Raw genomic sequence first — 283,152 nt, forward strand, 5'->3', positions numbered from 1 at the left:
GACAGCCAAACTTGCTGTTTTAGAGATTAGTGCCTCGACGGCCGTATATACATGTCATTATCTACTTTTATGTGTATTTGCCGTCGAGACACTACCGTGTTTCTTGATATATATATGTAATTTCGAAAAAATTGGCAATCCTGCATAGCATATATTGAATCCATTGAATCTTTTGGGACTGGTCAAAAACACTCTTACCTTCTTAACAATAAAAAACACGTGTACTTTATTATTGAACATTCTCTTTTTACAGAAAATTCTAGTTGAAAAGAAAAGAATCTCTAACTTTTACTATACCGAATCGCTTAAATCAGATATGAATAGAAAGTTCTGTAAATTGAAAACCCTTGATATATAATATATTATACTAGAGCCACATATATGCGTTTTCGCAAGTCTTGCAAAAAATCCCCTGTGTACGCTAAATAGAAAAATTTCTGTGGGACCTGCAAAAATGCACGCGTGTGGCTCTAGTCTTAACGTACACGGAAACATTGCTACGGGATCTGCAAAAACTCATGTGTGCGAATCGTGCCCCTTAGACTTGAAAAATTTATTTAAATATTTAATTACAGACACACATATGTTGCAAGTCGTGTTCTTCAGGTTACCCTATATATTTTGTACATGTATATACCCAATTCCCTTGTAATTAATATAATATATTAATTATTTAAAGACTTACATTTTGTATTGAAGAAAATGAAATATATTTCAAATAAATTGCAATATATTTTACGTGAACTCGCATTCAAACTATCTCTTCAACTTTTACGCATGTATATAAAATGCAGAAATTTCTTATATACCCAACGATAATTTTAGGCTTATCGTAGGACTGAAATACTTTATAGAAAAATTTATATTTTCCGAATCACAAAAGATAAGGAAAAAAATTAATTCGATATCCATTTTATGAATGATAAAATTTACTTATGAATGTTTTATATTTACAACAAGTCTCTTACACAGATCCCTACAATCGGCATATAAATTGTACAACTATCGCGTTTATAAGTTAATATTTTACACCTGTTTATTGTCACTTAAGTACTTAATTATTAAAGAAAAAGAAAGTGCACGTTTTCAAATCGCTCCTTTTTAATTAGCTTCTAAAAAATCTAAGTACTAAATTGACTATTAAGAATAAAACAAGCAGTTTCTTTCTTAAATTTCACTTATCTCTTTTACAACATTATATATTACAAAACAATTCCCTATTTGAAATACTTTTTTCATAATATTTCGCAACAAAATGGGCTGAATAAAAGTGAGTACTAAAAACATTTTTGAAAAATTTTCTATGTAAACAAGGCACTTTCATATTAATATTCATTTAACCGCCATTGACAATAATATTTATTCCAAGCTTAGTAGGGAATTAACTTTTTTCGAAAAAATCGAAGCTAACTACACTTGTACCTTCTGCTTAATTATGCTAAATTAGGATATATAAACATTTTGTATACCAATTTATAACGAAAAACTATTTATATAAATCTATATGTTACAGTGTATTATGCAGAGTACTGGTCACAGTATACCTCGTTCCATTCTTTCTAATTATATTAAGCAAGAAATATGCAAATAATGGAGCTTACGTGGCTTACTGATATCTCGTAACACTTATTTAACCTGATTGTTTAAAGATCTGTTTTTGCATACAAATGATTTCGTTAAAAAGATATGAATTTCTCTAAATTCATTTCAATACTTTAAACAAAAAATATCACAAGGGGTTCATACTCTTTTCAAAGTATTAGGCTTAATATCGACAAGACATGGGCAGTCTTTAAATATCAGGTCTTAGAATCGTAACGATCTTCAGTACTCTTTCCATTTAAGTTAAGCTCTCCCTCACTGGTACATTTCTTCTATTAAATTTGCATACATCTTGTACACAACATTCCTCTTAACTTTTAACGTTGGTCCCAATTCTCCAGTTGGGATCGAAAAGTCGTGAGGTAATATACGGAATTTCTGTACTTTTTGAGCATTACTTATAGATTTCAAATTAGCTCTATCAATAGCTGCCTGTATCTCTTTAAATATCTATTTAAAAAAAAACAATTAATACATTTTACAAATAAATGTAAATCATAAGATGAAAAATGATTTGCTTACAATTGGATCTTTCGTACTAATAACCTCGGAAACAGTTGTTGATTTACTACCAATGGACTTTGCCCAAATTTTAGTATCCTCGGTGAAAGAATCCAATGTTTCTCCTGTATCTGAATTCGACTCCGTCTAAAAAACATATCAAATCAACAATAGTATTGTTACGATAAAATTAGTGTAATGCAAAGTTAATTCAATACAAAATTAACTTACTTTAAGACTGACTAGCATAGTTAAGTATTTTCTTTTATCACCAATCAATAACGCATTGCTCAAAGCTGACAATTCTTTCAAAACTAAATGCTCTATATGGACAGGAGGTATATTTTCTCCCCCGGCTGTGATTATAAGTTCTTTTATTCTTCCTGTAAGATGAGAAAAATATATTTACATATATACAACAAAAATTAAATTAGATTTTAATTTATCGCCAATTACATTACCTGTTACGTATAAGAAACGATCTATATCTATTCTACCCAAGTCGCCACTATGTAGCCAGCCTTCTTCATCCTTTGCTTCTTTCGTCTTTTCAGGATCATTCAAGTAACCCATAAATATATGTCTACCAGCCATACAAATTTCTCCTTCTCCAGTATTATCCAGATTATCCAATTTAGTTTTTAATCCTTTCATCACGCACCCAACACTGCCTAATCTAAAAATGTATAAAAATAGAATGAGCAAGATTTATATGATTCACAATCAATGGTCAGCTGTTAATATGATACAAGTGAACATTTACCTATACTTTTTCTCAGTAGATAAAGTGTGAGCCCCACTACACTCTGACATGCCATACGCTTCCATTATAGGAATATCTAAGCTCATAAAATATTTCTTTACTTCTGTAGACAAAGGAGCTGCAGCTGTAGCAAATAATTTACATCTGTCTAAACCTAGTGCAGCTTTTACTTTATTGAAAACAAGCCATTTCGCTATTACGTAGCCCCAATGCTTATAGTCAATGCCGTTCATCTTGTTCATGTTATATTGTAGTCCTTGTGCCTTAGCCCAATTAGCGATCCAGGTTTTTATTGGTCCATTATTTCGTGCTACTTCTTGCATTTTCTCATAAATTTTTTCCCATACTCTTGGTACGCCAAGAAAAGCCGTTGGCCGCGCCACCGTCAAGGTATCTACTAAACTTCCCTTAAGAGCATTTTTATCCGCAAAATAAATGGTACCACCCATATATAAGCTTGTGAATATATCTACTACCTAAAATAAAATCATTAAAATATTAATGTTATAAATGAAGTACAATTTACTCAGAAAATTTGACTAAACAGTCGTACCTGAGCTGCCACGTGAGATAAAGGTAGAAAACTAACAATAACCTCGCAACCACTCTTAAGATCTACATACTTTATGATTCCACGCGCATTGTGAAGAAGATTGTCGTGGCTTAACATTACACCCTTTGGATTTCCGACCGTACCAGACTGTAAATGAAATTTAATGAAATTAATTACCTGTTCACTGTATAATGGCAATTAAAATAAGAAAAATTATTCACCGTATAAACCAGGGTACAACATTCATTAGCAGCTATCGTTTTCAATACGCTCTCCAATTTGTCATCAGACTCATTTTTTCCAATTTCCAATAATTCGCTCCACTGTAACAAATCATTTGACACAAATTTTTAATCATAAATATGATAAAATAAGCTACTATCCAACCAATAAAAGCCTTACACTATAAACATTCTTTTCTTGTACAATTCCATCATATTGAATAATCGCTTTCAATAATGGCAAATTTTTCTTAATTTCTAAAATTTTTTCTAATTGTTTTGCATCTTCGACAACAATTATATTCGCCCGACTACTCTCAGCGATGAATTGGCAAGCTTCTGGCGAATTTGTTGTATAAATTCCAGCAGCAAATCCTCTAGAAAATTATTATTCATAATTGAATTTAGTTTTCAAGTGCTTAACATTATTATCATGTAATCTTACCCAGCATAAATGGCAGCAATATCAGAAATAAACCACTGTGGACTATTAAAGCCTAAGATGCAAACGCTATGATGTCGTTCCAGCCCCAACTTTAAAAATGCTCTAGCTACGGTTCTTACTTGAAGCTCATACTCCCTATGAAATAAAAAAATAGCTACAGTAATTTCTTCAACAAAAACGAAGCAATAAATACACTATTTTTGTGGTATAATTACCTATAAGTATAACTTATTCTCTTGCCGTCTACGCCCAGTCGAGAAACCATTGCAATGTGATTTGGGTAAAGTTTTGCGGACCTCATCAATTGACCTGGAACCGACATTGGCTTCACAGAATTTTCTTCGGAATCATCCAACGGTATACGACAACGTCCATCAGGTTCTGTCGTCGTACCCAGCTTTGAGTACAAAACTTGGTCTGGACCTAAAATTAAAAGAAACATATTTTTATAAACAAACAAACCGTAATATTTATTACAGCACTATAACAAATTTAAACTGATGATATTTTAAAAAAAATTTTAAATATGAATTATTTTTTTCCTATATTCCATTCGTACTTACCATCGAGACCAGTTTCACTCGCAGGTGCGTAACGTGGAAAGGATTCGGCAAACACCTATGACATTGAAAAAAAATGATTTAGTCATAGCCTGCATTATTATGAAACAAAAAGCTTGTAAAACGGAGACATAACATTTGTCACTAAAGTACCTAGAATTAATTTTCATTTACAAAAATAAAAATTGAGATAATTACAATTGTTTCGTTTAAACAAAAGTTTGACATTTTTCATTGACGCGTATACAAATTACATCATGCATAACTCTTCGTAGGTAAACATTGAATCATAATAAGTTACCACAACTATTCATCAATGAAATTCGTTTCATCGTCTCTCTTGCGTTAATCTCACCTTGTCAGGTTTATCCGCGAATCCGTTTATCGCTCCGTTTGACAGAATTGGTTGTACTTGAGCCATTTTATCTGTAAACAAAAAATCATTGTAAACATCGAGAAGATAACTGAGAAAACATGACATTGCTCTTGGATTATCTTTAATAACATCATCAGTCGCTCAATATCAGCATGTGGCAATTGACTGAACACCTTATTATGCCACGAAGCCGTAACACTTACGTTTACTAAAATTCTGCTAATAGCGACAGCAGTGAGCCACGTGATATGGAATTCACAATGACGATAAACTTGGTTCTAAGTTCAACATAAAATCTTTATTTAATTATCTAGGCAGTTGTACGTCGACTCAAAATCAATTTTAACTTTTATCAGTAAGTATGATACACCGCGTCATTTCATTTCTCTGTTTACTATTGTAATTATGTGTGTATACATATATATACTATCAATAGCTCACTCGTTATTAAAACAAACGTGAATTATCAAAGTCCATGCGTGAACTGTTGCGTAACCGTGAAAACATAAATTTTTCAATAGATTCTTACAAGAGCTAACTCATGAATATTTTTATAAGAGCGCTAATCAATGAACGTTATTACCATTAAGATAAAAACAATCTAAATATCGTCAGAGTTGGAAAAATTTCTGTTCGTATTTTTTGATAAAAAATGAAGAATTACGAGCTGTATAAGTAATCACAGTTTTATTCGTATAATTCTTTAGTTTGCTTGACATAACTGTGATAGAACAATTATTGGTGATTAATTTTTTGAGCATTTTTTGCAACTCTTTCAGATTAGCTTCAATGAATATAGAAGGATCTTTAGAAGAGAGAAGTAAGTTGTATGTATAGAGTAACTGAACAAAGGTTGTTCGCGATAAAGTTTTTTAGCATAGTCTTGAAAATCTTTCACATCAATTATAAAAGATATAGAATTTTTAAAACAGAAGAGTAAATTCTGGAGCAATTGAGAAATATTATTTCAGCAATTTCTTAAGTCTTTTAAATTTATCGTAAAGAATATAGTTCGAATTTTTAAAAGAGTAGAGTAGGTTTTGGGGTAACTGAACGAAGAAAAATGACGTACGTAGGCACTGCTGCATACGTCGTCATTCTACAGTCGTACGATCGACGCGGTACGCATTAACGGACGCGTGCAATTGCACTGGAAACGAGGCAACCTAAAATAGGTTATTGCTCGGCGTGCTCCTCGACTACTCGGCATTTTTATGCAGTCGATCGCGTCATTACTGGCTGGCTAAAATTTAATTTACTATATTACACTGATTATATAGGAAAAACACATGCTCCCTCCATCAATCGATTCTCAAATACAAAATCCTCGCTACGAATATACTCGACAGGGGTTTTTTTTTATCACCTTTTCGTCACCACTCGTATAAACTTAATAAATACAGTGATTTATTACCAGGTCGAATAATCCAGCTAGCTTTTAACGGGGTATATTTTTAAAGTTCGCTGTGACACAATTAATAGAGATATTTTTAACATTTGGAGGGCTTGGATTTTTCCGTGGAAATTGACTTTTTATTTTGCAGCACAAATCTATGCTTATATATATAAGAATACAAGGCGTACGTGGAGCAGGCGAGATTGTGGGTGGTCACTATAGTAATCGTACCCGTCCTCTATAAGTTAACACGCATAGGCGCGACCCTTGAAAACTTGGGATTTGAATGAGGAAAAATCTCTCTAAAAAACACGGTGGTCGAATTTCTGAATTTTTATTCTTAATTTTCATTACCTCTCGGCGAATTAGCACATTTCTTTTAAATTCTGAACAACGAAACGACTTCCGAATTTCTTGAGAAATTCCACAATAATTTCTTTCTATTTAATTGTAATGTAAGCAATATAGTTTCGAGTGCACAAGAAATTCATATCGATCCGTTAGTCGTCAACGGGACACAATCGATATTTCTAGTAAACACTATATAACTTTCTTTGCAACGGATAAAAGTGATCCTCGGTACTCGAGAGTATAGTTTCAGCCAATGACTAATATTAATTGCAAATTCCGGTGCTTATTTTCAATTCATGGCTGGCTAATCGGCCAATGGTTATAATCGTGTCAAACGTGAGAACCAAAGAACAGCCCCAGTTGATATTGGTTTATGTTGGCCTAGTCCCTATACACATTATATTACGTATTGTATTCTAGGAAACAATTAAGGTTAAACAGTTGAAAAATCGATTTATTTTATCTAATAATTTGTTAGTCAAATTTTTATAGATTACATGGTCCAATTTTATAAGTAAATTCCAATAATTTCCATAGCTACACTATCGCAATGCAAGCGGTGTACGGAACTATCGCTTAAGTGCGCCAGGTAGTTGGCTTACCTAAAGGCCAAACTTGTAAAATCAGCTAAATTCGAGCTACGGCTTAGCAATTACTAAACACGAAGATAGAACAAAGCATTGTATAGAAAAGAAGGCTATAAAGCGAGACAGGATTATCTTAGTTGAAACAGTGCTAAGCTCAAGTTCGGCTTATATAAATGCAGCACCTATTGTGTTATATATAAGTGAGTGCACTATTTCAGCGAGTTCGTAAAGGATATTTGAAAATGACAATTTTATGTTGACCCTAACTGTAAAGGGCTTCGTAGAAATTTCTAAAACTAACGGCATCGGGTCGCCCGAAGGTTATTTCTAAGCACCTATGACCTACAGTATATTGCAAATTGAAATTAATGCTTGAGACTAAATTTTCAGCTGCTCCTTTATTCAATAAAGGGATAGTAATAATAATTGACAAAGTACAAACATCGTTATAGTTAGAGGACAAAACTTCGTTAAATGACTTGATAGAATTATCAGGAACTAACAGCATCACTTCGACTGACCGTCATTCCAATTTAAAACATCTACAGCATTGGACCTTGAAAATATGTGGAAATAAACTTTTGGCTGCTGCCTTATTCGACAAAGGAAATTCTGCCTTATTAATGACAGTTATAGATATATATAACAGTTATGGCAGGCAAAGCTTTCATTAAAATGTGATCTAATTGAGTCGATATTTCCACTCGACTTACAGTGAGAAAAATTATTCATGGATTTTGACCCCATTAACAGTAATTCGTATATAATATCAATAAACTAAATTTATGTATATTATGAATAATTCGAATTATTCATAATATACATAAATTTAGTTTATTGATATTATACGAATAACTGTTAATGGGGTCAAAATCAATTAACAATTTTTCTCAGTGTAGTCGATCAACATTATAGACCATTGATATAAGAACCTTGTCAAAAATTTACATTTTAAATCTAACACTAATTTCGCAGTAATAACTATTAATGTTCTTTTGCAGCTATATGTAAATTTCCAATGACAGACATAGGTTACAAAGTTGCACTGAAAACAACTTTTCAACCAGTAAACATTTTTCGTTGTAGTAACGAACGAAATTTAATGATATGACGAACAATTTTATTGATACAATTAATAGTTTTATTATATTGATAAATTAGTTCACTATATCCATAAATTTTGTTCATTTTTGTAATGAAAACTACTGTCTGAGCCTATTCCACGACTGTCGTTGTAATTTTCCAGAAAGTTTTTACTATGTATGTTTAAAATACCGTTCGACTGAATTCATGGAAAATATTGACTGGACACAGCTGTACGTAGAACGAATGGATCAGCGGTGCGTAATCCGAGAAATCAGACGCAATGCTTTAGAGATGAAAAAACTCGGAAAGAAACTGCAAGATGCAAATTGTATTTTTAAAGAATAGAAGGTATTGTCGCACGGTATTTTAATAAATAATTAATCAACAAATAAAATACATAATTAATTAACGCTTTAACTTCTCGTCAAAATTATCATTCAGTATCAAACGTGTTTCTCTCGGAATTAAATTTTTCCTAATTGTTTGAAAGATATCTCAAAAACTGATAGCCTGATTGTTTTCAATTTTTGCGTGTGTTTGCTTCAATTAAATTGCAGAGAATATGAACCTAAAATTGGAAGGACATTATCATTTAAAGTAGGTATATTTTTAAGATAAAAGAATAGAAGAAATTCCAAAAAATTAAACTTTTATTAGATTCTTTTAAACATACAATGTTCACCTTTCTTCCAACAATAAGGTTCCTATTCTCCTGGAAACATGTACAAAATATAAAGAAAAAACATTACAATAATTTCAGATCCAAATTGTGATGCAAATACAATTTAGAGAGTATAAATAAAATATTACTAAAGTTTAAATTCTTTCCTGTGAAAAAAAAGAATATCGAAAATTCCAGAAAATTGTGTTTGCTAAGTTGTCTTCGCCTTAATTAAAACCGTTGGTGAAACGATGAACAATAACGACAACGCTATGTGGAATCTAACGGAACGAAAATAAAACGACGCAAAGCTGGCCCGCTCGCGCTGCAGATCTCGACAGTTTCTAGGTAAGCCGCCTCAAACTTAAAACAATTCCACGCACTTTTTACTCTCCTCGCCATCTCATCATTTCCGAGGAATTTATTGCCATGTAACTCGCATTTCGATCTCAACGCGTCGAGCGCGAGCTGGAATTTCCGAATATAAAAATCGGCTTAGGTCCGTTCATTATTTTCAGCAGTATAAAAATAACGATAAGATATTACAAGCATGAGAGACAAGCATAATTAGCGAAGTTGGCGATATTCAAGCGTTAACATAATTAAAGTAGCAGTACTTACTGGGATATATATAAGGTGCCGATATAATTCTAAATTTAACGAAAACTGAGCACGTCGATTAGTACAATCAGTGATAAGGGTTTCCCTCAAATGACAGAATATGTTATAGCTTCGATAGGTTCATGAGCAAAGAGTCGAAAGATTTTGACGAGTTGGTAAGATTTGTTCGATTCGATTGATTTTATACGGAGGAGAGAGAAATATTGATAAGAGATAATATTAAAAATAAAAGAAGATAATGTTGGAGATGGCTGTGGCCCTCGCGAGACTGCTTTCACGCAGCTCGGCCAGATTGAAACTGGCGCGCTTGACTTTCTATCGCTCGAGCACAGACTTCGGTTCACCTCGCTTCTCCTCGTTCCTTTCCGTTCCTGCTTTTCTTATATACGTAATCCATCAGGCGATTCGCGGTCAAAGTACGACCTCGAGATATTACCATTTACTGAAGATTTATTGCGTCAAAAGAAAAACCACGCGTTTGCCATCTTACTCTTCGCTCTAAATTCTCCACCCTCCCTTTCCCTCCTCCCTTCCGATTGTAAAACAACAACAACAGCACAAGAGTCATTTTTTATGCCCTAGCTTAGCTACTCTGCCTCGCGTACCTCTACACATCCGACGAACGATCGTATAAATAGTTTATTATTAAAAATTCATAGATAATCCTTGGAGCGATGCATGTAGCTGGTTAAAAATTTATCAGCGAACAAACACGATCCTAGCATTTTAATGACATTCGTGAAGAGAGATATGGAAAACTCTTTAAAAGTGACCTATCTTGCGCGACGCGTGAATTCTTTCAATCTGCACAATTTCCACATTATTTTTTCTGCTTACACGCGTTCTTTCCCCCTCTCCCTTCCTTATCATGCTTGGAAAAAATCTGATCATATATAGCCACGGTTTAATTCTATGGTAAACGAATTATTATCAATCATGTAGAAGGATTAGTTTGAATATTTATTGTAATTGCAGTGATTGTTATTACTCTAGGAAAAAGTCTATATTTACATAAGTGTAACCTTCTCGCTATCAGTGGAGAAAAAGGTAATGTTATATTAATGAGTTATGTAGGTATTTATAAACACCTTTCAGGAAAGTAAATAAATAGACAAAGATCGTTATACGATGATATTCTACGAAATTTCAATTACCAAAAATTGAAAATTTGATTGTCAACCTTACAATTCGCTAATTATTAATTATTGTCTACCACAATAATGAAGTAAGAGCTAATTCATTTTTTTTTTGTAAACTACATAGCTTCGATAAAACTAATACCAGAAAATGAGTAAACTTCACGAGTTATACTATAAAAATTATAATTGATATTTAAAAAAAATGATTGATTCAATATCATGTTATCTGTAATGATTTGTAAAGGGTTGTAAACAATTTTTTTGTAATAATCCACCAATTTATGTATTAAATGACAATTTTCTTTTATCGATATTATAGTGTGAAGAGGGAAAGCATATTAGAAAAACAGCAAAATATCCAAGCTTTATTTCTTAATTCATTATTAAAATGATTAAAGATTATGTTTTCAAATTTTTATAAATAAACTCTAATTATTCCCGATACTGCATCTTTTAATAACAACTCACTTCCAATCGTTAACGTTTCGCACTGCAGATAGAGAAAGGACTGACTGCTCGAGTTACAGGTAGTCAATTTTTCCTTCTTTTATATCGTCTCTCTAAATATTTTATATTACATTAGGGTACGCGCGTAAAGGACATTTGCAATTGGCAATTTATGTGAATGCTAACTGTTAACCTTTAGACCTCGGGAGAGTCTCGTACAAGATGATGCTACACACACAATTACAACTTTATTTAGGTCAAATCAAAGGAATAGCATGCAATTTTTGGAAATTGGTATAAGGGCACTAAATTTCATAAATCCCTCTTAAACTGTTTAAAGGTTAAGGCCTAGGTAAGAGTTTCTGGAAAATAACGGCATCGTTCCGACCGAGCATCGGTCAAACAACGTAAGCTCTCCTTTGGAATTTTCCATCGCAAAATGCTTCCTTATCGTAAAAAGAAAAATAAAGTAATGAACGACGCGGTGGACTGTGGAAAAGATCGTTCTGTAGGAATACATTTACTAATATTCCCAATATACTGATACAAGTACAAAAGAATGCTTTAAAGACCAAACAAAATTAATATAGAAAAACCAACTGCACAAGCTGCAATTTATAAATGTAAAAATGGAGAAAGATTGCTATGCGACGCTGAAACTGTTGGTTATCAATAAGATCTGTGTGTAATTTTCAATTTTATTGCTTATGCTTCAGTTTATACTATGTAAGAAGAGATGTTAAAAATGTAAAGTAAAAATTGCAATGATTTCGGACCAAAATTGTTATTTCCAAAATGAGCACAAGCATCAGAAGCGAACGATGACTTGCTGTAGAAGACGAGAGTGAATAACTCCAAGATTATATAAACAAATGTTTACAAACAATTCTTTAAAGTAATTTTAAAGTCTAAATAAATTATGTTTCAAGATTAAAAAGGTTTAAGCACATTATTTTTGTTAATAAAACGAAACTCTGAATATTGGATCTGCTGATGCTCCCCCCCCCCCCCCCCCCTCCCCCTTATTAGCCACTGCAGTTGCTGCACAAGTTTCGAGCCTTTAACGTTTTCGCGGTGCGCAGAAAGTATTAATATTGACAATATATTCCGTTCCTCTCTACAACATTCTTTTAGCCCATAAAAGTGCAGAAAAAGTGACATTGGCGATTTGTCTTACACAGTCACGTAGTATAACGTTAATTATTATCGATGATAAACAAACACACCTATTATTCCAAACATGATATAATTAAAGACTGAATGTAAACACACATTTTGACACTGTATATTCGTTTCGCCACTGGACTCTGTATTCTCGTGAGAAATACTCTGAAAAAGCGAATACTTCGTGGAAGATCGTGCACACATAACCAAATTACTGAAAATCTCTTGTTTTGAACCAACGAATAGGCAAAGCAACCAATGATATTTGAATGGCCTTACTTTTTCAAGTATATGCAGGTAAGACTGTTTGAAACATTTGTAAGACTTCGTAGTAAAACGGGATTGTCCCTGAACGACCGCGTTTCAGAATGATTTCTTCCGTTTTAATTTTTTCGCCATTGAAAATCGTTTCGTCGACGAGATTAACAGTGAGGGGGGAGGGGATATGGAAAAACGCGGGAACCGAGTTTCTCTTAATTTTCAAGGGCAATTACCTTTGCAGAGTAGAATAACCATCGTGGTAGCTTTGAAGAGGACTGGTGAGTCGCGTGTCACACCACTTTGAGCATGCCAGAGACCGCGGAAATCAATAAGAAAGCATCACACCACCTTTCGGCGGGAAATTCAAATGCAGTTTCTCCACCAGCTTCACCTACGTTACTGCGCCGCGTTAACTCTGCCATTGTCAGGTAAATTTCTCCCATTCTTATCGCCGACACACAATGGCAAACATTATTTTATTCTTCGCTTAAATTGCAACATTTCTCTAATGGAAAATTTTGCATATTGTATAATGCGTTAAGTATTTCTTTTTATCAAAACGATGCTTTAGACAGCTGACATAATTGTAGCTGTGAAAGACTGATGAATGATAGCGTATTATTAATCGTTATGACTAGGCACAAGAAAAAATAGACTTTTCATTCCAAGATGACATTCGAGGGCACGCGCAAAATTGTCTGTGCAAATCGTTGCGTAAATGAAGATACCTGTAATTTTTCTTTCTTAAATTACGGTATTCAGAGTCGAATATTGTAAACAAAATTCAGATGGGAATAATGGTGAAGCTCTGATGTTAAATCCAAAATAGAGGGTAAAGAATTTTTAGGAGACACAGCTGCATATAAGATAAGGGATCAATTCGTTTATTTAGTTCTAATACTGATAACGTTATATATTTACTTTGTCGCATTATCAAATTCCCTTCCGTTTTTTAAGTAACACGTGTACATTTTAAATCTTCTGAATTGACATTTACGGATGACTAGTAAAAAAAAACAGTATTTTTTATATAGTTGACCCAATAATGGCTTATCAATCAAGTTTTATCGACCAGACTTTCTCCATTTTTGAATGTTGGAGCCGCTCGTTTTGCTCTTGCCCGTGCATTGACGCTTACTATCATGTACAACAGATTAAATTTTTTTCCTACAAATTTATGTCTTTTATTAAATAAAAGTTTTGATCACAGACCTTTGGTGACAATATAAATTGGATAAGTGTAAAAGTGTCGATTCAGCTTGTTCAACAAATAAACTAAAACTATGTTTATTTCCATATGATATAACGATGTTGTATGAAAATTCCCTGTTGATTGAGAAAAGACTTTCATAAAAAGAATATATCATGCTATTAAGCTAGTTTAATTAAATTTACATGTGGCTTTATGTCGTACACTTTAATATGAAAATTGATCATTGAGAGTACTAATAAGTTTATTAATTACTACAGAGATCAATCAAATAGTCGAGTGTTTGACATTAGTGCGTGCGTACCAAAGTACTCAAAATTCTTTGCAATAATTTACTGATTTCTCCAAATAAGAATTTCTTATTTCTCAATAATCAAAGTTATCAGGATATTGTCGGGCTCGTAATAAACAAGGCTTCGATAACCTTCCATATTTTAATTTATACTTCGTTGCAACTACTTCTACGCCAAGATAAAATACGCGCAATGTATTTTACTTTATATTATCAAATCATTAAAAAAATCCATAATTATAACTTTAATGTGACAAGTCTAGATAAAAGAATTAAAAAATACATATGGCATTACGAAATCTCGTTACAAATCGATTTATCAATTTTCTTGATCATACAGGGTGGTCAAAAAGTCCGGTTTACAACTGATTATCTTGAAAATCGTGAACTTTAAAAAAATAATACACACAATTTTGCAATTAAAAAGAATCTATTACACAATAGTATGCACTGTCTTGACTGATGTTACGAAGATCACATTAAGGTTATTCAAAGTTTTTTAAATGAAACTCATGCTACGTTTTATTGCATATTTTTCATAGCTTATCTCAAGTGTTTCCCAAAAAAATATTATAATAATATATTAGTTAAACCAGCCGCGTTCATTGGATATCTCGAATTTAATTTATAAGTACAAGTGAATGCCTACGCGCGTGTGCCTTTCAATCGGACCCGCACTTGCGTGCAATTTTAAATAAATATAATATTTAGTGAATGACTGTACGAAGTAATAAATTAATATACATAATAATTTGGAAAACTCTTGAAATAAGCTACAAGGATACTCAATAAAAAAAGAGGGAATTACATTTTAAAAAATCCTTAAGATGATTTTTGTAACGACACTTACGACCAAATGCATACCATTTTTTTTAAGATCTTTTTCAACCATAAATTTACACACATTTCTTAGTTATTTTTTAAAGCACGCGGTCTCCTAAAAGATATTAAGCCGCGCGCAACCGGACTTTTTGACCACCCAGTATATTCCTTTATAAGATAAAATTAAAGCTCGTAAAAATACATTTCAGCTAGTAGATTATCTTTTCGAACGTTTTATAATATAATGAAAATCTTCGACTAATCAAAGCTGAAATAAACTTTTGAAAATATACAATAAATAATAAAAAAATTTTGTGAAAGACGTCGGTCATTGATTTCATAAAAAAAATGCGTGAAAATTAGTAACTCGAAATGAGATTAAAGACTAGTAAAAGATAAAAAAGAGATAAATAGAATGAAATAAAAGTACCTCCTTTTGCATTCTTAGAAAACGAAATTATTCATGCTATTCGTACTATTCATACTACTTCAATCAATTATAAAATAACGTATATCTTGAAGAAGAATACGAGCTTAGAGAGAAATTTAAAAAAAACGTATAGTCAAAAAATTATAGTTACCATGCGTTTATTTAAGTATGGATGCGTGTTACGAGTGTCAATAGCCGAAACAATCGGTTAACTCGTGCATTATTACAATTCGATGATGAAAATTTTTTAGCTGCAAGCTTCTCAAATAATGAAAGAAAATTTACTAAAACTTTGTAGAGAAATGACAGCAAAAAGCCGCTAACCTTGCGGGACTTTTTAAAGTTTACAGTACAATAATATCTGTTCAAGTTAACATCAGTTTGAAGCTTCAAAACACCAATTTAACAAAATTTTATCAACGTTCGTTAAATATTAATTTGTTTTCATGAAAATTGTTATAACCTGATGCTGAGATAACATTCATATTTATACACAGCATTCTTATACTTGTATATTAACTGACAAATTTTACTCGTTTACACACGTTTGCTTATAGCTGCAATTTGTATACAAACCATGAAAACCTTTTACACCGAGAGAAAATACAACTTATAAATATAGTAGAACCATGGATATTTAACAATAAATCAACCAATATTGTCACTTATTTTGGTAACGATGGGTTAATCCGATTTACAAAAATAATGAGACACAAGAGAATGTTTACACCATTCTAAAATACAATAAGTAAGTGTAAGTATTAAATCTTCAAATTTGTTGAAAGTTAAATATCTCATCAGCACACACACACAAATACAGTTTGACGTGAGACCGATCATCACAGTAATAAATTCACCGGCATTTTCACGTGCGTCCATTTCAGAGGTTAACGCGTGAATTTATATTTCAAAGTGAAACTATGTTGCTTTCGAATGCAATGTATATAGTACTTACCGGTTTTGAGAAATCCTCCAGCTGATGAGTAGTTGCAAAAAGAGTTGCTATTTGTTTTTCAGTTGAAGAATGAAATTCGGCTTATTCGCAATAGCCATCCATGCCAAGTAAACAGCAGTAACTGTGAATTGTGACTGTAGTGAGTTGGTGAATACTGGTGAGTGCCGAGTGGTGAAGCGGGATCAGATTTAAGATTTAAGGTATGGTTAAGTATAGTCGTAGCGGTCGTAACGTAGTGTGATCGGTGAGTGAGGAGGGGATGGGAATAGATAGTGGGGGATGAAACGAACCAACGGTATATGAGATGGAAAAACAAATGCGGGAAGCGAAGATAGCTAAATAAAAATGAAAAGAAAACGGTAAGGATGCCAATTGAAGAATAGTGGAAAGAAATGAGGATGGCTGCCAATTCCACTGTTGCCTTACAGAAAACCGAGCTCGAGTAAGCGTTACTCTTGGTTACCAGCGATCACGCCACACAACCCACGCCACGCTACGCCATGCCTGATGCCATTGCCACGCTACGCCACGCACCAGTCACCACCAGCAACCAGCAACCCGCTCACCGCTCCTACAACAGGCTAAGGCTACTGTTGAAGTGCCAAAAGACAGATGTCTCTCTCCTCGCTCTCTTTCTTTCTCCCCCTTCCTCACTATTTTACAACCACGTGACCTCTTCCAAAACCTCTTCGTAGAGACGAGACGAGACGGTATCTAGCTATTGAGACCTGGATGGAGAGACTATGATAAGAGTGGGAGTTAGTGGGAGCCGTGGGAGGATGCAGAAACAGAACAAAATTACAGCAAACCACGTCAAACTCATGTAAACCTGTTGCAAAGAACTTGCAACTGAATTAACTAGTAAACAATATACTACGTTTATACTGACTACATTCCTACATAATACACATTATTGTCAGTATACCATTGTACTGACCAAATGTTAAATGTATTTGCTTATTGCATTTATAATATATAATTCTACAACTTCATTATTTTTCTCTTCGGTATGAATAATAGATTTCTAATACTACATAAATATAATACATAGTAAAATATATTTTCGGTTTTATGTGGTAAATGAAGAATATTCACATTCCAAAGAAACCAATAATTAAATGAATTATAAATTATGTTAATTGGATGTGTTATTTAAATTAATAAATAAAAAAAAGAAATGCACCTATTTAAATAATATGTATATTTCAAATAGCGGAATAAAAGACGCATGTGTGTGCATATACACGTATGTATAGCGTAAAGCGTCCAATCACTTTGCAGCTGTACATGTATACAAACTGCAGTGTGCTCACTTTTGCCAGAGTATAACCAACAGCCATATAAAAGTTCAGTAACAAGTAACTTGGTTATCTCAATTAAAATGAATACTATGTCTAACGGTATTCAATTAATATTGCATAAAGAGGCTGAATCGGAAACAATGCCACATATTACGGCAATGAAACAGCAGTCAAATGACAATAATTCGTCGGAATTACAAGTGGAACCACCTAGCAGTGACAGCTATACCACTGCACCAATTGTGCGGGAAATTACCCAAACAGATCATTTAAACAAAAAATTGCTAATGTCTTTCTTTGAACATATGAAAAAGTCTAACGAACACTTGTCTAATTTAATAGAAAACAAAAAATCAGAGTGTGAATCTGATAACGATAGTGATTTCGAATAATATAGGTATATTCTTAGTTCTTGTAACATAACCTGTATAACATAATTTTTTACTCTTAGCTATAGGTAAAATTCAAAATCATAATGATAAGTATTTATATTAATCGTTATTATTTTTCTACAAATTGTCTAATAAATTTGTTCATTTTCAGATCTGCTTAAATTTAATAAATATGTCAAATTCAATTACACATTCTGATTCAGACAACAATGATGATATAATAGATAATTATGAAAATGAAAAATCAGGAGACGAGAATGAAGATGAAAATGTGGATTGGATAAAAAGTGAAGAAGATGATGAAGAAGCTAGAAAAAAATCACCAGATCCAACTACAAAAAAACATATTGTGAGAAATCCTATACCAAAATTAAATACAGAACGTTTAAAAGGCCCTAAAGGAGTACATACAATAGAAAAATACTTTGAAGACTTTAAATTTCATGGCAAAGGTTATGAAAGACATGATTTGAATCGTATCATGAAAAGGTTGGAGCATTGGTCACATAGGCTTTTTCCAAAACTACAGTTTGATGACTTTCTTGCTAAGGTTGAAACATTAGGACACAAAAAAGATATGCAAACATTCATAAAAAAATATAGAAATGATATGATTACTGCAGACGATGATGTCATAACAGAACAAGCTGTGGATGCAGAAGACGAAATTGACATACAAATGGATGAATTTGATCAGCTCATTGCTGAGCAATTAGAAAAGCAACAGCTTGCAAAAAATAAAGTTTAAGATAAAGTTGTGAACTTCTGGTACTTGCATAATTATGATTTACTGTATTTATAAAATTTTTTAGTTATTTGTCAACTATTTACTTTTTAAGTAATTGATTTTTTAAAATCGTAAGATATACAATGTAAGTATGTGCGATAAAATTTATTGGTGTTATGCATTGAACATTTTTGGTCACATGCAAAAATTGTTTTATTAAAATACTTTTAAATCATTTATACTTTTTACCTATAATATAGAAAATAGAAAGAATTATTAAGTGGTGAATTATTTAAGAATTATATATTTTTCACCTGCTTTTAATTCATCATTACTAATGTCTACAGCAATGATTATTTTCTGTAAAACTTCAGTATCTTGCAGTGTATTATATGATTATTTCACATCATAATTTTCTAACATACCATAAATCAGTGTCTTGACTGAATTTGAGTTTAGATTTTACTTATTTTGTTATTTTTTTCATTATGAATGGAATGGAATTAATAAATTCATAAACAAAGCAAGTGAATATTTTCTACAATCTAACCCTAAAGCTAACGAATGAATGTTTTTTTGGCAGTCAACAACTAGATTGTTTGATAAATACCTCCTTAAAGAAGAGAATGCAAGTAAAATATCTAATAACAGTTTTGGCACACTTTAATTTTACTATAACTACAAAAATTGATCTTATTCCTCAAAGAATTAACAATCCTCAAATAGAAACAATATCAGAGCTAAATGCTTCTTTATGTTTAAACAAAGAAATAAAACAATATATAAAAAGAAAGAAACCAAAAGAGTTTCAGAGAAAATTAATAATATAAAAAGCAGTAGAAGATAGAATTTGAAGAATAGAAAGATAATTGATTGAATAATCTGATGGTGCTATGTAAAAAGAACTATGTTATAAAGTGTAGATAGTGATACATATATTGAAGAACATATTTTATAACACATTGTAGTATAAATAAAAAAAATATTTATTATACTCTTAAAATTTACATATTTAGTTTAAGTTCTACGTTTTTGTGTACTAATATATAAAACATTATTTCCCCTTATAAAAGCATCACCGTACTTGTCTTTTAACTGACCATTTACATATTCTTCTGTTTGTTCAAGAGCTATATTCATATATCCATCTAAGCAAGATAGTACACCTAAAATTGGTACAAAAGAAGTATATATAATTGATATTTCAGTAAAAGCTCTACTAATTTCTTAAATATAAATTATAGGACTAGAAGAGGTACCTCTGTAATCTACGCCACTGTTTAGTTTTACAACTACTGGGCGACCGTGGATTTGCTGAATAAATTGAGATAATGCTTCCTTACGACTCATTTTCAAATATATAATTTAGATATTGGGTTAATTGTTCTAATGCTCTGAGGGTTTTGAGGTACACAAAATTCTTCTACCGCCAATTGTTGAGTTCGGCATTCGGCAATAAACTCTTTTGCTCCGTTGAAGTTTTCCCTAGGATTTCCTATGTGACTCCGTCTAGTGATATTTATTCATAAGGCTGCCTTCACATGCGGTGTAAGCATGAAGAATGCATTCTTCATGGGTGTAAGATATGACGGCGTATGTAAATGTAACTATAGGTCTGTTTTCGTTGCCTACACTTTTTACACTTTAGTGCAGCAAGTGTTACTGTACTTTATTTTGAGTATAGCTAAGTGTAGAAAGTGTAAATGCAAATATGTATAGTAACGGGAACGCTAAAGTACATTTAGTACATATATGTATGTAGTAGTATGTACATACATATATACATACAAGTCAAACGTCACCTTATACCTGTTCCTGTTACCGAATACCGACTACCGTTCATTTTTCTTTGCTCCAAAAGCCCTTACCACTGTTGGGCACAGTATAGTGCACTACAGAGTTTAGACTTGAGTGCAGAGTGCAGTGTAGTCTCTCGACGACTCCGACTAGTCCGACTCCAATACGATACATATATACACACACACACACATACCTGCCATTACCTATATACATATACAGGGTGTTTCTATCCGTCGTACATACATAGATGTTAGTTTATTGTGTATACGCCGGACTTCATTGAATGCAATCAAATGCAACCAACGTGTTGATATCATTAGTTTTTATATTGTACGATTTTTATCAATGTAATTTCAAAAGGTATAAAGTGGCATAACAATATAATATTAGTTAATTTTTTAAAGAGGAAAAGTCTATTTATATTTAAAATGCTTTATTTTAGAAGAATGAAGATTAAGTTTTTGTTTTCATAATAAGAGAGTGCTAATTAAATATATATATATATATATATATACTAGAGGATTTGTGTGCTGAGAATATATTCTTGCACACAGCTGTGCAGATGAAAGCTATAATTACATAAAAGGATGAGGTTTTTCATCATTTTCAAAGATTTATATTGGTTGCGTTAAAACAAAGTATATTATTATGGTGTTTTGGCTACGAAAAAAACGGTTTGTTAAAAGGTATTATTTTAATTTCCATATATCCAAAATATTCACAAAATTATTGTTCTAAAGTAACATTAATTTAAATAATAGTTGTCACCTAGCATTTATTTCTATAATGATAAAATAAAACAATCAAATTTCTCACTGCGTGAAACATACTAACCACTAGGAAAAGAATTTTTTTTATAACAAAAATAAAGCTTTTAAGACCAATCTATCTGTACTTACAAAAGAGATTCCAGCATAAATACTTTAGGTTTTGGTAACTACTAACAAACATGCAGACAAGTTATCTACTATTAGCAGCAGTGGTACCTTTCATCATCCTTGATTTTTGGTATACAGGAATGTAAGTCCATGTTTTTTGTAAATGTACAATGTGTTTAAACCTTTTTACAAACCTTGTATAAATGTTTCATAAATATGTTTAAAACTTAGTACATATTGAGTACAACAAAGCTGTGATTATAAGGTGTGACTTTTAATTTGTTCTCTATATAAGTATAATATTCACAGTTTTTTATTAAACCTTTTTTTATTAGGTATAACTTCTTTTAGAATTTATAAAAACTTAATACATATTTATTTATTTAATCATCTATGAATATTTACATATTTGTACATATATAATTGTAAGTAAATATATGTAATTTTTTAATTACATCTTTTAAGGAAAATATATTTTATATATTTACTAACATATATTATTATCAGAATATGCATAGTATTATATAGAAATGAAATTTTTCAGAGTGGTGCTATGGATATTAAAAATTGCAGTAATATTGTACCTTATTATATTTGGGCTCCTTCCCCTGGTTTTCCATTACTCATATTCAATTCAAAGGAAGATCCTATTTTTAAATTTTGGTAAATATTACAATGATTATTATGAGTACATCATAAAAGCTATATATTATAAAGGAACTATTATTGTTGCAGTAAGTTGGCCACCTAATGTAGATCTAGCAAATCCAAGTTCTGTTGGTTTAGAAGGTGCAAGAAATTTTTATTTACATACTGATCAAAATGTAAAAATAGGTGTATGGTAAGCATGTTTTATTAGTAAACAATTAAAATTTAATTTATTAAGTTACCATTATCTATGTAATATTTTCATGAATAATAATAAAATTACAGGCAGATATTACCTGCTTCAGTGTTAAACAAGAATATGCCATTAACAGTTGATGCTTATGAGAATGCTTTAAATAATGCTACAAACCCAATTGTCTTATATATGCATGGAAATAGTGGTAATCGAGCTAGCAGTCATCGGGTTGAATTATATAAGCTATTTCAAAATCTGGATTACAATATTTTGTGCTTTGACTACAGAAGTAAGATTTAATGAGATAATCTTTATATCTTGCAACTAAAACTATTAATGCTTTTAAGAAAGAAGATATCGTGGTTTGAGTTAAATAAATATAAAAACTGTTTTAATTAGGCTATGGAGACAGTGAAATGGCTGATCTTTCTGAAGAGGGTGTAGTTGCAGACAGTAAATATATTGTGGAGTGGTTAATTAAGAAAGTAAATAGCACAGCACCAATTTTTGTATGGGGTCATTCTTTGGGTACTGGGTATGTTTATATTCTTAATATTCTTTAAAATTGATGAAGCTGTTATACATTTCCTAATGGGAGAACCTTTAATATTATTCTTTATAGTGTATCCACTCATGTATTGGCTTTATTAGCTTCTGAAGGTATACAGCCTACAGGGCTAATATTGGAATCACCTTTTAATAACATTGCTGATGAATTAAGTGAGCATCCACTAGCACAGGTATAGCAACTACATTTTTAATTGTGTCATAAATTAATGAAGTATTTATTTTACAATGAATTGTTCTTTGTCCTTAGATTTTTAAACATTTGCCATGGTTTTATTGGGTTATTGTCGAGCCGTTTTATCAAAATAATCTTAGATTTGAATCAGATAAGCATATAGTTAAAGTCAAATGCCCTGTTCTAATTCTTCATGCTGAAGATGATAATGTAATTCCAATATTTTTGGCAGAAAAGGTGATTATTATTTATTCTTTAAAATATGTATTTATTGATGAATGTAAAAAATGTTATTACAGCTCTATAAAGCAGCATTAAATCAGTATAGAGATGAACGAAATTTTATTAATATGGTGACAATTAACTCCAGCTATGGGCTAGGTCATAAATATATTTGCAGATATAATAGTCTACCTGCCATCATCAAGTAAGTTAAAACTCAATGACTATTTAAATTTACTTGTTACCAAACACTACAGTGACTCTTGATGATACCTATAACAATTTTTATTAACTTGTAATGTATACCTTCATTAATTTATTTTTGTCACAGGTTATTTGTAAATGAAGCATACAAAACTCAAAATAATTAATGCAAGAAAACTTAGGTGTTGAAAATAAATGTTCAAACATAGTCGGAAATATAAAAACTTATGCAAAATGGCAAAAATACTAAGATCGTTAAAGATAATGAGTATTATTACATATTATAATTCCTAATATACTCGTTTGATATTTTGACTTAAAAAAATTACATTTTTTTGAGTTAAGCATGATGCATATTGTGAAAACAGTGCCATTTAGTTTGTTCTTGATTTAACTATAAAATCTTAATATATTTTTGATTTAAATACAATCAAGTTGCAACAAATGACAGTATTAAACTATGTTGTTAAGATACAACAAATGAACAATGTAGCCATAATTAAATACATATCGGATTTTTCTCTTATGGCGACTTGTAGAAGATTCCGTGTTATTTAACTGTAATACTTATATATAGTTTAATCATAGTTGTTTTAATTTTTGTATCAAGCACAGTGAGTGACTTTGTTTAAGAAAAAGTTACATTATTAATGGACAGTAAAAGTTACTAAATTAAATATACGATAGAAAAACAGCGCTTTAAGTCTTAACAAAAAGGTGATAATAATAAATGCTTATAGTCAAATAACACGATGCTTAATATGACGTCTTTAGAGGAAAATTCTGTATTGTAGTTCATAAAAATCAAGATCTATGTAATACACATACATAATATATACAAAACTATAATGAATGTGAAATATTATTTATTTGTAAAGCTTAAAATTAAAGTTATAACTATTAATGTTTGTGTATCGGTGTGTTTCAGTATTGAAATTGTAATAGTTATTTAATCTATACATAAATCTATTGTATGTTTATATAATTCAATAAACTGAGAGAAATCGTTATTCTTATTTAATTAAAGCTATTGAAAAGAAAAAATATGAATATAATTGTTTTGTACGTTTTAAAAGTGAAATTTATTTCTTTTGTTGAATAAAATAAAATTGAGAGGCCCTTTTACAATGAAAATATATTAAACTCATAGGCTAATTTTTATTTATAATTAAAACAAAATGTGATATAGAGTAGAGACGTACTAAGTACTAATTCGTCTGTTTAAATAATTAATTTACATATTTTATGCAAATTAATTAAATCCGTTTACATTTGCGCGCTTGTCATATGTGCACCAACGTATGAATGAAGTTCTTGAGTAACAAGAAACACAGCGTTTCTCGTAGTGACAATAGGAACAGCAAGGTTTGTCCTTTCTATCACTTCAAAATTTATAATTAAAAATTATTGATTTAATTTATTTTATTATACTAATCAATGTGTAAAAATACTGCTGTATAAGAATTCCTAAGATTTTACTTTTGTTGGTTAAACTTTTTGTCAGTAGATCATTATCTTTCATATAGAAATTATTTGGGTGGATTTATTGGCAAGGATAAAATTAATATCATTATAATCAATTAACGGTACATCTTAGTAAAATATTTTTTATAAAATGAATATGACAATAGAAATGAAGTATAAAATTGATCAACCTCTTGGTAATGCATTAAACAAAATATTTATCGCTTCATTTAGATGTAAAAGAAAAATTATGGACAAATTTTCATTTTCAATATGTATTTCCTATGACTAGAAAAAAAGACCAAATATGTAAAAATCAACTTAATAAATTATTCAATATTTGTTCCAATACACTAGTGCCATATTTCTTATTAAAATTATAAAAGTTATATTTGTTTTGCCCACAATTTCATTGCATGTTTTTAAATTTAAATTCATACATTATCACACCAATTCTTATATATTTCAATAGATAATATTTGAATTAATGTGCAGTAGAACTTTATATTAAACTGCTATATTACTTTCTGTTTGTGAAAAATATTTTGTCTTTAAAACTTAATTTTTTTTGGTTCATCTACATTTTAATCTTATATGTATATACATATACTTCTTATATAGTATATATATGTATTGATTATACTTTTAATAAAAGAATGTATGATCAAGCGTAAATTTAAAATCATTGGCCTTTTATAATGCAGAAACAACAATAAATTATCTAAAATTTTTAGTTATTAATAACGATTATATACAATTATATTACACTGCCAATTCCTGAGGTTTTCAAAATCTACAAATCTATTTACAACAATTTTTAGCGATGGTTCATTAGGCCCTATTTTTATTGTGAACACTAAAATCATAAAATGGGATTCAAAATTCTTCTTATTAAGATCATTCACGATAAGCACTAGTTCCTAAGATCATAATTATTCTCTGTATTATGTATGACAAATATACCTGTATATATAAACTGTTTTGTCTTTTTAAGAACAATTTTTTCTTCTTTTTACATGTTATTAATTTATTCAAAGCATGATGCTATTTGATTTTCTCTGAAAAACAAACCAATTAATTTTTCATGATAGTTCCCCAATAGGTGCATTTTGTAGCCATAAGTCATGTATAAAATTATACAGATCATCGCTGACAGCAACCTGGTATTAAGAAATATTATTTATTATACAAATATATTAAATAATCATTAACAAATTTTATCAAAAATGTTGTACCTTGTACGGTGTTGGATTTAAGTTCCTCTTATGATCTCCGCGTAATGTATTTAAGGATTCCTGTACACGATTGCGAATTTGTTGAAGCGTAGTGACCGGCTGGCACGCTTTTCCATTTTTCCAGTAAACCTGAAGAAATGTTTTACATTAAAAACAATAGTAATATATTTTTATCTCTTATTAATCATAACTAATGATTCTGTTATAGGGTAAAAACAATAAAAATCAGTTTACCTTATACAGAGGCTCTACCCTGGTTGGTATGACGTAAGCCCTCTTAGATTCTTGGAAAGGATGTCTACAAAGAACTTTTTGCTTAACTTGCGGAGGTTCTTCGCAGGATCTTTGCAGCAAATCTATCAATGCATATCCATCAGCTCCATACAATCTGTAAGCATCTTTCTTCCCAGGTATTGTCACTTTCCCTACCTCCTGACTCAGCTTAATTCTTGGTTGACCATTAATTTCTACCATTTTATATACGCAACCCAATGCTGGCTGCTTTTGACAAGTTACCAAATGTGTTCCAACTCCAAAGCAATCGATTTTGTGATTCTGAATAATATTGATAAATTTAAGACTTTCTGTTAAAACTATTCAAATAATTGCTACAATTACCTGCTCATTTAAGCTAAGAATAATGTCTTCATTAATATCATTCGACGCAATGATCTTCGCATGAGCAAACCATGGTATATTATATTTAATTGAAAGTTTCTCAAAAATATCCTTTGCCGCGTTACTGAGATATGCTAAGTCCCCGCTGTCGATTCTAATTCCATTTACTTTATATCCCAAGTCATTCAATGCCAATGCTACAGCACAGAAATTTAGAAGTCCACTCCTATAGAAATAAAAATAAGCAATGTTACGAAGGTAATTATAATTATCTAAATTCCTCTTTGCTATACGGATAAGTATTTGTTGAAAGAAATTGTCATTCTTTTTTAAATAAAAGTTTGGTTTGTCCTCAAACAATAATAATAATTGTATCAGCATGGAAGTATCGATCATTATTATAATTGGAGAGCTGAATTGGGAAGGGCGCTATATAAGGTTCTTAATTCGAACGTACCTAATATCTAGTAAGCGCTTAACCAGGAAGAAAAATTTCATTAGCAAAAACATTAATTTTTATGAATTCAAAATTAATTGTCTCGAAAAATTTTTATTCGATGTGTTCACAAATATAAAGCAACAATCGTACCTTACATAAAGCTCACCCAATTCGCCTCGTCTTAAAAAGCCTTTCTTGTGTTGCAAAGACGATTCAGACAATAATCCGCTGTTTCTTAAGCCATTTTGGGAAACCGAATTGGACCCGTTAGAAAGAATTTTATTCTTTAAATTGTGGTTGTCTACGTGTGCTTGCCGCCTGGCTGGTGTTTCAATGCTACAAATACAATCCTATTTATTCATCTACTTGAATTGAGCTTTAATAGAGCTTTTAATATGGAAAAAAGGATGAAAATTTATGAATTGTTTGATTTCCGATGATTTTTTTTTATAAAATCGTCTATTGTAATGAAATTTACGTAAAATATTTGACACTGTAAAATTGATTTATAAAGAAGAAATTTTAAAATGCATTTAACTTCTAGGTTTTCAATTTTTTAAGTAATCCCTTATCTTTCATTTAAATTGCTTGCCTTGTTATTTAAAATGGTTATCACTAAACAATGGAATTCTGCAGCCTGCCTTTTTGCAAATGTAGAGCCCACTTTGAATATATCATGCGTACTTGATTTGCATAAACATTAAAAATACGATAAAAAAGGTATATACAAATATTTTAATATTCATGTAGTTTTATATTGTTAAAAACTATTTAATTTTAATTTATAAAACTCGTGCATGTATTTTAAACTGAAAATGATGTGACATGTCATGGATTGCAAAATTTCTTCATACCTTTTCACGTCGTATGTATCCACGAGTGCTGTAAAACGTTCTGGAAAAGCAATAGCAAAGCTAATTAAAGCTGCGAGCTCTCCATTAGATGCTTCAGAAACTAGTAATCCTATTTCATCAGCAATTTCATCACGATATTTTGTGGAAAGCTCCAACAAATCATGCATTTCTCCAGTCTGTTTATGTTCTAGAGTCTAAAATGTAGTTTTATGCATCAATGTTAATATCAAATGAATTTTTATATGTTAATTATGTCTGAAAATTTTGATTAATATAAAATCACACCTTTGATTGGAGGTCATCCAAACTGGTAAAGGATGTAATATAAGCGTGCGCATGTGTACCACTCACAGGAATATTAAATAGCTTTCCTGCCAAAACGTTACTCGTTCCATCAAACCCTCCTAAAAAAAAACCTTATCTTAGTCTTTAAAAAAAAAAAGTGATAAAAAAACACGAGGATAACAATGATTTTAGCACAGAGAAAGTGTTTTAGTATACAGCTATTATTAGTTAAAGATTAAATTATTTTCTTAAATAGATTTAAACCTTACCAACATAGCTATATTTGGAAGCACTAAGTCCTCCATCAGGTCCTTGTGCTCTACGAAGACCAAATTCTAAAAGAGATACATTTTTTCCTGCAACAATGCGATATCTGGCAGCATTTGTAGCCATTAAACTGGCATAATTAACCAATGTCAAAAGTGTTGTTTCCAAAAGTTGAACCATTATCAAAGGACCTTCAACCCTTATCAGTGGCACTCTACGCATACAATACAATTTGAAAATGAACTCATTTTTACATAATTATATTTACACTTGACATCTATGATAAAAATCAATAATGTTTATATATAGCTAACCTTGGAAATACAACAGATCCCTCTTCAACGGCATATATAGTGACATCTTTAGCATTAAGACTTTTCAGGTACCCAAAAAATTTGTCATCGATAGTTGGAGGCATTGTTGATTTTAAGTATTCAATATCTAAATAAAAAAATATCTTGTATCAATAATCTTACATCAAAAATATCATAGAATTCAATTTGTATAATTACCACTATCAGAGTAATGAAATTTATGAAGAAATTTTATGCATTCATCCAGACCAGCGAAGATAGTAAATTCACCTTGAAAGGGGTTCTTGCGAAAAAAAAGATCAAATACAGCATAATCATTCATCTTACCACTCTTCCAATAAGCATATGCCATAGTTATCTCATAGAGGTCTGTGAAAGGATTTAACAGTGTAAGCTTTTAAGACTGAAGGTTAGTTTGTTTACATGGTAAGGCTGAAATCTGTTAAACATAAGAGAATGATACCTGTCAGCAAAGGCTGTACAAGGCTATTTTGCCTCCGGCTACAGCGGGCTTTACACTCGTCATCTGACATTTTACTAAGTTTTTGATAAGCCTTTTAGAGGATCTTGAAAAAATTTGCTTTTCCTGGTTCAAAATTTTGTGTTCCAAGTTGAATCAGCTGGCGTCAGCGGCGAACTAACATCTTTCAACGTAGAACAGAGTATAATATACGCTTCTTGGCTTACCCAGAATCGATAGGAATGATTGAAGGACAAGCACAAACTGTTATCCCACCAATCACGTTAGCTGTTGAAAAAAATAAATTAACGAAAACTTTAAACTCCTCGATATCATACTTGCTTATATCCGTTTTCCTACGCAAAAGTTTCATTTTCAAATCTTGTTTCACCTTACCTTTTTTCTTTTTCGACACCTCGGTAAGGCAAAGATAAATATAAAAGGAATGATTATCTCTTGTATTATTCCACCAATCGTGTCAACTGCTGACTAAAACAAACTCATTTTATTATTTACTTGTGAAACTTGTTTCCTGTGTCCCTACTCCCTATAGGCGGTAATGTCTCTTCCTTTAAGTTTCCCTCACCTCGCCTTTTATCCCTTTCAGCCTTGTCGTCGATCGTCGGGTACGTAAAGATAAAACGAAGATGGAGCATCTTATTGTTATCTTATCTTTCTAGTGTATCGATTATCTGATCTTCATTATATTTTTATTTCTATCAAATTTTGACACTTTCATATATGTAAGTTATTCTTTTATATAAGTGTCGTTATAAATTATTCATTTTAGTTTTTTGTATTCCTCAGTGTAATCTCGTCAATCTAGTTGCGAATAGAAATTATAAATATAAAAGAAATAATCATTATCTGAGATGTTTCACACGTAAAGATTATCTGGTCTTTATTGCATTTTCATCGTTATCACTGCATCTTCTACTTCGTCGGTTTACCTCATTGTTATACAGAAAAAGTAGGGAAAAAATCTTTACACAATTTATCTATTTTTTGATAAAACTATACATATCTATGGTATCACAGAAACAATTGAGAGCCCTCTAAAAACAGTTTCTAGTTCATTCATATATCATATTACCACATTGACCACATTGACTGTGATGCAAACAGATTAAGGAGGTCAAGATAATTTATATTATCGTAGCATTATCTTTTCTGTTTGTATCTTATAAGTAAGCCTCAACTTGATTGACAAATTATCTATTCCAGGATACGTTTTTGACTCATCAGAAAAGCATTTTGAAATGAATTAAACGGAAGTATCAACTTGTCTCATAAGTTACACTCATATTAATTACTAAAGTAATTTAGTTCGATTAATTTCATCTCATCAGAAATTAATCTAAATAATAGAATTCGTATGTTTTAATTCCTGGACAAAGATTTATATATAAGTATCCGCGAGAGAGAGAGAGAGAGAGAGACGAATATTTCAAAGATCATTTTTACTATATTTTAAGAAAAAATCATTATATATTAAAAAAATATATATATATATATATATAGCATATGTGAAATATCACAACCTTGCTGTTACATTATTTGTCATTATTATTTATTGAATTTTTTGAGCATCATCAACGGTACGTAACTTGGAGATGACGTAATTATACGTAATTAAGCATGAACTTTTACTCGGGCAATGTCAGATTAAATATACGCGTTTAAGAGACGGTATACGGAGGTGAGGCGAGGGTAGTACTACCAGGCAGATAAACCTACTATAGACTATAGTCTTATAAAGTATATAAGGTGAGTTTCACTACTGTGCTTCGTGAATTATGTAAATCTCTCAAACCTCCCTACTAGTGTTAATCACCTTCTTTTCGTTTACTATTACTTTTGCATTTTTTTCTTTTCTTAGATGAGCAAGCAGCTCTAATGTTTACTTGATTTATCAAGAAGCAACGTGAGAGATTACGAGACCCGAGAGTAAGAAACTCTCATCATGGTTCTCATTAACTAGCGCGCATTGCTCTCTATAGTTACGACAAAAGTCAGCTATTATATAATTCAAAAGATTTCGGGGGAACAAAAAAAAACTTCGTAAATTAAAATTATGTAATTCAAGGAGAAATGAATAAACTTCTTCGATTTTATCAGCTATTTATAAGACTATTATCAATTATTAATCGAATTAATTATTTTACTTTTTATAATTCTTTTAGTATTTTCTTCCTTACTCTAATTTCCAAATATTTAAGCTCTTCCCTCTTTCTTTCTAATTATACACACATACACTCATTCATCTTTTTCCAGATCAATGATTGATATAATTTTTAAAAAATAATCGTATAATAAGAGAGGGATGGAGAGGTTTCAATTTTTACTATTTAATTGACTTAACGAACCATGATAGTACCTTTCCTTTCATAAAGGAAATAAGTATGTGCTACTTTCATATATATATATTTGTTTTTCTTTTTCATTTTTTCAATCATCCGCTATCTCCATGTCGAATGATTTATATAGGCATTGCAAATCCTATATCCAATACTTTTTGCCAAATGCAGACTCGAAAATGCGTCATAATGCCGCGTTGCGAAATTTTAATAATAGAATTCTGCAGAGATCGGTGAATTGTTTCGATTAAACAGACAAATCGTTAGGGGCAACCTAGACATGGAATATTTCGTCAGTCCGCGTTAAAGTTCCAGATAAACTCTTGGGGGGAAAATGTTTTGCTCACATGCGAGGATATCGTAAAACGAGAACTGCCAATCAAACTAAAACACTAAACTAAAGCATAAAAATAGAAAGAAATAGTATTATATATATATGTAAATCTTAAAGAGAGTGGGAATAACTGATGAGTCAATATATATGGATTTTATCATTATTGAAGTTTATCCATTAAATTTTGTTATATAGTAATAGAATACAGCTTTACTAATTATTATTTGCTTATTTTATTTAGTCATATGTTAATTATTCGTTACCTATTTTCTTCTAATGACTTATTTTTTATATTATACGTTATATATACTAGATATTATACAAAAATAAATATTTAAATTTTTCAACGTTCAAATTTTTAAAAAGGATGAATATACTTGAAAGGTACGAGGAAATGCCTAATAAATTATATGATTTAAAATTTCCCGCTAATAGTATTTAAAAAATGCATATAAAAATGGCGACTGCCGGTTTAACGTCTGTGATGCATGAAATGCGGAAGTGACAGGAGTGGTATCATTTAGCTACGTGTCCTGTTTAGAAATCGGTCCCATGTCGATGATCGTATAGGATTATTGACAGCTTTATCAATTAAGTAAACTTTAAGACTGGCAATCAAACTCTCTCAATTACCGAAGGTATGAACTTGCAACGCTTTAAAGCCAAATAATTATTATTTACCAGCGTTTTTACAAAATAAATTATTGTAATAAGTAAATGTATTTAAACAATTTTTACTACACATAGTATTTTGTTTTAATCATAGCTTTCCTTCAATATTTGGTTATAACTAGAGTAAACTCTACCTACATTCTTGTGCTAGTTAAACTTATGTATAATTAAGACCGATGCAAATTTTTGCTTGTTTACCATATGTAGAGGCAAGCATGAATTATATATAATGTTTTATTTTTCAGCATAATGAGGCAACTTAAAGGAAAAACGAAGGAAACAAATAAACAAAAAAAAGAACGTAAAAAGGAGTTTCTAGAAAACAAACAGAGGGTATTTACTATTGTTCTTCCTACAGTAGCAGCAATATTTCTGATGATAGCTGCATACGTTTTTATGAAAACCCGTCCAAAATCTATTGAGTATTAATTTTCAGTCTGATAAGTTTTATAAACATTCAACTGCATTTTTCTTAATGAAATCCAGTGCAATTTTTTAATAAGAAAATCATTATTCCATATGAATATATATGTAAGCTATATGTTATTTAATATTTAGATCAATATTTTATTATATTAATTCACGTATTATATATAAATATTAAAATAAGAGGGAACAAATAAGATGTAATTTAATGTATAATGAATCATTGATTTTAATAGTTTGATAATGAATATTATGCACCAACATATTTAATAATTATCAAATGCAATGATTATAAATATTGCTTTTATATTTTAATAAATTGTATGTTCTTTGTCACATCAATCAAAAAATATATTCTTATCAAAATAAAAATTTATTGCTCAATAGGTTAATTGTATTAAGTAAATAGTTTAAGAGAAAATCAACTATTTTGTAAAGTATTTAATAAACCAGGATCTACAAGAGAAAAGCAAACATATTTTCATACTTAAAACTCTATTCCTTTCAAATTTCCTCTTACATTTTTTAGATATAAAGAAAATAAACTGCTTTTGATTCTAAAACTACCAATAGGAGAACAACACGCTGACAGATGGGAGGTATATCGTATAACATTCTATCCTTTTCTGTTTCCTATACAATTACATTGTTGTCGTCACTTCGATACTGACAACAAGTCATAACATAACCTATATATAAATTTTCACGTATAAAATTCAAAACTCCTACATGGTTTTTTTATTATTCTGTTTACATTATTTATTATAAAATGGTTACCACAAATTTGGTGAATTATACGTTATTAACAGTTTTAGTTATATTTTTATCTAGCACACATTCTGTACAAGGTAAAATGATTTTTCTTAGCAACTGGTGAAATATTTTATTATAATTTATTAATTAAATTTTTCTATATTTTACTGATAGGTAAGGGAACTAGATATGTGACTTGTGGCTCAGTATTAAAATTAATGAATGTTGACTACAATGTCCGGTTACATTCTCATGATATAAAATATGGAAGTGGTAGTGGTCAGCAATCTGTAACTGGAATAGATACCAAAGAGGATGGAAATTCGTATTGGCTCATAAAAGCTGAATATGGAAAAGAATGTGTCAGAGGGTATGTTACAACCTTACTACCTAGAAATTGCTTTGAGTAGTCACTGATAACAATTTTTTTAGAAAACCAATAAATTGTGGAGATATTATTAGATTTGAGCATACAGCAACAAATAAAAATCTTCATTCTCACCATGTAAGTTCACCACTCAGTGGGAAACAGGAGGTATCTGCATATGGTGACTCAAAAGGAGAAGGCGATACCGGTGACAACTGGATGCTAGTTTGCCAATCTGATTTTTGGGAACGAGAAAAACCAGTTATGCTGAAACACATGGATACTGAAACGTATGTATTTTAATAAATTTGAAGAAATGCATTTTATTGAAAAGAAACTTTCACAGATATCTAGCTGTTAGTGGGAAAACTTATGGCAGTCCCATTTATGGACAAGTAGAAGTTGTTGGTGAATACTCTCCTAGCAGTCCCCACATTCAATGGCAATCCATGGAAGGACTTTTTATTCACCCAAATGACTTAAAAGCACAACATTATGAACATACAGAACTATAAAACCTTTAAAAATATTAAATCTAGTGAAGTGTCAATTTCTGTTTGTAATTAGGCTTTTGAATTTACTTTGTATAATAAAGTATTCCTGATCCTTATATATTCTTCAACAAAATAAAAATTGGGAATATTCTTAATATAAGTTCTCACAGCATGAATTTGTGCTTTTGTATATTCCATAAATTATATTAATTTATTTTCTTGTGATATATATGATAATAGAAATAAATATTCGGCACTAAAAGTGGATATATTTTGTACAGAATTTATTTACAATTTAATCCAATGTATAAACATGAAAATTAAGTAATAATTTCAATTTCTTTTATTTATAGTAAATAATGTGTATGTATATTTGGTATATATGTATACTAATATATACAATAAATACATTTTCCGTTATACAAGGTATTTTCTGAATAAATGTCAAGCTGAAAACCATGGATAGGTGAAACCAAGCTGGATAGAAAAGTTTCCTATTACTAGTGGTATGTGCAATATATTAAAGAATGATTTAGGAGGGAAGTTTAGGACATTGATTAAAATCCTTGTTTGAACAGACGTCAGAATCAGATATGTGACACGTAAATAGGAGAATTCATCGCAGGTACCCGACGTAACGTTTAATCAAAAAAAGGTCGTGAATCATTGTTTTACTTTTCTTCATGGTTTTCAAATAATTGCGCTTATTATATATATAAGATAGTAAATGAGAGAGCTTGACTCTTATTCAGAAGTTATATCTTATATAATACAGATAATATCAACAGATAAAAACTTTAATAACCAATTTTATATATATATATACTATAAAAAAATTTAACAACATTAAAAGAGATTTTCTGATAAAAACTGCCATGCTGGATATCCTCATTAAAATCTTTTATCAACAATTTATTTATAGATGTGTATGTAAATAGTATCGTTTATTTTCTGTAGAGCCAATAAGCGTTTACCTTTACAATATATAAATCTTTCGATTTAAATTTAAATTATTGTTATATTTATATATTTATTTCTAAGTATAAGTTGACTCTATAAGAAAAGCAGTAAGTACAAACAAACATATTTGCTGATAAGAGATGCGCTTAAATAAGTTTATATTGAACCATGTTTTAACAACCGTAAGGTCCGTAAGTAAGACTATGAGCAGAAGAAAGAAATAAGAAGTCCGCGATAATTATATTACAGCAAGAACGAGCCGTTGGTCAAACAGATGTCGTTGTAACCACCATTAACGATTATAGCCCTTATTATTTTATATTCCCAACCTCTCGATGAAAATAAGCAATATCAACAATAACGACGTTTTGGTTTATAAAAATACTATAGACTACTTTGATCGATTTGAGATAAATTTGGATGAAATTAATGCTGTTCAGCCGAATTCCAATTCCTTCGGTTATTCATAGCAAGATCGATTGTTTGACATTCAGAGGAAAAACTTGATTTAACATTATAGCTAAAGTTATTGCGGACTTTTATTACTAATTTTGTCGATTTAAATAATAACATATCTTCATGGAAGTGGGAGATCAAGAAACTAAATATTGTTTCAATATTGTGGACTAATTTCGTCGTATACGAAATGAAAAAATATAAATGTCAATTGCAATCTCCCAATATCTTTCGATTACCTTGTAAGAAAACTCGTATGACTTGCATTCTTTTAATTAAAATAAAATATTAAATAATAAATCATTAATATTGATGAAATTTTTGAATGCAGTTTCAAAATTATAAAATAATAGACAATTTTTAGCGCGATTTATAAATTATATACATAGTATATAAACTCTTAACAGCCAAAAGTACTATAAACCTCCGTAAAGGTAAACAATATGCTTGGCACTTCAGACAATACTAACCAGGTAACAACTTAATTTACCTAAATGGATGAAGGAAACGGAATGCAAATGTACGTGAATTCTGTGGATAATTGATTCACAGCCTATTAAGGAGTAGCTCTGAAACGATAAGCAAGAACTTTCAAGTTTTTAATTTATTATCCTTTTATGACATTATATGATCCCACGCTACCAATAATTGGTTTTACTGGCATTAATATATCGTAAACTCGGGTTTAAAAGTTCTTTGAGTTTCTATGTTAATACTACCTTAAATGATTCTTGCATTTTGTGGATAATTAATGGGGAAAACCACAATCAACAGCCAAATTGTACGATTCAACTATCTACATTGAAGAATCCGCGGATGAACTGTTTAAACTTTAAGAATTTGTTATTTACCTTTTCAATTATGTATATATTTTATTTTTTTCTCACAATTTCTAATTTACTGTCTATTTTCCATAACAATTGTTATCTAATTTTAAAACTTGCAGGATTTTTTTTAATTACATTGTTAACCTTTTGCACTCTGCTGTTATCATACAGAAAATATTATATCCCTTCAGAGGGAACAGCAGAGTGCAAAGTATTAAAATGCTTTTCAAGAATAAAAAATTACTAAATATTTATGTTTAGTGCCATTCAGCGTTTACTAAGCATTGAAACAAATTAGCGAAGTTAACCAATCATAATACATATTTTACTCGACGCTTAGTTACCTGAATGCAACCAATGACAAAAAATTTTAAACTAAATATTTTCGCGCTGCTTTCAACAAAAGTATGAAATTCCATTCTCTCCAGTGATTTAAAATAAAAAAAGCATTCTCTAAAGTTTAAATAATACATTCTAATTATTAATGTATATTCTTAGAAATTTAGTACAATAAACTAATTTCTTAAACGATTTTGTAATAAATTATAATTTCAATAGTCGAGTGACATGAAAAACTTTTAGTAATTCAAAAATTACTGGCCAAACTTAAAAAAAATAAAAAACAGAAAAACTCTGAAGTTTAAAATATAATGATTCCTATAGCGGGACCCTTCATACAGTTATTACAGAGCAATATTCGAAAACGCGTGTCAATGTTAGGGCATTATTTGACGCAGATTTAAAACTCATTATATAATTTAAGTGACATTGAGAAACTGCTTAATTTATTAAAATAGTCAGATTGTCGAAAAACTTAAAAAAAATATGATTGTTAAAGAGACAATATTAAAAGGATGTTGTTTCTTTTTTTGCTCACATAAATGTTATTATCTTACCAGAAAGAACAGCTCGTAAATTCACTAAAATGGTAAATAAGTTTCAAATCGACCATTAAATAAAGTCGTATCGTAGTCATGTATTTTTAAATTTAGCTCTGTTACGTCGATATGAACGATCTCGTTAAGGTTTAAATAAATTCATATATATATATATATAGGTCTGTTCTTGTTGGCCTACACTTTTAACACTTTCTACACTTTCCGTATTTCTGTCTTTGTCCATTGTATAAGTTGATATCCTAAAAAGTGCACAAAGTGTAAAAAGTGAAGGCAACGAGAACAGACCTTATATATATTCTTCAATGTTTCAAAAGAATTCTGAAGAACTATCTAAAATTTGACTGTTTTCATGGTATCCCTCCTTAAACTATCGTGCTTTTTAATTCTATAAAATGATATTTCTTTCTGCTGCACACGCAGAAAGAAATAATACTGTAAATCCACTAAATCATGGTGCAAAAATTTATCACGCTTTTAATTTTATAACATTTTAATTTAGTAAAATACATGATAAAATTCCAAATATTACTCCTTTATAATTATAAAATGTGCTGACAATGATGGTCAGAATCAGAAAAAGACCCGAATAATTGTCAACAGACTCACCAATAAACAATGGTTTACAGTATTGCGTTACAATTTAATCCATTTAAACTTAAAATCAAATAACGCCAAGAATCACTAAGCTCCGAATTCATTTTAATTTGATATGAATTTCCAGACATTATATATACATACATACATATACACACAGTTGGTAGAATTCTTTTTAGTCGAAATTTATTTCTTGATTTTAATGGATCACTTCTTTTACATTTTAGCCCATCTAAGATGTTATTTTGAATGCCTGCATTCAAGAATTGTACAACTTTATTGAAGTTTTCTCACTAGTTGTGAAAGAACTTACAAACGTTACAATACTCCAATTATTTCTAAAATATAACAGTAATATACCGAAAGTAACAAGGCCATTTGGCAAATAAGAATTAATTTTCAATATTAAATACTAGAAATTATTGAATTTTGCCATGAAAAATAAAATTACATTTTGATCAACTTTGCTATACAATCTGTAAATAGGCATGCGAGATTCATTTTCAATTCTGGAACCTATCCAATTACCATTAATGCGAGCAGACAATTTTATTTAACCAATCAAATTTGAAACATGAAATCATTTTTCTTGCAAAACTAAGGCTTACCCGCAAAAGTAGATAGAATTAGATAATTGGCCATCGATTATTTTCCACCTAATGTGATTTTTTTCTACCAACTGAGTCTCGATAATGACGGTGAAAAATATCGATAAATGATAAGTTTCTTCTTCAGTTGATAACGACCACTTTGTAAAACTGCAATATACACTTTCCACAACCACATGTACAACTTATGGAATATTATAATTTGAAAATGTTAACTCATTCTTGACTAATCTTATATACAAGTTCCTCTCGTCTATTGCGAAATAAAAACTTGGTAGTTATTATCATTGCTAATTTTCATAGCTTATTAATCGCTTAGTGAAAACACGTCATTTGAAAATTGTTTTAGCTAATTTTCGTGGCACCATTATGGTTTATCTTATGATTCATGATCCAACAACCGTCCTGCTGTACAGTCTTCAGATATTCTTCGAGTAAAGTCGCCAAATTTCTTCTTTTGAATCGCAGCGATTCATTTACCACATCCTTAACGAATGCAAGTCTTATGTCCAAAGTCCCTTGAATTTGGTATAAATGTGAAAATAGCGTTGCATAGTCTAAAAAATATGAGAGAATTAACATTAACTAATCTCAAAGAAAAAATATCAAATGCTTACTTGTGCCTTTTCTCCTGACTTCCTTATAAACAAGTTCCCTAACAGACAAATTATGTTTTCTGATATCATCTAATTCTTTTTTCGTCAGTATCTTTTCCTTTTCTTGTACAGTCTCTCGTTTCTCCTCAATATGATTAGTTAAGCTCTCCTCCATGCATTCATTTTTTACGTTATTCTCTACAAAGTCGTTAACTGGCAATCTATTTATCTCCTCTTTAATGTCATCTATTTTTTCGCTTTTAACTTCAATCTTGGCATTATCAATATTATTAATAATTGGCGTTGGCGTTAGTGAAGCATCCATGTGATTATTTTCCACAGGAATTGGTTCAAATACAGCTATATTCGGCATTTCTGATAAACCATTTACGAGTTTTTCAGAAGAGTTAACTAAAGGAGGATTGGAAGAGATGATTAAACTTGGAGCAGTCTCTGATGCTGAAAATACAGAAGGTTTTTCTTCCATCCAAGGAATTGGAGAGCTCGACGGTGAACTGACTGGAGAATAAGATGGTCTTCTAACGATTACATCTTTAGGAATAGGACCTGGTTTCCTTTTGTTTGGTGGTGGCCTCAATGAACTTGGTCCTCCTCCACCATCCGAAGGAGGAATTGACCTCTTTAAACCACCCTTAGAAGTTGATGAAGTTGCTCCTACCATATCGATATCAGCTTCATCGACCATCATTCTTTTATCAATCTTAAATGGATTACCTATGACAAAGACAGTCAATTAGTAAAAAAAAAATTAATATTCCAATAACAATTATAAAACAAAAACTTACCAAACATATGCTGCCTCACGGGAACACTCTCAATTTCTCTTAGAGGCGGCGTCATTCGTTTTAGGTATTCCTGATAATTACCCATTTGGGCAACTGGCATTGAATGAGCATAATCATCATCAAGTAATTTAGTGTGTAGTAAACCAGGCTGCAAGAAGTTAGCTCGCATTCTAACTACTTGATCCAACAATGCTTTTCTCGGTATATCGAAAGCATTTCTATAGCTTTGAGCTCCTCTTTGTTGCTGTTGATTTCTCACCAACCCAACCACAAATCCACCAAACTCGTTTAATTGGTCTCTGAGTCCGGTAAATTTTTCTTGTAGCAGAGGATGCGATACCTGAAGAAAAGACTACATCATATTAACGAATCGAATAAGTGAAATTTTTATAAATTTTTATAAATCTTACTAAGTCTTTTTTTAATGGTGTTCGAGGAATAACTCTAACTCCTTCAGTAACAGTTGTACTACCACCATTAGCCATATTTTTTGACATATTGGATATTGCTTGCTTCGAACTGACTTCATAACAAAGTCGATCAAACTCCAACTTCGCTTGGTTTTTCAATCTCTTCAAATAGTTTAATACACTATAAGATAAGGAATTATCCATGTTGTCCGGAACGAGAGTTTGAGCGAGTGGGGCTGGAGCACCCATTCTTGTTAAAGCTCTTCGTAAAGACTAAAATTTAAAGATACTCAAAAATTTGTTAATTACAAATTAATTATATTACATGCTTTTTTTACATTATACTTACAACAGCATAATAAGTAGGCATGGTTCTTATGTAATTCTGAAATTGAGTCCTCCACTCGATTGTAGGCTTCAGCCTATGCACTTTAAATAATTCTTCAAGTAAAGGCAATAACACAGGATAGTTATAAGGCATGACAAAGAGATTTACACAAGTTAAATTTGTACTAGCTTTCAAGTAACCAAAAGGATGGCCAACTTCACTAGATTTGTAAGAATTAGCTACAAACACTTGCCAGCAAATTGTTGGCTGTTTTCTGGCGAGAATATACTGGGTTAAAGGACTTGGTTCTAATTCGTACTTATCAAAGGGCAGATTCTCTATAACCATTGGCTCCTGATTAGTGCAAGTGAATTTCACATTTGGGTGAGCTGACCTTGGAGGTAGTGAACTAGCATTCAAATCTGGCCAAAAACTCTCTGGAATGGGCCAAAATCCAACAGCAAAACCTTTCTGAGCTGACCTTGGAACATAGATCAATCGTCTACATGAATGCCAAGCTGTATTTCCCAATCCTATAGTATTAGATGGGTATTGTGCTCGAGGACCATTGTTGGTGTTACTATCCTCTTCATTCTCATCATCATCCTGATGTGTTAGTTCATTTGTCAAAGGTGGAGGATCTGGACCAATTTTCTCAAAATTTATCACCACACCAGATTGAACTTTTTGCACTAAAGAATCTATGCACTGCATCATCATTCTGTGAGATGTAATACAATACGAACGTCCTGAAAATCATATTTAATAGTTTAATAAATATTTAAAGTAATCTCTTGATATGAAAAAATTGAAATCTGCACCTCCTGTTACTTCACACATAGCATCAATAGGTGAAGAGTCACTTGCTACTAAGCCAGTATCCCTTTCGATAGCTGGTGTTCCTGAAAGCCTTAAGACCAAGGAAAATAATCTTTGATCCCATCTAAATGGCTCTTTTGTCAATTCAGAACCAGGTATCAAAGAATGCATAGGTAATGTAAACTACAATAATAACAACAATTAATGATAATTTTTTGCTTTTGAGTACTAAGTAATGATAACATGTAAAAAAATATATTTCTTACATCTGAATGTATTCCACTAGTAGTTGTATATTTGCCTCCATCTGTAATCACCACTATCACTGAAGGCTCCAAATAAAATGGGCATCTCCCCTGTCCATATGTGTCTATACCAGTTTGCATTCGATTGATATTCAGGACATCTAATGCATGTTTTAGAGCTGCTCCTAAAGTAGTCAAACCAACACATTGTAGGTTTTTCAATTCATTCATAAACGTAGCCAAATTTTCCTTCCAGCCAGCCTATAAAAAAATTTTTTAATTATGTTATAAAGAATTAAATATTTAAAAATAAAGCTTTAGATTTTAAATTAGTAATTAATTATCAAATAAAATGTTTTCAATCTTGTACGAAATAATGAAAGAATATTTTGTTGTAGTCATTCAGGTAGTGGCGCGAAATTTCATATGGCAAAGCGCTGAAGTCGTTTCGCGTATTCCCCACTACAATTCAAAGATTACCCAGCCTGCACTCCTCTTAGGATGCCGAATACGGAGTAAATGTATCCGTTAATAAAAAGCAGATTATCCTTCGTCAAATATTTTCTTTCATCATATCAAAGGTCCTTCAAAATTCAGGACTGTCATGGATAAAACATCTAATCCGAAATAAACCAAACGAAGTCGAGAAAGAGCAAACACTTGAGCGTTTTCAGAGCAGCTGGAGGATTTACTCTAGAAGAAGATTCTTCACGAACTTACCTTAATATTCTGTGGTGGGTCTTCGAAGGTTAGGAGCATATACCGATCACCTCGGCTCTCCGGCGACCTCTGTCTCACCTGGTAAAGCAAAAGAAATGTAAGCAAAATCGGAGGTACCGGGAGCTCTTGGATACCTGGTGCTTAGCGTACCTTGACGAAAGTCTCCACGGCTCCCTTGGCCACGTCCAGCAGCGTTGGGCGGCCGCCCAAATAAGCCCTCTGATTCATGGAGGCCGACGTGTCGATTAGAAAGACTATTATGGTCATCTTCGCCGAGCCCTGTCCTCTCGTGGTCGGAATTACCGTGACCCGAGACCTCCCCGGATTCCCACTAGCTAGCTACTAACAACAGGAACAACTCCACGACAGCGTGGCGCATAGCTGCTAGAACGGTTGAGTGTGTACCGAACAGTACCGACGTAGACAGCTAGGACAGAAGAGCAGAGCAGCTGAAATGCGGAGAGTCCGCCCTCCCGCTCCTCTCTATCATACAAACCTTCTCTTTCTTCTTTTCTCCTTCTTTCTTGTGCCTTTACGTTACGAGTTGGTATTACTCTACATTCGTATGTATGTGTGTTGTTTCCTAACGCCTTCAACTCTATTCGTCTCTCTCTTTCGCGCGAACCAATCCTGTTTCTTTCTTTAGGGTCTCTTTCCAGTTCCCAAAACGCTCAATTTGCTATGTAGGATTGCCAACTTTGCTGTAGTACATTAGCAATTAGCATACGAATTTCTGAAAAAATTGGCAATTCCATATGGCAAAATGAGTATTTTTATAGTTGGTGAAACAGACCCTTATACTTATAAATATATTGTAAATCACTACACTGTGGGAATTCTATGGGAAATTGATCCGTCGACTCCGTCCGCCGACTTTTCAGTTAACTTCACTTCGCATATTACTTACAAAATTTCTATACTATACTATAGCAGACAAAGCAACGATTCAATTTCCCACAGTGTGTATGTCTCTCTCTCTCTCTCTCTCTCTCTTTCCTTCTTTCTTTCTATTTGATCTGATCGGTGATTAGTGTGAAAAAACGCCTTCTCTCTTATACTCTGTCTTATAACTAATTTATTTTTCATCTCCAACGACCTCAACCCCAAGCCCGTTGTTTTATCTTTTACTTTATTACTCTGTGTTAGGTATACTAATAGATATACAATTTCTTTATATATTTTATGATCACCTGATTCAACGGAGTATAAATATAAATAAGAAGATATAATAAAGATAAAATATCTTTTTATACTTATGTGTATTCTGTATCACAAACCAAACTACTTAACCTACCGCTGGTGATTGGACGCGTGGACATAGAACCTGATAGGACGTAAGGATTGTACGCGGAACACATGGATTTGCAAAAAAAATCGGTACAAACAATGGCAATAGTGACACTCCACCCTACTTGCCGTGTGTTACTTCATGTTAAACCAATTTGGTCAGTGATGTGTTTAGATGAGGGGGTTTTGAACCAATAAATAACATATATACATATACCAAAAAAATGTGTGTATGGGCCATTCTAGTCTAATATATACTTTTAATTATCTTATAAAGAAAATAAGATATAGAAAAAATATAACAAACAGAAATTGTTTGATTTTGAAGGGGACATGAGACTATGCCATTAATTTGACTTTGAAAGGTCATTTGCAGGTAAAACGAAGATCACTTTGAATTTTTTGAATGATATCCTTAAAGGTTTGATAACATGTTATTGTAACTTATCTAAAAAGCTTTCAAAACCCTTTTTTTTTCATTCCATCTAGTTGTTTATAAGATATTTGGATTTGAAATTATGAGTAAGTGAGCGATTATGCGTATGGTCCCGCGTACTACTTTATTAAAACTATTACGTAGTACAATTTCAAATTTTAATATCTTGCAAACAGCTGGATGGAGTTTTATAAATCATTAGTGTTTTAAAAACTTCTAAGATAAGCTACAAAAATGTTCAATAAAAAACAGAAGGCTCCACTTAAAAAACTCAAGACGACCTTCGGTTTATCTTCAAATGACTGCAAGGTCATATATTAATGTTACCATCTTATGTCTTCCCCAAAATCAAACAACTTTTGTTTGTAACATCTTTTCTAGAATTGAAATTTTCAGAGATATTTGCGTGATATATTTAAAAAGCTTACCCCATATATATATATATATATATACATATACTTGCTGTTTTATTACATGTAAAAACATTTATCTTTCAATAAAAATTTTTATTCATTTTTTTTAAAAGAGTAATCATTTATGAGAGACAGGGTGAAAAAACAGATTGCTGCTTTTTGAAATAGATGCACATAATATTTACTGTACAGTATTAAAGAGATTTTAATTAAAAACAAATCACTGAGATTATCTAACTAGTCTAAAAATTGGTATTTAACAAGAAAAGCTTGAATTATGATAAAGATCAGTGCATCAAATAAAAATTGATAGAGTATTACAATTGTATATTCAATTCGCTTTTTTTAATGTTTGTAATTTTGGACAAGCTTGCTGCTCTAGCCCTAATTTCTTTCCATTCACCACAAGAATTACAGGAGTTTCAACGCGTATCGATTTAAAGTCAAATGTCTAGAAATAAAATGACATAAATTATTGTTTGAAAACTATATCCATTTATTAATAAGAAATGATTTACTTACATTATCCACGTAAGAAAAACTATGATGACTAACGAATGGCTCCGGTATGGCAACGGAATCTCCTATCGTGACCCCCCTTCCTTTCGCTAAATTATAAACACTTACAACTATACAGGTTTTTCCCTCATCAACAATGCAAAAAACGCTAAAATATTGAATAACTATTTTAATCAGTAAAATTTATATTTTAGTCGAGAAAAAACATTTTTTCTACCTACAAGGGTACACAATCTGAATCTTGAATCCAGCATACTACTTTTCCAAATATAACTTTTTCAGTGTTATTTCCCACTACTAGATTATTAATAGGAGTGAGATCTAGTTTTACAGTTTTATCACCAGATGTATATGAGCCACCCTTGTATGGACCCATATGTTTAAGATCCAAAGCCTATAAATTTAAATTTCTTACCAATTATTGCATATTTTTTTAAATAACAAATACAAATGTAATACTTTGAGCATTTGGTGCAGTCTTTTTGCCTTTAATTTTCCGTAGCTACTAAATAAACTTTGAATATCCTTCAAATACTTGAGTAATTCATCATTTTTGTTCTTAACTCCCTCCCAAGTTGGATCTAATTGCATAGCTCTTTCAAATGAGTGCAATGCTAACTTATACTCTTCCTGGTACTTTAAAGCCTAATTGAAAGAAAAATTCAGAGAATGGAATATTTTCCATTAGCTCTAAACTAAAAAATATATATTTGTTGCATTGATATTTTTAATTCAATTTGCAATCAAACTATCTTATTAATACTTACAACTGCTTTATTATAAAATAAATCTGGATTACTCTTAGCTATTACATCTTTTTCCTAAAACAAAAATAAAAATTATGCTGCTGTAGAAAAGTTCTACAGTTCTCTTAATTCTAGTAAACTTACAGCTTGATTATATGCAGACATACAAAGACGCAAAGTAAGAGGGTTTTGAGATATTACAAAAAAGGAAGATAAATAAGCATTTCCTAATATCAGCCATGATGTACCATCAGAAGTATCAAGGCTAACAGCTTCCTTGGCATATTCAACCCCATCCTGAATGTTTTTTACACGTTGCTCAGTGGTCTCAGCATTTTCATGTCTAAGTATCATTGATATGTTACGTAATGAAACTTTATTCCTACCCTATAAAAAACTAAAAATTAATTTTTTTAGTAATATACAAAGCCAGTATATTTAACTCCTAATATAAAATTTATACATGTGGCAATGCTCCAATGAAACAATTTTTCGCCTGTTGAATATTATTATTTCTCCAATAGCATTCACCTAATTCATTCCAAGCTTCAATTAAGCTAGGTTCAAGTTTTATAGCTTTACTTAAAAGCTCCTCAGCTTGGGGATTGAATCGTTCAATAACATTAAAAGTTTTTCCTTTTAAATAATAATACATTGCCCTAGAACCATCAATTTCATAACCTTTATATTCGTCAAATTTGTTTAAAGTTTCTTTCATCCTTTCTTCAACTTCGCTAACTTTTTTTACAGCATCTTTAAGACAATGATTTTCAAAATAATGGTCCCTAAATAGGTATAAGGAATTCACTTTTTCCTGCAACAAGTATAATGTAATTATCATTTAATATTCTTTTATTTTTATTAATAATAAAATATGGAGCTGAATAATGAAAAAATTAATAAATTTTCGTGCTTTTTATGCTATTATTATTTTTGTACATATTTATGTTAGAAAAGTTAAACAAAAAAATAGTACAAACTGTCAAGGCCACAATAGGATCTTCTTTAACAACATTCAATGAATTTGCTCCAGCAACCACTTTGTCATCTATGATGGCAGACATTTCCCATAAATATAGGACAAAATTAATCAAACGAGTAGCATTTCAGATATATTTCTGTTAAAAAAAGATTTAATTTAAAATTTATTATTATGCTCTATTAAATATTCTAAAGTGTGTCATTGTGTCACTCTAAGATCTTACTTCAAGTAAATAACGCACAAGCTCCAAACATTGGATTGGAGTTGAATTAATCGAATATGGCGTTCACATACACACACTTATAAGCTAATACGCACATTCAATAACGGAATAACTGAATTGCACCCACGTTGCTTGCACTTCTAGTTAGTCTGTCTCGTCTACTTACACAATAAAAAATTGTGCATGTAAATCTATACATGCATGCACCAGCATGCACTGCCAGAAATGCCGTTTTAGTTTAGTATACTTTATGCATAAGTTAATTATGTATGTATATTATGTGTATATAAAATATACTAAACTAGAACGCCATATTTGGCGGTATGGCCGGTATATTGGCTGGTGGCACCCGTTGTTGTCTATTTTCCTAGGGGCCCAAGACTACTAACAGTACTTAGGCCCTGGACTGGCCCAGACCCAGGGCCCGCGTGGTGTACTGGTTTGGTGGGGATCAGATCCAACATTATTTGTTTAGCTCAGCTGATTTTTGTAAAATGAAAATAAAATGATATTGGTATTGTGCTTGTTATAAATGTGGTTATTATTGTAATAAAATTAAAATGTCAACATCCAATAAGGAGACGGAGAGTGAACTGTACAGAATAAATAATCAGTTATGTTGTTTCTCCCCAAATGGTCAATATTTTGCTTTAGCATTTGAAAAAAAATTGATTATAAAGACTCAAATATTTAATAATTTATATTGTCTGGATTTTAAAGAAATTATAGAGGCAAGTAAAAGTTTTATTAATTTTATTTTAATAAATAGTTAATAATAAATGATCAAATTAATGTTATTTCAGTGCTTAGAATGGGCTCCAAATTCAGAATTTATTTTATGTGCTAATATGAAAAATGCTGTTATTCAAGTATATTATCTTTCCTGCTTACAATGGAAATGTAGGCTTATAGAAGGTAGTAATGGCTTAACAAATGTAACTTGGTCTCCTGATAGTAACAGTTTTATAACCTTCGGGGACTTTAATGTAAGATATTCAATGTATCGGGTATATCAGCGATGATGCATATAACTTTAACCAGGTACTTTTGAGGTTGAATCGAGTCAAAAAGTCCTGTACAATTTTTCCGCAAAAATATTGTTGCCGAGATAATTAATTTTTAAATCAAAAAATCAGAACTTGAATTCAACAGAATAACTATTTTATTTTCACTTTAGTTGTGACACTTTTTTTTCAATAAACAAAGAATGCTTATATACTTCTTACCACTCTGTATCGTTATACGCACGAACATATACGATTACACCGATTATTAAATAATATTATCTCTTGACGTCTTACATTCTTGATCCGGATGTTGTATAAAATTTATTTTCTGCATATTTTTCACGGGATCCCTGAAGCACCTATTAAATTAAAAATAGGAACAATGATACCGCGTTATTTCAAGACCGATTTTAAAGTTATATTTTACCTTTTCAGTGATGTACCGTGTAAACTGTGTTCTATTTAGTAAGATAATAAGAACAAATATATTATATTTTAAAAGTAATTTTAAGAAGACGGATTTTTCGATTTTTGAAAATCTTACAGTTTTACTAGATAGAGCAGCTCATACGGGGTGTCACTGAAAAGGTAAAATAATTTGAAATTAGTCCTGAAATAACACGGTATTGTTGTCCAGAATTTGTAATTTAATAGATGCTGCAAGGGTCTCGTGAAAAATATGAAAAAAATAAATTTTATATAACAGCTGGATCAGGAATGTAAGACGTCAATAGGCAATATTAATTAAAGAATGGTGAAAAGTACGAAATCATTTCGTTTATTGAAATAGAACTATCAACGAAAGTAAAAGTAAAGTAGTTATTCCGTTGAATTCAAGCTGTGATTCTTTGATTTAAAAATGAATTATCTCAGAAACAATGCTTTTGCGGGAAAAATGATCCAAGGCTTTACGCGCGGGTCGGTTTACTCCTAAAAATATTTTTTTTAAGTTATATCCATCACCGCTGATACGCCCTGTTTACTGATATTTAATAGAGCAACACTTTCTTTACCATTATGTTGTAGAATTAAGAATTATGTTTTTGTAGATTCAAATATCTATATGGAATATGGAAAATCAAACAGTATCGTTTATCCAAAATCTCAAGTCATCTGTTAGTAATCAATTATACTTTAGTCCAAATGGTGAGAGATTAGCTATTATAACCACAGACAATGGACAGGATGCAGTAGAGATTTATAAAACTAGTAGCTTAAAGATAAGCAAGGTAAAAAAATAAATAAGTAAAAAAAGATAAACATATTTATTATCAAAAAATTATGAATTAAAAAGGTCATTGATGTAAATATTATAAATTTTTACAATATGGTCTGAGCCGCAACTAGCCAATTGTAGTATATTGGGTAAATGTTGAACTGGAGGTCGAAATGCAAGACGCTTTACAGTTTTATGGTGTGCTTTGGAAGTATTCAAAGTTAGACATACTTTTGCAACCAGGCAACTTTCATCTAAATTTAATGTCTGAATTTCAATTTGACCACTTTCAAATCCTATAACTAATATGTAAAAATTATTTAACTTTATTGGTGCAAATGCAACAGCGGTAATAGAAGTATTTTTAATATCTAAAATCAGTATTGGTGTCAATTTATCAACGTTTTCTATTTTTACACTCCATACACCTATTTTTCCATCACGAGATCCAGTAGCAAAAAATTGAGAATCATGAGTCCAAGCACAGCACCAGATTATTCTAGAATGTACTCTGCCTTTTTTAGGACTAGTTATTACTAATTTATATTCGTCATTATTTTCCTCAAAGAGTGACCACATTCTGTCTCTTGAACTTGAAATTAAATATTTTCCATTAGGTGAAAATGCTATTTGCGTAACTGTTAACTGATGAGATAACAATTTTTGCTTTATTCTCCATGTTTGTGTATCCCAGAGTATTATTGCTGCATGTTCTGGTGATGTTGACTTACACGCAGAAGCTAATAATAGTCCATCCAATCTTGCAGATAAAGCAAAAATTTCATAGCCATGCCCATAAAGCTTTTGTAGCTCTGGCCATAAAGTATTCTGCATTAAATCTTCTTCTGTTGGTGGAACATAATTTTTATAATCTAAGGATAGTCCTTGAGTATGCTTGATTATTTCATCATTGTCAAACACTGCTTTATTTGTTAATCCAAGGGCAGGAACTGTGGCTCCTTGACTTTGTATAGAATTAAAATCAGAAACGTCAGCTATTTGCATTAAATAAGATTTGAAAATATTTGGAGCAGTAAAAATCCGTATGACCTTTTCATCAGCACCAGAAGCAAACATATCAGGCTTTAAAATAGTTAAGCATGCCATGTCATATCCATGAATCTGGGGTCTGCCCATTTCATGCCATAATTCAGCTTTTCCATCTATCACAGGTGCATGAATTCTTGTAGTTTGATCAGTGCTGGCAGTAATCAAGAATCTGTGTAAAGAAAGCTGTAAGATTAATTGAAAACGATAAAGCCTCTAATTAATAAATATTAAATACCAACCTTCCTCTTGGATCCCAACATAGATCCACGACTTCTGAAAAATGACCAGTTGGAGTATATTTTGGAACCCAGATTATATCTTGGTCAATATACTGCCATAAGTGCAAAGAACCTTGATAACTGTGTCCCATTATAGATTGTCCATAAGGACCAAATTTGCACCCATAAAATCCTGCCGAGTTGCCACCAACATCCCCAACTCTTACAGTTTCTGTCCACATTTTTGAGGTAGGATCCAGCTCCCAAATTAGCATAGATTTGTCTAATGAGCCAGATAAAAGTTTCATAGATTTGTTCTGCTCTTTATTGGAATTATCTTTATAGTACCAATGTACACCATATACCCATCCCTCATGACCGCTAAGAACTGAATCCAGTGTCACATTATATAATACTTCATTCACTTTAAATAATTTCTTTTTCATTTCAAGTTCATCAAGTTTACTGTCCACATTTACTGCTATTTTCCATAAGCGTATCAAAGTGTCTTGTGAACCAGATGCTAGAAATATTTCTCTATTTGAATTGTTACAAAAATCCATACATCTAACCCAATCTTCATGACCAACCAACGTTTGGGTTTTTATAAATTTAATTTTATCTAAAGCTGATGACTTGCTACAGTATAATTCTATGCATGAATTTTCCAAAGCTACTGCAAGCAAAAGATCCTTGGTTTTTGAAAGGAATGTCAGGCAAGCTTCTGTAGTTAATTTTTTTTCAAATGTAAGTTCTTGAGAAAGCTTAATATCTCCACTTTTTTCTCTATACCATACTTTTATATCACCTTCGATAGATCCTGTGCACACTATAAGTTCAGGAAACTCATTTGATTTAATTGTAATATCATCACTAAGGTAAAGGTATGTGGTAATATTAATAGGATTATTAACTTCAATGACTGATTTAGACTGATAATCATCATTAATCTTGCTCCAAATAATACAGTAACCATCTATCGAGCTAGATAATATTTCTATTTCATTTGAATTTTTCGACTTTATCCATTGGACAAGACTGACGTTACTTTTATGTTGGTGAAGCGTCTGTAAAGTTTTACCGATTTTTTCACTGTGCGGGTCATATATAACCACAGCATTACATGCGGCATAGCAAATAAGACCGTTGTTACCCCAATCGGCAGTATGAGGCATGCGATTACACGCACAAGATATATAAGAAGTTATCATTGTTTTAAAAAATTTAATAATTACCTAAAGTTAATATTTATTTTAATGAATTATCAACATAACCGTATCATTCGTACCACGTGTGAATGGTATATCTTTACATCATCGCGACACACCAGTAGTCAGGGAACAGCTGATGAGGTTAAACCGAATGTTTACGGATATAGACGAGTATATACGATGTTAATCCCGTTTCGCTGCAGGATCGGATCAGTCGAATGCGCTGAATACGGTACGTGTACATCCAGTATTCGAAAAGTTCGAATTCATTCGATTGGATGACATTCAAAACACTGAATGCCTTAATGGTAGTATTCAGCAAAGACAACAGTTGCGGAACTGTTGTGTAATTCTTTTTAAACTTCTACTTCTATTGGATAGCATTGTAGGATCTAAGAGTAAGGCCCGGTCTTACAGGTCTCAATTAAATTAATTATGCTGTAATAAATGTCACGCGGAATATATGTAGAGTATTTCGTATGATATATTTTATGTTAAATATAATATAGCATAATTAATTTAATTGAGACCTGTAAGACCGGGCCTAATACCCAATAACATACATCGCCCCCTTCAACTGTTGTCTTTGCTGAATACTACCAATGCGTATGCATCTGTCACCTGATTCATCTGAACGGCGACTAAGTACTTGAAAAAATTGTAAACGGATACGCGATATGAGTTCAACATCAAACGACCTTCAGATTTTATAATTGTTATTTAAAATGATAAATATTAATTAAGATTTACTTCTACATTTTTGTCTATATCTTTTTCAAACGATATCGATGTGGGTAATTCAATTAGGGTACTAAATTGAAAAATTATATAAAAAAGATAATTTATTAATTTTAATTAAATTAAAATTTATTTTCAGAAACTGATGAGCGAAAATTTAACTAGTGTAGACGGAATTTGTTGGTCACCAAACAGCGAGTTGTTATGCATTTGGTGTTCTAGTAGTGGAGAGCCTAAATTAATGATTTATTCAGCTATTTCCGAAAAACATATTGTTACATACCAGCCACAGACAAATATAGAATATTTAAATAGCATACATGAATCTCTTACTGAATTGAAAGGTATCGATAATGTAAAATGGTCACCAAGTGCACAATTTCTTGCCATAACCGGATATAATGAAGTGGTAAGTGAAAACTTGCCGATTCCAAAACCCTTTCAAATATCATAAATAATTTTCCTCAAAACATCAAAACAGGTCACATTGCTCAATAATATCACTTGGAAACCTTTGCTAAGTTTATACCTTGATCCAGTAATTCGAGAAAATAATTTTTTAAATAAAGTTTATTTAGAGAAGACTGTAAATACTAATACTTCTAACGGAATTAATGTTATTTACAATAAACACGTGTGTAAGTAAATACTAACTATAGAATTTATATAATATTGTACATACAAATATTGAAGTGTTATTGAAATATAATTTTCATTAAATTAGTAGAAGAAGAGCACGATCGTCCGATAAGTATTCGAATTGGTAGAAAAAATCAAATTGATGTATTATCAGTAGCAACGACTGATATTCTCGAGTTTAGTCCTTGCGGTAGATATATCGCATTGAGACATGAAATTTATCCTACGACTTTGTGGATATGGGACATCGTTATGAATTCCGTTGACTACATTTTATTAGAGAGCCCCATTGTTGGTAAGTAATTATAAACGAGAGAACGATGGATTTATTAATAATTATAAAAAATACTTTTTATTGTGTATATTTGCAGGAGTAACGTGGAATCCGACACGAATTCATTTACTAATATTTTGCAAGTGTACCTATTTTTTTGAATGGACGCCGAATAAAGCTAAATGCGTGACGTCACCAAGAAATATTATAGTTTTGCAAGGACAATGGCATAAAGAAGGAGAAATGATAGCTCTCTCGGGATATGGCAAATCGGTCATTCATCGTATAACCGATTAGTGAATGTATTTTAATAAAAAGAATTTTCAACCAAAAGAAAATCGTAGAGTCACACTTCCTCCGTTTGTCTGTCGATGAATTTACGCATCCAATCTATGTCCGCTTTGTCGTAAATTTGCATAACTGCTGGTGCTGTGAATGTCCTCAAAATGCCTGTACTCATGCAGAATCCAAGGCATTGAGGTACCAGTGGAAGCTCGTGCGTATAAATACCTGTTATTATGCGTCCAGATAAACTTTGGCTGAAAGTTGGCTCGTGACTTTTAACAACAAAATCCCAAATTTCTATCGAGCCATTTATCTGTGCCAGTATTAATACCGTAGGTCGATAACTACCCCAGGCAACAGCTGTATACCTTTGAATAAAAATAATATTAATTAATATATCTGTAAAACTCAAATTAACCATGGACTTAAAACACAAACCTAATTTTAGACTTTTTCCAGATAACCGGTTCTTTATTGTTATCCTTCCAAACAGAAAAAATAGACCCTCCAACAGTAGCTACTAGTTCATTGATAAATTTAGATCTGACTACGTGTGTGACTGGTCCATTGTGGATACTTTTCATCCAATCCCAGCTACATGGTTCGATATTCAAAGCGACACCAGTTAGAAATTCGAATCCTTGCCATGTTATACAACCAAAATCACCTGGATAGAGTAAAGTGAAAAGAAGCAAGTTTTAATTTTTATAAAGAGTTTAGTTTTGAATTTACCATCGAGGGTACCGACTAGCATTTTCGGTTCCATTGTATAAGAAAGATCTTCAATAATTGGCTTGTAATACCTTCTTGTAGTAATATCTTTTTCCGATTTAACAAAAGGTTCAACTTGTACTTTTTCAAATTCGGGACGATACAAACTTAGTGTGGTTATAATAGCTCGTCGATCTTCCGAAGGATAATTGACTGTGAGCAAATAATGAGGTCCAAATAATCCGTTCAAGGCTTTAAATGGTGAAATGGATTCAGTCAATGCAGCAGGCTTCTTTATTTTTCCTCTTTTACCCTTCAGTCTATCATGAAAATCTTTCTTCGGTGGAGGTCTCCAACTTGAAATATTTTAAGAAATATCCTAAATGCAAAACCTCTTCTATAGCTGTGGAGAAGAATAAAGCAAAACCAACTTGAGATCCCAAAATGCAATAGTTCCTTCCTCGCTAGAGGTAGCAAATTGTTGGTAAAGTTGGTGAAATTCAAAATTCTCAGGAAGACACTCGAGTTTGCCACTTTTATTTAGCTGGTAATTTGAGGGCAGCCAAACTATTTGAGTAATTGCCCTTTTCTGACTATTTCTTAAGGACGACATTGCAGCGGGTCTGATGATTGATGATGGTGGTGTCTTTTGCATCCAGTTTGACAAACTCTCCATAATTCCCTTATATTGAGACTGAGCAGTAGTTCGCACCACTATGGACTCAACTTCCTCTATTTTGCCTGTGATGTCCCAAATGACTATCTATTCAAGTATTTTCATCTTTCGATAAAAAAATCCATCATGCGAAATAGTGTGAAATTAATAAACTCACTTGACCATTACAACACCCTCCAATGACGATATTTCCATCGAGAGGAGCAACTGTAACTGCGGTGACTTCTCGTGGACACTCCAGTATTAATTTAGGGGACAGTGGATCTGTAAAGGACCACACTAGGACAATATTATTATCCTTGCGTGCACAGGTGACCTAAAATGAAAACAGGTCTGTCAATCCAAATAAAAATTACTACCAATATGGAAAGCACAAAAATAAGTTTGAAATATTGAGAGTAAATGGAATTTTATAATAATAATTTCGGTTTCAGGTTTTACATTACACCTCGTCGTGAAATTTAGGCCCCGAGATCTGATCAGCTTTGGCATGTTGAGTATAGGCAGCTATAGCTATACCCGTCCATAAAGGATGCCAGCAGAGGTCATTAATGTCTTTATCCACGATTATTGAACCATCATGAAAACTCTGACGTTGCGCATAAGCTGGTATCACTGGTTTCTGCGTATCCTTTTCAGTGAGAACTAAATCTCGATAATCGTTCTTGTAAATATCCCATTTGGAATTGATCAAAGCCTATTTAAAGAAAATCGGAAGAATTGTTTAATAACATCGTCCAACAAGATTTAATTTATTCAGATTTCAAACACCATTTATACCTGATCGCATACATCATCAGTGTATGACTTCATACATATCTTGAGAGCTAAAATTTTTTCTGCCGGCATACTTTTGATTTTCATTGGCACATCGCTGAAGAAGTATTGCTCTTCTTGATCGGTGAAATATACAAATCTCGTTTGGACCTCGTTGGCCCTCGTTTCTGGCGAAACTTGCGTAGCTGTGTTTAACAATTTTCGATAAATAAGAGCAAGAAGATCATCGTATTCAAATGGTCCAATTTCTATATGTTCCTCCTCATCGTCCTCATGATAGCCTCGAAATCTCCTATATTCCGACAGGAACTGTGGCTTTTCATCCTTTGAAACCTCTTGCGTTTTTTTCTCTGTATCTTTTTCCACCTCCTCTTCCTCCTTAACTATAGCATCTTGATTTGACAATTCAAGATTTTCTAATTTTATCGGTTTTGCTATGACCTGTCGATAGAACGTGTTATTTTTACGCTTTATGTTGTTTAATTTTGTTAAATCGCATTATTAACCAAAATTATACTTATTCTACTTTCATTTAAAATGATTAGTATTTATCTTACTGGAATCTCTAGCAATTCTCTATTTTTGACAACTTGAAATGCTTCCATTTCCTCCGAGCTTCCTAGGTTAGTCCACTCGCCAATAGGTTTATAAATGGCTTTTCTTACACGGCTCTCGTTTTCCTTCCTCGTTTCCTGTATATGACGCTCCATAACTTCTTTTCCGGCTGGGTTTAAGCAAACGTAAAATTGGCCTTCGAAGACGGTGGATGGTGCGTACCCAATGAGGATTTTTGGTTCTGGATACTTTTCAATGGCATCTTTTACCGGTAGAAAGTCACTGCTCTCTGAATGTAGATCCATATTATCCTCTATTATATCCTTGCGAACATAGATCCACGGATATTCCGTCGTCACATCTTCGTCGATCACGCAGCCAACAATTTTTTGCGTCAGTGGCGAAAGATTCAGTCTGGCCACACCTTCGGCACCCTTAACAGCATTTTGTATTATATAAAGCAGGTGCTGGCACGGTTAGATTTAACGTATGAATTTTTATTATGCTGACCAGAAATATGGAGTAGCGGACCTCCCGTTCGGGTGGTTTCTCCTCCCCTTCAGTTATGCTCAGGAGTTGTTCAGGCGAATAACCAGAGGATGCGAAAGAGCCCAAATCAAAAATAGTTCTTCTTCTCTGATTCTCCTCACCTTCGGGGACTGGAGCATCGTGCGATATTCGAATTTTTATTTTTGCCTCTTTTTCCCAATCCTTTGGCTCTTCTAAAAATACGTGCATAATTTTATTGACGTTTTTTTAATTTTTTCTACATTAATCAAGGTTACCTTTAACACGCCATTCTGCGTAATACGTCTCTTCGGTCTCAAAATCATAATGAATCTCTTCATCCGCTTCAAAATCATTATGCTCATTGTCTGGATAATTGTCGCGATAATCCATCTTGTCAGTTTTATTGACCTAGCCTAATTCATGATAACTTATTTGCACAGGAGGAGAAGGGAAGAAGAGGGAGCTGTCTTAATTGAATTATCGATGTAAATTTGTAATTTAACTTTTTTGACTGGATGATGTTTGCCATGTTTGTGGTTTTATATTGCAGTAGTCTACCGATTCAATTGTTTCGTTAGGCGTATATACATACATACTACATACCCAGCCAGCATTATATACATAACACACCATACATGTAGTAAGTACAAAGCATTAATCGATATGCAAAATATTCAAAACACTTTTACTTTCATAAGCTATGTTTTCATTCAGAATTTAAAATGTCGTCACAATAAAATGGAGTTAGAGAGCGAAAGTGAACATACCACCAATTAAAATCTTCACGGTTAGACTTCAACAGTTTCTATATCTTAGTGGAATGCTTCTAAGGGTCTGGTCACACATGATCGTACCGGGTACGAGTGCACACAAGACTAAGCGAATAGATCGCTAAATCTGATACTTGTTTAATCAATGAAAGACTAGCCTAGCTATTAATAATCAATTAACTAGCACTAAGAACCAACAATTACTTCAGTTTTCAGTATATTTTTAGAAAGTTAGCTGAAAATTATTTTAATCCATCGAAGGCTTTAAGCCTATGTGTAAATTAAAAATAAAGTATGTACAAACTAAAGAAATACCGTGCTATGCAAATATTATTTATTTATAGGTTTATATGTGATAGACGATTTAAAACTACCGCGTTAAGCCCAATTTATACTATACAGCATTGGACCGGCACAGCACCGGACCGATTAGTTGATAGAAGGAGTATAGTGATACGTTTACGCTCCTTTATAACCAATAACTGCCAATAACTAAATAAATGTGTTGTGCCGTGCCGCATAGCATAGATAAATCTAGTTTAATTTAAAATCATAATATATTTGGAACATGACCTATTAAGGATGATATCCATATTATGGAAAAGAGAAGAAATCCAGCTTAATTCGTGATGGAGATAGCTCCATCCAGTTGGTTGACACTTGGATGGTAAACAATGAGAGAAAAGGCACGTGGTTGGAGCATGATAATATAATGTGGTTGATAACAAGGAAGAATCGTTACATTTTCTAGGAAATAGCTGTTCAATAGGGATTTGTCAAGCGCGTAAGTAGTATCATAAAACAGTCATTTCAATAAATAGACATTATTACGAAAAAAACAAACAAAATAAGAGTATTATAATAAAAAAAATTGTCACGAGCAAAGCATTTATTCCATGACTTAGAAGGAGGCTTATAGGCAATCGATCAAAATATACCAAAATTAACGATCTTGACGAAAAATAAACTATTTCTTAGGTTAGCAGTCACTACTCTATTTGCAAAAAAGTATTTAGTCGAATGTCGTGTCCGCCACGGGGAAAACAAACATTCAAAGCGACAGTTGAATTGCCCTTTCTGTGTCAGAGAAATTACTGTTTAAATTTTTTGAAGATAAGAATTAACTGTGTCATGTAGTGTTCAATTATCTGCTGTTGTTTTGATTTTGTGTGAAGAGATTTTCCAAAAAGAATAGATCTGGAGAAATTGGGTAACCAACAAATTGCGTTATATTTAACTTTTTTATTTAACCTGCTTTTTATACATCTCATTGTAGAAATATCTCATTGATACGTTACAGCCAATCTTTGATAAAAAATAATAAAATTGTATAAATCTTTACTGTGCAAATTTTTGCAAGTGGTGGTCAGTATCGGGAAAAGCAAAGTTGACTCAGTCAAGCGTAAAAGCCGAGGGGGAAGGGGAAGAGATAAAAACGCCATCGCCCGTGTTTTTAGGAATCGAGATCAATTCAAAGATAATTTCAAACCGATTGTTCATTGGCTGCGCTGATTATAACAACGTTAGCGTGTTTTTTAGTTTTACCTTTCCGCTGGAATATAATAGAAATATCAGTACGTTTACGCACGTGGCTTTCAGGCACCAGAGATCTTTGGCATTTGATTTTAAAACTGCCAGCTTTACAGCCTTGAAAACTTTAAAAACGATCTTGACAGCTTCCACAGTAAGAATTTATAGCCTCGCTGGTCAGTATCCTTAGAATCCAAGGATAGCAATTTCAACGAATTCGTGAGCTGTCCTTCCTCTCTTGTGTATACGAACAGTTCCAACACTACTTCATTCAAATTGATGGAGTTTGTTAAATTTTACATGGAATTTCAGGACTCCGAAAGAAACTTTAGTCAAAAGTTTGAAGTTATGAGTGAGATAGATGAAGATGAGTTATTAAACGAAACTCGTTACACCGACGTCAGAAGTACCGTGGATTCTGAAGAAGATATTGGTAAAGCTTCACCCAAGCCTATGGAGATGGCGCGCAAAGTGCAGAGAACTGATGTAGAGTTAACCAAAGTTAACGATGAAAACTCCTCTCACAACAGAGACTGGCCTGTTTCTAGGAACGTTGAAGGTATGCGAGCTGCGTGTAAATAATTTGTATAAACAATAATAATGGTATGCTGATTTTTTAGTTTTTAAGACTCCCAGAACAATGGAAAGAATAAAGATGAGTACACTGATAAGCACGAATAACAGCATTCAAAGGCGATCAGTCTACACTCGCAAGTGCAGATCAAATGCTGGTTTGAGCGAGGATTCTATGAGCCCAGATTCTCAGAAGGTTGAGAGTCTGTCGGGAAAAATGGAGAAACACACGAATTCCGTGAGAAGGGTCAGGTTTTCTGACAGTTTCGATGATGAGGCCTTTTATGAAGCACGAGATACTTTGGATGAGGTGCCGATAACCGAGACAAAATCTGAAGACAAATTTGAGAACGCACGAGAGGAAAGTGGTAACTCTAAGGAAACAATGAATTCGCAACAGGAAATAGGTTCATCGAGGGTTGTTATGGTATTAGTTGCAGAATCTACCAATACAGCTTCGCCATTAGAGGATTTGAAACCTTTGATAAGCTCGAGTCTGAAACGGTTGAATCTAGATGAATCGTCCATACATAACAAAGAAAATTCTAATAATAACGGGATTCTTTCAAGTGTCGTTAAGGCCGTTAGACATGCTTTTAAAAATTTGGCTGGTAAGTTCTTCAATTGTTAAAGTTTATGTTTAATTAGAAAAATAAGATTCTGACTGTTTCTTAAATAGGAGACAAGAGCCCAAAGTGCTTGAAGACGCAGCAAACAGTTCTCAGCACTCATATAAGTACAAATTCAACCCCGATTGTGAGTAGTTTGAGTAATAAACGCTCGAGGGACATCGAAACACAGGAAGTAGCAGCATGCAGTCCGATCGTCAAACGTTTACGAGCGTGGCCTAAAATTAGAGGGAGACCACCAATCTCCAGAATGAGACATGAGACTTTGACAACCTCTAGAGAGATTTCCTCCAACACACAAGGCATTAACCAGGGTTATTTAAAAGCGGACGATACCGTTTCGCCTATCCCGTCGGTAGCTCATAAATCAACTCAAACAAAATGAAGAATCAAAATTTTTACTGGTATCAATAACTATTTATTCATTACAACTGTTATTTATTTCAGTTATTTAAAATTCTATTCTAGTTAACTTTAATTATGTTAAGAAAAAGGCTTGTTAATTCATTTCTATTAAGAAAGTTTTATGAATAGACTCGTGTGTTTACAAACCATGTGATAGATGAATAAGGGTCTAGCCATGGGCGTATTCTCTTTGATTTTGTTAACTCCTCTGATTATATAAATTAAGTGACACATACAATTTGAAGCTGTGAAAACATCAAATGGCATGTACCCCATAGATGACCATGCTAGGTCCGAACTGAACTCGTTTTCCTTTGTTTGTAGCCTAGGTTGAACTTAAATAGCAATGTAAACGAGTTTGACTCAAGCCTAAAGTACGTATGCGTGACCAAACCTTAACAGGATCCCTCATACCGGCATTACAGAACAACATGCGTATCAACGATAAGGCGCTATTTTACGACCGTTTTGAAGCTCATAATACCATTCTAGTGATGATGCGAGTTGCTCTTTCTAGCAACATAGTCAAATTTTTAAAACACAAAAAATATTATTATTAAAAAAACATTAAAAAATTTGTATTTTTTTCCAAAAATTGGATTTTTTTTCTAGGAAGAATAGCTTGCGACGTCATAGAAATGCTATAATGAGATTTAAATCAGTCATCAAATAAGACATCGTTGTTATACGTTTTCGAATTATGATCTGTAGTATCGGTAGAAGGGATTGCGTTAACCCCCAATTCTATTTTAACCCCAGATTTTCACTACTCCATGAAAACATAACCATCGATTCTGTTTTCGAAAAATTTACGAAAGGAGTCTGTTTATCCAATTGCTCTCTATTTCTAATCTCGAAATCAGAAGCGATGAAAATCAGAGTATGTTTATACATTAGAAGAGGTCGATAATGAATGTAACTTAACACTAAAAACTTCATCTTTTGCTAAACATTAACTAGCTCCTGGACTTATTTATTTTTATAAACGTGTGATATTTTTAAGTTAAGCGAGAATTTTTACATTAAGTTACACAAAAGATTAACATTCTGGTTCTTGATTCAATGCTGTCTCGATATTTGTTATATTAAGAAAAATATAGATTTGGATCAGGCTTAAAAATATATTTGTTTGTTACAAATGGTAAAGTAACATTAAGAATCAGTTAAGTCAGTTCGACCAGATCTGATCAGCTACCTGAACTGAACTCATCAGGTTTGGTCAAATCGATCCTAAATTTGTACATCGTGTAGAAATTATTAGGTTTATTGCGTAGATTTTATTACTGTGAAGCATGACATGGCTGTACGAACGATCTAAAATTAGTAATATGATAATTAGGAGTTTTGAAGCAAGAATATTAATATAATTATTTCCTACCTTGGCGAAACTTTGATAGGATAAAGTATAAATTTTGCCAGCTGTTATTTCAGAAATTATATCACTCCTAAGCAATACAAATCGGAGTAAGACACGCGATCTCATCGATAAACAGTACCAGTTTGATTTAAATCTAAATAGACAATTAATTTAGTATGCTAATTTATGAATAGAGCGGAGGAAAAGTTTGTTAGTATCTTACATGCTTAATCGAAGATCCTCGCATCCGTCAAGGACCTGCTGTCCTTGCCAGGATTCGAAAAACAGTTGATAAAGCTGTCCGACCGTGAAAGTACTAAACCTGATTACTGAATGTGGCATACCACTGTATGTAATTACCTGATAATCATCAGCTATTATATTAATTGTTTCAAGAAAGGATTAATTTTATGTTTTGTTATTAAATAAACACCTGAAAACTAGTGAAACTTATTAGAAAGATGTTCGACACTTGAACCACAAGAAACGTTAGTGTAAAAGTGTCTTCCAAAAGACGAACGTTTCTAAAAATAATATAAGGCAAGAATTTTTTTTTTTAATTAATATTTCATACTAGTCGTATGATCAATATTCATTCGATAAATAAACTGACTCTATAGCGTTACTGTGTTTACGTATCCCTTCCATGATTATCATATACGACCTATCTTCCTTTATATTTGGATACAAATTAATGTTATCCTCGAAACTGTCATCAGCGCAATGCTGTAATTGGTACCTGGTTAATAATTAGAACAAAATAAATAAATAAATAGAATAATAAAAAATAGAAAAATTAGAAAAATATCGGTAATTATTTCGGGGACAAAGATTGAAACGAGAAGAATTTACCCAGCGATTTTAAAAAGTCCTTGAGTGTGCTGAACGCTTATTATATAAATTCCCATTGTGGCTGTCATAATTAATATATGAATAAATATTGCTGGATAAACGTGGGCTGCTATAAGATAGAAATACTTGTGCTCATCGATGCCATTGAAAAGAACGTTTACTGGTAAACATTCGTATCCAAAAGAGAAGTTTCCTTTTAAGAGTCCAACCAGAGCTGGGTAAGCTGTTACGAAAGTCACTGCGGATGTGAAAATCATTAATCCCACTGTAAATGTATCAAAAGAATTAATTAATCAAAAAGATTTTATTAAAAAATTTCGTTTAAAAACAATTTACATATATAGATATAAAATTGCTTCTTGCCCGAAGCCACGGCATCTTTCAGTATTTGTCGTTCTTTTTCATCGTTAATCGTGCTCCAATCGTCGTACATTTTAATAAAAATTTTCTTTACCTATAATGAAGCATAACTTGACAAACGTGTTGTAAAAATCTTAGAGTCTTAACAAACATTATCTCTCGACGAATGTGTGGTTATGTGCCTTGTCAGAATAGTAATCATAGTGAGGATTGGTGGCAAATTTTCAAGCAACACCATTGGTTCTTTGTCGAAGCTGTCGAGGATCCTGGTAATCTGCATTTATTTAATCGACAGAAAATGGTGAACTTTAAAACTCGAAGAGTCTTAACTGTTAAAGATAATTACCGCACCAATGTAGAGGCTGTAGCAGAAAATAATGCAGAATGCTAAATGAACATTCACTTCCGATTGCAACTGGAATGGCCAAAGACCAAAACTTACGAGTAAAATTCTATTAAAAGCGTACAATTTTTTGAAAAACTCGTCGTGCATGCGCCTTTTATATTTCATTTTAAAAATTTTATTTTTTACAGAAGTGCACAGTACGAAATTGAGTAAGGAGAAAAAAAGAGGATGTATATATAAGAAGAACAAGTGGATTATGATGTTGTAACGTATAACCTGACGTTTGCATAATGACTGTATATACGATGGGAAGGTAAAACGCGCAGAAAGCAGATCGGTAATTCCCTTTTTACACTTTGCGTCAACTTGACGGGCTAAAATTTTCCTATCAACCGGAGTTTCTATCAAGCTATCACGTCGGGAGAGTCTTTAAAAATTTATTCCAATCATAGAACGTCGGCGCCGTTTCGTGTGCATCATGCATGCACGTGTACTCGTTTATGCACCTACACTACTTATTAAAACTCGAGACCAATTTCAAAGCAGACATCTTCATCATCACTCTGAATTTAAAATTAAGCACAGCGCGGCAGTTTGGGGCTTCTACGAAGATCAACGATTCCGTTGAGCAAAGTTATTCCTCGTAAAATTTTAATTATGTGGCAACCATTAATTAACTATTCATTAGACATAGACAACAAATTCATTGAAATTATAATACTAATACAGATTAAAATTTCACTTTAATATTATTGAAGGAAATAATTTATTTGTTCTTTAGCTTTTGAAGTAGAATATTTAATTACCAGGGATTATAATGAGTTTGTACAGGAAGTTTCTTTTGTCTTCGAGTACGTCAAGTACACACTAAAGATTCTCATGATCGATTGTGTTTAACACGCTTGATTTATCAAAGGAGAATCGCTTTTCGACCAGTCCTTGCAATACAGTGGAGTTTATACAATGGACATGTTGATATTTTTCCTGGAAACAATAAGTAGGATTGTCCACTATTATCTTTAGAGGAACAGACTTTTAAAAATTTGTGAACAAATTAAAACGGTGGGCGCGGTCAATTATTGTAATTCTCACGTCTGTCGATGTAAATTTACATGGGGCTGCAAAAGAATAATTTAATAATTATATAATACTGCAAAATATTGTTCAATTGAAATTGTCAATTTGCGCAAAGACAACTGTGTGCGTGGAATGCAAAGTTGCTCACGACCATCGTTGTAATGTTTAAACAAAATTTGTACAACACACTTTTCTTTTTGTTACCTGAATCTATAAACAGAAAATCATAAGAGAGAGAAGAAATTGATATTTAATTTGAATAATTTCGAGCAGCCTTAGTGTTGTCATGGTTGAGCGCTGAAGTTGTAGCGGAGGAAGAAAGAAATCATGATCCGGTGGTGAGAAAGAGAAAAGTAGATCGAGAAAGGTAAAAAGGGGAGGGGAGGAGAAAACCAAGTATTCTTCGGCAAGTGCTGCACGGAGATAGGTGCGTTCACCAAAGTGGCTTTCACATTCTCCATTATAAATTTTCTGTATTTTCTACCAAGTGTTTCCCTGGTCCTTTTCGGCCACTCGTTAAAACCAATAAATCCTAAATCCTTCCTCAACTTTTCTCACCAATCGATCCTTGGTTTATCGTCGTTACCCAATCTCGCGGAGTAATATACTTGGAGTTATTGCTTGTGATCCAGTTGTCAAGTGGACACGCGGAACGGATCAAATTTACATGTAAATGGTATGCACACTATATAGCACTCGATCCTATAGTGAAGTGGTGCTCCTAAAATAATGGTGTATCAAGTTTCACATTGCAGTATGGAGGATTGAATTGCTATAAAATAACATAGAGTTTAATAAAATAAAGTTGTTAATTTTTTATTTTTTAAATTATTGCAGCGGACTCTAGGGATTGTCTGGTGGTTGTTGGGGGGTCTCGTGGTGCAAATCGTGGCTTACGATCCTAACGACGAGTCACTCGATGATATTCTGCTACCCGAGGGCCAGTTTGAGGCCTTTTATCTGAAAGGAAGCCAGGCAGACGAGCAGAACGCTGTTAGACCGCCACATCTTCATGGATCCTTCCACCAATTTAAAAATCCTGCTTTGGTGGGTGCTGCCAATAGTGCAGCTTATGGCTTTCGTTTCGATGGAAAACGAAGATTTAATTATGACTGATTCCACTCGAATCTCATCCCACACTGACCAATAATAAGAATATTGTCCCTTCATTCTGGAGATGCTGAATGCACAAGGTTCGATATTTGAAATCTAGAAACACGATGTAGTTTGAAGATTAATATTCAACAATAGAAAATTCTGTAGATTAGAGATATTCTTTAATAGAATGCAATTAAAATTGCTAGATATTTCTTGCTATTTGTATCTTTATTATTTTTAAATATCGAGAGATCTTCCTTACCCACTAATTCCTTGCTGTTTACCGACTATATCAGTCAGGTTTCTCGCGGTGAAATTCTGCTTCGAAACACAGAGAGGCGCTACCTGTATACATACAGTATAATAATAATAATAGTAATAAATCTTTAAACTTTTTAGAAACAGTTGTTCCATAAATACATTTGAAATAAAATTAATTGTGGAAGCAGTCAATTTGGGAATTCAAATCTATCAAAAAAAGAAAAATACAGTAATAATACAATAACCCTTTGGCCTCCTCAACAATAAATCAATTATTTAAATTTAACTGATTGAAAAGGTTTGCATAATTGTACAAGAATTTCACCGAGAAGTTTGATGCAAATATATCGGTCGTTGATAAAGAAAAATAAGTGAATTAATTAGAGTTTAGCGATCCCTCGGTTGATCAATGGGACCTGGCGCGAATGGGATCGAAATAGAATAAGCTGTGTGGAACGAAAGGGTCGAATTAATGAATCGTAACATGATTGTAATTTGCGAGTGGAGAGTTGATAAATGGGTCGAGTTGGGTTGCGTCGGTCTGGTTGGAAGTTGGTTGAGTGGGATGAAATATAAAAGAATTGGGTTCTTTTTGAATAAATAAGGTGTGATTCACACTTGAGATTGGATGGTAGTAAATTGTAGGGCGGCTGCGTAGAAGGCTGCTGTGACGTAACTCGGTGGTTGAGTTCTGGTGGGTAGTGTTACGTCAGGTTTTGGCTGAAACTCGAGGGTATAACATAGAGGAGGGTGGAGAGGGATAGTAGTAGGTAGTATGCGTGGGTGTGCTGACATGCGACCAAGTGGTAGTGGAGGGGAGAAGTACAACTGGGGTGGTACGTCAATAGGAGAGTCCTTTGTGGTGGGGCTTGCCAGAGTGAGGGGAAACTCCAACCAATTTTTATGTGTCAGGAGTACCAACCCCTACTATAGATATTCTCAACCAGAAAACAATTGCAAGCAGCAAAATTTCCTCTCTCGTTCGCTCTCGTCAAATCTCCACACCTCCAGCATCTACTTCTTCAAGATACCACCTCGTCTCTCTTAGGAAGCACCAGAGTTTCCTGAAACCTTAAATATTATGGTTAACAACGGGCGGCTTAAAAGTATTAAATTCCTGTATAAATGATGCGCGTGTATATATAATTTAATCGTTTTTTTTATTTTAATACCAACGAAGAAACTGGCATTTAATCTGGAGCCTTAATTAATATTGTAGCTAACATCAAATATTTGAAAGTTGACATTTTTGCAAAACTAAACCTTTTTAATGTAATCATTTTCTATTCTAAACGCAAAGAAACTAGTCTTTGTACTGAAATCTCAAATATTGCAATACTTATAGATTTTTTAAAAGAGAAATTATTGCAAAACTAATGCACTCTATAACCTAATCGTTTTCTACTGTAAAAACAAAGAAACTCGAATTTAACTGCAAGAGATATTTATTTTAGAAAATTGTGGTAGAGGAGCAAGAAGAGGAAGTAGTTGGCGAGCACTATCGCTGATTGCTCGGTTGGTTATTTATTTATGCGTAAAGCGTAAACGGTTAGTGGGGGTTTTAAGTAGGATAATAATTTAGAGCTTGGAAAAGAGCTTGTATCTAGATTTTTTTGCCATTAAGAGAGACATCCGAATACGTCGAAACGTTGTCGAGTAGGATCAAAGGTTTTCATACTCCTGAATAAGAAATCAGCGTTCCCCGAGGACTAATAAAATACTACATAAATGAGAGTCCTTGGAATATCGAGCGAATGTATTCTTGGGGGATAAATATGTGAATGGCTGGAATATTTCTATTTTGTGTGAGAAAGAATTTGAGGGAAGGAAAAGGAGAAAAGTGCGAGAGAGTGTCTCCAAAGGTGTAAATTTTTCCTATTGAAATGTTTAAAAAGGACAGGTTAAAAGTTGAGTGAGTACGTCGTTGAGTAGCTAGGTGGTGGTGGGATTGGATGTAGAGTGGGGAGGGGGAGAGGGGATTGTTGGATAGTGGAGGGGGAGGGGAAGAAGCAACCAAGAAGAAGAAGTGGGAGAGGAGTGATAGTGGAGATATGTAGGGCAGAAGGAAAAAAAGGGCAAAGGGTTAGGGGAAAGTGAGAAAGGGGATAAAATATAGGAAGAGGAGAGGGGAGACAGAGTGTATGGATCGTGTGAGGGGTAAGTGTAGGAAGGTAGGGGGAGGGTGAAGTTTTGATAAGGAGCAAGCAAGGGAAAGTAGAGAAATGGAAGAAGTTCGAGTGAGAGATTGGGAGAAAGTACAGCGAGTAAAGGGGATTTTCAGTGTGACGAGGGGTAGGGGTGGAAAAGTGGAGGGGATGCGCGATTGGGCAATGGGCAACGAGGCAGGGCCGTAGCAGTTGGTGGGGATAACCCTGCGGCCTGGAGCGAGGGTAATTTACGCGGGAGGGGGTAAGGGAGAGAGAGAGAGAGAGAGTGGAATCAGAGTAGCAGAGTTAGAAGTATCGGTGGCGCGGATAAGAGAGCCAAAGCGAGGAAGAGCCGAGTGTGCGCTACCCCACGGCTCACCACCAGCTACCCCGTGTGTAATACTAAAATGTGACTCGGGGCAACACCGGGAAGAACCAGACGTGTTGTGTCGTGCCGTGCTACTGCTTTGTCACGCACAGTGTCCAGGAAATTCCATTATTCCATGGAATCACATCAAGGGAGTCTTTAAAGGGCACGCTATTCACTCGAGAACCAACACGAGTTTCTCTGTCAACCCTCAACCTTTGTCCGTCTCTGCTCGAACCACTTGCAATTGCGCGAGAAAACCGCGAAGCAGTCACGCGCGTCACGACGAAAGAGAGAGAGAAGAGAAGAGAAAAACTTGTCTAACGTATTAATTGAAATCGGAAACATTCCAATGAGCCACTGGGGCAATTATCAATTCTCATCTCACAACTACCTTGCAAAATGCTGTAACATACTTTGAGAGACCAAAAAAAAAGCAAGGAGAGAAGAGGAAGCAGAGAGAAAATTCTCACTGGCTGTTGTTCCTAATCCTAAAGAATCCAAGTTCACGAGAGAGAGAGGAAAGCTTCCATTGGATTTATCAACCTTTTTCTCTCTCTTTCTCTCGCCACTTGGCTGATAATTATACATATCATTTTACTGTAGAGAAAGCTAGAGTCTAAAGATAGAGTGAATTGTATAGTGAGAATAAATAGAGACGAGAAGTTCCGAGGGAAGTTTAGTGCTACTATAGGAAGCAGAAGGGGAAAAGAGGAGTAAGTGGAAAAAGAAAGTTTAGGCCAGACTTGTGCAGGTGAAGTTAAATTTTTCTCCAGAATATGTGCATGCGTGTTGAGGCACTCACACATGTATTGCGTGACACATTATAAATATATATAGTAACGAAAAGCAAAGGAGTAAACAAAGTTTCATTCCTCTCCTCGTTGTTATCAGTTTGTTATCGAGTTGTTTGAAGAGAAAAATGAGGTCTACGGAGAAGTAGGACTTGTGGGTAAGGAAAAATTACAATGCTAAGATATTTGCGTGGCCCCGTAATTTTGCACGACCTCCAGTAGTATTCGGGGCGTATCGTTGTGCGTTATAACGTAAACTGTGATTCTTTGTGCCGTTTGAAGAGAACAAAAATACAAACGTCACGTCGCCAGCCACATATATATCAGGTGAGCCTTCTTCAGAATTTTTCAACTCTTGTCTTACTCGTGAAACCTCCATTTCCACCAGTTACATTTTGTCTCACAGAATTTTGTTTTATCTCTAACTTGATTCAGACCTAAATTCATATTCAGAAAATAATATCATGTTGAATCTTTATGCATTGTTTAAATTATTGTTGAAAGATTATCATTGCTTGAATATTGATATTCAAGATATAAACAAGATTTTATTTACGTTTATCAAATTACTGACGAAAGAAAAAAAAAGAATATCGTGGATTAACAAATACATCAGTTTTAGTTAAATTATTCAGTGCCGAGTCAAGTGAATTTAATTCTGCCGGACTATTCTCGTGCTGTACTCCTTAGAGTCTGGCACAACTGGAAATATTGCGTCAACTTTGTGGAAAGGTCTGCTCGTTTTTTGCTTCGTTTCAGGACTGAATTTTGCAACGAGTGAAAATTCAGTTTTTTAGTTTATAATTTTTGCGTTGATTCAACAATTTAAATAAGCATCTATTAATTTCTGCAAAATATTGCACAAAAGTTGATGAAAAATGTTTGTTTCGTTTAAACTCAAATGATTCTCTTTCAGTTATAGGGAGAAGGGATTTTCTTTCATAATGAAACGCGTGTCCTCACGGTGAGAAAATTAGAGCGCGATTAAGAAAACAGAAAGTATATCGGGTGTTATCGATCACGAAGACCGACAAGCGCGTTACTGAGTTACGAGATAATAATTCTTGGCTCGTGAAGAGGCCAAGGAAGATCGTGATAAGTCAAGAACAATATCATCGAGAGAAGGGGCGATGTGCTCGATGGCTTTTGAAAAAAAAAGAAAAACTTTTAATCCGCAAATATTGTCGTTTAGGTTGGGTTGGGTCAGGTAGCGTTAAAATAGGGTTGGTAAAGTGTCATTAAATTGGCTAAGTGATGTAAGAGAGGCGGCAGAGAGAATTTCAGTGAATTTTTACACGACAGAGGCGTCATAATATTGCTTCGACACTGGGTCGTTTTTCCTGTATCTGTCAAAACCACCAGTGAAAGAGATTTGTGCGTTTGACGTTACATGCTGGGACGTCATGAAAGTCACGTGTTTGCTCGTGACAGTTTACGATGTTTGACAAACGATCTGCAACGTTAATTAATCGTTTTTCCCATAATTATGTATATACCATCCTCCATTAAAATCCATGTCTTTATACGAGCTGCGTGCTTTCGCTTCGAATCATAAACCATAGGAATATACTTTTTTTATCGTGCCTGCTCCATTTGAGAATGAAAAAAATTCGCTCGAAGCTAACGAGGATTTTTCTTTGGTGGTCAAAACCCCGAGGGGATAATATTTCAAAAAAATGAAATTATATTGTCTATACGCATTATATTATTAGAGATAATTCAGTTGCCATGAAGTAAACGATTATTTATGTTTCAATAAATGAGAATCTTCGATTGGAAAAAGAGGATTCTCTACATTATTATTTACTTTCTTATCGGCATCAGGGGTAGGGGATAGTATTTAAAGCGTATTATGTTGCTGGAAATAATAGAGTCGTCATGAAGCAAACAATTATTTGTTTCTCAATAAACGAGAATCTTCGTTTGGAAAAAGAGAGGATATTCTTTACATTATTATTTATTTTCTTAGCAGCATTAGTGATCGAATTCCCATCTTCGTTTTTGTTTACTTGCTTTACGTGTGTGTACCATGCTTAATCGTGAGTGTGTTACACGCGATAGTTCGTTTATCGTGGAAACTTTTTGCCAATCTATTCGAGTCTTTAATAAGTAGAAATAAAATGCCCCTTACAGCCCCACAGGCAAGGGGCATTAATAGTAATTGGATTTTCTATCGGGGGCTATAAATAACTAAATCATTAAATTGTTATTTTCGTTGGTGCTGGATAATTGAGAAATTTGAAAGAAAAAGGTTGGTTTTTGTCTGGTTGAAAATTAGCATGAGTGAGATTTTCCTTCCACCATTTTTAATTATGCCTTAATTGAGACAGTTTGAAGGTAATGAATTTTCGGAAATGCGTACAATAGTGTCACGAGCATGAAGAACTCACGTGAGTTTGCTGAGCATTTTTTTTTTATTTGTAGCTTCCACCAGTCTGGATGCTTGTTTAAATGTACTCAGTATGTATAAGCTCTGGGATATCCTGGCGTGAATGAGGAAGGACCGCTTTTCTAGATAAATAAACTCGTTTCATCAACTTTTCATAATGCTGCTTCACGATTTAGTGTGAAGTCACCAACAATTTAATCCATCTGGAAACTTTGAGGAAACCTCTGTGAACTGCCTCGATATCAACGTCTGCATTTCAGCATTGTTATTCTAATGATGCAAAATCAAGAATTTTTTTACCTTCATTTCAGTATGGAACAGGATTTTTTATTCGTATGAAAAACTTAAAACCTTGGTTGAGCTTGGAACTTTTAGGCAGGGATAATATAGGAGCCTGTAAAAGTTTCATAAAAAGAGCCTGACTGTGTAAAAGCTGTTAAGAATTTTTTGTTGAAACACAAAACATTGTCGGACAAATTCTTCACAATTGCACCAGCCGTCGAGAAGAAATAAATCTCTCATTTATGTGTGCGTGTTTTTGATGCATAAAAAAATAAAAGATCATAATATATTACACTAATTCAATGGGACTGTTGCATTTTTATTCTCTATTGCTGGAGCACTTTAATGAAAAATGGAAATAATAAATTATTGGCACAATATCGTTCTAGTATCAATAAGGTGTTGGCATACTCGATGAAGCGATACACGGTTGGTCGCTTGGGAGTAAAACCGAAGCGTACTTGACGATTTTTCTCACCAATCGCGTTATTAGAGCCTCATACGTGATTATAGACAGAACTATTTGCAAAGGAATGAAAATACTTGGAACACTTGATGTCTCTTAAAATAGGTCACCCATATATACTTTTAAACAGTATACATTTCCATGCACACAACGACAGCCTGGCACATATGCATAGGTCGTTTCATGAATTCGTTTCCTTCTCCTCCTTTCTGCTTTTCTTCACGGAAATACCAGTTTTGCCGAGAAACAACTTTAACGTGCAATGCTAAAGTTTCAAGCTATAGAGCACCACCTATGAGCTACAGCACAAATAAAACTTTACAGACTGTGGCGTATAATAATTTGCAAGAAAATGTGTGTTTAACATTAATAAAACACTAAACGTACAAAGACATTACTAACTCTTCACAAAAGTAACACATTTCAGTGCAACTGATTAATTTCCTTAATAATTATATATACATATATTACTTGGGGGACGGAGAAGCAGATTTTTTATTTGGCAATATTTTCTTGGCATGGATGTAGATGGTTTTTATGTGCTGGAGATACGTCACTCTAATTACCGCTAAATTAAGAAAGTGTACGTATTGGCTAGCATGACCAGTGGTTAAGAACATGTAACGCTCCAATGATCGCTGCGATAATCACGCAACATCGGGCAACACTTGGGGCTACCTTTGGACTTTATATCGATCCTTAAATTTCGTCGAAACAGCTCTCACTCTCGCTGCTTAGACTCTATAAGATAATATTATGCTTCCAACAAGTTCTTGTAAATTTCATCAACAATAATCCTGCATTAATGTTACTAAGAACGAAAGAACTATTAACTAATAAGAGAAAATTTATTGAAACTTTAGCAATATTAGAAATACAAGAAATAAACTGGTTGTAATAGGATAACTCTCTTCTTGGTTCACGCTCTATTTATTTTTATAGTCAATTCAAGTGGTTTGTGAATAAAAGGAGCAACGAAGGATTTTACACCGCAGAGAATCATTAAGTTATTACTAGGAGAATAATTTTGTTGATTATATATCAAATTAATTAATTCTTTATGGTTCTGAAACGATAATAAGCTTCTTAATTTAGTCTTAAATATTCTTAATTTAAGTGGATGATGATTTATTTGAAAAAGAAATTTTATTCTAAACATTTATTTCAAATTTAATCGTACATCTATTCGCTTTATCATTACAAAGAAATACAAATATTTGATAATTACTTGTATCACTGTAATTTTTACATATTGAGAATGTAAACATGTTATTAATTTATCTATGAAAGGACTTGGATTAATAATTATGTTTATAGAAAGGTCTGATACTAGATTGACAAAGGGGGTGAAGAAATATTATCGTAGACCTTTTAGGAAGAGCAATATTATTTCCACAAAGATTTATGGTGGGTTTGGGAGAAAACTATTCAGATCGATTCAGAGTGGAGGAAAAGGAATAAAGGAAAACGAGGACGAGGCAAAGGAAGAATACATAGAATGCGATGAAAATACCTTAAAATATCGCTGGGAAAACAACTTTTAAGCAATGTCCAAGTGAAACGAGTCAGCCATTGCAAGAACAGAGAATTACCACTATTTGCGTAACGCATTATTTTTTCCATCCAGTATAAAAATTTCATTCAACTGGAAAAATTTAAATTGCTAAATCGATCAGCTTAAATTCTTGATTTTTTTGTGGACTTGTCAGTTACGTTTATACATCAAATATAGGGTATAACTTTTACGTTACGCTCAAGTAGAACAAGTCAGTCATTTTACGAGTAGGCAGATTATTAAATGCGCTTCGTCCATCTTTTTTTTCCATGACATCTCCATATGGTCTGTCGACTGTAAAATTCTACTCGTCTATCCCCCCCCCCCCCCTCCCCACTTACTCTGTATTATACAATTTCTCTCTCACAGGATTTGATCACTTTTAGCCACGATAATGAAACCGCCATAAAGTGGTGCCAATTATAATTACAGTTGGCTGTGGTTTGATTAAAGCCGATAATGAGAAATAGAAAAATCTCGTGATATAGAAGAACTAACGCGTAGACGTTATTAGCTTGTTATTGGTCTAGTGAGATTAATTAATCCCAACGAAACACTCCCATATTAAGACTGTTTTACACAGTATCGAACCACAGACGTTCTTTTATTTTTTTTTTCTTATTTATAACATTTGTATATTGATCGAAACTCGTGCAAGCTTCGAGAATATCGGATTCGCTATTCGGACGATGCAATTTTTAAAAACAGGCACGTTCGAACTGTTCGACTCGTTCTACGTGATTAATTAAATATGAAAGAAAGTGTAGGTGTGGAATAAATTTTACTCTGCGTGAGAGATGGAGTGGCTTCAAATGGTTGATTTGCAATTTGGTATATCGTTTGGATAAAGGAAAAGGGTCGAGGTTTGAAAATCGTTAATTCTCAGGCTTTCTAACCCTTTTACGCCTCAGGTATTTCGGAATTAGAAACCTTCCAATACACCAGTTTAATATTCAACAACCATTTCGCATTTACGTCATTAATTTTCGCATTGGCCATACTAGTACGCTGATTTTCGACGTTCTACGCCAATTACGTGATGGCTTACACTAGGAAACTCGTGACTCGATTACCAATAGTCCTACCTTCCAATCGAAATTGAAAATTAATAGGCAAGAGTCCGATGTAAAAATCATTCTATCCTCTGGGAATATCAATGATTTTGATCATTTTAATGTGTGTATTTGTATAGTTTAAACGTTTAGGTTTGATATAACAACCGATCGTGACTGAAATTCTTTCAATTTGGTTTCTCCAAAGACCCCTTTAACCTTCCAGGAAAATTCCTTTACTGATTACGAACGATGTACACTTATATGTGGTATACTACATTTTTACCACATTAAAGAAACTCATTTTTGTTCAAGGTGCAGTAGAAGCTTCACGGTACTCGTAAAAACGCAAGTTTTACAACTTTGTCCCTGAAACGATGCTTTATCGAGGAAATGACGTAATGGTAGCAAATGATGGACAAATTTATTCGCACTAAATTGAAGTGTACAGTATTATTGGAGAATTGCGTAAAGAAGGATTATTAATTAAAGGAGAAGGATTACGCGAATTGAGTGCAGGAGGTTTTTGATGGAAAAGAAGTTTTCAACTGTAATTATAGAACAGTGAAATTGTTAACGAAAAAAATAGTATTATTGTTTAACAATATGAAGTAGTATATATATAGGAGTACATGCTGAATTTTTTTAATTAAAATTTTTCTCTTTGTAATCGAAGTAATATTTGTGATTTGATATAAATATCTGAGAATGATTGACTATGAATGTTACAAATATTTTTTTGAAGAAAAGTTGATAGCTGTAACTTGATTAATTAAAATATTAACGGATAAATAACGTTTAGTCATAAAAATACGAAACTGCACATATAAGAGTAAATGGTGAATTTGTTTGATTAAGATTATATTGTTGCTAAAATTTACTATCTGAGAGAAAATTCTGAGACTGATTGACTGAAAATTACAACTTTTTCTTGCAGAAAATCTAGTTTCATCGGTCAGGTATAGGTATAACGACCTACTTTTCTAAAAGGCGTGCATGCAAGAGAGCAATGAATCCCCGCAACCGACCTACAGTTACGGGCAACACTTATCGTTTCTAATTACTAATCACTGACGTTATCAATCGTTTCTCCATTGCAAATTGCACCCCTTCGATATTCGTTTTTTTTCCAAAACTATTGATAAATCCAATTTATCTCTTATGGATTATACATAACTCTTAACTCCTACGCGTTTGTTAATAGTGAGCTAATAATTGTATATATATTTCCCTGTTAATATACTATTAATTAAGGCGTAAAAATAAAAATAAAATTATTAGCTTAATAAATACATTAGTTAACAAAAAAAGTATTATAATGTAGATGAGAAGAAGAATTTTAAGGAATTTTTCAATTTTAGCTAATGGGGAGGCTGGGGAAGGCATAACAATAAAGGCGCCTTGCAATTCCATGAAAGTTCCTATGTGCACCAGCCAGACCTCAATCTTTCCATCGTTAACTGCCAACTATTGTTCAATTCACTTTAGATTGCTGCAGGCTGAAATAGAGTCGATGACAAGGCACTCTGAATTTTAAATCATTGGTAAAACGTGGCTTGACATCTTAAATCGATCTACCTTTCATTCTACAAAATTTTATTGATTAAACGACAAGGGTATAAGCTTCTCAACAAATTGATCAAAATTCGTAATAATTTTTTTGCAAATATATACTACTCGCACCGTATCCTATTCCCTTTTAAAAAGAGTAATGGTACCTTTCATTTTTATCATTTGCACTGATAAGAAAAAGGTTTCAACCATTGTTCAATCGATAAACAATTGTTCATTACAGTAACGAACAAAATCTTTGTTGTATAATAAATAATTAATTATATAAATACATCCTGTTCATTGTTTTGATGAAAAATTGTTCATCGGTTGAAGAATCTTTCTGTGTGTGTGTATATTACTTGTTTCATTAATTTGAGAATCCATTATATTTCCACATGAGCTTTATCACGAAGTTATTGTTTCGTTCCTAAGCTTGATATTTTGACAAAATAGCTTAGCAGGGCCAAGATGAATGAAAGGGTAATAAATATTTGAATATATAATTGTGACGAATTTGTTAATTTCGAATTGTTTAGGTGGATTATGCAGCATTGAGTCATAATGTGCTACGGATTGCATAACCATTGCGCGCCGACACAGCAATAGCTAGTAATTTTCGCTGTATATAGCAGTTGGTTTATTGACTCGTCAGTAATTGCATTCTCCATCTGCTTTCCGACGCGTTAACATATCTGACTATTGTTGGTTATTCATGCACATTTCTCTCAGCCCCACTCGCAACCATTATATACTTAATCTTCTTCTTCGATACTTTTGAGATATTCGCGAAATATACTATTTACTACGATAATTCACCCATATCTTATATTTACGCTAATATGTTATTATTAACTAACTTTGATAAACAATATTTTGAAATCTTTTCTTTATTGAATAAGTTATCTATTGCAAGAAATAAGAAAAAATCTTCTTAAATACTCTTGAGATATTCATGAAGTTTTCTATATATATATATATACATTCACACACTACATTATTCACCTATATCTTATATTTACTTCTGATAATAAATTACTGTTATAAATCCTTTCCATTCAATATTCGTTTTATATTATACGACGAAGGAAGGACAACTCTTATTATCAAGAATTACACATATATATATATATATATATATATATATCTTTCAATTAAAATTTTATATGGAAATTACATCCACGATGTTAGCACATTAATTTTTATTCCATTTTTAATCATTCCTCTCTCGTAAATTCATAAATACACCAGCAATTATGTACCACCTGGTAATAATTCACGGATACTTAATTTGCTCCGTGTTTGCACTTCAACTTTTCCGTTCCTTTCAATTAAGATATGCGTTGATTATAAAACTGCGCAAATGTTTGACAAAAATAAAATGTTTCGGAGACGTAAGAGAAAATTAAACGACTTTAATAACAACTGATTTATAATTTACTCGGCGATTGGGATTTAAAGAATGTTTCAAGTATAGTGCAAAGAAACGCTGAGAAGGTGTAGAGTGTCTGGTCAGAGGTAAACTTGAACCACTTTCTTTAACAGTCCTGAAAAAATATTGAACAACGATCAATAGCTATGTAGGGTTATTAGTAAATTCATTGTGGAAAAAACATTTCCACACAGGATATAATTAAAAATACTTCAAAAACTTACCATATTCGCCTCGAATTCAGTAGTTTCATCTACACTCAAATATTCCCACACAACTCTACTCCCATCACAGTGAGATTTAATCATTTCTCCTTGCCAATAACTATTATCTGCAAGTTTTGTACGAATTTGCTACTCGAATCATTTTAACATTGGTATACGTATTTGTTTCAGTTTGTTATTTCCCTTACAGAATCAGCTTAACATGGAAATTAAATGTTGCTATGGAATTGATTATCCGTGCTGCAATCGCGAAAAAAGCCACGCATGCTTGCATCATTGCTGTTCCGTGTTTAAATTTATACGTTATACAAAATACAAACAAAAACGATTCCATAAAAATTCATCATATACGAACGTATATAAAATGCCAGGGAGATTATATTTATCAGTAGTGTTTTTTTATCGGGTCAACGCGACAGATATATGCAAATCTAGAAATAGACCATTACTCACCTATTTTCTTCCCCACCCAAGGTCCTTTTTACCTTGGAAAACTTCCAAATCCGAACGTTCTACGCCACATTGACAGGATCTGCTTTGATGCGATAAGGAAAGTTTTTATACGATTGAAAGATTGGTAGGGAGAACAATAATTATGCAAGATTCGAAAGGTAGTGACATTTTTTGTTCAATATAGAGAGACTTGGAAACATGGTTGCGGTGTACCTTTTGAAAAATTAAATAAAGCAAATATGAAGATTTATGAAAATTCTATAAATTAAAATAAAGTACTCCCTCCCCCTATTGTATATAGGTTTCTCCATTTCATATAAAAATCAACTATATTTTATCGTACTTATATTCATAAATTATACTTGTTTTAAAAGTACGAGTGCAACCCTTCGTGGGAAACGTGTTTCTAATGTTAGGAGCAAGGTAAACATTAATTATGCGATTTTTAAGGCGATAAAATTCTGTTGTCTTGTATTTATAGAGTGGGTGTGATGGGAGGGGGGAAGGGGGGGGGGAGGAGAAAATTGGGTCTTGCACTGTTGGACATTGGTTCATGGGATGGAGTAGCATTCAGTTTTGGCAAATAGGCCAAGCTGTCCGACCATTGTCCTAAGCGATTCTCGATATCTGATAAAATGTTCCACCGCCCAGCATAGCAGTACGACGTGATTATGTACATCGCGTCCCATGCAACAGGCTGTACAAAACCCTTTTCAATCCCTTCGCATCTGAACAACGCCTAGACGCTATACTATACCGAGACTGGTACCTTTTGTCGAATACTATGGAACGTCCTCTAGAATATATAAACACTTCTAAAGATTATTACTATATTGAATTTTTTTAAATATCACAGATATCCATGTTTCTTTTTTAATAATAATTTTATAAATACGATCACACACGAAAAACGAACTTGATATTTTCTTGCAGTTAAAAATAAACAACTAATATGTCAAACCTGATTTTTCCAAACATTTTTTCGAGCACTTATTTCCTGAAAACTTCAGGGTCTGAATAAAGAGGTTATCCAACAGCTGCCGGTATTGCTTCGTGTTCCAATATGAATATGATTTTTCGATTAAATAAAATCTGTCGCATAACGCTTTTCAATCTCTTCACATCTCAACAACGCCTAGACGCTATATATCGAGAGAGGTAGTTTTTATCAAATACCACCAAAGGTTCTTGAATAAATGCCTCTATAGTTTATGAAAATATTGAATTTCTTAAAAATTGATAAACTTTTTATGTTTTTATAAAAATTTTGTAAAAAGGATGAAGAAATAGAGGAAAAATTAACCAGATACTTTTTCACAGTTAAAAATAAAAAACCATTATTACACACATTCTCGAAAAATTATTCTTCGAAAACTTCTGGGTTTGATTAAAGACGTTATCCAACAACTGCTGGTATTGCTTTTTGTTCCAATACGAATATGCTTTCTCGATGAAATAAAATCTGTAGGATAATGGTTGTCGATGGAAATTTATCAAATATAACTCACTGCCCCAAAGGCAGTTTTCAAACGAATGAAACAGTATAGCTTCGTTAATTTACTTTGTTAACATAAATTTTATTAAACAAATAAATTGAGGAGAAAATGTTTTATTTCCTTTTCAAAATTAATAGAATATTTATATTATGGAAGCATAAATCAACACAAGGTATATCTATAGAATTATAGAATCAGCGAGGTAATTGATGAAACTCTTTGAATAAATGAGCTTATATCGATCGATATTATACCATAGTGACTTCCATGCAATTAGCCAACATTTTCTCCATTAAGTTCGAGCAGAATGAAAGTTCTCCCCCTTTCGTGAAATCTTCAGCTCCTTTACCTTAAGTTTCAGCAGTCGAGGCGATCTTACTCTCAATATGGTGCTCCTTTCTACCTTTTATTAGAAACCAGTGATTCAATTTTGATTTACTCCACTTATTCTTTATTCCTTTATAGTACTTCCTTCGCTCGAAACTTTTTAACATTTAAAATTATCTTATATTTTATTTAAATGAAAATGTCAAAGCATTACTACGATTCAAAAATCGCATTAACCACTTTTGCAGCTGCTATTCGTAATAATTTGCTGAAAGTAGTAAGATATAACGATAATGTCAGAATTAAGTAGCACGGGTAAACGTTAAAATATTCAAACCTCGTATAGCCAACATTTCTTCTTTTTTTCACTTATTCTCGTTTAGCAAATTCCATTTCTATTCTTTTATTCAAAAGAAGAACAATTGTTCAAAACTGCCTTGTATTTATATTTTAATTTTATGTATTATCTGAATAATTTAATTAACCAACTCTCGTTCCCCTTTTCATCATCTTAAATTCTTAAGTTTTCTATAAAGAATTTTATTACTCTTGCGCTATCCTTCATTGAGGTATTCATTAAAGCCTTGCGTAAATTTGGTAATAATTGTTTTATTACAGTAATTATCATTATATGATAGAAACAAAACGAAAGGGATGTAGCTACGTTTCTAAAAGAATATAACGATGTGAAAAGAATGGTTGGATCAAAAAATATCAGTGTAAAATTAGCAAAGCACCACACGAGATTCACTGCTGTAGATTCGGACAAAAGTCCTTTTCAGTGCCGGAGAAGATGAGATAAAACAGGATGAAAGAGTGGAACACTGAAAACATTCTGGATACATAATTGGATTTAATCGTTTGACCACAAAAATTTTAACATTGAAAATTACTATTGGCCCTATATCGGCAATAACAAATATTTCTTACAAATTGGAACAAATATTTACTCGTGAACGGAAACCAAAAACAGTTGTGGAAATGTAACTAACGAGTAACTATAATTGCTTCGAATATTTTTATCGGAAAATAAAGATATAGTAGGGTTTTTTCTCGCTTTGAAACTATAGAGAAGACATTGAAGTATGTATTCCAATAGTATGTTTCACTTTGACCGATTGTACCGATTTTACCAGGCAACGTTATTTACTTTTTTCAACAGAAATAGCTGTAACCAAAATCAAATCGCCTATATACCTAGTAACCTAAATCTGCCTGGCTGTACACACCTACATTTACGTATATAGCTTCACTTTATATAAGTGCTCCATTGATAAAAGACACCACGATAAGAGGGGTATTAACATTAATTAGTGAAATTGCAATGTATAAGATAAGTTTAGTTGTTTTGTTACTTAACTAGTATTTTGATTCATATATACCAAGTATAGGAATATGAAACTATAGAAAAGATATTGAAGTATGAATTCCAATAGTTCGTTTCACTTTGACCGATTTTACAAAAAACCATTTATTTACTCTTTTCAACAAAAATGATTATACAAAAATAGCATTGACCATATATATACTTATAGTAACCTAAATCTGCCACTACCTGTACACACCTACATATAATTTTATTTTTCTTTACTATATGTAAGTGTTCTATTAATACAAGAAGCCATACGAGCAAGGTGCTAGTACTAATTAGTGAAATTGCAGCGTGGTAATCTTCCTTCGTAGATTGTGTATACGATAATAAGTTATGTCGTTTTGAAACGTAGTATTTGTATTTACATACCGAGCAGGAATATCACACTGTACAGATAATTTTACCTAAAACATTTACAATTTCCATCTGCGTTGTGAAATAATTATCCAATAATATTCTAACTTGATTCAAACTTATTTGTTACTTGCATCTCGTGTACTTGTTGGCATAGAACCGTAATATCCTTTGTTGTCAAGTTGTATGCTTTTCATTATTGCTAATAAATGTTTGAATTATAAACGGTTGCTGACCTTTCGTATGTTACATCAAAATTATTTAATGAAATATTCAAAATCTACATACTTTATTTTTAATTATTCCGTCGCATTATAATGATTGCTTTTCACCGCAGCCTGCGCTATGGTTATTATTTTATTATTTACGATTTCATTGATAATTTAAATTCAATTCCACGATCAAATTTGTCAACATTTATAAATTTGTGAATTTTTTACAATTATAATTAGTATTAATTTTGGCGCTTGTCATTTTGTTCATGCAGTGTACAAAAATGAAGGATTTTAAATATTTTTAATATAGAGTTGCATGTACGAAACGAGATACTGAAAAACTGTGTGATGCTTCCAGAGGAGACGCATTTCGTGCCTCGTTATCATCATTTTGTGTTCCCTTAAGCCAAATAACGTTAATTAATTTATGAATCCATTTGCTGGATCATAGCTTTAGCACGTCGGAAGCTAATATGTTTAGAGATAGAATAGTATGCTAATGCATGAAAATAACTATAGCGAATAATTAGATAGAATTAGTCGTTCAACGATTCAATTTTTCGATTTAAAATCAATAATCATTAAAAATCGAAAAAATAGTAATATCAAGGGACACGATAGTGTTTCGACGGCAAGTACATGCCGTCGAGCGCTGCCGTGTAACATATATGTATAATAACTGTATATTTTACACTATAAATAAAAAAAATGACAATATCTGTGTAATTTTAACAAAATTTAGTAATAATACAATATGCTTGATTAAAATTATAAAAAAATTGTTATGAATTATACTAATCCAATAGTAAATATATCATATATAATATTCTTGATGGTGGTAAAAATTTTATAACGACGATTAATATTACACAATTAAAATGTAATATCCCAACAGTCTTTAGAAATTTACGCCTTGAATTTGTATATTTACATTGAATCGGAAAATTTACTTTCGCTGGTAAAATCGCACAGAAAATAGAGGGTCCCAAAGTAACCCTTTATTTTCTGTGTAATTTTACATAATTTTTTTTACAGTGCAGTTGTTTGATCTATTATTAAATATAATATAAAACTATTATGTTATTTTAAGTACGATATATGAGGTATTCTTTTGTTTCTATTAATAAATACACAATTTACAATACAGAATATATAATATCAATGAAGGGAAAGGAATCCAACTGGAATGTTCCAATTGTATGGTAGCGCAGACCTTTGTACTTTTTTGAAATTCTTAATGCTACGCATTGTTCTGTCTAATGTTTTTATGAATTCTAAATTGTACTTTGAAAACCATCGGAAGTTAATTTTTGCCGTCTCTAGCGACGTTTGAAGTGAATGTTGGATTTCCTCAGGTAGTTCTGAATTGCCTTGTTTTACGAACGCAATATATATATATATATATATATATATAAGCTGCAACATAATAACATTAAAATTATAATATATTTGACAATATATTGATTCAAATTTTTAAAGGAAAAGTAATTACGTGATTCATTTGCTCATTAAATGATATTTTTGACGCAATATTCGAAAATATTTGTGCGACTGAGTCCCAAGTACGAGTACTAAAAAATAATCACAATGGTTAATACTAGAATTATGTAATAATAATTTATAACATACAAAACACACACAGTTAGTATTACTTACGAATCATGTATCGTATGGTAATTGATATGTATAGTTGCAATATTCAATACAACGTCTGGTCCATCTTATAAGCTTCACATGTGAATTTAAATACGTCATTTATATAAATTTTTGGAATAGTATAACCCTCTAATGCTTGCTGTAAGTAGCTATAAAAACAATAACAAAATATTTATTTAAAATCCATAGATTGGGAATAAAATCGAGAAATATTGAAGTCGATCACTTACAAGTTCAATGAATTTTTATTTTTAGTACATGCAAGTGCATTTAATATAGTTCTTTTTTCAGAAGTAATAAGATGAAATGGTCAAGATGAAGAACCATGTCGGTCAGCTACGTGGGCATGCACGATTACTCCATTTGAACTTCGGGGTTAAACAACTCAATTTCCTTGAAGAATTAATTTTGGATTATGCTGAGATTACGTCTATGTCTCCTCTGTCTGACACTATGGACACTGCGCTCATAATCGTCAAAGAAACAAATGCAGCACAGCCAACCAAAGATAAACAGGATTATAATGAATTGTTTGATAGGAATGTGTACGAGGGGGAATCGATGATGATATGTTGGAGGAAGATTACGAAGTTTCGCAGCAAAAATGTAGAAAGTTTTCAGTACAGTAAAGGCAAGGGATTTCACACTTTAGTCCTAGATAAAGGTAGAATGCTGTCTCAACTTTTAACGCATATTCATCCAACTGGCTTGTCGAGCCTTCATCAAACGTATCTTTTTGTGTTGGCTGTTATTGTATCGACTTGTAAATATGTCTATACCAAGCAATGAAAAACTGGTTATCAGAAAAATATACTTTTTATTCCATCCACTGCATAGTGAACTAAATATTTCATTTTCTTTTCCTTATATTATTACATTGAAATAAAGCTTTAAAAACTTTAGTTGATTTCATCTTTTTTTACCTTCTTGAAATTTACATTTAGGTGACAGCTTAGTTAGAGTGTTTTACAATACGTAGAAAGGATACAGGGTTACACCGCTACGGGATCCCTCGAGCCCTTTGTTACCAACATTATGGAGATGAAAACGAGGGACAATTGTTTAGCATTATTTCTCTTCTGATTTCAATGTTTTGGGTTTGTTAGAATCGTTAGGATACGCACCTTGTGTTATAAAAAAGTTGTATTTTTCAAAAAATGAAGAAAGAATAAAATTGTTTAAAAATTTATTATTAATAATATTTAAAAGCAAAACAGATCGAAAAATCGGCTTTTTTATGACAAGGTGTCAGATCTAACGATTCCAACAAGCCTATAAGAGCATTGTAATCGTTTGAGAAATATAGCCGGTACAATTGTCCCGCGTTTTTGAGGTGGGCGAAAACTAAAAATTTTCAGAAAAGAAGCTAGCCTCTCGACCATCTCGCAGCTCACGTGTTCCCCCACTCTAGCATCGAAGTTTATTGTGCGAAAGCTTTCCTCCAACTTACACTAGTCCCTAATCTGTATAGCTACATAAAAATATCGCCAAAATAATATTAAGAACATTTCATTTTAACGATATAATCCAAATTGTTCAAAATTTAATTATCAGTTTTAAACAAAATTAAGTGATTTCGTAACGCTTGAAGTATAAGGCATACGGCGAAACGCGGTACAATGGTATATTCGTATTTTTTAATAGGATTTTATGAGACTAGTCGTAATTAAAGCCATTCTTCATGTAGATTGACCTAAAAAGTTCGCATATTTAATAAAATTTCTAGTTTTTTGGTTATGAACGATTGAAGTTGCACGGCGCAAATACATCTTTCTTTTCTTGCGTAGATCAGCTGTTGCGCACGTCCATCTTCAAACATTCATAACTGGAAAACTATTAGCTTTTTTGAAAATGCGAGCTTTTTAGGACAGTCTATGTGAAGAATGGCTATAGTAATGACTAGTCTCATTAAATTCTGTTGAGAAATATGGCTGTATCATTGTCCCGCATTTCGCCGTAATTTCAAGTCTTTTTTGAAAAATTGGTCATTTTAAGTGGTAAAATGTTATCTTACAGACTTTGATGGGACTCACCCTAAGCTAGATTAAGTTAAATATGCTATATTTTACGTAACATTTAATATAGTATAATTAACTTGGCCGGTGTAACAATTATAGCTTTGTAACAGGTTATTAATTAATATACTCTTAAAAAACCTTATGAAATCCCACAAAAAACAAGCTTCGCTTGTAAAAAAAGATGGCAAGTACATAAATTGTCTAGCATAATTAATATTGTAAAATAAAATATATCAATTAGAAAAATTAGTGAAATCCAAATGTTATAGGCAGATATATATTTTTACCTTGGCAAAAGTTACAATTTCGAAAAAAGAAATAGTAACACAAAAGTTACTTGCCGGGCCCGTAATGTTCATATGTAACTCGCTATCTTGCAATTAAGCGTTGCTTTTCATAAGTTCAAAATATGGCTATTTAATACGATTGCATACAACGGGCCCCCGGCAAGTAACTTTTATGTTACTATTTTTTTTTCGAACTTTTAACATTTGCCAAGGTAAAAATATATACATGCCTAACATTCGGATTTCATTAATTTTTTTAGTTGAAATATTTTATTTTACTATATTAATTATGCTAGACGATTTAGGTGCTTGCCGCTTTTTTACAAGCGAAGTTTATTTTTTGTGGGTCCTATATTTCTGCTAGATGAGTTTATTAATAACCTATGTGGAAAGCTTTAAAGAAAATTATTCTAAACATATTTAGATAAATAAGCGTAGATTTGCAATTAGTATTTTTAAATAACATTAAAAAACGATAAAAAGATAAGACAGCAATTTCTAAATCTAAGATTAGCAATCATTATAAATAAAAGAAGAGCTATATTCTACATCCTTGCTAGACGAATTTATAAATAAACTCGAGATAAGCGTCGAAGGAAAGTTATTTTAAGCAAATCTAGATGAACAAGTATCAGATTTGCAAACTTAAATTTTTGAATGATATGAAAAAATCAATAAAAAGATAAAACAGCAATTTCACATCCTACTATCGAACATTTTCAAAAGCAGTGACATAGGAGTTTCGAGAAAATCGTAAAACTTTCCAGATTGTTTCTAGATGCACGCGTTCGTGGAAAATCTTCTATGATTGCTTGGAGCTTGAAAAGACACTCTTTGTCTCGCGACATAAATCGACTCGAATGGTGAAACAAAAATTACAAGTCAGATCAGATTTTCCATACGATTGGTTCCGTCAAAAAGAGAATGAAGAATAGTATACGCATGAACAAAAGAAGGGGAGGAGATAGAAGTTTCTTGAATTGTACCTGCTATTTTTAAAATGCACGTGCGTCGAGGGTAGACTTTTCTAACATTTGGAGGTCTAACTAAGAGGATAGGCTTTGTTTCATAGCCGAAATCGATTTGAGTTTACAAGAGTCAGTCGTGACTGGGTGCCAGCCGTGGCAGGGTTAATAGGAAGGGTGCCTCGGAAGCAAATCCGGGTCAAAGTTGAACACTGAAGGATGTTTCACCGCCTGCTTTCCCATTTTTCACTCCCTTTACCCCCCTCCCCCCTCCTCTCCCTTGTTCCACCGACCTCAGCTACCACGACCCACCTGCATGTTTTAGGCAAGTTCAACAGCTTACATTTTCACTGGCTAATACAGGCTCGTGTAAATTCACCCTTTCAACCTGCTTCTCGGTCAGTTTTAACACAGAAATTCCGTTTATGAACCTACAAATTTTCCCTTCTTGCCAGCCTCGATCATTTCAGTACTTATTTTGATAAATGAAACATTTCTTTTGTTATTCCTCTATCGCTATATGTATACATATATGTATATATGTGCACTACTTGAACAAGTAAAGAAAGCTAATTCGTAAAGTCCGATTAAACGCAACGTTCGAGTTATTTGTTGGCTTAATGGATACAATAAATTAATAGGCAGGGAAAGTTTCAGGCCCTTTGCGTCGCTTTTCCATGCGCTTTCGGAGATAAGCCCCTTCAGCAGACCGAATTTATCGTTCCAATAGCCTATCGCGAAAAAGGTCTTTTTCCACCTATTTCACAGTTTTCCACAATATTTGCAGATTTTTAACTTTCCTCTCCAATTTCAAAGGTAAACGCAACTTATTTTTTATTCTTGCTATTAATTAATATTTGATTTAAAATAATAACAAAAACAGATTTTATTCTTAAAAAATACGATAAAAATATATGAAAAAAAAATCAAATAATTGTTTAAACTAGTAATGATGAATTAATGGTGAAAGAAATTTTGATAGAAAAAATTGTATACGTTGATTTGTGTATTTGGTAGTTCAAATTTGCGTTATTATATAGGGTTAGGTGATTTAGAAAAAATATTTTTTTTTTCAAAGAAAATAATGTATAGCAGATGGGGTTGGTTTTCTTCGTACGAGGATTACTCTGATATGTCTTACTTATTAATGGGGAGGATAAAAATATTTTAGCGATGCTCGCGCAGTATGACGTAAATGCTACGCAGTCTAAAATTGTAAGAAGCTCGTAAATTGTATAGCGCAGGTTCTAAGAAGTTTCACTTTTGTACCAGTGTGTGGGAAACATAGTATCAAGGATATACAGCATATTACGTGTAGAGGTACGTATGTATAGACAATACAAGACGTGTATGAAGCTGTATGAGTTATCACAGTTAGCTATTCGCTATACATGTACACCTACACAATGGTATTAAAATAAGAATGTGTAGTGGTGTATCCAGAGACAAAATTCCTTTAACCTTTGCTTAACCAATGAACATTTTAATTACAACAATGCACTTGATCTCATCAAGGTAATGAAATATTCATTACATCAGTAAATTTTATTCATTTTTATGACGAAGAATTGTCCATAGGTCAGATACTAGTAAAAATAATTTTTTTGTGTATGAAGAAGATCAACACTAATCATCCTCAAATTTTATCTCGTTTCGTGAACTTTTCTTGCATATACAGTTATATATTTTTATTTTACTTTCATTATGTAGGTTTGTATCGCCCTAATACTTGTACATACGCGACTTATTTCAATTATGAGAAGCTTATAGAAGTCCTTTCTCTCTCTCTCTCTATCTCTCTCTTAGTAGGAAAAACGAATAAAAAGCTTTTGTTTTACTCATACCATTCTCTTTATTTAACAAACCAAAATTAACATAATCAAAGAATAATAGCACGTTTGGATTTCTCGTATAAAAGTTTTAATAATTGCTTAATTATTACCAATTAGCTGGAACACTGAATAATACTTTGTGGAACTGTTGCATTAAATATTCCTTTATTCTATATTATGGTTAAATTTTTATGAACGGTAGAATTGATCGTAGCTATTTGTATATACGAGATACGTCTCAAGTGCGATACGATCGCGAAGAGTGAGAAGTAGGGGTTGGGGGGTGGATCCTCACCTGAAATAGCATCGACTTTTATTCCGTGGCCCAATTTAAGGCTTACAGGGATTGTCAGTTGTACCTTTTGCAGGCTAAGTGCAGTGAAACCGTATAGATGACGACCTCGTCACCTATATTTCTACCCCACTTGATATTTCCAATCGCCAGAGTTATTTCGGTCCTGATATTCCTTCAATTAAACCACTTATCAAGCATTCTCTGCAGAAGAAAATTCTAAATCACCCATAACGTCTTTAATTTCTCTTCAACTATGAGTCGAGAAAAAAACTCATCGAAATTGAATTCACCCCTCGGTAAGAAACTTGCGTCAATCTAGGAATTCAATGAGACCTCTGTTATTATCAATTTATAGCATAGGAGAAATGCAATCGAAAGTTTTCTTCCTCTTATTCTTTTCACAATCTGGAATGAGGAACGGTTTATTGACTCACAGCTGGGAATTGCAGGCTAATGGATTTTAAAGAGATAATTGTATATTTTGAGAATTGAATATTTTTCTTGATTCTGATTAGTCTTCTTTTTTTAATTAAGTTTTAAGGGAGCTTCGGAATAAATAATCGACAATGAATTGTAATTTTAATTAATATACTCGGTCACGGACGATCTCTTTGATTGTACTAGAATAATGGAAACGTTGAAAATTGGCAGAGGAAGTAGTATGACTCATCATAGTGTGAGACACTTTGGTGTGGTTAAGCAGTTTCTCAATAGAAATCACCAGGATCTCCTTAATAAACAGGGAAAATCACGCTGCGAGTATAATCAAACACGTCATCTACTAATTTCTTTTTTAATTAAAGCCCGAAACGGCAGTGCTGAAGAACCACAATTGTACAGCATGGATAACCAAAGAGGCAAGCAGCTTCAAAGACCCGTATTTAATTAAGATAACAAGTTTTAGTTATTTCCTGCAAAATGTGCCCCTATTAATAAAATTCAACAAAGCCCTATTTACTCGTTTCAAAGGACAAATGATAGCAGATTTTTTTTTAAAGCAAAAGTATTATCCGAGTAACAATAAAATGTTTCAGAAAGATTTTTAGGATATTACATTGGCAGTCGTTATTATCGACAAACACAGGGGCGGAGAAAATATTTTTTCCATGACAGATAAGGGAGAGCTGCTGAAATATGCATCTGCGAAAAAGGGGGAGAATTTCCACAAAGGAAAAATGCTGGCTGATGATTGAAAGGAACAATTGGAGTGAGATGAAAAGAAGTAAAGGGAGAGGGGGGGGGGGGGGGCGGATGGGGGCTGAAGAAATATTTGCGGTATAAAAGGTATAGATGAGGGGGAATGACGAAGAGATTGGGGTGATGAATGGGTTAAAGAGAAAATTCAGTTGGAATTTTTGAGGATTTTTAGGTGTCAGCTGATTGTGAACAGCTCTTCCGAGCTGAATTATGTAGGCTTCGCGAAGGTGTTCCTTAGCCATGGATAGATCAGGGTTGCCACAAATGACGTTCGAAAGCACAACGGTTTCACGGTGGCAAGGAGAGGGTCAGATTAGAGGCTGGCTCGTCGCCAGCGTTCAGCATTATCCTTTCTTCAGTAGCTCAAATAAATTTCCTGCCTCATCAGATCGGCCACCCTCGGGCTATCCACGTGCTTCTTCCCCTTTACTTGTACACTGACCTAAAATACTCTTATTGAATTCTGCCATTTAAAACGTTTCGAGACACGTCATTTACATTTGTACACTTTTTTGTTATAGGAATAAAAGTTTTTTCTTTCTTATATAAATTAATAAATATTTCCTGCCAACCCTAGTGAAGAGCTGATAGCAGATCAATTTGATAGATAATTCTTGAATCCTTGTTGTGTCTCATCATTTTAATATTTATTGTTTGTTTACGTAAATCAGTTTTAAAAAACAATTTTATTTAATGAAGATTTTGACATTGAAGTTTTAACCCTTTAAGGACAAATGTGCTTCCGGGAGAACTTCTACTGCTTCTGTACGACCTTGGCACTATTCGCAAATTTACCGAGCTGATTTAGCCTCCGATCCACGTTTCAGGAATCTTACTCGACGATGTGCCAGACCTGGAATATGTCGTCGAATCACTTACCAGCGATAGTTTATCTTCGAGATTGCCTTTCCTATTCTATTCTTCAGCTTTCACTATCAAATTAAATGAAGACAAGTATTACACTATGCACTTTCTATAAGTTTAATACTACATTCCTGTTTCTCTTTCCAATATCAAATTTTTATCCTTGAAAATATGTTTAGTTAAAAAACTGAGTTTTGAAGTACTTATTATTTTTGTCATTTTGATATAATGGAAAAATTTGTTAATATTCGTGAAAGAATACAGTATAAACTATACTGATACACGGTATTACTATTTTAGGATCAACGAATTGAATTATTCAAGTGGAAGAAGTACTACTTTTAGCTAGGAATGATACAATTGCTTCGAATTCAAGGTAAAGAATGGCTCAACCTTCTTAAAAATTCCAATCGATTGAATTATAGTGGATAAAAGAGAAACGAAGAATTATGAGCTTTCTTCTTTCAATTAACTAGCTTCGTATGTTCTTGACTAAGCCATGACTTACATTGTTATTTGCAAAAATATACCAATCTTGTCAGTTTTAAGCCTCTCGTGTTTACTTTTTCTCTATTTCAATTTAGTTTTTCCAATATATAAAAAGCTCCAATTCTTGAAGAAAAAGGATAAAGCTGTTGTTCATCCATTTCTCTTTTCATTGATAAAACTCCATGCAGTCTCTATTATTGCTTGAAAATAAATCTATTTTTGTCTTTTGAATTTCGTGTTTACGTTCCTTTAGCCTTTATTTATTAAGAAGCAGCTCACTTCAAACGAAAACGACATTAATATGAAATATTTAATTTTGGTTTTTGTTTTATATAAAAATTATGCATTTCTTGAAAGAATCATTATTAACTCTTCATTTCTCGTTTTGTCGCAGAATTAATTAAGTATGATATTGTTTGTTGATTTGCATTTTAATCATAAAATACGTCTAAAACAAATCCTATAGTTTCTGATAGAAACCCCATAGTTAAGGAAACGAGCCACTTGTTGTACACTTGATTCTGCAGAAAACTCAACTTTCATAAAGTTTGCACTTGTCTACCTGAAACATAAGCTATCTTGTAAATCTTAGATTGTTATTGTATTATATTTCATGAAATACGAGAATTATCACTCATTATTCCTTCTAAGCTTACTATTCTCCCAAAAGATATTATTAAACACAACTACATATAATTACACACACACATGCAGTTACATAAATATAAGATACGAGAAAATCAATTGGAGGTTAATACAAATGTTGTCCTAATTACAAAATATTAGACAAGTTCTAAATAATTGACGTCTCAAGGCATTACATCAATATCTCGTGTACCAGAATCTGCATAAACATTGGAAATAAAAATATTCACGTTATTTTGATTTCACGCACGATTAGTATTTCGGAGATAAGTTTTGGCTTGTTTCGTTTGGAATTAAACTTACATCGCTGAAGCATATCGAAACTTTTGACATGGTAATTTACAAATTTGAATACATTCGATCCGAATTAAAACTTTCGCCATCATCCTGTTTAATTTCAAGCGAAAATAATATATAATAATGGTATGTAACATCGAATGTTATAAAAGAATATTTTTTTAGTTAAATTGGATGACTCGAGATAGATTTGTAAGTAAAGGTGTCTTGGGGTATTGGCTGGAGAAAAGTGTGGATGTTCATTGAATCGAAGAATGGCTGGAAAAGGGTAAGGAGTATAATAGGGATGAGAAGGGATGATAGGAAAATGGAGGGTGCGAGAAAGGCATTCACGATTAGGATGAGAGAAGTATTCCTTGGATGAGTGAGCTCTACGGAGGGACAATTGGAAGAGTTGGCAAGCAACTGACGTTCACTTACGCGAGGCGCGTTCGATAAATAGTTAAGGATCCCTCGGGAAGCACACTGGCACGGATCGTATCCCCTAAATTCTAGATTATAAGAAGGTCCCAAGTAACGTTCTACCAGATCGAGGGAGATCCCTGCTCCGGAGAGATATCGCTGCTCTACTCTCTTTCCAACACTACCATCTTTTCATCCACCATTTGTAACTACATTCTAAATTTTATTTTCTTATACCAATCAAAATAAAGTTTATTTAAAGAAATGGATTGACTATCTTTTTTAATAGAAAATTACAATGTTTTAAAAGGACTCGGCACAAATCTTGTGCAAATCGAGAATTCTAAAATAAAAGAATCCAAGTAGCATTCTAGCAAATCAAGAAAGATCTCTGACTTGGGGAGATATCGCTACTTTACTTGATTTTTTGAACATATACAAATATCTTTTTATTGTATTTCGTAGTAGCTATTTTCGAGAGTTTTTCAAAACACTATATTTTTGTATTATATAATTAAGAAATTTTAGAAAATAATTGAGAAAACTTTCAACCAAAAAGGCACACAAACATTGCTTTCAAAATTATGAGAGAGAACAAATAATCCACCGAGACTCCATTTCTGTATGGTTTATTCAAAGTGTTTTTCTTCAATTACCTTACCTTTTTTAGTTCAGTGTTCAAATATAGTCAAGCTATTTGATTCATATATAGTTGAAAAGAATTAATATGATATTGAAATAAATTTCCTGTCGAGGCTCCATCGTAATTAGATATAATAGTTATATTTGCCGACTAGGAGACAAATAATGTGCCTAAAACGATCAGCTAATAAATATCGATCGTATGCTACGAGCGAAAAGCAGGAAGAGGCTGTTCATCGATAAAACGTTAATTAGCGAAGTGCTTGCAAATTTCAGATAGCGATTCTTCGGTTGAAATGATTATTGGATCTCAATAGTTATCTTCTCGTCACTTAACTTTACAATAATTAAATCGTGATACAATCCAGATGTTTCTGGATGTAATCATGTCGATTGTAATTATCACATTTCATTTGTACCTTACATGTCTATAATTTCTTTTAACCTCGCAAAAATAATTATCTACGGTTCGTTAAAAAAGTGTAAATTTCCTATTCGACCACACTACTGTTGGAATAGATTGAAGTAGAAGGAAAATACCTTTTCTCATTATAACTCATTGCATTAGTGCAATTCCAGTGTAGTAAAGAATAGACTACCGACTGTAAACAATTTGCATAACAATTTTTTGCAGAGTGAACTTTATATATTTACTAAATAAAGGAAAGACTGTATGTATGTGTGTGTGTGTGTGTGTGTGTGACCATATATATTTAAGGAAAAAGTGAGTGGAAGAAGGCGACACGAAGACAATTGCTCTCATATCACAAAACATATTCTACTCTCCCTAGAAGAGTTTCAAAAAATTTTTCACGATTTAGCAAGGCCTCCGCATGGCAACTGAGGAAAATAAATGTGAAGTCACTCGAAAGATCCAGAGAGGAGACAAATTTCAGGAGAGCGAAATAGAGGAATAAGAATACTGAACGTCGACAAAAAATAAGTTTTAGTGAAGCTATATTAAAAACATATATAGTAAGAGAGAATTACTGTTATAATTATTTACAATAATTTATAACATAAAAAAGAGAATAAATGAATAGGGAGGAAGGGTATAAAAGGTTAAAGTAGGAAAGAAAGGTAAAAGGACGACACGATTAAATAAAAAGAAAGTACAAAATTTTATTTGCAGTTTATATATAGAAACTAAGTTTTTCTCAAGGCGGGAGAGATCGAAGAAGCGAAGGGAAGGAAGATAAAGATGGGGAGGGGGAGGGGGGGGGGGGTCAAATAGAAAACCAATGACGTGGAAGAAAATGGCGTAGCAGCTAGAGTGAAGGAAGTAGTAGCAGCACGCACTGCACCAAGTATTCTTTGTCTCGACGAGGAGGAATGGTGCTGATTGCAGCTAGCCGAATAGAAAAAAAACTTAGTGAGCTACGATAGGCTGCAGCGACAAGTGCCTACTTGAGAAGAAATTTCCACCACCCAAACTGACATTTCCCTAATTGTCATCGATGAGATTTTCTATAAACGAACGCTGCTCGATGTTTGATGCACACCCCACGATCTTCATCATTTCTTTCTCCATTTATTCACCATTCAATCCTAGCACAAAGAACATTTAATTCACCAGGAAATTAAAAAAAAAGCGACGCATTCATTTAAATAATTCATCAATATAAATTTTCACGTGTAACAATATACCATTGTATAATATTCAACGTATATCTGTTATAATTGATATATCTTGTAATATAATAAAATATTAATAGATGTAATTATTACTTTTTGTTAATAAATAATTTTCATATTTGGCACTGTTAAATAATATATCATTCTGGAAGGATTATACAGGATTACTGAGTCAGGAGTGGTGCATATGGAATGGTGATATGTATGAGCTTGAAACAGATTTATCTTATTTAACGATCCAAAGTGCTGAGCTGATGGTTATACATCAAAGACACAATCGTAAAATAGAATTGTATAAGTGCAATTTATGTGCGACAATAGCATCCATAATCCAACGCTTTTATTGTAATAGCTTCGAAGTCAAAGCTCTTCAGCTTCTTACAGCAGCTGATATTATTTTGATTTCAAAGGAAATCTACCTATTCTCATTCGATCAATCTCTTAATATTCTCCCCACGAGAATATTTCTCCTTATCCATTCGCAATGAGAAGCAAGAGTATTCCTGCTTTCTTGTCTCTTATAAACTGAAACTGTCTTTATGGTGGGGGGAAGGGCGGCAGGAAATTATTCCTTTTATTAAGAGAATTTAGTTTTTGTATTATTTTTCTTTTAGTATCGCGGCCTGTTGGAAGTAGTAACGATAAATTATATTACTGACAACCGGATATAACTTGGAATTGTATATAATGGAAAGTTTATCATGATATGGTTTGATCAAATGAATTTGAAGACCTGTGGTGGCAGAGACTGGATGAAGAATAAAAGATATTTAAAATTAGTTATTTAATTTTTTTTTATCAGTTTTATAGAAAGATAGATAAAGAGGAATAAGAAGAATTTGAGAGAAAGATGAATTTTTGTTTCAGAAGAGCTACTGGAAAATAAGCTTTGCTCACTGGTGAAAATACCGGAATTAGAGGTTAAAGCAAGTAGAGTCGTTCCTGGGTAAAAGGAACACGAGCCACCGTATGGGAAATATATATGGCTGATAACTTCCAGTAGGTACTTGGAGAGTTTCACGAATTTTCCACATCCTACCTTCATCCAGAAAATTATTCTGTTATCAATACCAGAGTTATATCGAAAATTTAATATTTCTTTTTCCACGATTCTAGATAATGTCCTATATGTATAGTCATTATATTTCTTAAATACACTATTATTTTAACATTAAAATATTTATAATGCAAGTTGTACATTTTTACCATTTTTCTACATCTTTTGTTATTTTTTACTTTTTTCTATAGTTAATTCGTCGTGAATCGACGGAATGAAGCAAATCACCAAAAAGTGTTCGGAAGTTTTACAGCTTTGTTTATTACTCCAGTCTTGTCGGTATCTGTGTAATTTATAGTGCGCGGAAAATTTATTTTCTCAGTGCTGTTACACTCCAGTGTGGAATGAGATTTTTTTCTCTATGTAGCTGTAGAAATCCGATGATTTTGAAATCCGTGAGAAAACATCCTCTGTATTGGGGTCATTTATTTGTGTGTGCGAATCAACGTATCGAATTAATGAAAATAAGAGCATTTTGATCCGATTGAACAAATACCGTATTGCTATCGTAATGTAATTTACCGCTCGATTAAATTATTTCGTGTAGTGGGTCAAACCACCGAGTTGTTCTTATATTACAATAATTCTCTAACGAAAAAAGAAATGCCAAACGCAATGTAGGGAGAACTTTTGGGATAAAAAAAGTAAGGTAGGGATGTTTTTTGTTTTCTTTTTTTATCATAAAATGGAGAAATGGGGTTGGCTGATAAATGTCAGCTGGTATTTTATCAGCCAACCGTTGGAGTAATGACGCTCAATCGCTTACACGGATCGTCAGCGTTAAGGTTTATCGATCTCGGCGAGATCTTAGCGTGCAACCCCCTCTACATGCCCCCTTCCCCCCTCTGCGTACCATTGGCAACTATGCTGCACGTATATTTAGCCAACCTCGCTACTTTAACAGTCTCGCCTTAAACCTGTTTTTCCACTTGCTGATATTTCAGCTTAGATGCAGGTTTTTTCTCTGCCCCCTTCCTCCTTCTTTTTCTTTTCCATTCCTTTTCCTCCTTCGTGTCCTATAGTCTTACCTTCACACTCCTAATCCTTGACAAACATTCCCTCCTCTTGCTTTATCCCCACCCATTGCAAATACCTACACTAATTTCCCATTGAATAATTCATAACTATTCGATCTCAGCCATTCATGCTCCATTTCCCATTTTCTTATACTAGAACAGTATTTTCCTGAGTGAGCGTGCATTAAAATGCACGTAATCGTGGAGTGACTTTAAAAGCCTTGAAAGGCACGGAAGAACAATTTTAAATTGTACTACTGAAAAGAGCTGGAAATTCACGTACAAGGCTGATCGACGCTACTTAAAACGTACTGATTCAACCCTCGATTGCTTTTTCCAATATCGTATAACATAAAGAGCGAAATTCTCATTTTGCTTTAAAGAATCTTCCAACTTATTCGTATGAGCAATATAAAGAATTTTTTTATAGTAACTTGCATCAACTGAATTTCTTCATTTTGAAATGTAAAAGAGGGACAAGAGAAGGAGGTAAAAATCCATGAGCATAGGATTTTCTATATAGCTACAACGTGATGTCCTTTCAATATAGAATAATAAAAGCAGTGTATATTAATTTTTAATAGGGCTTTTTAGAAGCTCCTTTGTATATATTTGCAGTTAGAGAGGTAATATAAAATAAACTAATACTTTTTATAGTTATAGATAAAAGTGAATTTTTATATTCTAAATCTAGGGTATCTTAAGTGCCACACCCTATGTACATATCGGGGTGAGAACGGAAATGGAGGGAGAGGCTGGGATTAGGAAGATTGCGTCGAAGGGTGAATATTTTACGAATCATCAAATTTGGTTCTTAGACAATCTTTATATTAACTTACATTATTACTTTACTTCTTCCATTATGAAACGTAAAAACAGGACATGGGGGTGGGGGGATGCAAATCCACAGGCTATCGGATTTCGTGTACAGCCACAACGTGATGTCTTTTAAGTATAGTACGGTATATTATATGCGTTAAAATGGGAACGGAGGGTTAGGGAGTAACTGGGATTAGGAAAATAACGTTAGAGGGTGAATATCTTAATAAGATTTCTTATATCTTTTTCTTGTGTAGTCTTAAGACTAATTTACGTTATTTTAAAGAAAAACAGAAATTAATTTACTTTTTGTGTTATGAAACTTAAAAGAGGAAGAGGGAGGGGGTTGGGGGGTTAAAAATCCATGCACGAGCTATCGGATTTCGTGTAAAGTTACAATGTAAGATATATCCTTTGAGTATAGCATATGCCATATGTATATCAGGATGGGAACGAAGGGCGAGAGAGACTCTAGGATTAGAAAAATCGCGTTAGAGGGTGAATATCTTACGAATCGTCAGATTTTTTTCTTGTGCAATCCGTGACGTATACGATTTATCCGGAAACCACGCCTTTTCGCAATCCTTGAAGGAGAAATTGTCCGATGGTAGAATATCCGAAGAGCCCACGGCGAATAGGGCTCGAACAACTCGAAGTATCCCCCACGGAATTATCGGACAGACTGCCGACCAGCGAAATATTCCGGAGCGACTTTCACCCTCGGGTGATTTTTAACTCCCTAGCAAATATACGTGCCCTGAGCTTTTCACTGCACTTGTTCAGCATTCGAAATTTTTTAAAATTTAATTATCGACTATTCTATTAAAATTATATTGCTCAACGCGATAAACTTAAACCGGATTATACTAAGAGCGAGGGGTTAATAATTGATACACGTATATGAGATAGGAAAGGGTAGTTTTCGTTTGAAGTTTAATTCTTGGAAACTTTCAGCAGGTTTCGTGTTCCAATGGGGAAAAGGCGTGCTGTATGGACTCGAGGAGGGTTAATGCATGCTTGAATTCTGCAGCATAATGTGTGAAAACGAGTCGGTGAATCTGCATACACGACTGCCTCGCTCAACTAGATTTTCCAGCATAGAAATAGCGAGAAAGTTGGTTAACCTTCTGAAGTCGCTTTCATTTGACACTTTCCACTTCGATGGTGAAGCTCAAAATGCTTATACAACAAACCAATACTATTCTGCTGGTATAATAATTATAATTAAATTTGTACAACTTTATAAATATTTAAATTTTCAATTGAATAATGGTGTAACAATGAATAGATTGAATTTATATATACAATTACTTTTCAATTTATGTAATGTAAGAAAAATATTTACTCCTGGATAGAGCATATAGATAGTAAATAATTTATAAAGTTAAATCTTTTGCGCATACAATCACTCTAACCTTCCTTAGTAAAGTATATTAATTACGTAGTCTTTTCTCATGAAATTCTGATCACCTCGTTTATCTCCAGACACGGAGTAGAAAAATGATTGTAATAGTAGACTAGCCACTCATAACTCTTATCGTAAAATTCTCCCTCGACAGTAATCTTTAAATAAATTATCCGAAAATTGCATTATTTCTAGCAAACGTAATTAACTTTCTATTTATGTCTTCTTACCAGACACTTCAATCTTAATTTATATTTTACCATTCGAATAATTCAATACCTCCTATTTTAAAACGACTCAATCATTCCATTTCGCTCGACGGAAACTCAAATCAAAATTGTTAACGTTAGAAATTCGTTGATTTAAATGAATCCTCAACATTTACTTATGTAAACGTTATATATATATATATTATAAAAAAACTTTTAAGTTTACAGATTCGAAAAGGCTCCAGTGCAAATTTATTCCGAGTAAATAAATTAAAATTGAATTCTCTGGTTGACTGAAGGAAAGTATGAATGAAGAAAGATCTTACAGATATAGCAAATGTTCTCGTAATTCTCAGCAAAGTCAAATTTATTTAATGTAAAAAATACCCCACATAAATTTTCGTGAGTTTAGCCATAAGATTTTCTTGCGCAAAAGGAAATAATTATTTGTTGAACGAAGCGTTGATAAAACGTAATAATATTAAATGAAGCAAGAGACGAATTTCAGTAATTAATTAATCAACCAGTTATTTCAGCAGCTGCTATAATATACATGTGATTGAAGCAGGAAATAATTAGTAATACGAATAGTTACGAGCAAATTGCTCCACTAGATAAAACACTGAAATTTTCAGATAAAGTAGCAAGTGGATGAAGATAAGACAAGGCGAACGAGTGAAGCGATTTGAAAAAAGTTCCTTGGATTCGGTGTAAAGTAGGAGCACTAAAAAAGGATTATTCGATGGGGGAAAAGTAGTTTAACCGTGGGGAATTACGAGCGAATAATTAAGCAGTGAGTAAAATACGTATATAGGAGTGAAACAGATTTGGCCAGTGGATTAGGGTTTATGACAAGTGTTCAGTGTGAGTGAGAGGATTGAAAGTGTAGTGGTGAATCTCCCTAGCATCCACGCCCAACTACCAAGTCCCTTGGGACAAGTGCAAATGTACCTTTTAGTGTATTCCTTTGCATGTGTGCGTCATATGCTGCCCTGTATATGCACACCATCACGCCGAAACAGTATCACAGATGAAGGCAAAGCTCGCGTTAAACTTTCCCACGAACACAGACGGGATCGATAACCACCGCCAAATCGGCTTTCTGCATGGGCATACGCCTCTTTTTCTCGAAAGAAAATCGAAAAATCGTTTTCTCTCTCTCTCTCCTTATTTTCAATGAGTAATTTTGCGAGTAAACTTATTTAAATGGTGTAATTTGATTTGCTAAACTTTTTAATATTTTAAATTCTGGACCAAAATAAGAAACAAATTTTTTTATGCCTCAGAATTTAGGGAAAAAATGAGAATTCCTATAAAATATAATTGCTCTGTTAAAATAAAAAATATAAAAAGCAATAACACTTTTCTTTGAGATTATTTTCGTAGTATTCACTTAAAAACAAAAAAATTCGTTTTATTCAAAAGAGGTTTTCATCCCTTTACAAGTTATATAAACACGTACAAAAAATACGTGTCTTTCATTTTGGCGTAGAATATAAAATACTAAAAATTTTACAAATCGTTGTGTGCTTTTTGGGCAGATTTACTTGCTGATAGATTGTAAGCTAAACAACCAACCACCAAATTGGCTTTTTGCACAGCAGGCATACGTTTCTTTGTCTAGAAAATAAAAAAATGATCACAGTAGATAATCCTACTCAGTCACATTTGAGTGAGTTAAACAATCTCCTTAGAAAATTTATATCATTATCTTTAGCTTTTACAAATACCGAATTAATTCTTGATCAAAAAAATTCATCGTAACTAATTTTTGTCAATATCTTTGGTCCATGTTCGTTCATCTCCTACGCCATTTCCGCTTTATTATAGAACATCGGTACTGTATCAAAAGAACGATTCTCGTAAAATCTGCTGGCTATCCCAGATTTTTTAAGGCCTTCCTTACCACCTAATAGAGTAGTTTTGAACGTTTTCTTGTTTCAGACGATTTTACTTCCCAATTTAATAAGCGACGACGTATAGTGTGACACCCCTCTCCCTACTTCCTTACTCATCGCAGATACGAGATTTTTATCCCAAGCTCCCAGTAAAAACTTCTGTTTACACATTTTGTCAAGATATTTAGGTCACTCTTTACACCTCCGATTCTCCATCTAAAATACTTACTCGAGTATATTGTCAGGATTTTTGCCTTGACATTTTTTGTCAGAATCCTATCTCGTTCTTAGCTAGGATCTTCACTGGAAACCCCGATTCGTGCCTCTTTACTTCTTACTTTTTATCCAGAAGTCTTCAACTTTTTCCCTATTTCTACTTCTTATATAGATTCCAACATTTTGCACGTGGAAGTCAGCTATTTTCTTGTTCACTTTTTTTCATTACGATTACACCTGTGACCTTTTGCACAAGAATAATCGGGGTACATTTGTTTGTTAATAAAGGAAACTGATCTTTTTTATAACACTAGAAGAGATTCATATTTCAAGTTTTATTACGAGATTTGGCTTGCCTGGAGTTTGTATATTAGAAAATTTATCTGAAGGAGAAAATGGGAAGTGGGGATAGGAGAAGTCGAAAAACTGCGTGAATAAAATGGGGATAGATGTTAGGGTATGGCCGTGAATAAAATTTACATGATATTAGCTACGATCTTATAAGTCGGAAAATTTTGCCTTTTAAGCACCACAAAATGACAGTTCTCCCCCAATACACATACCTACGTACATTCTGCCCCACTTTTGCAAATTTCCTACAAATCTTTATAATCGTTCTAGCTTATCGAAAATTACCTGCTTGAACGCGAGTATTTACGACACGTGTAAGCTTAAATATACTACCTCGAGCTACTTTTATTTTCCCTACGAATATTGACTCAAAGACGAATCTAAATTCTGTCAATTTACTCGATTTAAATATCTTATCGATCAATGACCAAAATGCAGAATTACATTAAAATTATTTTAAAAATGAAGAACTTAAAAAAAATCAAATAATTTTTCAATATTCTGGTAGAGGATGATTTATAAGGAATTATATCACTGTTGATCAGTGAAGTGCGAAAAATAGGGTTTACATTTTTTTTAAACACGATGTTTATACAGCCGATCGAACGTGATTTATAATTGAATAAGCGAGTGGTTTAGTACGACTAATATTTGTTCATGCAGAAGAAGAGGGGAGGGGGAAACAGTAGAACAGAGAAAGAAAAAAAGATTAAAAGAAGCCTAAAGAAACAAGATAGATAGGCATATAGAGAGAAGAATAGCCATCTAGAGGTAGCTTACGTCGATATTCTAAAGCGAACGTGAACTTGTGTTGAAACCCTTGCACTGTTTATAACTCCGATCCACCACCCTGAACTCTATAATCCCAGGCGCCACTCACACACGGTAAACTTATATCGTTGTATCATTCGTACAGTCTGGTAAAATGATACTAGATTTAACCACGCCTCCTATCCCTCTTCGATCACTTGGAAGTTTTCATAATTTCCAACAAGAATTTCCTTTTACCCACAGCAACAAAATTATCCAATTACATTTTATAAATTTTATCAAAATTTTCACAGAATTTTAATCTATTCCTTAAAAAAATGGGAGTTTTCTTTTTTTTTAAGATAGCACAAACCCTGACCGTTATCTTAATAAATATCTATACTACTTGCATCTCCGTCCCTCATATTGATTCTACTACTTAAAAAGCTAAAGTCTTCTTTAGAAATCAATTTGAGTCACTGTTAAATGCAGCTAATCCGTTAACGTTTTAGTTTTGAATGTAGGTCGAGGAGTTGCGTTTCCAGTTGTTTGTTGAATCTTTTATTCAACTTAAAGCGCCGCCCGCAGAATGCAAGACGACGCATATATTCCCTACCCGATCTGAATATTCCATTCTCGCGTTATAACCTGCGCACATGTAGCTATAATAAAATTTATGATTCAACTTCGTATCAGGGCAGTTTCTCTCTTTTTCTTTTGACCCCACCCCCTCCCACTCTCTCTATCCCTCACCTATATAGCCCCCTTCCCCCATAACACAGTATTTCTTGCTCAGTTTCTTCCCAGAACACTTTCGCCGAATAATGCAATTCAACCTAATCACGTATGAATATCAGTGATGCATACAAATCTGATCGAAAAAAACTTACCTGTACTAAAAACACTTGCAAATATATTGAGGAAACGTGCAACAGCTTGGTTTCCTTCGTACTTTTTTTATTGGCTAAATTAATTTTCTAAGTCGACGTAAGCCACTTATTGTCGTATTCGAAATTTGGCCCTCGGTTGTTCTTTTTGCCTCGTGCAGCTTTTGTGCTTCCAAACTTAATTGACCGTATCTCGCGAATCCAACTGTTAATTGCATTACGCGAAATTACGTTGCAGCTTCGGGACACAATTGTTGCAAGAGCGTACTTTAATAATCCCTTCCGTGTCTCTGTTCTCACCTACACACACAAAATAATAGAAGACAAAAAAAAATGTAGAATTGAGAGAACGTTTTCAATTACAGATGCTAATACGTCTAACATATTAGTTTATTCAATTTATTCTTAGAATCACGTTGAGCTGAAGAATATAGTAGCAAAATAATTATTTTTCCATCAACGTTTTTCCTAACACTTTTATCAAACAACTTATATTTTATTATCCTCAGTTCCATATCACCTTTGAGTGCTTTGACGACTACGCTGGATATAAATAAATTTTCCGATGTTAAAAAGATATTTTTATGATTTTAAAGAAGGTATCGAGGAAATTGAATAACAATTCTATTTATCTTGCATCGGGGCTCTTAAAGATAAGGCAGTTTGTGTACTTGTGTTTGCCAGCAAATACTCTCCAAGAATGGGAAATAAATTACTATCAGCTACCGATGTCACTATCGATACGAGTTTATTCGAGTATCGGCGATAAAAATAGCTAAGTTTTTCCACCTCTCACTGAATTTATTAACGTAAAGAGGCATTTGGATTATTAACAATTCTACTTTGTTCTGCTCTCGTAACAATTCGTTATATAGTGAATGGAATTTTCCATGATAAATCTTTCTATAAAATAAATAATTACTATTCCTAACACACACACACACACACATATATATATATAATACACGAGTTTTAACAATGAAAAAATATATTTCTGGCTACGTTTGTTAACGAATGACATTATAGCTAATTAACACTTTTCACTCTCTAATTATACATATATAAAAACATGTTTCGCGCCAATCGATAAAAGACATTGTCGTGGAATACAATATAAGGAAATTCATTTGAGTATACAAAGTTTTTCAATTAAAGCCCCTTTAATCTAGAATTAATATATTTTTAAGGTTTAAAATTAGCAAAGTTTTTCGAAATGCTAAATTGTTTAGGATTATGATACAAGGAGGGTAGATTTGAATAAAGTAGACGAAAAGAGAGAAATTTGTGAAGAGAGATAAGGCAGAATGTCAGCTTAAGGTACGATTTACTCGAAGGGGGTGTTCTTGAGATAAATCTGCTGGGACGATGAGGACCGAATAAATAAATATTTTCCACATAAAACACTTTGTCATTGACAGGTGAAACGAGGAATATAATTTCATAGCGCTTCAGCGAAAAGGGTACGATATTCCCTAACGAGAAGTTAGAGTAAAATTACGTAACCCTACGTGAGAAATGGCGCAATGTGTTTTCTCAAGCCACCGGAAGAACGAGGCATATCCGGTTTAGCGAAACTGGAAACATCGGACAATTTGTTATTCTCCTACTATATATACGATTATGCAACGAAAATGCTAAATCAAACGTTTTCACTTACATTTTTTTACTGAAAATTATGTTAAGTATCCGCCATAGAAAAGGGCAAATAGCTAAAATAGCACGAATAGCAATGCGCCAAATTTCCTCAATTGTGAAATAGTGATTATCACCAGGTTTGAAGACAATTTTCAAATATTACAGTGGAAGTTCGTTGAATTTACTGACTTCACATTGTAATGTATACAATGTTAGTAAAATTATAACAAATCCAGTGTGACATGAGTGAATTTAACAATTCTGCACTGTAATGTTGAAAAATATTGTCATCTTGCAATAGCAATGATATGATATAGTGCGCTATTCATGTAATTTGTACTATTTACTCTTTTACATGGAGTTTTCCCTCAGTGTTCAAATTTTCGTTTGTATTAATTTTATTAATGAGTTTTATTTCGATGATTCGTAACAGGCATCATGGTAATTCCCCTGGAATTCATATATACCGTTCAAATATCATGATTTCTAGTAGTCAACTTCACTAGTTAATAATTCAGTATTTGTACCTCGTGCAATTTAGTCTGTGTAACCACCTTCAGCGTTTAATTAATTAATTTGCCAAGAGTTTCATGATACGATTTTAATATCGAAGAAATGGGACTGAAATTTATTCCATTAGCCAATTGCATTTAGGTTTATAGTCAATTAAATAGAAAACGTAGCTGAACAAGATGAGTCCGATCAATGATTGAAATTTGCCTATGCGACGGTTATTTGATCAATAACCGGTTGCCATTATTAAAAATTAAAAAAATTACCGCTGCTTGCGCCAATGATGGTCACGTTTAATTCGCCAAAAAGTTTAATAAAAAAATTGAACTTTGCCAACGAATACGGATGACTGTATAATTAATTCAATTTATCGATCGAGTATTTCGGATAATTATACAGTTTTAGGCTGAGGATTAAATGAATTTTTCAAAAGAAAAAATAGCATTTTCACAGTCGCTACTAACGAGGATATTTGTTGGAGTTTGCTGGCAAATTAAATATGCGAATTTTTGTGTTTTGTTCGAACGAGGGAAAAACAGTTCGTGGTTTTTACCGATCTGTGGCGGAAGCAGCGATATATATAAATAAATCGATAATTCGTGTTGGCATTTTGCACAAAAATGGAAGAAAACAGTTTTAGGAAGGGCGACCGGTCAAAGGTCACCGGTAACACCCACATTTCCTATTCTCACACAGGATAATTTCACCTCACTTGGAAAGATTCTCCCCTTCAAATCACTCTACCCTTGTACACCCCGTAAAGCTCCATTTACTTTTTCGACAGAAATAGCCAAGGAGCTTCCTAATGGTGTGATCAATTTGATTTTATGATTCATTTCATTGTGAGGTTTACTGAGAAAATCCTCCTAGGAAAATCGTAAAATCATGCATTCCATTTTCATTCCCCTTCCTTTTCATTTAAATTTACTCCCTTTGCATTTTTCTCTTAATTTTATAAATCGTTCAATTTTTTTATTGATTCTTTTCCCATTGCATCATTAGTTCCATTGTTTTTCAGTGTACTGCATCAGAAACGGTTTTCTACGAGAAACGAAAGTTTTCGAACGTTACTATCCTTTAGTTCGCAGTGTTTTATTCTTTAAATGAAAAACAGAGTTTATACTCAACGTTCATTCTTCGTTACGTAATTTTACTCTGGTATACTCTTTGCTCCATTAGCCTCTGTCACGTAAATCACCAGTGAGAATATATTTAAGCCCTAAAAACTTGAAGGTACCATAGAAGTGAAAAGAGGAAAACATTGGGAAACCATTTTAATGACAGTACCATAAATGTATTTGCTTGACGAACTTCGACATTTATTTGACTCTGTTTTAATTGTTGACATTAAATATGTTTTCCCCATTTTTGTATATAGATGAAACAAAAAGCGTTTCACTTTTTGTTCACAGGACTGTTTTATTAACTCCCAATAAGTCACGCAATTTTCAAATAACCTGTTAATTTACCGCAATTTTATAAAATAATTTAAGTTTTTCAAGTATTTTTCATAATATTGCTATAGGTCTCGTATATAGTGTTTTTAAGATAACAAATAACAATATTAACCTCATTGTAACTATGTGACTGCAGAGTTAAAAAGTTGTATAAGTTTCTAAATATTTAAGAAAAAAAATCGACCTTTAGAAGGTTGTAACTGAAAAAGCAAGTTTATACTACTCACCGTTTATTCACCGTTATGTAATTTTACTCTGATATCTATACCTTGCTGCACTAGCTTCCGTCACGTAAATTACCATTAAGAATACACTGGAGCCCTAAAACTTAAAAGAATATCATAGAAATAAAAAAAAATATTGAAAAGCAATTTTAATGAATAACAGTACAGCAAATGAATTAGCTCAACCAACCTTGATAATATCTTTCCACCTAGTGTTTTAATCGTCGAGATTAAATATTTTTCCCCAGTATGCAGATGCAACGGAAATTGCAACGGAAGTTCTCGTCGAGACGAGACTTTTCACATTCAAACGAGTTTATGCTTTTTTTCTCTCACGCAAAAAAAGATGCGAAGATGAAAACGAGAATATTTCGAAAGTTTTCCATCCGGAGTCCATGCTTGATGATAAATATTGATAAAGTTTTCGGGATTTCGACTTTGAAAGTACACTCGTTATCGTTTATTCCTATAAAAAAAGATTTTCAACATTGTTAAGAAATATTTAATCCAGTCGATGTTGACGCTCCCCGAACTTTTAACATTACAATCCATGTAACGCGATGGGATCTTATGGGATTTTATAAGTTACGAGCTTTATTGTTCGTCGAAGGGTAGAAATTTATTGGTTTTCCTATATATATATATATATATATAATGTAATTAAATAAGCGATTGTAATCCAAAGAAGTTACTGGGTTGACTTATCAAAGTATCGATGACTTTTTTGTTACAGCAAAATGAAGCTCGATTTCATGGACCGAGAGAAGGGCCTAGAGCTCTTCGGGAAATTTATTAGGACGAAGAATATTGAATCTTTGCAAGGCGATCAATCGAAAACCGGTCCCGAGCCACTTCATCCGGCCGATTCCAAGCAAAAATTACAGGTAATTATATAACCTATTTAACATTCGATAGTGGATAGATGGGGGAGAGTTAAATCATTCCGAATCAAATGTAATAATTACATTAATGTTGCAGAATGTTACAAAATTATAATAGAATTAAATTATAGATATCGATTGTATTTTTTGAAATAGCGATATAGATTCGAGTTTCTTCAGGCTAAAAGGGAAGTAAATCGTAGATTGTGTGGTGGTCAGAAATGAATAGCACAGGTTGGAGATAGGTGGTTCGCGTGTTGGAAAACGTTAATGGCGATAAATGGGGTTGTTACATACGTCGAGCCTACTTGCAAGCACCAAGTATATCCTAACGACTTTGCCAGAACTTGTCGTCCATTCCTGGAAATCTTGAAACTTTCGAGCCATCGAGTACTCTTCCCCCTCCCTCCTTAGTACTCCTTACCAGCTGAAAATCGAGTTTCACACCAAACACGAAAAGTAAAGAGAGGGAAGAGGAATTTAAACATTCGGATCCCATTTCTTCTCACTTTCACTCAACCCTATGCTGTAATTCTTACTTTTTACACACTTTAATAAGGGAAAACATCCTCGAAAATGAAAACATTGTTACAATTTAGAATTATTGATTTCACGATCAAACTTGATAATTATAATACCAAAGCTTTATTGTTTCATTAGAAAAATCTGCATAATGGATTTTAACGATTAGCTTCAGTGTGCGAGATATGAATTTAGGTTGGCTAATTATCTGGGATACAAGAATTTAATCAAAGCGACTTAACCTTTAATAGGATAGTTGGGAAGAAGAGTTTGGCAGTGGAAGCGTTGTGGTAAATCGCTGGCATTGTTCCACGTAGGTTGGACAAACTTTTTGTCCAGGATTTCGTCCTCCCGAATCAGCCAAAGTTTTCCAATCCCCTTTGGACACCCCTCAGCGCACTACCTATCGGGTGCAGTTTCTTGAAATTTCTTTATTACTGTTACAACTGCCGACAATTATTTATATTCTTATTGTTATTTTTGAAACTAACCATATATACGGGTTATATAAGTATACCATTTGAAAGACCCATACGATTCACGTAAATTTGTTTAATAAAATTTTAGACGATTATTTTAATATATACATGTATATATATACTCAACAATTTTCCACTTGCACGAATTTTGGTTATATATTTACTAAATTATTTCCTACTGGTTCTTTTCGTAAAACCAACACAGCAATGAGCCGTAACTCGATCTGTTTTGTGTAAATTTGTTCTACAAGACGATTTTTTTTATTTGGAGCGTACGATATTATTGCAGTAATTACGGGAGATGAGAAAACGTGATAAGCGTAAAGCGAGAGAACGATGCAAAGCGAGAAGATTCTTGAGGCAAGGCATTCTCATCGTTGAACTCGCTTAAACGAAAGTAGAAAATGTCGGATGCATGCGCAAATTCTTAACGATGCTCTTTTTCCATCGTTAAAGTGAAAAATTTCCCGGTTAACTGGATACTGCGCACGGTGATGCCACTTTCACCTCTGGTTTTCTTCCCCGTCGCATCAATTTACTCTCATTTTCCCAATTTTCCTCTTCCCTTGCAAAAAACACCACGCACGTAATTTTCTTATTCGTTATCAATTCGAGTATCTTACGAAATTTCAGTTTTCTCGAATGCATGGTAAAATAAGTGAAGCGAAGCTTGATGATCAGCCGTGGTATATTATCCTCGTCAGAGTCTATTATTAAACGACATAATTTTTCTTGAAAAACTTCCGAGAAGCTCGCATAAAATCTCTGTTCACTGTCGACATTTTCCTGGAGCTTTCAAATGCCTCGAACAATATCCCAGCAATTTTTTTCTTATTATCAGTAGTGGGCCTATTTTTAGATGACATCATTTTTCTCGACGAGCCTCGAGGAGAGTTTAGGAATAAATTTTGTATCATAAGGAATATATACCGAGTCTAATATACCTTTAATTTTGAATTCCAAACTCGCATGAAAGCTATGAATAATCTGTAACGATAAATTCTAATCAATGTGATTGGATCTATCTTTATTGTCCTTTGGTTAAAATTAAAAAAAATTCAACACATTTCACACGTAATAGGATGAACGTTTTATGGATGAGAACAAAAAGACATTGACAGTTTCGAATGTGATAAGCAAGAGTGTCTAGTTTATCAAATATTGTTGTTTTGACGTTCCCTTTTTTCACGAATTTTGATGGAAATTATTCACTCTCCTGTTTCTATAAAAAAAAGGAAGCTTTTCAGTGGTACAAGACAATGATAAATAAGACCAGTGTAGCGCGAATGAAATTCCAGTGAATGTAACGTACGTTTTGTTGTGAAGCAGCTATCAAATGGATACCGAGTGCGTTACAAACGTGTGTGTGTGTGTGTGTGTATGTGTGCGTGTGAAATTGGAGTTAACCTCATACGAAACTGATGTCAAATAAGTTTCGAGGAACGTTATGCGTTATGTCGTCCGTCATACATACCTTACAGCATACAACCTGTTTTCCAAACAATTGCTAAATTTTCATCTAATTAGCGTGAGAAAATTTTTGGAAAATGAAAAATTCATAAGGTGATTCAATATTTTGTAAAAATAAAATTTGCATAAATGCAAGTTAGTTTTTTTTTAAGAAAGGGGGTGGGGCAGTGGTGTGTGGTATAGGACAATTATGGTACACAGAAAAGGGGTAATAAAAAGCTCGTTCAGAATATAAGCCAGCAGTGAACAAGAAGAAAATCGATATGTTTTTATACCATTATACGCTCCCACGAGGGTTTTAAGAATCTTACTTAAACTTGTTCCCTCTACATAGCAGCATGACGATTTGTCTCTCTCCAACTTTGTCACGTATAACAACAACAAACAAACCAACAACGATGGAGTATCGTAGGAAAATGTTTGGAAAATGGAAAATTCATAGCGTTGCCCGATTTTTCCTAAAAAAAAATGGTATAGTTGTGAGTTATTTTTTTGGTTTATTTATCTTAAGAAAATAGAGAGGGTTGATTAGTGGTTTGTATATAATATTGGACAAATAAAGCGTAGAGAAAATAATGAATAAAGGTCTCGTTGAAAATGAGGCAGCAGTGGACAAGAAGACAATCGATATGTTTTTATAACATTATAGTCCCACGAGCATTTCGAGAATCTCACTTAAACCTGTTCCTTCTCCATAGCAGCGTGACGATTTTTCTCTTTCCAACTTTGTCATGGTCTGTCGAACGGCAACAAATACACAAACAACAATATTGCGCAACAAGAAACTTTTATCTCTTGCGCACTGCACAGGCTTTTGAAAGCCGATTTTGCACTCGCCTCCGACAAATGTTCGAAACTTTTCCAATAAAGTACCCATCTCACCGTGCCGAGCGAGGCACGTACGTGGCTTTTTTTCTATATTTATTTATCACATTCAGGAGGGGAAAAAAGTCCCATGGCTCGTCATACCCAATCGCTTTATTCTTAAACCGAGACAATTCTCTGCACTCGGAATTCACTCAACTATCGACAGCCACATTTCCCCCTGCCCCACCAGTGCCATTGCTCCAAAAAACTACAAACACTTCCTCCATCAACAATGAAAATAAATTATCAAATTAATTTTCATCGATGCTAATAAATATTATTACTGATTAAAAATAAACTGTTAAAAATATTTAGTCGTTGAATATTATAGCGCGATGGATTGAAAATTGTTATTTCGATGTAAATGTAATTAGTATACATAATAATCAAAATATTGCAGTATATATAGCAACGCGTATACGATGTAATTGTTTTAACGAGGTTGCTATGGACGGGGCTGCAGAGTGGTGGAAAAATAATGGCAGCAAGTAGTATAGGAATATAGTATAGGCTGGCTCACATCGCATGCAAGAAATTGGTGAGCCAAGCGTGGAAAGAGCAGAGCTAAAATCTTGGAAAATAATAGACTTAAATGGAAGTAAATGAACTAAGGTTATTTCGAGTAATTTCCAATTCCATCTGTTCTCGAATGTTAAGCACGTCGCTCACGAGCGGATAAAGCAGAATGACTTGTACCGCGGATTAAAGTATAGAAAGTGGCTCCTGTACGAGCGGAAAGGAAACTTTCCGAAGGGAAAAAGAATGGAGCTCGGAGACAAAAGAGATGAAAAAAGAGACCCAGCTCTCCCTACCACAGCTTCGCTAAATTCCCTACCACGGAATTTATTACTTTATGGTATATAATAGGACATTATTTCCCAGTTCCCCTTTCACCGATAAAACTAGTAAACACCGATTCAACATTTCGGTTCAATAATTACATCTTTGCACGACCAGTTTTGTAACAACGATGAAACTATAAGGGCTCGATAGTAGAAACAAATATTTCAAATTAATCTAAAATTTCTTTCCTCGTCTGGATATTGTGATAAACTGTAAACAATTGCTTTAACGTTACAACGACAATTGTGGAAAATCTGATAATCAATGATTATCATTGTAAATTTACATGGACCTACGAAAGGATAACTACAGTTACTCGTTATTACCAAATTCTTATAAAATTGGAAATATATAAACTTATATGTCAACAGTAGTTTGTTACAAAATTGACTAAAATTATCGTAGTCACATGACAAAAATTATTTAGAATTTCATTAATATAGGAAAGAGTATGAATAATAATTGAATATTTAATGTATCAGAGCTTGAAAAATGAGAACGGAAAGTGGTAAGAAAGGGAGAGTCTAGTGAATTGAGAGGGTTGTATAGGAAAGTATAAGAAGGAGAAAATGAAAGAGACCAGTGAGATAGCAATGGTGGTATAATACGAAGAGCAGGTGGAGAATTCCGAGGCTCAGCTTGCGTGCAACTGCATATAGATCGTTGACGTTCCGTGCACAAAAGGCTTAGCCAGCAAAATGCAGCTGCTGCACTTATCCTCTTATCTCCTTTGTTTTTAATTGATTATACCTTTTGATCCTCGTGTATGCCAGTTTCCTCGTCGTCTCTTTCCTATTTTCTCTCATTGTCCACCCTTTGTCCCTCTCATTTTCTCGTCGACTCTTTGAAAGCAGCAATACGATAATGGATATTCGGTCGAGTTGAATTGAAAAAGTTCAAGGATTCACATATACCAGATTAATCAACGTACCTGCACGTATCCTCATTCCATTCTCCTCGATTATTATCTTTATAGCACGATTAATCGACGTTCCTCGGAATTATCGTTCCGTGATAAGGCCGGATCATTCGCTAAACAATCATTTTTCAAGAACCTTATCGGGTCTGTATCCTTTAATATTATGGAGTCTGTATATTTATCTGTTATATTGATATAGGAAAAGGAGACGATTCGATAAAACCATTCTTATTGAAATATCGATCAGCTCCTTCAAGCATTTGCACGTTTCTCTATTTATTCTATACGCTGTGTTTGCGTTCATTCTTTTGCTTGGAATATTTTGTAGATCGTGCAGTAGTCCTGCTATATATATGTATAGTAGCACTCTCCCTCGTGCTTACCGAACGTGTCGAAAGCTCCGAATGGCTCGCACTGTGTCTAACAACGAATATTAGTCGACGAACAAACTAAAAGTACAAACACACAAATATAGGTGTAACTATAAAAACAAGTGGAGAAAATATTACTAAACGAGAAATTCTAGAAATGCAAAACGAAATGTTGATCGAGTATTAATTTGAAATTCTTTAAAATTTACGAGTTTTTAAAAATCATGCATGGATTTCATGTTTTAAAGTGGTCATACAAAATATTTATATTACGCAATAGTGAATAGCAACATTTTTTTTATCCACCTATTTTAAACTAAATTATACAATCCTGAGAGGTAGTACATTTTTATTCATTCATTTTTTTTTATTTTTAGTATTATATATGTCATTTCAATTTTGATAACGAATCTCAGTGCTGAATTAAATCAATAGTGGTTCTTGTTCAAGACTGACTAAAGTAAGCTTGTGTCAAATGAAATTTGCAGAAGTGCCTGACGACTCTGGACCTGACGTCACTAGGAGTTGGCTCCTGCGTTGGGACAGGGATGTACCTAGTCGCAGGAATGGTGGCGCGTAGCGTCGCTGGCCCAGGCGTCGTCATCTCGTTCATTATCGCAGCCATTGCTTCCATTTTCTCTGGTAAGTACCCAAATTACTTTTGGTTCTAATTATTTTCAACAATTTATAAAAAAAAAAGAAACCATATAGTAATATAATATTACAATTTCGTTTGAAGCAAATATATATATATTTGTGTAAATAATCGATAAAATCTATTTTCAGATTATTTTAATATCGTATATGAATAATAAAACTTTTGAATAAAATATTATATACAAAATACATAATTAATTGCTGAAAGTTTCGAGACAACTAACTATTACCTCGAAGTAAAAAACAATTCGATGGAATAAATAGACTCACAACCATCACTTATGACTAACGTAGGTTTCTTTTTTTAAGATTCTACTTCATGGATCGTGTTCGATCGATGAGAGTAAAATTCTATACCTAAAAGCTTCCAATGCAAAGAGAATATTTTATGCCCTTCGCTTCGTGTTTGCAAGGAAACTTGACAGCAATACTTTCCTTGAATTATATCCGTTAAGTTTGCTTGAAAAATTGCTATTTACCATTGATGGTTAAATTGTGTGAAAATTAGAGAAGCAATATAAATGTAGATTTTTATTATTGTAAAGACATGATAAAAAGTTTGTAATTGGATTAATGCAAAACAATTAGCAATATAAGAATAAAGTAAATTACTTTGAATTTTCGACAACATAAATAAAATTGCACAATTGTTAGAAATTATATTTGTGAGATATTTTTGTTTCCCATCTTTCGAGCCAGATATTAGAAAACCTTATATCTTAGAATTTGTTTGAATTACTGTACTTTAGAAAGAATAGTTTTATTAAGAATTTTTTTGTATATTCGCTTCATTCATAGATTACTTGCCTTTCAAATTTCACTGGTTAATTATTTTTATGTTTGTTATTGATTAGAACTTTTTTTTTATTTGAAAAAAAGTAATTAACGTCCTAATTTATTATAAGGCCTGGGGGAGGGGGCTTCTTCCCTACCACGAAAGTGAAAAGACGAAGAAAGCAGGGTTAAAGTTCCAAGTTGCAAAGGTGGATATTTTTCCGATATGGGAAAATGAGAAGGAATAGTCTATCGAAAAATCTTGCAAATTCGGTTTGACTGGCGAGTAGAAACTCCAGTTTTGAGAACACCTTGCAGGACTTGTTGAAAATTTCTAAACTGGATGAGGATGCGTGAGTATGGGCACAGTATGCCCTTGGGAAAAAACGATGGTGTCACTTCTGGATAAGGAAGGAAACGACCCTCCTTCTATATATTACGAGAAAAGTCAAAGACTATATTCCACATGTCGCGTTATATCGTCATATTTCCACTTTTCAAATTTCATCACTAATATACGTCTCTTCTATGGTCTACTATACACATAGTACTTGATATAGTCCATAGTATTAAGCCATCTCTATTCACTAAATTATTCGTAGACATTTAAATAGTCTTGTTTGTACTACGATACGGTATAAGTATAGCCTGATCAATTCATGCTTTTACTACTTGAAGTGAAACTATACTGGTAAAACTGTGATTTTTGCAAATTGATTGTCCATTGTCAACAATTCGTAGTAATAATTTCATTTTCCAACAAACACAAAGCTAAATAATAATAATACATATTGTTTAAAAAATTGAAGGAACAGGTTGGAAACAACAAACTTTGTAACTGAATAATATAAAAAGTATATTGGCTCTAGAAATTGAATAAATGTCGAATTTCGAAGGTGGTAAATCGATTTGAAGGGGTTAAGGAAAGTTAGGTTGGATTATAAATAGGCTATAAATAATAAGAATGATCGATCCTGATCACGGCGGCTCGGCTGGGTGTTTCGGGTGAAAAAGTTGGTTGAAAGAGATGGTTGACTACTTAATCGATTTAAGTCGTGCCACCGCATGCTAATTACTAGTCTTTTGGATAAAACGCTAATTAGGTATCTACAGGATGACTATACCGCAGCAATGAATTAATAATGGGGTTAAGCTGGTTCTATGTTTTAACACCCTGCTCCCCGCTCACTTTAATCAGTTTGTTTTACGGTTAATATATAATTACAAGTTGTTGGAAAGTACCGTTCATTCATTATCATCGTCAAAGAAAAAAAAAATAACCGAACCTCAAAAATTGCTAATGATATTAGATCAAAGAGTCATTTAATTATGACGATGCTTACTAACTTTGCATATCAACACACACATATATATATAATATAATTAATAACACACTTTGTCATGTTAGGTTATTTTTACATGCTTCCATAATACTAAATTTGATAATAATAATATGTAAATTATTGTAAGCTTAAAGAAGGAAATTGACTCATTAAAAAACATCCAACGTTGAAAAATATATATAATATTTATTGACTCGTTGTTGGGGGGGGGGGGAGTTTTTCTGTTTTCACGCAAAAATCGTTAATGCATTGATATACCCACGGTATTCTAATGGAATTTAAATAAGCTGTCAAAGTATATGAATTTTACATTTTTACACGTCCTGTATCGAGCTCAGTGACATTTTAATATTCTTTGTACCATAACGCAACCTGAATAAGTTGGTGGAGTGAATTGTTTGTCGAAAAGAAAGGGGAGAAAATAGCTTATTTAGACCTGCTCCTGGCGTTTTAGCTTTTTCCTCGTACTTTTCAATTTCTGCGAATTTTCTTTGCCATTTCTAAATAATTATATAACAAACGACATTTTCTCTTGGATCTTTTCTTTCTCGGTGGAACGGTCGTTTTACCTTTTGGATCAATTTTTTTCTGCTTTTAATGGTGGATCAATAAAAAAACTACCACGTCGTTGCGTTAATATATTTAATAAAGGTGTAATAGGATCTAAAAGCGCGGTTATGAAATCGCAAAACCAGTCTCACTGTTTCATTCAGAGCGTTATGTGATTTTATTAAAGCTCTATATCACAAGAGACACGTTATTGTGTCGATGGTGGGTATTTAAAAAAATGCGTTTCTCACTCGTCACTATGATTCACCGTTGACGTAATAGCTGTAATCCTGCCAGTAAACGAATCGTAATATCGTAAAACTCTATATCTTTCAATATATCTCAATTTTTCTGACTAGTTTTTTTTCACTGAATATATGCCATAAAAAATATGTGATTCGAAAGGAAATAACAGATATAGTATTGATACAAATCAGTATACATATGTATAAATAATCTTATATCTCGATGATTTTTTAAAGTGCAACTGGAAATTTTTTAGTCATTTTATATATGAAATAAAAAGATTTTTCTTTGAAGTATCTCTGTGTAAATACGTATATGCTGTATCATATTCAATTTGCACAGATAGTTCGTTTAACAAACAGTATTCTCCTCGTGTGCCATAGCATCCAGGAATACTTCCAATGCGCATATGGTTCAACGAACTTGCTGAATACTAACTAAATTCGCCCTGTTAAAACTTTGCCGGGAAATCCATCCATCTCCCCCTCTCCCCTTCCCTCCCTCCCTGCCCAACTATTTTAGACATCAATAACGAAATCTTATTAAAAATTTCACAACGTTTCAAAGCAATTTTTTACATTGTTTTACATAAATTTGACTGAAAGTGATTGAAGAATAATTTTGTGTCTTTTTATTATGTTTCAGGGGCGTGCTACGCCGAGTTTGGAGTTCGAGTGCCTCATACGACTGGCAGCGCTTACATGTACAGTTATGTGACGGTGGGCGAGTTAATAGCATTCATTATTGGATGGAACATGGTGCTGGAGTATCTTATAGGTACGAGTGCATGTGCCTGTGCCCTTAGCGCTTGTCTCGATGCCCTGGCGAACGGAGCCATTTCCGGGGCAATTGCCAACACCATTGGTACCCTTTTTGGTAAGTATATTTTAAACTAAAACGACTGTAATCCTTAGCTACCTCTCTGGTCCATAAACAACCCTAGCTTATGAATCCTCTTTCGAATTTAAAACTAAACCTTTTGACCAAATATTAGAAATTTAAAAAATTTTTTATTTTTATTATAGTATAGTAATAAAAGACATTTGTTTCAATTTTATATACAATTTCTCAATTTTTCTTAGAACCTTAAAATTCAGTTTTGGTAATTCCATCGTCTATTTTGATAAAGTGACATTTAAAAACATTATATATAAATTTTATTTTATCCTCGATCGTAGCAAATGTTTTAGTGCTTCGGATCTAAAAAGATCCAATTTGCCAACAATCTTGTACATGGCGAGTGAGCCAGCTAAGGGTTAATATTATTGAAATTGTTTTTAAACGTTCTTTTTGAATCACACTTGTATTTTTTTTTACAAAAAATTATACTGTTTGAATACACTTTTAAGCAAATATGTAAAGAATTTCTATAGAAGGATATGGCAATAAAATTGATGGAGGCGAATCGCCGATAAATCGCGATGAAATTTCAACTATCATATCAGAGAGTCAGACAACATTATTGGGAATGCCGATACAAGCGTAGATAGCCGCAGCAGCTTTCCACTGGAATTTATCGAGATATTAGAAAATCTCGTATTATTAGCATAGTCGAGAATGAACTCTCGTACATGGCATGATCAAATAAACTAGTGCAAAAGTTGGGAAGAATATTATGCACGTATATGTGTGTATGTAGATGGGAGTGTAGGTGTGTGTGTATAAATGGCAATATTATTAAAACTCAGCACAGAATCGAGCCCTTTTTATCTTATCCAAATGTTATCAGCTTTGCCAGCGCTGGAATCTATTATTAGGTCCTGCTATTTTCCCCTGAGATACCTCAAAGAAAACGTATTGAGTATTTAAATATACGCGTGGCAAGCATATTTTTCATCAAAAAACTCATTTGCCTCTCGTTAAAGCAGATCTTGCAAATTACTTTGCAATTGATGCATAATTTATTCCACATTACAACCCTCGATACGTCATTTTTATTTCAGTCACTATGATTAATGTGTTTGTTAATTTTCATTCGAGCCAAAAGTCTTTCTGCAATTTTCACTCGTTTCAAAAATATTCCTTTTAATTACAGACGAGAATCTCATTTGCATTACTTTAATGATACAATTACTTTGTGATTTATTCGATATTTTTTGCCTCTGACTCTATTGTATTTTTTTCTTCTTTTGTCTATTAACCTTAATTGAATAATTTGGTGGATTTTACAATAATTCGTTTATTCATTTTTCGAAGCCTCAAGTTTTTCTGTAATTTTCAGTCATTCCAATAATAGTCCTTATAATTTTAGACCAGAATCTCATTTGCATTACATTAATCTTACAGGCTACATATTACTTTGTGATTTATTCAACATTCTACACACACTTCTGAGTTTGTTGCATTTTTCCTCTTATGTTTATTGACATTAGTTGAATAATTTTGTGGATTGTTTAATATTTGAAAAATAGGGAAATGAAATTTTCATAGTTGGTTTAGATTTTTGAAGGTGTATTCAGGTGTGAAAGAGAGGTAAAAGTTCTTTGAGATGTTTCTACTTTTCCAAGGGCACTCTTCGTCGACACTTTGACTAGCTCGTAAAAAAAGAGTGGAATACACAAAACGGGCAGTCGTTTGCTACCCTTCAAATTTACGGTCAGTTACCTATTTATAGAGCTCTCTCTTTCTCTCTAGCTCTCCCTCTCACTCCCACCCTCCCCCACCCTTACCATACTTCCCCGTTATCTCTAATGCACAAATTTTGCGAATTCTAGTTATCCTAAGAACGCGAAGCAACAATCTTTTTTATTATTGCTTTAAATTTTGTCAGTTTTGAGTGGTTTATATTGGTCCAGAAAATATTCGAATCTATATTTAGGTATGCACTTTGATTTTAAAAATTTTTGCTATAACCGAAGCATCGACAATACCTTGTTCCGAGAGTTTCATAAAGTAAAAAGCAGAGAGCGCTTTCAGCCCCATTTTTCTATTTACTCAGCCTTAAACGCATTAAACTTTTCTTGAGTTAACCAAGCAACCTTTTATCCTGTTCTACTTTTCTTTCATAAATTCTCCAAATTGATAAAAGATGAATTTTTTTTAATGAAAATTTAATTATTTACAAGAAAATTCCGTTCTTAAAGGCAAAGTCAAGCGAGCGTTTAATAATAATGGCTGAAAATGGTATTTTAATATAGTAGAATTCTCCAATATTCCTTGAAATTAGATATCACACATTGCATGGAATACATAATATTAAAGATATCTTCGCTGATCTGAATAGTGATCTGTAGTCAGAACGTGTCTTGGATAGATACATTCAGCGATTCGCAAATAAATAAGGTAAATCCGATATTGAACGCTGAGGGGAATGATAATAAAAGTGTGAGAAAAGAAAAAATTAATCCAATGGAAAATATAAGTCAAGTTATAAAGAGTAGTCAATCGGTTGTAAAATATAATAATAATCTCTTCAAATGGTAAATTAACGTAACGTGTAATTCTGCAATATTCCTTGAAATTAAATAACGTTCATTATAAATTATTAAAGATATTTTAAATAACCTTAATGGTGATCTGTATATAGTCAAGATACGTCTCGAGTAAATGAATTCAGTGATTCGTAAATAAATATAAAATAAAAACGATACTAAGAGCTTGAGAAAATGTAAATAAATGCGTAAAAATGGAGGAAATTAATCCAATGGAAAACGTGAGTAAAGCCATAAGGAGTAAGAAATGAATTTTAAAATATAACAATAATCACTGCAAATGGTAATTTAATATTCAGCATGATTTTCCAATATTTCTTGAAGTTAAATATCATTGTAATATAAGATAGTAAAGATACTCCAGATGACCTTAATGGTGATCTGTAGTTAGGACATGTCTCGAGTAATTAAATTCAATATATGTGTATGTGGATTCGCAAATAAATAGAATAAATCCGATACTGAGAGCTGGAGAAAATAATACTAAAAGTTTGGAAAAAGAGGAAATTAATCCAATGGAAAATATGAGTAAGGCAATAAGGAGTAAACAAACAGTTTACTAGAGTGATTGAGTAATAGAAAAAATAGCACGTGGATTTTTCTCGATTGGTTGACTATTGCAAGGATGTATAAAAGCAAACAAGATTCAATTCACAATCTGACGAACTTGGTAAAATGAAGAACCTGATAGATTTTACTTAAAGCCAAGAGAAAATTCAATGTGTCGCGTACGTCCTGATACCTTCAGAGACAAATGAATTGATTGCGAAGAAGAAGAAGATGCTGTAAAAGCTCGACTACGTCCAAAATTCAATTCCTTTTCCACACAAGCCTCTCTTCACTCTTTCCTAGTAATTTCAAATCAATCAAAAACCTGCCTCAGTAGGCTAGCTTTTACTTATTCCACTTAATGTAAACCTGTTGCTGACCTAACGAACGTATTCCTCGGAATTTCATTGAAAAATCTGACCAACTGCATGAAACCGCTGATCCATCAAATTTTAGTTTCAAAATTTTAGTCAAATCTGCAACGAAGTGCATCCATTTCGTCAATCCTATCCAGAAACTGACCAGATCGTTACACAAGTTTGCATATTTTCCTATTAAAGGTAGTGGAATGGACTCTTGGGATGAATTAAGCGAATCGATTCTGACACAAATTTCAACAACTAATTTCTCAACGATCGATGTGGCTGCAGTATTGCGGATATAAAAAGTTACTATACCAATTTAAAAAATAAACTATATACGAAAGTTTTACCTTTATTTCTGCCTGTATTATATGCGTATATATACGTATGACAAAAGAATTATAGCCGAGATTACAGTATTGTAAAAGCTCCACTGAAACGTAAAAAAATTCTGCTTCAAAGAATAGAGCAGACTGTTACCCGGATTAAATATAAATTAATTTGAAATAGCTTTCATTGGTAAAATTTGAGGGTTTTCTATTTCTTGAAAGGTCTTCTTGGACCTTTTTCTTTGAGCTCCTTCGTCAATCTTGATGACTTTTCTCCTGAGAGCCTGCGCCACTGCTTACAGCGTTACTCGTTTCCTTTACTCCCACATAAAATACATTAAACACTTTTAGGTCACTATTCCTTCCACCTGTGAAGTCTCCTTCAACCCCCACCACTCTTCTTTCATTCTTCACAAAACAATTACCTCGCAATCCAATCACCACATTTTGTACTCGCATGGCTAAAATAAATAGATAAATAAAGAAATTAATTAACTTTATTAATTACAAATCTCATCCACATTGCGAAATCATGACCAAACACTGTAGGCAGTCAAGATACAATTGTTATTTACAAGCGCACACACTGAAGGTTATATTCAGGAAAAAGAATTATTATATAGCATTAATGTACAAGTAGCACTGAGCATAATACTGTTTATATTCTTTGTAGTAGATTGCAATTTACATTAATTGCTATAATAAAAGATGCCTGTTTATGATGGAAAATTCGTGGATGAAAAAGTTTAAAAGTGGAATAATTTGAAATATGGTCAGACGGTAAGTGGTAGTATTCCTTTCTTAGCAGGAGGGTTTGCCCCGGATTGTTTTTCTTTGTTGAAATGGATGAGAAGAGCCAGTTAAAGCAGGGTCGCGACTAAAACGTCGAGTCGAGAGGAGGTGGAAACTCTGTTGGACGTGGACTACAAAAAGATCTCGGCTTAATTAACTTTCGTCATTCAACCAGGCAGCCAGCTGCGTTTTACGGCCAGTTTGGCATAAGTATTTTAACTGTGGCAAGTGGACTGGGAGATCAGAGTCGAGACACTAGCATCCCTGTGTGTGCAACCTTTCCTCTCACTCTCGTATATCCCGTGTAAAAGTGAAAATTATCAGCATCCTTCATAAACCACGCAGGCGCATCTGCCGAAAGCGGAATTTCATTAAATCGCCCATTACTTCATGATGCTATTTTGTGTTACGAGAATACAATGGAGGAGGTAGCTAATTAATAGCACAAATATCGATATCCCTGCTGAGTCTGGCAATAAATTAATTATCAATCTCAGTTCACTGTGATGCTTTAACGTACGTCACATTCGCGTGGGGGAATGAAAAATGGAACGATCGATCGTCAAAACTGATATTTATTGGTATCCTAAATGATACGTAATGAATAAAGGTAGGTTGAGGAGAGGGGAGGGAGGGGGGTGTTAAATAAAATTTTAATGATCGATAGTACAACGATGACCAGGTTATAAATTATTCGGTTTTTATCGGTTTTCTGGGAGGGGGGAGGAAACTCGATACTATAATGTGGCAGCAAGTGCGGTGTTGGCCACACGAGATAGTAGAATCGTCGGTGTTTCAACCAACGATGCCAGTCGCTTACACGGATATCCGGGCATCCGGAAACCCGGCTAAAAGCACAAAGTGCGTGCAAGCCAGCTTCAAACCGATAGAATCTCCCGTGCTGCCTTTTGATATTCGATATCGAAGCGCATTGTCCCTTTGGACAAACTTTGCACAAAACTTGACCAATTTCTGAAAATTACGAGAGATTTTATCCTGCCGTCCATAACTCGGTCTTTCTGCAGGAACAAAAGTGACTTTCCGTATTTAACGAATATTTTTAAAAAGTTCGATTCTATTTCCATTTGACAAATCGAGGATCTCGGTTCGTAATTATTTAACGTTAACGAGTCGACCAATATGGCAATTAACGCGTTTCGTAGTTGACTGATTATAACGCCACATCCGGATGTCACTTTAGAGGGAATGTTTAGCATGGAGGGAAAAAGCAATTAAAGATCCATATGTGTAGCTGGCATAGTTTGTCGCGAGTAAAATGTTTGAAGCAACTGGAGAGACGACATAGTGGGAGGGGGTGAAACAGTATAATGGGGGTGGGAAGGGGGTAGAGGTTAGAGGGAAGAGAGGGGCGCTTGCGCGGATGAGACTGGGTCTGGCACCTGTGGACCTCATCGATCCGCAACCGGTTGGCGCGAACTAACCATACACGCTCCTACACTCTTTTACTTGCATCCTATATACATTTATACCTCACCATCAATCTCCTTTTTTCTCTTCGCCTTTCTTTCGCCCAATCACCTCCCCTCTTCTCCCCTTTCACACCTGACGATTTAACTTTTAAACCCTCATCCACTATTTCTTGATTAACAAATGCCTTCCCCCCCCCCCCCCCACTCCCTCCCACTCTCCACGTCATTCTTTCACAAGCAAACTTTCCTCGTTCGTTTCATAATTTTAAATCAAACATTTCACACTTTCCACACTCTGCAGTGAAATTTCAATAATTTTTGTATTTATCATTAATTTTATATATAAGTATATACAGTTATTTCTTATAGAAAAAAAATCATTTTCCTATAGATTTATTCCCTCATCTATACGTCTCTGAACTTTGGGTCTCTTTATCGAGATTAGAAATTCTCCGTGATATTACATGCGAATTTATCGGAAATGCATGTATCTACGGCTGAACGTGATATTTACACGACGATGGTTATAATCGCGCGGTTGGCAAATTTAACGCCAGCCGCGGAATGAAATTTTGCGAGAAACGCTATTTACGTGATTTAACACACTTGCGCTAATGTAAGAGAAAATATTACAGTTATTTATTAAGCAGTATGTTGCCACTGTGCGAGATGCTGGATTAAATATTGCTTTTTCACGAACGTTGACGTTCTCTCAGAATAATATTTGTCATCCGGTTAATAATTGCATTTTGATCCTCCCCTCGCAGCTCGTTAAAGCCCATTGTTTCATTGGTCATTAGGGTATAGCCTTGTGTACGCACATATATATATATATATTCAGCGAAGAATTCGATAGAGATTTGAGGAAAGAAATTTAGACGAGAGTAAAACAATGTTAAAGATGAAATTGGAACGTACGGAGAATCGAAAATGTGGCGATCAAGCGTAGGCTGATTCCAATTTGGCTGATAAAAGAATTGGACGAGGGAAAATTTCGGAGTTTTATTATCGTCGCAACTCGTGATCGGCATTTCCCCTTACTCAAGCTTTATGTAATCATTCCTCCGGAGTTTAGTCCCTGATATTTCGAATTCAGGCCAACTTCTCCTCATACGAAAGCTTACCTTGTATCATATAGGGTGACTCAAAAATTCTGTTATACTTGAATGTATTCAAAACCATACGCTTTTAAAAGAAGTAAAGTCATTACATAAGTACATTCATTTTTTAATAAGATATTTTAAACAGTGGTATATACATACGTTTGTTCATACGTGACATTACTAAGGTCAACTTTTTTTAAATTATAATTCCTTATATTTCAATTTGTGTTCTTGTAATGTATCGCGAGAGTTTTCCAGGGCCCTATATAATTTTGTCATTTCGTTCACTCGTTTAATGGATATTTCAAATTTAAATTATAAGTAGGTGAGCGACACTGTGCATGTGTGCGCAGAGAGTTCGTGTATACTACTTCAGAGTAACTAACACTTATATGGAATTTAAAATATAGAAGTATTTAAATGATCGACAGTGAATGAAATGATACATTGATTAGTGTTTGGAAGGCTCTTGAATTTAAGGTATATATGTAATTTAAAAAAAGTGATTACGTTTAATAAAAATTTGACCTTCATAACACCCCGCATAAGGTCAAGTACATACTTTGTTTAATTGATATTTTTTAAGTTTAAATGTATAAATATGACTTATTTCTTTCTGAAACTCACTATTTCCAAGGTATTCTTCGGTAACTGAACTTTTTTGCCACCCTTTATATATAGAAAGTCTAAGTTCTCGCACGGATTAAAGTGACCCACGTTTTAACGCGCCATTTTCTGCCAATCCGAATTCTCCATTAGTCTCCAGTAATTTGTCAGCGATCAAGCACACTTGCCGAGATTGTCCCAAAGGACCAGTCATTCGAGCCCCCATGAAATATTTACAGTTTCACTTCGACATCGTTCCAAATACCTAGGATTGGTGGAAATCATATTGTAAAAGATGTTTCGTATAATTGCGATAATCCGAGCTAACTTTATAATCAACAAGTTTCGTTACGTATATTTACATTTTTAATTTTGTAACAATTCTATACTAACAAGAGTTAAGTTGATTTTTTGCAGTCTGATGTAAATTTACAACGACAGTCATTGGCTATAAAGTAGTCCATAACTGTTGCTATAATTTTACAAACAGAAATTCTTTTTCAGTTTAATGTAAATTTACAACGACAGACATGATTTACAAAGTGGCCTATAACTGTTGTGTTATCATCTTACAAACAGTTATTCTTACGAAGTCCTATCTAAATTTACAACGACAGTCGTGGATTACGAAGTGGTTTATAACTGTTGCTGTAATATTACACTTATACTTTTGCATTATGCAATATTACCATAACAGTAGTACGTTACAAAGTGACCTATAACTGTGTTGTAATTTTACAAACAGTTACATCCATTCGCAGTTTAACATAAATTCACAACGACAAGCGTGCATGGATTACAAAGTGCAATTGTTGTTGTAATTTTATAAATAGTTATTCCTCTGCAGTCTATGCAATGTAACTTACAAAAATAGTCATGGATTACAAATGGATCCACGACTGTCGTAATTTTATCAAAAAATTTTAAAGGCGCCAAAGCAAAGAAAACGCGGAGGAAAGCTAGGCACGAGGTTGATAGATGAAAGCGAGCTAATTTTACGGAAAATAGATTAATCGTGTGTCGCCCTTGAGGAAACTTTTGAATTTCGTAGCGTCAATTGTCGAAGATGGGAAGATCTGGAGCAGTTGGAAATTCGCGCAGAATATTCCAAGGCATTTCGTGAATAAATGGATAAGGGAGTGGTGAGTAAATCGAATGGATCGGGACAGGGCCAACGTTCAATTGTCTAAACACACGTGAGATTTCTGCGATTTGACGTTGCGATATTTTCTATAGCGAACGTGGCTCGCGAAAAGTCACGTACAGGAAGTGATTCCAGTCGCAGAAGAGGAAATCGATGTCGCCTCGGTGCACTTGACTCTTTTCTCGACTGAAGGATCCCAGCTGCAATTCCTAACCCCCCCATTCATAAATTATAAATCAAGCCAAATAATTTTCTATGATAAATAAAATATGGTTTCAATTGAAGTGTTTGCTGCAAAAAGAACTTTGAACATTGGAGTATCTTATTTATACTTATTTTAAGATATATAGGTTTTGTATATCTATTCTTTTTTTGATGCAGCAAAGTTCCCAATAGTTGCTTAAAAAAATGAGCTTTCGAGCGAGGCTTTTCGCAATATTATATCGAATTAGCGAGGGAATTTTTAAGCTATGAATAATTTTTGCTACATGTTTTTCAGGACGTCCGCCAGATTTCCTGGCATTTGTTATCACGGTGCTAATGATGCTGCTGATGGCAGCTGGAGTAAAGAAGTCGTTGGTATTCAATAATGTACTGAACGCTATCAACTTAGCAGTCTGGGTGTTCGTAATGGCCGCTGGTATGTTTTACGTAGACTCGAACAATTGGGCCGAACACAAGGGCTTTCTCCCCTTTGGCTGGAGCGGGGTAAGTTATTCCTTCGAACACATTGTTATGTTATATAACCACTTTATTTTTAATTGATCAATAAGCCATAACTAAAAAAATCTCCACCGAAAAGTTTTCATGACAAGGAATTTATTCATTCATGGAATTATTATTATTCCTATATTTTGTTTTATATACGTTTGTCGATTAGAATATTGGAAAACGAGAGAAATATTGAGCAAAATGTAATTACAATTACAATATAAAAACACTTCAATCACGCTATAATTTAAAATTGAAAAAACAAAATTTAGAATGGGAAATATGTGGATCCTTCTAGGAATGCGTTAGCTGAAATATTTTCTTCGATTACTTACCCCTTTTTTCATTTCCACTATAAATCCTAATTGAATATTAGAATACAATTTTTTTTTAATAATAATTTCTGCAGGATCGAATCTGTGAGTTTTATCGCGATTGGTGTAAACGGCGTGGTTTTGATGAAAAGGGAAAAATTCTTGGCAGGCGGAAAATGACGCGTTTGGTCGAGGAAATACGTCGAGGCGAATAGGCGCGGTTCACGAGGAAACAAAAGAAAACTTGTTGCACTGGATTCTCCTCCGGGCTTGTGGGACGAGAAAGCTACTGCTCGATTTGTGCAAAGGCTTAGAGAATTGAGGGGAAGGAAAATTTCGAGCCGATGACAAGTGGAAACGAGTGACCGAGAAGCCACAGCAACGAAAAGATAAATGCCTAGGACAAAGGGGAGAAACTTGAGTGAACAGGATAGGAAATGAGAAAATGTAGCATGAAGGAATGTTCCAATATTTACATACAGGAAATCAGGCAGACTTCCCAAAGGGACGTCATCAAAAAAAGAAAATATTCAAATAAATTTTCTCCATTTAAATAACTAATATTGTCTATCATAAAATGACTTTTCATTATTTTCATGGACATTGTTCGTAGCTTTTTTAATTAACCACAAATATATTCTCCCTTTCCAATACTTTTTTCATTGCTTCGACCATAACTCGTTGTTTAATTGGAAAATCCTGAAAATTACTTTATAAATAACATCTATGATAAAAATATGTGAAAATTAAATCTATAACGTAGTAAAATCGATAATGTTATGAAAAATTACAATCATTATGTGAATTTCTAAGAATCCTTGGTTCATGCTAAGATATAATTTTTAAAAGCTTGTATAGTATATTTAAAACTCTGAGAAAACTCTGAAAATATTGCTTCGACTTTAATGTACAAAAAATGGTTATCATTCCGAGATAGAATAATTTTTACTGGTTCCTCCTTGATATAAATAATTTTGATAAAATAGAAGCAAAATAATCGCTTTCCCCTTGAATCGTATTCCGGATGGCAGAAATTGGTCAGCGTTTCGGGGATTGGAGCAATGATTCATTTCAAGGTATTATCGATTAACCGTCATTGGTAATGCAATGTGTAATAATTTAAAATTGCTTATTAACCCTGTTAAAGATGTGGTGAATCTGCTATCCAGATTTCAGTGAAAACTAATGTTCGAGTGTAATATTCTTTGTAGCCAGAATAAAACGTGGAAGGGCTTAATTGTGAAATGGGGAAAAAAGAAATAGTCGAATTTAGGTCAGTGTTGCAATCAGGAGAGCTTGGTGTCACGATGGATGGGCTTGAAGAGAAAATGAATAGCAGCGTCAGAAACGGCTGCTCTGCGTATTTATTACGCTGCGTCTAGAATATTTCTGCTTATGGCACCCTTCTCTTTTTTCCTCCGCCCATTTATTTTTCTTAGCCTCAACACCCGAAGCACACCCCTTGGACAACAAAAATCAGCCTATCGAAAATTATTAATCGCGTAAAAAAAATTGAATTAAAAAATATGGTATATAACGAAAGAAATCAGTTAAAAATATTATCTCCAGCCACCCTCTATTTTTATTTATCGTTGCTATACAGTTTAATTATTTTGTTTATTCATTCGCGTAGCAATTATACTTGACTATCCCTGAGTTTTAATTACATCATTGAACGTATCTTTTTCCAGTTGTAAAATCCAATGCTTTATTTGCTAACTTATCCACTGGCGTCGTGTGTATACCTTCCCTTCCCTTCTTCCTGTACCATTTAGTTTAATACACAACTGCCACTCCATGCGTTGTTCAACAGAGTCAAAATCGTACATAGCAATAAAGCTATCTTGTAACTATCCATGCACACGAATCTGTAATTAAAGCTAATTGAAAATTTAAAAGGACCATTGTCTGTCGACATGTGTATTATTAAAAATAATGTGAAACAACGAAAAGCCTGATAATCAGAAGTCAATACTGGCGTGGAAAATCTACTCGAGTACATTTAATGTTTATTTTCTTCAAGAAGGAGCAAGAAAGCCTTCGGTGGCTTGGTAATTAGTTATTTTCAAGCAAGGAATTATTTTTTTTCTACAAAATTTCACGTGTTACTAAACACTAATTAATGCACTACCCAGATCCCCTCTTCATTTGCATTTCTTTATTTACCTCCGAGTTTGTTCCACAAAACTTAATGTTTCCTGCTCAATCTCGTTGCAGTTTTCGTGGACAATCGTGGTAATTTTTTTGCACGAAACTCTGACCCTTGTAATCTGTTCACTCACGTATCTTCCCTCTACGTTGTAATCATGACTTTAACTCTATAATTTGCTATCACGATCGATGTTCCAGGGTTTCGTTCCAAAAGTGATAAGAATCGATTTACCTTTTCAAAGGCCCTGCACCTTATCGTATTTCGTCAAAATTCATCCCTCTCAATTTGACATAAATTAAATTAAAGTTCCAATTTCACTACTCGTCCAACACTATCATTCTTGGACCATCAAAACCTAGATTAATTTTATTTCTCAAAATTATAATTAATTGGTGGAGATTTTATTTACTCACTCGTAACGTGTTGTGATAATTATACGAGAAATGTTCATTAATTTCTTGCAGGTTTTCACTGGAGCAGCAACGTGTTTCTATGCATTCATCGGATTTGATATTATTGCGACAACTGGCGAGGAAGCAACAAATCCGAAAAGAAGCATTCCCCTGGCCATTGTTTCTTCGTTGGTTATTATTCTCATAGCTTATGTCACCAGTAGCATGATCTTGACTCTTATTGGTGAGTGAATCCAATTTAGCTGTGCAGCGCTATTTGCTCTCACGTAAAAATTCGCCCAAAATACGACCTCGCCAAATATTTTTATTACTTTTTCTCCACAAGTGTTTCCCTTTTTTATAAAAAAATATCCCTGTAAATTTCTTTGCTCCTATCTACGAAATCGTTCCTATTTATCTCTCTCGACAGAAATTAAATCTATAACTTAACTATAAAAAGCTAGAAAAAAATAAATAATAATAACATGGAATTAAAACAATGAAGAAGGATAGTATCAAGAGCCTCGTTTGTCACAGCAGATTATTTATATCTGAACGATATTGTGTGACCTTAACCTGACCTGTACGATTCACATTTTCGATTAAATTGCACCTTGCAGGTGACATCATAAAAGTATTGATATACTAAAATAAGCGTTAATGCGTTTAAATAAATATCTCGTTAGGAATACGTATACAGGGTGTCTCATAATCAGTAATTTTTCTTTAATGAATCAACAAATGATAGAATTTGGAGAAGAAAATTCATTTTGCATTTTTTCCTATTATCAATCAGTTATATATTATTAGATGAATAATTCGACCAATCAGATGATTCTCTTGAAATTCGTTCAATGCCAGCATAAGTCACTGCTCCCAATAAAGTTTTTAATTTTTATACATATACAATCGTTAAATCAAGTTCCATATCCATTTAAAAGAACTCCCTCTATAGAATTTTATCTACCATTCATTTTCCTGAAAATTTCTGTTCCTTAAAAATGTAGTTCCGTACGATGAGGTGGATCAGGATTCTGCGTTGGTCGAGATGTTTGGTCAGGTCGGAGCCAACAAGTGCAAGTACATCGTAGCTGTTGGTGCACTCGCTGGCCTGACTGTCTCCATGTTCGGCAGCATGTTCCCAATGCCTAGGATAGTCTACGCCATGGCTCAGGATGGCCTCATTTTCCGGTAACTTTTCACAATTTGTCACCTCGCACTTTTTTTTATGAAAGTCAATCCCTGCATGAAGAATGTTGCTAATTTGTCTCGTGTGCTTGCAGGACTCTGAGCCAAGTCTGGCCTGCAACAGGTACTCCAGCACTAGCAACCCTAACTTCCGGTTTGGCTGCAGCTTTTGCAGCTCTCCTCATCCAGTTGGAAGTTTTGGTGGAAATGATGTCGATCGGTAAGAACTTCCTAGCTAACGATATAAATGCACACAGAAAAGAAATGCTTTTGTTGAAGAAAACAACTTATACCAGAATAGTGGAAATTAACAATATATGTAGTCAAGTTTATATAACAAACGATTGATTCACTTAAGTAAAAATTATTTCATTCACATTCTTTTCTTACTACAAAGGAAGAGCATGTATGTATAGTTCTTGGCAAAAAACGTTGCTTGGAATATTCGTTATGTATTATATATAGAGCGTCCATGTAACTCTTATAAAACCGATAAATTTATACGGAAAAGATCATTTTAAGAATAAAATTCTTATACTATTGTTTCATCAAGTACTTAATTAAAAAGTTATCAAGGGTTAAAAATTTCTTATTTAGAAACTTTGACGCTTATCCGATAGGAGAAAAAAGTCTCGAAGCAAAGAATTTTTAATTCTTTAAAACTTTTTTATTAAAGACTGGATAGAGAAGCAGTATAAAAATGTATTTTATGAATTTGTCAGTTTTGCATGAGTTAACTTGTCAATTTGTTCGGATACAAGCGAGCGTATAAACAAAAATTTGATTTTAGTAAACATTCGAAGCAATTGTTTATCTATATAAAATTGTGCTCTCTTTCATAGTAATTTTTAAACATCCAGAATTTACCAATGTTCGAAGTTTATATAAATGTTTTTCGAGTGTGCTGAACAATTTGACAGCATAGTTTAAATTTCAGGGACCCTTTTGGCGTACACTTTGGTCTCCACTTGCGTATTGATTCTAAGATACCAACCACACTCGACGAATCTCGTGGAACTTCTACCGCAAAGTTTGAGAACGCCTTGTCGTTCTCCAACGAAGGAAATTCAAGGAAATGGTCAGGTGGCCTATGGCAAGGAACTAAGACCCGATCAACTAACGACGGCACTGAATTCCGTCCAGGCAGCCCAATCCGAACTCGCCGCACCGAACAATGGACAACGCGTAATGGTAAAAACCATCAAGACAATTTTTTTTTCACTTTCTTCTAAAAAAAAAACTTGCAATTTTCATTCTTATCAACAAATACGCTTACCACAAACTTTCGTCGGGTTATATCATGCTGTAAAAAGCAATCCGAAAGTTTACTTTTGAACCTACGAAACTTCAGTTACGCTCTAACACTCGATCCACAAACAGCCTTTCTTAATCCTATTTTCATAAAGTCATTCGTGCCTGATCAACCTAAAATCATCCTTTTTTCCGTAATGGTACACTGAGAAAAAAATTATATCATACAAATAAATGTTTTTTTAGAACAGTGACAGTGAAATATTTATTAGATAACAATACAATAGGTTCATTAAATTTGAATGGATTAAAATTTCCTTTTATTCCATCAGCCGACAAAAATTTTTTTTAAATCAAATTATTATTATTCTCCATCAAAGTTTCTTTCAATAATTCCATGCTGAACCCTCGAGTATTCGAGAAACGAATGGATAAGTTTTATGGTCCGTTCGTTTCTGTGAGGATATTTCACAATTGTAAAGTTGATTGAAAGTTTTAATGATGGAACTCGATGGATCGCAATTTTGAATTTTAGGTACGACGAGTGAGAAGAGCGAACAGCTCATCGCCAGATTCGGATGACACTTATGGAGGTGAGGAGGATGAGATTGGTTTGGGGAAGGATGATCAGTATTTGGTGAGCGACAGGACGGAGAACAAATTTTACGGAAGTGTACATGCTGCTGCAGCTGCCTCGAGTTGTGGTAGTACACACCAATACCCAGGAAACACACCAATCATAGGGCCACCTTTAAATTACCTGCAACGTCGATTACAGGTAACCCAATCTTTTCACGATTCGTTCCAAGAAAGCAGAGAAATACCGAAACCTCGAATCACCCTGGAAAATGATAAGGTCGATTAATCATCGTTCGAGCATTAAACTTCCAACTGTCCTTATCAGTACACTACATATAAATTCGATAAGACGTTATTTAAAACTCGTCAAATTTGAAGCCTCCATTTAATCATCGTTTGTTCCCGTTTTTATACTCTGCTTATGCACAGCCACGTTGATGTAACATTTTTCTTATAGCTATATGTCCATTTTTGCAGGCAGCGCAGTATCTTTGTCCAGCAATTTTTCCATGGGTTGATCGAGGACCAGCTACGGAAGCTTCTGGTCGTTACGTCATGAAAATGGTCGGCATCCTTTATCTACTTATTGTCATTTTTGATCTGATCATCGTTTGTGGCATGGGTAAGTTGACCAAAGATACTTCTTCGATATTTAAAGTTATTATCCTAATAAATATCTATTATACGAGAAAAAGGAATGTTATTTTTGTTTTTGAAGATACATAAAGAAGTATATTCGGAGGTTTTTTAGAGTATATTTTAATGATTAAAATGACTCTTCAAAAGATAAAATTTTCAAGAAAAAAACTAAATTTAAACAAACACGAAAACATATATAGGTAATAAAATGACACCCAAAGCTAATAAATGTTAAAATATATTGTTTTTAAATCGTACTGCAACTATACTTGGTGTATCAGCATTATTTATTCAATTATAAAGCAAGATTTTGTTTGTCTCATATTTAAAACATGTCCGACTAGTACAGTAGATATCCGCTAGGAGAAGTACCCAAGCCACTTTAACAGTCTCGCACTATAAAATCCCAGACAGAATATTGCCTTTACCAAACTGTGCGATTGCAGGTAACATGGGAACCTTCACGACTATTTTATTATTCGCATTCCTCTTCGCCATTATTGGAGTGTTACTCGCTATCAGCAGGAAGCCTCAGAACAGGTCGGTATGCAAATCAGAAACTGTACAAAAAACATTAGATAATTATACCAGAGCCGAAATTATGAATATCCTCCAGTCTGTAATAAAAAAAATATATATATATATAATCATAAACGAATTAAACAATCGATATATCAACAACGTTGAGAACCAATGGTCAAATTTCTGTTCTGAAGGAACACGTTGATGTTCATGACTCCCGGCTTGCCTTTCGTGCCAGCTATCGCCGTCACCGTCAATATTTACCTGATCTTCAAACTCAGCATCCTAACCTTGGTCAGATTTACGATATGGATGACTCTTGGTAAGTGCGACGAGTTTTTTGTAAGAAAACAAGCAAACAAAGTTTATCTAAAATATGCACTTGAAAATAATGATAATCATTCTTTCTCCATCCGACAATTTTCAGGGTTCATAATGTACTTCCGGTACGGCATAAAGCACAGCAGTTTGGAGGAGGGCAACGAGGAGAATCCGGATGACGTAGTGGGAGACGGTACGGTTGGTAATATCGAATTGACGGTAACCGATCATCACAGGCAGCAGGCGCAAAGACAACACCAGACGTCGTACGCGTCACCAGATCGCAGCATCTACGAGAGTCAGCAGCTGGACGCCTTCGGGCAGCCAGTCTTCGGCAGCACCGCTTTCGTAGAGCCCTCGTCGAGTCAGCAAGGTCAACCGCAACAGCCACAGCAACAACAACAACAAAAATCCGCCACTAGAGCCCTATTCGTCCCCCAAGACAGCTTCCCCACATGGGACGATTGAGCTGATATCCAGCACGAACGAACCTAATTATATACATAGTTTATAAATATTTGCCTGATTAATCATCCGACCATTATCCAATCCAGGATCGCGTCGGACATTCGCCGGTGAGAATCGACCTTACGGAGATCGCACAATTTACAAATTTCTCAGTGTCATCTCTTTCTTATATCTTTTCCTGTAGGGCAACCAAAACAACACCAAATATTATAAATCAACTTGTTCGGAGATTCAGCAGAAATGCTGTTCTCCTTTTCGCTAGAGTCCAACTTCACGCGAAAGGAATTACGCGAAGTGAGTGAAAAAGTTGATATAAGAAAGTTGGATTGGGACAGTGAGCGATCTCCTTGGGGTCAAAGTTGTTGACTACTATTTGGGACGAACGTAGGAAATAATTTTGCGGCAATACTTGATATCTTAGTGTAAAAAACTTCGTTGAATTGGGGGAGGGGGGTAAGGGGGCTTGCGCATGCATCGCGCATGGAAATAGCAACGAAACGGTCTGGTTAGAGAATAAACACGAAATTCGAGCAAATATATGAGATGGGATATGCGATATAGTGTAAAAGTTTGAAAAGACCATTACCATTATAATAGTATAAGACGAAACTTGTGTTTTCCAAGAGAGCATTTTAATTGCTAAATAAGTTCAAACTTAGTCAGTGCGATGTTTGAGATTATAAGAGAGAGAGAGAGAGAGAGTGAGGATCCTTTCGAGCAAGAATGAGAGTATACGAAAGCGTGTGCGAGTGAGAAAAAAAATTATCTTGCCTAAATCTAGTCTTTCCCAAATGAATTTTAATCTAAAAAAAAAAAAATATATTGTAATCCTATACCTAAGCGTACTATAATACTTAACTACGTCTTACCTCGAGTTAAATCATTTTCTCTATTAATTTACACACAGTTTGTATAAATCCCCTAGAATTTAAGGGCGTGATGCCTCTCGTTGGAAGTGTGGAAGTTAGTGTATTAGAGAGTGAAAAGAAGGGGGGGGGGAGTAGAGCAGTGAGTGTCTCATTTCGCATATGTATATAATCCTTGGTGTTTCGAATGAAATTATTTGTCCTGGTAAATTCGCTATTTGCGCTTGTCTGTCCGTTAGTAAGAATCGTACGCAATTATAGCGAGGCGAGAATATAAGTACGAATTTTCGCGTTTTTCGCGTATACTTCGCGTCTGAAATTTTCGATAAAATGCACAGCCCAAAGTTTATAGTTTCTACGTGTAGCGGGCACGTCCTTTAGAGAGACGAATGAGAAAAATTATTCACGAAAGTGACTCTGATCAGAATTGTTTATCGAAACTCCAGCGAGTCTCATTCATGGTTCGATAGACGATTCGTCGGAAAAACCTTATTCCACCTGAAATTAGTACACGAGCTAGAGGCAACGCACAATCGTTCAATCTATAGTCAATTTTTGAATGAAAATGAAAGATCAGTGAGTTGGAAGATTTTTGTCGAAAATCAGACAATTTTTCGAGCCATTCTAATATTTACTCGTGATTCGTCATTTTTCGTGCGAATAGCGCCGATTCGGTGGATTTTTCTAGAAATTCCATTTCTTTCATGGCGCTTCTACAATCTTTCAACGAATGAAATTGCTAATTAAGCTTTCTTCTTTCTTAACGTGGAAAAGTTTAAGTTTTTCGTTTCGAGTACAGCGCCTTAAATTCTTAGATAGATCGTTTATAGCGTCCTCTTTCATACTCTCTTAGCTGCAATCGACTCGCCTATTCCAACCAAACTATTCGAGGAAAATCGAACGTAGGAAAAATATTGTCGAGCGTATTTCGAACGAGGAAGTAGAAAACTCGCGAAGGTCATCGAGTATTCGATCGGATTAGAAATCGCGAGCTGCTAGTCGAACTTGATTATTTTCCGAGTTTCGATTCCTAGAATTCTTTAGCACACATCCTTTCCTATATATTACAGTAGTATACCTAACGTGACCATACGTTTCGTTGCCAACGGGATATCCTGTCTTTAGACAGATTTTTTAGCTGTCCCCAAATATACACAGACTCATGACCCAAACCTGTCCCGTTTATAAAAATTTTGAAACATAAACAAAAATTCATGGTAACTACATGATAGAGCCTTAGAGCTAATAACACAAGTAAACAAAAAAAAATAGGTATCGTAATTTCTCGTTTTGAGAAATAGAAATAAATGATCACTTTTTAAATGTACCCCACGTGACCACACGTCCCATTACAAAAGGGACAATTCCACGTTTATGTAACTTGCCCAAGATTCAGAAATTAGAAAAACAAAGTAAAACATAAACAAAAACCAATGAAAGCCATCTAATAACGTCTAAAGCAAAATATACAATCGAAAGTTCCGTTTTAAAAATAACTGGTCACGTTATATATACCATAATACACAATTGAACAGTCCAAAACATGTTTGCCCTCTTAATGGAATAAACCCAAAGAGAAGCACGCTTCTCTCATGAAACCATTCCATTCTATTCGCGAGAACTTTCAGCAAATTTCACAACGATAAACTATATACATATATATAAATACATGGTTACTGTAAATTGAGCTGGATCGTTTGCCACATGGCAAAAATTCCGAGAAGCGTTTCAGGGCTGATGATAGACTGATCGTTGGGAAATGAGAGAAGAGGAGAATTTCCTGTTTACCTTAGAAACGATTTTCCGCAATGTTTCACGTCGAGATCGGTTTCCTCCAACTGTCCGGTATCGATTTCTCGATTTAGATGGATAGAGATAGATCACTATATAGACTAGCGTTTGATCGCAAGGAGAATCCAGGAAGTGACAGATACAGGGGATTGGTGAGCGAGCACCTCAAGCTTGTGTTAATCGATTTTCCTGATTCGCGTTTACCGATCGGTGATACATTTACATATCAATGTGCGACGCTTTTTTCGCAGTAATCGCTGGGAGAGAGGAATTAGAGGGGGAGGGATTTAATAAGAGGAAGAAAGGAAGAAATTAGGGAGAGGAAATGTGTGTACGTATATGTGTCTGCCTGTGTGTGTGTGTGTGTGTGTGTGGGCTGGAGAGAAAGAACTATATACATATATTTATCTTGAATTTTTAAAACGTATGCGTTGGGAGCTGTTAATATACGTTGTTATTGAAAGTTTTATGAACACTTTAACCATAGCTATTGTTACATCCCTAAAGTCTATATACCGTACATAACCCTAATATTATTATGATTTCTCGCCCCACCCCTGTAACCTGAGGTCGTCGTAACTAAGTATACATCGGGCTCTCGACGAAGCTATATCTATACTATATATATATAGTATATATAATCCTGCTATCGTATTATTAACACGAAATAACATTTTCCGATAGAAAACTCTTTTCAAACTCTCCTACTCGCGTATTAAAGAATAATCTGAAAATCTATTTTAAAATTTGTATAATTTTTCTTATTAAACTTTACACATATTTTTCCTACGAAGATAATCTACAATACCAACCAAATTTTATCAAAACATTTTAATGAAACAGAAATATCGAAGCAGAATCATATCAAATAGGAAAACATATCTATAAAGTGCAAAATGTGTCCAAATTAATGTACTGATAAAAAGAATAATTTTGAAATATTTAAATCTCTTCGTACACAAATAGAGAGTTTCTAAAACGATTCGTCGTCTACTTTCGGTTGACTGATTGCAAGTGTTAATAATACGGGAGCAGGCTTAATTTAGATTAGATCGTCGTCCGTTATTTGATTAAGGAGTTTAATGATCACAGACGGTTATAGACTGCCACTGTCACCGATGTGGGAACCGAGGCTGAAAGTTTTACGCGAGAGAAAAATCTACTAGATTTTTTCGACCTTTGCCTTTTTAGTTAGTCTTTCAAATTTTTAGATAGGAGAAATGGCCTATATATCTCGATAATGGCTGCGCTTGCAGGATGATCCGAAAACGGCCGAGACCAAAATTTCAAATCAATATATACAGGGTGTTTCTTAAATTGATGCAAACCTGAAAACCCTAAACAAAAGGCCCAATTTTCAGAAGAAAACTCTTATAAAATTATTTAATATTGACAGTATTTACCGAGTTACGTAACAATGTGTTTAAGCCAAGAGGCTGCATCAATTGTTATACAACTTGGTAAATACTTTAAAATATTCAGAAATTTTATAAGATTTGCCTTCTCAAAATTGACTTTTCCATTTGAGGATTTCTAGTTGATATTAACTTAAGAAACACCCTGTACGTATATATTATATAAATATAAATATATATCGTCCGTCTTACAGCGATTCGTTCTTTTCGCCAAAGCAGCACACGATTCAATCCACGTGGCTCCTTCACGATTTTCAAGTTTTGCCCTATCTCGGAGCATTCTGTACACGCTACGCTAATATATTTTTCAGTCGCGATTGTTATCGGTAGCTGCGATTCACTGCGGGGATTATCTTCCAAAACGGAGAGAGAGAGAGAGAGAGATGGTATGCGTGTTTCTGTATGTGTGTGTAAGGGATGGATTGGGGGGATAGAAAGCGAATAAATCTACTCGAGCAAGCAGAAAAAATAATTCTACTTTAGTAAAGTATAACAAATAATATAATATATATTTTACTCGAGTCTCTCCGTTAAGAAAGTTCAATGGAAGGAACGAATATTGAAAAAAACCTACAAGAGAAAATAAACATTGTATAAATAATCGAGAATTACCAAGAAAGAACGGTTAAAAACTCTGAGAAGTATACAATATATATTATCATGTATAGATACGATTATACATAAAATATATTTTATCGTAGCAAAAATTCCAAGTAAAATTGGTTGAGTTTGGAGATTCGACAAGATTGAACGAGATTGTCGGAAAGAGCATTGGTGTTCAGTCGAAGCGAGAAATCTCGTTTTGCTGGGCAAAATAGTCAAGGTGAAAACCCGAATGTTTTCTCGGTGAATGGCGTTAATTATTCATTTAACAAAATCGTATAATTGTCTTGTGTATTGTATGGGGCAGAAGGTGAGATAAATTGGTAGCGAAAATTTTCTAGAATGGAAAAGAGAACACGAAATGAAGGGAGGAGGGGGGGGGGGGGGAGTGAAGGAATGAGTGACAAGTACGAATCGTATACTTAATTTCTCTCGGGGCAGTCGAGTCGAGGGCACTCGAGATATCTGGGGAAGATACCTGTGCATCAGGACGACAGAATTTTCCATGTAATATAATATACCCTTACGTAACTACGTTGTTTAATATTGATAAGGATCAAAAATAAAAATGATTATTCAAAAATTACTTTCTCTGTACTTTTTTGAAAAACCTATCAATAATTTCCTATCTTTAATATTTTTCAGCAGCGCTCGATCCATTTCGATCAAACAAAATCAAAGCTCTGCAGCAATAATTGCGATCAAACGGAGGTACGAAGCGTTGTGGTCGTTTTTGAATTTATTTCCATACAGATATATGTTTATATTGCGAGGTTCGTGAATTTTAAAGAAGGAGGGAAACGCTGTTGGAATTCGTCGGTGCTTATTCAGACTGAAAATGCGCGATGACCAATACCTGACGAGTGTATATAGAGATGGTAAGGGGAGAGGGGAGAGGGGGGGGGGGAAGGAAAAATAAGAAGAAAAGGCGAAGTGGAGGAAGAGGATTGTGTTGGGATATGTGCTATCATGCATTGGCCAGTGGATACGCGTAAAAGTCAAGAGAGGAAATGTCAAGGCTCGCGTTGGACGCCGGAGGCGCGATCTTTCTTTCTTTCTAGAATCGTCGCGCTTTCTGATCGTTCCCGACCACACGCACACGCGACTCTTTTATACACTGTCAATAAACTCCTCTCCTGTTACCAAAGACACTTGAACAAATCCTATTCATGCCATTCCCCGAAGCCATTGTTTACTTTTCCATCACAACTTTCCCTATATTAATAATAATTTTTCCAGTCTAGTCTTCAAAATCAAAGATAAATTTCTTATCTATTACGAAATTTCGTTTAAACATTATTTTTCAGAGATTTTATTTATATAGGTTGTCGAGGGAGACATTTACACGCTTTGACGAAGAAATTTTGTCAGAATGAGTGTAGAAAAAATATCCTATTTTATTATAAAAAACAAAGCATTTTTTTTCATGAATTTTTGAAAGATTTCGTTTGAAAAGGGACGTCGAGATTTGTACACGCTTTGATGAATGAATTTTTGAGAATGAAGCGACGGACGTGAAAAAGCTGGTCGAGTGCGAGAGAGATTAAGAGGAAGGGGAGGAAGGAGGAAGATGACACAGATGAGTTCTTGCGAAGCGAACCACGAAGGTAATAAAAGCTCGAAAGGATAGTAACCATCTCGTAGTCTTCATTTGGATATCAAGGAGGAAAGATCTGTTTCGTTCTGTGTTTGTTCATCGAGATAGAATGGCAGCCTCCTGTACATTTTTTCATCTTCTAATCGCCTGTTTTGTTTTCGTCGCTGCAACACGTCAGTACATTTTTGTTTTTCCAAAAATCACCAACTTATAATCTTTCAGCAGTAATCTTTAAAAATCCAACCTTCTTCATAATATTTCTAAAATTATATACGATTAATACGAACTAACGTAAAATTGTTCTTCTGCAACAAAATTAATAATAATAGAATAATCAATAAACAATTAAAGTAATTTTCAAAAATAATCTTTAGATAAAATCGTTGTTCTTTTTTTAAAGTTCGAGAGTAACAGAAGATTAAAGTGGAACAAGTACGATAATAAATCGTGTCAGATAATACGTATTTGCAGTTTTCACCACTAAAATTTTAACGTTTCGTAATTTGGGATTTTCAAGTGGCATTGGTTGGAAGACTTGGAAGTCTTACACGAAGGAGAGAGAATTGCGTAAGCCGCGCACCGGTTCCTCCTTGCTAATGCATGCGATATCTTCGCGGAGGTCATATCGAACGTTCAGACCCACCGAAACTTTCCCTCCTCGTTCATTCTCTATAATTACGACCGGTTTCTCATCCCCGCCAATCATATTTTATATACGCGACGCGTATTAATTATTTGATGTGTCCAAACACTTGCTACTAAATACTAACAGCATCCGCTATAAAAGGAATCACACGCCTCTACTGATTTCCCAAAAATCCAGTAATTAACGCACGGATTAATAAATTGCATAATATATGCAAAGGGACAGTTTAACGCAAAAGCTTGGTACACGATTGTATTATTGTACAATATAAAAGAATAACATATATCTGCACCAGACATTTGATCATGAAAAGCGATATTTAAATTATTGGTAATATTTATTTAATTGCTATAGCAATACGTGTCATCTGTTAATTTATAATTTATCGTCTCATTGGTGGAAGCAATTTACTAATGCTTTAAAGAATGTTAGTTATTATTTAAACTTTTTTGTTCAATTTCGTGTTTATTTCTTTTATATTTCTTCATCATTCGACGATATAAATGTAACAAAGTCAAGTTACTGTGATCCATTACACATCTAGATCTATATTAATGGTAAGCTTAATACGAGACTAAGTGCAAGAAGATTTTCGTTGCACGCGTGTGCACACCTTTCAATCCTTTATTGTTTTGAATGCAAACGAAGAATTTAAAACGCTTTGCCCAACGCCATAAAATCGCTATGTAATTTTGTGCCTATAATAATTTGATTTCCCATACGAGATGTCTGGCATTGAAAGAAGAAGAATTTCGTTAAAACCGGTTTCAAAGTTCTTCATCATGGGTGACACGAAAGCGCATCTATCAAGCGCGAGACGCGTTATCGTTGTTGCGTAAAAAGAATTTCAATTCACTCGCGCTTTAGTCCACCTTGTTTATAAATATTTCTTCGTACTACAGTTCTCCGCACCATGAGGCAATTTGCCCTAAGGCATCGAAGAAACTTATAAACAAATTTCTCGGATCTAACCTTCATGCAAATTAATATAGACGCGATATAAAAGCTTTTTGAAAAAATATATTAATTAATATCAAACACGAATATTCACATGAGGAAAATTATTTTTCAGCCGCCGATCAATATCAAAGGTATTCCAAAAATGTTTTCTTCGATAACCACTTGGGTGGTGGCCACCAGGTAGCACGACAAACGTCTTCCGGTTCGTGTCCGGAGAAAAATGGACGATTTCCGGTTCCATCACAGTGCGATGCCTACATCGAGTGTATCGACGGAGTTCCGGAAGAAAAGCTCTGCCCCGAAGGTCTTCTCTTCAATCCGGAAGCTAGATTTAATTACCCTTGCGGATATCCAATAGATGTCAATTGCGAAGGCAGATCTCAAAGACGTAATTATTTATTTCATTAATGATCATCGTTAGTTCATTATAATTTATCTAATAGACATTAATTATCGATTTTATGCCGTTCTGCAGAAGCTGCACAGCCCACCAATGAGTGTCCTCATCAGTATGGATATTTCAAGGTTGGGGATCATCAAAACTGTGGTCAATTCATGAATTGTGCAGATGGCAGAGGTTATATTTTCGACTGTCCCGAAGGCTTAGCTTTCAACTCGGAGACGTACAGGTGTGACTGGCCTGATCTGGTACCAGATTGTGACGCTGAAGGTAAGTTTCAGAGTTAAACACATTATAGTTTATTTTTTTATTTTTGAAAAAAATATACATAAATAATTGTTTAACCCACAGCATTCCTCGGCTTCCGCTGCCCCGAGATGAAAGACAGCTTCTACCTCCCCGGAGAGATCAGATTCTACCGCAGCGCTCATGACTGTCAGCATTATTATATTTGTGTTAATAATAGGCCAAGATTGCAAAGCTGTGGCGAAGGAAATGCTTTTAACGAACTCATCAATGCCTGCGATGCTGCGAAAAATGTCACAGGATGGTATAAGAAAGCTTTATTTTGCTATTTTTGTTATTAAATCGTAAAGATTACAGTGTAATCTTTTTACAGTTATAATGGATTCAATAATTATATATTTAATTATATTTATTTCTTTCAGCGCCGTACCGGAAAGTCCAGAAATCAGCGACACCAGAGGACAGCCCATTCAACTTTTCTAGTATTTTTTTTTGTATGTTTATTGGATAGAAAATAATAAATAACAAAAAAATTTAAGACATTCGATTTTTTCTATTATTCCGCACACTTTTAGCAAAATATAAATTTAATTCTTAAGAATGGTATGGCTTGGGTAGAAAAGAAGACTAAAAGATTTATGACGTCACGCATTCGCGTATACCAAGCTATATAAGAAAACATGTATAAGCTGTAAAGCGTTGCAATGCCATACTTTAGTGCACTCAAGAATAGCCACGTGACGTCATACATCAAGCGTATGTCTCTACGTCTATTCCCTTTCTCTATTCAAGCCCTATCTTAAATGTAATTTTTAAAAGCTGCTATTTTTCGAGGTTATTCGCGATGGTATATTTTTATGGTATATAGATAATAGGAAAAGTTTAGCATGTGTATGGAAACCCGAGCTAACCATGTCGACAGTATAAAGGGTTTTTATGACCTATCTATAATAAACAGTACAAAGCGGTAACGGTAAAAGGCGGGATTCCGCATTGAATTCTGACTAACTACCCTTTGTAATACAGGTAATAGCTGAGTCAGATTAGAAGCATCAAATTCCCACCATTTTCACTCGTACAAAACAAAATTGCATTTGTGTTAGCTTATTATAGACTACAGGTCGTTACAGTTAGAAAACTGAGAAATTCGAAAGCGGCTCCTGATTGGTCATCTTTGAAAAGCTTGAGTGCGTAACTGTTTGGCGTTAGACTGCAGAAGCTACCTGTACATGTGTATGTTTATTGGCCAGCGCCTTTTCCCTCCATATCCAAAGTTTATGGATCGCTACGCAATCTATAATATTTAAAAATTTGACTATAAAAGTATCAAACCGTGAATAGTGACATCACTCATAATTAGTGCAGCGTCATAGTTGTCGGTCAGTCAGTGCAGTTAGTCTCAAGAGTTTATCAACTACAAGTATACAGTGCACACAGTAATTATATTAAAATTAAGTTATCTTAGTAACAACGGAAGCTAAATTACAGAAGATGAATAAATTAGCAAAGTTAATAAGTGAAATTAGTGAAAACATACAGAATGAACAAGCTGAAGTTGAAATCGGTGAAACGCAATTAAGAAATCCAAATGTTTATGACATTAATTATATACAAGTAAATGAAATAACTACAACAAGCTCGACCTCGATAGATTTATCTTCGCCGTATGAAGAGGCAAATTGGAGTATTCGTGATGAAGATATTTGTTGGAATATGGAAAGTGCTATTGACAAGGAGACCGATAGAACAGATGACTCTTTTGCTTCTTTTAATGGTGAAAACAGAATATTGAGGAAAAGAAGGTCAAAAAATTGGGAAGATTTAGATTACAGTACTGATGAAGATGAGATATCAGAAGATACTGAAGATATAAAGCTTGAACACGAAGAACAAACAAAATTGGCGGGAGATTTTGAAGATCCGGTGGAAGTTCGTAGGTTAATGGTAAAAATCTGGATAATTATTCATTCTAAAAAATATATATACAACAACTACTTTTGTATTATAAAATACATTTTATTTTTCAGCTGAAAAGGTTACACGTTTTTCAAAAAAGAATTACGGATCTACTGAGTAAAATAGAAGAAATGGAAAAGATGGATATAGATTGATAACAATTATGTAAATAATTTAGATATCTTTATATAAAGTTTAATCGAGATTCCAATAAATAAAAATTGGAGTTATAGTTTCTGGAAAATGAAGAGCAAATTATACCAGAACCAATTATTTCATTATTTTAATAATGTACAAATAAAACAAAAAATTGTAAATATTTTATATAAATATAATTGCATATTATTAAATATTTCATTAAGTGTAAATTGTTTATTATGCATATTAAAATTAAAATTTATGTATACTTAATAGTCATAAATTATATTTAGAGAACAGTAATATGCCAAATACATAATAATTATATAGTATTTAATTGTGCTTGAAACGATCGTTATTCTTCCCTCTATTAATTATAACAATAAACATTTTCATTAATATTTAATTTAAAACTTTTATTATAATATTACAGTTTAACAGCTTTTACCAATTACAAGGTTATTTACACAAATCCTAAACTGTTCAAACACTAAAGATTTAAAAAGCTCGAAGTAGTTTATCATTCAGTCGTATTGAAATATTTTCGCGTCTTCCTGTATATAATATCGAGTGTTGTGAACTCATGAGTATTTAATCTCCCTACAATACCTCCCTAAGGAAACTAATCTCGCACATACGCCTTGTTGCCTTCGCTCGAATGAGCCGACCACTCCGTTTCAAAACCTACTAATACAGCCGCGTATAAAGAACTTTAACCGGGATCTGTACGCTTCGATGCACGTGGGTGAAAATGAGAACCGTATTGTATTTTTGGACCTCTCAGTTTTTCGCATTTCTCTGATTCGACTATTCGATTAATTCCCAATGAAAAAGCCTTTTCGTTTAGCCGAGCCGCTAGAGAAGAATACCGACTAATGGCTTCTCGTTTTCATCATATGCATGCGCATTCCAATAAATTTATGATCCAGTAAATAAATGTTTATTAAGAATATTAATTTTTCTAAAAGGTTATATTTGGAAAAAATAAGTTTCTTTCAAATATAAGCTAAGAAAACGCTTGGTCCAAATGTATAAATACATATTTATTTTACAGAGAAGAATTCTAATTTCTTTCTGTAAATTTTCATCAAAATAGCAAGTATATTTTACAAGTATAAATATCTTCATATTACTCTGATGAAATTTGCAAAAACTCAAGAATCTTAATGTTCTTTGATTATAAGGTACTCCCCGTACATCGAGGGAATAATTTTAGCCATGTATTCCTGACATCATTTTAAGAAAAAAAGTCTTCCGTGATTTTTCTCTATAAAGCGCGTAATATATGTATATTAGGGTGGTCATTAAAAAAAATTTTTTTGGCGGATACTTAAAAAACACTAGTTAGTATTTGATGAGAAACTACAGTGGTTGTGAAACCTGTGGCCTGACGAATGATGGAAACACGTGCCTCATTGCGATCAAATATAATTTTCGAAGAATTTTACAGTTTTTCGCAGATAACTCATTAAATATTCGATTCTATGAAAAGATGCATATAACCTTTTCTCTGAAGAATTAAATTCTACATAATAAAGATTGTATACATTTTTCTTCTAGAATGCATACTAATCGAGATATTCTTGAAAAATCGATCCTCTTTTTCGTTTATACACATTATATTGATATGTTTATATGAATAATTATTTTTAGTTTACCGTACAATTAACATATTTTATTAAATTAAGAGAAATAAAATGTGTAACTACAGCGAAATAAGAATAACTACTCATATGAGCATGTCAATATAATGTGTATAAACGAAAGAGAGGATCGATTTTTCAGGAATATCTCGATTAGTATGCATTCTAGAAGAAAAATGTATAGAATCTTTATTATGTAGAGTTTAATTCTTCAGAGAAAAAGGTTATATGCATCTTTTCATAGAATCGAATATTTAATGAGTTATCTGCGAAAAACTGTAAAATTCTTCGAAAATTATATTTGATCGCATTGAGGCCCGTGTTTCCATCATTTATCAGGCCACAGGTTTCAACCACTGTAGTTTCCCATTAAATACTAGTGGTTTTTGGGGATCCGTCAAATTTTTTTTTTTAACGACCACCCTAATGTATATATTATATTATTACAAAAATATTCAATTATTTAATAACGTTTAAATGCATGGAGCGACTGTATGTTATACTTAAGCGAGTGGTCCCCCTTAGCGACATTTATAAAAGGAATGAAATCTGAATAAAGACGATATTAAAAATTATATAGTTATCAACTTAGGTTTTCACATTGATATACTTATTACACATTGTTCGTAAAGTTTTCTTCTTACAGCTGTGTCGCACATACTCCTCGCAACAAATTTGTTTAAATTATTGCTATATAGTCTTTTCCATGAAATCAATAATGTCGATCTTGTAATTTCTTTTGTTGTTCTGCATAAAAAAATAATAACGTAGAAATATTAGATTTGTGAAATATCATCGGGAAAATATCATCCAAGAATATTACAATATTGGCGTTATTGATGTTACAAAAGAAACAATAACTATAATTTAGTCGAATTTACTATGAAGAACACGAGCGTACACAACTGTAAGGGGGATAAATTGTGAATATTATTTAAATATTATCAAATAATATAAAAACTTATATCTATATATAGATATTTAATTTCTAATAACGTGTTTATATATTTTCTATTCCTCTTATAAATCTCGTTATATAGGCACCATTTGCTTGTATAATATATGCTCGTTCCATTTAAACATTATTAAATATTTTAATATCTTTTGTAACATATAAAAAGTCAGACTTAAATATAAGTAACGACTACATATTATGAATACCGGCCTTTAATTTCATACCAACATTTGAGCACACGTAGTATACTACAATTTAGTTTCGATATATCTCATGAATCGTCATGATGGCGCTACAAATGCTGGAATAGCCAACAACAATGAAGTAGCTACACTGGGTACATTCTGTTATACTTTGCCAAAATGGAAACGGACTTGTCAGAATTGTCAGAAACAATTAAACATGTTAAAGATGTAGATAAGCTGAAAGAAATTGGTAAAAACAACAGGATGACAGAAATTTTTGAGGACCTTTCAGTTCAGCAAGATACTTTGAAAACAAACACCGAAGAAGATGAGTCAGTTGAAAGCTTTAAAAAACCTATTTTATTAATAGGATCGAAGAGTGGAAAACGACATAAATTTCGTATTATAAGTGACAAACCAACTATTGAAATTCAGTCTAAAGTCGAAGAAGAAAAAAATAAAACTGAACTAAATGTTGACAGAGAGGAAGAAGTACAAGATCAGGAACTAAAGCTTTCCGAATTAAATTATATACAACCAGAACAAATAAACACATCAAGCTCTAAGGATTTACCTTTACCTTATAAGGAACCAAGTTGGAGTGGCATTCCTGAAGATGAATACCAAATTGAAATATTAAAATCTGGTGTCATTCTTGAAACAATTGATTTAAGCAAAAAGAGCTATTATGTAATTGGAAGGCTACCTTCCTGTAACATACCCCTTGCTCATCCAACAATTTCAAGATATCATGCAATACTGCAATACAGATCTGTACCAAATGAAAATAATAAGAAAGGCTTTTATTTATATGATTTAGGAAGTACTCATGGTACATTTTGGAATGGACATCGTATAAGGCCTAACATGTATGTTAAGTTACATGGAGGCCACATGTTCAAGTTTGGTTGTAGCCAAAGGAAATTTATTTTGCAAGCTCCAGATGATGATCAAGAAGAAGAGTCAGAGTTATCCGTTACAGAATTAAAGGTATTTGTTGCTTACAGTTTCAGAGAAAGCCTCACATTTATATGATATTGGAAGATAATAATAATGACAGATTTTAAAATAGCTCTATGTACACAATTAATGCTCTTATATTAATAATTATAACATTGGTAAGTGTATAATATTTTAAAACAAATTTCTATATATTTAGGAGCAAAGACGATCAGAATTAGAAGAACGTGAAAGATTGGAAAAAGAGTATAAGCTTCAAAAGGAAGAAGAAGAAAGATTGAATAAAGAAAAAGAAGAAAATGAAGGCATTGACTGGGGTTTGGGAGAAGATGCTGATGAGGAAGGAGACCTAACAGAAAATCCCTTCGCTATCGCTAATGATGAAGAATTATTTCTGGATGATCCTAAGAAAACATTGAGAGGATGGTTTGAAAGAGAAGGATATGATCTACAATATCAAACAGAGGAAAGAGGTTTTGGACAATTTTTATGTTGGGTAGAGTAAGTAGAATATTCAAAAAGATTATAGTGAAACCTGAAGTTTAGTATATCAATTAATAAATCATTTAGCTTACCCATCGACACAGCAAGCGGAAGTACTGTAAGAGCTGAAGCACTTGTCAAGGGAAAAAAAAAGGAATCTGTTATACAGTGCGCTTTAGAAGCTTGCAGAATTCTGGACAGGCATGGACTATTGCGTCAAGCTACACATGGTATAAATGCTAAATTATATATTCAACTAATTTTATTAAGTTTATCACTTTTAATATAAGATTACTTATTATATTTATACACAGAAGCAAGAAAGAGGAAGTCGAAAAACTGGGAAGAAGCAGACTTTTATGATTCAGATGAGGATGAATTCTTAGATAGAACCGGAACCATAGCAAAGAAACGTGAAAAACGCAAAAGATTAGCAGGAAAATCAGAAAATCAAGTGGAAACACATAGTTCACTGGTAACTTACTACATTAATAAATAACTTAAATAAAAATGTATAGTATACTGTAACACAATAAAATATATTTCTTTTCTAGGTTGAAAAGCTAGATATTGTTACAAAAAAAATTGTAGAATTAGAATATAATTTAAAGGCCTCTGAAAAACTGAATAAAATGGATATGACTAATGATGACGAAGATGCTTTAGATGCATTTATGTCTAATTTAAATTCAACTGCTTTAAGTAAGGATGATAAAATTAAAATAAAACTGGAGTTACAAGGTTTAAAGAGAGAAGAAGAGAGGCTAGTTAAATTAGTTAATATTTCGCGACCAGCAAACTTACCACCACTCACACAAATGCAAGTAATTGACGATAAAAATATAAATAAAAATCCATTACCATGCATAACTCAAAGAAAGCAAAATCGACTTTTATCTGATGTAATTATAATATTTACTTTATTTAATAATCTTTATATTTGTTTTATACTATACTATTTAATTAGAATTGTTTAAACAGTAATATGCGTTGATAAGCTTTTATTTTTACAGAAAAATGATCATTCTCATGAGGTAGAAGCAAAGATTGATTTAAAGAAAAATGAATGTAATTCTGAAAAAGAGGAGGAGGAAGAAGACGAGGGATCAAAAGATGAGAAAATAGAGAATGTTAAGTCTCTAGCATCACAAATAAATACTAATGATTTAAAGACTGTTAAAGATAAAATTACAATAGATAAAAGTTTAAAAAATGAAGAAATGTCTCAAACTGAAAATTCTAAGAATAAAAGTACAGATGCCACTGAAACTAATGATCTTAACCAAAAAGACAAAGCTTCAAAAGACGATGTAATAACTAATAATACTAAAGACGTGAAAACAAAAAAGAAAAATTTATCCAAGAAAGATAAAGTCTGCAAAGAGATGTCAAAATCGTACGACCAAACTACGTACAGTGAAAATTACTCGATGTGGATTCCACCGCAAAATCAATCTGGTGACGGTAAAACTAGCCTAAATGAAAAGTTTGGATATTAGAAACGGCTGTTAATTTTTAATATTACAGCAGATAATTGTAACATTATTATATTATAGATTATTTTTTTAAATGTCTTAAGATGTTTCGACAATTAAAATATGTATTTATTATGCAATGAGAAAAAATAGTTGAGACATGCTATTTTCATATATCTTATTTGTATATTTTTTGTATTATTTGTTGTTTCTTTTACATAAAGCTAAATAAATAATGACGTAAACTGTGATGTATAGAATTTAATTATTTTGTTATACTTAATTGTTAAGGTATATTGTTAGAAGTAAATTTTTAATTTTATCCAAACATCTAATAGTGGTGCTAGATTGAAGATATTTTAACATACTTAATACACAAAGCACGCTATTTAACACGCTTCGGAATAAAATCGTAAGAAGACACGTATCTCCGTAACTATAAAAGATATGGATTTTAATTTAACTTTTTCTAAATTTTATATTATTTGCGTTCAGAGACGTTTTACACAAAATTTGGAAAGGAAAACCTAAATGTTTTTTTATATGCACAATTCGCGACGTTTTAAGCGGTTGAGTCATGGAGTCATTGTAGACTACGGGCGGGGAGAGAGCCACGCGATGCACTACGCAAAATGTACTCTCCAGTCTTATCACTTAGTTTCAACAACTTTAAATATGTTAGAATATCTTCGTTCTGGCATCACTTATTTCCGAATAATATAAATGATTTTGCTGAATAAATTTTCAGCTTACGGTATATATATTTAAGTATCAATTATTATTCTTATAAGACACTTATACAAATAATTTATCTCAAATTTGAAATGCTTGGCTAAAGAAAAATGAATAATAAAACTATTATTTATGTATGAACACTTTTATTTTAAAATATTTGCTTATACTATGCCTTTATAACTATTAAAAACTTTAAATAATCTAGTTTTTATGTAATGGCGTATCGTGTATATACATACTTTCTAAACTTCGTGAAAAGTATAGAGATAAATTTGTATACTCTTTTAAAAATGCACTATAACATACGTAGTTATAATTGTAAATATCACTGTTTTATTATTCCTACTGATATTTTCTCTGTGCAACATTAAACATCAATACTGTATCACGAAATATTGCAATCAAGTATATTTTTTTATAAAGCCCTGCAGTAAATATTGTAGTATCTATAAAGCATAACACAGATGTTCTAAAATTCGTATTCCTGTTAATAATGCAAGAATACAAAATTTTATTACAAAATAAGAGTACATTGCACAGTATACCGTTTTTAAAAATGCGTATTAAAAACGCTCTAATTTGTCCTGAATTCTCTAAAATCAGAAATAATTTGTGATACATTACTTAAATATAAAAAATATCTACACAATGTAAAATTAGTATGTAAAAATACTAATTGTCTTTTGATTCTTAAAACTCGTACGAAATTTAAAAAGAATAGCTCCTTCCTCTATATTGATGATGTACATTATTTTAAGCAAGTAAATCTTAAGATCTTATGAGAATGTTTCTTGTCTTCTTGCTCATTTTATATAGAATTGTCATTTCTCTTGATTTATGAAGACAAGAAAGAATAATCAATTTATACATTTGTATAAAATCGTAACAATATCACATAATCCACTGGTCTTATAAAGACTTTTTTGCATACAGTCAAATTAATGACTTTTTTTCCACATCTCAGCAACATCACATACTCCAATATTGGAATAACAAGTTTGATTTCTAATTGCACTAAACTGAATCATTCTGTACTTGGACTATTTCTTTTTATTTCAAATGTTGTTGTTGGAATCTCAGTAATAAGTATCTTTTCCTTTAATAGTTGATAATTTCTAAGTCTGGACGCTGCATAATCCTATAAAAAAGGTAATCTTATGTCTTTACTTCTTGTATAAATATTGTTAAAAATTCAAATATATGAAAACTTTACTTAACATACCCAATAACCGAAAGGAATTTGAGACAATTTTGCATTAACAATACTCCAAAGACCCCAGAATAAGTGGCTGGCTAATGTGAACACTTTAATTTCTTTCAACAATCGGTCTTCTTCCCCTTTACCTTCTTTCCCAACAGTCTTCAAATAGTTTCGTATAAAGTTCAGCTGAGGATATAAAAGTCAATTATTAGTATTATATACAGAAATAATGTTTAAAATGCTTGTTTAAAAAGTTACTCCTAATTTAACTTTAAATAAAATATAATTTCTTTTGAACATGATAAATATCAGAGAGAAATTACAAGTAACTTATTAAATTAGACTGGGAGATTTGTAAAAAGTAAAAGTGAATGAATATATAAATGAGAAGACAAAATTCTAATATAATTGTGGAAAGATGCAGTACCTACGCATAAAGCTTATATATTATAGATGTTTATTAAAAAAAAATAAATATGATGGAATAATTATTAAAACTTTATAGGTATAGCTTTAAATAATCTTTAATCTTTATCTGTGTAAATTGATTTGAAAAGATACGGCAGCAAAAAAAAATTTAACTATATAATCTTAAGTTTTATAAATCTTCAATTTTTATTAATTGATAGAAATGATGGAAGGAGAATCGCCAATAATAATTTGGTACGTCAGGTTAAAAAGATTATTGCAGACCTATTATGTATATTGGCATGTTATCAATTAAATATGTCGACTTGTTACAAGCTAATTTGTTTCACTGGCCGGAAGTCTCATTGCGTATTTATCATTATAGAGATTATTGAGTGACTATTGTGAGGTACTCTATGTTGAAGATGCGTAGATGTGGAATTGGTGTCGCCGTTGACGGGGGCACCGGTGGACGTGGATTCACACACAAAGCGGGGCACAAGAGCGATCCCGACTAGCAGTTCATCGTACTGGCAGTTTCATTTCTCTTCACATTGATGATTACAGACTCAGAATCAACCTTGCCTCCGAGTAATGCCATCCTGTGAAACTAATATATACACACGCAACACACGCCAAGGTGTCCTACATCCCTCTACCCTTTTTTTAACAACATAATATACAACATGACCTTGGTGGATTCAGCAAACCATACAGATCATAGTTATTCGGTAAATCTCAATTATTTCTTTTTAAAAGTCACTGACAGTTTTTATCGAGCAAAGAGGAACGGAAAATGATTAAAAAAAAATTTTACACTAAGTTGATGGCTTACCGATGTTAACCCTTCCCCTCCCTGGCGCGAACTTACCTTTTGTTCCTTCGTGGGACCGTTAGTCATTTCGTGGAAGAAAGGATAATCTGCTTCAGTGTAGTCGTACTGCCATTCTACGAAGTGATTAGCCAAATCGAAAGCTCGGTAGTTATAGGAACAATATTCAAAATCTATCAAAACTAATTCTGGCTTCTTGGAATTTTCTCGCAATAATATATTACCCTCTTGCATATCATTATGACAAAACACAACAGGATATTTGTGCTGCTTTACAAGAGACCTAAGAAAAGAATAGCAATTAGTAAGTTTAAAGTTTTTTTTATGATAAATGAGACGTTTATAGAAAAGATTACAAAATTCGTAGACATTACAAATATAAGAATATTAAAGGTTCTCAAACAGAAACTATCAATTTGATATATTAGTGAGTGACGCTATTTCTACTTTACTGAAAAATGTTAAGATCTTCTACTGAATCAGTAAACGCCTCACATGTTAATGATATATTAATAGAGTTTATTACTTGAACCAATTGACTTCTCTCCTTAACTCTAAAGATTGTATTGCATTAAGATTATCCAACTGACATGAATCAACATCTTTGGGACTTTTTAATATATCCTCCGCAGTTTCAAGCCAGTTGATCATGGTATCCCACAGCCAAGTTGGCTCTTTACTAATAGGCACTTGCATCATGTGAATCTGACCCATCTTTTCAGCAATTAAGGCGCTTAAAGTAGGATCGCCTAATTCCTTTGTAAGTAATGGACGTGCAGGTATGTATTCCTCGATACGACCTCCAGGAAATACTCCATGCAATTTCGGACCTAGGCGCCTTTCCGACAGAAGAGTAAATATAACGGATTCGGTAATTAGACCCTCTAGGGCTCTCTCCCCGTGTACCTGACCGTACAAACGTAGTAAAACTTGACGTGGCTCTCCTCTCATTGGAGCTGCTTCTTGTGGCAATTGAACATTGTACAACCAATTGCTCAAGCCTCCACTGAAATAGAAGGAAAAAACCTATGTATATATAATCTCACAGGAAAAATTCTCTAAATTTGAAACCATCTTAGCATTAGATTTATTTAACAAATAAAAAAAAAATATTATTTTTCAGCAAATTATATCGTAAACGACGTAAACTATACAGGGTATACCATTAAAATCGTATCATACCATAGATACAAAGACTCAACTCGGTAAAAAAAAAAATTCACAGGGCTTTTTAGAACCCCTGCTTATTTAGATTTTACAAGATCTAAAGAAAAAACTAATATTTTATACTTTTTATGATAATTACGTTTCACGTTCATGCTCTGGTGTGTTTTCAGTAATACCACCTCCTAGTATATTAATGATAATTCCATCAAATACATGAACTGATTTTAAATAATTAAATTTGTTAAATTTAAGATTTCTCATTGATCTTTTATACCTAATTCTTTTCAGGGAAATATTTTCGGCTGTAACATGCTTCCAAGCTCCACGCAAATAATCACGGCAAATTCTAGCTGCAGTCTCTCTCATTTCGGGGTTACTTTCGGACATCTATAAAAATAGAAACAAATTGTAAAGAAAAAAACATACAATAAAATCATAGCTCCATTCCAAGCGAGTACTGTAATTATTTTTGAACGAATTTAAACTTAGCTTACTCCATCATAAAAAAGCTTTACTAATAGTACTCTAAACAACCGCTGGTCCATCCATTTGTGACCTTTTTATTAAAAAATTTTCTTTGTTGAAACTTTAATTAAATATATATAAAACTTACTATAACTATATATATATAATAAGTTTTATTAACGTGTCCTTACTGCTATCAAATATAAAAAATATTAAAGTTGAACGAGAAACGATATTATTATTCTCAAACAGAGACAATGATCACACGTGTCGAAGGAAATCTGTTCGATTTATCAATTACAATTAATCTATCGTTTATTATAGGACAAAATATCGCGATACGAGCAATAATGATTAAAAGGCTTTTATATCAAGTGGATTAAAAACGGCATAAGTTATTTAAAAATTGTTAAGATTAAGTTATGTTTATATTTGACTCATCGTCAAATATGAATGATTTTTGGTTCTACAGCTAACAAATATTTGTAAAGTTACTAACACAACGTAGAGATAACTGTGATGAGTGACAGGAAGCTTCTGAACCGGAAATAAAAAACTGATAATAAAAAGCATCATATGTACTATATTGTAGGAGTCCGAAGTAAAAAGGCAGCTGTTACATTGCGAGTGATTCAATGGCAATATCAAATTAACTCATAAAATTCGATGAATTCAATAAGTTAAGTGCTGGCGACGCAATAAAATTAACGTGATTTTAGTTGACCGTAAGTTGAAACGTTTTATTAACGAGGACAACCCGCATGAGTCAACGATAATGATAAAATTAAAGCACGTGCGCCTAGACCGATAATAACAGAGGTGGAAAGATTTTATTGACACTATTTTAAGTGAGTAGGGATATCTTGTTGTCGTTTCTTGATCTCAATTCCGCGCAAAATTTTCTCGAATAATTTTCAATTTTCCTCATGTTCTTTTACGGTGCACCATCACTACTATACGCCACTGCCATCTCTACTCAAAAAATCCCCATACAACAGACTTGCGCCATTTTCCGATCAATATTTGTCTTACGTCACGTCCAACTGGTCTTAGTTCACTTTCTATGGTGGCTTAAAAGCAAATGATCCATTAACCGCTGCTATTCTGCCAATCACATTTTTTAGTTGTAAGTGCAAGAATAGCTTATTCTTTTATATCAGTGTATGCGTGTATATATTGTGGAATAAATTGGTCATTTTAGTTTTGTTGTAATACTATTAATGCGAGACTAAGTCAAATCTATACAAAATAATGATAACAATCGTTTAATACAACAATTTACATAAAATTTTGTAAACGATACAGTTGCAACTCAAGAGCATCGTGAATCACGTATTTCGTGTCCTCGTTTGTGTTTACGGCATTCCATACTGATGATGGAGATGGTTTTCGTCAAAACATCAACTTAGATATTTTGTGATAAAATTCATCAAAAAGTAAATAGGTGGTAGATCGGAATTTTGATTGAAATTTATGAGAAGACTGTTGTTGTAATCGAAGTTCTTTAAAGTTATAAAAATAAACATATTGTGGTAGTATTATTTTCCACTGTTATATCTGTGTAAATTATTTCGTAAGGTATTTTAGTTTATTCAAAAGTACATAGCAAAAATATACAAAAAATACTATTATTTTCATAAATTGTCATATTTTATCAATCATCTTTTACCCAAAGTACTTTAGATTATGTTATTTATTACTTAAAATAACCTTCATAAGCTTCACTTCTTTACATACACATATAATTACGTAATTCTATTATAGAAACGCTTTAAAAACGGATTGGAAATTTTTAAAATTCTCAACTATATATTTTCTTAAATTTTCAGGCATACCGCGTTAATGACCGTTAAAAGCATTATCGAAGTTTGTATTATCAGAGGTATTTGGAGATAAAGGACGGAATTAAAACTAGTGACTAAAAAATATAGTGTAAACTCTAAATGCACTTTATCCTCCAAGTGTAATATACCACGTATACAATAATATACATACCTTATTTCCACAACCCATGATGAGTTTTTTAAGAAACCTTATAATAGTAAAATATTCGAAAAGCCACAAAAACACTGTTTATTTATCACCTCTTGTTTCAAATTAAACAATAAATCAGAGAGTTTAACGAGATTTATTTTAAGTTTCTATTATAATTTATTTTATCTGTAAGTAACAGTTTTATTGGATTTAACCTCAAAATCTCTTACTTCCACTATTTGGAAATAAAAGCAAGTATTTGGAAGAAGATATCTTGATTTTTCGGAGAACAAAATTATCTATTTTCTTGAAAGGTATAAAAATCAAATAAAACAAATAAAAAGCGCCAACTTGTCTGCTCTGTATTCTGCAAAGTAAACGAGGAAAATGAATACAAGTAAAGGTAATAGATATTATTAGTATGGAAAATGCAGTGGGGCGGGGGGGGGGGGGTAAATCCCAAAGGCCTCGTCGTAGGGCAGGTAGTGGGGACTGGTGGGGACTTCCAGTATTGGTCCTATTGGTAAATGGTTGATTACATACTGTGTAGTGTAGTGTTAGGTTAGTAAAGATCGTTGGTGAAGCGTAAAGCGTATATAGTACATACAATGCATTCAATCATGAGTCTGCACGTCTGCACATATTCACTATTTATTTTACCTACGCTTTAATTATTTAGTCCACAAGTAAACTAAGAATTAAAAACGTCATAAGCACTTTAAAAATAATTGTATAATATTATAGTCAAGGTTCTAATATAAACATAGTATATATTACATAAAGTGGATAAACTTTAAAAACTTAATTTATAATTGCATAGAGAGTAAAATAAGTTTTCTTTTTGTTGAAGAAGGGGATGTTTTTAATTCGTATATTCTATTTAATTGATATGGACAATTTTTAATTGATATAATTATGTACATAATAGGGCTGTGTAGTTTTCCTAAATATTTTATTTGAAATTTTCCATTATGATGCGGTTCAGCATACAGCTGCGCGGATGCAGAAATATAGTGAGCGTACTTAAATGCTGCATGAATTAAAAAAAATTCCGTCAGTTAACTTGCTAGATAAAACGGTTCAGAAATTATGTAGCAAAGAATTTTTTTTAATAATTACAAGTAGATCGATAATTTTACCAACTATTTCTAGAGCAAAGCATATTTTTTTTACAATGAAATGTGATTTTAAATTTTGTTTAAACAAAGCAAGAAATTTGAATAAAATACTTCAACTTTGAATAACAGTAACAATTAAAAAAAATATTCCTTAGCTACGTTTCTGAACCATGTTACCTAACACAAATAGATTTACTTCTTTCTATATTATAATTTCAATATATTTTTTTAAATTTATGCAACACTTAGATACACCCACTTATTTGTGTCTTTGACAATGTTTGTTTTAATTCTGGTAGTTATAAAGATCGATTCACGTATTCTACTGGTTAAATAAAATTTTTAGTTAATTGCAGTAAATACGGCGAATTTGTGTGGAAAATTATTCTCATTATTGCTTGTATTTATATATGTGATTCTAAGCATAAAATATAATATATATTTAAAAATCAATAAATAAATATGATTAAAATTCTCATGGCATTGAATTATAGAAAGTTCAGTACATTTATTTCTCACTCTTCTACGCTTTAAACAGTTTTGTCCTTGAGAATTACTTTTTCGCTTTGCTCTCTTATAACTTATGACTACTGTATAGCTGCAGGTGTTCATCGACATGGTATAAAAAGAAAATGAGAAGCATTAAAAATTTATATTTTTACAAGTGCAATTATAACGATTGAAAGTTAAAGTTTAAAAATGAGGAAATTTTTAATTATCGCCTCAATATTCGGGTAAGGCTTTAGTAAACAAAAATATACAAAATAAAAATCTTAAAATTATTCTTTATCGTTCTGTGTGCAGATGAATGTTTGCAAAAAATAATCAACGTGTTTTGATTAGATTAGTATATTCTTGCTTGAGCGGTCTGTTCGCTTCAAAGTATAAACTCATATAATTCCAGATATCTGTTCAATTTCTTAATACGTTTGAAACCTGACCGTTCTGTTGAATTTTTAGAAAGCAATTCTTTGTAAGGCACACTAGTTTGTTAATTAATTAATTTATATAACAACCAGTTTCAATTTTAGATATATTATGAGTGCAACAGGAAAAATATCTATAACCACGGAACCATGGGGATCGATCGATGGAAAGACAATCGAAAAGATTACTTTAAAAAATAGCAAGAAACAGGAAGTCGATATAATTTCATACGGTGCGACAATTACCGCTGTCAGATTACCAAACAAACAGAACGAGGTAGATGACGTTGTGCTTGGTTTTGATAGCATTGATGGTATTTATTATTCATTTTTTTTTAAATAACTCTAAAGTTAATTCGTTAAATAATTTTTAAAACCATTTCAATTATCATTTATCTACGTAATATTTCCTTGCATATATGTAATCAACAGTTTTCACAATATACTCCTACATTCGCTTTACAGCCATTAAATTATATATATAGTTAAAAATAAAATATTTTTATATAACGTTCAAAACTAAAATTAAATAATTATTAATTTAAGTAATTAATATTATTGTAATAGGTTACAAGTCCGCAAAAAACCCATATTTTGGGGCTACGATTGGAAGAGTAGCTAATCGAATTGGGAACGGTGAATTTACGTTGAATGGAATTCGATACAATGTGTCGAAAAATATTGGAATAAACAGTCTTCATGGTGGTTTCAGTGGCTGGAATGCTAAAATATGGAATACAACAATTGATAATGATCGCGTTATTTTTACATTGCTTAGTGAAGATGGGGATGAGGGATATCCCGGCTCTGTAATTGCTTCCACGACTTTTAAGCTTAATGATAATGGTGAACTTTTGGTAGAAATGAAAGCTTTTACTTCAAAAGCTACGCCAATTAATCTTACTAATCACAGTTATTTCAATCTTGCTGGACATGTCTGTAAAATAATTATTTCCATCTATAATTGATTTTCTATATTCTTTAAGTTTTGCCATATAACAAGTTCAGAATTATTTTTAACAGGGAACTAATGCAAAAGAGATTTACAATCACAAAGTTCAAATAAATGCTAATGAATGGACAGTAACTGATTCAGAAAGTATTCCAACTGGAGAAATACGACCTGTTAAAAACAGTTTGATGGATTTAAGAAACCTAACAAGAATTGGTGATGTAATCAATCAAGTACCAGGTGGAGGGTATGATTATAATTTTTGCTTACCTGAAAAAACCTGTATGGATAAAATTCAGTTTGTAGCCAAAGTTCTTCATCCTGAATCTGGAAGATATTTAGAAGTAAAATCGAATCAGCCAGGAGTTCAATTTTATACATCAAATTTTCTCCCTGAAATGGGGAAAGAAGGAATTTTAGGAAAAAATAATAATGAGTACTTTAAGCATGGTGCTTTCTGTTTAGAAACTCAAAATTATCCTGATGCTATTAATCATGTAAGTATTTATTCTGAAAAAGTAAATATATTATCCATAGCAATTCATTCTTTTTACAGAATAATTTTCCAAACAGCATCTTACTGCCTTCCAACCTATATAAACATGTTGTAATTTATAAGTTTGGGATAAAAGAGTAATATATTTTAATAAAATAAAAACTAATACTATTATTTTTTTTTTATTGTAATGATGTTATTGAATATTATTTTATATACAAATAAATCATTAAGAAATTATATATACCTATTAATCTTTTTACTTCAACGTCCTTGTATGAATATTTGATATAAAAATGCTTTCATTGGTTTGTTGATAAAGAAGGAGAAAGATTTGTTTCTAAGGGACTATGTTTTTTAGTTGTTGTTATTGTGTCTAAATTTTCTAATAATCTGTCTTCTCTCTGCTGTTTAATCGGTTTGCTTGCAGGCGTAAAACGATCAGATATCTTCCCTTCTAAGTTGTAACCGATAAACCCAATAACAAGTGCAGCAGGAAAGGTTAAATATTTTACATTTTGTCTCATAAATTGATAAATTAGTGGCCACATTTTCTGCAATATAAATTAAGTATTAATTTATAACCATATATACACACAAATAGATTTCTTAAAGCTTTAAATATTAAAATATGTGATTCTTTAATTTTTACTTATGTTTTTCAATATTTTTATTTCTCTCAATTATATAATTTTGTATTTATATGACAATTGAACTTACCGCTTGCCAATAGGTTATATTACAAATTTAATTTACTCCAATTATATTAATATCAATAAAATTCTACTGGGTCTCACATTAATTTACACAAATGAAATATTAATAACCATAGTATTAAGAAGTTCAAAATATAAGTTCTATAACAATTTGAAAAAATAATCGAAAATCATGTACAATTCAGCATTTATATGTATAGGTTAACTGTGGTACGAGAGAGAGCTCGTGTGTGTGTTGTACAGTAGGGGTAGTGGTGTAGTAAAGCTTTCCCGAAGTGTCTAAACTAAACTAGTCTAAAGTGGTCTAAAGTATGCCCCTGCCCCCTGTTGAGATTTGAGTTGGTTTAACGCATTCATTGCCATATGTCTGTTAGTGGATATTAAAGTTAAAAAAGCATGGCATGATGTATTAAAAAAATGTAATTTGACAGATGGTTTGACCTTTAATAGTTTTAATTAAGCTGAGCTCTGAACTGAAAAGCCTAAAAAATACTAATAACTGAATGTTTCGAAGATCAAATTTTTCAGTATTTAGACAAGAACTTTTAATTATAGCAATAATTTACAGTGTAATAAAGAATGCAGTAAAAGGAACAGAGTAAACATGTGAGGCTTTTAAGATATAATAAAATTTATACAGTATTTATAATATATATGTATGTATAAGTTAGATAATAATTATACACTTTGGTTATCATATTAATGCACTGCTGATTATAATTAAAAGGCTTATTAGATAATAGTACATTTCAAATGCAATTAAAACTATGTATTGTTTAAACAAAAGAAAGTATCTTATTAAACAAATACTTATAAACTTATTGATTACACCAGATTTTATAGATACTTTACTTTTATAAAAAAATCTAATTTGTATTTAATATCAAACCATCTTATTTCATATACTACAGATATAATTAATTTAAAAAAAAAAGTTATATAGAATAATAAATTCTATTAATGGCAGTGTGTGAATACACTAAATTTCTATATTTTAAAATATAATGGCAATCCTTTATAAGTATGTGATATTATATTAAATAATAGAGATCCTTAAGTAAAAGCTTTACTTATCAAAAAGGCCAATTTGATAAATATAATATATAAAGATGATAATAACATTTAAATGTGATAATACCACTTATACATAAAATTTTACTATTTATTTTTTTGAGCATAAATGTAAGAAAATATGTACCACTGTAAATTTAAAGATATCAATTTTTCACATAAGATCTTACTTGAGATAAATGGAAAGGAATATCCAGAAAATCGTATACAAAAAATTAATATCTTTAATAGTTGTGGAAATAAATGCTTTCTTACATCCAAGTCCTGCAGCGTTTTAAATAACGTACCCTGTATACACTTTTTTTTATCAAAGTAAGACGGTACATTTTTAATTTGTTATTATCATAAATATTATGGCCGCGTTCGGGAATCTACTGCTAGAACTCGCAATGTCATTTTATCTTTGTCAATCCGTTAGTAGTAAACACTGATAGAATTATTCTGGAAGTACTGGTAGTAGATTCTCGAACGCAACTTATATAAGAAGCAACTAACTTATTTATTATAAAAAGAAAATCGTATTTGGTAAACATACTATACTGAAAATATTTTTTTAAGTTCAATATTTACAAAACTCTTATTTATATATTTTTATATTAAAATATTTGACTGATGATAAGCTAAAGAGTAACTGGAATGAAAGTATTTATAAAATACGATAAGTAATTGTAAAAAATGGACAATAAAAAGTTTAAATATAATTAAATGATTTGTATCACTTGTAATGAAACAACAATAAAATTATAACATATATTTCTTTTTTATTTGACTCACTTATTATTCACACCCACACACCATGTGGATTTTTACTTGTAGGCACTGCAGTTTCCAGTTGCCTTGGAGATCCTACCATTTTTCGTGTACTTCCAGGTTTATGTACACCTACAATTAAATAAATTAATAATCTATAGATTATATATTTACACGTGACTCTTTTTATTGAGAGAAAATCTATTTTTACCTTCTAACAAAGATTTAACTTGTTCATCTTGACAAGCAACTGCTAAGCTTTGTAAGTTTGCTTCTTTCATGTCGGCTACTAATCTTTCTACTTGCATTTTTTTCTCTATAATAGCTGATTCTATATTCGCAACTTCTACTTTTAAAGATTCGGCGCATTGTGTAGCTAAGTCTGCAGATCGCTTAGCTTGATCAACTTCAGCCTGAAGTCGATCGACTTCACCCATCATTTTTCTTTCCATGATTTGACGGTCATCTGATTCACGATTAATATTGTGCTGTTCTACAGCAAGTTCTTCCATAACCAACCTGTTGAATAGTTGATTAGCGAAAAAATTGTAGTAATAACATATGTATTATTATAATATTATAACATTTACCTTATTTTATTTTTACATTGTAATAATTCTGTTTCACAATTTGCAAGCTTAGAACGAAGAAGAGTTATTTCTGATTTTAAGGTTTTTTCTTGTTGTCTAACAATCTCACTTTCCTCTTCAACATGAGCTAATTCTTTCAGCTACAATTAAAAATAAAATAACATAAGAGATAGGAAATATCTTTTCACTTGGAGACCTTTTACATACTTGCTCTTCAATCATACGACCTGTTGATTCTATACGATTTACTTCTTGCGAGATGAAATCCATTTGGTGAGCTTGTTCCTTATTTTTACTTTCCCAGTATAATATTTCAGCATCAAACTTAGAGAGAAAAATGCTAAAGCTGAATATATCTTATATGCAATATACTAAACTTACCTTTGTAAGATCTGCTTGCTGTGCACTAATAGTATCTTTTTGCTTATTAACTAATCTTATAAGTTCAACATATCGTTGTGTATAAGCAACTGTAACTATATTTTGTGTCTGTCCTGATATTTGATTATTGGCATGAGTTGGAATTTTGGAATCTTGAAACTCCTATGTCAAGAATTTAATCAAGTTAATACATGATGAATTCATTTGTCTAATTAATAATAAAAAGCAAATACTTGAATCAAATTCCTTTTTGAATTTCCCATGCTACTAGGGGAAGATTGGTCCTCTTTGTGTATTTGAAAATTTCCACTATTTGCATTAGGTAAAAACTGTGATCTGCTAGGGCTACTTAAGTTTGGTGGTGGAGGATCACGGTATGGAGGTAACGTTCTTAATGGTGGTGAGGCTGGACCTGGTGGGTCTCTATATGGTGGGACTTCACGTACTTTCTTTTGAGAAAGATGCAAATTACCTAAAGTCAAGAGGGTAATAATAAAGCAGGAATTATATTTTTCTTACATATAACATTTAAATATGTTATAATCTAGAATATTTTATATTATTGTAATATATTACCATCACCACTAGCTCCTTGAATGGGTGAATGAGCTGTTCTCTGAATATTCTTACGAGTCTGCAAATCTTTTCCTTTTAATTGTAATGTAGGTTGTACAATAGCAACATTTTCCATCTGTGACTAAAATATCAATAAAAATGCAATTTAATAAAAGTAAAACTAATAATAAATAAAACTTAAACACTAGATATTTAAATAGTTATATAAGAATTACTTCTGAATTGTTTTCTGATATGACTCCATGAAATCCGCTATAAGTTAATGATTTTCTCATAGTACGGTTTCTTTCAAATCCAAGTTGCATATCATCAAAGTAAGTATTAAATGCAGATGAAACATTTTTAGATTCAGTATGTTCTTGTGTGCTATTGTTAACTGTTGTATGTTCAGATAAAAGACCAGGGATTCCATTAATTTTTGTTCCATAAGATAACCGATTACTAACAACATTTGCACTTTTATTATTATCTGAACTAGAACGTCTTAATATTAATTGTACTTCTGAAGAATATTCTCCCCATTTCATAAGCACCTATAATAAATACAAAGTTTGTTGTTTTCTTTATTCAATAATGGAAAGAAATAACCAATCTATTTAGGACATATGAATATATTAAACCTTTAGTGGGCTTTCATAAGGTGCCAACAAACGTTCATTAGTTCTCCATCGTTCAACCAATGTAAATCTACCTGTTTGGGCTGTAGCATGTGCAAGAGCATAAACTACATCCTACAAAAATAATATAATATTAATGAAAACATTCTTGCTACTATAATATTATTAAGAGTTATTGTCCTACCTGACATGTAGTGGTTTCTGTTACACCACAAACAATACGTTGTATACCTTCCACCCATACTTTTAGCTCCATTACGTCCTTAACAAACTTTATCTACACAAATTATATTTCATTTCAAAATAAATACTTCAAATTTTAACTTTTTTGTCAAAATTTACTACAATAAATAAATAGTTTTCGTTGAAATTGAAAAATTGTTAACAAATAACTTCTAAAGTTTCATGAAACATTATAGATGAATTAATCAATTAATGGCAACACATATTTATAAATATTTTTCACAGTGAGTATCATGGAAAATTTCTATGTATAATTTGTTATTGCAAATAAACGATGAATAATTTTACTGATATAATGAGCACCGATTTCATTCACTCTGAATGTATCTATGTCCATTCCGATTTCAATTTCAATCAATTTTTATCTTAAACACAATTTGTTCCTGTTTTTAAAGATTAATTTGCAACCATGGTTATGAATGAAATAGCTGATGACAAAATGACAGATAATTGCATATTGCATATAATGAATTTAATGCTCTATTGGTTCTATTCCAGTTGTCTATGTATATAGTTCTTTCATTAATTCCATCATGTTCTTACCTTACTATAGTAATTGCTTTGCCAGCCTGACTAGTCTTTGCTCGTTTTTTTTCTTTTTCTGTTGCCACTTTGTGCAATTGTGCCAACTTTAAACAGTTGTGTAGTTGAATGATTCTTTTTGAAATCTTACTACTATTGGATAAAATTCTAGGAGCTAAGAGCAACAGCCAATAACTTATATCGCTGCCTCAACAGTTTTTTTCTAATACCTATCGCTTTTGCAAGTGTGTGTGGGAATGCTGTTGTCTAAAGCTATATATACTTTTCTCTTATTTCCCGTTAATTCCATTTTCCTATCCTCCATTAGTTTTCTATTTCATGATTGTAACAACACACACTAATGATGGCACAAATAATACACACCCCGCCCACATACATCTACAACGTCATAGTTGTATGTACTACACATATGTATACAGCTGCATTGCTACATAAGTAGGAAATTGAATCGTGTTGTTTTCAGCTATATGTATATTGTAGTAATGTATATCATTTTCCATGTAGAGGTACAGAGTGAAGTCAGTCAAATTATAAAGGAATCAATTTCCCACTAAAATTCTACAATGAATGTCACGTAAAATATAGGTTTTCAATATGTACTACTGACAGTTCGAACCGAATGCAGCCTACATTACATTACACCTGCATACTATGGACGTGCCGAGTGCCGGCCGACTGTGCAGGTCACTGGTCATGCCTGTCAGCAGTGTCAACTGGTGTCAACCTCAGCAGTCAGCACAGTAGCGCGTCAGCGCCATTTTGTCTATCTACTTTTGGTGCGTGTTGTGCTTGTAGCGGCTTTTATCCGGTATTAGCAATTGTTAATTATTGGTGTGTATTTACTAACTCTTTAATACATAGTTAAAGTGTAGTTAAAGAGTACATCGTTTGTTTATATTGCCTAAGAGAAAACTACATTGATAGCGTATTTTTCTATAAATTGAAAAATCTCGAATTGATTCTTCTCCACAAATTCACGGCGTCTTATCAATTTTTGTAAGGTTCGATTCACAAAAAACCGAATAATTAATTATTTCTTTTACTGCCGTACCATTAATAACTTTCTTATCTAAATACATTAATTTTTTTCTACAACCTTATCTTTTTTCTTTCTTCGTACGTGTTTATGCTTTAGATTATTCAAAGACCTTAAAATGTTCAAATTAGCGTTTCTAACTTGATTATTTTTAAAATTCGAGTATTGCTATTGTTTCTATTATTAAATAAAAATATGTAATATTTTCAAAAAAAGAAGAGGATGATAGATATGTTTTCTAATTTATCTTCTTTAGGCACAATGTCTAATGGAAGCGGAGATCATGATGAAGAAGGTTACGTTGTTAAGTTGAGAGGCCTTCCATGGTCTACCACTGTTGATGAGATTATGAAGTTCTTCAGTGATTGTAACATTTCACATGGTAAGAATGGTGTTCACATGACTATGTCTAGGGAAGGACGTCCTAGTGGTGAAGCATATGTCGAGATGGATACTGAGGAGGATATAGAGAAAGCATGTAAAAGAGACCGAGATCACATGGGTCATCGATATATTGAAGGTAATATAGGTCAAATATATATTTATAGTTCTCTGGAGTTCTTGAATTGATATTATAATTCATGTTAATTTCTTTCCTATTAGTGTTTAAAGCTAAAAGAGGTGAAATGGAATGGGTAGTAAAGAGAAGTGGCCTAAACTTAGAAAATGCAATGGATGATGGCTGTGTTCGCTTGCGTGGCTTGCCATTTGGCTGTTCTAAAGAAGAAATAGCTCAATTTTTTTCAGGTATGTAAGATTAAGATGAATCATATAACTGATACTCTGAAAAATTTTAATGCTTTTAATATAATTATAGTATAATAATCACTGTTTATTATAAGAGTGAAACAAATCAGACCAACAGTTATTTTAAATGAACCATTTTAGTTTACATTAAATTTGTTTCAACATTTAAAAGCATTAATTATGTATAAAAGAACTTAATATAATTTGCCATAAATTTTATAGAAGTAGATTAACAATTGTAAATTATCACTACTTTTATTTTCAAATTCTTACTTTAATGAATATGTATTCATTTAAAGTGGTAATTATTTGCCTATTAAAAATTGGGTAATGCCGGTTAAAATTTAAGATATCGCTTTTAAGTTTTTATAAATTATTATTTTAATTGTATTTTTGTGTTTGCTAATTATTGCCTGATCATATTCTTTTAAAATTATTGAATATTAATTCTTAGATTAGGTACAGTAATATTTGTTTCTGAACAAAGATTGAGAATATGAAGTAAAACAATTGGTATAAAACTGCAGTGACTAATTGGACCTTGCTTTCTCTTATAAGGGTTTAATAAATTGAAATTGTTTAACTCATTATGGGCACTACGCTACAATGTCGATGTTTCATTATGTGTGGGTCAGGGTTGGAGATATTGCCGAACGGAATTTCACTACCGACAGACTACACGGGCCGCAGTACTGGGGAGGCTTACGTTCAGTTTGTTAACAAAGATGTTGCGGAGCGAGCTCTGCAGAAACACAAGGAAAAGATAGGACACAGGTGGGGCACTGATGCTAGCTGGGTTTGGGTATACTTATTATGATTTTTCAATATCATTTTATGATTGTAGTACATGTAGGTATATACATTTTGTTAGCTATTAGAGGGACAACAATAGATGCAGTTTTTTTAACAGTCCATATGAATTATTTAAATTAATATATATATATATATATTTTTAAATATAATTATAAGGATTACGTCTCTTTAAATTTTGATTTGAATTGTTTTATTTTGCTGCAAAAACTAATCTGATAATTAGGAAAGGAAACTTATAATTCACTTTAAACATACTTGTATATAAATATAATAATTAAATATTCTCTTTTAAATGTATAAAAATTCCATAACTTCTTTCTCATTTTAATTAACAAAATGCTTCCTAATTAACGGATTACTAGAATTTTTATAACATTAAACCAAACACTTATTCATTGGACTGTAGAATTTTTTTGTTTAATTTATTATATATTTATATATATATAACAACAATATTGCTATGTTGAAAAAAAAACTACATCTATAAAACAACATTAAGGTAAAACGTTAGACGTGCGTAAGCAAAGTACTGTTGGCCCAACTAAAACCTGTGGGGTGGGTGCCGGGCGGGTGGTACCCCCTTACATCGTCACCAAATCCCATGGGAAGCGGGTAGGGCTGACCAATGAAGGGTACGGGCACAACAAAGGTGGTAATCATGGAAATATTTTTATTTAAAAATTTTAATTGCTTACAAATGCACTTTTTATACTTTTTGCTTTTATAGCTTAAAGTTGAAATACCTTTTACCTAAGTTGTACTCAATTAAAAAATGCATTTGTGACTGTAATTTACTTGAAGGTCATCGATGTTGCAAAACATGAAACTCTCTATAATCATTTGGACATAAATAGATCAATCATCTCAGTTAGAATTTGTTAACTTACTTTCTCCTCAAAAGATTTGGTTTTATATTGTTGAAACAATTAATTCATCATTGCATATCTTTTTTTTTCAAGTATATTATTATTATAAAATAAATTAAAGAGTCATTAACTAGATGATTGCAAACGAATTACTGAGGTGCTTGTGTGAAAAGTAATTGAAATCACGTAAATAAAATATAAACCATTGGCAGGTATATCGAAATATTCCGGAGCAGTCTATCCGAGGTACGAGCTAGCATTGGTCCAAAAATTCGTGGTGGGCCTATGGGCGGTTTTAACCAAAGACCAGCGCCTTATGATCGCCATGACAGATTTGGCGGTATGAATCGCTTCAATAACAATGGCAGAGGCTCCAGAAACAGAGGGGGTAAACAATAATTTGTTATCCAAGAAAAGCAGGAATATATTATATTAATAACTTTCAAAAATCATTGCAGATTTTGATGGAGGTCTTTGGGCTAGCGGAAACAACTTCAATTCCCGTGGAAACAACATGGGGATGCGAGGTGGAATGGATATGAAGGGCGGTAATTTTAGGGGCAGCGGTGATAATTGGAGCGGAGGAAACAATAGTATTCATTGCATACATATGAGAGGCTTGCCTTTTAGGGCTACAGAACAGGATATTGCTGACGTAAGTTGTTAAAAAACAAATACGTCAAAGTTTAGTTATATAATTTATTTAACTATTGCAAAGCTTTCTTTTACTGTTGTTTGTAATTTAGTTTTTCAGACCTATTATTCCTGTCAATATAAGAATAATTTTAGAGAACAGTGGACGAGCCTCTGGAGAGGCCGATGTAGAATTTGCTTCGCACGAGGAAGCTGTAAAGGCAATGTCTAAGGTTGGTTTAAAAAATTAAATAATTACGTATGTTTGCTATAATAATATATTAAACTGATTTTACAGGATAAAAGCCATATGTCGCATAGATATATAGAGCTATTTTTAAATCCTAATAGCGTTTCTGGAAGTATGTCTTTAGGCGGAATCGGTAATTTTTGTGGAGGTAACTTTATTTAATTTCAGCATGCTATATGTAAAGTTTACTAAACTTTTAATTAATTGTCATTAATGTTAAATGTTGTAGGTTTAAGCAACAATTTCAGGCCAGGATATTCACCGAGTAATAGAGGATTCAACAGTCAATTGGGTGGAAATAACTATAATAGTTTTTAAAATAGGATAATACAATCTTTTGATAAGTGATTAGAAGATGTGGGTGTCATTTTACATTCAAACAGTACACACAATTGTATGAAACCGTGGATTACCAATTAATCTTTTCATTTAATACTTTGATGAAACGATTAGGTATAAGAAATAATGTAATATTTGTTAGTTAATAAGACTCATTTTTCAATTTGGTAATGTAAAAGCTTATTGAGCACACGAAATTTGATAATTAATAAGATGAGAGAAGTCTATTGAATCAATTTTGTTAATTATTCAGTTTCTTTGTTTTACTCACTAGTTTATTACAGCTAACGTTTTCCTAGTCTACTGGATGTAGAAATTATTTAAAAATATTTACATCGTATTAAGAATTCATATTCAGCACTATAATACTTTTTAATGTTATCCAAATACATTAAGAAATGTAACACTTTCGAGAATACTCGTGATGAAGAAAACAAGATTTACATTTAAAATTAAAATTAATCACTATTCTCGAAATTAAGGTTTAAGTTTCTCTCATTAATTATACAGTAAAGGAATTGGCTCTTCCTTAGATATTAAGATGTGATTGTCGTATAAGGTGGAAATGTCAATATTTCGTAAAGCGTAAGACTGTGACTTCAAATCGACGAATTTGATAATGCAGATCAAAAATTATGTATGATACGGTTTTCTTCTCATCATCTACTTGATTAGCGTTATCTCAAACCGTGTAAAAAATAAATTGTCTTGAAGATCCTTTTTCACTCACAACATTGGACAATAGTTTCTCCAACTGGCAGTTGGATGTCCAACACTAATAAATAAGTTTATGTAAAATTAAAAATCTTATCAAGCTGTTTTATATTTTCAAAGTTAAGGATAAGGTAAAAGTAAACAGTTTAAGCAAATAATGTAGTATTTTTTTCTAAAGTCCAATTAATTTCTAATGTTATCTTATTGTTTCAACCAAGATTAGATTACACACTCAATACCTTGAACCAATTTGTTGTATGTATACGCCCTGACTTTTATTTCAGTGATTTTCGCAAAAAGATATCTATCATATTTTGTCTGTTTTATTTATTTTTTTTACAATATGTCGCTCACTGACCGCAATAACAGCACAAAGAATTCATCATTTTGTGATATTGACTAATTTCAAAATGATTAATTTTACATAACTAAATAAGATTACATTGTACAAATAATCAGTATTGTACAATTTATTACAATGGCATTTGTACCAGTGTTATATGATCTGATGTTATGATAAGTGGGTCTAATTTTAACAAATGATTAATATTTTTGTTATTCGCCTACATCTTTTACCTAAGAGTGGCATATTTGTCGCTGCCAATGTTATTTAATAGTCGAACATGAAATAAGATTGTTACAGAGATTTAACTCAAATTTAAATTTTTTTGAATCGTGTCATTATTACAGTCGGTGAACAATATTTATTAAAATTTAAAAATTTAAGATTAACGAGACTTGACTTTCAAAATGTTTTATAAATATTTTTATTGCCATTGAGTTTAAGTGACTAACAGTTTTTAAGTTGTATTACTTATATAATGTCTCTCTGTATCACTTATCTAAATTATATTTGTATAATATACAGACTGCTTCTATCAACAAGCTTTCTTAAAACTTGCAACGCTTGTGTATGGCTGAATCTGAAACCTCCAGTGTCCTCACTCCACGTTCACCCCTCTCTCTCTCTCTACTTTATGAGATCATTGAACGTCGATACCAAAATCAAGTATCAAGACTATCAAGTGTCAGTCGTGCCAGTTTACTACACATGTGCTCGAGATGAATGTGTGTCAACGTTCTGAGAAATATATAGCTAATTGAAATGTTATTTTTCAGTTAAAACCGTGCTTTGATTCGCTAGACAGTTCTCGGAACTAGAAGTGAGTATACTAGAACTTGAAACGATTTCTCGTTTCGCAAACACAGGGCTTAAGTTTTTTTATCGGTTTTTGTTTGTATTTAAATACTTGTTTATATACGAAAATAATTATAGTATTTATATCAGGTGTCTTTCTTTACAATTGTATTTATAATTATTTTCGATTCAGATATGTTTCCCTATATAGGTAATTTAAAGATTGTGAGAAATAAGAACAAATGTAATTGATATCGAGCGTAACAAAAGAAAAACGAACTGTCAGTGGAACAGAGGTAGGTAGGTAGAGAGATAAGACTGTAAAGAGTGTAAAGTGTAAACAAACTATTCAGCAGAATTCAATTAGTTCAGTTGCAACACTTGCAACATTTGTAGTTGACTGGTAGCTCTGGCTGACTCTGGCTAACCATCATGGATGGAGAAGGAAAATCGCAAGAATCGGATAGTCGGAATGGACAATTAAACCAAAATGAAAGGTATTCTGCTTGATATTGTATAATAAAAACCATGATTATAATGACTAGTTATAGAATATATATGTCTTGTTTACAGACTTACAGATGACACAAGCACACAACATTTCTTACTTCCAAATGCAGATGCTCGTACCCCAAATCATATTTTGCAATACAATATTCATAAAAAGGCATCTAGATATAATAATGCTCTTAAAAATGCTATACCCTATCGATATGATAAAGTGTAAGTACTCTTCTAGAACTTATTTAATTATCAATATACATTTTAATATTGTTATACTTTTCTTTCTTTTATTATGTTGTAGAACTGAAAATTCTATGCCAATTGATAGTGCTGGCTTAGTATCTTATATTACAGTCAATTGGCTGACAAAATACATACTTAAAGCATACAAGCAAGATATTACTGTAAAAGACTTACCATTAATTTCACCTTATGATACTTGCAATTATAACGTGCAAAGGTAAATATTAAACATGCAAGCTATTATATGTGAAATTTAGGATTGGTATTTTACTACATACTTTTAGGCTTGAATTATTATGGAAGGAAGAACAAGAAAGAAATGGCTTTGAAAAGGCATCATTTACCAAAGCTGCTTGGAAATTTGTACAGACTAGAGTTTTTCTCACATTTACTTTTTTGACATGCTCAGTTACACTGGGCTTTATAAGCCCGGTAAGATATACATTTTATGATATATTAATTATTTTAAACAGATATTTGATTAAACTTTTCATTATAAATCAAACTTATTTTGTTTAGACAATATTAATGCGAAAAATATTGGAACATCTTGAATCGTCAGATACCACAATATGGGATGGAATGCAATTAGCAATACTGTTGACATTGTGTGATTCATTAAAAATGTTTTTTTTCAATTTGGCTTGGTTAACAAATTTACGAACAGCACTTAGATTGAAATCTGCGTGCATGACTTTAATTTATAAAAAACTGCTAGGACTCAATAATCCAGGCAATCACAATATAGGCGAAGTACAAATTTTATATAATACATGTTATTTTACTGTAACGAATATCAACGTTACTCTTTTTTTTTGTAGGTAATTAATTTATTCTCTGTGGACAGCCAAAGATTATATGATGCAGTAATTTTTACACCAATGATAATTAGCGGTCCAATAGTAGCTGTTTGCAGTGTAGTTTATATTTTATGGTTATTTAATCCAATAGCTTTATTAGGGATGACTATATTTCTATTATTTTATGTCTTCCAGGTAAGAAAAGAATATACTCTGTGTGTGTAAATATTTACATATATCAGACAAATTCAAAAATATATTTATTCCTATAGTATTACATATCACGGGGAATTGGACATTTTCGTCAAACTGCTGTTACAATAGCAGATATTAGAGTTAAACTTACAAATGAAGTTGCAGATTGTATAAGATTGATCAAAATATACTCTTGGGAAAAATTTTTTCAGCAATCTATTTTAAGTAAGTATTTTAAAAAATTACTCTGGATGTACAGGACATAAAAATATTTATCTACAATTTATTTGTTAGGTATACGTGCTAAAGAAGAAAAGTTATTACATAAGACAGCATTCCTTCAAAGTATTAGTATGTCTTTAGCTCCAACTGTTCCGGTTATTTCATCAATTGTTACATTTTTAGCACACTTATCTCAAGGTGGCAGTTTAACTGCTGCACAGGTATACAGTTTTTAACTATTTGTTTACTAAATTTAACTTATAGTTACCTATTTCAGGCCTTTCCTCTTGTAACAGTTTTTACAAATCTACTAAAAATGGCTCTAAATACTCTTAAAGGAACCACGCGACAGATTATAGATGCTGCAATCGCTTTTAAAAGATTAAAGGTTTATAAAAATAGTTAAATTTATATTATCATGAATTTGCTTTCCAAATTATTTATTTTATAGCACGAAAGCCTGCACAATGTAAATGGTATATTTATCATAAGGAGTGGGTTTAATAGCTATAATTTTACTTCTATTTATTTATTAAATGCACTAACAAATTTAGAAAGCTGTATAAATATTAATTTAGTGGAAATGCAAAAATACTAATATTTAGAGAGAGGAATAGTTTTTATGTTTGAACAACTTTGTTTACTTATCTACTGTATATAATATAAATAATGTTATTAGTGAGATATTGGTGGGTGCTAAAAACATTGAGTAGTCCGATTTATCAAAGCCATTTTTTTAACTATTATTTGTGTTGTATATAACATAGCACATGATTGTTCGCAATCGTGTCGATTAATATTTTTTATCACGTAATAGAGAATGTTTTTAGTTAATTTTATAGCCACTACTTCTTTACAGGTATTTCCAATTGTATCCCTGTTTCAAGCTCAAATTCGTAATTCCTTTATGTACGTGCAAGTGGCCTTACTTAGTCTCGCAAATGCGAGAATTGTATTTACAAGGATGAAGGTTTAAACTTTCTCTTTTTTTAATCTGTATATCTTTTTTTTTGTTTCAATGATACTATGATTATTTCTATTACTTTTAAGACTTACATCTGCAGTCTCTCTATAACTTTTTAATTATTAGAATTAACTGTAGTAGTTTTGCTTTTCCAGAATTTTATGCTATTAATTAACTTTTGCGTAAGCTTTACTTTAAATAATCTCTGTGTCTATAAGTATAATTGTCGGCTTCAAAGCTTTAATGTTTTATGTGTGCTTCAATACTGTTAATTGGCATATGTGTTAAATGTTATTCTTTTTGAATGCTTTAAACCTTTCTGGGGTAACAAAAATTATCAGTGGCATGGAATTATTTACTTCATTAACATAATAAACTACATACTAAGTCATCGAATAAGCTCAAACTTGAATCTAATTGATATTTATTTTAACTATTTTTGTACAGAAACTGCTAAGCTTAGAGGAGATAAAAAATCCTTTAACAAAGCCAGTTGTGAAATCTCAAATAATAGCAATTATTAATGGATGTTTCTCCTATAATGTAAGAGACGAAACAGATGCAGATTTAGATATAACCATGTAAGTATAAGTAAGGTCGTAGGTTCATAATATTTTTAATTATTAAAATTAAATTAACTTTTATTGTACGAAAATGTTTTTCAGACCATTGAAATATGATCATTCAAATCAGGATAAATCACTAAATGACAGTAGCAGCAAAAATATTGCATTCACTCTTCACGATATAACATTTGAAGGATTTAAAGGGAAATTGACTGGTATATGTGGACACGTGGGTAGTGGCAAATCTAGTTTATTATTAGCTGCGTTGGGTCAAATGCGGATGTTGAAAGGACGTTTAATGCGTGATGGCACTTGTGCCTATGTAAGCCAACAAGCCTGGATTGTAAATGCAACTTTTAAGGAAAACATTCTTTTTGGAGAACAATTTGATGCAACGCGATACTATCAAGCCTTAACAGTTTGTTGTTTGAAGGAGGACATAAATATGTTACCAGCTGGAGATGAAACTGAGATCGGAGAAAGAGGCATAAATCTTTCCGGAGGGCAGAAACAAAGGGTAGCTCTTGCAAGAGCACTGTATGCTAATAGGTAAATAAGCTCTACATTAAACAAATCTCTCTTCTTTCCGTTTTATATTTTACATTATTACCCTTTTATTGCAGAGAGATTTATTTTCTTGATGACTCTTTGAGCTCAGTTGATGTTCATGTAGCTGCTTACATATTTGAACATTTAATTATTGGTGTACTTAAAAATAAGACAGTACTGCTGGTCACTCATCAAATCCAGGTAAGTCATCAAATATTTAAATAATTTGATTAAATGCTATAAGACGACGTAATTTCTGTTTCTTTTAGTTTTTGAAACGTTGCGATTATATTTATATGATGCAGAGTGGTACCATAATCGAACATGGTACACATGATGATCTAATGGAACTTAATAAAGAATATGTACAATTTGTGAGTGCCGATATACCGCAAGCTAACAAATTATCACAATTAGAGTAAGGCTCTATAATTCAATTTTTCTCTTCAATGACTACCTAATTGTTACACTATTTGGTAAATTTTAATTTAATTTATTTCATAGAAAAGTGCCCAGGGTAATAGATGAATTAAATGCGAGGAAAGAAATATCTATGACAGAAAACAATACTTGGCTCAATGATAAATCAAAAGTGTTCCAAAATAAGGGTACTATTGAGATAAATTTGAAGAATAATAATTTTGTTCAGTATGTCTGTATATAAATATAAATATAAGTTTGATTTAGGCGGAAAACTAATTGCTGAGGAACATTTTGAAAGAGGTGTTGTTAAGCCAAATACATATCTTTCGTATATTCAATCTGCTGGAGGATATTTTGTCGCAGTTTTAGTATTTTTGGCATTCTTTTTAAATATTGGAACTTCTGCATTTAGTACATGGTGGCTTGCTATATGGTTAAAAGCTGGTGGAGGAGTAAGTATACGTTTATAAAGTATTTTATATAGTGATGTTAGTACTGTAATTAATATCTAAACTTTTCACTTGTAGAACGTAACAAATTCTGAAATGAATGGCATAATCTCCAATAATATTAGTGATAACCCTAATTTTAACTTTTACAAGAATATTTATAGTGCTTGCATAGGCGCAATTGTACTGACCAGTTTAGTTCGAGGGTTAGCAATTATGATACCAACGATAAGAGCTTCCAGTAACTTGCACAAGAAGATTTTTGGTAAATTGATAGACGCTCCTTTAGAATTTTTTGAGACCACTCCGATTGGCAGGATACAAAATATTTTCAGTCGAGATTTAAATGAAGGTAATTAAATATATAATAATAATATATACAGTGTTAACATTTAACGGCCTATATTTAAAATTATGCTTCCCATAATTTACAGTGGATTGCTATTTACCGATCAGCATAGAGCACGTCATACAGTATATTTTCCTTTGTAGTTTCGCTATCATTTTCATTTGCTCCGTGCTACCTTGGTTTTGTATTTTCTTAATCATCCTTGCCGGTTTATTCTATTTTATTAGTAGATTATACAGGTGAGAGCCTTATTTTCAATAACCAAATGGAATAGGAATAATATGGGTTACTGAGGATTGACCCTTTATTTTTATAGAAAAGCTGTGAGAGACTTTAAGCGCATAGACAGTATGTCTCGATCTCCAATTCTTAGTTTTGTCACTACAACACTGCAAGGATTAAATACGATTCATGCCTTTAACAAAGAAAAAGAGTTTATTAAAAAGTAAGAATTCGGTAGATGAGATTTAAGATATTTGTAAAACCCATTTGTAACGTAATTTTTCTGTTTCGTGAACAGGTTTGAAGAATTAAATGACACAAGCAGTTTATGCCATAATATAACAGATACTGCCGCAAGATGGTTATCCTTAAGATTGGATAGCTTAGCCGCTGCCACAACTTGTATTTGCGCTTTTCTTGTAGTTTTTTTAAAAGGCGATATTTCACCTGCACTTGCAGGTCTGGCTTTGACTTATTGCGCTCAAATATCCGGTGTCTTCCAATTCACTGTTAGAGTGATGAGTGAAGCGGAAACTCGCTTCATTAACGTAGAACGAATTATATATTATATAAATGTATACCTATTAATCTGCAATTTCACATGTATCATTCTCTTTTTGTATCGTACACATGTTAAATATTTATTTAAATTTTAGACTTTAAAAAAAGAGGGCTCATCCACAAGTAATCCAATTATTAAGACAGACGAGAAGTGGCCAGCGAAAGGAGAAATAAAATTCTCCTCTGTTAGTATGCGGCACAGAAAAGAGCTACCACTTGTTCTCCACGACATTTCTTTTACAGTAAAGAGCGGAGAAAAGATAGGTAAAATATACTATTTGCGTCTTCAATAATAAAAAAAAGAGAGTAAAAAATAAGTCTGATTTTTTTTAGGAATTGTTGGTAGAACAGGTGCAGGCAAAAGCTCCTTGCTCGCTGTGCTATTTCGATTAGTTGAAATTTCTGACGGATCGATAAAAATTGACGACATTGATATATCAACGATAGATCTAGAAACTTTGAGAAGCAAACTCTCGATTATTCCACAGGATCCGGTTATTTTTAGCGGAACGATAAGGTTTATTCCATTGATAAACCAAGAAATCACTATTTTCATTATAAGCATGATATTAATTTTAGGTCAAATCTGGATCCTTTTAATATGTGCACTGACGAACAAATATGGAGCGCGATTGAAAAAACTCAGCTAAAGGAAAGAATTTCATTAATGCCTGGAAAGCTTAATGAAAGTGTTGACTCCAGTGATAGTACTTTGAGTATTGGGGAAAGGCAACTCTTTTGTTTGACAAGAGCGTTGTTACGGAATAATAAGGTGATTCATATATCGATATTGAGCCCACTTTAAGCTCCGCAGTAGATTAAACTATCTCACATTGATAAAAAAATAAAGGAATAAGATCATATTTAATTTTTTACTTTTCAGATAATAGTTTTAGACGAAGCGACCGCTGCTGTAGATCCGGAAACGGAAATTCTCGTGCAAAATACAATAAAAAAAGAATTTATAGACTGTACCGTTTTAACGATAGCACATCGCTTGCAAACTGTCAGTGACTCCGATCGAATTCTCGTTATGAGCAAAGGTCGCGTTGTTGAATTCGACAAACCGTCTGTCTTACTCTCAAATCCCGATTCAGCGTTTTCAAAAATGACGAATCCATCAGATAATGTTCATGTTAAATAAAATTACAATTTTTATTCATTTATTATTAACTTAGCAGTTTAAGAATCATTAAGTTTTTGAATACGTTTTGTACGAATAACCGTTATAAATAAAAAAATAAATATATGTAATAAAGTAGTTTTATTAATTAATAATAGAGAGAAGTAGCTGTGTGTGTGTGTGCTAGTTCCTATGCGTATCTCGTTATAGGCGACTAAAATGGTTTCTACCATCATTTTTATAGTACAAGAAATAAATACTGTACATTCGTTGATCGAGTTCAATAGGCAATAATGAATTATTGTTTTTTTTTTCTAATGTGGGGTGGATAATCTAGAGACGAGTTCACGTTAGGTATTCAAAAGGGCCTTGAAATATTGATTATGCATTGTATTAGTGTGAAAGAGAGGAATGGTAGGGAGAGAGAAACAAGCATCACTGCTGATGCTGCTGGTGCTGCTCATGCTCCGGTTTTCTCTGCTCATGCTCCGGTTTTCTCTGCTCATGCTCCGATCTTTAGCAAATTCAGCCTCTCAGCTTTGTCGAAAAGCTGACCTGTCGGTCTGACGATAAAATGTTAAACGTCAAGCCGGCAGGTTGTTGTCACTGCTAAGATGTTTATTAGTTGTTAAGCTTTATCGTTGCTTTATGTGAAATGTAGTCTATAACATTGGAAATTGCCGTTAAGGCATTACACGATATCATTGATATCCGACAAAAAAAGGTGAGCCACTTCTCGCACTGGGATACACTTGTATATTTTAATCTTCGATTCTCTCATCACACCCAATCAGTCTTCACTGCAATACTTTCTTTCCACTCTTCTTTTTCTTCTATTCTTATTTCCACAGTTCTCGATAATCTCATATTCCAATTTTTTAATATTTTATTTTAACACCGATCGAAAACCTCAACTTACATAATTGATTAATAACTGACAATTTATAATTAATCAACCAAGATATTGTATATACACATATTCACTTTATTTTTGGATCAGAGCAAATTTCGTCGCAATATTCAAGGGACGAAATAATGAAGCTTGATTTTTGTTTGTAGGGGATGAAGAGCTGACTTTTGGAGATATTCCAGAAGTTTTGATAATTTAGGTGGTCTAGGTCCCACGATCGCGAATACAGCATCTGTTTATGATGTTGGGCCGAAAACAGAGTCTCAAAGGGGAGCCCGTCTTGGCTGATTATGGCCCGGAAGAGTCCCTCAATGAGAGCGCTGATATCGAATGGGTCAACAAAGTATGCGTAGCATATATATTAAACTTTCTCACACTTTTTCACTAATAGCATTGTATAGTAGTAAAATTGATCTATGCTGAAAACGTAGAACTCTTGTTTTTATCACGAGACAATGCTCTCCAACTCCACACATGTATAATTAGAATTAAATAATTTCAGCTTTGGGTACGAAGGCTAATGAGACTTTGCGCTTTGTTATCTTTGACCTCGGTTTGTTTAAACACTCCAAAAACTTTTGAAAAACTACCACCGGTTCAATACGTCACTTTTATCTGTGACTTGGTAGTGACGTTTCTCTTCACAGCTGAAATGATTGCCAAGATGCACATACGTGGAATAATGCAGGTATTTTGTAAAAGTAAATTTTATTACGAGTTTTCAGAGCAACGTAACAATTATTTATAATAATCTGTTTATCTCCAGACGGACAAGTCTTATTTGAAGGATCACTGGTGCCAGTTTGACGCAAGTATGGTCTTCTTCCTTTGGACCTCCGTAATACTGCAGATGTTCGAAATGCTAGGCTTTGTTAACAAATTTAGTTCTGCTTCTATAATGCGAGCACCGAGACCTTTAATCATGATACGTTTCCTTCGTGTCTTCCTCAAGTTCTCTATGCCCAAGGCCAGAATCAATCAAATTTTCAAGTGAGCTTTAAACGTTTAACTTTTAATAAAAAATTCTTATTCCTTCTTATAAAACTGAAGGAAAAATAAAATGAGAAATTAATTTTTAGACGTTCGAGCCAGCAAATCTACAACGTCACATTATTTTTCTTATTCTTCATGTCGCTTTACGGTTTGCTCGGAGTGCAATTCTTCGGTGAACTGAAGAATCATTGCGTTTTGAACACGACGAATCCGAATCACATAACTATCAACAGTTTGGCCATACCTGATACATTCTGCTCGACTGATCCTGAATCGGGATACCAGTGTCCCGAGGGGATGATTTGCATGAAACTGGAACTCTCCAAGTACATTATGGGATTCAATGGTTTCGACGAATTTGGTGAGAAAATATTCAATCGACCCTCTATTATTCCTTTCTCTTGTTCTAAACAATTTGTATGGAACCACACTGATTGATTGTTCAGCTACGAGCATATTCACGGTGTACCAAGCTGCGTCTCAAGAAGGCTGGGTCTTCATCATGTATCGAGCGATAGACAGCTTACCAGCCTGGCGTGCAGTTTTTTACTTCAGTACGATGATCTTCTTTCTCGCATGGTTGGTGAAGAACGTCTTCATCGCCGTCATCACGGAGACCTTCAACGAGATCAGAGTGCAATTTCAACAAATGTGGGGAGTTCGAGGCCAAATCACCAATAGTTCAGCCTCCCAGGTATAATATACAGAAAAACAAAAATATTCTTCAATTATTTACTGTATTAATTCCCCATCAGATTTTGGCTGGAGACGATAATTCGTGGAAACTGATAACTTTGGACGAGAACAAACATGGCGGCTTGGCATCACCCCTCTGCCAAGCAATTTTAAGATCGCCACACTTTCGAATGGTCGTAATGTGCGCAATTCTAGCAAATGGAATCACAACGGCGACCATGAGCTTCAAACACGACGAAAAGCCGAGGCACACTTATTACAATAGTTATTATTACACAGAAATCGCATTCACGATATTCCTCGACTTGGAGACGTTCTTCAAGATCTGGTGTCTCGGATTTCGCAGCTACTACAAGCACTCCATTCATAAATTCGAATTGCTCCTTGCCATCGGTACAACCCTCCACATTCTTCCGTTTTTTTATTTATCTGGTTTCACGTATTTCCAAGTAAGTATCGTTTGCCTGTAAGCTTTGCTTCAGATATAACGCTGACGTATTGCATTTCTGCAAAAGGTACTCAGGGTAGTTAGACTGATCAAGGCGTCGCCAATGCTGGAGGATTTTGTTTACAAAATTTTTGGTCCAGGAAAAAAATTAGGTAGCCTGATCATTTTCACAATGTGCCTCCTGGTAATTTCTTCCAGCATCTCGATGCAACTCTTCTGTTTCCTTTGCGAGTTCACAAAATTCGAAACGTTTCCCGAGGTAAATACCACACAAAACAAATTAAAGGCCAGCGTTAATGGGTTTGACTTTCAGGCTTTCATGTCCATGTTTCAAATCCTCACGCAGGAAGCGTGGGTGGAAGTTATGGATGAGACTATGCTGAGGACACACGAGACAATGGCACCATTCGTTGCAGTTTATTTCATTCTCTATCATCTATTCGTAACTTTGGTAGATAAAACAATTATATTTGAGATATTAAAAAACTGGAATGGAAATTAGTAAAGCAATAAAAATAAACGTGCTAATATTATCGCAGATCGTGCTGAGTCTTTTCGTCGCTGTAATTTTGGACAATCTTGAGCTGGATGAGGATATTAAAAAACTGAAACAATTGAAATTCAGAGAGCAAAGCGCCGAAATTAAAGAAACTTTGCCTTTTCGATTAAGGATTTTTGAAAAGTTCCCGGACAGTCCTCAAATGACTTGTCTGCACAAAGTACCTTCGGACTTTAATTTACCCAAGGTATCAAGATTCGATGTAACATTAAAGCTTGTCAATGAACATTGAGAAGTAATGCCTTCTTCACTTCTAACAGGTTCGAGAAAGCTTTATGCGACAATTTGTTCTGGAAGTGGAGGACGAGGAAAACGAAGGGACAAAAAAGATTAATGAGACTTTCGACTCGAAAATGATATACAGAAAACATCGTCCAGTTAAGATTTTAAATAATCCTCCGAAAGTGAGAAATGTTGCTACGAGTTTGAAAAAGGCTGCTGTAACGTATATAATTAAGTACGCGACCCACCCGTAACGCCAAACGTATTCTTAATTTTAATCCTTTAGGAAATTTTTCATTGGACGATCCGTTTTATTTTTATAGCGATTCGAACAACCAGAGACTCTTGTTAGGAGACTCTGCTATGATTCCGGTTCCAGGAAAGGGCCTATTGAAGCCGCAAGGCACAGTGAGCAGCGCGAAGCAGCTCCGAATCGATCAGAAAAAGTGCGTGCCAATGAAAACAGTAACAATTATAATAGTGAAAGCTTTTTTTATTTTCATTCATGTACAATGAATGCAGGTCAATTCGAAGAAGCGTTCGCAGTGGCTCGATAAAGTTGAAGCAAACGTACGAGCACTTGATGGAGAATGGAGACATAGGAGGCATTAATCGAGTGAGCTCCTCGCGAAGCAGGCCACACGATCTGGATATCAAATTGTTACAAGCCAAGAGACAACAGGCTGAGATGCGAAGGTATTGGAAACTAACAGAATGGTGATCAATCTCTTATGCTTTTTTTGTAACTCTGTATACTTTCTAGAAATCAACGCGAGGATGACTTACGGGAGAACCACCCCTTCTTCGACACACCGTTATTCGCAGTGCCTCGTGAGAGCAAGTTCAGAAAGATTTGTCAATTACTCGTATACGCGAGGTACGACGCGAGGTTAAAGGACCCACTGACTGGAAAAGAAAGAAAGGTTCAATATAAGAGTCTACACAATTTTTTGGGTCTCGTCACTTACCTCGATTGGGTGATGATTTGTGCCACAACGATGTCTTGTATTTCAATGATGTTCGAGACACCGAAATATCGTGTCATGGAAGTTCCAGCATTGCAAATAGCCGAATATGGTTTTGTTATTTTCATGAGCCTAGAATTAGCATTGAAGATATTGGCTGATGGCTTGTTCTTCACACCCAAGGCCTACATCAAGGACCTCGCTTCCGTTTTGGACGTCTTTATATATATCGTAAGCTTGAATATTAACTATAAATGACGAATTGATTTAAGGCAAGTTGTTCCTGAGCACTGTCTTATCAATATCTTTAGATATTATTAAATTTGGTACATAAACTCTATTAATAAGAGTGTTAATAAAGCTAATTTTCGTAGGATTTTAATAGTTGTAATTTTGTCTTCAGGAATAACGATTTTCCTTAAAATTGTAGGATCAGTTTATAATAATATTTATATCAACATATTTCTTTCTGTGAAATAATATTCAATGTTAAACGATAGGTCAGTTTGGTTTTTCTCTGCTGGATGCCGAAAAGCGTTCCACCGAATTCCAGCGCTCAACTTTTGATGATATTACGCTGTGTCAGACCCTTACGAATTTTCACCCTTGTTCCACATATGAGAAAAGTCGTTTACGAATTGTGCAGAGGATTCAAAGAAATTTTACTGGTAACTGCATAATTATCAATCTTTTCTTTTCACGATTTCTCTATTAAAATTTCTATTTTGATATTATTACACTACCTTCCAGGTATCTACTTTGCTGATTTTGCTGATGTTTGTTTTTGCAAGTTACGGAGTGCAATTGTATGGTGGTAGACTGGCTCGTTGTAACGATCCTACAATTTTAAAACGCGAAGATTGTGTCGGAGTCTTCATGAGAAGAGTCTTCGTGACGAAAATGAAGCTTCGTCCAGGGTCGAACGAAAGTTATCCATCCATACTGGTACCACGAGTTTGGTATGTATTTAGAAGAAAAAATACTTGTTATATAAAAACCTGTTAAGTATTTTTACCATTAATTATGACGAATATCTTTTTCTAGGGCAAATCCAAGACGATTCAATTTTGATAATATCGGAGATGCAATGATGGCACTTTTTGAAGTGTTGTCCTTCAAAGGTTGGCTCGACGTTCGTGACGTTCTCATCAAGGCCTTGGGACCTGTAAGTGTTCTTATAAGCTCCAATAAATCAAATGCCTCATTTGTTCATTTTTATTTCAGGTTCATGCTATTTATATCCACATTTATATATTTCTTGGTTGCATGATTGGTCTAACTTTGTTCGTGGGTGTTGTTATTGCCAATTATTCCGAGAATAAAGGCACTGCTTTGCTCACGGTTGATCAACGTCGTTGGTAAGTTTCAATTAATAATCGATATATCTAAAATCGTTAATCTGACCAAATATTTGCCCTACAGGTGCGATTTAAAAAAGCGATTAAAAATTGCCCAGCCTCTTCATTTACCACCAAGACCAGATGGGAAGAAATTTCGAGCATTCATCTATGATATCACTCAACATATTTATTTCAAAAGATTTATAGCAGGGATGGTTTTAATCAATAGCGGCCTTTTATGCGTTTCTGTGAGCATTCTTTCAATGATTCAAGCGATCATTTATTGAACAAACCAAGTCATTAGTTTATATTTTTTTAGTGGAGGATTGGCAAAGAACACACCAAAACTCTAGCCATGGTGTCTAAAATACTAACGTTAATTTTTCTGGGTGAAGTAGTCATGAAGAATATAGCTTTTACTCCAAGAGGGTACTGGCAATCCAGGAGAAATAGATATGATTTGCTAGTCACAGTTGTTGGAGTAATATGGATTATTATTCACAGTACCATGCAGGTCAGCAAATTATGAGTAAAAATAAAGAGGCACAGATTTTGTTGTAATGAAGATTTCTTAATATTTTAGAACGACTTATCATACGTTATTGGGTTTATGGTTGTTATTTTGCGATTTTTCACCATCACCGGGAAGCATACCACATTGAAAATGTTAATGCTAACGGTGGGAGTCTCGGTATGCAAGAGTTTCTTTATCATATTCGGAATGTTTCTTCTGGTATTTTTTTACGCCTTGGCTGGAACAATCATGTTTGGTACAGTAAAATACGGCGAAGGTATTGGAAGGTAATTAATTTCACTATCGTAAAGTTCATAGTTCAGGCACGTGCAATATTATTAAAGTTCATGATGAATATTTTGATATATTTCATATAATCAATTCATAGACGTGCCAATTTTGAGTCTCCCGTCACTGGGGTGGCGATGCTTTTTCGTATAGTCACCGGAGAGGACTGGAATAAAATAATGCACGACTGCATGGTGCAACCACCAAATTGCACTCCAGCAGATAATTACTGGGAAACCGATTGTGGAAATTTTCACGCTTCCCTCATTTACTTTTGTACATTTTACGTTATCATAACTTACATCGTACTCAATCTTTTAGTGGGTTAGTATCGTGAAAATCAAATTACTCAGAGCTACCTTTCCTCTACTCATTCTTGGACTATTATCAAAATCATTTTCGCATTTCAGCTATTATAATGGAGAACTTTTCATTGTTTTACTCAAACGAGGAAGACGCCTTATTGTCGTACGCCGATATCAGAAATTTTCAGAATACCTGGAATGTGGTTGATAATCATCAGAAGGGGGTGATACCAGTTAAAAGGGTAATTATAGCAATTAAATTCGTGCGCCGACAGGGATGTTTGTTTTATAGAGACACGAGTCGATGACTGAATAATGACACAGTAGTACCTTTTAGGTAAAATATATATTACGCCTGCTGAAGGGACGACTTGAAACCGATCCTCAGAAGGATAGACTCCTCTTTAAATACATGTGCTACGAATTGGAGCGATTGCACAATGGAGAAGATGTGACTTTTCATGATGTCATTAAGTAAGTTGCAAGTTTTATCAAAATCAAATTAAAAGATGAATTATTTTATAAAACGAAACATTGTTTTAGCATGCTTTCCTATCGATCAGTGGACATAAGGAAGGCTCTGCAATTGGAAGAATTGCTCGCTCGAGAAGAATTTGAATATATCATTGAGGAAGAAGTGGCAAAGCAAACCATTAGAACTTGGCTAGAGGCTTGCCTAAAGAGGAAACGAGCAGCAGGGGTAAAACATATAAAATAGTCTAGCTCTTAATTTGATTTTGTATACTGGATCAATTACTTTTGATTTCGTAGCAATTGTTGCATAGATCGAGGTAAGAATCTAAAAAAATTGAACAAATTTCAGATACAAGCCAATCAGAACAGTTTGATTGCTGGATTACGTGCGACAAATGACGCTGCGGCTCTTCAGCAAGACCAGGAGGAGAAGAGCAAAGAGGCCAATGCTGATAGAGACGAGGAGCCTGAGCAAAAAGTGGTAAAAAAACCAGTGGCTCTTCCCAGATCGGATAGTACCGGTAGTGCCTCAGGAAGGAAATTTTTAGCGCCAACTCTGTCAGATCCGGCATCCGTCAGAACGGAAAAAGAGAAAATCGCAGCTTCCAAAAAGCGAAACAACAGACCTCCACGTAAGTTTTACTCTTTATCAATAAATAAACATCAGTTGGATAACTTTATTATAGTATTAAACAAACCTTTGAAACATTTTATCGTGTATAATAAAGCTTAAAAAAATGACCAAATATACTATATCATGTTGTATAATTGTAGAAAGTAGAAAAGGTATCCAAGAAATGTTAAATATTGAAAAATAAAATATTACATATACGTATAGTAAAACAAATTTGATGGATTGTTTCAGCAGCTGTTAAAAACAATTTGCCGCACCTAATGGGGCTAATAGAACAGGTTAAACCGACGAGGGAAACGTTTAATGCCAAAACCACACCACCTAAAGTGCCCAGTATCATGCTGGAGGTTCGAGAATGGTGGAAAGACCAATTAGACCGCAGTAGCGAATCTAGCGAAGAGGACCTCTAAGTTCCTTTAATCATATAAGATTAGGTCATCATAAACTTAAAAAATCGTGAAAAATAATAAAACCTTTTTCAACAGTTTGGACAAATAGAAGAAAAAGAATATGCTGTATATGTAAGAATCATTTTTCAAGAGTTCAGTTCACACATTTCTTCCATCACGCGTTAATTACTTTCATTGATTTGTATCGCATCATGTCAAAACGCACAAATAATTCAATTTATCGCAGAGCCATTTAATTATAAATGTTAAAACAATTACAATTTAAGAATTGAATGAAATAGAGGTCAATAATATTTTCTTTGTTTGCTTCATTGTGTTGCATTAGAGCAACTACGAATTGTTTTGTACTTTTCAATTTAGCACGTAAATTGTGGATGAAAAATAACAAGATAATTATTAATTGCATAGTATACATATTGTATGATGGAATATGTGAATGAATAATTTATTTTAAGAGCACGAGGGAATGCCAATTAGTTAGTAAAATACTGGAATCATACGTAGCTGATAGAATTAAATTCTAAACTAAGAAATGCAATTAATCAATGGAGAAGCATACTTGGCCAAAAACACCACTGTTATTAAATATTTTATTTATATTCATAACCCTTTACTCTGCTGCAAAATTTTTCTCACAAAGAATTTTGTCAATCTAATTTTACACCTATGTGAATCAACTATATTATTTTATCACATGATTATTGCATAAAAATGTAAGTATAGCCTAATTGCGTGATTATGTGATAATGTAATTATAATTACGGGTTGATTTTGGAACTGTAGAGTTTAACATAAACAAGTCTTTTCTGTATAAAAAAGTAAGTCATAGAAGAGTCCTCCTGAATGGATTGAAGCGTGTAAGGTGTGTAAGTTAGAATTATTACATATTTTCCCTCGTGTTAAATTTTCTTTATTATCATTTAAGATGCACTAGTGTTTCTTAAGCGAAGACTCAGGTTTAGAGAAGTGCTTGCCACTCGGTAAGTGTTCCCGAACTCCTCTTAGAAATATTACAAGTAAATTGTTAATCGTGTCATACATATTTTATGCTATATGTTGATGCCGAAGTGTAGATTTGTAGACCTATTTATGAAGAAAGCAGTCACCGGTTTTATAAAAGGCTCGTTTAATTCATGAAATACGCTATAGCTTAAAGTCCACTCAAAGCTATTAATGAAAAAGGATGAACAGAAATTGAAGCATTTTCTCATCTTTTGTAATCCGATCAAACAGAATTCAACGGAAGAATTAAATTGAACGAGACGCTTGTATCGATTTGACGATATTTTTAGAGAAAATCGTATTTTGAGAAATTGTATATTACTAGATTTATCCAATTACATAAATATGTACACATGTGTGTAAATCTCGACCCACCGTCTTTCTGTTCGTAAATCGCCAATAAGCAATCTCTTCATTTTCAAAACATTCTATATAATATCTATATATTCTCAAATGAACGATATGATACAGTAGCATTTGTCGCTCTTTTATCATAACCAGAAACATCATCAAAAAAAAATTATTTAACAATAAAATTAACGTGAATAGTAGATTTTTATATAAAAAAGAAAACGGAATGAAATGTGCGATTGTTAGCCCCATCGAACTATTACTAATAAAAGAGATAGGTGAATAAATTTACATAGCACAGCTATTTATATTCATATACGATATGAGTTGATTTTATAAGTATATATTTACACGAAAGAAACTTAGCAATGTAAACTATTTTATGTTTACATTACTGTAATAAATGTTGATCATTGTTGTTAGTTTATGTGCCAATGTGTTGCATTGTAACCAATAGAGCTTAATAAATGTTGTTGAATTCAAATAAACCGCAATTGTAAAATTTGTTCCTTAACGATTTTAATTGTAAAATACAAAAAAGACCAAATTTATTTGACATTGAAACTTATTGTAATATAAGGAGATATCATAACGATCATTAAATTATAAGTAAATCTAGTTACATAAAAAGAAATTTGAGACAAAACGAAAAATGAAGCATTGAGCGAAGAGTGGAATGTAGACAGTTAAATTAAGAAAACATTATCATCTGCAGTCATTATTCGATTATCATCAGACAACTTATTAAGGGCAGTGGTGATTTCTCCTTCTGTAAACTGCGTTGTGGACTGGCTATTGACATATTCACGTACCCTATTCAAGGGCAGTGATTGTGCTCGTTGTTCTTGGAACAACTTGTGCAGCAGCGACTTAAATGCAGTAAATCTAGAAAAATCCATTAACGATTACATATTTATTTGTTGTCCTAGAGATGATAGAAATTCATCCATTATTTTCATATTCGTTACCTTTCTGTAGTGATTTCAGCAACGGTTTCTTCAGTGGTTTTGGCCTCCTGTGTTTGTCGGGTGACATCTTGGGTTTCACGAGTTGCCCTCGTAGATTCTTGCGATCTCGTTATCCTTCTTTCTGCTTCCTCAATATGAGAATCATCATCACTCTCATATTCGTAAGGATCAATATCGGCTCCGGGCTCTCTGGTCTTCTTGCGTTTCCTTGTTTTACCTTCTGCCTCATCTTCGACGTCTTCGCTAGTTTCACTGTCAACATGGCGCCGCCTTTTCTTTTCCTTTTCCAATACTCGTTTAAAGTAAGCGAACTGAACTAATTCAATTGCTGCATTTGCGTCCTCCACTGTAATATTTTTTGATAATCTCGCTTTAGCATGGGCAGTTGATAATCGAATTAATGTCTCCAAAGTACGAGCAGTTACCGGTTGTGTCTATATTTGAAAAAAGTATTAATTGGCTTATTAATTTTTCGTTTTAATTCTTTTCCTAGCAGAACGCGCGTATTTTAAAATACTCTACCCTAGCGACATCCGCTTCGGCAACGTCATCCGATCGTAACTTTGAATATTCCTCAGCAATAACTTCACTAGCCTCTTTCGTTAATTTGGGTTTCATGCAGCGGGCTATGTGGATATACTTACGCATAAAGCTAACGCTTAAAATTTGATCTCTGGTGAAGAACAAGAAAATCAGTGTGATGTAATTAACAAAATGCAAATTCAGATCAATTGCTTGATATACCTCTTTGCTACCGATTTTCCATGTAAAAGAGCGTCGTGCTTTTGATATACCGTATTTTCCGTTTCATCGGTTATAACGTCATCAGGATTCTTCGTGCTCAATACATCTAATTTGCTTCCTAATGGCATTGCTTCTCCATCTTGCTCAGTTGGATTTCTGTATCGATGCATTCTCACCACATGATCTGCTATCGTCATATCTTGATCCGAATCAACTATGTCTAGCATGACGAATAATAAATCAAAACGGGACAGCAGCGAATCTTGTAGACCAATATTTTCCATCGGTGATTTGTATTGATCATACTAAAAAAAAAAAAAAGAATTTGAATAAATTTATATTGATATTAGTTGTCTAACATGGGCTCTTACCCTTCCATAAACCGGATTAGCTGCAGCCAGTACTGAACAGCGTGCATTTAAGCTAGCATGTATTCCAGCTTTTGCAATGGTTACTTTTCCTTGCTCCATAACTTCGTGTATAGCTGTTCTGTCGATATCTGACATCTTATCGAACTCGTCTATGCAAATTACTCCACGATCTGCTAGGACCATAGCACCAGCTTCTAATCTACGTTCATTGGTCTCTTGATCTACCGTAACAGCCGCTGTTAAACCTACACCTGACGATCCCCTACCTGTAGTTGTAATAGCACGTGGAGCAGTGCAAAGAACATAACGTAAAAGCTGTGATTTAGCAACAGACGGATCCCCAATAAGCAAAATGTTAATATCTCTGCAAGAAAAATGTTAAAAAACTATAATACTTCTTCTGGATATAACTGTAAATTAGATATTTACCCTCTAAGCCTAGTTCCATTTGGCAATATTTTCTCCATTCCACCCAATAAAAGACATAAAATTGCTTTTTTGATGTAATCATGACCATGGATAGATGGGGCCAATGATTTACTCAGCAATTCAAAAATATTTTTACACGGATTATTTTTACAAAGCTTCTTACACATATCCAAATCATCGCGTGAAACATTAAGATTAGCGTCCTTACTGAGCTGCATAATATTATTTGCTATTAAAACAGTTCTGCAAGAAAATGATTAACAATTGTAAGTACTCCAAAACTGGGCAAGAATGTGTAATTAACATGTGAACAAACTAAAAGAATAATTACCTAAAAGTACCACCAGTATATCCATTTTGCTTTGAAGGAAGACAGCGATAACTTCCAACTATTTGCACTCTGTCGCCTGGTTTGCATAAATCTACTAAATCATCATCGCAAATAATATCAACACTACGAGGCAATTGACCAGTTGGTGCTTTTTCAGGCATTTCTTGAATACTAACAGTTTGATGATCTTTGTAAATGGACAGACCAAATTCAGTCTCCAATGGATTACCATCTTCATCAGTTGTTGGATATATCGCAGACTGAGGAAATGCTTCCATCGAGGTCAAATCTGTATAAGCCCTTTCCATAACAGTGTTTGTAACGCTGCAGTAGTGAACGCTTCTAACCACTTTTGGTCTCACCAAAGAACCTTAAATTGTATACAAAATTTCGTATAATGCACACAAAATTTAACATCAAAATCTAAATACTTACATTTTGTAACAATACCCTCAACACACACTAAATTACCCAAATATCTTGAAGTAAGTGTTCTTGGAGTAACATGTTTGCTACCAAAGCTTCCTTCGAAACCAACAAAAAATTCAGTATTAGATTTAGCAAATTCTGTATCCAAGTTGCCAGCGTAACGTTTTAATGCCCTTTGAAATGCTAATTGCTCTTCGAAACAGTTGTTTAATAAACTGCAACACAAAAGTAATTTTAAAAAAATGAAAAAATTTTCGAATTTTGAAATACTTACCTGGCCGCTCGTTTTGGATTCTTTTTCCTTAAATCATTAATATTCACATATAATCTATATTTTTTGTCTTCTACCATATCCTTTACTAGTCCAGCATATATTCCTTTATCCTCCTGCAGAAAAGAAATTGAAAATCAATCAAATACCATATACGATAGGTAATAGAAGTCTTACTTAAAATTAAATAAACCCACAGCATCGTCCAAAAAATCGACATATTCGCGCTCAATTTCTTCTAGCGCATGATCTGTATCAATTCTATCCATGTTGTTTCTGTCAATATCTTAAATAATGACGCAATAAACAAATATTTCACAATTATAAACACGAGTATGAATGAATTATTTCTTCATTTCAGGAGGGATCGTTTGATCAGCGTCGAAAGTATGTTCGGCTCCATTAACTGACCGAATTTGGCGGGAAGAAGGAAGTACTATAAAATTGTCGGTAAATTATCAACGCACGTAATCCATTTTTCTGCCGGTAAGTATGCTATCTTCTCTTTGCTATTATATAGATTTTATTAAAATAACGCATAACTAAATTTTATATCTTACACTGCTCTTAACACAACTGTATAATCGTATATATATATATAATTAATTATTGTAAATACCTATTGGATCGTATTCCAATGATACTATACGTATACAAAAAATAAAATATAGAAAATATGAAGTTAAAAAGAATATATCGTTTATGTCTCTTTGCATCAGTATAAATATGCAAATGACAGGATAACTTTGACGATGAGATTGTTCGGCTCGCTATACGTATTGAATTAATCGAATAGGGGAAATTATTATATTAGTTAGGGCTAGAGTGAAAACTGGTAGATGGGGTAACAATGTATTATGTACGTTATCCTATCAACCCCTCGCGGAAACCGCAAACTCCTATCCCCTTTTAGCAATTCGTTAACTGCTACAAAATTGACTTTAGTCAACTACCAACCATTCAGTCAATCCGGTAATTTTCTATCCAGGGGAAGCATTTAACAATATTGTAGATTAAACATTACAATGAATTCTACTTTGTATAAAATATATATACGATACAGTACGACTGATAAGTACCCTATTTTTTATTAAACTTTTATTGGAAAATATTTATACACATACATATATAGCTCACTGGTTGTATTAATCTCATAAGAGATTTCGGTATTTTCAGATATTACTAAATTAAAAATGATTAACTTAACGCAGACAATGAGTTTACACATTACACAAACAATTAATATCGTGCAGTTTATTGTAAAAACAGTGGTACCAGTGTTATATAATATGATAGCGTGTAATTTGGGTCTAATTTTAACAAACGCTCAATATATTTATCAATTACATTTGCACATCTTTAACAAAAAGTAGCACAATCACCAAAGTAAGCAGAGATTAGGAGAATTACTTTAGGACGAATTTTATTCAATAATAGAAAACATAAGATTGTTACAGAGGTTTAACTCAAATTTACATATCTCCAATTGAGCAGTACAGAAAATATATAGGCGATATATTCGCTCTGAGAAATTCGTAAGAACAAAATGATATTTAAAGGAAACTTCTATAAAAAATGATGAATAAGTTTGCAAAATTAGCAATCGATTATAATTTTTTAATGGTGTTAAATCCTCAGCAAATTAACAAAAATAGTAAAGAGTGTATGAGTAGAACATTTATTCTTTAGTGGCTAGTATAATGCACCATGGTAAAAGTTTATAGAGGAATGTAAAGGAAAAAGTGGAAATGTGTGGATATATTTGCTCTGTTGGAGTACATAGAAAATTGGTATAGAATATATTTCAATGGAATAAGAAATATCCAGTGGGTGAAGCAATATGAGGGAGGGGACAGGACTAGTTCCAATTTTCGATCGTATAAGTTGATCGCTCCGATATTAAATTCTGAAGATGTCACCTCTCACGATGAGTAGTGATACCTGACTCAGCGCCAATCATTAATAACTTTAAGCGGAGAGATAGCGCTTAAATACCCTCAGCTTTAACAAAAATACGCCTCATTAGCTTATCTGCAGAACTCGTTCCTAATAATGCAAACTTTATCATCAACTATTCTAGGATACGCATCATCTCGCTGCAGGACAGTGATGTTTCGTAAAACTGATGAATTTATGGAGCTGTAAATAGTGAAAGAGAGAGAGAGAGAGAGAGAGAGAAAACAAGCAGTTAAAAATTAATAGTAGAAGCGTAAAATTTAACGACCAGTATCTATTACGATGTGAAAATGGAATTAAAAACAAGTGAATTCTATGTAAGTAGTTAAAGCTGGTTAAAGGTAGTATAATGGGGAAAGAGTAGAATTAAAAATAGTTAAGTTCCTTAGATCAACTGTATAAATCTAGGCTCTCTAATGCTTTAAAAAGAAGAATAAAAAAACCTATAAAAGTTAAAAATAATAAAGAGGAAAGAGGTATTAAAAGCAGTCAAATTCCTTCGATCAACAAAATATTTAAATACAGATTCTAATGCATTAAATAAATGAATAGAAAAAATAGAAATATTGTGTGAAAGGGTAACCTATATTAAAAGTTGAAAATAGAATAAAAAATATAAGCAGTAAAAGCTAGTTACGAGTAGAAGGATGAAAAAAGGGGGAAAGGGAGAAACATATGTTCGGAGGTGGATTTACATATGGGCAGTTGGTATTAGGCGCTAACCGCACTGGCCAGCCAAGGATGAATATTCAACAGTAAACAGCGGTAACAACGCTTGTAAAGTGTAATGCGTGCGTTATATAGGGTTAGGGAGAGGAAGGGTAGGGTGAAGGGGTCGAGAAGGGGCCGAAGGGGGTGAGACGCGAACGATGCAAAGTGGTCAGAGTGGTCTCGACTCTCGCTCGGCAGCCTTTAAACGAATTCCCGCGTTTAACACGGATGCTTTGGGGGTGGGAGAGGGTTATTATTTACGATATTACCACTGGTCCTAGCAACCAGTCAAGTGACCAACGTCCACACTACCCTCTAATCTTCTCGCCAGCAGAAAATCATCTCCTGGTTAGATATAGCACGTTGCACCTTCGAAAATTATCATAAACCTCCCCACTGGAGTATTTTCTCGCCACGCAATCGTTAAGCTTAATCGTTAATTAAAACTAAAGCACCGCGAGCGCGCGATTACCCCGATAAACTGTCCGATTAGAAACGCTAGCTCGGCACGATTTGGCTTTGTAAGAACTACGGGTATATAAGAGAGAGAGAGAGAGAGGAAGGAACTTGTGTGAGAATATTCAGTGAAAGACGAAAGGAGAATAAAAAGTTGAGAATATTGAGATTGTACGCGGGAGGATAGATATAAGGTCTTATTTTGACGGGTTATTGAAGCCAACGCCTGGGAAGAATGCTGATTTCTGTCAAAGGTAGATATATTCGAAGCACACGTCGTATTTCACGCCTAATTTCTCATGAACTAGCTACTGAATATTCCACCCATTCGATTCTATGCTAGCCACGCGCGCATTCGTCTCATAAATGTTCAGATTTTTCCACCGACAAAGTCTCTCTCTCTCTCTCTCTCTCTCTCTCTCGTAACTCTACCAAAAGAAGAAAAGAAACACTAATAATAAATCTCCTTACCTTATAGTATTGTCAGTTTTCGAAAAATGAACGATAATTCGTGCTAGAAAATACGAGCCACGCTTATAAGCACACTCTGCGTGAGGATTTTTGGATCATCTTCCGAGCGATCGATGGATTAAGACAGTGGAGTCCAGTAGGAAGGATAATGCGAAATAATTTGGTGGAACGCGGAAAGATGTAAATAATCGTACATGTCGTTGGATGCAATAAATCTCAGAGTGGCAAGCAAGCGGCCCTCGGAGCATCGCCACCCTAACGACTGCCATCTCTATAGCAATGGGGTGTATTCGTGATATATGTCTTCTCTATAAAAGCCAGAATCAAAACACCAGCTTCCCCCGAAATGGCGTTGTTTGTCCTTCGACCAGCAGACATCAAGCCAAAGTAGTCCGTATCGGTAATTTCATTCTATTAATTACCATTTTTCGCATTGAGCTGCTTTACTCTCCCAAATCAACTTTCACCCCAAAAGCAACCTAACGCAATTATCATAAAAATCAACAATTTCTGTGAAGAAAAATTATTATTACAACTATAGAGTAAAATCGTTGTTTTATAATATTTTTTGTATTCACGTATAGTCTCGTCAATTGGAACGAAGCAATTTTTTATGAAAATAAAAACTTCTGTTTTCGGTCACTTTACTCTAAAAAATTATTTTTTACCTTTTATCCAGTGTAATGTATGCAGTTATAAAAAAATCAGCAAACACACGTACAACATCAATGTACAAAAATTTAAAGATTAAAATTAAACCCTTTGCAAATCTCTCTTTTCCACGTGTCGTCTGATCGAATAGACTCAAAGATTTTTTGGTGAAAATCGAAACTTTTGCAAAAGTTTCCTTTTTTTTATCCAGAGAATGGGATAACGAGGCGATTCTCCCGTTGATATCTATTCGCTGCCGTCTCGTTATTGAATTTGAAAACTTAGCTTGGCGTCGACCAAGTTGAATTCGGTAACGGGCAATCAGATTGCTTCTGTTGGGACAACGAACCATCTCGAACAAGGCTGCCCCTCCCTGCTGGAATTCCATCCCTTGTATATATAGCTTATTTATCAAAGAACTTTCCGGGAGTTAAACGCCAGTAAATTTTCCACGGGGAAAAGATACAGCGAGTTAATTGGCCACACTACTTCTATATATATATACATATATACATATACATATAATAGTGTAGTACAACAAATTAGATATAACTTGATGATTTAAGTGACCCTTATTCCGATTATCGAGATTTCCGAAAGAATAATGAGACCAAAGGATTGCACGTTAATAATTTCTAAGAAAAGTCACAGACGAGTAATGTTTAAAAAAAAATTAAATAAATAATAAGAAAAGAAAAAGTTGTTCAACCGTTATACATCATCGGTATGTGGATCGAAGAAAGAAAGTAGCACATAGAGGTTAATAGTACATAGGAGAAACATATAGGGGTTTGCACGCAGGGAGAAGACTTTATGGGGGCCTCGGAGTATATTTCCTGATTGAGCGAGCTAATCCACGCAAAGGAGGTTTTATCGTCTAGGTATACCTAATCGAAGGGTTCTCTTCTCTCGGCGGCGCACGAATGTCGCATATCGCTCTCCTCCGACGGTCTCTCCCATTCGGGACAGTTCAAACATACTTCAAAATCCAACTCACTTTCCAAAAGACATTCCTCCTCCTCTCTTTTATTTTATGGACAATGCCGCGTCTCGATTCACCGGAAAATTTCACCCAATCATCTCCGCTGCTTTATAGAAAACACTATTGCATAAGTCACGAATATTCCTTTCATCAGCTGCCTTCAATATTCCACAGGAAATCAGCCAAAATTTTTCCAATCTTTTTCCAATCTCTTTCTTAATTTTGTATTATTACATAATTAAATCCGGAGATCCATCGAGGCGCGAAATACAATGTAAAATCAAATATATTCAGTTATGAAAACTGACCAAAGTCTTCGGGATCTCGTGGTCGATTAATCAGCGCTGAAAGTGGATATGGTTGGAGCTGGGGCGAATTTAAGGGAGATCAGGACTAAATCCATCCTAAGAGGAAACCGGAAATCCGAAACATGGTTCGGGCGGGTTTTAAGTTTAGTCTTTTAATCGTAACTCGCGATTCGATAGTTCCACAGCGACGTATATACGGACACTCTATTTTTATTACCCCAACCACGCAACGGAGCTCCGTCTGTTTACGGCAAGTCAGACTCTCGTCCTTAAATATCCTGCGGAGAGCCTCGTCCTTTCAACAACACCAGTGCCATCCAATTTTCAACGCAAGCCCACTTTTCCCTTCAACGAAACTATAAAAAAAAAAGAACGTTTAAAATTATTTTATCACAATGATCAATATATTATGTAATATATACATATATATATAAATAATATCACACGCAGGATTGATATATGTTTTTTTTCTCTCGTTGAAAGGACAAAGAAAGGAGTTGTTCAGTAGTGGTAGGTTAGGTTGGTGTTACAGGAGTGTAAAGAAAGCCAATGGTCCGTGTGCGGTGCTTTATGGATCTAATTGAGCGCGGAGATAACGCGTTCGGATTCAACCGTAATAATCTATCGTGATTCCCTTTAATGGCGAAAGTAATCGCTGCTGGTAGCTTAACTATATTTCGATGAATGCAACTTTTCGTCCAACAAATCATTTCTCTTCTCGATCGACGGATCGAACCTCGTTTTCCGCCAAACGCGAGCGTGCTTATCTGGCTTCCTGTATATACACCGTTATACAGAAATTAGCGATACGATACAAAAGTTTGTCCACTTGTCGTCTATTGACACACACGCACATGGCTCTTAATATTGGGTAATTGGAAAAGTTAAAGATTCGTGAGAGATACCGGATATATATATATATATATATATATATAGTGCATACATGTGTATATGTATATGGGTGGAGGAATTTTATACGTATATCTGATCAGAAGGAAGACGCAAAGCTCAATCGTCGCTCGGTATATAAGTATTCCCGAAGGCGAAGGGCAATTTGTCCCGGTCATTTGGCGAGTCCACGGGGACACCCTGACTGTAATCCAATCACTAGCCACACTCTCTTTCTCTCCCGGTACATGTTCGTCTTTCACCTTATTCCCTTTATCCCCCTCGCCAAGCTTCAACGCCCACCCAACCCTAAAACGTCCGGTATACCCCATCTCGCAATCGCCACCCACCCTCTCCTTTTATACTCTCCAACCACCCCTCCCCCCACCCCCTCACCCTATTCTCACGAATCCTCCTCATTTATCCTCCCGCAATCCCGACCAACTGACAATTAGACCTACGAACCATCGTTCCACTCTTTATATACGCGTCATACCATCGTTTTCTTTCGTTTCGTTTCGTTTCGATTCGCTTCATCCAGGCTCCACCCCCTTCTTCTTATATTCATTATCCAAATCGTGTATTCTGTAACGTCCTTAATTCTTACCGACTTTTAAAAGACTCTTGAGAAGCGATTGTTGTAAACTGCAAAATAACAAAAATTTACTCTAAGAACTTTTGTTCTTCGATCGAAGGTTTTGAGAAGTTTCTCGGATTTAGATTTGTGCATGTGTTTGTTACATGTTGTACCATTCTTTGGTTCCGTTTCGTCTCTCGTCCTTGTTTCATTCTCTTCTTCATACGCACTATATTGAAACTGTATATTGCATATAATCGTCCCTTCTTACCGATATTGAAATCCCTCGCAATGCAATCTTTTAATGAACAGAGAAAAATAAAAAAAAATCTTTTATATATGAACATTCGTTCTTCGATTGAAGATTTAGAGCAGTTTTGTAGATTAAAATTTGTATGTGTTTGTGTGTCGTCTCTTTAATAGGTTCTCGATGGTCAAGGGCCTCGCCGCAATCAGGAGGAAGGAGTTTTCAGTGGATATCGAAATTAATTTCGAGTCGCGTAGGGGTGATGGGTATTCCGGGGGTAGGGGTGGTTGGGGTATATGGGAGGTAAGGAATGAGTGACACGCTCGGATGAACGCAAATGCTCGTAAGATTGAGCCGACCGAATGATCGAACGAAGCTCCTTAGAAATCTTGTCGAGAACTACGCATGTGTGTGTTTGTGTGTTTGTGTGTAAAGGGCTCTTGCCGGGATATAGTAGCGCGATATAGTAATACACGTAAGACGGAAAAGGGGTGGTCACGGAGATAGAATCTCGCGTTTGTAATGAGATTTCAAATCCAAGTCCAGAAGCGGCTTAAACTCCGATCATGTTCGGGCATTTTGCCTTCTTTCCACTTTACTCCGTGTGTTCTCTTCCCTTGCATTAACCTGCAGGCGCGTTTTCAAAACGATACCGAATAATCCTTGTTATCCCAAATACGTTAAATCTGTTTATTCAATATTTTAACGTTTTTTATCATTTTCTTTTTTTTTTAATGAATTTCCAACAATTTCAATCAAGTTTTGAGGAACTCAAAAATTTTAATGAATTTGCAAGGAGGGTGGTTTAGCGGAAAAACCCTGAGTTTATTTCAGGAGTGAGAGATAAAAGTGTGTTCGCCGAACTGGAACAGATTATTCGCAAGTAACTAAATTGAAATTAATATCGCGGCAGAAAAGCATAAATCAGAGCGTGCCGCTCTATAACGGTTGAATACTAAATCACATCCCAGTAATTGGGGAATTGCTCACCCCGATCATGGGTGGTGTAGTAACCGGAACATCCTAATGAATAACCTTATGATATCACGGATATTGCTTCTTCCCCTCGACAATTACCACCCAATCTTTTTCTATTGTTCGTCCTTCTCAGAACATCCTTGCAAGTGTTTTCAGAAACGATTGTTAATAAAATATTTCATTATTATTCTCTTTAGCCATTTCTAGCTGGTTGACGTCATATGGAATAATGTATAAATTGTATAATATTTATTTTTCTTTGTATATAAAGTTGCACAGAAAATTCATGCAAAAATAATTATCTGGTTGAATCTTAATTTCAAGATTATTATTGTTTTTAGGAAATTCCAGTTGGATTAAGTCACACAGATGGAATAATCCACAAATGTAATAACATCTATTTTGTATGCAAAGTTGCATGGAAAATAGAAACAATAATAACAATCTCGTTGAATTTTAATTTGAAGAGGAAAGGGTTGAGAAAGTTGGAGGAAATTTTTTGCGAAACTCTTATCGTTGCGCGTAATGAGGAAAAGTCGAGGAGAACTATACAGGGATAAATCATACACTGGTGTATGGTGTGTATTAAGCGAAAGAAACGCTGGTGGATTGTAAAACGCGTGCGTTTTCGCCAAGATCGTGCCTGGAGGCAAATAGCATACGTGATCTTTGTTCAGTGGGGTTCTCCATGGGATTAGCCTTGTTGCAAAAAGGGCGCCTTTTGCGTTTCCACCTTCGCACCGACTCTCTTTAAAAACTCCACAACTGACCTGACTCTAGTCCAACCTGTCAAAGGTTATTTTGCTTTTGTCAACGAAAGAAAAATTTCGGCCAAAAATGCAACCAGCTAAAAACGATTTCACGCGAAAAATGAGAAAATCGTATATTAACTTTAATAAATTTCAGAGGGTAAAATAATAATAATAGTATGCTTCGCATTTCTGGGGTATATACAGGCGTGAAATAATTTCAGCGAAGTTCCGGGGTAAAATTCGGGTTGAGAAACGGATCCATGAAGACAGAGAGAAAATTGACTTACAATCCATTTTCCGATTCATATGATACATTATCGAAAAAGGCAAAAAGATAGGAAGACGGTCGTTGGTGATGCAGGCTCGCCGATGACTGAACTCCTTGGATCGGGACCTAAAATATGTGTACGACCGTAAATCCTATCGCATCCAGCGCGATCAACCCTCGCCCGTCCAATCATATAACTGTATGAGGGCTGACGCATTTCCGAAGGGTCTACCCTGGATCTCTATAAACTCTTAAAGATGTAGAATACTCTACCACCACCATCACCTCCGTTAATGTTCCTACACTCCTTTCACTTTTTTATCTTCTTACCTATAGCACTTTTACTCGACTGAAAATCATCCATCTTCCGTCGAATTAAAAGAATAAAATAAATCTCTAATTTATCAGTGCGTAGCTATATTTATACTAATATATGTATGTATATAAAAGAAATTGCTGCTGTATACGTTTACTTTACTATATCGCAGTGTCTAATTTTTCACAAAATTTATTTCCTTAAAATCATTCATTTACAGCTTAATAATTAAGTATATAATAATTAAATCTACAATTCTTATCATAGCCCACGAAGAAGACTGATATTATTCTATAATAGGTTTGAATATAGATTATCAATATCTATATTGTTTTGAAAGGGATTCCTTGGAGTGATCAGTGACAGGATGATTGCTTCCTCTTGCAGAATTCTGGCTCCCCCACTCGGTCCACGTTTACGACTCTGAAACGTGTAAAGATAAAACGTGTTATTATGTGAAATTGGTTATGTTGGCACTTAAGGTCCAATTGGGATGTAGCTTTAATGAAAATTCGGTTATGCGTGAATGGTCGATTCGCAGCTTTGCAGTTGCGGAGAGTGTCTATAGGGAGATCTGCATAAAGAGGAGGGTAAATTTTTCGGCAGCGAAATCTCATAATAGATGAGAGAGACTATGGACAGCTGCATACTAGTTCAGTCCACGAGAGAACTGCCAATATCCACTGGACATAAATGTTTTACATGCAATAAGGCGCTTGCCCCGGCTGGACGAAACTGCCCGCAGTCCGATTTTATTACTCGACCGCAAAGGGACTTTGACAAGAGAGAGAGAGGGTGTATGGAAAAATGGCCAGGCTTCTCGACCAGTCAAAGCTCATACTCTCTGAGAGGTGTAAAAAACAGCATGCTATATAAATAAATGCTGCTCGCTGCAATTCTCTCTCTTCCCTCTCTCTCTCATCTTAAAACTGGCGATTCAAAAACACATCTATAAATTGGTGGATAGCACCGAAAAATGGATTTACATTGATAAAGCGACAGGAATAGCAGGGGAGGGGGTAGATTTTATGTCTGCAGTGAGAGAAATCGTATAAGGTGGAAAAAGTGCAGAGAGTAAGAAGGACTTCTCCATTTCTCTCTCTCTCTTTTTCTTCATGGAAGGAAAATGGAGAAGAATCGATGCCTTTCTTTCCATTTCCCATTGCAGCTTTCGAGCACGTCCCCGAGGAGTAACTAACTTGAACGAGAGCCGGGATAGAGGGTGTTAAGGTAATGCCCCATTAGTATGTGGACCCCGTAGTAACACCAGTACCGCACGCTGGTCAAACTGTGGCTTGTCTCAGCTCTCTGACGCTGACCCCCGTATTGCCACCTCCCCAACTTTCTCTCTCTCTCTCCCTCTCCCTCTCTTTCTCTCGCTCTTACATTATCCATCTCTCTCTTCCACACCCCAGATGACATACTCGAGCCAGCTACGAGAATGAAACCTGTCAATAGTGGGCTTGTTACCGCGACAATGATCGGCTTAACCAACGGGAAGGATTCACCAGCACGTACTACATTTTCGGGACACTGGACACTGAATAGAGTGTCAACGTTACTTCCGTTTCTAATTCTTTATAAAAAAAAATTCTTACTTATAGTCTCGTTGGACAATTTAAAAAAGAGAAATTATTAAAGATAAGAATGAGGGGTGGGTTTGGGTTTGCAGGAGAGTTTAAGTGGAAACGGAGCTTAAATAAGGTTTAGAGTTCGGGAGATTGGAGTCGATAGTAAAATAAGCATAATAAGGAAGGATAAAAAGGTGTGCGTGCGCGAGAGGGAGCAAAAGCATAGCGCCACTTATCTCGTTTCGGCAACAAGCTTGCAAGTCATCCTCCCGTTCGGCGTAAGAAGACATTGATGTGAATTAATGGTAGCTTAAGTCGTATAGTTAGTGCCTAAGTGTTGCAGCCTGCTGGGCTGGGGTGTCGCTCCTTATACGATATTAATTAACGCGACCCCAAAATCTCTTCTTAACCCCTGAACTCAACTCCTGCCTAAGCGGCCGTTCCCTTCTCCCAGCCCCGAGCCCCGAGGCTCGAGAAACCATGCACCCCTCGCGAGGCCCTCCAACCAACGTTTTCTCTAATATTTCAATGATAATCCGAGTCCACGTCCAAGTGTCGATTGAAAAATGGAGAAATTCCAGGCAGCGGACGGTATCTTGAACAAAAGAGCAATACGCTTCAACGAGCTTCATAGCGTATTGTCACTTGTCTCTTGTAGAGTGCATTGTTCCACGGATAGAGTCCACTTGATCACGATCCACCGGCACTCTCTATAGTAACGTTCGTATATCCGATAAGGCGAGTCGATTGAAATTCGTGTACGCCTCCCCTTTGTACACCTATCGCAACTGAGAATCGCTCATCGTTTTGCTTCCACAAAAAATCAACTCACCCGCCACTCCCACCACTTGATTCCCCCGCTCAACGATAATCCACCCATCCTGCACTCGAACCTCCGTCTATTTTTATCGATATTCTATTCAATTCAGATTTTCACAAACATCCTCGCTGGAAAATTATGGAATTGAGGAACAGGAAAAGTTATTCGACACTCTGTCGTTTTTATGTTATTTAAAATCGTAACAAGAAGAGGAAAGGATTTATGGCACTGGCTTTATTGGAATAATCGACAAAGGCGAGGTTCGATATTTCGAGGTGGATCATGCAGCCACGTGGATTTACAAAGGGGATAACTTTTCTTCATTGGAAGAGAAAGCATGTGCTGGACCAAGTAGCCCAGGGATGTAGAAGCGAAGGACTAAATCTTTAATATTCTATTTAATATCAGGAATTCTCTAGCCGATGTCCAGTGGACGGCGCCGATATAAATCAAATCGAAGATATTGGCCGTTTTTGCCAGCAAGAGGGTGCAGATAGCGGGACTGCCTCACGATATTCCAGCTGCGGGAAATATAATTGTTTTTAGGGATTATAAATATCACTTTCTTCCATATGTCACGAATCCTTCTCTTTATCCCCCCCCTCCCTCCCTATCCAGTAGTTTTCTTGATTCTTTTCAAAAATTTCCAACTTTCTACCCTTCGATTTATAACGAGTTACGTTGCACTAGATTTTTGAAAAATTATACACGTGCGAAATATGAAGTTAAAGGGGTTTAATGAGACTCTCGGTGGGCGTAGGAAGAATGTTATTAACGCGGGTTGAATACTGGAATAGTGGAGGATGTGAACGTGGCAGCGTAACGTTGGGAACCGGACATTAATAGTACGTCCCAGGGATGACACGACGTACCGAGTGTCGTCCTTGACGGCTGCGATTGGCCTCGTTAAGGATACCGTTCGTCCGAGCCGAGAGTGCACCCTATATACTCCGGGGTATAATATACGTGCACGTATCCATTTCCTACTTGTACAAAGCGTTAATAAAAAAAAAAGTCACAAATCTCAAATACATAGTGGAAAAGTGTAGCTTCAAGTTTTCGAGGAAAATTGTGACCGTGGCGATGGAGTGAAATTGGCTTAAACGCTTTAGTCCCGAAGCGTGCGAGTATTATATTAACTGCCTTGACCCGCGCGGTCATCGCTGTAATTAATTCAGCGGAATTGCGAGCGGGTCCGCGAAAGAAAAAATGTCGAGAGCCAGAAATGGGTTAAAAGCGTAAAGTACGAATTGTGGTAGTGGTGTGTGTGCGGAGGGCTGGCGATTCTGGCCCGAGGGTTCAAGCGGAATTCACAACGGTGATTTATCGTGCGTGCAGGGGTGGGGGACACCGCCGAGAAATTGTTTAAAATAGACGGCAAAGGGCAATTTAAACGATCCCTAGGCGTGCCTGATTGCGTAGGGAGTGTCGAGTCTGGTGACTCGAAACTGAATCGAATTTTCTGATATGTGGCCTACCTACCCCCGATCAACCCCCACCACCCATCCAACACTTCTACCCCGTTTACTTCAAACTCGACCCTCTCAAAAACTTGTAATCATTCCTCTCGCTGTTATACCGATGCATTTCACCCTATGTACGTATACATTGTACAGAAGTATGTGTTAAAAATCTTGCAAACCTTTGCTTGGTCTTCGTTGAGAAAAGATTTCAGTAAAAAGTCGATAGAAATTGTATGCACGTTTATTCAAAGCTGTAAATCGATCTAATAAGGCCTCCTACTCAACTGGGTGCCTGGCGACTCGAAACTGAATCGAATTTTTTGATTTGTGACCTACCTATCCCCCATCAACCCCCACCACCCATCCAACATTTTTACCCCGTTTACTTCAAACTCTACCCTCTCAGAAATTCGTCATCATTCTTCTCGCTATTTAAAAGATTCATTCAATTTTCTTGTAGTATATGTCAAAAGTATTCGATGTAACAATCCACCCTCGTTCTTCGTTGCGAAAAGATTTGAGCAATAAGTCGATTAAAATTGCGTGTAAGTTTATCCAAAGCTGTAAATCTCTTTAATAAGGCTTCCTCCTCATCTGGGACATTCTATTCACAACAATCAACAATCATCTCATTCAAAAATTTCAAACTGTACAATAACAGCAGATGAAATGATTATTTTCCTTCATATGTAATTATAAAAAATAGATCTTGGTTGCTCGATTTGAATTTAAGTCGTTGTCATTTTTCATCAAAGAATTGATTCCAAACCTTCAAATAAATAGAGTAATTTTATGGGGTGAATTATTTAGATCCATTAAAAGAGTAGCAAATTTAGTTAATGAGGCGAAGGTTCGATTGAGTTCCCGACAGTCTGCTCTACTGGGACCTATCCTCAGTTCGTTTCACTGTCCATTGTGTGGCTTCCACTCTTGACTCAATCTCCACCTACTTAACCTTATTCAACCAACTGTATAAATCTCAAACTCTCTCACCCTGATTTCAACATTTAACCTTTTGAGCAGTTAAAACCAAATAATCTAACTGGATGTTCTATACAATAACAATTTTAACCTTCGGACTCAACTAATGTCAATAATAAACAATTTATGTAGTAGTACGAAATAAAAATTTGAATGATGAATTTATTATTTGTATCTATATTTTTTTCACTATCAAACTCTGTGTTTCGTCCTATAATGTCAATTCTATCCAAACGATATCAGCAGCACTAAAGCAAAAGGATTTTATCGTCACTAAATTATTCGAATGTGAAAGATCATGGTGGCAAAAGTATTCGGCACACTGGATGAAAGTTGTAGTACTGTAACGACCCTGAAGAAGACCACCCTGACCTAGTCGAACAGTCAGCTCGTCTAAAAGAATCGATACCTGCTAATCAGATCAAACCGTTCCACTTCCCTCTCGTGAATATATTCCCATACGTGCTTCAAAAAGCACATACTATAGCAAATAAATCTGTCGTTAAATAGATTTTAGCAAAGAAATTTGCTAAAGTCTTCAGACAAAATTTGACTTACATTTTTCTTAAATCTTATCAGAATGCAAATATGATGAGCAGTAAACTATAAGTACAATGCGCAAATTTCTTTAAAAATTACAACAGTCGTGAGTAACTTGGCATAACCCACGACAATCGTTGTAAACTTACATTGTTAATTTAATAAAAATTTGACAACAATATAATTATTAAATTATTCTTTTACAGGTATTTGTAAATTTACAATGCCTAATGTGGATTACAAAGTAATCCACGATTGTGAAGTTGTGTAATTTTCTAAAAAAAATGTAGTCTACAGATAAATAAGAAATTTGGATAAAGTTAAAAAGAGTATAGTTAAGTAAAGGATAGGAATGATGCCGGGGGCTATAAAGCACGACTGGGTGGTCAGGGGCTATATTGTCCAAAGGAGGAAGAAGGATGGACAAGATGAACATGGACGGGTCAATAAATAGGACGGAGGAGAGGCGAAGTGAACAAAAAAAAAACACGTTATATTTATAGTCCAGTTGATCGGACTCTGGTCGTACCAGTCGTAGATCGGATCTCACTAAATCACTATGGTCTACGCCTAGGAAGGAGTGAACAGGATCCCCATACAGAAGCAGTAGAATGCTTTTCCCTGCTTCTTCTATCATCATAATATATGACTCAAGGACGAGCGACAAAAAGTAATCGAACAAGAAGAATAAATTCTACATATACGTACAATTCACAATTATTCCATCTGTATATTAAAAACTTCACTTTTTGTTTATCTTAATCTTAAAATCGCTTGGAACACTGTAAGAAATTTCCTCACTTCCAGACACTCTCCTTTCATAATTCTGGTACCGTCGATTCCATTTAATCTCTGTCACATCTGAATTCTCGAAGGGAAAAAGAGATTTTCAAATATATATTATTGAAGGACTAGAGAGCGAAAAATAATCAGACCAAAAGAGTACCCAGCACCATATATACGCGTATACAGTCAACAATTATTCCATCTTAATTTCACTTTTCACTTATCATTATCGTTATTCCCCCAAGTTGTGCCGGACTATCGTAAAAGAAAGAGGAGAAAAGTTCTTCTTGAAGTTTTTGAGGATTACTTTGGAATTGCTAAGGGAGAAAATTTATCAGGGCTCGTTTCTTATACTATCTTAACTATAATTGTAGAACAGTCGGCAAATTAAAGGGGGTTGGGGATCATTTTTATCCGGCTAAATTCACGCGACGTATCTTTTCCCCGGTGCAGCTAGAGTGATGTAGGAGGGTCAGAAGGGGGAGAGGGTAAGGGGATGAATGGGCGTAGGAGAAGATGCAGAGAGAATGAAGGAAAAAGAGAGGTAAGAGCGGGTTGGCAAGCGTGCCGTTACCCTCCTGATTCTCAGTCGTTCCGGAGTTTTACCCCTCGCAAAATTAAGTCAAACAGCTCCGGGGTGGCATCCCCCTCCCCTCCACCCCCTACACGTTAAGAGCGCGACAACCATCACGATACTCTCTGCTGCGACCAAAAATTCAGACAATATTCGCATCCAATCGTACACATATTTTCGTACATAGGTACTCCCTCTTAACTATACTGGAGTCCCACTCAAGGTCAGCAAGAATAGGAATCTGTTCGAGTCAGTTTGCGAAATTAACGTGTAACGTGAAATCTATAAGGTCGAGTAATTAATTCTCGAACATTTGGAACGCGTGACAACCATGACGATACTCTTTGTTGTAACTAAAATATTCAGACTATATTTGCATCCAATCGTACATATTTCCATACTCCCTCTTAATTATTGCAATCCCGTTCAAGGTCAGCAAGAACAGAGATTTTTTTGAATCAATTAGCAAACTTAACATGAAACGTGATATCTAACAAATTTTTTATATAAATAATCTTCTCGGCGATACTGTTTCTGAGGTTGCCTTGAATAGACGCAGAGGGAAAATTTTTTCTTCGGTGGGTAGAAAATGTAATTAGTGGATTGTAGTCGGGGACAGAGATGATATGATTTGCGGGCATCGATGCGAATTTCGTAGGAAAGGCGATCAGCACGCCCGGTTGGGGTGGAGTCTGATCGGGTTTTCCAGTATTACACCGCGTTACTTCTTTTTTGCAAAAAAACGAGGGACACCGACTACTCCAATCGTCCAGAAGACGTCCAAACGTTAAACGCTTTAGGATTAAATTGCTGCTGCGTTTCGCTGGCGTGGTTTCGATTTAACCACCCTTTATAACTGACTTAAGTCACGCGTCATCTCTCATACGAGTGTTATATGTGTGTATATATATATATATATCACGGTTTCCTTGTGACTTTGACAAAAAATTTAATTTAAATCATTTATCATCCAATCGCTTCTTTTTAAAGATAAGTATATTTTCAAGCAGTACTTTTCAAAACTTATAACTATTCAACTCGTGTTACCTCGAGAGAGTCAAAGTTATACTTTGTGGAGAAATATTTGCTGTTGGTGAAATAGTGCAGTGTCGGCTTCTAACGTTACCGTCATTTGAGACGTCCGGAACTACACGCGTCAGTTGTCTGTAAAGACTTTCTTTTTCTACTGATACCTTCGATTCGCTTTAACCTAGCTCTCGTTTCAAATTTTCCACTACGGTTTTTCAAAATTTCCAGTGGGATTGACGCAAAACTGGATTAATAACAGTGATAACTGGTGCGTTGTAACGAGTCAAGGGTGGGTAACGGAGAGGTGGCGAGAGTGTGGGAGAACGAGAGGGTTGTAAGAGGGAGGATAGGCGGAGCTAACGAATTACGAGGCGGCGGCAGAAGCAGAACACGACAGCCAGACAATTCGCCTCGTTATTCGTTCAATGTCAGACTGTAATATTTCACATTTTTTCTAGATTTATTTAAAAATTTTCCCTCGAATTTTCAGCCCTGTCGTTTTGCTAATAACTTTACGTGAAAAACGCATTTTTCCGGTGGCACGGTAGGTGCCGGGAGACCGGCGACGGCGCGGGCGCAACAACGGCGCAACTCCTCTCTTCCTATCCCGTCGCACGATCACGCTGACCACCTCTTTCGTGCCCTCTCGTATTCTCCTCCTTACTCAACCGAGCTCTCTCTCTCTCTCTCTCTCTCTTTCTCTCTCTATAGATCCCTCCCTCTCTCTGCCTACAATCAAAACTTTCCACTAATTTCTCTTTTACACTGTCCCATATAGATCTTTAAATCTCATTTTTTTAGATTTTCATTAATTAAATAATAATAACATAAATAAGAAGATAAACATTTAGAAGAACGATTGGCTGTTTCGAAAACTGCTCGTAAGCGAAAAATCTGTTGGAGAAAACTGGAGAAAGACAGGCAAAGAGAGGGAGGGAGGGAGGGAGGGAGAGAGAGAGAGAGAGGTAGGATGCTTTATTCTTATAATGCAGAACATCCTGGGGAGTGCTTATAAGGGCAATATGGTCCATCGTACTTTTTAGCATTTTTATGAGAGCTGCCGCTGACAGTTTATTTTATTATATCGCTGTGCCACCATCGCCAACTCCATATCGTCGTCGCCTCTGCTGCCCATCGTCCATCTGCCCAGGAGACTCATAAGTCGAGCTGCTCAACCACCCACCCTCCTCCCCCTTCCAACCTTCTCTATTTCTTCCCCCTAACCCTCTAAATCCAAATCCACTGCAAAAAACACGATAGAATAAAATCACTCCTAGTTTATTTAAAAATGCACGCAGCATGGAATGCATTGACCAATTATTTCTCAACAGCCCACTCAAAGTATTTCGCTTACACACCTCTTTCGTTACGCAACGTTATAAAGCACCGAGCGATTTCGTAAAGAATAACGGATTTCCCACGAAGAGAAGGAGGTTCCAAAGAACGTTGTAACGAAATCAAGAGGTAGGGTCATCGTCCACCGGAGAACCAGTATTTTTTCGACAATTGACCGATATCCCAATTAGCATTTTCTTGTATCAAATATGGAAAAAACATTGAATAACGAGAGATCCATTTAACGAATTTATTACTGCGACTATTGGTCGAGTCCTGAAAGAGACGTGGGTGGCTCAGCGTGGACCTCGGAAATGTTTAGTTATTCTTTTGAGTCTTCTATACAGTACTGCATCGAGGATGTGGAGGATAGTTGGTAAAGGGAGGGTGTTTTTGTAAAAAGAAAGAAGAAAAGAGAAAGAGAAAGAGAGAGAGAGAGAGAGAGAGAGAAGAGGGGGTGGGGGTGTAGGCTTGTGGCGATCGGGCAATAATACTAAAAAGATAAAACCTTGGGGGGTGGGCACCCTTCGGGCAGTGAAGCCGACTATTGCTCAGAAGGTAGGTGGGCCATAAGCTGTGGACCTTACGTAAATGGTCCTAGGGGCAAGTTCTTCACTCACACATATACAGCCAGCATAGGCAATCGTTCCTTTACCAACGCAGCTCTGCTCACTACCACAGGCGAATGCATATCGGAGACAGATTGTTACAATAGCCGAGCTACGTACGGGAGAGCCTCGCGATGTGCTGCGCTAATAATGGGCGGGATTGCCGATCAGCCAGTTGACCGTGACTAGATAAAAAATACTGCGCCAGTCACCCTATTCCAACTTGCCACACACACACACACACACGTCCATACGTATGTATATACGCGAGCATTCTTTACTAGGAATGCCACCAGCACCACCCTGTCCCTCCGTATACCCTTCGCCCTTGTCTCTCCTCCCCTGTGTCCACTTTCGATATCCATGTGGATCCTGCAGGATAATAACAAACAAATCGCTCACGTCTCTCGATCGTCTCCTTGCATTGATCGACTCCTTTGCCAAACAGACCAATTATTTTGTGTGCGTGTTTACTTACTACAATAAACTGAATATTTTTTATTAATCTAGCTTCTTCTATTGATATATAAATTTCAGTTTAATAGCCAAAGAAATGGTCATTTATTTCTGATTTTTCTATACATATAATTGTTGGCTGCAAGAACCGTTGATCCTTATCTCCAATGATAATTGGTAGAGACAGTTATAGATTGTTGGATCAGAGAGCAGAAATGATTCATGTATACATCGTTATCGACTAGTAACCCCATATCACCATATCAAGAGAATGCAGAGAATGGCGGGGAGGAGTGAGTGGACGGAAGGGGGTAGGTGAAAGAGGATTGCTGACGTTATCAAATCTTCCCTTCTTTAACTTTTGTTCGTGGTAAGAATAAGCATGACGTCACAAGGTTAAAGAAGAACTAAGGATTAAAGAGTGTTATACATATTAATAACAATTGATTGTTCAGCACAATTATTGGTTCAATGATTAACAGCAGACTCGTGATGACTGGTAAATGAATATTTTTGTGGACGATCGATTATTGGGATCGATTATGCTCAACGGAGAGGGAGAGGGGGTGAGGGAAGGAATGAAAAAGAGAAAGGGGGGAGAGTGATATTCAGTGAGAGTAGATGGAAATGCGAGACGTTGGTGCAGAGGTGGTTGCATGATGGTAGAAGGGTAGTAGTGGCAGGAGATGAAGATAGGACACGATGTCGTCGTGACTTGACAATAAAGCTCGTCTCGTACCGTTCCCACCCCAAGCCCTAGCGCACCAACCCCATCCCGTTTGCTTCTTCACCCTTCAAACAAGCTCTCCCGTTAAGGTTCGTGCTGCTCCCGCGTCATCGGACAGTCTCGCCACCTGCTTTACGCTACATCCACTTTATGCTGCAACACACAAATGTGCAACCCTTTTCCATTCCATGTAACTCCCTCAAACCAGATTCTCGCTTATATATACATAAATATCTATTTTAAATAATTTAATATGTATACGTAAAATAATTTCTATACCACTGACTTTGTCTTTATAATTAAAAGAAATTATGTTACAGTACAACAAACTAAAGTAAAACCCACTTTTTCCACCTGACTCCCCCTATCCTACATTCATTCGAATATAAATATATATTTTAATATGTTTATGTATACAGTATATTATAGCTCGTATACAACAACTTTTCAAATAACTTTTGTTTTTTCGAGATTTTAAAAAATTTCAGTCTATATTGCAACACGCAAATCTGCAACCCTTTACGCCTGCCCCTCCCCTACTTAATGTTGTATACATGAAGTAAGAAAAAATCTGTCCAAGTCCTTTGCTCTTCATTTTGGTAATTGTAATCATGGTGAATAAGAATCTTGGAAATATCGAATGGGGCAGAGATGGAAAATTCGCGGAAAGGAATTTCACGTGTTCTTTGAGGATCAGCGGGTGAATCAAAGAGTACACTGTTAAACCTGTTAAAACGATCAATCAAACTGTCAGTATGTCGAGCGCGGCGTCTGTCGGAGCTCGGAGGGTTCTCGAGGGTCGAGGACAAACCCATTGTCAAACAGCCCCTACGGACAAGTCAGTTAAATCCTCATTAGACAACTTTATCTACTTCGTTGCTGCCTGACATTCCGCAAAAGTGACGATGAATCTTTTCAATCAACGAATGAAAAGCAACACTCGCTGGATACGAATTTAATGCGATTAATAAAGATCACTCCTCTTACCAAATTTTACAACTTCCATTCAGATTATTCGACTTATGTTTCATATTACAAACTCGTCAACATTGGCTGAGGTACCAGAAGGCGATTATTTTATTCACTGCTAATAGTGGATAGAATCGTGAGTAATAGGAGATAGAGCGAAATTCTATTTTTCAGACTGATGACCAATATCTGGCTATTTAAGAAGGAGAGGGTGGGTCCTGTGCGTTATAGAAGAGACTCACAAAAAGAGTTTTTCTTCTAGAACCGTATATTAGAAGGGAAACAGCAAAGCTTAGCACAATAAACTTAGGGTATATTTTATTATGTATATTTAAAGTATAGAAATAATTTGTTGAATGTATAGAAACAATTATAAATTGCAAAATAATAAGCCCCTCTCGTAAGCGATTTGCCAATGTAGTTATAAATTGACAGGAAAGATGCAGCTCGTAACTTTATTATTGTCTGAATAGATAAAAAAGACAAGAAAATCTTTAATTTTCTTTTTTTTTGTATCAAACAAAAATTGCATTACAGCTTTCCCATTAATTGGAAACTACAGTAGCAAGACGCTCATCGTTAGAGCTCATTGCTCTGGTATTTATTATTGTATCTATTATTCCCTAAAAAATTAATTTTTACATTTAAAAAATATATAGGAAAATATACTCCTAGATTCTTTAAACTATGTTATTTTTTCCCTTCCAAAAAATCTTGGATAAAATGATTTATCTATGTTTTCTAAAGCAGAGAATCCCCCTTTTAAACATGTCCAACGAGGAAAATGTATAGCGATTTCTATCCAACCAATTTCTTGTTTTTATTATAAACTTGACTATATAAACTGTCATTCTTTTTTTTACGTGTAATAAAATTGTTCACTCCAAAATTAAAGGAGAAAATAAGAATAAAAATAATTTATTTTACATTTTTGTTATTTACTATCCATGCCACGACGGTAACTAATGATAATAATAATAGTAGACTATTAATTGAAGAAGAACGTTAATCATTGCCCTTTGGTTCACAATTGTTCGTGAATCGAGAAACTTGTTTAAATGCAACATAAAACTTTCGCATTTCGCAAGTGAGTAATTGGAAATTGGTTGGTTAATAAGGTGTAATGTATGTTTGGCGAGGGGTTGGTAGGGGCGAGGGGAGGAGAAGAGCAATGCATGAATGGTTATGGGGCATGTTAGGGTTATGAATCGCGCGATATTTTCATGAGCTGCGGGTTTCGTCGAAAAAGGAGAACGCATTGTTTACCGAGCTTCCGCCTCGATGAGTAGGATTCATCGTCGAGTAGCGCCGTCAGCAAAAACGACGAGCGAGTAAAATCGGAGGAACGTTAAAATTGTCAGCTTTGCATTCTATCATATAAAACCTTACCAATCCTCACTACCGATATTCAACCAATCATTCCCAATTTAATAATACCCTCAACATTACCTATAATTAAATGTAGCTTGGCAGCTTTTACGAGAACACTTTTTCTTTTTGAATTCTGACAGTCGAAACTTTCCGTGGCAAAGGATGAGTCATCCGCAGCTCAACTGTTGAACCCAGTCAGCATATTAATGTCAACATAACGACTGGCAACGCTAAATATTGTTACCTTATCGAAATGGTGTTGTAAAAAGGAAAGGGGTAATTTAAGAGTTCAGGAAGAGAATGAAATATTTAGCTATTTCAAAACTGCCTCTTTTTATTCAATTTAATCCTATGATAATTACACGTATAATTCTGATAGTGTAAAAGTTTGTAAATCAGTTGCTGTCAAACAATTGGATGATATCGTTAAAAGAATTTAAACTAAACACATTAACTTTCTTCACCAATAATAACCAATGAAATTATAAACATAATAATTATACTAATGGTAATAATAATCGTAATATAGCAATGATAGTAGTAATGACAGTAATAATAGTGGTATTAAAACAATAATAATAATAATAATAATATTTATGATCATAATAGTAATATTAAAATAACAACAAATTCTCGTCGACGTGGATATGCAAGTTTAGAGGATTGAACCAAAAAAAACTTGTAACTCTGGAATGTCCTTTAATGTGATTTTAGGAATCTTGGACTTCTCGACGTTTCATAGCGACTGTGTGTGCGTTAAAATTCTTAAAGAAAAAATTGATTTCGTTCAAGCTCTAAAATATCATACAACGTAAGTCGATGCAATAACGAAATAATAGCAAACATCCGTGAGAACGATAGAGAGAGAGAGAGAGAGAGAGAGATTTCAACGAAGCAAAAACTTTGTTTCCGTCTGCGGATCGTAATCAGTCAGGTACTGTAAACAACAATTAATCCGCAACAATATAATCTTAATAAGAAAAAAAATGTAATATTGTTCTCATGCCTCCTCGTATACGTAATAATATTTACATTCGATAATCGACTCTAATTTCCTAACGAAAATCTTTTCGTCAATTCTATCGCCCTTTGAACAGCTTTAAATCTATAGCGAGGATATTCTCGAGATGCTCGCAGAGATTTACAGAGAGTATTTAACAATACAGGCAACGCGCGACAAGTTTCAGCATAGACTATCGGATTCGACGATATTCCAATAAAAATAGACTGTTATCGATCGAAAAGGATCGAGGGTGATCGTAAAAATGCAATTTGGCTCGATAGATCGTACGGATTCGGCCAGATCCCGTAGGAAAGCGTGTCCTGTCCACAGTCCGTGAAATCCTTCATCGCGATAGACACTGCAAACAAATATCGAAAGTTTGTTGGAAAACTGATATAATGTTAATTAAAAAATGCACGTATAAGTACACAATATTATATTATAATTTCACTTTGCGCATTATCCAGCAAATGTTCAGTTATTCCCTATATGTATATACGAACGCGAGATAGAGGACCACATATATATATATATATATATATATATAGGAAGAGGAGTTGTCGAGAGACAATAAAGAAAAGAAGAAAACTATGGAAACTTACCCGTAAGATCGTTTGAATTGTCTCGACGGTGGAGGTAATTCGTTCAAGTCCAGCAGGCGCCTCCTTGACGCTGCCGATGTCACAGGTAAACCTCCGGACTTGATGGGGCTGGATGATGTTGGGATTGGGACTGGGATTGGGGCTGTTGCTGCTGATGGTGCTGCTGCTGCTGATGCGTTTGGTGCTGATGCTGATGTTGCTGATGCTGATGCTGCTGATTCTGCGTCGCTGCCTGCGGCTGATTATGATGTTGTCCATTGACCTGGTGACTCTGACGGGTCTTCAGGACCTCGTACCTCTGCTTGAACATATCGCATTCTTGCTTCACCCTGGCCACCTCGATCTTCATCCTCTGCAGCTCTATCTTCACCCTCTGCAGCTCGTTCTGCAAGTTCCTGTTGGTCGTCTCGAGATCCTGCCGTTGCTGCAATCGCTTGCTGCGACAGTTTTGGGCGTAACCACGGTTCTTCAGCGTCCGTCGCTTCTGCTTCAACCGTACCACCTACGACCACACAAATGAACGTTCTTATTTATTCTTACCCCCCGTTGGACCACCCCATTCCAACGATCTGCGCTTATGTTTATCACTTGAGAAGGTTGATCCTCTTGATCGAGAGATTAAATGACACTGAGAAGAAGCAGGTAATGTAAGGGGAGGTGGAAGGGGGAGAGGAAGGGATTGATAAAATAAGCCGAGAACATGAATGTTTTTAACGAGAAAAGGAGAGAGACCTCACTCACCTCTTCCCGCGGGCAACCATGGAGGCGTTTGTTTAGCTCGCGAACCGACAGTGACATGAGTAGCTCGTCGTTCATGAGTTCGTCTTGGGCACTGTTTCCGGTGCAATTGGGGTAAATGCCATTTCCGTTCCTCTGAGCCGAGATCGAGCCAGCAGCGCCGCAAGAGCTCACCGAGCAAACGCTCATTGGTCTTCCCGGCTGCATCGACATTACTTGGATGCTGTCTTCCATGTTTTGCATGACACCCCCGCCCGCGGGAAGTATACAGCTGCCTGGACTGGGACCACCGTAGTACTCGATGTGACCCGACATTGTAATGTAACCACCTAAGGAGACAACACAGCAAGACACTTGGTTTCAGAGCAGCTGTCTATATATATAAAATAGATGATGGATATCGAGAAAAGGATAAGAAATCTGCGGAAGGAGAACGCACCAGTGTGCCTGGACTGTCGCTGCAGCTGCTGGAGCTCCTGGAAATGATGATGATGCGAGGAGGAGTTGGAGGGCCAGTCAGCAGGGTGGGGTGGTTCCGGGGTTGGTTCCTGAGTGCAGTGTGGCCTCAGGTCGAGGGGCTCCTGCCTGAGGGACTGGGTCAGCCACGCCATGCCCCCCTGCATCTCGTCCTGCTGCAGGATCCCAGCAGGAATGCTTCCTGGTCCTTGCTGCAGTTGCATCAGTTGAGCGTTGTGGCCGTGATGATGCTGGTGCGTGCGGTCGTTACGGTGCAATTGCAAGGGGGGTGGTGAAGCTGAGACCGGAGGGGTGTCCGGGGGTGTCCCTGGATGCGAGAGCGTCGTCAGGTGAGGCGCGGCTGCCCCCGGAGGCGCCTTCACCAACACTCCCTGCTGCATCTGTATGTGTGGCTGACCGTACAGGGGATGAGGCTGCTCCAGGTCGTGTGCGGGGGGTGTCAATGGTGCCATCGTCAACCCCTGACCTGCCTGGATCTGACCACCCCCCGATAACTGCACTACCTGACTACCGTTCACCATCACCGTCGGCGAACTCATTCTCACCTGCTTCGTAAATCAAAACCATCTTCACTTTTCCTAGTTTCCTTTGTTATTCACGTTTTTTATAATCGTTATAGCTGCATTAATCTTGGTTTCTTGAGATCGCGCGAATGCTCGAGATTATCAAACGTTGTTTCATTGGAACCTTCTCCGTACGTCTCAATGCTTTCTCCCAACTTAATTCACGGATTCGATAAGATCTAACAGTGATTGGGTTACATTGTATGTATATTGCGCGTAGTATGGGTCTATCGTAGCTTATCTCTAGCTGCACTGCGTGCATGCTTTTAATGGAAACAAATGAAAGCCAGTGACCGTCGCCGAGCCGAACAGATAAGATCTCTGAACATTTTATTCTCTCGTTTGGGTAGTGCAAATAGCCATGCACATGTGTCTCGATCGTCGCGTTATTTTCGGGTTTAACGTTGTAATTTCACGAGTTCAGCTTGATTTTCGATAATTCTACGTAGAAAGGTCGATCGAACGTGTCTGGAGTAAAAGGAAAAATTTCAAAACGCGCAAATTATTAAGCTCCCCCCCCCCCCCCCCAATGGAACCTTATCGACGGGTCAGAGAGAAGATAGAAGATGGACGCGTTAATAATAAATCATTGGAGAGACACGATAAGCGTCTTATTAATAAATCTACGAACGCCGAGAGATTTAATCGGAATACTTAGCGCGTAGGTATTATGTCAGAAAACGGTGAGCTCAGCATTACAAAGAAACTTTGAAGAATCATCAGTTTGCCTGCTACTGGTATTCGAGAAAAAATGCACGAGTCGAGACATTGACCTCTTGGTGAATTTTCTCGAGTCTGGTTGTTTAAGAGTACGAGAGGGGAGGGGGAGGGGGAGTGAGAATAGTGCTTACCTCACGCTTAACGTCAGCGGGATCGAGATGATCGAGTACGAATTCCTGAACGTATTCACGGGCTAAATGATCCTCAGCTTCCATTTTAACCTGATCGACCTCCACCTCCACTTCTTCTACCGGGTCCGTCGCAGCCGCATACGGAAGCGTCTCCTCACTATCAACACTGGTGCTATCACAACCACTGCTGCTCCCGTTGCTTCTACAACCGACGCCTTTTCCTCCGCCTCCACCTCCTCCTCCTCCTCCTCCTCCCCCACCCCCACCTCCACCTTCCCGCCGATCCGTCGTCACCGTCACCGTTAACCTTTAAACGCCTCGTCCGATTACTACTTTCCTTTTTCTACTAGCTCCTTCCTTTCTCCGGCTAACGCCACCCCCAAACACAAAAATACACACACACACACACAGACACAGGCACTCGTGTGTGCCAGTCTATTACCGATTCGAACGGTTCACACTGCTCCTTGCACTTTCATCCCCTTTCGACACACTTTCTTTTCTCCAACACTCGCCCTCATCTCTCGTCCCAACAACTGTATACGAGATAACCCGATGTGAAACCTTTCCCTCTCTTCCTCCCTCTTTCTCTTTCTCTTTCTCTGCAAATCCAACTGTTGCTGTCTCGTCAGAAGCTTCCTGGTTTCCTCCAACTCCCCCTCCGGTCGTTCGTCCAAAATTTTTCGAAACTGCGATGAAAAACCTGCTGCGTAATTTGTTTATATATATATATATATATAATTAAGCTATAATAATACGCTTTAAATAATCCTGCACGAGACTCTCCGTTACATAAACGAATAATCGGATTAATCCATCAACGATCCAAACTGTTTCGGCTCAAAAGTTCTTACGTTCGAGGTGAATCGACACGCGAGTTTGGTCTAGAAGAAAAGGAAGAAGAAAATGAAACGTGGAGTGTTGGGCCCTTGAGGAATTTCCTCTGTATCGTTGTCGCACAAACACTTGCACTGAAAAGCCACGATGAAATGTAAAATAGGAACGGTCATTCGGATCCAAGATGACGTCCCCTTTCTCTCCCCCTCTTCATCTATCCCTCCCTAATACTCCTTGATATTCGGATATCTGTGTATTACAGAGTGCTGGGATTTTTGGCACGTAAATAAAGTTTCGAGGTTGGAGGAAGGCGCGTATAATGAAGAGACGTAGGTGGAAGCGAGGAATCAAGGTGGGTATATAAATGTTGAGAGTGGGGGGGAGGGGGGATTGGGTCGGGAGAAAATTGATAGCCAAAGAACGAGAGGGAGAGAGAGAGGACGATTAAAAGAGATAAAGAACGCGTACCGTAGAGCAGCGAATGCGTCGATGGAGTGAATTCCCACTCTGATTGTTGGAGGAAGGAGCTAGCTGGCTCGGAGCTCGACTCGGGTTCGCGCTTGCGTTTTAATGTTAGTGCGCGCGCCCTCGCGCGAGACTACCTTTCCACCTCTCTCTCTCTCTCTCCCGCTCCCGCTCCGAGTGAATCTCTATTGCGAGGGTGGAAGGTGCGAAGAGGAGCAGAGAGGACGGGAGGTAGGAGAGAATCGTAGGCGGAGTCAAGACAGCCTACCCGGAGAGTCAAAAGCCCATTGGCCAGTGTTAGCCGACGTGCCGCCATTTGCAAGCTCTCCTCGCTCTTCGCTTACCTCCGACTATATCGCCTTTCCACTGGATCCTCCTGCAACGAACCTACCATTAATTTCTAAAATGATTATTATAATTTTTCTATCCGGCTCCCTCGCACCTCATCAAGAATTCAATTTTCCGCCCTCGACGACCACCCCTTCCCACCCACCCCCACCACCCCCTCACTCTCAACCCCTTATCGGTGCGCCACTACCACCCCCAACCTCCACCAACTCTTGCTTATGACTTTTTTCACACTTTTTACCATCTCTCCACCCCCTGCAGCATGTAGACTTAAATATAGAAACTGTGCAATCGTATATAGAATATAGAGAGTTTATCCGCGGGACGCGAGCTACAATTTCAGTGGAAGAGATTGAATGAAGAGCGTAGGATAAGGGAAGCGGACAGGGCGAGAGAGATAAATAAAATTGCACGAGACTCGCATAACTTTCATCAGATAGTCGAGGGAATAAGGCAGATTGCTCGAGTAGTTTTGGCAGAGGGAAGAGAAAGAAATCACGGGGTTGCATCTAAATGGATATATATACACACACCACCCTCACTTAGCGGCCTATATATCTCCAATGCCGCGACTTTAAAATGATGCTGCTGCTTCATGAATATCAAATTCTCGCGGCTCTTTTCACCTCCAACCTCGCCCCCCCCCCCCTTCTTCATCCTACGCTTAGAATTGTTTCTCGACTCTTCCTTTCCACCTAGCTAAAAATCACATTATTTCTTTCTTGCTTCATAATACACGCGTGTATATATATATATATATATATATATATAATGCCAGAGAGCGCACTGCGATCCTCTTGAAAATAATTGTCCGTAAAGTTGATCTGCTCGTAGAATTCTTGCTGCCTGACAGACCGATCTATCGATCTCCCCGAAGCTTTGCTTTGGGCTCGGCTTACGAGGAACTTTACGAGATTTACGAGAGTATTCGAAAGTCCGTGCATTACTAGTTTTCGCAAACTATTTATTTATCGAGAGGAGCATCGGGGTACTCCATGCACTGGATTCTGGGTACCACGGGAGCATCGAGTATTTTTAACGGGGGATGGGAGTGCGAAATAATGATAAAGTGATAATAATGGTGTCCAATAAAATGGTGATGAGACTTGTAGGGGGAGGGGGGATGGATGTATCGAGTGGAAAAAGAGGGAACAGTAGGAGAAGAAAATTGTTCGAGAGAGAGAGAGAGAGAGAGAGAGAGAGAACGAGGGGCATAAAGGTGAGGAAGAGATGGAGAGGGGTGAGGGGCGAGAAGAGGAATGAGGGAGAGTGCTGAGCCAGCATAGCCGACTAGCCAGCCAGCCAACCTCCTGCGCATCGATACCAACCAGTCAGCCAACCTACCAATGAACCTACCAACGTACCTCAACCCACCAAACCAACTTTTTCTATCAGAAAAATCTATATTCCTCCTTGGCCCTTCTCCTATCCAGCCTATTTCCTTACATACGTATATTAGCAACGTACTTGCAGTCTCCCGCTTGATTGATTCACTCCCTCCCCCCTTAACGCGAGTCCCACAAGAAAAACACCAAACCACCCTCCTCCATCTCGACACTCTTCAAATTAAAGATAAAATTGCCAGAGTCCATATACCGGGGACTCTGAGTATACATATGTCATATAGTATATATACGTGTACGTATAAATGTAAATAAATGAAAAACGCAATGCGATAGCGTAATAAAAGATAGAGATAAAGACTATCACACCGACGAATAGAGATAATTAGCGAATGAAAGAGTGGTTTGTGGGTGAGAAATAAAAATGGCACATGTGGGAATGAGGTGTAGAGTAAGAAACGATGTAAGGGATTAGAGTTTTGGGGTTGGAGGCTCGAGGGGTGGTGCGGAGCAGTGCTCGCTCACTCCCACGAGAAGCGCAGAGATTTGTTTGCCCTCCGTGGCTTAATTATTCTCGGATGATCGCTGCCTGTATCGGACTTGCGAACAATCGACGCACAACTGCCATTATCCCTGTCATCCCGATTGAAAATATGACTCTGCAATCGAGAAATCCACCCCTTGTAATCGCGACTCAACAATTATTACTGGGACCCGCATATATACTTTCTTCTTATACGAATAAATCTGAAAATCAAATTCTACAAAAATGAAATATTTCCACTAGACGGTGTGAGTTTTAGTCGAATGCAGAAAGGATCATTCCTTCTCCCTTCCTATATAGAATTTCCAATCAGCCAATTAGAACCAATGACGATATAGGAGCTACACGTGAAAGGTCGTGAAATCTCCTATCATTACAGATAGCCTACTGACATACATCATTATTAATCTACTCGAGCAACTTTCTTGCAACAATCTTATATAACTACTCGCACAGCTCTTGCAACTTTGTTCTCTCATCCACCGAGCCTATATTACTATATATATGTATATACATGGTCGACCGAACCGAGCCTCTCGAGTCGATTTATTAATCGTGTATATTTATTATATTATTAAGAGCCATCGACAATGAATCCTTGTTGAACGTCGCGTCTCGACACGTGCTTTGCAATATTATCTCTGTTTCTTCCTACTCTCCTTTTTTTCTCTCCTTTTTTTCATCGCTTTTCACAGATAGAGTCCGGTTACTGCCTCGGGCTTTCTGCTTATTCAGCATACAGCCGGACGTGACGTCAGTGGGACACCGCGCGTGTAGATTGCAGATGCCAGCTGCGACTCGACACCGCAAAGTTCTTCTTCTGCTTCTTCTGCGCCAAGAATTCGCGACGCTTATTATTCTAACCTGGCTAGGGCTTCGCATTACGACTCTTATTCCGTTCCGTTTCCCTATCCTATCCCCCCATCGCGTCCCCCTCCATTCCTATTTCAACCCCCAAACTCTAACCTATTATTTTCTAATGTGTATACAACAACGAGAAAAAAATAACTCTCTCTCTCATTTATGTAATATAATAATATGTAACAATCACGTTAAATATGAGCTATATATTGCAATATCAAACATCTCTCTCAGTCATCGTGAAAAAATTTAAAAACAAAAATTGAAAAGGGTAATAATTGTACTTCTTTGTTCGTTAGAATACAAACATAATAAAAGGATAGTATAATAGTGCGTATAGCCAGACCTTTCGTCATTTTAGGTGAATCTTTTTCATGTGCGTATATACAGTTACACATTCTCAGTTCCCTATGTTTGTATCGAAACGCACCGAACGAATATACCGAGAAGAGAGATAACTCATTTATGTAATACAGAAATATGTAACAATCCTATTATAGGAGCTATATAGTGCAATGTCAAACGTCAGTGATCGTGTAAAACTTTAGGAATGATATATAAGTGGTAAGAGTAATAATTGGTGGTATCGATGTAGGACGCGAGTTAAATTGCGCTATCGAAATTTCTGGATCAGCGCTTGCGAACTTGTTGCTATGTCCTCCGGGAGGAAAAAATTGGAAAGCACGGCGCGTGTTTGATCTTATGCTGTTGTGATCGAAGGTCGTGCCGCGCTGCGCTCTAGCGTGTATGTATGTATGTGCACGTATAGACATACACAATTGGAGTAAAGTTGAAATCAATTTTATCGAACCATTCGGCCTTCTACATTGTTGCACTCTACTTGCCAGGGTCTGAATCTTTTCAGAAATAATTGCTTCTAATCTCCGACTAACACTCGATAATCGCTACTTTATTATTTCTTCACTGCGGCGAAGCGCTACCACATACGTCATCGGTTCCTCTTGCCTAAGCATTTTCTCGCTCTCTCTCTCTCTTTCTTTTTTTATTTTTTCCTTTTTTCTTTCTTCTTTTTTTTCAGTACGAGCTACGCGAATGTATGCACACACACACACACGCACACACACTACACACTGCACCACCCCCTCTAACAACTCATATTACTCTACTTTGTGCTATTACATACTCTCATATTTTTGTCCCTTTCCACTTTTATTTTCTTCGTGACTTACTTATGTCATATTTAATGTTAAATACACGCGTCTTATCCGCGCAATAATATTAACACAATGTATAAACTATTCTACGCAGTAGAATTTTATTAATATTTTGTTTCTATTCTACGTGACTTTTTCATCAGGCTACGAGACTGTGAGGGGAAGAGTGAAAAACGATCGATATAAAATGGTACTCTTTATTATCGTTCTTTTCTACTTATTGATGGTCGAAATATATGAAAGCGGATAACCGCGCATTTGGAGATTTCCGGTTAGCGCCGGAACTGCTACCATATTTGTCACTGGAGTGTTATTAACGATACGTCTTTATTGTTTCAGGAAGGAGGAGGGATGAGACGTGGAGGAGAACGAAACTCTCTTTCGCGTATATAGAAGAACCATTAAACTGAATATAGTACTATATATATAGTATAGCACAAAAGCATTCTACGATTCACCGCTTTTAACTCGTACTTATTGAATATTTTGCTGATCGATGATCTATTATCACTTACAAGGCTCGATATTTGCTAAAATATTTGCGTGCCGCGGCAACATTTGAAAAAGGAAGCTCTCTCAGCAAATTTCATTCCGTCGCTTTTAGCAAAGGAAGCTTTTATTCGCTATACATCAATCGAAATATACATATTTATATGCTCGTCAATTTTTATGCGAAACATTGTACAGTACAAATCGTACATCTAATTATTTATAGGCTGTATACATTTTAAAAATAACTTTAATTTAAAATTAATTTATATTTAATATATATAATCCTTAATCATTTTTTAATTATTTCTGAGCTAGAAATAAATATATTTTTGAAATTGTATAATGATTTATCTATAAGCTGTATACCTTTTAATAATAATTTTTTAGTTTAATAATAACTTATTTAATAGGTAATCCTTATTAATTTTTGGATTATTTGTAGGCTCTAAGCATAAATATATATATTTTTTTGAGTTTCTTTTCATCAAATTTTCTTCCCAATTTACAACTTCTGTAGTGGCGCAAATTAATCTCTCACCCGGTACAACGCGTGTATCATGATTTGCACACACGTAAGGTAAAAGCATTCGTGAGCGCACAAGCTGAATCCACATTTCCCAAAGAACAATACATTAGATGAGTTCTACTAACAAACTATTGTCCGGTAATTGTCGGTTTAACCATTCACCATCCTGTCGCATCACGTATACTCTTCAAATGGCACATGCGCGCACGTGTGCGTGTGTGTGTGTGTTAAAAGAGAAGAGAGAGAGAGAGAGAGAGAGAGTCGGAGCCTGGCCAAGCCTATCGGCTCCTCCCAAGTAATGCAATCTAACGCTTAGCCGCAACACAGATCAAATCAAGCGCATAATTGCTATCAGCTTGCTTTTCTTACGAACTCTTTCAAGATAAGCCAAAGTTGATCAAATTTTTCTTTCAATATACCTTATGATAGTGCCAGAAGCAAATGCTCCCAATTCACCATATACTATGTAGATAATGTGTTCAATTTTAAACCTATATTTATATACTACTCTTTTAAATTTATTTCTAAAGAAACATTTGTGTTTGGAAAAAATCTTATCCCTTGAGTGAAATTCTTAAATTAGAGTATGTATTGGGTTTTGTTAGGAGAGAGACGAATGTACGGTGTTAAAAATCCAGTGTAATTCGATCTGGGATGAGAATGGAAGGAACCGAATGAGCAAGAGCAGTTTTATTATAGAAGAGGAGAGGAGAGGAGAGGAGTGGAGTCGGTATTTGCTGGTACGTCGGCTGAAAGGGATGAGAAGAGTGAACCGAGATAGAGCAAGGGTTGAAAGCAAACATCGTTAATTCGCACGCTAAATCCCGGCCGACCGCTGAAGCAAGAGGGCAAAAAGTCAACATTACCGCGGTATCTATATGCTCCCCAAATACTCTGCAGCAGACCATGTAATGCAGACTCGCGTGCTTCTTCGAACGGCAGATTTTCCCTCGACTCGTACTCCTCCACCCCCTCCCTCCTTCTACTTCTCCCTGACTCTCTTTATCCTTCCATGCTATCCCCCCCCCCCCCTCTCCTACCTTTCTCAATTTCAACCATCTCGTCCTCCTCTACACCCCCTTCTAACCCCGACCCTCACCTTTCAATTGTCTAATTGGCAAATATATCCTATTGTTTTTCAATGACTCGATCGATAAAGCTTCCAAAAGCCTCTTTTATATTTGTCCAGCGAAGCGATAGCAAAGTTCGATGCGCTGCTCCAAACAAGAGGAACGTTCACTTTGGTCCCGTCCAGTCCCATCTTTCCCTGACCCTGACACTAAACTCGAGAACGTGTCAACGAGCCTCGTGCGACTATTTACATTTCGTGAATCGTTCATCTTTATCCCATTATATGCACATGGCCAACCTCTCTAGTGAGAATGCCTGCAAAACATCATTCTTAGCTGATTTATAATTGCAGTTATGTACTACTTTTATTACAATTGACTTTCAAATATTAGCAAAATTCTGACAGAAACCGGAATTCTAAATTTCACTTTTGAAACAAACTGGCAGAGATGTCTGTATTTTAGTTCTCATTCGCAAACGGATTATAAATTTATCAGACGTGGAGTTTGCAGTTATATTGATAAAAGATAGAAGTAAAATGCTTCAATATTTTTATTGGCAAAGTATATAGTGCAATAGCAGCAATCACAAAATAAAAGCATATTATAATTCTTTTAACAGTCGTAACGAATTTCTGTATTATATAGATTAATATAATGCAATCTGATTCCGTTCTTGGAAATATATTATGTACAAAATAATTTGTCTTATATCATATAATACAAAATTAGACATAATTAATCAGTAGTTATTTTACTTTTTAAGCTTCTTATACTTATTAAGGCGGGCATTTTACGCATGTGTAAACTGCATTTAAAGCTTAAACCTTAAGGACGAGATTGATTAAAATATCGACCAGCATTGAGTTTTTTCACTTCACATAAGACATTCAATACATTTATATTTAAATCTCGTGAAACGGAGGTCGATTTCAATGGAAAATTATCCGTCCTTAAGAAATTAAACACCAAAAATTGGCCTTAATTATCAATAGCTAACCATCTATCAGTAACTTGTTCTATTTGTTTTGTAATAATAGGATTTCTTAGGCGTATTTTTACTTCGAGTTGACCACCAACAGCTTTTCTGCCATCCATTAACTGAAAAAAATATTATTAATGAAAACCAGAAATCTCTATAGTTGAATAAAATAATGCTATAATTCATTACCTTATACGAATCGTGTATTGTGCACTGAGTTTCGAGGGCTTGCAGCTTAACCGACACAGTACCCAAAAGAGTGTCACTCCTAAAGAAACCACTGAAACAAGAAAGACATGAGACGCATCTGAAAATATATATGTAAATACAGTTTTTTTCATACCCTATAAAGTTAAAAATAATACATATATTACTTTTACTATACGTTAGTTACCCTTTTGCCCAAACTTGACATTTCAACGAGTGTCTTTTAAACACTCGCTGACACTGTCTTGAGGTTCGATCTACAATTCCTTTCAACAGAAATGTAGCATTGTATTCAGGATTCCTCGTATCTCTTACAGTCGACGTTCTGTCGGTAGGAGCGTTATCACTTGGAAAAGGAAATTCGTAAATGACGTACGTGTCTCCTTCTTTAGAATAATTCGTACCTCTTATTATTGAAATTTCAATATCACCGTCACTTAACTCTGTACAACTTCTACAAGTAAACAATCATTGTTTAAAAAATCCAAATATTATTTATACAATTAAATGAAGAATATACTAATACTAACTGTACAATAGCATATGTTTTTGTCTCGTAATGATGCTGAGGTGGTGGTAGCGAATCTCGTTTTCGGATTTTCAGCATATCCAAATCCCTCGTATAGCTAAGAGCAAGCCGTTCCCACCTGTTGTACCCTGGTACGTCTCCTAATGCTTTAGAGTGGTCTCTCGTTGTTAAACACCACTATTACAAAATAAATTTTTATAGGCTATTTTAGCTATTTTATTCTAAAATGTAACAATCGTACATACTTTAACTTGTTTCATTAATTGGGCCTCAAGGTTCTCATATATTTGTTCATCGGTTGCAGATGCTTCATCTTCTTCTAAGCAGTCATTACTAGATATTAATGTAAAACTGTCACCATCTGCCGGGCCTAAATTGTGCGATGTGAGTTCCATTTTAGCCACAGGAGATAATGGTATAGAATTCATGTCGACTGGCAAGCCACACATACTGGCTTGTATCAGCCGATTTAAACCTTTAGACTGTCTAAGATAATCCCTTGCCAGATCCATATCGCCGTCCTTTTTAGCACTTAAAGCTGCCTGCTTGAATTCGTGCTGTCGTTGTAATAATTCCTTAGTTTGTTTTTCCGCTCTTGATGTAGCTGGCTTTGGTCTTTTAGCTGTAATTTTCGATGATATAATTTTTAAATAAACTAATAAATTTTTTAATAATCTTTCATTCAAGTACCTCGGTTTCCTCTAGCTGGTGGTGTAGGAGGTTTATCATTCGGTGCCTCAGGTCGATCTCGTGTTTGCTCAGGTGCAGCAGGTAATTGTTCATCTTTGTCTTTGGTAGCCTCATCAACTGTAACTGATGGAGCATCTACAGCCTCTTTTTTAAATGAAAGTGGTGCATAACCAGGTGGTGTTGGAAGTTCGTCAAAAGGAACTGGTTTTCCACGAGCAAAAGCTTTAAGAGCATCTTCAAATTGTTTACAAATACGACCGTATCTGCGTGCTTTAGATGAATTTTCTTCGTTTTCTGCCGCTACTTTAGCACGTTGATAAACTTCCAATCTCTCTTTCAATGCATCGCCGATATCTTCAGTACTACCACTTCCTTGTAGCTTTTCAACTGTTTAAATGAATTGCTAATAAATTATAAGTTTTCCAAAAAGCTTTGTATTTCTTATTAATTAAGAAACAAGTTTACCTATTAATGGTGCTTCTGGTTTTGATTCAACATTTTCTAAATTTTTATCCGTCGCTGAGGCCGAGGACATTGAGGCTATGGGTCGATCCGGAGTAGGTGGCATGTCGGACAAATCAACAGTTTCTCCATTTTTTATCGCCGCTATTACAATATCGAATTGTTTCGCAGTTTTCGCAAATTTTACAGCTTCTTCCGTATTTCCAGCTTTTTTCCATGCAACAGCAGCTAATCTGTACTCTTGTTGTCTTTGTATCAATAAATTAAAGGATACTTCATCTATAGGTGACTTTTCTGTTGGTTGCTCAGTCACAGATATGCTTTCATTTTCAGATGGCTCATCAGGTGGAGTAACAAGAGCTGGTTCATTTACTGCAAAATAAATTTGAAAATTGTAATTGTTACAAGTATCATTAGTACTCGTGATTTCTACTTTTATTACCTGCAGGCTGTTTCCTTATAGAATCATCTGTAGCTGAGGGTGGTAAAAGCGGAGGAATGTTGCTTTCATCAATGCTTCTACCAGCTTTAATGTCTTTTAGCAAATCTTCTAATGTTTTAATACCTCGTCCAAATCGTCTTGCTCTTCCACCATCATTTTGATCTAATGCCTTTTGTTTTGCTAATTTGTATGTATCTAATCTTTCTGTTAATAATTTGTACAACTGATGCATAGAATCATTATTTTGCCCCTCCACAGGTTCTACACTTTCCTTCTCTGAAAGTATTTCATCTGGCTCATCACCACTAATTACTCGAAGTTCATTCTAGTTAAGTAGAAAAATTGAATTAAAATTATATAAATAGAAACATTGAAAGAAACAAACACACTTTATTCCTATTGTGAAAAGAAAATAATACCAATAGCTCTGGGTCATCTTCATCTCCGGATAAATCTTCATTGTCTAAATCTTTTAAACTCTCCGCTACCATAGCATCTAAATTTTGGTCATTATTTGGTTTTGCTCTTGCTACAAAAACAATTTATTATATCAATTGTATACTAGAAATTTACATGCTGATTGTAACTTAACAAATGCATAAACTTGAACAATGTACCTCTCTTAATAGGCTTCTGTTCACCCATTGTTAAAGCAGCCAATTCTGCTTCTAAATCATCATCGTCTTGCTCAGCTGCCCCAAGTTGATTATTAAATTCATTGATATCTGTAGGTACTTGAAAAATTCCATACTAAACAGAAACAGTATTATAAGATGTATTATTTTCTCAAAAAAATTTTGGTTAGTAAATACAATGAGAATTACTTGTTCTAAACTGTCAGGTGTCCTTTTTGGTTTTGCCGATAGTAATTCCTTTTTTCTGCCAAACATTTTATTAGCTTATAGCTTAACTACGCAAAGTTGCTTCCGCAATTGCTTCTGAGCCAAATGACAAGATTAAACGACTTTATGACTAATTTTAAGTGCAGTTCATTCTTACGTCACGACTACAATTTTAATTGTGTATGCTTATAAAGAGATACGTTATGAGGAATGTATAATTTGTCCTTTCTTGATAATTTACTGATATATTAATCTACTAATTAAATAGCCAGATTTTTTGGCTGCTTTCCGCCGCAATAGCTTATAATTACTCTATTAACTGTTTACAGCTTAACCTTAAAGGTGTCTTTACACGTAAATCGTAATAGCCGTAATAGCTAGTAATAGATAAATAGCTCAAAACTTGAAACAGCTGCACTATACATAGTATACACCTGTATGCATGCGCCAATATGCAATAATATGCACTTTCGCTACTCTCTTTAGTTCCTCGTCTGTTCCTATCTATACTAGACAATAACTTACGCACAGATTTGACACATCAATTTCACGTTAAAAAATACTTCTGAGAAAAATGCTTTTAACATACAGTTTTTTATAATTTGTTGAAAAAGTGTGGGCGTAAACTTTTTGGACCAATCAATATTGCACCATCACACAAATACATATATGATTTTGTGTATATATATATATAAGCATACGCGACTATTAGCAAAGTGTTACGCCCAATTGTAAACGGCTCCTTAGTCATATGATTCTCTCGTGAGACAGAACGGTTCTGTTAGGTGTTTCCAGCTCAATATTAGAATCAATCATTAAACTTTTTGTACTAAAGTACATATAAATAAACAAACATGAAGGGCTGCATGTTTAATATTGACGGTGGTTATTTAGAAGGACTTTGTCGTGGTTTCAAATGTGGAATTCTTCAGCAAAGTGATTATTTGAATTTGGTGCAATGTGAAACACTTGAAGGTAATATATAGACTTACAATTAAACACTTAAGCTAAAATCATTCTGAGATGTTTGTTTTTCACAGATTTGAAGTTACATCTGGCTGGAACAGATTATGGAAGCTTCTTAGCAAATGAGCCATCTCCACTCTCTGTTAGTGTCATTGATGATAAACTTAGAGAGAAGCTAGTTGTTGAATTTCAGCACATGAGAAACCATTCTGTTGAGCCATTATCACAATTTTTGGATTTCATAACATACAGCTATATGATTGATAATATAATTCTTTTAATCACTGGTACTTTACATCAACGTCCTATTTCTGAGCTGATTCCTAAATGTCATCCACTCGGTAGCTTTGAACAAATGGAAGCTATTCATGTTGCATCCACTCCAGCAGAGCTGTACAATGCAGTATTGGTTGATACTCCATTAGGTAAATGAAAGCCAATATTTAATTATTTATCTGATCATAAATTTTAATTAAACGTATATTTTAAATTTTCAGCACCCTTTTTTGTTGATTGTATATCTGAGCAGGACTTGGATGAAATGAATATTGAAATTATTCGAAACACACTTTATAAAGCTTATTTGGAAGCTTTCTATAAGTTTTGTAAAGAAATTGGTGGTACTACTGCAAATACTATGTGTGAAATACTTGCTGTAAGTTAATATAACTAAAACTATTTCATTTACAAAACTAATGAATTAATTTTATAGTTTGAAGCTGATAGACGAGCTATCATTATTACTATTAACTCCTTCGGAACAGAGCTTGGTAAGGATGATCGTGCAAAATTATATCCTCGTTGTGGACGTTTGAATCCTGATGGATTGGCAGCTTTGGCTAGAGCAGATGATTATGAGCAAGTTAAGGCTGTTGCTGAATATTACGCTGTATGTGTTATTTAATTATTTTATTAAATTAGATAAATAAAATGTTTGTAAAATAAAGATATGTAATTGCATTACTTTATTTGCTATACAGTAAAAAGCAATGTTTTAATTCTTATTAATTTTTTGTAGGAATACAGTGCTTTATTTGAAGGAGCAGGTAACAATCCTGGGGACAAAACATTGGAGGACAAATTCTTTGAACATGAGGTAGATCAGCATTATTATTTTAAGAGAAGATATTTTTGTTTTGCTTTTTCCAACTCAATAATTTGAACATTATTTTAGGTGAGATTAAACGTGCACGCCTTTCTCCAGCAATTCCATTTTGGAGTATTTTATAGTTACTTAAAGCTAAAGGAGCAGGAATGTCGCAATATTGTCTGGATTGCAGAGTGCGTTGCCCAAAAGCACAGGGCAAAAATTGATAATTACATTCCAATTTTTTAAGGCCCAGAATAGATAATTGAATGTATTATCCACATATAATGCTTACACCGACATAAGTTCTTACTTTTAAGAACCAGCCAAATTCTTTATCCATTCCGATCTGTTTTATTTTAATCGGCTTAGTATAAATAAAAGCCAGTAATTAATTCTGTTTATTTCTAGTGAAAACACAAAACTGTATTGAAAAATTGTTAATAATGTTACTTTCAATGCACTTTTACAGCAATCAAGCTGTTTTGCATTGTGTCAAAAAATTTATTAATGTTATATATATATTATAATAACAATTGTGTAGATCATAGTATTTACAATATATGTATTTCTGTAACAACAAATCACATCAAATCATAAAGTGCTGTATATTATTTATATATAAAAAATAGATTTTAAAACTTTCACGCATTGTATGTAAAGTGAATATGTAAAAAGAAATATAAACAACTGGTTGTTAATATTGTTTTCATTACTTAAAGGAAAGCGCCGACTCCAAATATTTATTTATAAAATTGAAATTTGATACATATGTATGCTTCCCCTAGCTATTTTTCTTGATTGCAACTTTTTATTTTCCTTAAATTGTTTGAAGCTAAAATTTAAAAGTTTAAGGTTTTTTAACAAACTTTTAATTTCATTATGCACAAATGAAAAAGAGACTAATTTATATATAATGAAGAATATCTTACCTAATATTTGATCTTCCAAGGGAATTAAATCTGCATTTTCTATCCAAAATTTATCACCTATAATATCCTCTGCTAGAACCACTACTCTTAATGTTAAGTTACTTGATGCATTTGGTATACGTTTGCGTATTAAAGTTGTACCCTTTCTAAATATAGGAAGCTCGTTATTGTAATTTATACCAAACTTTTGATAAAGCAATTCATTTTTATCTGATGATACAGTTCCCCTTAATTCTTCTTCTGCCTAAAATGAAATATAATGTAGACTAAGCCTTCATAAAATCATAATATTAATAATTAAAATTTAACTCTGATAAGATTTAAGCATTACCTTGGCTGGTGTCATTTTGCTTTTCAATACCAAGTTCCAAAAGCAGGTATTATATAAATTATTAATATGAACATCAGCTTGTCGCCATGATAAGTAGTCTCGTAAATTTTTATTACTAGGATATAAGACTACTCTAGCATCAAAAGAAGGTGGATATAATAAGATTTTAGTTGGAAAAAATTGTGACCAGTAAAATACATATGATGATGAAAATAAGGAATTTACAATTGACATAAGTTTGGAAGCTAGAAAAAATGTACTATTAAGCATAATATGTTATATTCTATGTCCAATTGTATAAATTACCTCTACGATTATATGACTCTGTATCTTTTCGGAAAATAAAAGAGTATTCATCACTTTGTCCATAAGCTAAAAGTATTTCATTATAAGTATCCATAACATTTACAGCAGCTCTGTTCATCAACTCCAAAGCAGATAAATCATTTGGCTTATTAAATTCATGTTTGTCACTAAACTTGGAGAACTTTTTTCCATCAATTCTAACTACAATCCAACAATTTGGTAAACAAGTATCTTCACGTTCAAACGCTTTCACATAGTCAAATTTACTCTTTGCCATTGTTATTGATAAATTAATATTTCTTTTGAAGATATGATTGTATACCTTTTTAATTGTGAAACACAAATTAATTCTTTTTTCATTCATCTAATTGTTTTTAATAACGTTCATAACACTAGGTGAGACAAAATGAGTAAACTTTCAAGGCACACATCATACAGTCCAATACAATTATCAAATTCAGATCCAGAGTAATCCAGACATTCCAGACCCAGTCATTCCACTTCCAGACATTCAGACCTTCCAGTCTATAAGTATAGTGTTGACTTTGGAGCGTCAGTTCAAGAATCCACGTGTTCTCTTTCGGTAAAAGTTTAGGTTAGGTAGAAAAATGTTTATCTATCAATTTGATATTTAGAGGGGAATCTTTGGAATTTATGACTACATAAAAGTCACGCTTACTGCATGTGCATACATACTACGAGTACATTGTTATTTTAAAGTATTGCTAATTGATCTATAAGCTTATTTTTTCTGGGTAATGTATATCAGCTCTATCATTAATTTATAGTACATATATGTTTGCAGGGGGTCCTTAACTATTTCAACATAATGGATTTACACAGAAGATTTAGTGAAAATTTAGCATTAGACTTATCCATATTTACCTCTGTTTGTAAAATGGAATCAAATATGGTATTAAGTCATTTAGTGGAATCTTTTAATACAGAGATAGTACTAGCAGACAGTGGTATAGTAGATAAATTGAAAACATTACGAATGATACTATATAGTGAATACAGATCAAAGTATAGTAGTATAAACAAAGGGATTAATTTATCTCAATGTTCCACAATTAATAACATGAATATCTTTATTTCAAGATTATTCAATATAGTGAAAAGAAAAAAGTATTTGGAAAATGAACAGATTGCAATATTAAATGATGTTATAATATTGCAGTTGATGTTATTTTATAATGACCTACAATTTAAACAATGCTTTCTAACACTAATTACCACAACAGATATCACTGATGGTTTAAATGAATCTATAGAAGTATACATAAAAAAAAGTGAATACTTTTTGGATGTTCTACGTCTAAAAAATTTTATAAAAATATCTTTAGATCAGAATATATTAAATGACCTAAAAGAGATATGCCTGAATTATATTGCAGTTTGGCTAGAAAATAAAGGTCAAATAAACTGGAAATTGTTTTCTTCAATTTTACCAAAAATGATAGATGCATTTGATAGTAAAACTGTTATACTGTTTATTTGGAATTTGATTTTTGAAAAATTGAATTGTTTAGGTGATCTCCTTGGAGCATTAAGTATTATGGTGGATACATGTATATTGAATGAAAGTAGCAAATCTAATGATTTATATTATGAAATGTATGAAAGAAAAGAATTATGGGAGTTAATTTTAAATGGTATGTCTAGTAATATTCAATTACACAGAAAACAATCTTTATTCTTGTTGAAAAGAATCAGTGATTTTTTAAATAAAATTATTCAGGAAGATAAAACATCAAAAGATGAATATAAAAAATATCCATTTGTATGTAATGGAAAGAATGAATGGTCAATTAAGAGTATTAAAATAAAGTTTTTTTTGGTAATAGAAATATTAGAGGAGAAGCCTACTCATTTAATTTTACCAACTATGTGTTATATACCTGATTTATTAAAAGGAAGTGAAAATCATTCATCATGTGGTGGGAATTGCTTTAATATAAAGTGGATTTTATGTATACTTAAGAAAATGATGAAACACAGTAGTGAGGCTATTGTCAAACTAGGTATATCATATTCATGCAAATTGGAGAGCAACGCTTTTAATGCAGAATTTTTAAATATATTTCTGAAAGCTCTTAATAATACCTTTTTATATGAAAGTACTACTGATGATTCTCCAGAAATTGTGAAAGAACTTACAGAATTATTATATCGTGAAACATTAGCAGATGCAGAAATGACAAACAAATTTATAAATGGTATTAGTCAAATAGCATGGGGACCAATTGCTTTATTCTATGTCTTATTAGCTTTAGAAAAAGTTTGTTGCGAGTTAAAAAATGATATAACATGGAGCTTCTGCGAAGTGAAAAGTGTTAAAAAAATTGTTTCAACAAATTTAATTATTCACTCATATCCTATTAGAATTGCATCTCAATGTTTAATGCTCAATATAATTTCATACTGCTTAAAAAGCATAACAGACTATAGATCATTTACAAATTTATTGTTGGAGTTTCCATCAAATGAAGCTATGACTTGTAATTCAAGCCCATACTGTGCAATTGCAAATCAATTGAAGGTTCTAACAAAACCATCTACAAGTCAGGATTTTATCATTAAGGAAATTCAAAACTATCAATATGATAAAATTCATGCTGGCTCAAATGCTAGAATGAGTCCATCTGCTTTTGCCTTAGTAATACATCTCCTTTATGATTCCTATCATATTCAAAAACCTAATAAATTTGTTGATAAACTTTTCTTTGAATTTCGTTTGACAATTGATAGTGTATTGAACAATATTGACCAAAGACCCTATGGAAATATTCCTGTAATTTTTGATACTATTGAATTATTAGCTTGTTTAATGAAACAAAAATATTCTTCAAAATATGAAGAATTTAGAAATCTTGCATATCCATATATTGATTCAATTTTAAAGTTCTATACAATTATACGCTGTCACATTGTTACAAAAGCATATCCTGAATTATTTTGTCCAAAGAAAATATTAAACTATCTAAATGTAATAGAAGTTTTTTTCACGACTTTAAATGAAGCAACCCCCTTATTTAATTCATTAGAAGCAAAGAATAAAATTTATACACAATGTGAACACCTTTTAAATAACGATATTCACATAGATAATGTAGAATATCATTTACTATGCTGTTTGCACCTTTTGCATTTATATGAAAAAATTTTCTCTGTAAATATTTTAAAATTTACAAAATATCAAAGTTTTATACATAAGAAACTTTCTCTTGTCTTATCAAGCTCTGGTAGTTGTAATTACAAAATAGTATCATCTTGTTGTATGTATTATGCCAGAATATTGTATTTATCGTTAAATCAACAAGGCATCAGTAAATCCACTGATCAATTAAAACTTTTTACATACCTAGAAGATCTCCTTGCATATGGTGGAGAAGAGATTGTTCCCATAATATCAGGTATACTAAAAACAGTTATCATTGAAGATAAGTTAGAAAATGAATGTGACAAATTGAAATTGAAGAATCTTCTATCACATTGTTGGAAAGAAACATTTTCAATGGGAAAAAACAAATACTTTTGGAAGTCTATAAAAGTTCTCAGTAAAATTCTTATAAATTCTAAACTCAACGTGGTATTAGTAAATGATGAAGGTCTTATAAATGAGGTAAAATCATTAAAAACAAATATGAAATTCAAGATTTTTATGATTTATGATTATCAAATTTTAAATATTTCTTAATTTCTAACATCATATAACTATTTCAGTTCTTACAGAAATTTTTGGATGAGTCTGAAAGAACACCTAGATTAAAACTGATTTTGCTAAAAGTAATAATAAGGGAAGAAATAAAGGAATATTCAAGTTGTTTCAAAAAACTGCTATTATCATGTTTATTACATGTGGAACTCATTCGCCGTGATAAAAGGATAGAAAATCAAACTATATCATATATTTCAGAAAAGTTTCAGAGTACTAATTTTGGTGATGAACAAATACACTTGTAAATAAAAATATACGACATGATTTATACATACTTGTACACAATATTATTTAAAAATTATTTTATATATTTCAGACAGTGCAGTATTGATAAACTAATAAAATTGCATTCTACTATAGCTTTAACAGCAATAGTTATAAATAATAAATCATTTACCTCTGACTTATTTTTATCTATCCTAGAGGAACTTTTAAGGGATAAAAATAAAAGATATTATATGGATTCTTACTTGCATTTAAAAAAAACAAGACTTATGGAAATTTTATTACTAATACAACCAGTTTTAATGGAGGTAAATATAAAAACTTAAAGTCATTCAAAAATAAATGTAATCTTCTTTACAGGAAGACTGTTTAAAACTACAAGGTGTGCTATGCGAATTACTGCTATTAGAAAGTAATCAATACAATGTACGTTTATTGCAACAGTGGCTATTAACTAGGATTTATTTATATAACGAAAAATGGATTCATTATCAATTTATGAATTTTTTTCAAAGGGTATTCATTTTTTTAATTGGTTTTTTACACTTCCAAATATTTTTTGACATTCATTAAGTATTAGGGTTTATTTTAGTGTATTAAGACACGTATTAGTTGTGCAGTAGGTGCGGCATCAATGACTTATCATCTTGCAACAACACTAAAATCAGAATACCAGGTTCATTTCATTGAGTCAATTTTACCATTAATTGCTCAATGTTGTATGGCTTCCAATCACAATGTGCGCTTATATAACCAGGTAATAATACATTTTTCTTATTCTTTGATATTATCTAAATATTCACTTAATATCATTCCAGTTTGTATTACTAGAATTAAATAAACTATTTAAAGATATAACTAAAAGAAAATGTGAAAAGTATGACGTAATTTGTCTAGCTGCTGTTAGTAATTTAGAAGAAAATAATTTTAACGATCACTCAAGTGTTAAATGTGATTTTTATCTTAACCATTTCCAAGTATTATCTGATTATAATTATGAGGTAAAACTTTGTTAAATTATTATTATTTTTATACTTGATACCTAACTTATAAATGCTTTAAATTATTTGAATACTGTTTCTTTAAATGCATAGACAATTTTTTTCCAAATACCTCGGCTAACAGGTATGGGCAAGGATCAGTGGCTTGAACCAGAGTCATTTGAGAGATTATTGTATTATGTACCATCAAATTTAAATGTTGATATCATCAAAATTCTTAAAGCTGACCACAATTGTGCACTAAAAGACTTAACAATTTCAAAACGTTTAAAAAATGATACAGGTTTTTTTTTTACTATATGATTTTTACAAATATTTATATTCAATAATAAGCTATGGTTTCAACAGGCATGCCTAATCCTTTAAATTATCCTGAAAAAGAAACATTGAATTCTTTTCACGATGTTCAGAAAAAAATTGATCCTTGGAAATTTGAAAACTTAGATTCTGCTAAACATACCTCTGATAATAATGAAAACGATGGTATTATTTTGGTTGCTTCTCTTATTAATCGACAGCCAAATCTTGGTGGACTTGTTAGAACTTGTGAAGTATTTGGAGTAAAACAAATGATCATGCATGATCTTAATGTGATAAAAAATAAGGAATTTCAGAGCCTCAGTATGACAGCTGAAAACTGGGTTCCTTTAATTCAGGTAACTTGAAGTTTTATTAAAGATGTGTAAAATGTTTCTCTTAGCTTTATTTAATAATATTATTTTAGGTTAAGACCCATGAATTATTAAATTATTTAAGGAAAAAACAGGTTGAAGGATGGGCGTTAATTGGCATTGAGCAGACTGTTAATAGTACGAATCTTTTAAACATGAAATTTCCTAAGAAGACAATTCTGGTGTTGGGGTAAATTTATTAAACAAATTATAAATAATTGAAAAGTTTTAGAACGAAATAGACACATCAGTTTTTGTTATAGAAATGAAAAAGATGGTATACCAGCAAATTTGATTCCTGTATTTGACATATGTGTTGAAGTTCCTCAAATAGGATTAATAAGATCCTTAAATGTCCATGTGACTGGTGCCTTGTGTATATGGCAATATTGTTCTCAACATAAATTTATATAATTTATTATTGATTATATAAGATAAATAATTATACCATACAGAGCATTGTAAAAGTTAATCAAAACAAATAATATACTATAGATGAAAGTATTTATTCATAAGACTTATTTAACATTGTATTTCTAAATTTTCTATTTAAAGAATAAGCCAATTAATTTGTTTTACACATTATAACCGATAATATGACGTTTTCCAATGCATTCCCCAATATAAAACCAACAAATCACTTCAGTTGCAACAAGAGTATTGAGCCAAGCTTCTCTCACTGTTAAATCACGATAACGGCCAGATTTGGCAGATTGCAACAAGTTTGATATTCCACTTCTAATAGCAGGTATATCAGAAAACGAGGGTGGTGTCAATTCTACTTTGGCATAACGTGCAATTATGCTTAACTTTGGTTTGCTTTCAGTAATCAAAGCTGAAAAAAGATAATTTAAATTATTCCATTTAATATTATACTTGTATCAAAAATATACTATTTTAAAAGGTTAGAAAAATGAATGTTATTTAAACTGTGCTTAGATATTTTGACATAACGTTCAAGGTTAATTACTATCGCAATAATATTGATATACATAATAGAAACATTAATATCCAAAGATTAACAAATGTCTGTGATTTTTATAAAAATGAATTTCATGACAATAATTATTATATAATACTGCTACCATGACTTATATTGCTAACCTATCTTTTACTGTTCATTATGTGATAGGTACTTACTTTGTAACAATGTTTTGCTTTTTGAAATAAGAGCTGCCATTTTGTCTGATTTATTTAAAACGAAATATTGTTTGTACTTGTTTTATACCGTTTTATCTAATATATAATTTTAATAACTGATATTGAAAACCCCAAAGTCAGTTTTACAGATTTCATAGGTTTACTCTTCTGTTTTAATTCCACTCTTGCGCATAACTTTCTGGTGGAACTGCGAGAAGTGCGAGTCAACGAATCAACTGAAATGAAAGCAGATCGAAGATCGAAGGACGGAAAAGACCGGATTCAATCGAACATTGCCGATTGGGTAACACCATGGGTGCGTTCCAAGTCACGCATATGTATGCGCGTAGTAAGCACTTAAATTCTATAATAAATGTGACATAAACTGTACATTCTATGCGCTTCATGCGTAATTTGGAATGCACCCCATGTGCCATGAATATGAACAGAGTTCCGATTATACATATGTATAGAGCAGATGAGTAAACTGAGTTAAGAAAACAAGAAACCACTACGAATACATAGGTATTATATGTGTAAGTAAATAAGAGCTTAAGATAACAACAAAGTATTATATATTTAATTATCCAATTTATTTAAGAAAACATTTAAATGACATATTAATAAAGAAAATTCTTAAAGGTTCTATTGAAATTGCTTCCCTTCTTTTTCCTGGTACATATAGTGAAGGTCCTTGCAATCTTGTTCCGAAATATTGACCCAGCCAGTTGGCTTGACATGATACACTGTAAAATAATAATTATAGTCTTAAATATCTGAAGGGATTTGGAATACAGTTTATTAAAAATATATGAGCTGTTTGTCTTACCTCTGATAATACCTCCAGAATAAGCATCTCTAAAAGTAGCATGGTAAATCGATCTTCTTCCAAGTTCATAAGCTTCTTCATCTGTTAAATCCCAACGATGGCCAGCATCCAAAGCACCAAATGCAAAAATTGAGCCTGAGCCTACGCTGAATATTTTTCCTGGTATACGTGTACCATCAGAGTCTACATAATATAAACCAGGTCCTCTCTTGTCCCAACCCGCAAACATCATCCCCATGCTTAATCCCATTCCTTTGTAATTATAAACCATATTTGATAAAAGTTTGCTAGCAGCCGCAATAGAAATGCGCTCTCTATTTCTTAGTTGATATATTCTGCATTGTTTGGAGAGAACTCGATCCCAATAAACACAATCGGCTGCTCCTCCAGCAATTGTACCAATAAGATAGTTATCAATTTCTACTATCTTTTTCATGGAGGATGATCCTATAAAATATCTATGTTAACAAAGACAAAAATAATAAATATTACAATAGTGAATAAATGTTATTTACCGATATACTGGCCTCCAGTTGCTCTAGAATCAACAGCCATAATAATACCTCCTTGGTATTGGAAAGCCAATGTTGTAGTACCATGATCAAAGTGGATCTTTAAATGTTTCCCAGTTTCATCAGTAGAATCGGTAAGACGCGCTAAATTTTCTGCCGGCTAAAATAAAATCATATATATATAAAAACATACTTAGCGAAACTAATTGTTTATAAGCAATTTGTTATTCAAACTTTAAAAGAGGTAACCACATGATACAGCAAAATAGAATATTCTCTTGTTTCTCTACTTACATTTATGTATGGTGGAACTGCCAATTGTAAGTTATTTTCGAAATTCTTACTGTACATATCAATTTCACCAAATAATTCATTTTTCACTCTTGTATTGCTAAAATCAGCAAAATTATTAAGACCACAAACGTCGGCGAGCGCCATGTTATATAGATCTATGATTCTATATTAGAATGCTTGTCATTCTTCTTCTTTACTTTTTGACTATCGGTTTCTGCTTCAAGATGACAGATGGAGCAGTAGTACGGAATCAGCAACAAAGTCCGCCTGCGATAGGTAACCTCCAATACGGATCGATCGGTAATGCTCCAACATAAGGTATATGATCATTTACAAAGATATATCGTAGGATTATTTAGATATTTTAGCTTTAAGTAAAAATATTTAAAAATAATCTAATGTAAATACTAAAAATGTTTAATTTCTACTAATTATACTTATTTCTTTTTCTAAACTCCCACTAGTCCCACTACACTATATATAATTTTGTGATTTAAAGCTGGTTCGGGAGCTAGTGCCATCTGGAATCAAAACGTCACAGTTTGAAATGGTTTAAGATATTCTGTGTAAGTGTAGATTTCATCCACTTCAATCTCAGCCCCAACATTCAATTTGATCAAGGTATATATACAGAAAAAACTGCTTTATTTTGATGCATTATTAAAAAAAATACATGTAAATTATTATTCGTTAAATATGTTCACAGATGAATAATTTTTAAGTGTGAAAAAAAGTAAATGAAAAGTGTTTTTACAAAAGCCCCAGAAACGTCCCAACACTCCCAGTCTGTAGAGTATACTGTCGGAAGTCAGGGTAGCTACGTTTGGAAAAATTAAATGAAGTATAAGGATCTATGATGGAACTACAAGTAAAATTAAATATATCTAGTGTGCTTCATATTTCATACAAACGTAAGTGACTTTTGCATACTTATAAAGTATAAATGAGTATACTTGTGTGTGTTGTTTAATGTCGCTCAATAAGTATATTTTTATGTTTAAAGCTTAATAGAAGGGAGCAAAAAAGTATAATTGTTCAAAATATATTGCAAAAATACTCTATATAAATACGGACGGCAATCCTAATGAGACTTACTTTTTAACATAACCTTTCAAGACTAGTCCCTATTAGTAAACTTTTCGATAAATTTTTTGTGCACCGTAGTTAGGTAGAGAAAGCACGGAGGTAAGTTATATGAATTTTCCGAGACAGACAGTTTTAGGTGTTTCATAGGAAAATTAAAAAAAAGTAAGTTGGAAGAAAAATGGAAGGATTTTGGTTATTGCATTGTGGAATTGAGTAGCAAAAAATTAAAATTTGTATTTTTATGCAAGGAGATAGAGGGCATTGTAAAATGGCTGAAATCGACTAGGAGCAAATAAGGACAGTTTTATTTCGACATTATCGCGACGCAAAATATGTTTTGGTGTCTTACTGGCGGTGAGTTGTTAAATATCTTATACTTACTATTGTCAATATTGTAACGATTGTAACAGTGGTCCGGCTCGGGGTCAATATGATATGACGTTGTACTAGGAAGGGTCACGTGTACGAGGGTAAGGCATGTATGCGCGAGATGTGATTGGTCCGTTTCACGATCGCACCACCCATAACCTTACGGCGCATCCTCGTCTCGTTGTGATATGTAGAGTCTCCCTCTATTCACTCTGCGTTATGGCATGCGCTGTTTGCTCGCCGAGGAACCAAGATAACGATAACATATGCCCGTTTTCCTCCTCCTTATTTTAGTTTGGATTTTTCATTTTTTTTATAGTCATTAAGACATTAGCAGAATCCAACACAACATTCTCGCATAGAGACAATATTTCTTCTAAAATCAATCAATAGAAAACTGTAAGATATTTTTAGAAAAGCATATTTTTGCATATAAAAAATGTAAGATTGGATGTTACGCATAAAACTTAACTATAGATACATCATGATTCTAAACAAAGTAAAAGTTGGTATAAAATATACAGAAAATTCGTAAATCATCGTGATAAATGTAAAATTATGATTGACCTTTTAATAAGAATCAATACAATATTCAGAGCTATGATCATTATAGAAAGCTGTGGGTCCTAAGTTTAACACTAGATTGTTAAATTTTGTATCATTGCAATAACTTTACAGTAGATGTAGCTGTTACATATAATATAAAGAGTCGTTCGAAATGGTTGAAAAATTGTTCGACAAAACGTCTATACAATTAGTTTAGCGGTTGTTCTTGTATACGTATATCCATACTTAATATTATAAAAATGTATAATATCAGAAACTTCTAGGCATACTAATAATAAATTGTGTCATACGCTATTATACAATATAGATAACTCGTTTGAAAATTTTGAAAGAAAATAGAATTTCTCTTTTAAGTACGCGCGCGATAATCTGTGAAGGATTAATATAAATATAAAACAGAGAAGTATCACAAAGATAATCGTTCAAAATGTATATGTATATCGTTGGTATAACTGCTGATGCTGCTTCGAAACATAGGTTAAGATACTCGATAACGGGTAAACTTCGTATAACGAATGGAAACTACTTGTTTTATCGTGATTTGTGGGTCACCGAGGTCGAAGGTGCCACGCCAGATTCGATAAGTTAACAGTTTTCTAGCATTAATGCCTATACTTGCACGATTTCCATCTTGTTTTTCATCTTCCTGATGAAGTTAATATGCCAGCTAATGTTCTCCTTATTATTTAATGGTTTTTAGTTCAGATAAAGCAGCGTGACGTCACTATACTCTTTCGATTCCGATGAAGTTTTCTCTTATTAAACATAAATTAATTAACAATTCAGAAAGAATATAAGTAAATTGTTGAAAATATCATAGATATCACGAAAAATAAACGTCATGTGTACTTTGATGGTTCATGACCAAAACATGTTTTCGCCATTTAATTCATTATTATACCAAAATGGCTTCTTATACATACCGGGGGTATTTTATTTTTGCCCTCGCAGTTGTTATCAGCCGACCTTTTGTACAAAAAAATACCAATGCCCTGATAAAAATGTAGCTGAGCTCAATTGTTTTAAGATTATATTTTTGTTAATTTTTCTTTTGCTTATCGATAGAGGAGACTAGGTCAAATAAGTTATGGAAAACTTGATTTTCATTCTTTCCATTGAAAGAATGAAACCGCGACAGATTCTTGAGGTTTTGGGTATCAACTTTTACGAAAAATTATTGCGAGGAATCATTCGCGAGGCTTAACAGGGTTATATAGAATTTAATGAGTTTTAAAATACTCATTGATAATTTAAACTTGGTTTAGTATTGAAACTGATTTGGTAGAAGCGGACCGTCTCTCAGGGAAGACTTTTAAATCTTTACACAAAAATTAGTACTGTTATTGGTTGTATAAATACCCTAAAGTATACTTAGCGCAAGGGATTACCTTTTCGAACTCGCGAATCGATCAGACAGAATATTGATAGCTTCGGTGACCGAGCGATGATTCATAACTATTACAATTACATCTGAGAGGTTACCGGTTCTCCCACCGAGGTTCAATGTTCAATGTGAGGAAACGCCGTGCAATAATTACATTGAGGCGGTATCAACATGGAAAAGCTTGCCAAATAAGAATCTCGTCAAAGTCACCAGGGCATTGCCACTTTCTATCTTCCGATTGAGTTAAAGAAAGTATAACGAGATTGATAAACGATTTGTTAATCTTGCCTAATATATATCCTTTTCGTGTATTTTGAATAAAATATAGCCACTCCACGTGGACGTTGAGAAAAGAAAATAGCGAATGTGTATGTTTGTGTGTGCGTGTGTGTATGATATTGCGAGTGGTTAAGGATATTGGGATCTGACACGTGGGCGGAGTCTATATATATAGATAAATAAAAAAACGAATATGGCGCATGAAAGCCTAAGTGTCTAAATGTCTATTGAAATTACAGGAGGGTTATAATGATTTCGATGGAAAATATCTGTACAAACTTTTCTCCCAAATTCAAAAGTTTTAAGGTTTTCAATAATAAATTGCAATTTATTGAAAAATATCCATAAGAATCAATGTAAAACCCGGGCTTCCTCTGCTTTCATTTTTTACCGCTTGGAGCGCTTCAACTATGTCAGATCCCAGAGGGTTCAATGATATTACGAGGGCAAGGACGATATTTCGGTCGGATTAGATTATTAAAAAGCTCGTGTACGGACGGTCACATGCGAGTATTTATCGGAACAACGCGTAGTCCAAAGATGGCGGGGTCCAAAAAAATGGTGAGGCCGGGTCCTTGGCAACTATAAGCGTGCGCGTCATTCTCATCGTTTCTTATCGCAAACGCACCACGATCAAATATTAACAAGCAAAATCGTCAGATAACAATAATTATACACAATTTTAAAAATTTACATCAAAGCTCATATACACGCATATATTCCTATCGCTTTTTTAATTTTTTAATCTGTAACATTTTGCTTTATTTTTTACCATAAATTTAACTGTCTGTAATCAATCATTATAAGCTTAATAAACATAAAGAGATAAAGTGATTAACACTTAGGAAAAAGTGTATAATTTTTAGGAAAAGAGTGTTTTTTTCTATTTTTGTTTTGTTTATTATACATTTGTTGGATTCCATTATATTTATCATGATTTTTCTCACTTTTCATAAAGTTGTCGAATTCCTTAATACCTAATGTGGCCATTTATTCGTCTTTCTCAAAATGGGATAGTACATTATATATTTCTTTTTGTTTACGATTACAAATTCGCATAAAATTTAAAAAATGGAAAAATTTCTGTTTTAGGATCTGTATTTGAAGACAACTAAGAAGGCTGCTTAAAAACGAAACATGTTAATTATACCTATAGAAGTCTACGTAAAATTTAAAACATTTAGCTTTCTTTCAAGGATCAAATATGAGGTATATAAGTATATCGAGAAGAGGTCGTTAGAATTGGTAATCTTTTCACCCCTTTCGACGAGTTACTTGCCGACGTTAAAGTCACTTCGAATACCTTTGCTAGTTTAAAACAATAATTGACCTCTACGATTGCTCTACGAGCGAAGTAAGCCTAATAACACAAATATCCTTAGACCATCTTTAGAATACACCTAGGATGTTCCCTAAGCATCGTGTGCTATCAGACCCCGTATTCTGTAACTTTAACGAAAATCTTCGATGCCGGTACGGACCGAAAATGATATATATATATATATATATATATGCATTTATCATTACACGTACCGATATTTATCGTCAACTTCTGCTTAACGATACCGAAATTTGTCGGTAAGAGTTACCAAATTGCTCTACAGAGATATATATATCTCAAATATTTTGGACGAGTACATCGAATGGACTTTGACTGCTCTGGAAACTAATACTCGCAATTAGTACTGAACGTGTCACCGCGAATTTTTTTTACGCAGCAGAATGTTTAAAGGATGCAAGTTGGGGTAAAAATATTTGAAATACGCATGCGCAAGTGCAACAGGTGCGCTCGAGGGCCAGCGAACTTTGCACTTATACTAGCATCGCTGTGTACTGTAATTGCCGATAATGTGCAAGTAAAGTCTTTCACTCTCCTGCACGCACTTATTCCGCTCGAGTGACGATTCGACTCGATAACGATCGTGCGCGGGGGCCATTACGCAACGGGGGTAGAGACTCGGCCGAGTCGACTCGTTCGTTGAGTAATAGGCGAGGTGAAGGTGAGCCGAGACTGGAGGGAGAGTAGCCTTTCTGCGTGCGCCGCCCGGTGGGCCGTGAGCGAAACTGCAGCTGATCGCGCCACTACCGTAGGCGGAAAGGGAGATACTACGGTGACTACGGTCCAACGACCGGAATACCGTTCGTTCTGTCGCATTCATAAACATCCAACCAATGGCCAAAAACTACTACTTAACGCACACCAATACGATATGACTGGTACAAAATTTCAACAGTTTCATAAGCTTCGGTGAATTTACGATCGAAGCGCGCGCTGGTGAGTCGCGAGCGAAACTGCATCCAATCGTCGCTATTGTAGACAAAAAAGTAGATATTGTACTGTACGGTCCAACGACCGGACCACCTTCAGTTCGTTGTTTATAAACAATCGATCAACCGCCAAAAACTGATACATTCGTAACCACATTTTCTCAAGGAGCTTTCATAAGTGCTGGTGAATTTTTTACGAAGGAAACTTGATGCAGTTTGACGCGAATCTCTGAGAAATCGGGTAGCCGCATCGAGGAATACCTGGGTAGTTTCGAAATATCCTTGTAGCTGCTGAGTCGTCACTAGTTTCTCTGGTGTTCGCGCGTGTTACACGAGGAGAAGCCGTGTAGGCACGAGCGGCCATTGCAAAAGTAGGCGTGCAAGTATGCACGTAGGGGTTTTACGAGGAAACGTCGAGAACCACCGAGAACCATAACCTACTTCGATGTTCATACGGAAAGCATAGGGTACGGGAGAGGGGGTTTCGTTTGAAATTTATGCAGTCATCGTGCTGCCGAATTGCTAGAATTAATCGTTACGAGGCCACGAATGCTCGATCCAAGCAAAAATGATTAATCCTAACCACCTCTGATACTTTTTTTTTATTTCATGGAACGTTTCGTTTTATTCTTCGCACAGAAATTTGTTCCTCCTCTTTCATTTACAACGTTGCGGATAAAGATATAATTCGATTAGTAATGACGCCGGAAGATCGCGAGCAATTAGCCAGCAGATTTCATCATCTCGATCGGAGGAAAAGTGGATTTCGAGTTTCATCATGCAGCGAGTTATAATCGCGGACTTTTTTTCTTCGTCCCTAACGAGAGGTTCCAAAACTACGCCACCCGCGAAGCTTATCGCGCGTGCTAAAACGCGTTCACCGAGTTTTAAAGGGGATTTGTTTTTATATGAAAAAAATTGAGGTCTCTAATCCTCGCTATACAGTATCAATTAATTACACCGAATGTGGTAAAGAAATTATTTATAACATGCTTGCTTGGACTTGTACTACGAGTAGTGTATCATCGTAATTTTGAAATAGCGCGGAAATTGGAAGATGCAGTGTTATTTAGAGAAAGGAATAGAACGTAAGGACAATAGCGTAAGATAAAAGTAGCGAGTATTTTATGCGAATGTCGAAATTGTGGAAAGAGTCACGCGTATTCTGTTATTGCGATTGCAGAAATGCGGGGCAGAGGCTGCGAACCAGGGCAAAGTGACAAACAGCGGCAGCGATTGGACCCCCTGCGATGTTTATATCTCCTTCCCGTTGCGCCAACACCCCCAGTAATAGCTTGACCCCCTCTCCTCATTCTCGATTGACCCTTCCCAAGGGTTATCTAGTATTTCCCCCCATACTTCTTACTCGCGTCGTCCGCTAAAATAATCCATAGCGATAACTCGGTGAGATATCAAATCGTCCCAATAGAAATCCACCCGACTCTTGTCATCATCCAAACTTCCATTCATATTTGTCGACAATCACGCGTTTTCTGTTTATTTGCCTTCCCACAAATTCTCGTGGCAAAAACATTTCTCTACGTGTTTTCCATAGATTCTAGCCCCGGCGTCCTTCACCTCATTGCTTACGCGAATCCAGACCCAAATCTGTTATCGTCATCGTTGCTCGTCAAACCAATCATTGGCATTGCATCAGATGCTTGCGCAAAAGTAGCGGGACAAAATATTTTCACTCGGCCACTACAGAGATCCGTAAGATTTCTTTTTACGATTTTATAAAAGCGAAGAGTTCTTCTTGCAAAAAATGCTTTGCGATTGGCCGTGGCTGTACGTCCATTAAGCAGTTAATCTATCAAATAGTAAACTGTGTTCTTTAACCTTCCGGATGATTCCATTATTTCCACTGGTATATCACTCTTGATTTATATTAGTATATGTGAGAGTGTTATATTCCACTGCGCTCAGAATAGAGCTTATTTTGCTTAATTTTTATTCGAAAGAAAATCTTTCAAGAGTCATCCTAGTTCCGTTTTGTAGATACAAAACGTAAAAGAGTAATTGATTTATTTTGGCTTCATTAAAAATTATTAAAATTTGTATTCTTGTTTTCAGGTGGTCAACGTTATCGCCGCTATTTCCGTAATATAGGGTAAGATTATAGAAAGCGAACACACAATTCGAATGCATCAGAAACGCCGTAAGCAGTCGGTCATCCGCGGCACACGCGTCGCCGCACGCTAATATTAGCGCGGTAACATGGTAACCGAGCTTCGTGCTTATTCCTGGCCGGGCGACCAGCTGTTAGACTAGCCACAGTCAAGGTCACGCCATTAACGACGACAATTTCCTTCCGCAGTCACCAATATCGTAAAACTCTCGCCTTTCTCCGACCGCACCGTTAATTATCTCGTTTAGCCTATAGAAAATCGATAGACCTTGCTAATCTGGTGCAATTATATTACTGGCACATTCCGAGTTATACCATAAAACGTATGGACTACATAAAATTTATAGTTAAAGTATCGTTTATCATAAAATTTAAAAGTTTCAAGTACACGAGATTCCTAGATTACGAATTCTCTTATAGAAAAGATTTTAGGAGAAGCTTGGTTGAAATTTGATAGAGGGGGTTGGATGATTAACGCAGTTACAATGTGGCATTGAGATCTAAGTATAATAGAGTTGCATCTAATATGCAGAGGTTTACTCTAGAATAACAAGTAGCTGGTGCATCCAAGTCTTATCGAATATCTTTTCTTCGACTAACGATGTACAAGTATAGAACGTTTATTAGCTGGCTGCAGCGGCTTAAACTGCGGATTCTTCCATATTTTTCTACGTTAACTCATTTCTCCAACAAATCAACGTATTTTATGGGCTATGGCAATTTTTATCAGCCCTGAAAATAAAAATTTGAAGCTAACGCGATCGATAGAATTGAAATAACTAAAGAGGGACGCTGAGAGGAAAAGTTGAAGCTGAACAATGTAGGTTAATCATGAGAGGTTATGCGGCAGGAGTGTGAAAGAATCAATGAAAGAAAATGGCCAGGTTTTCGGCTGGAAGAAGGAGCGTCGACGTCGACCTTGGCCTTCCTTTTTAAATGGTCGAGAGTGTTGCCCGGAGCAAATCGCATATTCGAAGTTGCTGTTACGCGAGCCAACCCACTTTACTTTACCACGCTGGCTCGTATGTGGAGCACGATACAAGTGATACGTCGCAACCACGATCGCACTGTGACTGACACTGGCTCTGCTTTGCGTGTGTTTGTATGTGTGTGCGCTGTTTTCCTACTCTTTCCAGTCTTTCCTTCTATGAGTATAGCCATGTTACGTCGGTTACGCGTCCCAACATGGCCGCGGCGATTACTCCCGTCCATGTTTATCTCGCCTTCCTAGAACTTCATTCTCATTCACCGTGAAATCCTCGCTTTATCCATCCAAGATTATCGGAATTTTATTGTACGCGCATCTTCCGTTTTGCCGCGATCAAAACAATCGGAGAACAATTCCCTGCTACGGTTCACTCGCGATGTTTCTTATCCCGTGGCGCCATCTTGGAATTGGAATTTCTCCCGCGCTTCCTAACCTAGAACCGTTGAATTTGTCGTGATTACGATTGGATCGGGAACGAGTTTGCAGTGAAGTTGCGGATGAAAGTGAGCAAAGTGCATTGAATAACGTAACGTTACGTGCCCCGTTATGGTCAGGCAAGCACGGATGGTAGTTGGTTTATCCTAAGCACGTTGTCACCCTAAGGCCAAGGTAGTGCACTTTCACCGATTATGTCGACTCCTTGACGCGTCTCTTCGTCCCTGCACGATCGACCTTTCCGCGACACTCGACAGCTTCTACAACAAGCTCTCCATTTTATCAATCGATCAGTCAATTCCTTTTGCATCACTCGGTCGATTTTTTTAAAACTACAGATTTTAAGCTTACGTTTTTGATTGTAGTTTATTTTCGATTTGTTTAATTCGATTAAAATACAATTTTTTCATGTGCATAATGTTTTTAACAAATCTGTGCAATCATGATGTGAAATATTTTGAGGGGAAGGCTTTCGAATACCAGAATGTAACAAAATGGCTCTGCCTTCTCCAGAAACTCGAAGTATAGTCGATGATTTATGGTGGCGGTAAAATTGATAAGATCGAGCACTCTCACCATCACCCGACTTTTCGCACCATTCATGCTAGTCGATGATTTATAGACAACCGTCGACCAAACAATTGTTCGCAAATCAAATGAACGGGTAATATTGTTCCTCCAACTTTTAGCGAACATCCCACCGGCTTATTTATTATGTACACTCTTCGCAAGTGTCTTTATTGGAACTTATATAGGGTTGTCAATTGCAATCATTTGTAATGAGTGATAAACGCCTAATTTGTACAAACAAGTTGTACACCATTATCGCAAGAGCAATCACAGTTGTTGCGTGCAACGCGCGTGCATCGTCGAATTTTAATTTAGCCTCGCTCGTCGTGTTGAATTTTGCGAGCGAAAAAAATATTTCATTTCCGTGCGATATACCTTGTGCATAATTACACGTAGCTTATCGTGACGAATTTACGGGTGGTTTATTTTGAACCATAGGGAAGCCAAAATAGCAATAATTTAAATCGCCCAGACAGTGGTCTCGCATGATTTAATGAATGGCGATAATGGAATGCTAATGATGCGCTATGTCGAGTGTTCAACACGGTTTCATCAGACAATTTGACTGACTTTACACTCGTTTATCCAGAGTAAAGTAAAAAAAAAACGTCCTATTTTAATTCCAATTAAAAAAGAGACGCGAAAAAAGTTTAATCGTTCAGGCTCCGGAGTTGGCACGATTGGAGATTAGAAGAAATAAAATTCGTATAATGAGTATTGCTCGATATTAAATTACTCGTGAATTAAATTTAATTTCACTAATAATTCCAGTCGTGGACCGAATAGTTCATTTTACGCAAGGCTTCGTGAACATTTATAGGTTACATTAGTGAGTAATGCATAAAAATGGATTGTGTAACGTTAATTTACCATCTGCATCAGTTTTTATTTAATTGTTATCGAGATTAAAATAATATAAGCTTATGTAAGATTCCGATAGAGACGAAGATTCTTCTGAGGCTCGAAGTACGCTAAATCTGGTGGAAAGATTGCATCAGGTCGATGCAATTGGCGCGAAACAAATTATAAGAGTACCTCTATTGCGTAACAGATTTTTCCGACGGATCCTTCCCGATTCAATTCGGCCGATAGTCTCAAGCGCATCAGTTCGATCTAATATGACCACTCTCCATTGATCGTCTCCTACTTGCACAGACGAGACTGCGAATCTTGTCATTTTCTACTTTTCCATCTCCTTTTTCACACTCTTCCACTCGATTTATCTTCATTCTCCGGAATGACCGTGCGACGACTCAACATTGGACACTTTAATGAAATGATTTATGTCCGCATGCACGCATATATTAACCAAATTAAAGTTGTAATGAATAAGTAAGACTTTCGTATAGTATATAAGATTGGAAAAAAGTCAATATCTGATTCGTTGAGTGGCAACGTTCATACTCCAAGTGGAAAAATAAAGTCTGGTTTTCTCTCTTAATCCTTTGATGTTTCGAAATGCCGACTAATGAAAGATTTTATTTTGTAATATGTACTCTGATTTTAATCTTATTAGCACAAAAATACCCTAATGACAAGAGATCAAAATAAGAATACGTTGGAATTATGATTAACTTTATGGGAATGATCCTTTTGTTGAGAAATTAAAAAAAGGATGAAAAATTAGAGTTTTGGCATTCGTACGTATAAGTACATCTTGATCCTATCAGTTATTAGTTAGCTATTATGTGTGTACGTATATCTGATTTCTCAAAGGCTTAGCAATTATTAATCCACTTCACTTATAAACGTATAAGACGGACATCAAATAGTGTATAGTTTCTCAATGATGGATACGTCAACTTCACCTTTTCCTTACTTTGGATCTCTTAATTCAGCATAATAATAAGTTATGTTATATCACAGTGTGTCAAATTTTTACATCTTATACAAGTAAACAAATTTTATGATTTTATAGATTATAAGATTTTTTTATTTGCTGGTATTCAATCGCCTATTATCACCCACGCTTTACATTCTTGTCGTAAAAGATCATTTTAAATAGTTTCCCGAGCTTTTATCGATAATTTCCTGAAAAATGTAGCATACCCTAGTTCTTATCGTCTTGAAACGATTGGACTATATTGTAAAAAATTGAAGTAGCTTCCGTTCGTAAATACGTCAGAGGTTTAAAGATAAACTATTGATAATTCCTAATGAAGTGATTCTTATCAGTATCTTCTTTTCTTTGACTTTGCATTTTTTGAACAGCTTGTACGAGCAATCTAATAAAACTATTTTAAATGAATGTCTTGGTAATTGTTATATAATATTAGTTACATGTAAATAATAATACACATAATTTATTCGATTCTTCGAAGGATGCGACGATTTTCGACATATTAAAAAATGTAGATATTTTTTTACTTTTTCAGGTCAAACTTGTTTTATTTATAATTTATAAATTATAATACAAAAGAGAGTTATCCAAGGGTTCATTGTGTGCTTATAACTTATCTCACTTTTTTCTGTGTATAATCATGCATTATTAAATATCTATTTAAATACCCGTCATAATACCAGATTGTGAGCCAGGTTCAGTAATGGTAAATAACCGAAGATAGGAAATACTAAAGATAGCTAAGAAATTGGTAATTACTTGGCAAATTTGAGCGAAGAGACCATTAGGGTAAAAAATATGTAAGAGGTTCAAGAAGTGTGATAACAATGAATTACACAATAAACCTGCTCCAACGAACTTTAGAGGTGTAATTTTAGCCGTTGACAATCGTACAAATGTTAATTATAATAAGTAATATCTACGATGTATTATTGATATAAATAAAAAGATTGTTGATAAATGAGAGATTATGTGTGAGAAAATTTTAGGGGAGAGAAAATTACAATACTATCTTTATGTTGATGAATAACATTACATTCACCAAATCGTATTAAAATTTCAATAATATATTGAAGTTATTTCGAATTTCTACCTTCACGATTATATGCAAGACTTTTTATAAAATTTTCTCCCGGAAACGAGAACGAGTCACAGTGTTAATTTTTATAAGGAAGAAAGTTATGGGCCACGTATGGTTTCGCAATAATTTTCTAGAATACAACTATGTACGCATTTTCGAGGACGTTTTAATCTGCTTAATTGCCTTTTAATGGCGCGCTGCACGAAAGTAATTTACGTATCGAGCTAAATATTCGCCCAAGGCACCATTAAGCATTCGCTTACAGTTTTGTAGTAATTATTGTCGCGCATTTGGCGGTATTCTCAATTTTAGTCATAATTAATATTTCATTAATTTTGAAATCTAGAAAGGCCAATCAACCCGCGTTACCTATCTAATCATAAAAATCTTGACGTCAAATCTTCTTAAACCAGATTTTTAGTGGTTTCAGATTTGATGAAAATATCAATGTGAAAAGGAATGGGATAATCATTCTAATTAATTAATATCAATCTGTCTAATAATTATTTATCTAATTATAGATAACACATACAGGCTGGTCCATGCAATTTAATCATGTAAAAAATCTAAACTCTAAGTTCATTGCAAAGTTAGTTATACATTTTAGTGAATGTATATTTTTTCTAAATGAAAGAAGGATGCCTGGTGATTAAGAGCCTTACTCTGTTACTGTTAAATGAAATATACTTATACTATTTTAAATCAAACATCAAAGGACGTAAGAGTTTGTAAATACAAAAATGTCGATCTTTTTACAAAATATTAATTCTAAACCTTTAATATTTAACATTGAATTGCGTTGTATTTCTTGTAATAGTAAGCACTTTCTTCATACGGATATTTTTTTGAAAAGTTTCAACTGCAAGGAAAAAAATCTGATTGTTTTTTGTCAGTTTTGTGATTCTATCAAGTAAATTCGAGACTATTATGTTGTGTAGCGAAATAGGCCAATTTCAGTATTATTTTGCGCATCTTTTCAGGACGGTTTCTCGTTGGAATTTTGCAGATCGTGGGTAAGTCCGGTTTTCAGCGAAACGAATCCTTTGACTCGGGGGATAAGGTGAGAGGGAAATATAAAAAATGCGAGTTAAGTGCGGTTGCACGCAGTTAGCACGCACCGAGAGTGAATGAGCGAAGCTGCGTTAAGCTGGCCTCGTAATGAAAGTGAAATCGAGGGCGCTCGCTCGCTCGCCAAGCGCTAACTTCGCTCCCCCACCATAACCGGTAGGAATACTAACTGCGAATAAACCACCGGCCACTGAATACTAAATGATCCTAGACCATCGCTGCCACTACTGTAATAACAATGCATGGAAAAAAGGCTTGAAACAGCAACACTTTAGTAACGCGAAGTAAACATAACCAAGAAATTTTTGACGCCGCCATTTTGGAGAATCAACCGGCGTACCTTTAACAGCTGGAAAGTGTGAAGCATTGTTGCCAAAAAATTGCGGATAAATTTTAGCATGTAACTGTTACCACAATAGTCTAAAATAAACAGTAAAATACCAAATATATAAATAAGAGAAAAAATATTTTTTAAATTTAGCGAGCGTTTAGAATTTATAGATATTTTGTATGCATCGAGATTTCAGTTATTGATAGAATATTAACGCTAATGAGTCAATATAAGCGGTAAGTATGAAACGTCTGACGGCGAATACCAATGAGATAGCATCAATACTAACTGGGTAGCATAAGAATTATAACGTGACCCTTTCAAACTATACTACCAACTGAATTCCTAGGTATAGTCCTACTTTAGAAATAAAACTATATCTCCAAAAGCTTTTCCACTTGAAACGTGGAACCATGGTAATCCAGTTTGACTGAGAGCGTTACTGTCAGCTTTCTCGCTTTGCTCTACCTCGTGCGTCTTTGATACTAACGAAGAAACAGTGTATGTATCTGAAAAATATAGTCATGAGAAAGATAAATCATAGGAAAGTAGGATTTTAATAAGAATGTTTAAAAACTCGTCAATTTGATAACGCGTGAATCTGCGCCTCGATTTGCCTATCAGAAAAACGTATAAAGTATAACGTCGATTGGCAATAAAACGCTTGATACTACGAGCGTACAGCGATTGATGCAACGGGAGAAAAATTCCGGGACCGTGAAGAATTCTAATAAGATAATTTTTAGGATTGAAAAGTTGGGTTGGAAAGAATAAAGCGAAGTCTCTCTGCGGTAGTGTTGATATACTCGCGAGAATCTCCGGAGGACCTTAGGAGGATGTTGTGGTGGAGAGGATAAGTAGAGAGGAGGTTAGTTCTAGGATAGGAGACTATTGGCGATGGGACAAGGGGGAATTGCAGGAAGGGAGGGACGAGGTGTAATAGCCGTACGCGTCGTTGGTGCAAACTTTCACTTTTATCGCCTCTTCGCCCCCCCCTCGCACAGCTTTAAAAACTGCTATGGCGGTACCAGAATCTTATTGGTCGAATCGCGTTCAATCTTGTCCCTCGTTGGTTGCTTTCCCACTCGAACCCTCCAACCTCATCCCTCTCTCTTTCTCTTTCATCTTATTTGCCTCTCGCTCTCTCTTATTCTATCCCCTCTTCGTCCCTCTATCCTCGTCTCTCTCTTAGTCTATCTATTTATCTCTATCTCCCACTATCACCCTCCGTCTCTCTCGAGCAATTTTCTGCCTCCATCCTCCTCCCAGCTATTACCCGCTCATTTTTTTCCCGACCACAGTCCTCCAGTATGTTTTGCCCTCGATTCAACCAGCTCACCTACTAACTTTTCCTTCGTCCAATTTTCCTCCATCCATCTCGATACATAGGTTGTTTATATTTAAGAGTAGCGAGCCTCGCGCGCGATCCAATTTTTTCCTCCAGAGTTTCATCAAGCTTCTCGGCGCGCTTTAACAATTTTTTCTCCATTTATTTCGTTTCTTCGCCGCTGCAGCCCTACCTCGCTATATAGATTAAAAAGAATTCTCTCTCTTTAGTCTATTCTCCTTCTCTCTCTCTCTCTCTCTCTCTCTTTCACACGAAGTGTATATCCCTCGCCCCGCCTCCGTTTCCCTTTCCCCCTCCCGTTCCACCGGCAACCCCCGACACTTCTAGGCACGGCAAAACTCCTTATGTAACTGGCACCATTCCGCTAAAGTAACCGGGACAAAACATCGCGGCTATTGTGACGAGAAGAAAAATCCGAAAGTATCTCCAGTAAAAAAAGGCAGGATTATCGAGTCATACCCGAGCCATTTAAATCTTACGGCGCGTATTTTTTACTCCCGCCACTTCCGGCTTTTCTTGGAAATCTCGGCTCTACTTTTCATGTCCAGAGCGAGCGCTCCTTTGCATAATCTTTTCACTTTTTTCCCTCCTCTTTCACTCGAAGCCGAAGAAAAGAATGGTTAAACGCTGAATCATTCTCCATTAGGATATATTATTCATTAGCAAAGATCGTACAGTTGTAATTCGATGCCGTTTGCGGGTAATAGCGGCATAATTTTCGTCGTTATGACGCAGGCTCAGGGGGATTTACGCGTTGCGATTGGCTAATGAGGTTCGAAGGAACGATATTTCCTCGGTAGATTTCGTTGCTGAGGGGGAGGGCAATCAATGGACGATCATAATTAGAGCAGATATACTGGGAAAGTTGGGCAAGGGTTAAATATATATAATGGAAGATCGGAATAGCTGGGTTATGGAAATTGAGAGTGTCCGATCTTCTCGCGAATCTGGAGCGGATTCGACGGTGTACGTCCCATTGTAGTCGACGATAAGAATTCCGCTTTTGCAATCTTCCCAAGCTCGCTTAATCGTCGCCTGCACCAGGAGACGAACGGCGCGATAATTCACCGTGCAAATCCGGTCGCTCGCCTCTTTGCGAAATGGCTCCAGATACTTCCATAATCGCATCCACTCGATATTTTCCTTCGTATGCCCTGCACTTATCCTGCAGCGGTAGCTCGATCCCATTATGCATCCTACGCTTCGACGAGGAATCGTTCTATATTTTCGACAACTACTATCTCACGGATTAACGCGCCATTTCTTGTTTACATATATATATATATGTGTGTGTGTGTGTGTGTACAGAAGAGGAAGAAACGTTGTAGTCGGAAGGAGCGACTGAATTTCGCAAGTAGCACGCAATTGGTAATAACGATATTAACCTTTCTCATCTAAATATTCATGGCGTATTATACGATACAATGAAGAAGTCGAGTCGAGTCGGTGCCGTGCGATGAGAGAAGTCGATGAATGGGCCACGCGTGCATATCTAAATAGCGATGTAACTGATTGAAATAATTGGTTCAATGTGAAATCCAGCGACAGAGTTGTGTTTAGAATTTTTGTCCTCGTCTGTACGCGGTTTTTCCGAGGTGGTTCGACTATTTTCCTCCGGACGGAATCATTATTGGTACCGTCGAGTGGCCGACGCACGGCTCAAGATTATGGAATACGCGATATAGGTATACGCGATGATTCGCGTACACGTAATGGAGGAGAGTTACGGAGGCTCCAGCGAGGTAAGCGAGCGACGATGACGAGCGCGATGACGATGATGACGAAGCCAGCAGTGGCACGGCTTAGCGGATTGGTGGGGATCGAAGTGAAAGTGAGTCGAGCATTGTTTAGGAAGCCTCGTTTGCCCAGTGATTCTCAACCTAGCGAGCGTCCAACGCCGAAATAACAGAGGCCAGCATTGAAATCACCAAATACGGCGATCGCCATTACGGTGCTCGATGGCCTTCGCTTCGTTTTTGCCTTTTCCCACTCTTTCTCGCTTTCTCATCCACCGAACTACAAATTTTATTCGGCTTGTAATATATATATATATATATATGCAATAACTCTGAACTCGACAGGACACATCTTAGATAAAAACGTATCAGACGAGTTTCGAGAGCTTAGGAATTCCATCATTAGCATTTTTATATAGGGATTTAATTATTGGAACGAGAGACTCTCTTGATTGGTCGATGATCATGAGGAAGCTCGGAAGGGATAGAAAATAGGAGTCTGCGGTTTTCGCATAATGGACAGGAGCGAAAGTTTTTTACCCATCCGCTATTTTTTCTAAGACTGTGCATATTTTGAAAGTGAAAGTTTCATCGGTGGAAAGAGATATTTCGATTTCTGAATTTTTCAAGAGGATTCACGATGATCCGATGGCTGCGCGCGCTTTTCGGGAATCGATATTCCTTCACGGGGATTCCCAGATGAGAAGTCACGTGACGTTGAGCTTCTCGAATTCGCCGACAGATCGCAGCGTTCGTCCATGTTATTTATATGCCTTCTGTGCGCTTTCGCGCTACCAACACAACGGTATTCGAGGGAGAATGCGTGTTGTGCTGGTGGACCTATTCTTAATATCAACACTATATATCTATATCGATAAATTTTATCATTTCCTAGAGTGACTTTTTTCGTTTACGCAAACAGTTACACATTTCCACTTTGCTGTTATTGTTTGGGACGCAGTAGGAGGACTATAAGATGTTCCTTGGCGATTCGATAAACGTTTCTCGAGTAATTTGTCGAGTAACCTTTGATATTTTTGCAAGATTTTTCTCGTGTCGCTCGTAAAAACACTATCGGATATTGCCTCGTGTTTAAAGTACGTTGATTTATTGGTTTTCTCAAAGTTATTATCTAACCAATTACCGGCAAGAAAGTGCGGTTGGTCGGAGATGAAAACGCGTGTCGATGAATTCCCAGGACTTTTTGATGGGTTCGCGAAAGAATACGACGCGTCGAAGGAAAGATTCTCCATCAGGAGGAGCTGATTCGCGAATGGCTCCGCGTTACATAAGCCCCTACGAATTCTCAGATTCACGATGAGATTTTCTTATATCGGGAGGGGGGGGGGGGGGGAACTTTCCTGTCCGAACATTTGCCATTCGTCTTCTGGCATTCCCCATTGTCTTGCCACGTCATGTTGCATATTGAGTCGTCGATTCCTCTGGAAGATAATTAAATTCATTTGAGAAAAAAACAACAACAACAACAAGATGTAAAACCACCATGCTTGTGAAAGTTTATGAAAAAACTGATACGTTTGGTTGGATCTATCCGGGAAGTTTGCATTTCTAATGTTAAAAATAATGAAACGTGTGAACGAGGGAGAGAGAGAGAGAAGCGTCGATCGATAATATTTTGATCCTCGGGAAAGATAGAGTGACGCGAAGCGCTGTTGTTTCTATAAAGTCGTGAGATCTCCTTGGAGCGTAACGCGTTCGCGACCTTTCTCGGGTCCATTGTCATTAATTATGCAACGGAGCATTCGCGTGACATCAGCCTCGCGGATCAATGGGGGATTCCTGTTAATTTTCCTCGACAATTTCCGCGAGTCCCCTCGAGCTTTTCTCTTCCGTCTTCCGTTTTACGACCTCTCACGCATCGATGACGCGCCTATCAACCGGTTTCTATATTAAAACAGAACAATTAAACGATGCATCGCGCTTGTAGAATAGATACGAATTTGCGTTGAGAAAGAATCACTAAACTGGTTTCTCTCGGTATGTACATAGGCTGGTATATAAGCATGACTGCGTAGTATAATAAACGACAGTGATTAATTGTTATAATTGATAATGTATATCGTTTGATAAACCTTCTAAATCAAAACGATGCGATTAAAAATTAAGAAAGAAGAAGAAACAGGGAGATTATGAGCAGTGTTAAGGTTGTAGCAATTTCTTCTCTGCGTTGATAGGAAGAAACTGGTAGCTGTATCGCGAGGGGGGATCAGTTATGACAAGAAGAGGACGTGTGTTTTGGTGGGTCGAGAAAAAAGGCGAAAATGGCCGGTGCCGCTGGTTCTGGAGGTTGTTGGGGTCGGTTCTCTAAAGCTTAGTGATTTCGGAGAAGTCAAAAACCGTGGCATTTCGTCGTCGTCGGTTCAGATAGAGGCGAGATAGGCGGTCAAGAATGGCTCGCGGGTCGAGAGTTACCCATGACCTCCGCTCACTCCATATCTCGCCACGTGCGGATCATTCAAGGACCCTAGCTCACCATTTTGCGATATAACGAGAGATACACACATCTGCGATGACGCTCCTCCTCAACCGTCAATTTATCGGGAAAGTATTATACCTATAGTTGTGCAGTTGAATAGTAAACCACCACTGGACTATATAGAATTAAAATACCCCACAAATCTTTGCTTCTCCTCTATTTAATTAAAATATTCGGTTCCTAAATGATTAAAATAACACAATTGTGCTAAAACTTTTCTCTTCCTCCTGTTCCCATTTTCTTCAGGTTTTCATTTTTGACCACTGCGACTCTCCACAAAGCCAACTCTTCTCCCATAACGTAACCATATGCAGCATACTAAAAAGAAAAAGAAAAAGAAGAAAAGCTGAAGAAAAAGGAAGTACAGAGAAAAAACCTCGCTAATTCGCGAGCATTAATTTTCCTTTCAAGATCGTTCAAAGATTTCACTGGAAGTAATGGGCAGGAAGTAAGGGAGGAAGGTGCATAAAGGGGGAGGGGGGAGAGAAAGGAGAAAAGTTTACGTTTAAATGTCACGCCGTACTCGGAACGAAATTAGGAGTGGGTAACGATTCATTGTTGCATGCACGGTAGGAGCATTGGCTTGTTGTCACGTCTGTTTACCTGTGTCTTCGACTCGAAAGCGGAAACTTAAAAACTTGTAAGGTATGACGGAAGAAAGGGCTATCATCTGTGTACGGTGAGCTTGACAAAGTTAGCGAGGGGTCGTTGGCCCGAAAGCGAGAGAGAAGGAAAACACACGAGGATGGACGGGGGAGCAAACAGTGAGACGTGAGACGCGAGACGCAGTTCCGTGCAGCTCGATTTTTGAGTGTGAGAGAGAGAGAGAGAGAAGGACAGAGCGAGCGGACCTCACCTGCACCAAATTCCTACCAGTCAGGTCATTGACCCTCGTAGAGCACGAGCTACTCTCTCACACCCTTGCTCTCTGTACTTGACTCGAGAAAGACCTGCCAGGTATATCTACACCACTTGTCCTACGAATCAGGTCAAAAATCAGGCGGTGTTGCCGGAGATCAACCATAACAACGCTACACAGCAACTAACCCATCTGATATGCTCGCTCAGTCCAATTATTATCATCGCTCTAAATGTCTTCGATAAGACTTAGAAAATTTAACTAATTTTTCGTTTTTTTTTTAATTTTTGTTATTAATATTATATTGTTGAAAAACTTATTTAAATTAAGGAAGAGGGAGTTTTTACTTTTAGATAAACTATTAGAAATTGTTTTTCGAGTGTAATTATCATACTCCTAATTGTATATCGATCATCGAGGTTTTGTTGAATTGAATTTGTACCTTCGAGCTCGACTCGTTTCACTGGAATTGCACTAATGTCCAAACGTCCCGCAATTATCATCCTCTAAACAATTTTTTTGTGCTATCACAGATAAAGCTAGTCTAATTTACGATCCTAGAGCGAAGATAGCATCTATCTCTGTCTTTCTCGCGGTCGCGCACGTGATGATCCTTGTCTCGACTCAGATTTTAGAACTTTGCCCGGAAAATGTTACTTCGAACTTTACGCACTGGAATCACTTCTACTTTTAGAATAAAACAGCAATTAATTACTTCCTTATCAAAACGACGATTGAACTTGACATTTTTCAATGATTCTCTTCCATTATAATTGGAGTCTCGCTTGTATTTTCTTTTTATTCTTCCAGACTTTGATTGAACTTGGTAGATTTTTTTCAATCATCTCTCATTCGAGATCTTTTTATCCCGAGATGATAAATGTTTTTACAGTGTCAGATTTTTTTTTCAGCGTCCCTGTCTTACCGAATAGTGCATATAACACTGGATGAAACGGGAATTTTGTTTCTCGCATCGTAATTTGAGAAAGCAGAATTTAATTTGCCATGTAGAGGAAATTGCGATTGGTGGATGAGCAGAAAAAGGTGAACGCAGAGGTCTGGCTGGAGGCTTTATTCGAGGTTTTAACCGATTTCGACCTTGTTACAGTATCGTCTTCCTAGTAATACGGCACAACCCATTTTCGCCGGCGTTTAATTACACGAGGGAACGGGATACACGCCCTTCTTGGTGTAAGAATGATTTAAAGTGGAATCTCAGCGTTTTATAACCTGCCGAGAAGAGCTTCACCGTCGATTCCAAACCACCTCATTTATCACCTTTTCATATAATCCCCTTAACCTTCCAATAGAATTACCAAAAACCTTTTTCAAATCGCTGACGCGCAGCTGGCGAATAAATTTGGCTGAATGAAGGAACGTTCTACGAAAACAAATCTCGTCTATGGTCCAATATCATCTCGCGAGATGATCAGCCTTTTCTCTCATTGAAGAAATAAAGAGTATAATGCATGGGCGTTTTAAATATAGTTTGAATCGTCTTGAATAAAAAGGGCTGAGAGATTTCTGTCGGCAGGAAATTACAACTGTTGATAAATAGTATTTTTTCTTTTTCGTACAATGAAAAAATTAATCGGGCAATAAGTTTTCTGATTGGCAGCTATGGGGATAGAGCAAAGGTGCGTGGGTTTGAAATTAAGGAGGTACTTGGCACTAGGTTAGATCCGACGGTCGGTGGAGGCGCGATTTGGAGATGGGCCAGAGGTTCCTCGCACGTAAATAAATATAAGATTGTAGTGGAATTGTTATGCTACCGATATTATTATATGTTTGCTCGTGTGGCTCGCGCGAATTTACACGCGTCTCTGCCGGAACGTGTTTACTATAGCACACCTAAGTACATATATATACACACATACTTGTGTGTGTACTGCGCATCAACATTCAGAATTTCTTACCAAGATTTATTTTTAAGTCGTTGCTGCTTGTAAAGTTCAGCATCGAATAAAACTTTCAAAATAAATCCCGTATATCGAATCGTCACTGTCTATACGTAGCGAATCCTGTTACACGCTTTATTTACTTCTCTGTACCATCCAATTCTCATCTCTGACGTTTTTATTTGCTCCGACGAGTCCCCCGAAACAATCGACTAGTCTCGCGTTCAGAAACGAAAGCTCCTTTTCGTTCGATTCTTTGCTCATCAATTATTATCGAACTTCATTACTCGAACTTCTATTATCTACATTTATTACGTTTCCTTATTTCGTACGTCACGATCTACGCGATCCAGCGAAAATCGAATCATCCATGATTGACAGCGTAGGGCTGACTCCGACGGGAGTTTTCAAGATTTTGCGATAAAAGTTGGCGCATGCGCGGGGGATAAATAACGTCACGCTAGCGTTCACGCGTTCGATCGGAAGCCACGCGATGAACGTTCGTTCCAGCGTTTACGTAGAAGGAAGGACGCGTAGAGTGCGTTGTCTTTGCAGCGGATACTATAAATAGATCTGTTTATGCACAATGATCCCCCCCCCCCCTACTCTCTATATTCTTCCATCCAATCATATTTATGTGTTTTATAAGCACGTTAATTCATCAACTCGTTTTTTCCTGTAAATATAAAAATAAAAAAAAATAGAAATTCTTATTAATCATCTTTCTCACTTTTTATATATATATACGTCGTACTCATCGATATTAAGAAACTCGAACTCGTCCCTGCGATCGATTTCGTTCAACGGGAATGGAGGAATGAATCAATGAATAGAATAGAGAAGGGTTTACGAAAGTTTCGGATGAATGAATTGAAATAAACAGTTATATGTATATAAATGAATGGCTGTGTAAAACGATAACCGAGTGTGTGTAATACCAAGGAGGAAATTTGGTGGTTTCTTGGTACGGTTTTGCGAATTTCTTAGAGGCGGAAGTCGTAGGTCAGTGGCGCCCATTGCGAAAACTCGAGTGGTAATTCGTTCGCGCGTTCACCCAACTGACTGACTGGGTTGGCTGAGTCGCCTATTTGGCGTAGGCCGTTCCAAGCTTGGCAAGGTCAGGGTTTCGCGCGAAACAGCTCTCTCTGTTAGGCCTAACGTAATATCCACAATCAAGAGCATCTCTCTTGCTTCTTTCCATCCTCCTCTCCTCACTCTACTCTCCTGCAATCTTTATTCTACGAAGCATCTAAATTATATCACACAGCCATTCACTCGTATGGAACATTTTGGAAAAATCACTGTTGGCTAAACAACTGTTAAATCAATGATATACAAATTGGACATTCCTCGTTACTTTTCTCAACAATCTCCGTTCCACGTTTTCTCTACGAGTCTATTATTAAAATATAATGGTTTCAATTACATTAAAAATTCTAAAAAATATTTGTCCAATGACCAGTATAATATATACAGTACTTCGTAGAAAATAGTTTGAAGTACCAATCCAAGAATAAATTTGTCTAAGAATATACGAGAACTCTAATTCATTTTTGTATCAGTTAAACGACCGACGCACGGAATTTAGGAAAAATTTCGCAGTGTAAAACTGTCTTAAGCCTGATAAGCTAATCGATGCGATGCGAGTGTGTGTTTCGAGAATTTTTAGGGTGTTTTATTAGCGGAGGGTTGAGAACGCAACCGACCTTGGTGACTCCGGGGAGAAAAAGAGCGGTGATCGTGACCTTTGGCGTCCCGCCTTTATACATATATGTATATATATATACAGTGAAACTCAGGCACGCGCGAACACGGCAACGTGCATTGCGCGTGTCGCGCGGAGTAAATTCGCTTGCGTAATGTGACACACACCTCGGCAGTCGGCAGTACTCGGCACACTCCCATTGTCGCCTACCATTCAAGCATCTTGCGCGAGCTTTGTGATTTGTCCTGAGACGCCCACCGACGCAGGCGATCCGGCGCCTATCGATCCTCCTGCGCGCGCGTGCAATCAGCCCCTTCTACTATATATATATATGATAAATCATCCACCACTCCCCCTGTGAATCCTCAAAAATATATATTTTCCCTCCGTTACCCCGCTCGGTCATTAATCATTGCATCGCAAACAAACCAATCGCGTTATCATTTTATTTGCAATTCTCTCAATCCCGCTCTGCCAACTCCGAATCTCGGCTAATCGAGATCCTATCGTTATAGTTGTATATATAAGCTTATCTTCATAACATTCTTTTGTTAAAAGCATCGGATTTCTGGGTGTATTATAGAACATATCGATGATCCAGGAAGTGAGGCAGGCTAGCGTTATCAATTTTATCCGAGTGAAACATTACTCGCAAATGCACTTTTTAATTGGTACATGCTAAAATCAGATTTATCTGTGCTTTATCTTCTCGGCTTGGATATGATCTTTATCATTTTTTCACGGATTGCCAATGTTTTCATTATTATTCATTTATAAATTGATTAAGTTTCAATTTTCTCGATGATGTCACGCGAGACCCTCTCGATCCGGCTAGTTCCGTTCACCTCCGCATCCTGCGGAGCTTCCAGTTTCTTTATTCTCATTTACCGTAGTATATGATACGCTATATATATATATACGGCCCCATTTATTGGTTGGTACGATCGCTCATTGTCATTCGTACATGTAGAAAAAGGCGTAGGAAATTTGAGGCGTGGCAGTGCTAAATTCTCACGCGATAAACGCGTGGCTGAAGCGCGGAATACACCAAATTTTTCTCTTTTTAATGACTATCTGTAAATGAAAAATAATTTGCGACAGAGAAATGCGACTTTTTTCGATGCGCCATAATTTTAATAATAAAATTTTGTCTTATTTCTACTTTTTATTATCCGAGATCCTCGTCGGAAGAGTTAACGAGCATTTGAGAGAGTCTACGAAGAGAGAGAGAAAGTGAGAAAGAGATGATTTCCGCCAAGATATCAACACTGGCAATGGTCGTTTAGAATCGAGAATTGTTTTTACGTAATTTTTATTGTTTTTACATAAGTTTTCACGAGGAGTTTTACTCTGAGAAGCATAAACAAGCCGGTCGTGTACCGGTCCATCCAAGTGGAGAGCTATAGTCGTTCCCGTTGAGTTACTTCTGTAGGCTTTTTCAAATGTTTAATTATGACGATACGTTGTAAAGATTTTTACATATTAGCGAGAGACAGGAACGCGTAACGGAAGGGTACGTGGGCGCTTCTGGGTGTGGAGCGAAGGCGGTAAGGTCTCTTCCAGAGAAAACTAAACGATTGATTGGTACACCGATCCACTTGGCTGAATTTTCATTCCTTGCCAACTCTAAAACCACCGCACCCATCCTCGTTAATACCGCTTGGGAAAATTGACGCTTTGGAAAAATTAGTCGTGGAAAAATGTCTCCGGTTGAAAGCATCGATCAAAATCGGAGAGTAGATCATTCTTGATACGGTAGAAAGGATTATAGAAAGCGCTTGGAGTAGATAAGGTTCTTATGGTCAACCTACACAGGACTGTTATTAGTCATCCCCACTCTGTCTAAAATGTGAACCGATCCAAAGAATTGGAGCGTTGCTTTCTTTAAACTTAATTCTTCCTTATCTCTCGCATGCTTTATCCCTACACCACCTGATTTCGTTTTAAAAATCAATATCTCGTTGATAAATTCCGTAATGTCACTCATTGTCAGTAGAATTACAGTTTTTTTCTTTGAGCGAAAATAAAATAATCATAGAAAGGACGAATAATCTTGCAAAGATCTCTGGTTCCAATCGGCTAGGAATCAAAGTGTACTGCTGGCGCGTCGATCAAATACGGAAGGTTTCGCGCTGTTGGGTGGACAAGTAGGATTTTTGCTTGGAGAATGAAATTGATCGACGGTGGATGATCAATCATCGGGAGAGGAAGACGCGTGACAGTAGCTATTGGGCGACTGTGCGTTTCGTATTGGAAACGCAAATGTTCGATTATCGCGCGTTCCGCGCAGTGGTCGCTGAAGCGGCCGGCCTTGATCCTTGGCGCTGCAGTCGCCAGAGTCGAGTTCCACACACTACTTTCACTAATGTAAGTACTAGCTACTATCCTATCCTGTCTTGTCCCGTCTCTCCTATCCTAGCTCGTTCTACCACCTACCGCCACTGTGCTCAAAGACGCAATACGTTCGCTTCGAGCAAAGAGCTCAAAGCGACTCTCAACTCTCGACCAACTGGCGTCTCGCGCCATTCCTAACCTCTTTCGAACGGCGTGCTTTCCGAAGCGCGATCGACGCGCCCTCTGCGACCACTGCCACCGCCGTCCGTCTCGTTCCAACTGCAACCTTTCTCCGTTTTATGCTGTATACACACACACGCGTCGTTTTTCTTCAGATTTTCTTCTTATTTTCTTCAACTCCGGAGATTATTATACAGTTTTATCGTACAGGTACAGAGACTTTGATGGTAGAGTTTTATGCAGCTCGCGATGTTTGGCGAGTGGTATTTTTTATTATCTGCTCGACTCAGTGTTTGGTGAGCGAGTTGGAAAGTGTGCGTGATTCGTCCTTATACTTATGGGAGACGCGAAGCGTCGATAAGGCGCCGGGGAGGATGAAGTTGTGTTTGTGTAAGCGATTCTCGGAGTTGAGAGCCGCTTTCCCGTTTCTAGGTTACACGCGCAGCGAGCCGAGTTTCACTTTTTCAGCTCGACGCTACGCTCCGTGGCCATCGGGTGAAGGAGGAGGAGGCTCGTCTAGCGTCGCAGCTCGCGTCAACGCGTTCACGGGACCACCTCCACTCGACCAATGACAACTCACCTCGATTACGCTTCTGTAATCCCGTCCATCTTCGTGCTACCATTCAACTGCAACTTTCAACATCTCTAAGACATCGCTAGACACAAATTTTCCAACCTCTTTTTCCACTTTGCATTGGCCCAATTCTCCTGCTTCTCGTGTACTATACCTATACAGAGTGATCATTTATTTGTATTTCCTAAAACGAGACATTACATTATCTATTTATTTTTCTTGTTAGTTGTAGGTTCTACCGGGTGGCTACCATCAGTTTTCCTTCATGCTTTGCAATTCTTGCACATTTTTCAAAGTAGAATAGTTTTGTGTCTCGAATTTGTATTTGAAAACGATTAGAAAAGCTGCCCAAAACGGGACGTATGATTACATTAAGTGTACACTTTTTGTGTTATCGAATCAAATATTTATATGCACTATTTTTTTATTTTATGTTATTGCAGAGTAGTGTAGAGTTGATCGACAGTAAGCACCGTGTGTGCACCAATAAAACAGTGGTAAAGTGAGAAAAGGATACTTTGAGTCTTTTGTTTCTTGTAGGTATACAGGGTTTAGGACAACGTTCATTGGACCACGTTCTGTATAAGTAAACAAAAAGCGAGGTAAAAAACTTGCTAATAACACTGTCAACTGTTAATTTTTTTAAATTTTTCACTTTGCTTTTTGTGTACATTATAAAGAATGATGAGAAAAAATGATCAAAGACAGAGTTTTCTACTTTTTCGTAATAATCATTTAAAAGTTTTTACAAAGCGTTCATTATATTTTTGAATAATAAAAAAACTAAGTTTAGTTTCTAGGCAATTATAACAAGATATTTATGTTATTGATAAATTTTAAATCATTTTTTTTAAGATTTCTTACAAAAACAAAAATGATTGATTTGCACTAATAACATAAATATCTTATTACAATCAAAACTGGAAGTCCGAATGAGTATTCTTATTTATTGTAAATACATGATAAACGACTGAGTACATTTAAATAAATATACATAAAAGTATAAAATTATAACTCTGATCATTTTTATCTGTCACCCTTCATAAACATACAACATTGCACTCACACTTAATAGTCGCTGTGTTTTGCACATGGCGCCAGTTTGAATAGAGCACGCGCATATATATATATATATATATTCAATATTTAATTTAATTTGATCACGCTTGTAAACGAGCTTGTGTAATTTTTCAAGTTCCTTTCTGGCATAATATTAAGACAAGTAGCTCGCTCGACTGGGGCCTCCATCGTAATTGGTCCCATACTATTACGATGGAATCCTACTTTTTTGAAAATAAATTACATAATACATCGACAGCGGGTAAAAGAGAACGTGCGTTGGGCGCACATTTGGCCGAAGACGGTGCAGAGCGCGAAAGATCGTCATCGTCGTCATCAGCAACACCATCATCATCGTGGGAATGGCAGTCGAAATCTGGCGGCTCTCGCGTCGAAAAGGAAAGCCAGCAGGGGCGCTGGAGGAGCAACAAAAAAAAGAGGAGAGTACAAAATACCATACAGCATATTATAAAAATGAAAGACCCTGCAATATTTGTATATATGTATATATATATAAACTGGAAAAGACTGAGAAATGGGAAAAAGGGAAGAAGGAAAAGAGAGGAGCGATTAATTGTTCGCAGAGGGTATTAAATATGCGGATAGGATCGGAGACGCGTGCTGTACGTCGATGCGCAGCGTTTCAAAAACGAAAGTTCCCGCCTCTCGCGTATTCCACGCTCGTGTCGCCCGGACACAAGCAAGTTTCACCGAACATTCGCCATACGTGGCCACTCATCACGATTCATCCAACCAAATGGGTAATCCAAAGCTGGCCTAGCTCGTTAAGAGGGAGAGTGAGGCTTTAAAGCCGCCGTTAGATTTATCACTGTCGAAAACTAGCTATTCTCAAACCGGACATATACATATATATATACCCGGCAGAAAGTTAAGGCCGTTTAGGACCCTATTAAGGTTACATCCACATGGCCTCCTTCGCTTCAAGCCTCTTTTTATTAGACATAAAAATTATATTCGGTACCACCATTAGGCACCTGCACGAATTTCTACGAATATCCGCTTTACGATGCATCGAAATTTTACCCCTGCACACACACACACACACACATATACGCTGTTGACCGTGACTACAGGGGATTCGAGCAAACTCTATTGAAAAAAAAAGGAAATAAAATAAAGACATTCCTGAGACGCGAGAGGAATGCTGTTTTATGACGTATATTCTTACACGACGCCATCTTGGTTTATACCAAAGATTTATGGATATATACCTTCTTCCCATTGGTCACTCGGTGTGTGTGTGTGTGTGATCGATCGGTGAGAAAATAGACAGGATCCACCGAGCTGCGTTTATCCAGCGGCATCAGGTTTACAAGCTCGAACGATTTGGTGTAACAGTTATGTAACACTGCAAAAAGTAGAATTCCCTTGCGGAAGGCCCGGATTCGCGTTGGAATTCGGGCCTCTCGCAGTCGTAATCGCTGGTCTATCCAGTTTTCTGCCACTGAATATTTATGCAAAAAGCTCCCATTTCCAAGAAATTTCTCTACCCCTCCCTCATATGCGCACGGGATTCAAACTCGAGATGAACGAGTGACGTTGGATGAGTGTAGGGATCTCGCGGTGGTTTTCCCTGCGAAAACCACCTGTTGATCGCGCCGTGGATAATAAAGTCCGGACTATTCCCACTGAAACGAGCTGTACGTGCCGTGGATCGATCAGATATTGTCCGTTTTACGATGAAAACCTTGCATGCTCGTTAATATTCCTGCACCGCTATGGAAACGAGTCCTTATTCGCTTGTACCGTTTGGCGTGTAAAAAACTCCTCTCAATGCTACTATATTTCCGAGCTTGTATATAGAGGGAATATCGTCCCACGAGGGAAGCTGCGATCGAAGCGAGATAAAAATTGGAATAAAACGCGAATGGATGTGTAGGAAGAATGGCGAGTGGTTTTTTTCGAGCGGTAATAAAGGGGAGAGAGGTTGTATGCTACACACACACACACACATGCGTGGAGGGAGAAAAGGCAGCAGCAGAGGGAGGAGAGGAGAGGATCGAGTTGTGATTCAAAGGCGCCAGTCACTCCTACGTAGGCACGATATACCGTGCTGCGGTTGGCTTTGGTACGAGAGAGTCGGCTCGCCAGGCGATTGGCCCGTTGAAATTTTGGACTTTCTCGTTGTGGCACGTAGCCGTCACCGGTGGCCGCGAGCGAAGTACAAAAATAGCCAGCGGAAGTAAGCCAACGAGAAGGAAAGTGAAACTTGCTGAGCAAAAGTATGCGTCTCGCGTTAATTACATCTGGCACGTACGCAAATTACGCCGAGTCCCTCCTGCTCCCGTCTCAGGGACGCTCGCATACCCCCACCCCGCCTCCCGGACCCAGATTCTTCGTGTAAATAGAAATTCCGCCGACTTTGCTCCCTTTCGACGAATTTCACTGAATTCATTTAGGAGCTTCCATAACCTTGGTTCACAAATTAAACTTTCACAAGCCACGAACGTCTCGTCGTGTGCCGCCTTTACCAACTTTGTCACGAAATTCATCCTGAATGCTGATACAGGAACCATCGATCGTATATACATGACCCAATTGCTCTTCGGCTTCTTAATTCGCTCCCTGAAAACAGTCCGATGCTCGCATCGATCCTCTCGTCTCGATCGTTTTGAAAAAAAGTAGAAAAAAAAAATGCAAGAATTTTCAAGGTTCCTCGATAGCAATTCCGGCAAAGGATCGTAAGATGACTCGTGCTAAAGTATAGCAGAGCTGTTCCGCGTGGTAATAATAATAATAATGCCGGACGTTCTGTGAGAAATTCGTCGGGGAAGACGACGGAAGCGAATCTCCTCGCTGATGTAACGCTCGCTGCTCGGAGACCCACTGACACGCATCCAACGGGCAGCGGGAGGAAAAGAGAAAGCGAAAAGCGAGTAGAGCCAGACGAGGAGGGAAAACCACTGCAGGGAGGAGAGAGGAGAGAGAGGGACGCTTTCGATTTTACGCCTCGCGATCTCAGTGACGTATGGAACGGAGAATGTATTTTACCTTCCAAGTCCGCTGAGGTCGTTCAATTTCTACGAAAGTAACAGTGATCGACTTTTCTCCTTCGGGAAATCCGTTCGTCTTTAAATATTCCCCCTAGGAAATAAATATTCGCTCAATTTGTTTATTCGTTAACCCTCCGCGTTCCCCGTTGGTCTATTCCTGGACACTCCAGAAGTATTTATGTGTACTACACATATATATATTTTTTTTAAAGAAAATATTCCATATTAATGATCGATACAAAAAATATGCTAATTTAAATCTCAGTTCAGTATCCGCTATAAACTTTTTTTTTTCACCGGCGATCCTCAAGGAGATCCACTTATCACTCCGATCTGCTTTAGCGCAAATAAGCGGAGCGTTATAATGGGTTTCTTGGCTCTAGACGATTAAACGCTAGGAAAAGCCGCGATCCCTATCAACGTGCACATCGCGAATCGTTGCGTTATAGCCCCAGACATTTTACACGCCGTACAATAAACTTACGCCATACCCACAATTAGACGCCTTTCGATAATTGTAACTTTTCATTTTACAGCTCTTGACCCGATTTCCAGACAATTTCCCCGAACGCAATAAGATTGCTCGTGATCGATAACACCGTCAATAACCGAAGAGTTACGTAATAATACCGATTTTCCATCAGCAGCCTCGATCCTCGTCGAATTTACCAAATTTTCCCAAAACTACCGAGACACGCGAGCCTGCCACTTTCCCAAGCGTCTCAACGACGGTAAACTGTGTCACCGGGTCTCTGTATATAGTTTTACGGAGCGCGTGTTCAAGAATCCCGAAAAATTAGATCGATGCCGAAAAAGATCTCGCAGAGGGAACGCTTCGCGATTAAATAAGATCCATTTTAGAGGAATATAAGACGAGCCGTTAGAGGGCTCCAAAAGAAAATTTGTGTAATTATCGTACGAAAAGTGGGCAGAAATTTTTGAGTGAAATTATTGCCCATAGAAATTTGTCGTGCTGGATATCGGAGAAGAAGGAAGCATAGATCGGCTCGTTCGGGCCTGGAGCGTCGGTTATTTCCGGGCGGAGGAGAAAACTCGAGTGTGATCAGTGGTTTAGCGTTTCGGGGCATGCTTGTTGTTTCAACTCCGCCCGCACTTTTGGCTCGCTCTTGTCACTTTCCCCGCGATCCCGTCACTCCCCACGGACGTCGTCTATTAAGTGTGTCAGCGTGCCTACTCGGTGCAAATAAAACAGCAGCGTCGCGTGGTTTTCGATGCGGCTGCAGTTGCGTAATCGACCAGTGTGCTATACCTACTACCTCTATACAGGCTACAGCCGATTCCACGCCGCGGCTGTAGTCGTCGCTGTAGACCCAGAGGGGGACCTGGGGGACCTGGGGGACCTGCCAATCGCGCAGGGAAAGGGGCTCGAAAATTTCGGCTAAGTAGGTCGACCAATGCTGAATACGCGAGTTTCGCGCTACTCTACAATTCGCATTTCATCCTGCACCGAAATTCTAATTATTCGCTGCCTCGCCAGTTTTACTTTTTTTCTTTCTTTCTTCTCTCCTTCTCCCCCCCCCCCTCTCTCTCTCTCTCTCTCTCTCTATCCCTCCCTTATCCTTATCTCCTCTCCTTCTTTCAACCGGGATTCACTTTCTAAACCACGATTAACTCGCGTTACGTAAGACCTCCTCGCGGAGCACCGTGAAAAAACTTGCGCGCATCCGGATGTCAATTTATTTGCGCGGGAAAAATTTAATTCTTGCGAAAGCGGCGCTGTAATTTTTCGGCTGGCTCCCGTGGTTGGTTCTTCGGGCAAAATTCGGAGGAAAGCCGCGATCGGGCAATCGAGAGACCGGTTAAGGTACGCGGTGGCTCGATGGAGAGCCAGCTGAGTTGCCGAAGGGCCGGAAGTGGCGCGTCGTGTACGCCACTTTCCAAATACTTTTCACTCCTGACTTCTTTGACCTCATCTCTCTTTTTCGAGACTCGTCGTGCTCGAGTCGTACTTATTAGACACACACCTGGACAAAAGAATCAAGAGAGAAAGAGAGGAATTGTATACTCTCGAAGCTCTGATCATTGCAGTTGCATTTTTTCAACTGATTATCCTTTATGTTTATAACAACAGTAATAATGATACGTTAAAGTTTGCTTTTCTTTTTCCAAATAACACGAAGGAGGGAGAATCGGTAGGTTATAATTACACGAGCGAGCTAATTGGGCAAGTTTTCTTTCGGAATTATTAGACAGTTCCGCAAATTGTCATTACGAACTTATAGCCAGAATTGGACGATTGACTGCGCACGAGATATTTGGCAATAATTATTTCCAGCTATTATGGCCGCACGCAAATCAAATTCGTGAGGGAAATAACTTGGACTATTCGCGTGGAAATATAATATTGTCGTCGGTCAGTGCGGGCAAAAATCAACGTGCTTCGATGCACGCGTGTATTAATCGAGCTTCGATTCGAGAAAACCTTTATTTATCTAACGAGTATCCTTTTCGTCATACTCGTATGTGGACACTGTGAACACCAACTCGATGCAATCGAGGGAGAAAGTGTAATAGGACACGTGCATATATTCAACGATGTCTCGTTGATTTTTATAAATTTTCAATCTTTTTCTTCGTGTACTTATGCAGCTATGAATAATTACTAAGGGATTACTGAACTTGTGTGCATGTTATTGCGTTCGTACAGTCCAATTTTACTTACACACCGCTTATCATTTATATCCCTTAAAATTTTTAAATGTATTTTCTGTATACGTATACAAATACACATTCTTATTTCAGTCTTGTTGTATTTGTCTGTATAGTAGATCTATACAAGTCCAACTTTAATTACGCATTCTTTTCTTGCCATCTTTCTCCCTCCAAATGTAAAATATAATTATTTCCTTGTTACTGTTATTTATTTTTTTTCTTCAAATAAAAGAAAAACATCTGTTACCGTCATTGTTTGATGATACGTTCGGAGGACTTTCGAAGCTGGCCAATTTCCTTTGACCCCTGGTAAACAATAATTTGTAATTATAAATAATTGAATGGGCAGAAGCGATCAGGAAATATTTTCGGCTACGAATCAGAATAGCGAAGTTTCGGTAAAGCCTACTCAGACAGACGCCATCTAATGGGTGGCTTTCGAGTGAGGATTTGCTCCCTCCGTTTGTGAATCGAATAATCACCATAATTAGAAGGCAGCTATATATATACACTCTTATAGTAACCGTCCGCCAAAAATTTCGCTTAAAATATCCAGCTTATCGAGAGGCTGTGCGAGATTTATTGTAGGTGGAAATTAGTATTGATTGAATAATAAAAATCCAAAATAGCTGTTTTAATCGTACGTGAATTGTCAATGTTGAAATAAACCAGACTGGAGTGACTGTTGGCAGAGGTAAGTTTGCAAATCAAGTGGATTCGCGGAATCTTCGGAGATATGTTACATCGAAACTCCGAGACTTTAATGTAGAATGGATAATAACAATAATCAAGGCGAAAATTGTAAAAATTCGGGAACCTAGGCGTTTTACAAAGGAATGTCCCATTGCGTATTCGTGGAGAATGGAGAGAAAGGTTAATTCTAGTGGCAGATGAGGATCATCGCTTCAGGGGTTTTAGCCCCTTTAGCTACCGTTTAACAAAGCTGGAATTTCCTGTCTGTGGCCTGGGAGGAAACAAAGATTACTGAAAATTGAAAGTTCAGCGCAGTATATATAGTAACTATATAGCTCTCTCAGGGTCAAAGCTACGAGGGATGATAATGGAAGCATCTATAACAATATGAAAAAGAAGATTAGAACTAGATATAGCAATCAAGAAGAGTTTTTGAGGAAATTACGAGTGTTTTTTGATTTTTACAAGAAAATAGGAAAGGGTAACTGGAAGCTTGATAATTGAAATTGTTCAATAGTACATATATTGATTAAATATTTCTGTACGGGGTGAAAGTTACAAGGAATGCTAATAGAAGCATTTGTATAACGTTATGAAAAAGAAGATACAGTAATGAAGAAAAACTAAACAAAAATTATGAATATTTTACAAGAGAATAGGA

General features: G+C 34.6%; 30 protein-coding genes and 2 long non-coding RNA genes across 86 annotated transcripts; 17 read left to right on the plus strand and 15 right to left on the minus strand.

Annotated features, from left to right (window-relative positions):
- Positions 1-907: 907 nt before the first annotated feature.
- bgm (bubblegum) lies at positions 908-17,025 on the minus strand. Of its 5 annotated transcripts, none has more exons than XM_066747699.1 (14): positions 16,907-17,025; positions 16,444-16,564; positions 5,001-5,071; positions 4,649-4,703; positions 4,301-4,508; positions 4,086-4,220; positions 3,822-4,017; positions 3,641-3,742; positions 3,420-3,566; positions 2,867-3,342; positions 2,565-2,779; positions 2,335-2,486; positions 2,125-2,250; positions 908-2,052 (listed from the first exon to the last, which is right to left on the minus strand). In XM_066747699.1, the coding sequence occupies exons 3-14, from the start codon at positions 5,064-5,066 to the stop codon at positions 1,858-1,860; spliced, it is 2,073 nt and encodes a 690-aa protein (XP_066603796.1). In that variant the 5' UTR covers positions 5,067-5,071; positions 16,444-16,564; positions 16,907-17,025; the 3' UTR covers positions 908-1,857. The 5 variants fall into 5 exon arrangements, with proteins under 5 accessions (XP_066603796.1, XP_066603795.1, XP_066603794.1 ...); XM_066747698.1 differs by having other exon boundaries at positions 16,870-17,011; XM_066747697.1 differs by lacking the exon at positions 16,907-17,025 and having other exon boundaries at positions 16,444-16,583.
- Positions 13,041-25,789, plus strand: LOC136786162 (lysophosphatidylserine lipase ABHD12). 5 transcript variants are annotated; one of them, XM_066747706.1, is made up of 11 exons: positions 20,886-21,023; positions 21,106-21,349; positions 21,591-21,683; positions 22,086-22,204; positions 22,277-22,382; positions 22,475-22,674; positions 22,785-22,920; positions 23,008-23,125; positions 23,203-23,364; positions 23,427-23,554; positions 23,681-25,789. In XM_066747706.1, the coding sequence occupies exons 3-11, from the start codon at positions 21,613-21,615 to the stop codon at positions 23,718-23,720; spliced, it is 1,080 nt and encodes a 359-aa protein (XP_066603803.1). In that variant the 5' UTR covers positions 20,886-21,023; positions 21,106-21,349; positions 21,591-21,612; the 3' UTR covers positions 23,721-25,789. The 5 variants fall into 5 exon arrangements, with proteins under 5 accessions (XP_066603800.1, XP_066603803.1, XP_066603801.1 ...); XM_066747704.1 differs by having other exon boundaries at positions 20,887-21,023; positions 21,425-21,683; XM_066747707.1 differs by lacking the exon at positions 21,591-21,683 and having other exon boundaries at positions 20,887-21,023.
- LOC136786163 (protein TIPIN homolog) lies at positions 17,755-19,197 on the plus strand. Of its 2 annotated transcripts, none has more exons than XM_066747709.1 (2): positions 17,755-18,201; positions 18,288-19,197. In XM_066747709.1, the coding sequence occupies exon 2, from the start codon at positions 18,309-18,311 to the stop codon at positions 18,882-18,884; it is 576 nt and encodes a 191-aa protein (XP_066603806.1). In that variant the 5' UTR covers positions 17,755-18,201; positions 18,288-18,308; the 3' UTR covers positions 18,885-19,197. The 2 variants fall into 2 exon arrangements, with proteins under 2 accessions (XP_066603806.1, XP_066603805.1); XM_066747708.1 differs by having other exon boundaries at positions 17,757-18,141; positions 18,288-19,188.
- LOC136786164 (U6 snRNA-associated Sm-like protein LSm6) lies at positions 19,866-20,344 on the minus strand. The gene is made up of 2 exons (XM_066747710.1): positions 20,123-20,344; positions 19,866-20,029 (listed from the first exon to the last, which is right to left on the minus strand). The coding sequence occupies exons 1-2, from the start codon at positions 20,211-20,213 to the stop codon at positions 19,881-19,883; spliced, it is 240 nt and encodes a 79-aa protein (XP_066603807.1). The 5' UTR covers positions 20,214-20,344; the 3' UTR covers positions 19,866-19,880.
- Positions 25,790-25,943: 154 nt separating the features above from the next.
- Positions 25,944-30,189, minus strand: Naprt (nicotinate phosphoribosyltransferase). 2 transcript variants are annotated; one of them, XM_066747701.1, is made up of 13 exons: positions 30,076-30,189; positions 29,886-29,978; positions 29,493-29,777; positions 29,228-29,398; positions 29,030-29,156; positions 28,718-28,929; positions 28,449-28,567; positions 28,164-28,357; positions 27,460-27,645; positions 26,871-27,096; positions 26,487-26,807; positions 26,253-26,381; positions 25,944-26,177 (listed from the first exon to the last, which is right to left on the minus strand). In XM_066747701.1, exons 3-13 carry the CDS (start codon positions 29,560-29,562, stop codon positions 26,100-26,102), a joined length of 1,833 nt encoding a protein of 610 aa, XP_066603798.1. In that variant the 5' UTR covers positions 29,563-29,777; positions 29,886-29,978; positions 30,076-30,189; the 3' UTR covers positions 25,944-26,099. The 2 variants fall into 2 exon arrangements, with proteins under 2 accessions (XP_066603798.1, XP_066603799.1); XM_066747702.1 differs by lacking the exons at positions 27,460-27,645; positions 30,076-30,189 and having other exon boundaries at positions 29,886-30,065.
- A 3,726-nt stretch (positions 30,190-33,915) lies between these two features.
- On the plus strand, positions 33,916-35,068 carry LOC136785737 (stromal cell-derived factor 2). Its single transcript, XM_066746974.1, has 4 exons — positions 33,916-34,126; positions 34,206-34,401; positions 34,464-34,688; positions 34,745-35,068. The coding sequence occupies exons 1-4, from the start codon at positions 34,048-34,050 to the stop codon at positions 34,911-34,913; spliced, it is 669 nt and encodes a 222-aa protein (XP_066603071.1). The 5' UTR covers positions 33,916-34,047; the 3' UTR covers positions 34,914-35,068.
- A 3,648-nt stretch (positions 35,069-38,716) lies between these two features.
- On the minus strand, positions 38,717-43,832 carry IntS6 (integrator complex subunit 6). 3 transcript variants are annotated; one of them, XM_066746971.1, is made up of 10 exons: positions 43,657-43,832; positions 43,311-43,587; positions 43,161-43,238; positions 42,462-42,701; positions 42,198-42,378; positions 41,398-42,125; positions 41,049-41,321; positions 40,639-40,990; positions 39,854-40,567; positions 38,717-39,793 (listed from the first exon to the last, which is right to left on the minus strand). In XM_066746971.1, exons 2-10 carry the CDS (start codon positions 43,425-43,427, stop codon positions 39,582-39,584), a joined length of 2,895 nt encoding a protein of 964 aa, XP_066603068.1. In that variant the 5' UTR covers positions 43,428-43,587; positions 43,657-43,832; the 3' UTR covers positions 38,717-39,581. The 3 variants fall into 3 exon arrangements, with proteins under 3 accessions (XP_066603068.1, XP_066603070.1, XP_066603069.1); XM_066746973.1 differs by having other exon boundaries at positions 40,639-40,978; positions 43,657-43,830; XM_066746972.1 differs by lacking the exon at positions 43,657-43,832 and having other exon boundaries at positions 43,311-43,624.
- A 1,595-nt stretch (positions 43,833-45,427) lies between these two features.
- Positions 45,428-47,904, minus strand: LOC136785775 (tetratricopeptide repeat protein 5-like). 2 transcript variants are annotated; one of them, XM_066747030.1, is made up of 9 exons: positions 47,767-47,904; positions 47,542-47,679; positions 47,025-47,375; positions 46,706-46,948; positions 46,583-46,636; positions 46,275-46,460; positions 46,037-46,209; positions 45,819-45,963; positions 45,428-45,747 (listed from the first exon to the last, which is right to left on the minus strand). In XM_066747030.1, exons 2-9 carry the CDS (start codon positions 47,623-47,625, stop codon positions 45,628-45,630), a joined length of 1,356 nt encoding a protein of 451 aa, XP_066603127.1. In that variant the 5' UTR covers positions 47,626-47,679; positions 47,767-47,904; the 3' UTR covers positions 45,428-45,627. The 2 variants fall into 2 exon arrangements, with proteins under 2 accessions (XP_066603127.1, XP_066603128.1); XM_066747031.1 differs by lacking the exon at positions 45,428-45,747 and having other exon boundaries at positions 45,843-45,979.
- A 406-nt stretch (positions 47,905-48,310) lies between these two features.
- On the plus strand, positions 48,311-50,014 carry LOC136785778 (WD repeat-containing protein WRAP73-like). Its single transcript, XM_066747036.1, has 3 exons — positions 48,311-48,497; positions 48,570-48,752; positions 49,823-50,014. Exons 1-3 carry the CDS (start codon positions 48,327-48,329, stop codon positions 50,012-50,014), a joined length of 546 nt encoding a protein of 181 aa, XP_066603133.1. The 5' UTR covers positions 48,311-48,326.
- Positions 50,015-50,052: 38 nt separating this feature from the next.
- On the minus strand, positions 50,053-58,654 carry Elp2 (elongator complex protein 2). The gene is given in 12 exon segments (XM_066745511.1): positions 50,053-51,208; positions 51,279-52,492; positions 54,472-54,772; positions 54,843-55,071; positions 55,137-55,494; positions 55,543-55,878; positions 55,949-56,107; positions 56,240-56,488; positions 56,572-57,009; positions 57,126-57,557; positions 57,634-57,845; positions 57,909-58,654. Coding segments are annotated over 12 exon segments (5,199 nt in total). The 5' UTR covers positions 58,024-58,654.
- Positions 52,518-54,548, plus strand: LOC136785776 (WD repeat-containing protein WRAP73-like). Of its 4 annotated transcripts, none has more exons than XM_066747034.1 (5): positions 52,518-52,700; positions 53,346-53,615; positions 53,688-53,844; positions 53,931-54,140; positions 54,217-54,548. In XM_066747034.1, the coding sequence occupies exons 2-5, from the start codon at positions 53,352-53,354 to the stop codon at positions 54,414-54,416; spliced, it is 831 nt and encodes a 276-aa protein (XP_066603131.1). In that variant the 5' UTR covers positions 52,518-52,700; positions 53,346-53,351; the 3' UTR covers positions 54,417-54,548. The 4 variants fall into 4 exon arrangements, with proteins under 4 accessions (XP_066603131.1, XP_066603129.1, XP_066603132.1 ...); XM_066747032.1 differs by lacking the exon at positions 52,518-52,700 and adding an exon at positions 52,715-53,262; XM_066747035.1 differs by lacking the exon at positions 52,518-52,700 and adding an exon at positions 52,716-53,276.
- Positions 58,655-58,858: 204 nt separating the features above from the next.
- Positions 58,859-61,520, plus strand: LOC136785980 (uncharacterized). Of its 7 annotated transcripts, none has more exons than XM_066747376.1 (5): positions 58,859-59,187; positions 59,382-59,613; positions 59,704-60,492; positions 60,554-61,117; positions 61,186-61,520. In XM_066747376.1, the coding sequence occupies exons 3-5, from the start codon at positions 60,213-60,215 to the stop codon at positions 61,518-61,520; spliced, it is 1,179 nt and encodes a 392-aa protein (XP_066603473.1). In that variant the 5' UTR covers positions 58,859-59,187; positions 59,382-59,613; positions 59,704-60,212. The 7 variants fall into 7 exon arrangements, with proteins under 7 accessions (XP_066603473.1, XP_066603478.1, XP_066603476.1 ...); XM_066747381.1 differs by having other exon boundaries at positions 60,246-60,492; XM_066747379.1 differs by lacking the exon at positions 59,382-59,613 and having other exon boundaries at positions 60,246-60,492.
- Positions 61,521-62,730: 1,210 nt separating this feature from the next.
- LOC136785979 (odorant receptor 82a-like) lies at positions 62,731-64,652 on the minus strand. Of its 3 annotated transcripts, XM_066747373.1 has the most exons (9): positions 64,456-64,652; positions 64,261-64,383; positions 64,086-64,203; positions 63,750-64,014; positions 63,511-63,636; positions 63,331-63,421; positions 63,121-63,257; positions 62,919-63,051; positions 62,731-62,854 (listed from the first exon to the last, which is right to left on the minus strand). In XM_066747373.1, exons 1-9 carry the CDS (start codon positions 64,618-64,620, stop codon positions 62,804-62,806), a joined length of 1,209 nt encoding a protein of 402 aa, XP_066603470.1. In that variant the 5' UTR covers positions 64,621-64,652; the 3' UTR covers positions 62,731-62,803. The 3 variants fall into 3 exon arrangements, with proteins under 3 accessions (XP_066603470.1, XP_066603471.1, XP_066603469.1); XM_066747374.1 differs by having other exon boundaries at positions 62,760-63,051; positions 64,261-64,471; positions 64,552-64,652; XM_066747372.1 differs by having other exon boundaries at positions 62,760-63,051.
- On the plus strand, positions 64,427-66,462 carry LOC136785981 (uncharacterized). The gene is made up of 3 exons (XR_010824738.1): positions 64,427-64,553; positions 64,644-64,792; positions 66,370-66,462. It is a non-coding gene; the product is annotated as an uncharacterized lncRNA (long non-coding RNA).
- A 2,907-nt stretch (positions 66,463-69,369) lies between these two features.
- LOC136785818 (solute carrier family 7 member 14) lies at positions 69,370-142,456 on the plus strand. Its single transcript, XM_066747099.1, has 14 exons — positions 69,370-70,526; positions 109,762-109,912; positions 115,869-116,022; positions 119,595-119,825; positions 129,195-129,403; positions 132,337-132,508; positions 133,272-133,455; positions 133,548-133,672; positions 134,390-134,643; positions 135,239-135,481; positions 135,760-135,904; positions 136,368-136,461; positions 136,638-136,765; positions 136,871-142,456. The coding sequence occupies exons 2-14, from the start codon at positions 109,766-109,768 to the stop codon at positions 137,230-137,232; spliced, it is 2,448 nt and encodes an 815-aa protein (XP_066603196.1). The 5' UTR covers positions 69,370-70,526; positions 109,762-109,765; the 3' UTR covers positions 137,233-142,456.
- Positions 142,457-143,558: 1,102 nt separating this feature from the next.
- On the plus strand, positions 143,559-146,296 carry LOC136785771 (protein obstructor-E-like). The gene is made up of 5 exons (XM_066747024.1): positions 143,559-143,677; positions 145,223-145,498; positions 145,586-145,780; positions 145,862-146,060; positions 146,179-146,296. The coding sequence occupies exons 1-5, from the start codon at positions 143,614-143,616 to the stop codon at positions 146,237-146,239; spliced, it is 795 nt and encodes a 264-aa protein (XP_066603121.1). The 5' UTR covers positions 143,559-143,613; the 3' UTR covers positions 146,240-146,296.
- A 4,472-nt stretch (positions 146,297-150,768) lies between these two features.
- On the plus strand, positions 150,769-153,802 carry LOC136772118 (kanadaptin-like). Its single transcript, XM_066724840.1, has 6 exons — positions 150,769-151,623; positions 151,793-152,094; positions 152,164-152,306; positions 152,391-152,551; positions 152,631-152,978; positions 153,090-153,802. Exons 1-6 carry the CDS (start codon positions 150,811-150,813, stop codon positions 153,573-153,575), a joined length of 2,253 nt encoding a protein of 750 aa, XP_066580937.1. The 5' UTR covers positions 150,769-150,810; the 3' UTR covers positions 153,576-153,802.
- A 632-nt stretch (positions 153,803-154,434) lies between these two features.
- On the minus strand, positions 154,435-160,700 carry LOC136772120 (choline/ethanolamine kinase). Of its 3 annotated transcripts, none has more exons than XM_066724845.1 (6): positions 158,859-159,295; positions 158,169-158,281; positions 157,254-157,733; positions 156,767-157,010; positions 155,509-155,673; positions 154,435-155,424 (listed from the first exon to the last, which is right to left on the minus strand). In XM_066724845.1, the coding sequence occupies exons 2-6, from the start codon at positions 158,279-158,281 to the stop codon at positions 155,311-155,313; spliced, it is 1,116 nt and encodes a 371-aa protein (XP_066580942.1). In that variant the 5' UTR covers positions 158,859-159,295; the 3' UTR covers positions 154,435-155,310. The 3 variants fall into 3 exon arrangements, 2 of the variants coding, with proteins under 2 accessions (XP_066580942.1, XP_066580941.1); XM_066724844.1 differs by lacking the exon at positions 158,859-159,295 and adding an exon at positions 160,355-160,700 and having other exon boundaries at positions 154,436-155,424; XR_010822413.1 differs by lacking the exons at positions 154,435-155,424; positions 158,859-159,295 and adding an exon at positions 160,355-160,700 and having other exon boundaries at positions 155,533-155,673; positions 156,309-157,010.
- Positions 159,414-164,043, plus strand: LOC136772122 (galactose mutarotase). Of its 4 annotated transcripts, none has more exons than XM_066724848.1 (5): positions 159,414-159,485; positions 162,483-162,691; positions 162,945-163,312; positions 163,401-163,826; positions 163,886-164,043. In XM_066724848.1, the coding sequence occupies exons 2-5, from the start codon at positions 162,490-162,492 to the stop codon at positions 163,964-163,966; spliced, it is 1,077 nt and encodes a 358-aa protein (XP_066580945.1). In that variant the 5' UTR covers positions 159,414-159,485; positions 162,483-162,489; the 3' UTR covers positions 163,967-164,043. The 4 variants fall into 4 exon arrangements, with proteins under 4 accessions (XP_066580945.1, XP_066580947.1, XP_066580943.1 ...); XM_066724850.1 differs by lacking the exon at positions 159,414-159,485 and adding an exon at positions 160,840-160,856; XM_066724846.1 differs by lacking the exon at positions 159,414-159,485 and adding an exon at positions 160,890-162,185.
- A 197-nt stretch (positions 164,044-164,240) lies between these two features.
- RASSF8 (ras association domain-containing protein 8) lies at positions 164,241-169,355 on the minus strand. Of its 3 annotated transcripts, none has more exons than XM_066724842.1 (11): positions 168,711-169,288; positions 168,530-168,640; positions 168,125-168,442; positions 167,910-168,030; positions 167,567-167,805; positions 167,334-167,495; positions 167,160-167,276; positions 166,953-167,092; positions 166,574-166,881; positions 166,387-166,494; positions 164,241-164,379 (listed from the first exon to the last, which is right to left on the minus strand). In XM_066724842.1, the coding sequence occupies exons 1-10, from the start codon at positions 168,780-168,782 to the stop codon at positions 166,394-166,396; spliced, it is 1,689 nt and encodes a 562-aa protein (XP_066580939.1). In that variant the 5' UTR covers positions 168,783-169,288; the 3' UTR covers positions 164,241-164,379; positions 166,387-166,393. The 3 variants fall into 3 exon arrangements, with proteins under 3 accessions (XP_066580939.1, XP_066580938.1, XP_066580940.1); XM_066724841.1 differs by lacking the exon at positions 164,241-164,379 and adding an exon at positions 169,313-169,355 and having other exon boundaries at positions 165,261-166,494; positions 168,711-168,803; XM_066724843.1 differs by lacking the exon at positions 164,241-164,379 and adding an exon at positions 166,223-166,243.
- A 629-nt stretch (positions 169,356-169,984) lies between these two features.
- Positions 169,985-174,872, plus strand: LOC136785683 (heterogeneous nuclear ribonucleoprotein H-like). 4 transcript variants are annotated; one of them, XM_066746888.1, is made up of 9 exons: positions 169,985-170,120; positions 170,605-170,868; positions 170,952-171,095; positions 171,731-171,869; positions 172,987-173,162; positions 173,233-173,429; positions 173,521-173,640; positions 173,706-173,805; positions 173,887-174,872. In XM_066746888.1, the coding sequence occupies exons 2-9, from the start codon at positions 170,610-170,612 to the stop codon at positions 173,973-173,975; spliced, it is 1,224 nt and encodes a 407-aa protein (XP_066602985.1). In that variant the 5' UTR covers positions 169,985-170,120; positions 170,605-170,609; the 3' UTR covers positions 173,976-174,872. The 4 variants fall into 4 exon arrangements, with proteins under 4 accessions (XP_066602985.1, XP_066602984.1, XP_066602986.1 ...); XM_066746887.1 differs by having other exon boundaries at positions 169,985-170,143; positions 173,887-174,871; XM_066746889.1 differs by lacking the exon at positions 169,985-170,120 and adding an exon at positions 170,177-170,308.
- An 864-nt stretch (positions 174,873-175,736) lies between these two features.
- On the plus strand, positions 175,737-183,149 carry LOC136785681 (ATP-binding cassette sub-family C member 5-like). Of its 11 annotated transcripts, none has more exons than XM_066746882.1 (26): positions 175,737-175,873; positions 176,060-176,148; positions 176,245-176,345; positions 176,422-176,571; positions 176,654-176,812; positions 176,880-177,027; positions 177,115-177,348; positions 177,417-177,590; positions 177,668-177,815; positions 177,885-178,033; positions 178,090-178,200; positions 178,672-178,782; positions 179,224-179,357; positions 179,442-179,891; positions 179,966-180,092; positions 180,161-180,309; positions 180,396-180,499; positions 180,579-180,766; positions 180,842-181,115; positions 181,198-181,351; positions 181,429-181,557; positions 181,633-181,909; positions 181,991-182,159; positions 182,229-182,412; positions 182,475-182,667; positions 182,779-183,149. In XM_066746882.1, the coding sequence occupies exons 3-26, from the start codon at positions 176,281-176,283 to the stop codon at positions 183,037-183,039; spliced, it is 4,242 nt and encodes a 1,413-aa protein (XP_066602979.1). In that variant the 5' UTR covers positions 175,737-175,873; positions 176,060-176,148; positions 176,245-176,280; the 3' UTR covers positions 183,040-183,149. The 11 variants fall into 11 exon arrangements, with proteins under 11 accessions (XP_066602979.1, XP_066602975.1, XP_066602978.1 ...); XM_066746878.1 differs by having other exon boundaries at positions 176,060-176,144; positions 176,216-176,345; XM_066746881.1 differs by having other exon boundaries at positions 176,060-176,144.
- Positions 183,150-183,561: 412 nt separating this feature from the next.
- On the plus strand, positions 183,562-197,158 carry na (sodium leak channel non-selective protein na). 5 transcript variants are annotated; one of them, XR_010824700.1, is made up of 28 exons: positions 183,562-183,742; positions 184,078-184,271; positions 184,431-184,616; positions 184,695-184,918; positions 185,008-185,282; positions 185,368-185,615; positions 185,677-186,066; positions 186,133-186,324; positions 186,379-186,516; positions 186,605-186,811; positions 186,885-187,081; positions 187,170-187,292; positions 187,369-187,542; positions 187,610-188,042; positions 188,312-188,479; positions 188,562-188,770; positions 188,856-188,976; positions 189,036-189,169; positions 189,234-189,399; positions 189,471-189,665; positions 189,735-189,952; positions 190,054-190,277; positions 190,364-190,500; positions 190,596-190,732; positions 190,802-190,958; positions 191,082-191,364; positions 191,598-191,887; positions 197,034-197,158. XR_010824700.1 is itself a non-coding variant. In XM_066746923.1 (27 exons), the coding sequence occupies exons 2-27, from the start codon at positions 184,167-184,169 to the stop codon at positions 191,774-191,776; spliced, it is 5,220 nt and encodes a 1,739-aa protein (XP_066603020.1). In that variant the 5' UTR covers positions 183,562-183,742; positions 184,078-184,166; the 3' UTR covers positions 191,777-192,069. The 5 variants fall into 5 exon arrangements, 4 of the variants coding, with proteins under 4 accessions (XP_066603020.1, XP_066603021.1, XP_066603022.1 ...); XM_066746923.1 differs by lacking the exon at positions 197,034-197,158 and having other exon boundaries at positions 191,598-192,069; XM_066746924.1 differs by lacking the exon at positions 197,034-197,158 and having other exon boundaries at positions 191,601-192,069.
- Positions 192,212-197,074, minus strand: Mcm3 (minichromosome maintenance 3). Its single transcript, XM_066746927.1, has 10 exons — positions 196,870-197,074; positions 196,676-196,788; positions 196,408-196,616; positions 195,973-196,342; positions 195,642-195,884; positions 195,213-195,576; positions 194,842-195,146; positions 194,620-194,770; positions 194,098-194,531; positions 192,212-194,014 (listed from the first exon to the last, which is right to left on the minus strand). The coding sequence occupies exons 1-10, from the start codon at positions 196,939-196,941 to the stop codon at positions 193,816-193,818; spliced, it is 2,460 nt and encodes an 819-aa protein (XP_066603024.1). The 5' UTR covers positions 196,942-197,074; the 3' UTR covers positions 192,212-193,815.
- Positions 197,159-219,789: 22,631 nt separating the features above from the next.
- On the minus strand, positions 219,790-223,918 carry LOC136785645 (transcription factor Maf-like). Of its 4 annotated transcripts, none has more exons than XM_066746817.1 (5): positions 223,698-223,918; positions 222,246-222,831; positions 221,801-222,135; positions 221,069-221,570; positions 219,790-220,824 (listed from the first exon to the last, which is right to left on the minus strand). In XM_066746817.1, exons 1-4 carry the CDS (start codon positions 223,779-223,781, stop codon positions 221,148-221,150), a joined length of 1,428 nt encoding a protein of 475 aa, XP_066602914.1. In that variant the 5' UTR covers positions 223,782-223,918; the 3' UTR covers positions 219,790-220,824; positions 221,069-221,147. The 4 variants fall into 4 exon arrangements, with proteins under 4 accessions (XP_066602914.1, XP_066602910.1, XP_066602912.1 ...); XM_066746813.1 differs by having other exon boundaries at positions 222,246-222,828; positions 223,698-223,911; XM_066746815.1 differs by having other exon boundaries at positions 221,810-222,135; positions 222,246-222,828; positions 223,698-223,910.
- A 7,988-nt stretch (positions 223,919-231,906) lies between these two features.
- l(2)gd1 (lethal (2) giant discs 1) lies at positions 231,907-235,632 on the minus strand. 2 transcript variants are annotated; one of them, XM_066724942.1, is made up of 11 exons: positions 235,495-235,632; positions 235,288-235,420; positions 235,090-235,199; positions 234,671-234,995; positions 234,232-234,600; positions 233,767-234,153; positions 233,322-233,698; positions 233,078-233,253; positions 232,735-233,001; positions 232,530-232,620; positions 231,907-232,459 (listed from the first exon to the last, which is right to left on the minus strand). In XM_066724942.1, the coding sequence occupies exons 1-11, from the start codon at positions 235,558-235,560 to the stop codon at positions 232,340-232,342; spliced, it is 2,421 nt and encodes an 806-aa protein (XP_066581039.1). In that variant the 5' UTR covers positions 235,561-235,632; the 3' UTR covers positions 231,907-232,339. The 2 variants fall into 2 exon arrangements, with proteins under 2 accessions (XP_066581039.1, XP_066581037.1); XM_066724940.1 differs by having other exon boundaries at positions 232,530-232,647.
- Positions 235,633-236,346: 714 nt separating this feature from the next.
- VhaAC39-1 (V-type proton ATPase subunit VhaAC39-1) lies at positions 236,347-238,266 on the plus strand. The gene is made up of 6 exons (XM_066724943.1): positions 236,347-236,487; positions 236,553-236,903; positions 236,976-237,133; positions 237,191-237,367; positions 237,497-237,574; positions 237,653-238,266. The coding sequence occupies exons 1-6, from the start codon at positions 236,367-236,369 to the stop codon at positions 237,812-237,814; spliced, it is 1,047 nt and encodes a 348-aa protein (XP_066581040.1). The 5' UTR covers positions 236,347-236,366; the 3' UTR covers positions 237,815-238,266.
- Positions 238,264-239,498, minus strand: THG (tRNA-histidine guanylyltransferase). The gene is made up of 4 exons (XM_066724944.1): positions 239,135-239,498; positions 238,829-239,073; positions 238,498-238,741; positions 238,264-238,400 (listed from the first exon to the last, which is right to left on the minus strand). The coding sequence occupies exons 1-4, from the start codon at positions 239,496-239,498 to the stop codon at positions 238,354-238,356; spliced, it is 900 nt and encodes a 299-aa protein (XP_066581041.1). The 3' UTR covers positions 238,264-238,353.
- A 126-nt stretch (positions 239,499-239,624) lies between these two features.
- On the plus strand, positions 239,625-245,256 carry LOC136772167 (probable methyltransferase TARBP1). 3 transcript variants are annotated; one of them, XM_066724938.1, is made up of 11 exons: positions 239,625-239,729; positions 239,940-242,759; positions 242,861-243,096; positions 243,172-243,388; positions 243,441-243,596; positions 243,673-243,837; positions 243,899-244,081; positions 244,175-244,364; positions 244,430-244,737; positions 244,806-244,942; positions 245,016-245,256. In XM_066724938.1, the coding sequence occupies exons 2-11, from the start codon at positions 239,964-239,966 to the stop codon at positions 245,164-245,166; spliced, it is 4,539 nt and encodes a 1,512-aa protein (XP_066581035.1). In that variant the 5' UTR covers positions 239,625-239,729; positions 239,940-239,963; the 3' UTR covers positions 245,167-245,256. The 3 variants fall into 3 exon arrangements, with proteins under 3 accessions (XP_066581035.1, XP_066581036.1, XP_066581034.1); XM_066724939.1 differs by having other exon boundaries at positions 239,693-239,717; XM_066724937.1 differs by having other exon boundaries at positions 239,713-239,853.
- Positions 245,240-246,126, minus strand: ATPsynG (ATP synthase, subunit G). The gene is made up of 2 exons (XM_066724945.1): positions 245,893-246,126; positions 245,240-245,587 (listed from the first exon to the last, which is right to left on the minus strand). The coding sequence occupies exons 1-2, from the start codon at positions 245,930-245,932 to the stop codon at positions 245,328-245,330; spliced, it is 300 nt and encodes a 99-aa protein (XP_066581042.1). The 5' UTR covers positions 245,933-246,126; the 3' UTR covers positions 245,240-245,327.
- A 337-nt stretch (positions 246,127-246,463) lies between these two features.
- On the minus strand, positions 246,464-247,694 carry Prosbeta5 (Proteasome beta5 subunit). The gene is made up of 4 exons (XM_066746940.1): positions 247,528-247,694; positions 247,237-247,393; positions 246,722-247,168; positions 246,464-246,638 (listed from the first exon to the last, which is right to left on the minus strand). The coding sequence occupies exons 1-4, from the start codon at positions 247,669-247,671 to the stop codon at positions 246,538-246,540; spliced, it is 849 nt and encodes a 282-aa protein (XP_066603037.1). The 5' UTR covers positions 247,672-247,694; the 3' UTR covers positions 246,464-246,537.
- Positions 247,695-248,100: 406 nt separating this feature from the next.
- Positions 248,101-248,626, plus strand: LOC136772092 (uncharacterized). Its single transcript, XR_010822412.1, has 3 exons — positions 248,101-248,148; positions 248,234-248,438; positions 248,531-248,626. It is a non-coding gene; the product is annotated as an uncharacterized lncRNA (long non-coding RNA).
- The last annotated feature ends 34,526 nt before the right edge of the window (positions 248,627-283,152 follow it).

The sequence above is a fragment of the Prorops nasuta genome, unplaced genomic scaffold (assembly GCF_024137725.1).
Source record: "Prorops nasuta isolate Cenicafe-Biocafe unplaced genomic scaffold, Cenicafe_Pnas_1.2 PNAS00003, whole genome shotgun sequence".
In the NCBI taxonomy this organism is placed as follows: Eukaryota; Metazoa; Arthropoda; class Insecta; order Hymenoptera; family Bethylidae; genus Prorops; species Prorops nasuta.

Bases quoted from the DNA above. Each gene is read 5' to 3' on its own strand.
- bgm (XM_066747696.1), bottom strand. From the start codon at position 12,989: ATGGTTATTCTACTCTGCAAAG. The intron at 4,221-4,300 runs GTAATTATACCA...TTTATTTCATAG, and splicing joins AGAATAAGTTATACTTATAG to GGAGTATGAGCTTCAAGTAA. The intron at 3,343-3,419 runs GTACGACTGTTT...ATTTTATTTTAG, and splicing joins TATCTCACGTGGCAGCTCAG to GTAGTAGATATATTCACAAG.
- LOC136786162 (XM_066747703.1), top strand. From the start codon at position 13,041: ATGCCAGAGACCGCGGAAATCAATAAGAAAGCATCACACCACCTTTCG. The intron at 22,205-22,276 runs GTAAATATTACA...TTATTGTTGCAG, and splicing joins GATCCTATTTTTAAATTTTG to TAAGTTGGCCACCTAATGTA. The intron at 22,383-22,474 runs GTAAGCATGTTT...ATAAAATTACAG, and splicing joins AATGTAAAAATAGGTGTATG to GCAGATATTACCTGCTTCAG.
- LOC136786163 (XM_066747709.1), top strand. From the start codon at position 18,309: ATGTCAAATTCAATTACACATTCTGATTCAGACAACAATGATGATATA.
- LOC136786164 (XM_066747710.1), bottom strand. From the start codon at position 20,213: ATGAGTCGTAAGGAAGCATTATCTCAATTTATTCAGCAAATCCACGGT. The intron at 20,030-20,122 runs GTACCTCTTCTA...TACCAATTTTAG, and splicing joins CAGTGGCGTAGATTACAGAG to GTGTACTATCTTGCTTAGAT.
- Naprt (XM_066747701.1), bottom strand. From the start codon at position 29,562: ATGTCAGATGACGAGTGTAAAGCCCGCTGTAGCCGGAGGCAAAATAGC. The intron at 29,399-29,492 runs GTATCATTCTCT...ATCCTTTCACAG, and splicing joins TGTACAGCCTTTGCTGACAG to ACCTCTATGAGATAACTATG. The intron at 28,358-28,448 runs GTGTGATTTTAT...ACTACATTTTAG, and splicing joins TGGATGACCTCCAATCAAAG to ACTCTAGAACATAAACAGAC.
- LOC136785737 (XM_066746974.1), top strand. From the start codon at position 34,048: ATGGTTACCACAAATTTGGTGAATTATACGTTATTAACAGTTTTAGTT. The intron at 34,402-34,463 runs GTATGTTACAAC...CAATTTTTTTAG, and splicing joins GGAAAAGAATGTGTCAGAGG to AAAACCAATAAATTGTGGAG. The intron at 34,689-34,744 runs GTATGTATTTTA...AAACTTTCACAG, and splicing joins AAACACATGGATACTGAAAC to ATATCTAGCTGTTAGTGGGA.
- IntS6 (XM_066746971.1), bottom strand. From the start codon at position 43,427: ATGACCATAATAGTCTTTCTAATCGACACGTCGGCCTCCATGAATCAG. The intron at 42,126-42,197 runs GTGCAGATTTCA...TATGATTTTCAG, and splicing joins TATGTGTGAAGTAACAGGAG to GACGTTCGTATTGTATTACA. The intron at 40,991-41,048 runs GTAAGATTTATA...AATATGATGTAG, and splicing joins CACCATTAAAAAAAGACTTA to TCTTTTCTTCAGGTATCGCA.
- LOC136785775 (XM_066747030.1), bottom strand. From the start codon at position 47,625: ATGTCTGCCATCATAGATGACAAAGTGGTTGCTGGAGCAAATTCATTG. The intron at 46,637-46,705 runs GTAAGTTTACTA...TTTTTGTTTTAG, and splicing joins TGTCTGCATATAATCAAGCT to GAAAAAGATGTAATAGCTAA. The intron at 46,461-46,582 runs GTAAGTATTAAT...TCTTTCAATTAG, and splicing joins TATTTTATAATAAAGCAGTT to GCTTTAAAGTACCAGGAAGA.
- LOC136785778 (XM_066747036.1), top strand. From the start codon at position 48,327: ATGTCAACATCCAATAAGGAGACGGAGAGTGAACTGTACAGAATAAAT. The intron at 48,498-48,569 runs GCAAGTAAAAGT...ATGTTATTTCAG, and splicing joins ATTTTAAAGAAATTATAGAG to TGCTTAGAATGGGCTCCAAA. The intron at 48,753-49,822 runs GTAAGATATTCA...ATGTTTTTGTAG, and splicing joins TAACCTTCGGGGACTTTAAT to ATTCAAATATCTATATGGAA.
- LOC136785776 (XM_066747032.1), top strand. The intron at 53,616-53,687 runs GTAAGTGAAAAC...ACATCAAAACAG, and splicing joins TAACCGGATATAATGAAGTG to GTCACATTGCTCAATAATAT. The intron at 54,141-54,216 runs GTAAGTAATTAT...GTATATTTGCAG, and splicing joins ATTAGAGAGCCCCATTGTTG to GAGTAACGTGGAATCCGACA.
- LOC136785980 (XM_066747376.1), top strand. From the start codon at position 60,213: ATGGAGTTTGTTAAATTTTACATGGAATTTCAGGACTCCGAAAGAAAC. The intron at 60,493-60,553 runs GTATGCGAGCTG...CTGATTTTTTAG, and splicing joins TGTTTCTAGGAACGTTGAAG to TTTTTAAGACTCCCAGAACA. The intron at 61,118-61,185 runs GTAAGTTCTTCA...TTTCTTAAATAG, and splicing joins TGCTTTTAAAAATTTGGCTG to GAGACAAGAGCCCAAAGTGC.
- LOC136785979 (XM_066747372.1), bottom strand. From the start codon at position 64,620: ATGAAATATAAAAGGCGCATGCACGACGAGTTTTTCAAAAAATTGTAC. The intron at 64,384-64,455 runs GTAATTATCTTT...AAATAAATGCAG, and splicing joins ACAGCCTCTACATTGGTGCG to ATTACCAGGATCCTCGACAG. The intron at 63,422-63,510 runs GTCAGTTTATTT...TATTATTTTTAG, and splicing joins AAACACAGTAACGCTATAGA to AAACGTTCGTCTTTTGGAAG.
- LOC136785818 (XM_066747099.1), top strand. From the start codon at position 109,766: ATGAAGCTCGATTTCATGGACCGAGAGAAGGGCCTAGAGCTCTTCGGG. The intron at 116,023-119,594 runs GTAAGTACCCAA...ATTATGTTTCAG, and splicing joins CATTGCTTCCATTTTCTCTG to GGGCGTGCTACGCCGAGTTT. The intron at 136,766-136,870 runs GTAAGTGCGACG...GACAATTTTCAG, and splicing joins TACGATATGGATGACTCTTG to GGTTCATAATGTACTTCCGG.
- LOC136785771 (XM_066747024.1), top strand. From the start codon at position 143,614: ATGGCAGCCTCCTGTACATTTTTTCATCTTCTAATCGCCTGTTTTGTT. The intron at 145,781-145,861 runs GTAAGTTTCAGA...TTTAACCCACAG, and splicing joins ACCAGATTGTGACGCTGAAG to CATTCCTCGGCTTCCGCTGC. The intron at 146,061-146,178 runs GTATAAGAAAGC...TATTTCTTTCAG, and splicing joins GCGAAAAATGTCACAGGATG to CGCCGTACCGGAAAGTCCAG.
- LOC136772118 (XM_066724840.1), top strand. From the start codon at position 150,811: ATGGAAACGGACTTGTCAGAATTGTCAGAAACAATTAAACATGTTAAA. The intron at 152,095-152,163 runs GTAAGTAGAATA...TAAATCATTTAG, and splicing joins CAATTTTTATGTTGGGTAGA to CTTACCCATCGACACAGCAA. The intron at 152,307-152,390 runs GTATAAATGCTA...ATTTATACACAG, and splicing joins ATTGCGTCAAGCTACACATG to AAGCAAGAAAGAGGAAGTCG.
- LOC136772120 (XM_066724844.1), bottom strand. The intron at 157,011-157,253 runs GTAATAAACTCT...TTCTTTTCTTAG, and splicing joins AGAGAAGTCAATTGGTTCAA to GTCTCTTGTAAAGCAGCACA. The intron at 155,674-156,766 runs GTAAGTTCGCGC...TTATATCCTCAG, and splicing joins GTCCCACGAAGGAACAAAAG to CTGAACTTTATACGAAACTA.
- LOC136772122 (XM_066724846.1), top strand. From the start codon at position 162,151: ATGAGGAAATTTTTAATTATCGCCTCAATATTCGG. The intron at 163,313-163,400 runs GTCTGTAAAATA...TATTTTTAACAG, and splicing joins ATTTCAATCTTGCTGGACAT to GGAACTAATGCAAAAGAGAT. The intron at 163,827-163,885 runs GTAAGTATTTAT...TTCTTTTTACAG, and splicing joins ATCCTGATGCTATTAATCAT to AATAATTTTCCAAACAGCAT.
- RASSF8 (XM_066724842.1), bottom strand. From the start codon at position 168,782: ATGGAGCTAAAAGTATGGGTGGAAGGTATACAACGTATTGTTTGTGGT. The intron at 167,806-167,909 runs GTAATATATTAC...TCTTGACTTTAG, and splicing joins TCAAGGAGCTAGTGGTGATG to GTAATTTGCATCTTTCTCAA. The intron at 167,277-167,333 runs GTAAGTTTAGTA...TTTCTCTCTAAG, and splicing joins AGCAAGCAGATCTTACAAAG to TTTGATGCTGAAATATTATA.
- LOC136785683 (XM_066746888.1), top strand. From the start codon at position 170,610: ATGTCTAATGGAAGCGGAGATCATGATGAAGAAGGTTACGTTGTTAAG. The intron at 171,096-171,730 runs GTATGTAAGATT...TGTGTGGGTCAG, and splicing joins AATAGCTCAATTTTTTTCAG to GGTTGGAGATATTGCCGAAC. The intron at 173,806-173,886 runs GTAACTTTATTT...TAAATGTTGTAG, and splicing joins AATCGGTAATTTTTGTGGAG to GTTTAAGCAACAATTTCAGG.
- LOC136785681 (XM_066746882.1), top strand. From the start codon at position 176,281: ATGGATGGAGAAGGAAAATCGCAAGAATCGGATAGTCGGAATGGACAA. The intron at 179,892-179,965 runs GTAAATAAGCTC...CTTTTATTGCAG, and splicing joins AGAGCACTGTATGCTAATAG to AGAGATTTATTTTCTTGATG. The intron at 182,160-182,228 runs GTAAAATATACT...GATTTTTTTTAG, and splicing joins AAAGAGCGGAGAAAAGATAG to GAATTGTTGGTAGAACAGGT.
- na (XM_066746923.1), top strand. From the start codon at position 184,167: ATGATGTTGGGCCGAAAACAGAGTCTCAAAGGGGAGCCCGTCTTGGCT. The intron at 184,919-185,007 runs GTGAGCTTTAAA...ATTAATTTTTAG, and splicing joins AGAATCAATCAAATTTTCAA to ACGTTCGAGCCAGCAAATCT. The intron at 187,082-187,169 runs GTACGCGACCCA...TTATTTTTATAG, and splicing joins GCTGTAACGTATATAATTAA to CGATTCGAACAACCAGAGAC.
- Mcm3 (XM_066746927.1), bottom strand. From the start codon at position 196,941: ATGGATAGAATTGATACAGATCATGCGCTAGAAGAAATTGAGCGCGAA. The intron at 196,617-196,675 runs GTAAGTATTTCA...TTTGTGTTGCAG, and splicing joins AATCCAAAACGAGCGGCCAG to TTTATTAAACAACTGTTTCG. The intron at 195,577-195,641 runs GTAAATATCTAA...TTTTTCTTGCAG, and splicing joins AATGGAACTAGGCTTAGAGG to AGATATTAACATTTTGCTTA.
- LOC136785645 (XM_066746817.1), bottom strand. From the start codon at position 223,781: ATGGAAGCTGAGGATCATTTAGCCCGTGAATACGTTCAGGAATTCGTA. The intron at 222,832-223,697 runs GTAAGCACTATT...TGATTTACGAAG, and splicing joins CCGCTGACGTTAAGCGTGAG to CAGGTGAGAATGAGTTCGCC. The intron at 222,136-222,245 runs GTGCGTTCTCCT...TTGTCTCCTTAG, and splicing joins GCGACAGTCCAGGCACACTG to GTGGTTACATTACAATGTCG.
- VhaAC39-1 (XM_066724943.1), top strand. From the start codon at position 236,367: ATGAAGGGCTGCATGTTTAATATTGACGGTGGTTATTTAGAAGGACTT. The intron at 236,488-236,552 runs GTAATATATAGA...TGTTTTTCACAG, and splicing joins GCAATGTGAAACACTTGAAG to ATTTGAAGTTACATCTGGCT. The intron at 237,575-237,652 runs GTAGATCAGCAT...ACATTATTTTAG, and splicing joins ACAAATTCTTTGAACATGAG to GTGAGATTAAACGTGCACGC.
- THG (XM_066724944.1), bottom strand. From the start codon at position 239,498: ATGAATGAAAAAAGAATTAATTTGTGTTTCACAATTAAAAAGGTATAC. The intron at 239,074-239,134 runs GTAATTTATACA...CATTTTTTCTAG, and splicing joins AGAGTCATATAATCGTAGAG to CTTCCAAACTTATGTCAATT. The intron at 238,742-238,828 runs GTAATGCTTAAA...ATTTCATTTTAG, and splicing joins GCAAAATGACACCAGCCAAG to GCAGAAGAAGAATTAAGGGG.
- LOC136772167 (XM_066724938.1), top strand. From the start codon at position 239,964: ATGGATTTACACAGAAGATTTAGTGAAAATTTAGCATTAGACTTATCC. The intron at 242,760-242,860 runs GTAAAATCATTA...TAACTATTTCAG, and splicing joins ATGAAGGTCTTATAAATGAG to TTCTTACAGAAATTTTTGGA. The intron at 244,365-244,429 runs GTTTTTTTTTTA...TGGTTTCAACAG, and splicing joins ACGTTTAAAAAATGATACAG to GCATGCCTAATCCTTTAAAT.
- ATPsynG (XM_066724945.1), bottom strand. From the start codon at position 245,932: ATGGCAGCTCTTATTTCAAAAAGCAAAACATTGTTACAAA. The intron at 245,588-245,892 runs GTAAGTACCTAT...ATCTTTTTTCAG, and splicing joins AAGCAAAACATTGTTACAAA to CTTTGATTACTGAAAGCAAA.
- Prosbeta5 (XM_066746940.1), bottom strand. From the start codon at position 247,671: ATGGCGCTCGCCGACGTTTGTGGTCTTAATAATTTTGCTGATTTTAGC. The intron at 247,169-247,236 runs GTAAATAACATT...GATATTTTATAG, and splicing joins AACTGGAGGCCAGTATATCG to GATCATCCTCCATGAAAAAG. The intron at 246,639-246,721 runs GTAAGACAAACA...ATTATTTTACAG, and splicing joins TTCTGGAGGTATTATCAGAG to TGTATCATGTCAAGCCAACT.